General features: G+C 40.6%; 1 protein-coding gene and 1 pseudogene across 1 annotated transcript; one reads left to right on the top strand and one right to left on the bottom strand.

The window, feature by feature from the left end:
- Positions 1 to 33,995: 33,995 nt before the first annotated feature.
- Positions 33,996 to 35,517, top strand: LOC100760487 (annotated as a pseudogene).
- Positions 35,518 to 103,759: 68,242 nt separating this feature from the next.
- Cobl (cordon-bleu WH2 repeat protein) lies at positions 103,760 to 254,543 on the bottom strand. The gene is made up of 15 exons (XM_035453021.1): positions 254,476 to 254,543; positions 245,425 to 245,628; positions 239,579 to 239,789; positions 237,345 to 237,573; positions 231,703 to 231,800; positions 228,397 to 228,471; positions 206,009 to 206,182; positions 171,849 to 171,993; positions 168,216 to 168,386; positions 131,499 to 131,808; positions 120,985 to 121,082; positions 117,896 to 119,781; positions 115,698 to 115,817; positions 114,384 to 114,638; positions 103,760 to 105,115 (listed from the first exon to the last, which is right to left on the bottom strand). The coding sequence occupies exons 1-15, from the start codon at positions 254,541 to 254,543 to the stop codon at positions 105,098 to 105,100; spliced, it is 4,062 nt and encodes a 1,353-aa protein (XP_035308912.1). The 3' UTR covers positions 103,760 to 105,097.
- Positions 254,544 to 288,358: the final 33,815 nt, after the last annotated feature.

Below are 288,358 nucleotides of genomic sequence, written 5' to 3'. Positions count from 1 at the left end.
AATGATCTCATTATTTTATTTATGTTTTTGCATGTAGCAGTCTTTTTATAATTTAAATTTGAATGTTTTTGAAATTCTCTTACACAAGTACTGTACTTGCACCATCTTCACTTCTCTCTCTCACCATCCATCTCCTCCATGTCCTCTCCACTCCCTCTAAAATTCATATTCTTATCTTTATCAATGCTACAAATATATATATATATATATACATATATATATATATATATATGTGTGTGTGTGTGTGTGTGTGTGTGTGGTGCTGTGTGTGTGTGTTTCTGTTTAGTGTACACACACATATATGCATCTGTTGTAAGTGCATAACCTACCTAGTCCATTTTGTGTTGTCATACTTACATATGTTTAGGGCTACTTGGGACTGGGTACCTTTCAGGGAGTTCATCCCAGAAGAAAACTGATCCTCCCTCTCACTGATTGCCTGGAGCTCTTCATATAAGGGTGGGGCTTCTGAAATTCCCCTCATCCATGTTTGCATGTCAACTGTTGTTGCCAAATGCAGGCCAGTCTTAGGCAACCAACTTGTTGAAACTTCATGGATGTAATTTCTCTCTCATATCTAGAAGCCATGAGTATATTTTTATCAGGGAAATAAAGCAGTGAATAACTGATACATAGTCCATAAGGTTAGGGTAACTTTTAATAAATAAATACCAACCAACAGCAAGCCAGAGCATGCCAAAGCAGCAAGGCAGGAGAGCACTTCCATTTGCCTTGTCTGTCCCTTAAAAACTTCTCCCATGTCAGCCTGACATCACTTGACCACACCCCATGGGCGTGGTCAGGCACACCTGTAGCCAGTCCCTAGGAGGCATGGTTATTGTGTCTCCCTACAATTCCACTTTTAGTCTAAAAGAGGATTAAAACTTAACAGTATAAAGTATCCAAAATTAACAATCATAAAGGTGAAATATAAGAAGATACAATAATCTTCTTACGTCACATCCTAACTATGACTATTTTAACTAAACCCTAAAGTCATCTGAAAGAGGGGTCCAAGCCTAAACACCTCCTTCCAAACCCAACCATAAACAATAGGAGCTATCCCTAACTAGGTGCACATTATCCTTAGTGACAACAACAGGGGAAAAGGGGTGTAGCATCCACCAAGTTACTTCCTGCTGAAATGGGACAGCGATAGCCTCATGGGGTCCTGTAGGAAGAAAATGTTAGTATAGTGAAAGTCTTAAGTGGATTGTATCCATTCCATGTTAGATGGGATTCACTTGATTGAAGATCTCACTTGAAATCATTAACTTGATTGAAGTCAGTACCCGAAGCTCTGGCCGGTGTGTCACTTGAAATGGAGCAAGTTGGATCCAGTACAGTTGAGGAGATGTGGCCCATTTTCTTTCCGGTGTGTTCAGGGATTGAACCTGCTGTCAGGCAGGTCTTCATTGGCTGTGTGGGACTCAAATATAAATGTTAGTGGAGAAATGTTTGTTTGTGTGTGTATGCATACTGGAAAAGGCAACCATGGGAGAATAACAGTTATGAGAGGGTTATGAGAATAACAGTTATGAGAAAGAGCCAAGAAAAGACAAAGACAGTCCCCCCAATTTTTTCCTATTCTGCATTGCATCAATTGGCTTCTTGATATAATACAGAAACTCTAAAGTTTAGTTAAACAACGTGCTTGGATTTTAGAGGAGGAAATAGAAACTTTTCATGAGGATATTATTGCTAGGCTGAAAGATCATTGGGATGCCTCAGAGATGGAATCACTCCAATCTGAGGCACCTACTCCACCCAAGCATCATGATACCTCTTCTAAGGTTGTTAGCATACACCATTAGTGTTCCCAGCAACCATGGTAGAAAAGCTACCTTCTAAGAAACACCCTCAGGGAAAGATGGCTTATTTATGGCATCCTATACAGCTGAAGGATCTTAAGAATATTGAAGAATCTCATTCTTGTTTCATATGGTCTCCATAGCCCATATGTGAAACAGCTATTACATTTGTGGACAACCTTTAACAGGGTGACGCCCACAGACTGGGAACAGGATTAGCAACAATTATCCCACTTCTGACACCAGTTAAAGTGGTGAATAACTGATACATAGTCTGTAAGGTTAGGATAACTTTTAATAGATAAATGCCAACCAACAGCAAGCCAGAGCATGCCAAAGCAGCAAGGCAAGAAAGTGTTCCCATGTGCCTTGTCTGTCCTTTAAAAACTTCTCCCATGTCACCCTGACATCACTTGACCACACCTTGATGGGCGTGGTCAAGCACAGATGTAGCCAGTCCCTAGGAGGTATGGTTACGGTGTCTCCTTAAAGGGAAATTTACCTGTAGTTTTCTTTGTTGTTGTCTTTAACTGGTTTGGGCATGGGAGCAATACTGGCTTTATAGAAGGAAATTGGGGATGCTCTGTATGTTTCTTCCTTTTTTCTTAGGATAATGTAAGAAGTACTAGTTGTAGATACCCTTTGAAAGCCTACTAGAATTCTGGTGAGAGTCACCTGGGCTCTCTGTGTTATTGTTGCTGTGGGAAGGCTTTTCATATCTCTTTTTGTCTTCTTATTCTTTATGGGTCTGTCTAAATTTTTTCTTTTCTTGGTTTAACTTTGGTGGTTTGGATCTTGTCTGTTTCTTTAAAATGTTCTAATTTGATGGAGGATAGGCCTTTATTTACTACTTTCTGAATATAACACCAATAGCATAGACACTGAGATTGGTAATGAATAAATTGGACTTGCTGAGACTGAAAAGCTTCTGTAAGGCAAAGGACACTGTCAGTAAAACAAAATGAAGCCTACAGAATGGGAAAAGATCTTCATCAACTCCACATCTCACAGAAAACTGATATCCAAAGTATATAAAGAACTCAATAAGCTAGACATCCAAATACCAAATAATCCCATTAAAAATGGGGTACAGATTTAAACAGAGAATTCTCAACAGAAGAATCTGAAATGGCCAAGAAACACTTAATGAAGTGTTCGCCATCCTAAGCTATCATGGAAATGCAAATCAAAATGATTCTGAGATACCACCTTACACCTGTCAGAATGGCCAAGATCAAAACCACTAATGACAGCCTATGTTGGAGAGGATGTGGGGTGAAGGTAACACTCCTCCATTGCTGGTGGGAGTGCAAACTTGTACAGACAATTTAGAAATCACTCTGATGGATTCTCAGAAAATTGGGACTCAGTCTACCTCAAGACCCCCACAATACCACTCTTGGGCATATTCCCAAATGATGCACAATTAAACCACAAGGACAATTGTTCATAGCAGCATTATTTGTAACAGTCAGAACTTGGAAACAATGTAGATGCCCCTCAACCAAAGAATGGATAAAGAAAATGTGGTATAATTACACAATTATTCAGCGGGGAAAAACAATGACATCAGGAAATTTTTAGGCAAATGGATGGAACTAGAAAAAAAATCCTAAGTGAAGTAACCCAGACCTAGAAAGACAAACATGGTGTGTACTCACTCATAAGTGGGTATTAGATGTAAAGCAAAGGATAACCAGGTTACAATACTCAGCCCCAGAGAGGCTAGGTAGCAAAGAGAACCCTAAGAGGGACATATGGATCTCCCTGGGAAGAGGAAATAGATGAGATATCCTCGGTAAACTAGGGGTGGGGGAGTAGATGGGATAGGGAATGGTAACATGAGGGATCCGGATGGTTGAGTTGGGGGCAGGATGGTAGTGGAGTGTAATGAAAGAGATATCTTGATGTATGGGGCCATTATGGGATTAGGGAGAAACCTGGTGCCAGGGAAACTCCCAGTAACACACAAGGCTGACCCCAGCTAAGCCTTCTAACAATAGTGTTGAGGGTGCTTGAACTGGCCTTCCCCTATAATGAGATTGGTGACTACCCTAATTGTCATAATAGAACCTTCATCCAGTACCTGCTGGAAATAGATGCAAAGATCCATAGCCAAGTACTGGGCTGAGCTCTGGGAGTCCAATTAAAGAGAGGGTAAATTATGAGTAAGGGGAATGGCCAAGATCATAATGGGGAAACCCACAGAGACAGCTGAACTGAGCTTGTGGGAGCTTACAAACTCTGGATGGACAGCTAGGGAGCCTGTATGGGACTCACTTAGGTCCTCTGCATGTGGGTGACAGTTCTGTGAGTTGGGAGTCTGTAGGACCCCTAGCAGTGGGACCAGGACCTATCCCTAATGGATGATCTGGTTCTTTGGAACCTATTCCCTATGGTTGGATGCCTTGTTCAGCCTTAATGCAGGAGGAGGAGCTTGGTTCTGTCAACTTCATATGTCATGCTTTGTTGAGTCACATGGGAGGCTTTACTTCATCTAAATGGAGATAGAAGAGTGGATGGGGCACATAGAAGGGAGGTAGGAATGGGAACAAGAGGAGAGGAGGGAGGAAAAATTGGTTGGTATGTAAAATAAAAAAATGATGAATAAGAAAGTATTCCCTTTTTTCATTCATTTATTTAACTCATAAATAAAGGCATGCACAAGATGTTACAGAATACAGTATGTTCACAATGGCATGGCTAAATTAAACCAATTAACATGTTATATCACACATATTCATCATTTTTGTTTTGAGAACACTTAAAGTATACTATCTCACAACTTTTAAAATATAGCATATTGTTATCAACCATATTTATCATGCTCTCAGTAGATCTCAAGACTTCAGAGAGTCCATGCCTCTTGTCCAACTGCAGTTTTATATCCTTAAACCAATCATTTCCCCATTGTTAAAAGACCCACATTGAAGCCTAATAGCCACAATTCTGCTCTCTGTTCCCATAAGTTCATCATTTCTAGGTTACACATAAAATTGAAATTGTGTGACATTTGTCTTCTAGTGTGTCACTTATTTCTTTTTTTTTTGGCAAGCATATAACTTTACTACTTACTAAAGATGAAATCAAATTTGCATGCACAGGTGAGCAGTAAAGTATTCCCTTTTAATATTCTGATTTTTTGATATTCTTCATAATGTTGCCTCTTTCATTTCTGATTTTGTTAATTTGGCTCATTTTTGGCTAATTGGGTCAATCCTGTCTTTATTTTGATCTTTTTTCTTTAAGTTTTGATATTGTAATATAATTACATCATTCTTCCCTTTCCTTTCTCCAAACCCTCCCATACACTCCTCCTTGCTCTTTTTCAAATTCATGTTTATTAAAAGAACCAGTTCTTAGATTCATTGATTTTTTATGGTTTCTTTTGTTTCTGTTTCATTTGTTTCTTCTTGATTTTTATTATTTCTTTCTGTCCACTAGATTTGGGTTTTGTCTGTTCTTGTTTTCCCAAATTCTTGAGCTATGTGATTAAGCCATTTATTTGTGCTTTCTAATTTTTTAATGTAGGTGCTTAGAGCAATATATTTTCCTCTTAGGGTGGCTTTTAGTGTGTTCCAGAGGTGTTGTTGTGCAGTGTTTCAATTTTCATTTAATGGGAAGAATTTTAATTTTTCTTGATTTCCCCTTTAACTCATTCATCATTTAGTATTGTGTTGTTCAATCTCTATAACATTGGTAATTATTGAAGATTTGTTTGTTGTAAATTTAAAGCTTTGTTGCATTGTGGTCAGATAGGTCACACAAATTTATTTCAATTTCCAGAATTGGTTAATATTTGTTTTGTGTCCCAGATGTAGTCTGTTTTGGGGAAGCGTCCATGGGTAGCTAAGTAGAATGTATGTTCTTTGATGTTTTGGTGGCATATTTAATAAATCTGTTAGGTTCATTTGATGAATGATGATTTCATTTTGATGTTTCTCTGTTTAGTTTTTGTTCAAATGACCCATCTATTGAAGAAAATGAGATATTAAAATCACCCATTATTGCTGAGTTGAAGTTTATCGGTATCTTTAAGTCCCTTGGTATGCTTTTTATTGAAATTGTGGATGCCAGAGTATGGTGCATGTATATTTAGGGTTAGATGTCTTCTTGGTTACTCTTCCCTTGACTGGATGAGGTATCTTTGTCTCTTCTGATTTTGTTTTTTCAGTTTGAAGTCTGTTTTGTAAGATAGTAGGAGAGCTACACTGCGTACTTCCTGGTCCCATTTACTAGGAATATCTTTTCCCATCCTCCATCCTTTTAGTTTAAGGTAGCTTCTGTCTTTGAAGGTATGATGAGCTTTTTTATTTGTTTATTTATTTTTGTTTCTTAATCCATTCAACTAACCTGTGTCTTTTGATTAAAGGAGTTGGGGCCATTAATACTTAAAGTTATCATTGAAAGGTGTATACTTATTGTTGCCTTGTTTTGTTGCTATTTTGCATTTCATTGAATTATAGCTTCATTTGTATTCTTTCCATAATCTCTTTGCTATGCTTATTCCTTTCTTCAGTATGAAGTATTGCTTCTAGTATTCTCAGTATGGCTGGTTTGGTGAACATAAATTATTTTCGTCTGTTTATAGCATGTGAAATTTTTCTTTTTCTTTCGACTACTGGAGATCAATTTTCTGGGTGCAGTAGTCTAGACCACTATTAAAGGCATGCAGAACTATATCCCACTAATCATTTATATTCTATGTGGTCACAGTGGAATAAAAGAGTTCTTAAAAGACGGACTAGAAATGACAGAGAAACATTTTTAAAAATGTTCAACATCCTTTATGATTAGGGAAATGTGAATTTAAACTAGTTTGAGATTTTAGCTGACCCCAATCAGAATGATTAAGATAAAAAAAAACCCTAAAGATGTCAAATGCTGGCATGGATATAGAGAAAGGGAAACACATATTCACTGCTTGTGGGAGTACAAGCTGGTACAGTCAGTCTCTATGGAAGTCAGTGTGGAGGTTCCATAAAAAAATTGAAATAGGTCTACCTCATGACCCAGCTGTACCTCATTAACCAAAGGGATCTATATCCTACTACAGAGACTTGCTCATCCATGTTCATTGTTGTCTATTCAGAACAGCCAGAAAATGAAACAGCCTAGAAGTCATCTTCTGATGAATGAATAATGAAAATAGGGTATATTTAGACAATGGAATATTTCTCAGCTAGTTCTCCAAATGCTCAGGAAACATTGAGGAAGAGAGGACTGATAACTGCAAAGAAAGTGTCTACTAGACACAGTAGGGTAGCTACACATGTAAACTCACAGTGGTTGTGACAGTATGCACAAGACCTGTACAAGACCAACCCAAACTGAATTTTAGAATAGAAAGAAGAGTTGGGCCTGAAGTTCCACCCCTAACCAAGGAGATATTGATAATTTTTAGCTATTGGGAAAGGAGAGTTAGGTGTTTTTGTTTTTGTTTTTTAGAATGTAGTCCCGGATATTTCAACCACACTCTTGTGGAAGACCATGTATTCATTGGTGTATAGGCAGTATAAATTTATCTTGATGGGGGAAAAGACACAAAATTGGTTGGGAAGAGTAGGGGACAGATATGTAAAGAGTTTATGGAAGGAATGTAGATATGATTGGAACTGATTATATGAAATTATCAAAGAACTAATAAAATAAATAAAAAATAATTTTTAAAAGATTGCAAATCAATAGTAAGAGAAAGCTTAGAGCATATACAATCTCATGTTGATTAAACAAACATTATTAATGATGTGTCTGAAAAAATCAATCAATAAATTAATTCACTTCTAAAATTGAATGAAAATGGAAACGCAACATACAAAACTTATGGGATAAAACTTAAGATGAGAGTAGTCCTAAGAGGGATGTCCATAGTTCTAAATGCCTACATTAAAGTTAAAACAGAGATCTCAAATAAATAACTTCATGATATAATCCAAAGCTCTGGAGAAAGAAGAAGAAACCAAATCCCAAGTCAGTTCATAGAAGAAATCATTAAGATCATGGTAGAAATTAATGAAAGTGAAACAAACATATAAGACAGTACAAAGAATAAAACAGTGTTGGTTGTCTGAAGAAATAAAAAGAATGACAAACAACTAGCCAAAGGACCTAAAAGAGAGATAAGACCCAAATTAGTGAAATTAGGGATGAAAAGAGAACTATAACAACAGATACTGATGAAATTTTTAAAATCATCAGTTCTTGAAAGTATATTCCACTAAATAGGAAAATCTAAAAGAAATAAATAAATTTTAGATACCTATGACTTACCAAAATTAAACACAATGATATAAACAATTTAAATAAGCATAAAATAAGCAGTAAAATTGAAGCTAATTAAACGTCCCTCAACTAACAAAGTCAAGGCTGAATTTTACCAGACTTAAAGAAAGAATTAATGCCAGTGCTTCTTAAACCACTCTGTAAAATAAAGAAGTAAATGGGAGAAATGACGTAATTATATTATAATCTCAAAGAAAAAGAACCAAAAAATAATGCTGCCAGCCTCTTTTTATGGAACTAATATTACTCTTATACCAAAAGTATGTAACACAACACAAAGGAAAATTATAGCTTCCATGATGAACTTAGGCCCAAAATGTCTTAGTGAAATACTAGCAAACTGAATTGAAGAATACAAAAAATATCACTCATCATGATCAACTTGAATTTATTCTGGAGATTCAGGGATTGTTCAATATATATATATATATATATATATATATATATATATATATATAAATCAATAAAGGTTACAAATTATATGAATGAACTTATGAACAGAAATCACATAATCATCTCAATAAGCACAGAACTATTTATGACAAGATCCATTGTTAGGGGATCCACAGGGATGACCCCAACTAAGAATCCAAGCAGTGGTGGGGAAAATGCCATTGATGCCCTTCCTTTATAATGAGATTGGTGTCTCCCTTGGTTACCATTCCTAGAGACTTCATCCAGTAGCTGTTCGAAGCAGAAACAGGCACCCACAGCTAAGCACTGAACCATACTCCTGGAATCCAGTTGTGGAGACGGAGGACAGATGAGCAAAGGAGCCAAAACAGTGCTGCAGAAACCCGCAGAAACAGTTGACCTGACCTAGTGAGAGCATGGAGACACTAGTCATAAAACTGCAGAAACAGCATTGGACCGAACCAAGCCCTCTGAATGTGGGTGCCAGCTAGGTAGCCAAGTCAGTCTATGGGACCTCTAACAGTGGAGCCAGTCTTTAACCCTAGAGCACAAATGGACTTTGGGAGCCCATTCCCTATGGAGGGATACTATTGTAGCTCAGATACAGCAAGGAAGGCCTAGGCCCTCCCCCAAACAATACGACAGACTTTGAAGGTCCCTGGTAGAGGACCTCACTATCCCTGGGGAGGAGTTGGGGGATGGATTGGGGGAGTTGGTGGGGAACATGGGAGGATGGGAGGGCGAGGGAATGTGGGGGATGGATATGTAAATATGAGTAGTAATTAAAGAATTAAAAAAAAAGAAAAAGAATAATACTGAAAACTCATGAAAAGTAATGGTTTCAAAGATTCCAGATCTCTCTAGAAGCAGAGGCAAGATGATCTAAAATAAAACAGTGAAAGATTTTTAAAAAGTTCTTAAGAAATTCAGAATGTATTGCAACATAATAAAGGCTATATATGACAGTTCTACCACCAACATCATATTAATTGGGGAAAACTCAGAACATTTCCACTAAAATCAGAAACAAGGCAAGGGTACTCACTATCTCCACCTTTATTTAATATAATGCTGGAAGTCTTAGCTCAAGCAACATGACAAGAGAAAAGAGGTAAAGTGGATACAAATAGGAAAGAAAGAAATAAAGCTATCTCTGTTTGCTGATGATGTAAATCTATATATAAAAGACCTCAAAGAATATAGTGAAACATTTAGAACACTAAAGAAAGATATTGAGTATGACATTGGAAACTAGAAAAACCTCCCATGCTCATGGGTTGGATAAGCCAATATGGTAAAAATGGCTTTTTAGTCTTTTAAAAGATTTATTTGTTTTTATTTTATACATATGGATGTTTTATTTGCATGCATGTCTGTGCTCCACAGATCTGCTGGGACTGGAATTGCAGATAGTTGAGAGACACTATGTGGGTTCTGGAAACTAAACCCACATAGTGGGTGCAAGAGGATGTGGTTCTGGCTACATATTGACCAGAAGGCAGCAAAATGTGGACTCTGTCACAGTGAAGTTAGAGTCAAGAGTCCTCAAGGCCTGCTTCCACAGTGACACAATTCCTCCAACAAGGTTGCACCTCCTAATAGTGCCACTCCCTTTGGGGCTCATTTTCTTCCAAACCACCAACCATGCAAGCCTAATCAGAACATCAGGGTCTTTCTACACAGTAAAAACAAATAAATCTTAACTTTTATATGGAAACATAAGAGACCCCAGAGTAACCCTTAGGAAGAGGGGAACACTGGAGGTATCACCATACCTGATTTCAAGTTATACTACAGAGACATAGGAATAAAAGCATCATAGTACTAGCACAAAATAGATCATGTCAGTGGAACAGAATAAAGAACCCAGTAACAAAACCATACTACAGTCACCTGGCTTTTGGTGCAGATGTAAAAAAAATACACACTGGAGAAAATAATCTTTAACGAGTACTTCTGGGACAACTGGATATTTATATTTAGAAGAATGAAACTGATCCCATATCTCTTACTCTACACAACTCCAAATCAAGCAAGTGCTTCAACTTAAGACCTGAAACTTGGCTGCTACAGAAAAAATTAAGTTTGCTTCAAGATATAGTCACAGATAAGAACTTTCTGAATAAGACTCGGACTGCTTATGAGGTAAGGCTAATAATATATGTAATCTCATGAAATGAAAAATCATCAGTTTATTGAAGGAAACTGTCAAAAGTGTGAAGAGACAGCTGTATATCTGACAGGTGATTAGAATCTAGTATATCCAAAGAATCCAAGAAACTAAACATCCAAACCTCCAAACACCCTAACTTAAAAAACAAGCCATGAATATGAACAGACAGTTCTTAAAATAAGACATACAAATGGGTAATATAGTGATTTGAATGAGAAATGTTCCCCATAGGTTCTAGTATTTGAACACTTGGTTTCCAGTTGATGGTGCTATTTGGCAAAGTATAGGTGGTGTGGCCTTGTAGCAGAAAAAACTGTCACTGGGTGGGATGTGGGCTTTGGGGTCATATAGCCTCACCCTACTTTCTATTCACTCTTTCTGCTTAGTGCTTGTGGTTAAAGATGGGTTCCATTATAAATAGATGTAATTTGAACACAAGTACATTGCATGTTGGTAACAGTTCCCCCAGAAGACATGATAATCTCTGTCAGATGTAGAATAAATCTTTGTGAATCACTGTGAATTACTGTTCTGAAGGTAGCAGTGGCTCCCAAAACAAAGTAAGTTATTGCCATCCATTGTTCTTGGTTGCCCAATAGAATGGCATGGAAAGATCTTGAAGAAACTACACACTTCGACTAGAGGACATAGAGTGTTCTATCTCAAATCAACTGGGAAAGCTTCCTCCCTGATGGTTAGCTTTCATTGTTGAACAAATAAACTCATAGTGGCTGTGATTGCATGCATAGCACCTGAATAAGGTTAAGCTAGAAAAAAAATCCCAGGATGGAAAGAGGTAGAGGCTAATAAACCTCTGTTTCTGTCAAAGGAACTATGGGCAATTGATAGCTGCTGGAGGGACAGTCAGTTTCTTTAAGGATGCAAGTTCTTGGGCTACTCATGTTCCAGTAAATCATCCTGCATTCATGCACACATAAAAGGAATTAAATAGCAGGGCGTTGGTGGCACACACCTTTAATCCCAGCACTCAGGAGGCAGAGACAGGCAGACAGGTGGATCTCTGTGAGTTTGAGGCCAGCCTGGTCTCCAGAGTGAGTGCCAGGATAGGCTCCAAAGCTACACAGAGAAACCCTGTTTCGAAAAACCAAAAAAAAAAAAGGGGGGGGGGCATTAAATAGGCTAAGTGGTTTTTTTTTTTAAAGAGTGAATATGAATTTAGGAGGGAGATATGCTAGAGGAATAAGGGAGGAATTAGAAGGGGATGGGATGGACTTGATCAACATGCATTATATATGCATACATGAAAATCTCAAAAATAAAAATAAAAATAAAAGACCTAAAATGGTAGGTTAATTAGGAAGAGGAAAGGGAGCATCATCAGGAAGTAGAGCATAGAGAGGTTAATGGTGGATAAATATGACTGAAATACTTAAAATACATTAAAACAAGAAAAAGAATGTATTAACCCAACACTGAAAATGATAGATCGTTAATGTTTTTCAGAAGACAGGGACATACTCTTATTTGATTATTCACAGTCTGTCCACACCTCAGCCCTGCCTCACTCAGCACCCACCCATCCCTTACAATTGGTCTCTGCTCCATGCAACATCAGGAGCTGAAATATTGAAGGCCCTGAGTCTTTCTTTCTGTGTTCCTAGCAAAAACAAATATAACCCATTACATATGATTATTTAAAAATGTCAGCAAGGCTTCTATAATACCTCAAAAGAATCTCCTTCCAAAAAATGGAAAATTACATGCAGTTTTAATTTGTAGGGAATTTTTGCAGACTTTTCAAAAATTGTCATTTGACTAAGGATTATAAACAAAAAGGTGCCTCCAGTTTTTTTTATGTATCAAGGATTTTTTAAATTAACAACTCAGATGGATTATATTATAAAAGCCTGTTATGTGGGAGTATACTAAGTAGCCAAAAAATATTCCAAATCATTTAGTAATGGTGAATTTATTGAGCAATATATGGGGAAATTAGAAGATATAATATGATCTGGGGGGAATGGGATACTTTGTATTGTTTTGAGACAGGATCTTACTATGTATCTCTTAAATACATGTATCCACTATGTATCAGGCTGGTCTTGAAATCCTGATCTTCCTGCCCCATTCTCCCAAGTATTGGGGTTGGAGGTGTGTGCCTCCATGTGATGTGATAAAAATCTGTTTTTAGAACAGTTTGGAGTTTGCAACAAAAGTGAGTGTAAAGCACACAGAATTCCTATGTATTCCCTGCCTGCCACATGCGTATCCTTTCCTACTATGAACATACTTCATCAGGGCAGTTTACTTGTGATAAAATATAAACAGTCTTGAGATTTCATTTTCAAACAGGATTCTACAGCCCACATCAGATATAACCCTTGGTATTATATATTTGGTTAATTTGGATAATTTTTTAATGACGTGCACATCATGATTTTTTAGACTAGTTAACACCTCCAGTGAGCCATTGAATTCTGCTTAATCTTTTTACTACCTCCATGATTATGCCAGAGCATCATTTGGCTAGAATCATATAGATTGTTGTCTTTTAAGATTGGCCCCTTTCACTCCATAATAAACATAACTTTTCTCCTACTCTTTTATAGCTTGGTAGCTCAGTTCTTTTTAGTAGTAAGTGATGTTCTCTTTTCAGCTTTGCCAGTTTGTTTACCTATTATTAAAAGAGATCTTTGTGGCTTTTAAGTGTTAACAGTTACAAATAAAGCTGCTAATGATCATGTGGAGGTTTGTGGGTGGACATAAAATTTTAATTCATCTGTTTAATTACCAAAGAGCACACACACCGAATCAGATGGCTAGAGTATGTGCTGTTCCACAAGAAATAAACAGACTGTCTCCAAAGTGACCACTTGTGCTTTCTAACCAACAGCAAGTATTCTATGCTGTCTGTCTCTGGGTGTGACATTCTGGCAGAGGTGTGGTAGTGTGGGCTTTGGTTTAATGAAAATCCCCCAAAACAATGATGTTCAGCATCTCTTCATGTGCTTACTAATTTTAAAAAGTGGGAGAGTTGCTCTCCCTAATTTCTTTTGTATGTATGCACATATATATGTGTGTGTTCAGGTGTGCCTACATATCCTTGCATAAGCATGTGGAGGCCAAATGTTCCAATGATCTGCAAATTTGATCTTCTATAAGTATCACACTATCTTTTAAAAATACCTTTTATTTATTCTTTGGTAATTTTTCACGTATGAACAATTATTGACGATTACAAAGTGGAGTCAAAAATTAGTTGATAAATGGTAGTTTATTGGGGGAAAGTACTCATGCAAGGGAGCCAGTGGCCAGGTTTACACCAGAGTAGGAGGGACCCACAAAATACTTCATAGTCAGCTCAGCCAGGCGAAAAAGCCACATGTGCCTCCCTCCTTCTTAAACCCTTGTTACATAACTCTGACCATGCCCAAACGGGTGTGGTCAGCGGCACCTTTGATCAGGTTTTCTCCCTACAAACAATACATCTTGATGATCTCCATCTCCATCTCCTCTGTCCCACTCCCCCAAAGCAACCCTAAAATATCACCTTTCCTATCTTATGGGCTCTTCTTTTATTCAATAACCTTCTGAGTCTAATTAGTGCTTCTTGTTGGAACATTTACTGATTTTGTTGGTTTGTTCTTGTGAAAGTCTTGCACAGTTAATCATAACTGCAATGAGTTTATGGGTTTGCGGTTATGCCATGTCCAGAAGGAAGCATTTCACAAAACTCCCTACTCTCTGCCTCTTAAATTTATTTTGCCCCTTATTAGTCTATGTTCCTTGAGTCTTGGAGAGGAGGAATGTCAGTGTAGATGTCCCATTTAGGGCTGAGCATCAGTAGACACTTATTCTCAGACCTTGTACCAGTTATGAGTCTCTGCATTATTGCTGACTTCCTCAGAGAGGAGCTTCTTCAGCCGAGGTTGAGGGTATGACTGATCTTTGGGACACAAACATAGATTTTATAAGGTAGGTTGACAATATGTCCATTTAGCATGACAACAGTCCTAGGCTCCACTTTAAGGTTTATGGCCTCCTGAGCCATGGGCTTTGACCAAAGTTATGCATGCTACCAGGGTTAAATATACTCTTATGGAGCAAGCCTCAAAACCAAACAAAAAGTGGTTGGTTACCCATATAACCTTTGTGCCACTTTTGCACCAGTGGGCACATCTTGTTTGGCAGGTTGGTATTGTAGTATGCATTCTTTGCTGCTTGGCAAAACCTCTGATGTTTTTCCACCCCAGTAGCCTTCCTAGCACCTTTCAACACCATGAAAGCTGGCCAGGAGAGAGGAGGTTTCCAAGTTTGTTTGAGATTCATTTCTCTATGTCCTACAAGCAAAACATGTAATTTTTTTCAGCATGGTATCACCATGTTACTGTAGTGTACAACCATGAGTAATGGCAATAGCCTGTGTAGAACAACTTTTGTTATCAGTTGCCAGTACACTCAAGCTCAGATCATAAACTCTTCTATTCCCTTAATTTTTTTTGTTTTGTTTCACTTTGAATTTTATTATTCATTTATCTGTTTAATGTGTGAGAGTGCATGGATACACATGCCACAAAATGTTTGTGGAGCTCAGAGGACAGCCTGCAGGAGTTGGTGCTCTTCCTTTAACATGGAGGTTCAAGGGCTCAATCTCAGGTTATTGGACTTCGCAGCAAGTGCCTTTACCAGCTGAGCCATCTCACCAGCCCTATTTACTTATTTTAAGTATAACTGATTCCCAAGATATATTTTCGGTATATTTTTCCATGTCTTTTTCTTCTAGAAGAAAAAGTACAGCAACATGGCTCTGTGGATTCCATTCTTGGTTTTACTTCTTATTTGCTGCATGAATTTGTAGCAATGTTGAGTGTTTTTGACCCTCAGGTACCTTTTATGTAACATGGCTATCACAATAAGAGTTGACTGACTGCTGCTGCTAGGTCAAGTGCTAAAGCTAGGGATTACAAATGCTAAATAACCTTAGAAAATGGTGAAGTTCTAGAAAAATATCACATGTTCACATAGCAAAATACTGTTACTTAAGCTTTATAATTTAGAAATTGATATTCACAGAGTTCTATCACATAGGTAAATGGGTCTGAGCCTAATTAGAAGGCAATGTTCCACTCTTTGCCCTTCTCTGCCGCTCTGATCAGAAAGGCAGTTTTCTCCATTGGCATTCTTGGCTCAGCTCTGAGAGAACTGTTTATGCTGCACGTCACTCGGGACAATCTCAAAGACACAGTACCACGGGAACTGAACTGAATCACTGGAAAATGTGATGGTAGGAAAATAGGCGAGCATATTTTTTCCAGTTTTATTTGCCCCACTTTTGCCCCTTATAGTAAATGAGTCAGAAATTAGTGAATGTGAAGTTCATGTTAGGATCATGTGATTTGTTTTGAAATAACATTATCTCAAATAACATCACACATCTCATATGCATAACATTTAAAAGATTGCTTCTGTCTCTTCTGAGGTGAAGGCCAAGGGAAGTGTTGCCACATCAGTAGGTGTGTCATTTCCAGATAAGAGCCACCCCCATCTCCAAGCTTCTTTCAGTGAGACTGAAAAACAACCAAGTTAATGTTTCTATATTTTTCTCTTATTTTCTTGGCACTTTATATTTCAAGCTGGTTAAGACAGTTTCTTCAGTTTGTTGCATTTCATTTCTCTGGAGACAGGCCCACGTAGCAAAATACATGGCCCAGCTCATCTTCAGGCTTAATCTATGTAGTAATTCTTACCTTTACCATTTCACCCTGGCAGTTCTAGAGACATGGCCTCTGTTTACCATGTTTTCCTTATGTGTACAATACTCCATCTGTAAAGCAAGAATGAGTGGAAATCTGACAGGGAAAGAATTTGCAACCACTGTACTGAAGCCTCAGAGAAAATAATGGGAGAGTCCTCATAAATATTCATGTATGCTCACTGAGAAGGCAGGATGCTGAATAGGATGACAAATGAGACTTCCCATCTTAAATTGATAATAAGCAGTTCTACAAAATGACTTCCAACCATTCCTTACTCGGTAGAAATGCTGAGCACTGTCCCAGGAATTCTAATGAGCTGTGCGTAATATTTTTTGCCTAAAAGCAGGTGATATGCTGCACAAGAGACATCCTACCTCTGTTGTGGTTCTCCATCAAAAATATTCAGAGCTTTTCTGATGCCGAGAATCAGAATTTTTGATTCCAGGTTTTTGGTTTTTATCTGGATCTTGGAAATTTCATATAGGAATACCCTGAAGTATTTTCTATTGTTCTCAGCACTGATAACTTTATGAGTTTTCTGTTCCTAATGTCACAAAGCAGAGACTCAGTAACTTATGTAGACAAGATGCTTAAGTTGTCCCATGACTCTGGAGGTCCAAAGCCTCAGGGCTGCTTTTGGTGATGGTGTTCTTGCTGGTGGGCTCCTAAGGCTGAGAGAGAAGCAACACCAATTATATAGGTTATTTCTCTTCTTTATAAAGCCAAGAGAATTCAGTCACAGAGATTGTAATAAACAAATATAATTTTCATTGCTTCCCAAATGTCCAACTCTAAGCACATGACCAGATCAAGTTTCTACTTTCTTAATGCCTCACAATGAGGATTAAATGTCAACATGAGTTTTCAGAGGGAATACACCGTATTCAAGTCATAGCATGCACCAAGTAGTACTTCTCAGATTCCACCTCTTGCAGGGCAAAGCATAGAGTTCAGGTACAGCCCAAGTGGGTTCGAGTGCTGTCAGATTCTGGGCATCATTATTTGAGTCACACGTATTTCCTGGAAATGATCTGTATTGGCTCTTGTTCTTGTTTATAAGGACTGGATGAGTGCTGGCTGTCCAGTGCTTAGTGCACCCAGCACAGAGATGGTGTGATCCTTCTCCGTCCTTCTCAATGAACAGCAACAGTCTCAGTTCTGTTGATGATAGTTTCCTGACAAAAGCATGTTCTTTGAGTGTTTTGTGCCTACATCTTTAGTTTCACTATGTATAAGAGCTATGATCCCTTGCGGCCATTTTCACTGGTCTCTTCTATCTTCATTTCCAAAACCACTCACATCACTCCTAACGTGTAGTCTGTTTCCATTTCTATCCCCCAAAGTATTGAATAACCCTGTGCTTGGGGTAAGTTATATAGACACATGTCCCCATATACTGGCATTTCTCAGACAGAAAATTGTTTACTTTTCCCCTGTTCCAAATGAGGTAGGTCCTTTCTGAAGTCATTCTCCACCTACTTTTCTAAATCTCTCACTAAACCTGGAATCACTTATTCAGCAAGGCTGACTAGTCAGTGAGCATGAGGGATCTGTCTGTCTGCCTCCTAGACACACTGCCACACTTGGATTTTTCACATGGGCAATGAGGAGCCAAACTGAGATCTTAGAGCCTGTATGACAAGCACTCTCCCAACTGAGCCATGTCCCTAGCCCTAGAAGGTCTTTGTGTGAAGTCACTTAACATTTTAGATTGAACAGGTGGTCTTCTTGATCCAATTCTTGCAAACTAGAAACAGTTACACAAGGGACTCTCCTTGTCCTTCTTGATTTAGTTCTGTGATCTTCCATAATCTGGAGTTTTAGTTTCTATGATTTCAAATACCCACAGTCAACCATAGTTTGAAAATAACTAAATGGCATTTAAAAAAAAAGACTCAAACAATTCCTATGTTTTAAGTTTCATATGGTTCTAAGTATCCTGGTGAAAGTGCACAGCATCCTGCTGCTTCTAGTCCAAGATACGATCATCATTTGTTTGGGGGGTATCAACACTGCAAATGCTACTGGTTCATTTACCACTTAGTAGCTCGCATGACTGTATAACAGACTAGTGTGATATCACACTCGTTGCTTTTGTTCAAACAGCCCTTATTTTACTTCATAATGACCCCCAAATGAAAGAATAAAAATATTGGTAATTTAGATATGCTCAAGAGAAGTCCCTAACACTCTTCCTTTCATTGAAGAGGCAAAAAGGAAAAAAAAAAAGACAGCATGTAACGCGTTGGCTACTAGAGAAGGTGTCATGCATCTGAGAGAGGTCTTAGAACAGGTGCCCATACCTGGGGTGATGGTGTGGCTAATGTAATTTAGTGCTGTTATTTAAAAGAAGCCTTTAGGATGTATCTGAGTAGGATGCCTGGAGGTGTTACATGATATTTGTATCTACTCACCTAGGAATGATGGCACGGTAAACAACCAGAACAGTGGGGCCACCAGCCACCAGAGGAAGTCTTTCTACTGGCCAGACTCCCAAATGTGATCCATATGCTATACAAGGCAGTGACCCTATCCAGAATTTGTCTTTTAGATTGACTGTAACATCACATTTACAGGGTGGCATTGTCCTATCTTATTTCTACATGTATGTCCCAGGGTCTCTTTTAAATCTCCCAGATGCCATGAGGCAGAAGTGATGTCAAAAATGACTGCAGGTACTGAATTCTGAGCACCTGCCTTGCCTTGATGTAGCCTTTGGGCACTTTAGACAATGATGCTGATACTTTTTACAATCACATCATTAACGATTATTCTGCTTTGTAATTGAGAAAACTGAGACTGCAGGTGGTCAGTAAATGACCTCAGGCACCACAGTGGTCAGCAACTCTCAGCTCTGCCTCAGCAGCTCTTGACCTCCCATGTATTTACACTGTTTGAGCAGATGTTTTATAGAGCTCTGCCTTGATACCTGCAGCCTTGATCTCAATATGGGGGTGAAGCAGAGATAGGAAATTGGTACTGATTTGCACTGAGAAGGGCTGGCTTACTGTGCCCTTCCCTGCTCACGGTGGCTGCTGGTGGCATTGTTGCATACTGCTTATCCCATTGGATCTAGGTGCATCTAACATTGAGCCCCAGGAGAGGGTGGGCCCCCTTTCTGCTGCCTTTCATCAGAGCTGATCTTAGCTCAAGGAAAGCCAGGTAGCAGAAACTGAGGTGCCTGCTGGAAAGCAAGCCACCCCCTGCTTTTCCAAGACACCTTTATGCCCATTGCAAGTGCTCTTATCTTTTCAGATATTTTCCTTTCTGTATTTTACAAGATAATTGACCTTTCTCTAACCCATCTGTGGTTCACCCTTCATTATACATTCAAGCTTTGTCTTTTCAGAACTTAGCTTACCATTTCATAAAACAACAGAAGCCTCATTCGTCATTAAATATTAATATCATTGTGATAAAACCGAATCATCAAAGTTTTTAATCATCCCACTTTCAATCATTAAATCTCATTTGAGTTATTGATAATGTCAATAAAATGACATATGTAATGTACATTGATGGAATTGTAGCATCACAAAAAATTACATTCTGCTATGATTCCATCTTGAGAATTCTGCATATTTACCCATGGATCAGAATATAGATTTTTATACAAAATGGTATTATGAGAATGTGCATAAATCTACATTTGCAGACCATCACTGGTTATAAGACTATGTGTGTGTGTGTGTGTGTGTGTGTGTGTGTGTGTGTCTGTCTGTCTGTCTAGTGGAAACAAGTGTTCACATATTTCTCTGCACTTAGGGTAACTGTTAATTTTCCATTGCTATGACAGAGTATCTGAAATAAATGTATTATAAGGAAGGAAGGTTTGTTTCAGAAATTTTGGTCCACAGCTGCTTTGCTCTGCCACATTTGAATTTTTGATGAGGTACAACATGAGGGCAGAACAAAATTGCTCACCTCGTGGTGACTAGGGAGTAAAAGACAGGAAAGGATTTCCTTTGCAGAACCCACTCGAAGGGCATCCCCCAGTGACCTAGCTTCTTCCACTAAGCCATATATACCCTAAAGGTTCCAGCACCTGCATGGTTCCATAGAATAGAAGTGAGCCTTCAATAAGTGGGATAGTCCAAGACCTATGTGCAGCAATAGTTTTCTATTATGACTAGTACCTGAATTGGAAACTCCCAGGGCCTTCTCACTAGGAAGTATATGAGAAAGAACAAAAGTAAAGAAGAGAGGAAAGACAAAAATTGTGTGGTTAAAGTAAAAACACAGACCACACAACTCAATGCTGGGGGAAACATTGAGTTGATGTTTCAACAGCAATTGTGCTCACAGCTTATGCTTAGCTGTAGTGTTCCCGTGTCATATAGATGGATCTTAATTCAGGTCTTATTCATGCTATACAAGGATCTGTGTGTTTCCCCAGTGCAAAACAAAATGGCTAGAGTTTTACAGAGGCTCAGACAGTAAATCACAGCCCAAAGTTGTGACCAACAAATTATATTAAACTCCAGATGCCATATGAGCAATGCTAATTGGATGCAGAGGTTTTTTTTTGTTTTTGTTTTTTTAAAGAAGAAATAAGAATAGGAGGAGAAAGGAAAGGAGGAAGATTCGGAACTAGAAGGGGTCTTTATTGGGCGATTCCAGAGAGAGTTGAGGGAGAAAAATAGAGAATGAATATAATCATAACACATTGTGTACATGTATGAAATTCCCAAAGAATAAATATAAAGTATTTTTTAAGATGACAAAAAAGCCCAAACAAACCCAAACCTCCAGCTGCCTGCCACCCAGCTGCCTGCCACCCAGCTGCCTGCCACCCAGCTGCCTGCTACCCAGCTGCCTGGCTGTGAGGTGAGATACAGAGCTGGAGTTTATACACTGCGGAGTGTGAGGATTTGAAGGGATAAAAATGTTTAAATACCTTAACTGATGAGATGCAAATACCAAGTGCCCTGGCTGGGCTGTTTGCAGATATTTTCTATGGATAATTCAGGACTTCAAATGCCTTCAAAGCCGAAGTACTTCTCTGGGGATTAAAAAAAGGAGTAAAGCAAAGTAAATCCAGTATGGCAATCCCATGACAAATTGATGCCAGTTTTTAAACTTGATAAAGATCCACCTGCCAAAGGATAAGAAAAATGAATTTGTTATTTACTCTGTAAATAAATGTTAATTTTAAACTTTATCATTGCTGGAAATGTTCATTGGGTGCCAAACATATTCTGGGCACTGAGTAACACACGGAAGTTAAAGTGTTGGATTAGATAAAGATGGCGTCTGTTTCTTGTCATGCATACTGGGCGGGTAGACATAAATCAAAACTAAGAACTTGGGGCACCTGAGTTCCACTTTTGATAATTTTTTTGGAACTAACTTAGTTCCTTGACCAAGTTGGGCTTAGAAATAGAAGTTCTGATCTCTCATAGAGAGTCATTGTTTGCCTAAACACAAATAAAATGATTGGTTATATAAGCTAGTATGGCTGTTTGTTGGTGGAACAAGATGGACCAGGATTTTTCCCCTCCTGTGGGTTAAGTACAGTGCTGTGTGGAGGTGCAGAAGGGAATGCCAGAGAGCCCATGATCATAGAGCTCAGCTTAGCATAAGGATTAGAGGATGAAGGTTCTACAGTGGCTTGTTTTTGTACATGAACCTGCATGTTTGGTAGCTGTTTTACACGGGTCTCTGTCTGACTGAAGTTTTTTAAAGTTATAAGTAGCCATGTTTGCCTAGTGTGGAGACTGGAATTAGCTTTGGGCTAATCTCTTCTGGGCCCAACTTTTAATTACAGACATAAAAGAAGGCCCATACATTCTTGAAAGAGAACAGACCACAATGAAGTCCCATGAAGAACAGCCTCATGATGGCCAACTGTGAAAGTTAAAGAATAATTGTGGGCATTAAAAGACTTTTAGTGATTGCTTTTAATTATACAAATGTATGGGATGTGTGCTGACAACGATAAACATCTCACTGTGCAGTAATAAATCAGAGTAGCCAATGTTGCCATCCTCTTAGACATTCTGAAAAGTTTTTGATTATCACATAATTCCTCATTTATGAAGCCAAATGTTATATTTTAATGCACTTACACTGTTAGGTACTGATCAAATCATGGTAATTAGCATTTCCATGGTCTTACCACTCCTATCCTCTCATTATTCATAAAATATATGGTAGGCTATTATGAATTATAGCTCCCCCATTTTGTGGAGTACTAGAACCTAGTACTTCAATCTGCACTTACTTTTTACCTTTGTGAGCCTTTTAAATCATTCCCTTGGGATTATTTTTGTAAAAACACTACTTTACTAAGGGAAATGCTGGTTTAACTGAGTGTACAGTGAGTAAGGAAGAGAGAGTTGGCTGTCTGTTAATGACTAGAGTCAGCCATTCACATCTGGAACTTGGAATCCTCAGATCCAACCAACCTCAGATTGAAAGAATACAGAAAAACAAGTATACTTTTTCCTTGTCATTATTTCCTAAAACGATAAGATTATTCTTGCAGAATTTATGTTTCACTAGATGAATGATCAAGACAGTACTGAAAATGTGAGAGATTATGTGCACTATTTGTTATGCACAAATATTACATCACTTCACATGTGGTATATGTGTAACCAAAGATTTTGTATCCGAAAAGATCCTGGTTGCCATTTCATATAAAAACTAAGAGATGATTGAGCATAAGTTGGGGCTCAGGGCTTTCATGGCTGTATGCTTCCTCATTCTCAGTCACAGCAAACAGAATCTTGGGGTTCCCTGTGGTTTGGTACTTAGAATACAGTGGGAGTGTATTTACATGGTGGTGAGAAGCTAGGATCCCATATCCCACTGTGTACTTACTGCTAAATCCTAGAATACATAGGAATAATTCAGAACTGCTGACCCACAATAAACTTCCTACCTAGAGCTCAATATTTATTACACTCGTGTCTTTAGCCTGGTGTTACATGGTCACAAGAGCTTGGTCTCAGATCCCACTTCCTCTCTGTACCCGTGTCTGCAGAAGCTCGTGACTGTTATGTGAATGGTGCAGTGTTTGCATGGCACCTGTGCACATCTTCTATAATCTGAGTCACCCCTAAGAAAATACATTTTAAATTCTTCATCCATTCTTTCCATAGTGGACTACATTTCTAAGTAATGTCATATGTTTCCAGCTTTGGGTATTTTTATTAACTATTATTTATAATACCCTACTACCTGAGATGATACAACACCTAAAACAGTGTTAGTATCATGCAAGCAGTTGGGCTGCACTGTTTAGGAAATATGACAAGAAAAAGTTGTGTTCAATCTAGACACTTTTTTAAACTAAAAACTAACTTGAATTTAAAATATAATTATACTGTTTCTCCTTTCCCTTTCCTCACTTTGTCCTTCTCATTCACCCCTTGCTCTTTCTTAAATTCATGACCTCTATTTCTTTAATTTATGATATATATGTGTGGTATGTATTCATGCAAATATATTTCCTAAATGCATAAATACAACCTTCTCAGCCTGTATAATGTTACTTGTATGTATATGATTTCAAGGTTGACCACTTGGTATTGTATAATCAACTTGGGGGTTCTTCCTTAGGAAAGACTATTCCCCCGCCCCCTCTGATCTCAGCATTCCTTAGTTGCCTATAATCCTTTAGGGTAGAGACCTCATGAGATTTCCCCTTCCATTCAGCAAGTCTATTGGTGTCATCATTGTTCAGACCTTCTTTAGTCTGCCATTTGATCAGGCGTCATAGGTCAGCTCTCTGACATTTCTAAGAGACAGAATCTCACAGCAAACCTTCTGCTTTGCTGTTTCTTATACTCTTTCTGCCCCCTCTTCATTTATGTTCCCTGAGTCCTAGATTCAGGAATTGTGTTGTAGGTGCCTCAGTTGGGGCTGGACAACACATGGCCACTGTTCTTAGCATTTGATCAATTGTCGCTTTCTATAATGATCTCTGTATGTTACAAGTAGATGTTTCTTTGATGAGGGTGAGACCTATACTTATCTGTGGGTATAAGGCTAAATATTTAGAGTGTAGTTAGGAATTATGCTTCTTTAGTAAAGTGGTGGTAGTAGGTTCTGCTTCAAGATCTATGACTTCACTAGCCTTGGGTTGTTGGCTAGTTTTCCAGTACCAGGCCTGATTTCCTTCTGTTGAGTGGGTCTTCAGTCCAGTTAGAGACCTGTTGGTTAGCACCAAGGTATGCTTGCCAGTAATGCAGACTTAGGGTTATTGAGCCATGCTGATCATTGTTGTGATTCATAGGCATCATTTCTGGGTGGAACTATTGGTTTCTTCCCTCCTTTGAAAGCTTGCATCTCACCTTCTGGTACCATGAAAGCAAGCCCTCAGAGGGGAGGAATTCAGGTTAGTTCCAGCTCAGGGACCTGTGGAATCTGTATCTGAAGTGCATGGTGTCTTCAGCTATAGGAGCTTAACTTTCACCTTTGGAGTCATCCAAGGGCAATAGCAAAAAGACTGTGTGCTTTGGGAGTCCCTTGAACAGCCCTGACTAACATCTCAAAAGAGGGCTTTCTCAGGTCTGGTATTGGGGTTTTTGTTAGGTGATCTTTAGCTCTTGAGAGAAGCCTTGTCAGCTCAAATGGGAAAAGTTCATCAAAACTGTGTATGAGTATACATGGAATTATGCATATTTTATTTCTAAAAGAAATAGTTAATAGTATGATTCCTTATGACTTTTTCACACATCATTATTGTTGTTTTACCTCCTCCTTCCGTCTGTATTTACCTCCCGCTTCCCTAAGGAGCCCCCCCTTTCCCTATTTTTCTGGTCAGATCTTTTATACCCTGATATTCTCCTTTTTATTGCTCCCCAATGCACCCATACCCCATAAATGGTTCCTTTTTACTTTCTTGGTTTCTTTAGTTACTCCAGGACATGTGCTCACATCTGAAGATTTGGAACTAGAAACTTCTGATAAGAGACCATGTGATGTTTGTCTTTGTGAGTCTGGGTTACCTCACTCAATACAATCTTTTCTAATTCCATCCATTTACCTGCAAAGTTCATGGTTTCATTTTTCTTTATAGATGAATAGTATTCCAGAATGTATATGTATTACACTTTCATTATCCATTTGTGAGTTGAAGGACAGTTAGGTTGTTTTCATTTCCTAGCTATTATGAATAAAGAATCAGTGAAGATGGCTGAGCAAGTGTCTGTGGAGAATGATGCCAGGTTCTTTGGGCATATGCCCAAGAGTTGTATAGCTGAGTCATATTGTAGATTTATTTTTAGCTTTTTGAAAATTCTTCACATTGATTTCCATAGTGGCTCCAGTTTTGTAGTTCTATCAACTGTAAATGAGGGTTCCCTTTTCCTCCCACATCCCTCCAGTATTTGTTGTCAGTTGTTTTGGTGATCTTTGCCCTTCTCACTGGGTTAAGATGAAATCTCAAAGTTGTTTTGATTTGCATTTCTCTAATTGCTACAAATGGTGATCTTTTTTGAGATATTTATTGGCCATTTTTCTTCTTTTGAGAATTCTCTGTGTAGTTCCCAGGCCCATTTTTCAAATAGTCCAAATAACTTGTTTTTATTTATGTGTATTTGTGTATATTGTATATGGTGTGTACCTCATATGTGGGTGTCCAGAGGCCAGAAATGGGCATTGGATCAACAGGAGCTGGAGTAGCTACATGATATGGGTCCTGGAAATTGAACCTGAGTCCTCTGGAACAACAGCAACTTGTTCTAACTGCTGGGCTGCTTTACACCCCCAAGTCTGTCTTTTCAATAGGGAAATTGAAACAATTAATATTCAATGTTATTATTTAAAGGTATATATTAATTTATGTTATTTTGCTGATTGTGTAGTGTGTGTTGTATTTTTGTTTCTTGGTTGTTCAACTAATGGTCTAGCATGGTTCATTCTTTCCTGTAGCCTCATGGATGTGTGTTTTGTTTTCTCCAGCATTATGGAATTCTTTAAATATCTTTCTATATATACACACACATATGTGTAACAATAATTAAAGAAATAAAGGCCATGAATTTGAGAAAGAGAGCAGGGGAAGTGTTGGGAAGAGAAAGGGAAGGGGTAGACAAAATAACTATGTTATTATATTTTCTTTTTCCTCCATTTTTATTTAAATTAGAAACAAGATTGTTTTACATGTCAAGCCAAGTTTCCACTCCCTCCTCTCCTCCCCTGCTCCCCACTAACATCCTACCTATCCCATACCATTTCTGCTCCCCAGGGAGAGTGAGGTCTTCCATGAGGGGGGGGTCTTCAGAGTCTGTCATATCCTTTGGGATAGGCCTAGGCCCTCCCTGGTGTGTCCAGGCCTATGGAGTATCTCTCTATGTGAAATAGGCTCCCAAAATCCATTCCTATGTTAGGGCTAAGTACTGATCTACTACAAGAGTCCCTATAGATTTCTGAGGCCTCCTTACTGACACCCACATTCATGGGGTCTGGATGAGTTCCATGCTAATTTCCCAGTGATCAGTCTGGGGACCAAGAGCTCCCCCTTCTTCAGGTCAGCTGTTTCTGTGGGTTTCAGCAGCTTGGTCTTGCCCAATTTGCTCATCACTCCTCCTTCTCTGCAACTGGATTCCAGTTCAGTTCAGTGTTTAGCTGTGGGTACCTGCTTCTACTTACACCAGCTGCTGAATGAAGGCTCTAGGATGGCATATAAGTTAGTCATCAATCTCATTATTAGGGGAGGGCATTTAAGGTAGCCTCTCTACTGTTACTTAGATGGTTAGTTGGTGTCATCCTTGTAGATCTCTGGACATTTCCCTAGTGCCTGATTTCTCTTTAAACCTAACTGGCTCCCTCTCTGATGGTATCTCTTATTTTGATCTGTATATTTTCAAACAATTAAAAACTTTATTATAAAGAACTTGCAAATAAAAACATCATATAGCAAAAATATTTCTGTGGTTTTGTATTATTGGTCATGAATGTATTTATCATGAGAAGCTTTCCTTTTTCCATTAATTATCACAAAAAAGTTGTAAGGCATAGTAATCTGGGTTTTCAGATAATGTCTTTAAGATTTAGAGTATAGAATTCCATACTCTTCAGAATTTTAGGTTTTATGTTGAAAAAGGCTGATATAATTCAGATGGATTTGTCTTTATATGTGACTTGGTGTTTCCTTCTTAAAGCTTGTAGTATTTTCCTTGTTCTCCATGTTTCATATGTCAACTGTAATATGGTAAATGAAGGTTCTGTTCTTGTTTTATTTCCCTGATGTCCTAAATGCTTTCTGAATCTAGGCGGCCATCTCTTTTTTAGATTTGGAGAATGTTTTTATACCTTTAGCTTAAAGTTGTTCATGTGTTGCCCTTATTTGTAAGTTTGGTCTTTTAACGTTATCTCATATACCTTGTATGTTAACAGTCACAGCTTCTTGCTATTTATCTGAATGTTCTAATTATTCTGTCTTGCTTCAATCTCTTTCTGAGGCTTTCTACAGTGCACTTTACTTGGATTGATTAAATTTTATTTCTAAAATTTCTATTTTATATTTCTTCAATATTTTTATCTCTGTTGAATTTCTCTCTGATGTCTTGTGTTGAACAATCTCATAAGTATTCTTTTGAACACTTTGTCTAGGATTTTGTCTAATTCATTCACATTGGAATTAATTACTGTGGAATTTATTTTTTTGGAGGGCTCATAAAATGTTAATTTTTCTTGTTTCTTTTTTATACTTCCCGTGTTTTAATTTTTTTCTTTCTCTCCATTTTTATTTAAATTAGAAAAAAAGATTATTTTACATGTCAATCCCTGTTCCCTCTGCCTCCTCTCCTCCCCTCTTCCCTCCAACTAACACCCTACCTATCCCATACCCTTTCTTCCTTCCAGGGAGGGTGAGGCCTTTCATAGGGGTTCTTCAGAGTCTGTCATGTCCTTTGGGATAGGGCCTAGGCCCACCCACTTGTGTCTAGGCTCAGGGAGTATCCCTCTATGTGGAATGGGCTCCCAAAGTCTATTCCAGTGCTAGGGATAACTACTAATCTACTATAAAAGGCCCCATAGATTTCAGGGGTCTCCTCACTGACACCTATGTTCATGAGGTCTGCATCAGTCCCATGCTGATTTCCCAGCTATCAATCTGGGAACCAAGAGTTCCTCCTTGTTCAAGTCAGCTGTTTCTGTGGGTTGCACCAGCCTGGTCTGGACCCCTTTGCTCATCACTCCTCCTTCTCTGCAGTTGTGTTCCAGTTCAGTTCAGGGTTTAGCTGTGGGGGTCTGCTTCCACTTCCACCAGCTGCTGGGTGAAAGCTATAGGGTGGCATAAAAGTCAGTTATCAATCTTATTATCAGGGGAGGGCATTTAAGGTAGACTCTCTTCTGTAACTTAGATTGTACTTGGTGTCATCTTTGTAGATCTACAGACATTTCCCGAGTGCCAGATTTCTCTTTAAACCTATATTTCTCTTTAAACCTCCCTGTATTATGGTATCTCATATCTTGCTCTCCTCTATTCTTCCCCCAACTGAACCTTCCTGCTACCTCATGCCCTCCTCTCCCCACCTCTTCCCCCTTCTCATTCTCCTAGCTCTCTCCCCCTCCCCCCATGCACCCAATTTGTTCAAGAGATCTTGTCCCTTTTCCCTTCTCTAGGGGACCATGTATGTCTCTCTTAGAGTCCTCCTTGTTTATTAGATTCTCTGGCAGTGTGGATTGTAGGCTGGTATTAATTTACTCTATATCTAAAATCCACATATGAGTGAGTATATACCATGTTTGTCTTTTTGTGACTGGGTTACCTCGCTCAGAATAGTTACTTCTAGTTCATCCATTTGCCTGTGAATTTCAAGATTCCATTGTATTTTTCTGCTGAGTAGTACTCCATTGTGTAAATATACCACATTTTCTCTATCCATTCTTCAGTTTCGGGGAATCTAGGATGCTTCTGGGTTCTGGCTATTACAAATAGTGCTGCTATGAACATTATTGAACAGATGTCCTTGTTGTATGAATGTGTTGCTTTTGGGCATATGCCTAAGAGAGGAATTGCTGGATCTTGTGGTAGACTGATTTCCTGAGGAGTTGACATACTGATTTCCAAAGTGGCTATACAAGTTGACATCCCCACCAGCAGTGGAGGAGTGTTCCTCTCCAGCATAAACTGTCACTGGTGTTTTTGATTTAAGCTATTCTGACACAAGAGTAAGATGGTGTCTCAGAGTTGTTTTAATTTGCATTTCCATTATAGCTAAGGATGTTGAACACTTTCCTATGTGTCTTCCAGCCATTTTAGATTCCTCTATTGAGAATTCTCTATTTAGTTATGTACCCCACTTTTTAATTGGATTGTTTGGTGTTTTGGTGACTAGCTTCTTTGGTTCTTTGTATATTTTTGGACATCAGCCTTCTGTCAGATGTGGGGTTGGTGAATATCTTTTCCCAGTCTGTGGGCTGCCATTTTGTCTTGCTGACCGTGTCCTTTGCCTTACAGAAGCTTCTCAGTTTCAGGTGGTTCCATTTATCAATTGTTGATCTCAATGTCTGTGCCACTGGTGTAATGTTCAGGAAGCAGTCTCCTGTACCCATCAATTCAAGGGAATTTCCCACTTTGTCTTCTCATATGTTCAGTGTGGCTGAACTGATCCATTTGGACTTAAGTTTTGTGCATGGCAATAGACATGGATCTAACTGCAGTCTTCTACATGCCAGCATCCAGTTATGGCAGCACCATTTGGTGAAGATGCTTTCTTTATTCCATCATATAAATTTAGCTTCCTAGTCAAAAATCAGGTGTTTGTGGGTAATATTAGGGCTTTCAACTCTATTCCATTGGTCTACCTGTCTATTTTTGTGCCAGTACCAAGCTGTTTTCAGGACTATAGCTCTGTAATAGAGCTTAAAGTCAGGGATGGTGATGCCTCCAGAAGTTCCTTTATTGTACAGGATTGTTTTGGCTATCTTGGGTCTTTTGTTTTTCCATATAAGGTTGACAATTATTCTTTCAATGTCTGTTAAGAATTGTGCCGGTGTTTTAATGGGGATTGCATTGAATTTGTAGATTGCTTTTGGCAAGATTGCCATTTTTACTATGTTGATCCTACCATCCAAGAACATGGGAGATCCTTCCATTTTCTGGTATCTTTTTTAATTTCTTTCTTTAGAAACTCAAAATTGTTATGGTATAGGTCTTTCATTTTTTTGGTTAGTGTTACCCCAAGGTATCTTGTGTTGTTTGTGGCAATAGTAAAGGGTGATGTATCTCTGATTTCTTTCTCCACGAATGTATCATCTGTGTATAGTAGGGCTATAGATTTTTTTTGTGTTAATATTGTATCCTGCCACTTTGTTGAAGGTGTTTATCAGCTGTGGGAGTTCCCTGGTAGAGTTTTTTGGGTCACTTATGTAGACTATCATATCATCTGCAAATAGTGAAAGTTTACTTCTTCCTTTCTGATTTGTATCCCCTTGATCTCCTTTTGTTGTCTTATTGCTCTATCTAGAACTTCAAGGACAGTATTGAACAGGTATGGAGAGAGTGGAGAGCCTGTCTTGTCCGTGATTTTAGAGGAATTGTGTTGAGTTTCTCTCCATTTAATTTGATGTTGGCTGTCAGTTTGCTGTATATTGCTTTTATTATGTTAAGGTATGTTCCTGTTATCCCTGATCTCTCCAAGACCTTTATCATGAAGGGGTGTTGGATTTTGTCTAAGGCTTTTTCATGTGAGATGAAATGATGATCATGTTTTTTTTTTTTCCTCAGTCTGTTTATATGGTGGATTACATTGATGGATTTACATATGTTGAACCATCCTTGAATCCCTGGGATGAAGCCTACTTGATCACAGTGGATGATTTCTCTAATGTGTTCTTGGATTGGATTTGCCAGTATTTTATTGAGTATTCTTGCATCAATGTTCATGAGGGATATTGGTCTGTAGTCCTCTTTCTAAGTTGTGTCTTGGAGGTATCAAGGTTTTTGAAGCCTCGTTAAAAGAGTTTGGCAATGACCCTTCTGCTTCTATTGTGTGGAATACTTGAGGAGAATTGGTATTAGCTGTTCCTTGAATTTCTGGTAGAATTCTGCACTGAAGCCATCTGGCCCTGGGCTTTTTTTGTTAGGGAGACTTCGTGACTGCTTGTATTTCATTAGGGGTTATAGGTCTATTTAAGTTGCTTATCTGTTCTTGATTTTGAATTTTGATGAATGCAGATTTTTAAAGTATGACCTGATCATTCTCTGGATTTCCTCTGTGTCTGTTGTTATGTCCCCCTTTTCATTCCTGATTTTATTAGTTTGCATGTTCACTCTCTGCTGTTTGGTTTGGATAAAGGTTTGTCTAGATTGTTGATTTTCTCAAAGAACCAACTCTTTGTTATATTGATTCTTTGTATTGTTCTCCTAATATCTACATTATTGATTTGGCCCTCAATTTGATTATTACCTGGTGTCTACTCCTCCTGAGTATATTGGCTTCTTTATGTTCTAGAGCTTTCAGTTGTGCTGTTAATTCTCTAGTGTGAATATTCTTCTATTTCTTCATGTGGGCACTTAGTGCTATGAACTTTCCTCTTAGCACTGCTTTCAAAGTGTCCCATAAGTTTGGGTATATTGTGTCCACATTCTCATTGAATTCTAGGAAATCTTTAATTTCTTTTTTTTTTCGTCCTCTAACCAGGAATTTTGCAATTGAGCGTTATTTAATTTCCATGAGTTTGTAGGTTTTCTGCAATTTAAAACTTTAAATCATGGTGGTCTGATAAGGTACAGGTAGTTATTTTAGCTTTTTTGTACCTGTTGAGGTTTGCTATGTTGCCAAGTATGTGATCGATTTTAGAGAAGCTTCCATGTGGCGCTGAGAAGAAGGTATATTCTTTTGTGTTTGCATGGAATGTTCTATAGATATCTCTTAAACCCTGTTGGGTGATAACTTCTGTTAGATCCTTTGCTTCTTTGTTAACTTTCTGTCCGATGTTCCTATCCATTGGTTAGACTGGGGTGTTGAAGTCTCCCACTATAAGTGTGTGCGGTTTTATGTGTGATTTGAGTTTTAGTAATGTTTCTTTTACAAACGTGGACGCCTTTGTATTTGGGGCATAAATGTTCAGAATTGAGACTTCATTCTGATGGATTTCTCCTGTGATGAGTAGGAAGTGACCTCCTTCATCTCTTTTGATTTTAGTTTAAAGTCCAGTTTGTTGGATATTAGGATTGCTACCCCTGCTTGTTTCTTGGGTCCATTTGATTGGAAAATCTTTCCCAACCCTTTACTCTGAGGTACCGTCTGTCTTTGAAGTTGAAGTGTGTTTCTTGTATGCATCAGTAGGATGGATTCTGTCTTCTTATCCACTCTGCTAACCTGTGTGTTTTTATAGGCGAGTTAAGACCATTAATATTGAGAGATATTAATGACCATTGATTGTTCATTCTTGTTTGTTTTGGATTTGGTGGTGGTGGTGAATTTATGTGTGGGTTTCCACCCTTTTTCTCTTTTGGCTGTTGGTAAAGTGAGATTATCTATTGCCTATATTTTTCTGGTTGTAGTTAACTTCCTTGGGTTGCAGTTTTCCTTCCAACACTTTCTATAGGGCCAGATTTGTGGATATGTATTGTTTGAATCTGGTTTTGTCATGGAATATCTTGTTTTCTCCATCTATATTGATTGAAAGCTTTGCTGAGTATAGTAGTCTGGGCTGGCATCTGGTCTCTTAGTGTTGGTAGAATATCTATCCAGGACCTTCTGGCTTTCAGAGTTTCCATGGAAAAGTCAGGTGTAATTCTGATAGGTTTGCCTTTATATATTACTTGACCTTTTCCTTTGCTGCTCTTAATATTTTATCTTTATTCCGTATATTTGGGGTTTTGATTATTATGTGGTGAGGAGACCTTTTTTGGGTCCAGTCTATTTGGTGTTCTGAAGGCTTCTTGTACTTTCATTGGCATGTCTTTCTTTAGGTTGAGAAAGCTTTCTTCTGTGATTTTGCTGAATATGTTTTCTGCACCTTTGAGTTGGGTTTCTTCACCTTCTTCTATACCTATAATTCTTAGGTTTGGTCTTTTCACAGTATCCCATATTTCCTGGGTATTTTGTGTTAGGGATTTGTTGGACTTAAGATTTTCTTTGGTGGATGAGTCTATTTCTCCTAATGTATCTTCAACTCCTGAGATTCTGTCTTCCATCTCTTGTATTCTGTTAATTATGCTTACACCTGTAGTTCCTGATCATTTACCCAGCTTTTCTATTTCCAGCATTCCCTCAGGTTGTGCTTTCTTTATTGTGTCTATTTCAGTTTTTAGGTCTTTAGCTGTTTCCTTGAAAGGTTTGTTGATATCTTGTATTTTTTTTGTTTGTTTTATCTTCTATTTCTTTAAGGGATTTTCTCATATCCTCTTTGAGGCCCTCTATCATTTTCATGAAGTTGTTTATAAGGTCATTTTCTTCTATTTCATCTGCATTGTGATGTTCTGGTCTTGCTGGTGTATGGTTCCTAGTCTCTGGTGGTGTCATATTGGGTTTTCTGTTGTTGAATGTGCTTTTATATTGTCTTCTTCTCATCCTTTCTTCTGGTGGGTGTAGAAGGAGTCTCTTCCTCTCCTGGTGGGCATGGGACCAAGGTTCCCTTCTGGTAGATGCAAACAGTTCCAATACTCTGATGTCTGTCCTCTTCTTGTGGATGGAGGCAAGACTGGTACTGGGACCTTGGCAGTCTCGGGGTGTGTTGAATCCTGCCGAGTTCGGATCTGGTGAACAGTCCTCTGGCCTCCGATGTCCCCGAGCAGGGCATCGGAACCCCAGACTAGAAATGGCCCATGACCTACCTGGACTGGTGGATGGAGGTGGCACTGGTACAGAGGACTTGGCTTCTCTGGGTGTATTGGATCCCGCAGAGTTCCAAATTTTCTTGTTTCTATATTTTGGCATAGTTACTTGCACACTTGGTATTCTTCTGATTGTTTTAAAATAAGTTATAATTTTCTAGTTGGCTCTATCAGCAGCATGTGATGGCAAAATGTCTCACAGGAAGTTGAGGCTCTGAGGCATGTGTCCTTGAGCTTCTTGCCTCGGAAGCACGGCAGCTGGCATTGAGGGAAGGTGAAGAGCTTCCTCAAGTATGATCCTTCCCAGCCTGTTCACCCCACAGCCTTTCTAGGCTACAAGGCTGGCATGACCCACATCCTCCAGGAAGTTAACAGGCCAGGATCCAAGGTGAACAACAAAGAATTTGTGGAGTCTGTATCCATTGTGGAAACACCACCCTTGGTAGTTGTGGGCATTGTGGGATACACTGAAACCAGCGAGGTCTCCACAAACAAAACAGTATCTGCTGAGCACATCAGTGATGAGTGTAAGAGGCATTTCCACAAGAAGTGGCACAAATCTAAGAAGGCCTTCTACAAATACTGTAAGAAATGGCAGGATGACAAGGGCAAGAAATATCTGGAGAAGGACTTTAACAGCATGAAGAAGTACTGCCAAGTTATCCACATAATTACTCACACTCAGATGTGTCTGCTTCCTCTGCGCCAGAAGGCACCTTTGATGGAGATCCAGGTGAAGAGGGGCACTGTGGCTGAAAAGCTAGACTGGGTCTGGGAGAGGCTGGGGCAACAGGTTCCTGTGAATCAGGTTTGGACAGGATGAGATGATTGATATCATCAGGGTGACAAAAGGCAAAGGCTACAAAGTCATTGGTTGGCATACAAAGAAACTGTCCCACAAGACCCATTGAGAGCTGTGCATGGTTGCCTGTATTAGAGCCTGGTACCCTGCCCATGTGGCCTTCTCTGTAGCTTGAGCTGGCCAGAAATCCCCAAATGGAGATTAACAAAAAGATTTACAAGATTGGTCAAGGCTACCTCATCAAGGATGGTAAGCTGATTAAGTACAATGTGCCCACTGACTATGATCTATCTGATAAGAGCATCAACTCACTGGGTGGCTTTGTCCATTATGGTGAGGTAACCAATGACTTTTTCATGCTCAAATGCTGTGTGGTAGTAACCCAGAAGCCAGTCCTCACTCTCCACAAGTTGTTGCTAGTACAGACCAAATGATGGGCTCTGGAGAAGGTTGAACTGAAATTCATTGATACCACCTCCAAGTTTGGCCATGGTCATTTCCAGACCATGAAGGAGAAGAAAGTATTCATGGGACAACTCAAGAAAGACCACATTGCCAAGGAAGAAGGTGTTTAAGGCTAGAAACACCTTGCATACATGGTGGGGGTCTCAATAAAAAAATTTCCAGTGGAAAAAAATCTTCCAGTTGAGGTACTTGCAATGTCCAAGTGGCAATGGGTTGTAGTAGATCAATACCATAGTCTAGTACTTAAATTCATACTCCACATGCTTAAAGTTCAGAGTCTGATCCCCTATACAGTTTTGAGAATATGATATTAATTACAGAAGAAATGACAGCCACTGAATAGGCCTACTATGCAATATTATAGCTGGTTAAAAATAGTCATCCCTGGTTTACCAGCTATCATTCTGGGGTCCATGAGCAGCCCCTTGTTCATGTCAGCTCTTTCTGTGGGTTTCTCCAGCTTGGTCTGGACCCCTTTGTCATCACTCCTCCCTGTCTGCATCTGGATTCCAGTTCAGTTCAGTGTTTAGCTGTGGGTGTCTACTTCTACTCCATCAGCTGCTGGATGGAGGCTCTAGGATGGCATATAAGATAGTCATCAATCTCATTATCAGGGGAGGGCATTTAAGGTAGCTTCTCCACTGTTGCTTAGATTGTTAGTTGGTGTCATCCTTGTAGATCTCTGGACATTTCCCTAGTGCCAGATTTCTCTTTAAACCTATAATGGTTCCCTCTATTATGGCATCTCTTATTGTGCTCTCCTCTATTCTTCTCCCAACTCAACCTTCCTGCTCCCTCATGCCCTCCTCTCTCCTCCTCTTCTACCCTTCTTATTCTCTTAGCTCCCTCTCCCCTCCTCCCATGCTTCCAATTTTATCAGGAGATCTTGTCCCTTTCTCCTCCTCTGGGGGACCATGTATGTCTCTATTAGGGTCCTCCTTGTTTCCTAGCTTCTCTGGCAGTGTGGATTGTAGGCTGGTAATCCTTTGTTCTGTGTCTAAAATACATATATGGGTGAATACATACCCTGTTTGTCTTTTTGTGACTGGGTTACCTTGCTCAGAATGGTTTATTCTAGTTCCATCCATTTGCCTGTGAATTTCAAGATTCCATTGTTTTGTTTTGTTTTTTTTTCTGCTGAGTAGTACTCCATTGTGTAAATGTACTACATTTTCTTTATCTATTCTTTAGTTGAGGTGCATCTAGGTTGCTTCCAGGTTCTGGCTATTAAAAATAGTGTTGCTATAAACATAGTTGAACAGATGTCCTTGTTGTATGAATGTGCTTCTTTTGGGTATATGCCTAAAAGAGGAATTGCTGGATCTTGTGGTAGACTGATTCCCATTTTCCTGAGGAATATCCATACTGATTTCCAAAGTGGCTGTACAAGTTGGCACTCCCACCAGCAGTGGAGGAGTGTTCCCTTTCTCCACATCCTCTCCAGCATAAACTGTCATTGGTGTTTTTGATTTTGGCCATTCTGACAGGAGTAAGATGGTATCTCTGAGTTTTTTGATTTGCATTTCCTTGATGGCTAAGGATGTTGAACACTTTCTTAAGTGTCTTTCAGCCATTTTCGACTCCTCTATTGAGAATTCTCTATTTAGTTCTGTACCCCACTTCCTAATTGGCAAAGTTTCCATAATACATTAGTTATTTTTAATTCTTTACTTTCTCAGTACCCACTCTTAGCCTTGTTAATCCTAGGACTTTCTTTGAGTTAGTAAACTATGTGCCTATTTATCTTGAGGCAGACATTAGACCAGTGGTTTTCAATATGACATCTTAGTGTCTCTTTTCTTTGTGTTCCAGGACTACCAATTTACCATTAAAAACACATGAGTGATGCATTGTAGGGAAAAATACAAATGAGTTTTGTGGACTTCCTCTATCCACTTGTCCTTAGTTAACCTCCAAGCAAATTAGCTGCTAGAAATCCCCAGACTCTATCCCCAGATAGGTTCATTAGAGACTGGGTTCTCCTGTGTCCTCTAATGACTAGTGAATAAAGTCTCCTTTATAAAACATGTTCCTTCCATGACTGGCATGCCACTCAGTGGGAAAAACTAGCTGGCTTAGTAGCAGCAATATCCTCCATGTTGTGAAACATTCTAAATGCACTTTCTAATTGTCTCTTTGGCTTCTTTTTAAACAGTGAATTATCAAGAGGAGTACTGCTTAACCACTGGTATTTTGGGGATTTCCCTGGTTAGTGTTCTATCTTCAGAATTTTCAACCTTATTTCTAAAGTGGTAAGAGAAAGGGTTGCCAGGGTATCTTAGAATTTCTAATTGTACCTATACTCTGTCATTTTTTGCTTTACATAGTTTAGGTGCTATTAGATTATATTGTCTTAAGTGTTCTTTTTAATTCTTTGTTAAGATTATTTTTATTTTAATTATGTATCTGTATGTGTATCTGTGTGGATATGTGCATGGAAATGCTGTTGGATGTGGAGACCTAGGATCCCCCTTAGCTGGAGTTATAGGCTGTTATTAGTCACCTGAACCTGAGTCCTCTGCAAGAGCATATGTACTAGCCACCAGAGCATCCCTTCACCCCTTCTATTTAACTATTAAGCATAGATGTATTTGGAGCCTACACAGTATGGAGTTGGGACTGTCACACCACCTTTCTTTGGCTTGTGTTTCTTCAAGGTACCACTTTATCATTTTACTTTGAACTTTTGGTATCTTTATAAGCAGAATGTCCCCAAATACCATAAGTGATAAAAATTCAATTTGATAATGTATTATTTAAACTGGTAACACTTGTTATGCATATATTTACTATAGTTAATAACACATTAGTATTACCAACTAGTAATTTAGCCACAACTTAGTACTTAGTATTTCTTTTCTGTCTTACCCCTACTTTCTACCTTGTGTTATTTGCTTTTCTCCTAGTTACCTTGAATATCACAATGAATTCTGTTACTCTTCTTTTGTAATTTTCATGTCTCTTAGATACAGGTGATTTTTAAAATATAAATATATTTAAAGTATATACATATATATATGTATATATATTGGATTCGAGTTTAAGAACTCATTTCTTGTTCAAATACATACATGCCTGGACATACAACAACCCTGAAGCCAACTTAGGTTATATAAGACCCCATGTTCAGGACAAACTAAGGAAAACAAAATAAGAAGGCATGAGAAAATTATTTAAGCCTGTTTTCCTTTTGTCTATATTTGATGTTGATATGTCAGTTAAATGTTCCTTATATTACTGAATAGTTCCATATTCATTTCTACTTGCTAGATTGTGATTTGGTGTTTTCTTCCTGTATTCCCATGGTGCCATGGAGATCAGTTTCTGTCTGTGTTTCTGTATTTCCTGGAGGGCACATTGGCATATTTTAGATCATTGGTAGAAAATTTTTTCCAGTGGGTTTTTTTTCAACTTCTGTATCTCCTGGTTTCCATAGTTTTTCTTCTGGTTGTTTAGATCATTCTTTCTGCTACTTTAACAATGGTTTTGTCTTTGCAACATTTTCTCTTTAACTCTGTGTGTGTGTGTGTGTGTGTGTGTGTGTGTGTGTGTGTGTGTGTGTGTGTGTGTGTGTGTGTGTTTTGGTGTTTATGCTGGTTGGAATTTTGTAAATTTCTTAATTTTGCAGCTTGATATTCTCTGTCAGTTTTGGAAAGCTATTGCTGGTTGCTCTTTAAGTTTTCTGACTTTATCTCTCTTTTGTTTTCTTAGAGGATTTCAGGTCTACATACATTAAATGTACTTCTTATGTGCCTTATAAGAAACAATGAGTTTTCAACTCATTTTTCAACCTGAAGCTATCTACTGACCTGTCTTGAGTTTCAAGGATGTTTCCATCTTGTGTTTATGTGATATATAACTCTACTGAAATTTAAAGAATTTCCATTTTATTGATCTTCACAGTTTTTCTATTAAGAACTTCAGTTTCATCTATACTTGTAATTACAGTTTTTGTTATTTTGAACTCCATGGGCTCATCTGTTGAGTGCAATTTTGATAAAATACTAGACTGTTTCCAAAAGGTTGTTGAGAAGCCAGATGTGATGGTACACACCTGAAATCTCCAGATTTGAGAGGCTGAGGCAGGAGGATTATAATTTTATATCCAGTCTGGATTATATAATAAGACTTGCTTAATCATAACAATATAAATAGGAACAACAATAATAAAGACAGAGAGTTGCTGAGGCTCTGAAAGAAGTCACTTCCAGTAAGGAAATTTGTACAGTTTTCTACTTCACAGATAATGTCCAAGATCACTTTGAAATTGTCTGCCTTTCTCTATATTGACCTGACAGTATGTTAACTGTCTGTGGGTTTTATGAAAAGACTAGGAACACAAAAGCAGTGTTTTCTTCTCCTTGGTGAGTCTTGGAATCTGATTTTTCTCCCTACCACCTCAGAACCTCCAAATTTCATGCATAGGACTAGTAGCCATGGTCTGGTATCATCTACATCTCAAAGTTCAGAGCCTAGAAGCTGGCAAATGCCTTTGATGTAAATTACATTTAGAATGTAAGGTTCAGCTTTAAAAATAAACGGATGTAGCAATAAAATGACTCACAACAGCATTCTGCTATGCTCATGATGGCATTGTTCAGCCATCATGAGAGAAGCTTCCTCCTGCAGCAGATGGGAACAAATACAGGACCCACAGATGGATGATGTGCACGGCTCTCTCCTCTGGGCTCTGGGAGCTCTGCAAAAGAGGAGACAAAGATCATAAGACCCAATGGGGACAAAGGACACCAAGGAAACAAGGTCTTCTTGGCAAAGCAGGACTGCTACACATATGAACGCACAGAGACTGTGGCAGCCTGCTCAGATCCTACATAATTCTAACTCAGATGGGGTCCCAGCACTGAAAGGAGAAGTGGACAAAAGCCCCATCCCTAACATAGAAGCTATCTCAGTTGATACCCTCTCACAAAAGAAAGATTAGTTTTCTCCAAAGGGGTCTCACTGGGTATACAAACCATATTTAATGGACAGACTCACACGTAGCAGTAGATGGCCAACACAAAACAAACTCAATGGTACTTTGGAGGGTTTTTTTGTTTGTTTCATAATGCTTTGACTGGGTATTCTTTTGCTTTTTCCTTCTTTTTTAACCTTAAAGGTCTTTGCTTATATATTATGGTTTCAGTTTTGTACTCTTATAGACTCTCTCTCTCTCTCTCTCTCTCTCTCTCTCTCTCTCTCTCTCTCTCTGTGTGTGTGTGTGTGTGTGTGAAAGAGACAGAGACAGTGAGAGAGAGACCGACAGAGAATGTGTGTGTCTGTATGTGTTTCTTGTGCTTTTTCTTTGGCTCTTTTTTTTCTTTTTGTTTTGCCCTATTTTGGTTTGTTTTTATTTTATCATCATCATTACTTGCTTGTTTGTTTTCTGATGAGAGAAAGGGCGTGGTTTTCTGGTGAGAAAAAGGATGTGGATTTGGGCTACTGGTGAAGTAGGGAGAAGCTGAGAGAAGTTGAGAGAGAAGAAACTATGATCAAAATATAGTATATGAAAAAAATCTATTTTCAATTAAAAACTTCCCCTAGTCTATCAACTTGCCCCCTAAAGTTCAATGGGCACTGAGTAAGCTCTAGGACATATTTGTTTGTTTGTCTGTCCTTATGTTTGCTTGAGACAGGCACTTCTTCTATAGCCTAGGCAGGTCTTTAACTCACAGTCCTCCTGCCCTAGCTTCCCAAGTGGATGCTGGACTCTCAGAGGTATACCATCATGCCTGGTTTAGGACACCATTGTTTTTTAATGCATTTTTGAAAATTAATTTATCCATTTACAATTTCATAAATGCATGTAATAATTCTGGTCACCTTCATCCCTCCACCTATATTTAGCCTTCTCCCATTTCCACCAAATCCTTATTCCAATTTCATGTCTTTTTGTTTTTGTTTTGTGACCCATAGGGATTAAACAGGGCCACCCTGCAGACACAAGTTGAAGCTGGAACATGAATAACTCCCCAGTGGCCACATCACTGAAGACAATGATTTCCTCTCTCCTGCAGGATTCCACTGCCATTAACTCCAGTGGGTAGAGAGGGACCCCATGTATCCATCCCCTTCTATGCAGGTAACCCAGCTGTTGTGAATTTGGGAGTGCCATGGCCATGTAGGATGCTGGTTTTTTTTTTTTTTTGTTGTTGTTGTTGTTGTTTTTTTTTTTTTTTGTTTTTTTTGTTGTTGTTATTAAGACCCTTCCATGAACTGAGAGGGAACTGCTGTGTCAAATGAGGCTCACAACAATATTTTTTCTTGTTACAAAGATACTGCTTTTTCAAATCTCTTTTGTTTTTCTTCAGAACCATCACTGTTCTTTGACAGCAGTGTACTTGGCTAGGTAATGGGCTGTACTCCAATGTACAGATACAGGTGTGCTTCAGGTGAATTTCCCACAGCGAGGGTCTGCTGCTCCGGCTGGTAAGAAGTCAATGTCATTTTGTTTATTTTTTTTTAATGAACACATTTTTTAGCTTAGAGTATTTCCCAGTTTTTTCTGTTTAACAATGTAATGATTCTAATAGCTTTGGGGAGAAAAATTATAAAATCTCCAACTATGGTTGTGGATAGTCCCTTCAGTGGTGTCACAGATTTAAAAACCCTTATTAGGTGCATATGTATCTAAGATTTCTATTTCTTTGTGATGAACTGATCCCTTATCATCATGCCCTTGCTTGCCTCTTCCTAATACCTAGTTTTAAAATCCACAGTATAGATATAGTCACTCCTAGGTTTCTTATCACTAAGACCTGTGTGGCATAGTCTTCATCTTCTTTTTCACTTTTAACATACCTGGATTTCCATCCTCAAAATATGTTTCATATAGTTAATATTAACCTACATCTTTTCTCCCTGGCTTCATGAAAATACGTAATTGACAAAACTGTAATACAGTGTTTGATATATGAGTATATAGTGAGCTGACACAGTACATCATCAGGATTTTTGTTGTTGTTTCTACATCCCCACCAAAGCTTCCCCTCTCTCCCCTCTTCCCAGTTCTCCCAGCTCTCCAATCCACTCTTCCTCTTTTCTTTTTCGTCAGATATAGGCAGGCCTCCCATGGATTATCAGCCAGCCCTGATTTATCAAGCTGCAGTGAAACTAGGCTCCTCCTCTTCTAATAAGGCTGGCTGAGACAACCCAGTAGAGGAATGGATCCCAAAAGCAGGCAACACAGAGACATCCACTGCTCTCACTGTTAGGAGTCCCACAAGAAGACCACATTACAAAACTATAACATATATGTAGAGTGTCTAGGTCAGTCCCTTGCAGGCTCCCTGGTTGTTGGTCAGTCTCTCTGAGCTCCTATGATCCCAAGTTAACAGCATCAGGATTTTTTAATCTCACAGACAACTTCTGACTTTGTGAAAGCAGAAATTCTTGGGTCATACCCTGGACCTGTTGAACTGGAATATTATAGTGATTTTAGTTTATGCTACAGTTTGAGAAAAACTGCTTCAAAGACAACTATAGATGTACTTGTGACATCATAGTCTACTTTTAAACATGCCATTTTTTATTTCATTTATGATGTGAGACTTGCCACACTAAAACATGTTATTTCTTCCTTCTCTTTATGCTGCACATTTACTTCAGGGTGTTATAAAGTCCAGAAGATAGTGCCATGCTTTGGATTAAATGGTCTATTAACTATTAAATGGTGTGTGTGTGTGTGTGTGTGTGTGTGTGTGTGTGTGTGTGTGTGTATGCACATGTCTGTATGTGTGTCAGTGTGTGTTTGTGTGCTTGTATGTATGTGTACATATGTGTCAGTGTGTGTGTTTGTGTGTATGTGTGTGTTTTTGTGTATGTATGTGTATATCTGTGTGTCTGTGTGTTGTTTGTGTCTGTGTATATGTGTGTGTTGGGGATCAAATCCAGGGATTTATACACAGGTATGCATTCTATTGCTCCACACTGAAGAATTTTTTTTCCTAAGGTAAGGTCTAGCAAGTAGCCCACAATACTCCTGCCTCAGGTCCCTAAGTGCTGGGATTAAAAAGAAAAAAAATCAACCTGAAAAGATCAAACGCCTAGAATCAATATTTAAACTAGACTAGTCTTTCCACCCTCTACCATTTTCATTCTGTCTGAAGAATTTCCCTTCAAAGCAAAATGAAGTTCCAAGGGAGCAGATACCAGTTTTGCTTACCATCTTTATTTTACCCTCAAGCTTTAAACATATTTCCATTAAATATTGTGTTCAAGGTTGATAGCTCTTTCTCTTTAAATATTTAAGATGATAATAATTCATCATCTGACCTAATTTGCTACTGTCTTACCCCATTGCTGTGGTAAAATACACCGACAAATGCAGCTTTAAGAGAGAAATGATTCATTAGGCTCATGGTTGTAGGGGACAGCCCATCACGGGGTATCCAAGGCAGGAACCGAAAGCAGCAGGTCACATTTGCCACCAAAAACAGAGAGAGAATGAAGGGTCATTTACCACCCAACTCAACTTCTCCATGTTTTTACAGTCTGGGACCCAGATCCAGGGAATAGCACTGCTGCTGGGTCCCCCTACATTGGTTAAGATCATCAAAACAGTCCCCACAGTCCATCTTATCCACAGCCTCCCAGGTGCTTCCTATTCGAGTCCACATTGTGTCAAGTTAGCAATTTAAACCCTCACGGCTGCCTACAAGATCTGTAATCATTCTTCTAGTTCATCTTTGTATATGTGCTTCTGTGTCTCTGATCAGTTCTGAGTTTCAGTTTTGTTTTGCTGGATTAATTTACTGTAGTGACTGGTGTCCATGATCTGTAGGGCCCGAGACCCCATGGCTAGAGAACTCTTAGGCAAGGGCTGATCTTATTCACAAGGAACTTCTTCTTTAGGGAGCCTCTGCTCTATTAGTGCCTTCGATAGACTTGATCAGACCCACTCATCCAGCCAGGGTAGTTCCTTTAGTAAGAATTAACTGAAGTTCTGAGAGCTTTGTATCAGTGGTTTCAACAGGTGCTAGTATTCATCTAGCTTTTTCGTTCCTTTACTAAGACCCATGTCAGCTATCATTAAACTGGGAGTATTTGGACCATAATATTTTTCAAAATTGTTTTGTATTTGCTCCTTTCTCCCACCCCACCCCATCTTTTTAAAACTCCATGAAATAGACCATTTAATGCTGTTCCACTGGTCACTGAAGCGGTTTCTTCCCTTTCCTTCCTTTTCTCTGTTTTTTTTTTTTTTAACTCTTCACTTTAGCTTAGGTCATTTCTTATGTGTTAAAGTTCATACATTTCTGGTTCTTAAGTGTATGGTCTTAATCTCATTTAGTGATTTTCTATGTATTTTATATATTTTTCTCTCTAAGTATTAAATTTGCTTCTTTATCTTATATATTTTGGGAATATTTTCAAGTATTTTGAGCTTTTGAGCATATCTGTAAAAATTTATAATAGCTGTTTAAGATTCTTGTCAGTTAATTCCTGTGTATGTATGTATATGTACCTGGATTTCTGTATGCATGTGTGTGTGACTGTATGTATGTGTGCTGTGTGTATTTGTATGTATATATGTATGTGAACATGTATGCATATGTATGTGGCTATGTATATTGTGTACAATGTATATATGTGTATGTGTGTGTGCTGTATGTGTGTGAATGTACATCTATGTGTGTGTAAATGTATGCATGTGTATATACATATGTGTGAATGTGTGTATGCATATGCATGTATATGTTTATATATATCTGTGTACCCATGTGCATGTGTGTATGTGTATATGTGTGCATGTGTATACATATATATGTCTGTGCATATGTGTGCATGTGTATGCATATATGAGTATATATGTGTGTATGTGTGTGATATATATAAGTGTGGGTATGTGTATATGAGTGTATCTGTGTATGTATATATATGTATATATATGTGTGTATATATATGTTGTGTGTGTAGGTGTGTGCATACATGAGTGCATATGTGCATGTGTGTGTACATGTACATATATGTGTGGTTTCTAGTCTACTGACTAGGTCTTGTGCATGTTTTCTTTACTTCTTCATCTGTCTACTAATTTCATTTTGGTTCTAGACAAAGGAATTTCAGCATGAGATAGAAGTGTGAAACTTTAAGGGTCACTCCTCAATGTCTATGAATACAGCCAGGCCATCCTTCTGTTGGTAGAACTGGAGTGATATATGGCTCTGAGAGCTGTTTGACTTGTTGCTTCCTAGTCCTTGTATGTGGTTGTTCTGTTCTGGGATCCTGGTATATCACCTGGGTGCATCTGGATAGTATCTGAATGCAGGGGTGCACACTTGCACAGGGCTTCACTGCTTTTCTGTCTCGATTCCCTCTTTCTGACACTCTGTCCTGCAAATTCTAGCAGAGTTGCCTGAGCTTAGTTCTTTCTTCTGCCCATCAAGACACCTGGGTTATTTTAATAGTAATATTAAAAATTCCCTTCACATAGGAAAGCAGAATTATCACGGGTTTACATTCTTTCTGCCCCTCCTTCCAGATCTTGTTATTCTACACTGCTTAGGTCTGATTCCCTCAAAAAATGGTTCATCTGCTTTTTCACTACTGCGTTTATAGAGGGAGGGTGATCAGATGCTCTTATTTATGATGACATGGCAATCATACTATGCTTTTGTTGGTGCTAATGTGTTAACTTGTGTCAGACTCTCTAAAGAAAAAGTCTAACCATTACTGTATTTTTAGTCAATTTCTGAGCAAGATCTGTATAACACTTGTATGCTTCTAGATTTAAATTCTCTCAGAGTCACTGGCTCAGTCTTTCCAAGAAACTGTCCGGACTGTCACTTGGATTGCAGGTTCAAGGCATATATTTCTACCTTTTATTAATATTAGTTACTGTCACATCACTGTGACCAAAATACCTGATGGGAAAAACTTACATGGTACAAGATTTCTTTTGGATGCATTTTAGAGAATCTTGTTTCACTGTGACACAAAAGGTGTGCCCACTGCAGTGAGGGCACATAGCAGCCTCATGTGGTGGCTGACTAAGAAGTCCAGAAGGTACTGGAAGGAGGGGTCAGACTGTAACCTTCAGAAGCCCTCACCTAGCCATGTTGCACTACCTAAAGTTTCTTGCTTCTGCAGATGGGACTGGCTGGCAGTTAAGTGTTCAAAGCATGAGCCCATGTGCTTAGACCAGAACACACCATAGGCTGCTGGTGCCCATGGGGTTGCCTGGCTCTGAGAGGCCCATGGCTGACCAAGCTCCTCCCCCACCCACATCCATTTTAGAAGGCAGGAGTGAGGGCAGAGCAGGAGGAGGGACTCAAGAGAATAACAAACGTAATGTTAATTGAAGAGGAGAAGGGCTCGAGTAAAACCACAAGAATCCCTGCCTGTGGTAAGGGGAGCCCAGGCAGTCCAGGCCTCCTCGTTTGCAAACCACTTTGAACAATATGGTGTTTTCTGGAGCTCTGTCACTTTAGTTTTCATCTGAAAGTTTTCTCTCAGACACTTCTTATGGCTGTCTTTTGTGTTCTTGAGATAAAGACAGAATCATAAGATCTTTAATGTGCCTTAGAGAAAATGATCATTCTCACCTTCTTCCTGGGTCTCCTTTCCCATGTGTCCCTAGGCCTTTTGTTGGGGGCCTTCTGAGGTGCAGGGCTTTCCTATGTAAGGACTTGCATGTACTTCTGTGTCAGACCACCTGTCCTTCACTTCCATCTGCCCAGCAAGGGTCAGCTGCAGGTTAAATGTCATCTTGACAGCCCAGGTGGCTGAGACATACATATACCTCTTAGGAATTATAAAGCTCCATGAGGGATGGAATTCCTGTGCTTCAGTCACAAATGTTACTGGGACCTATCAGTGTTTGTTACACATACAGCTTGGATGCTTGGAGAATAGCTAACCTCTGAACTGATTGCTAAACTAGACAAATTCCAGTACAGTTCAAAAGCTAAGTACACAGACTATTTGCTCATCAACAGAACTATTTCACAGCTGTACAACGTGGCTGAACTATTCTAGCCTTTTATGCCTCAGTTTTCCCTTTGAAAAGAAGCATCAGCAGAAAAATACCTGTCCAGAGACAGGTATCTGCCTCCCATGTTCTCTAATAAGCTGGGTTTGGCCATCATGGAAAGCTGTACACAATGAACAGTGGGAGCCAGCAGGAGCCTGTGGCATCTCATGTCATGTGGTTCTTGTCTTGTATTTCATGTGTTTTGGTGAGGACACATGAACAATACATCCTGAACAGTGGGTTGGCTTGTGTGTCAAGCAATAGAAAGTTTGTCATTTCTTCTACCTCCTGTTCATCTCTCTACTTCTCACATGTGTGACTCTCAGCTGGGACTACAGATGGTATGAACATGGCCTTTGCCTCGGGTTCAACTGGCAAAATGGACAGGACCCAGAATCCACTCTTTCAGGTTAGGAGAATGAGTGTCTTCAGGGCTCCTGGGCCCTTATCACTTACTTACCTTCGGTTCTGGAAAACAAAACCTCACAGTTATTTTTCAAATTTAAAATTGTTTGAAGTTAGAGCCTTTTCTTACAATGTTAAATAGCCAGAGTATAGTGAAAGATTACCCAGCTATGTGCACTTTTAAATTTTTGATGCTTGAGCCTCCTGGCCACACATAGTTACCTAAAACATTTCAGTTTTCTCATCTCATCTTCTTTTCCTAACCATTACAGAGCAATCTCATCATCAAGACTTGACAAGTCTGTATGTCTTTCAACTAGAGACTGCCCAAGCTCCTAGTTCCGATTTGATTGTGTCCTTCAAGGGCAGTTTTGATAATTGTCATTCTCTTGCATTGGTTCTCAGATTTATAGCACAGGTTGGCCCATGGTTTGGGAGTGATAGCTAATAGATACTCGCTTTGCAGATACATGAGAATATAAATTAGACTGTTAAGGTCCAATCTTAGGGTTCCATGGTGTAATGATTTTGAACATATTCTTATACTAGTATAAATAATGAAGGATGCTAAGATGCTTCCATATATTTGGTTGGATATAATTAAAATCCCAAAGGTTGTGGTTTTTAAAAGCTTCATTTGCCTGTTGTCTGCTGGGAGTTAGAGGTCCTAGAAAACAAAAGGGTTTCTATCTTACTCTTTTCTTTGCCTTCCATATTTCTGCTCTCCTTCTCTCCTTAGTTGCTCTTGCCTTTCTTCCCTCCAATTAAATGCAAAGTCCATAAACTTGAGTGCCAGGAAGGGTGATGTTTCCAAGGAGCTGAGTTAGGAAACAGCCAGATCAGAGAACTAAAACTTGGTAAGTGACACATGAGGCAGGGCACCGTAGTCTCCATCAGGGTGCTTAGTCCTATTAGTAGGATCAGGAGTCAGAAAGGCATTCTGGGAGAGTATTCATCTGAGTTTTTGGGATGTCAAGTCAGCCTTTTAGGAATTTTCTTCAAGGATAATGTCTCTGTCTCTCTGTCTTCCTGTCTCTGTCTCTGTTTCTCTCAAAAGTTTATTATGTGAATTCAACAATGTCATTCACTGTCCCTTTTCATAATAAATGTCACTTTGCTACTGCCTCTCTATAATCTTAAATATCCATTTACTCTTCCTCTAGATCTCCACCAACACTAGGAACAGCTCATGTTAAACATGTAAATGACTGCTAAGACTTGGTTATTCTTTGGTGTACTTTTACAGGTGAGAAGGACCCTTAAGCTATAAAAAAATATCTTTTCTTATGTGAAGACTGTATCAAAAACTAGGACATATCCCTACAGCTGAAGAGAAAGGGATTTCAGGGAACTGTGTCCATCATCATAAATGGTTTGGGCTCTGACATCTTTGCTTAGGTATCAGAATTCTATGCCTTTAAAAATTGATTTGAGGAAATCTCAAATCAAGAACATCAAAGCAATTGAGGAAAGGTTACGGTCCAAGGTTGAGGTCTCTTTGAACCATAGGGAGGGTCTACTATGAAAAGGGATGATTTCATCAGAAGTGGCTCATGTTGGCCATGCCTAGAAAAGGTAGGCTAACTGTAATATATGTAGTTTCAGACCATGTATATTCAAAATATTGTTTACCTTAACTTAATGCCATTTTATTTTTTCCAGCCAACTAATGCAAGTACAGGATTGACTTTACTGAGCACTAGTAAACTAACTGGCATCTTTGGCTTTTTTAACTTGTTAAGCAAATAATATGATTCACAAATAAAACCCAATAAAAACACTCACCTAGGAATGAGTCTCCAGAAGCTAAATTTCATTCTAAATGTTGGGTTTCATGATTCTTCAAGTTCTCTAATTTGGAGGTTTTTTTCTTCTTATTTAAAAAATGATCACCCACTCCATTTCAGAAGGTAAACCAACAATCCTTTGTTTATGAATTCTGAGAAGTGAACGGCAAGTCTGAGGAGGGAGGGAAACAGCCATACTCTTGATGACACCTCTGAGTATCAGGAAAGATGAAGTTTCCCACATGGACCCCACATGTAGTGTGGAATAAAACATAGTATCATTGTTTTGTATGATAACCTCTCTAAAGTTAACCCCCCCACACACACTTTGAGCTTCAGCAGTTACAAAGATCAAATCCTTCAGCCCATATCTTACAAACTTATTCCTCACAGCCACCACACCAGTGGTGTCCCTGCCTGACTGAGAGCATCAGGGGTACAATCCTCAGAGTGGGACGCTGAATCCCTTCCCTTGGAGTAGTCTCATTCATGTTATAAAAACTAAGTGTTTCACATTGTCATTGTTTATGTGCCATTTAAAATAGTCTATGCAGCCACCAGGCTGTTGTGTCCTGCAGACCATCTGTTTTCCCTCCGTAGAATCAAAATATGATTCTGAGAAGGGATATGTCATCTGGCTGCTAGCAACTGTGGAGTATCACTAAGCCATGTCTTGACTCTTTGTTGTTTTCCAAGACATGGTTTCTCTGTGTAGCCCTGGCTGTCCTGGAACTTCCTCTGTAGACCAGGCTAGCCTCAAACTCAGAGATCTGTCTTCCTCTGCCTCATGAGTGCTTGGATTAAAGGCATATGTCACCAACTTAACTCATGCCTTGACTATTGGTGGGGTCAAGGCCAATGGCACACCTTGTTTAGAAGCCTGGGAGTAAGATTGCTGGCCCAAGAACCTCCATGGGAAAGTCTGCTGTCAACCTCTGCTCCCTGATGGAGATCCTGGGTGAACAGAGGTGAAGACTCACAGCACCAAAAGATGCTCTCCGATTCAAATTGTTATCCATGCATTTGGGATTTCATCATGATCATCTGTAACAATTACATCAAAGTAGTTAGCGCTTCCAGCACTTCACACATTATCACTTCCACATCTTGGGAACCTTCACACTTCTCTGGTTATGTGCAATATGTACAATAACCATAGACTACCGTAGACTGCAGTCACCTGCACTGCAGAACTTTGGAACCAACTGTTATTGCCTGTGTAGTGTTTGGTCTGAATTTGTCTATCTGTTGATCTAGATTTAACATGCAATGGTGCTTAGGAAACTGATACAATAAGAACCTGGTGGAAGTTAAAGTTCCAGACTCCTCTGCACTCCTGGTGGTGTGTTATATGTATTTGCATGTGTTATATTTGCAAAGATAGCAATGGCTTTTGTAGGCTCTGACCCATCCCCCACACCTCCCCTGTAGTTTGTTTGTGATTGGGCGCACACAGGAGGCATGTGAGGACAGGTGTAATGAGCAGTGAATTCAGATCCCTGTGGCTCAGCAGTGTGCCAGCTATTGTGCAGGAGTAGAAGACATATCCAAGTCTTCTGGCTTCAGCTGGGTTCTCTGTGGAGGAATCCAGGAGTCCTGCCCACTTTCTTCCAGGATTCTTTGGCTTCTTTTCCTTTGTTTTAGGGACAGCATGCCTCTAGACTGGTGACAATTTCAGGGAGTCCAGCTCCCTCTCCTGACAAAGAGAAACCTTCCAGTCCCTTGCATACTTCAATGAAGCAAGGGAGGAAGAGCACCCAGTTGCTATTTTGTCTTTGGATTTAGGAGTGTGACTATGTGTTCATGAGCTCTGGACATACAAGGGGAGGCAAGATCCTTTTTGGGGAGGGTCAAGATTCCATCTTTCTATTTTCAAGTAAGGGACACTGGAGAGGCAAGCATATGCACAGCCATCTGGCTCCCTTGGGGCAACCTAAGGTTCTGAAAAGTACCCAAGGTCATTGCTCCAGGTGTGATCATATGCCTCTGTATCCCTGTTTCTGGATTCATGAGGACAAGGCCATTTCAGACCACAGAAGATGAGCTGGATGTGAAGCTTGCAGCACTCACTCATGCCTTCCCTCCCTATATACAGATGTGATACATGGTGCCCAGCCCTGTTATTCTTGTTTCAGGGAAGAAGACAGATGGCTGGTTAAATTTCCACAGTGAACAGCACACTGCTGCCCAGTGGTACCTAAGCCATGGGGATGATGTGAGCATCCTGAGCCTGTAATAGACGCACTGCCTTCTTTAGGTGAGTGCATTGTGATGCCAGGGTAGATAGTACATGGGCGCAGACACTTGGCTCCGTCAACTGGCAGGTGAAAGTGCCAATTGCTATTGGCTCTTATCCACTTATCTACTCACTGGATGTTACTAAATGGCTTATTCTTGGTCAGGCATCAGGAATATAGCAATAAACAAGGCAGAATCTTAGCTCTACAGTGGAAAATGGAAAATAAACAACAGACCAGAGAATCAGTTCAGGTAGTATCGAGAGCACAGTAACAATAGCACAGGATGATAGGTGGCCATCGTTGCACTGGGGAGAGGAACACCAGGATATTTCGGGAGGCCATGGGAAGGGGCCTTTGAGAAGAGGCCCCACTTGGCTCACTGGGAGAAGAATGATGAATTTCTGGACAGCCTTCCAGACCAAGGAGATAGGGACCACCAAGCTTCAGAAACTCTGAATTGTTGAGTTCAGCTTCCATTCCTCCCAGAGCCTGCAGGGCAGTTCTGCTCACTACTTCCTCCTGTCCACCTTCTGCTCAGCCCTCAGTTGATACAGTTCATATCAGTTCACTGTGGGGATTCTATAGCTATGATTTAATTAGCCAATGAGGGTGAAAAAAAAAGAATTTCAAACACTTGCCTCTCTGACTCCTCTGTAAGAGACTAGAGTGGGGTAGTTTCCGTTGATGGGAATTTGAATGCTAAGGAAGACATGCAAAGACCAAGCACCAAATAGGAAATTTTATGTGAAAGGGATAAGAGTAATGAGCCAAACCATCAAGGCTCCTCAAATATATTAATACACTTGAATTCACAGCTTTGGCCCCAGGTAGTCAGGTTGGGAGTGCTCTCTCTCCCTCTCCCCGCCCTCACAAACACATACTCTCTCTCCTGTCTCACTTTCTTTCTCATTTGCAATCTTGCTTGATATTGATAGCTAAATAGTTATTAAGAAATTGTTCTTAGGAAGGAGATACCATAAAAAAGCATAGTTTCTAAAAATCTTCGTTAACTTGATGATACTGGAGCTAATAAGGTAGAGAAAGGGGGAAACTAAATTTTGAAATAATAATCTTTGGTTATTTATCAGTGTTGAACAAAGAGTTTGGTCCTTGGGTTGTTAAAATATAACACGTAAGCATAGAACAATAGTCAAGTTTCACAAATTTGGTTGGAAAATGACTTAATGATATTTCTTCTATAAAGCAAATACCTAAATTAAACAACACATAATTGTTGAAAATGGAAATAAAAAAGATAATTTTAAATGAAATATAGCTATATGGCTAAAAATATACTGCCAAAGTATCACAGGACTATACAGATAACCAGGTTAAGAGCCTGGTTGCTTTCCCAGAAGATCTGGGTTGAATTTCAACATCCACAACTGTAGGTAACTCTAATCCCAGGGAACCCAATATCCTTTCCTGGCCTCTACAGCCCCTATGTGAACATGGTGCATAGACACATGCAGGAAAAGCTCCCATACACACAAAATAAAAATAAAGGCTAAAGAAAAAAGAGTACTCCATGGATCAAAGTATCTCCTGTGAATGAAAAATGATATCCCACCAAACCCACACCAATTTAACCACCTAACAGAGCACTGACATCTACATTACTCAAAACAGACAAAAAATGGTTCTATAAAATACGACACAGCATACTTGCACCATCTGTATTTTTATAATAATACAAAAGAAAGGAATATATCTATGGAACATTTATCAAGTGTAGCATGTCATAGGCTACAAAGAGAAACTCAATACAATTCCCAAGTGACAGTTACATTCTGTGGTCACCAGGCAGTGAAAGTAGAAGCTAAGAAATAAAATTAGCTGGGCAAAATCTATCAATTTGGAATATTCCAGAGCAGTGTTCTTAAAAATCTTATAATAAAAAAGGAATTAAAGTGGCATTATAGACCATTCAGTAACAAACAATAGTGAGGTACACCGTGTGACAATCTGACGGGCCACAGAGGGAAAGGAAAAATGTACAGCCATATGCATTTAAAAGCCTTAAAGAATGGAAAGAATTTAGTAATTTCTTAATAATTAAAGTATAAATATAAGCCACGAAACAAAGTCAGAAGTATGTGCTATATTAGTCAGATTCATGTTTCTCTAACAAAATACCTTAGAGCAGTTAACTTGTAAAGGAAAACTAGCATGGCTATTTTGAATAAAGGGTTACCTCCGGTGAGGGCAGCATTTCATGGCAAGGACACATGATGAACAAACTACTTCCCTCATGACCAGAAAAGCTGAGAAAGGAGATTTAGAGATCAGAGTCCCACAGACTCCTGCAGGGGCATCTCTTCCATGACACAGGGGCTTCTCTTGTCCCACCTTTTAAAGGCTCTGCCACTTTCCTGTTATATGTCCTTGAGTCCTTGGGGACATTTACTAATCAAACTACACCAAATATGTGGTGATAGAACAGAAATAAAATAGGTTTGGTAAGGAAAGCGCTCTGTAGGATAATTACTGTAGGATAATGCAGAAAAAACATGCAGAAAAAAATGTAGAAGGGAGAGGAGAAGGAAAACCAAAACCAGTAACTGTGACGAATAGAAAAGGAATTTTAGGTCAGAGGGCTGCAAACTTGTTCTGAAAAAACACCAGACAGTTAGTATGTCAGGCTTTGTGAGCCACAGGCAATCTCGGTGACAAGCATTCCCCATTCATCATGGCCCCATAGCTGCCAGAGACAAGAGTAAATGAAGACATAAGCTATAGTTGATGAAAGCTTTATTTACCGAGAACAAGGTCTACTCATTGCAGTGAGGGCCATGTTTACTGATTATTTAGGGGATAGTCAAGGTGACCCAGTGAGTACACACTTTTTGACGTGAAGCACTATGGCCCAATTGTATAGTAGCAGTCAATGAGATAAAGAAATGAAAACTGAGATATTTGAATTTAAATGAAGATACAGATTTTACAAACTATATAAATGAAACAACAGTAAAAGCCCTAGACAATCATGCAAAGAAAGCAGTGTAGTGCTGACCAGGGCTGAATTCAGGGTATTTGCTTTCTGAGTTACAGAGCAAATGGATACAGCTGAGGTGAGTGACTGATGGGGGGGGGTCTCAGGTGAGTGGTCGCCTTATTGCAGGGGTATGGGAACTTCTCTCCATGGGAGAACATCACTTTCTGAGAGAACTTGGTGCCTCCTGGTGGGCCTTTGTGGGAAATTGAGTCTGTAGAGCCTTATGGTCTCTACAGAAATGGCTGGTGATCGACCCACACAAAGAAAAAGTGAAGTGTTTGGAAAATCCCAGAAGACTATCCATTATTCCTGGAAATTAAAGTACTTTAGAATATCATTCTATGGAATAGACTTTATAGGGTCTGATATAAAATTTCCATCAATATTGGAGAAGATTGTTTTGGAAAAAGACATTTATAAGGAAAAAACAGTATGAGATTTTTTTTTTTAAGGATGACTTAAAACACCACTGCTATATCCCCTTGCACTGTATGGGACAGGAGTCCAGGCTGGCTTGTCTGGGTCTTCATTGGGCATCTGTCTGCTTGTGTTGCATTCAGATCTGGAGCTTGTGCTTCTCTTCTCAGCTCCTGGAATTGTGTGTAAAACCCAAGCCCAGCTTTCTGCACCTGGTGCCTGAGTCTTCCTGCTGGCTGTAAGCCAGGAGCTGCCGACAGTTCTCAGAGGCTATGTATGTGTCCATGCTTGCTTGCAGTGTGGCTGCTTGCTTCTTCAAGCCGTGAATCAGAGTTTAGACACAGTCCTTTCTCTAATTTCCCTTTGAATAACGAGGAGTGTGCTCTCTAGGAGTACACGTGCACTTCCCTTTGTTCCTGTGCCAGGATGTTTTATTGCAGAGGATGTGGTCTGTAACACCATTCCTCTAAGGTGAATGCATCGTGAGTGAGTCCTTTCTTCACTTTCACCATCTCTTTCTCATTTTACACAAATATAGGTTTCCTGCTGTTATTTGTCAATTCTTATTCTATGTCCATTATATTTCCTTTCTTTCCTTTCCCTCTAGTTCTTATGCATAAACAGTTTATAATTTCTCTATTCCTCAGTCATTTTGACTTTCCCATTCTTTAATTCTTTCCTTCAGGACTCCAATTGCATGTATGTCCTAATATTTAATATTGTTCTAAAAATCCTTGAAGTTGCAGTCAGTTTTTCTCAATGATTTAAAGTGATCTCTAAAAAAGCCACATGAATCCTTTTGCTATAATCATTACTTGGCATAAATTTTATCCCATGATGTTTTTATTTCAAATGTATTTTTTTAATTGTAAAAGTACCATGTTAGCAAATAATTTTTGTGACTCTACTGTGATCCATTTGTTCATAAATTAGAACCATATTTTCATTAGGCTACTGAGAACACATGTCATATCTACCCTGATGTCCTCATCCGCTTAATCAACATCTGGATCATCATTAACTGAATTCTGTTGGTTGTATTTTATAATTCCTTGTATATTGAATAATTTTGTACTATAGCCAGATATTGTGAATTTTATAATATGAAGACCTTGAGTTTTAGTATATCTCTCAAAAGACTTTTAGTTTTGTTTAGAGTGCAAATAACTTGACTAGACCTGTATTGCCAAGTACCTTTTGAGAGGGGACTTAGATCTCAGATCCGTGTTTAGGACTTCATGGGGCTCAGAACACAGACAGCACTGATGTTCAGGATTTGGATCTCTTTGTCTGGCTCTGTCCCTCTTGGAATATCCTCTCATTTTGCAAAGACTGAGATAATCCTAAATTATACTTTAACCCATCCAAAAGCCTGCATGAAGGTTTTCTGCTAGGGTTTCAGCCATCCTGTAACATGGAGGTAGTTGCCACCTGCATGCCAGGATCCTATAATTGAGAACACACCCAGGGCAGATCCATTGTTCTCCTTGTCAAATCCCTTCCAAAGCCTGCCTCTGTTTAGTCTCCATACTTCAAATAGCTGTTTAGTATATTCAGCCAGACATGAAATATTATCCGTGAGAAGGTCAGTCTGACAGCCACCTAGCTACCCCAAAAGAAAATTTGTCCTTGCTTCCTGAAAATTTAAAGTTTTAAACATTTGTTGTTAGTAGGTACAAGTACATAACTATCTTCTTATATATTAAGATTTTTATGTATTTTATTATAAATTCATTATATTGAACTGTTTAATGTAATTCATATTGTAAATAAAATGTGATTTAAACTATATTTATTATAAAGTTGATTTTATTTCTTCACATTATAGCTACTTCAACATACAATTTTTTTTGAGACAGGGTTTCTCTGTGGCTTTGGAGGCTGTCTTGGAACTAGCTCTTGCAGACCAGGCTGGTCTCGAACTCACAGAGATCCCCCTGCCTCTGCCCTGCCTCAGCACCCGAGTGCTGGTATTAAAGACATGTGCCACCAATGCCCAGCTCAACATACACTTTTAAAGAAATCATATTAGTAGATTACATTGTTAGAATTTATAATTTCCACATGTTTGGGTTCAAACTCACTCACATCATCAAGCCTGGCAGCAAGTGTCTTACCCACTTAATCATCTTATCAGCTCCTAAAATGACTTTATAGAGAGGATTATGGCTGACTGTGATAGAGTTGAGCAGATCACCCAGGAGACTGCTCATGGGGAAGGATACAAACACAAATAACCAAGAGACTATGACCTGACTTCTGGACAGACCTTGAGCCATCAGGGAGAGGTGTGGTGGTTGGTAGACCAGTGAAGAGCAGTGACATATAGGAAGAGCTTTAGACAGGAAGAGGCTAAAGGAGATCAAAAGGAAGAGATAGAGTGAGCAAAAGAGAAATCTCTCCAATTCAAAATGTGTTCTGAAATTCAACCCAGGATCGTCTGAAAGACTCTGATGATAGAAAATTTTGTTAACTAGATCTACATGGCCAAATACAACAACAGATTAGTCTGACAGAGATACTGACATGGGGTTTCAGAATTGTTTAGTTATGGATGTAATCTATAACTATTAATAAGACCAAGTAGAAAAGATAAAAATAATAGCATGGGCAAAAATCAGATACCTTGCAAGTGAACCATGTGGTCACTGAAACTTTTGTGTTGACAAGAGATATGCAAGTCCAAACATTTGCTGAACTCTTTCCACAGCTCCTCTCCCTTTGACCAAGGTCCCCTGGCAGACAGGCAGAAAAAACAATGAAGAGTATTCTCTCCAAAGACTCTTCTGATTCATGTTTTCTAGAAAAATCTCCAGATAAGAAGGGGTCTTTGAAACCGTAGCTATCACTAATTTCTTCTTTGGTGTGAGTAGTTAGCTGTATACCACAGCAAACCATTGTCCCAGTCAGAGAATTGGTTCTAATGGTCAATAGTCCTTTTCTGAGTTGTGCCGGAGCGTGACCTTGATGGACTGTGTTTCATGTGGGAAACATGCTTTGTGTTTGGCTTACATGGGCTTGCTCCCAACTTTCCTGCTATGCACCTCTGTGGGCATGATGCCTGCACTAAGTGTTTCCTCATGTCCTGGATGTGGGTAAATGACCTGCACTTGTCTCGCAGAGATACTGAGGATGGATGGGGGAGTGTGGAAAGCCTTTGTTTGCCAAGTTTCCTTCAGTCCAGGCAGCTCCCTCTTACTATGGCATTGAGCTGGGATGCCTTGGACATCACCACCTGCTTAAGCCTTTTTAATAGAACAGTTGAAGCCAATGTTGTTCATTTGCTTTTGCTTGGCTGCTTAATCCATTCTTGCCAAGGACTCCCCAAGGTAGGCATAGCCAATGAGCCTGAGAAGATGCCAGCTGGAAAAAGTCATGCCTTCTCTTTATCCCCGCCCCACCCCCAGTTTGCTATCATTTGTTTTGATAATTCCACGTAGTTGTTACAGGCTTCTACTATGTTAAAAGGGTTCTATTAAGCAAAAGCAGTCACGCGCAGTTGGATGGCTGACTTGAAAGCTAGGGTTGCTGTAGACACTGGCAAGGTTGACCCAGACACGGGTACCTGCTCAGTCGGTGGCAGCCAAAGCAGGCCTGGCACCTGCTCCTGGTTGTGAAACTATGCAGCTCGGTAGGAAACATTTGAGGCACTCTTGTGATAGGAGCCGTCACGTTTTAATTACCAGTAAGCTGCCTGGGCAACACATCCTTTCTTGGCAGTCTGTGAAAAAAATACTTTTACAAACTGGAATGCAGACTGCTGGTTTAATATTTCTTTGAAAAGAAACTCAATGGTGCCCAGAGGGAAACACCCTTTTAAGCTTCCTACGATGTGCCACGTTGCATAGCCAGGCATTTCTTCATGCTGCTCTGTGGCTCACGATGCTGAGAAGTTCAAACCATAGTGTAAAATGATTGAGACATCTCAAAACTTTTCAGGAAGAAAGTGTTTGAGCTGACATCTTGGGGCAAGAAGGAAAACTCTAAGAATCCCTTGGACTCCCCTTTCCCAGCTCTTGTGCTGGGAATATGGACAGGGCTTCTTCCCTCGCTTCCACTCTTCCTCACTAAGGACTTTATTGGCAAGGATGTCTCTCCACTCTACCTAGCACTGTTGGAATGCCCAGAGTTGGTGAGAGCTTTTCCAAAGCAGACAGACACTTGGGTGGTTCTTTGAGAACATTCCATCCATGGTGCTCCAATGAATTATTCAGTGCATGGGAAGAATGAGGCAGGCACTAGTGAAAATATACAAGTATCCAGGAGTGCCCTTAGGCAAATTAGTAAGTGGCATCATCACAGCAATGATCAATGGAGGCCCACTGAGCATCAGCCCAGGGAAGTTCCACTGTGTGGGAGGAAAGTGTTCTGCTGTGCCAGGTGTCTCTCACCTGCTGTGTATGCCCTGCAGTAGTGTGGCTAGAAACAGGACAGCATCTGCTAGAGTTGATATTTGGAATGACTTGGAGGCCAATATAAAAACAAGGTGGGTACCCAACCTCCCATAAGGATTAGATTATGTATGTGTGCATACAGCGAGTGTGTAGGTATGCTCCCCTGTGCATGTACAAGGAGAAACTGGATATTGACCTCTGGTATCTCTATTGATCACTCACCACTTATTACTATTAATTATTATTATTTAGATAAGGTCTCTCCCTGAACGTGGAATTCATCCTTTCAGCTAGGCTGGGTGGCATGCTAAGAAGTTTGATGAAAATGACACTCTTGGGGTGGGGGACAGAAAGCTTGTGGGGCTAGTCTCTATGTCATCTTTTAATGGGTGACCCAGCCACACTTCAAACCCAAGTGGGCATAGCTCATTGGAATCTCTCTCCTCCCACAAGACTGGCTCTGGTCACGAGTGTAAGGCCAGTCACTTTTTGCCTTCTCCTGTTCCTGCAGTAGAGACAGCACACCCTACATGATTAGGTAGATTCTTCCCTGATATTTTTCAGTAAATTTTGTACTGGGGTTAACAAAGGCTATTAATTGTTCTCTTTGAACAACACATTCATGCTTTTATTCTCACACCAGCTAGAAAACATTGATCCCTCACTTTCCTTGGTAGACAGGACCAAGTGAGGAAGAACAGCTCCACCTCAGCCTCTGTGGACCTTCTGTGAGGAATGAAGGTCTGTTGGGGTGTCACCTAGGAACAAATGGGCACCTTCGTGAGGTGGGATCCCCAGTAGAGCAGGCAGAACACAGGCCTTGGCATCAGATGCCCCCAGCTCTTCACTCACTGACTAGCTGATGCCTCTCAGGCTCCCTCTCCTCATTTATAAAACATGAGTTGCAACAATAGCACCATCTTCAACTCATTAGTGGAAGAACTGACAGTGTTGGAGCTTGCTACAGTTCTTGAGCCTTACTGATGTAGCTCTATTAACAGCACTGGTGACAATAGAAATGTTAACATTCTCATGGCCAGAGACATTCAGTCATAACAAATGCCCAGATCTGAGCATTTCAGAAGCGAATTCTGAGAATCAGAATGGCCAAGAGCCTCTTCAAGGGGCCTTCTGATGAGGACAGGAATATGATGGCTGGTCTCACCAAGACAGAAAGGCAGCAAGGAAAACAGATACTTCCGTTGTGGTCCACACCCAGCCACAAGGAAGTCGGAATCACCTGCAGTTATACCCCTGTCATGAGTGCCTGTGTGCCCCAGTGAGAAAGGTAGGGAGAAGGGTCAAAAGGTTTGTGACCCTTCCATGCTAACCTAATGGAGTCTAGAAGGAGAAATCCCAAAGTATTGAGACCCTAGGACAGCAGAGCCAACATAGCAAAGGGGGAGGTGGGGCTGCCCATAGGAAAGGGAGTGTGTGGAAAGAACTAATCAATGACATATAAATGGCATTAACTAACCTGGTTGTAACTCACATATGAGACAAAGAAAGACTGTGTGATGTATGACTTCTAAAGGCTAAGAGAAATAGCAAGCCTAACCACCACATAACAAGGAAATTCAATGAAATATTGGCTAAGATGCACTGCTCCTCATTGTGTGAGGAAGCAAATGAAAGCTGGGAAGATTTCAACTTGTTGAGCCAAGTAATTCTTTCTACAAAGAGAATACTTGAAACACACACAACTTTTAGAGATCCATCCTCCCAGAACCATCTGTGCACCATGATGAGTGTTTCTAATCCCCAGTGAAGATGCACAGATATTCTAACCGGAAAGACAGGTAAGTTCTGACAATAACCACTTAGAGGAGTGAGGAAGATTTTGTACTAAGTAACAGTGTTAGCGTTAGGTGTTCAGTATAGGTAAGGTTATTCACCTCTGTGTGGGTGTGTGCACACACATGTATATGTACATATGTATAAGTACAGATTCATGTGTAGGCAAATGAACAGAGTCAGAGGGCAATCTCTGGTACATTCTCAGGATCCTTCCACTAACTCTTTGAGATAGGGCCTCTCATTGCCCTGGAACTTTGTGAAGTAGGTTAAACCAGTTGGCTAGTGAGCTTCCAGGACATCAATCATCTGTCTTCACCTCTCGTTTTACCATCATTGGTTTTTCCACCACATCTAGCTTTTATGTGGATTTTGAAGTATTAAGCCAGGTCCTCATGCTTTCAAGGCAAGATCTTTGCTGGCCAAGGTGTCTCAATAGTTTGGGGTGCTCATCTCATAATCTCAGCATGGATATTGAAGCACATGGTGTTTGAGGGTGATTTTTCATTCAGCTCTCTCAGTGTTTATGTGCAAATATGTGAGCATGTCTAAACAGATATAAATAGACAAATCGACAAGTTTCTGCTTGGAATTTACTAGAAGGCTTACTGAGTAGTTTTAGTCCCCCAAATTATCCATTGTACTGTGGCCACCTTTTCACGGGGTCTTTCTGTTGGGATGTGGATACTAGGTATGAATTTGCATAAGTTGGTAACTTTGGTGAAGATTCTTGGTTGTAAGCCATAGCGACAAGTCCCACAGCAAGATAGGACCTGGTATGAAGCTTGAGTGTGAAGAGCAGACTCAGCAGGTGGGTAGGGAGCAGAGGCTGTCCTGGTCCCCTGCAGCAAAAACAACCAATGGCAGAGGGAGGAAGCGTAAGCATACATTGCTGATGAGTACAAACACACGGGAGGAGGGTAATCTGGCAGAAGCAGTGGCATGAAGCTCCTCCTGTACAAAGCATCCTCCTTGAGCAGGGTGGGGCTGGGAGTGTGTCTGTCTAGGTCCGGTGTCTGTATCCTGGTTCCAGAAGTGGAGAAGGGCACTTCTGTCTTGGTGCTCATAGTACAGGGACTCGGTGTGTTTAGTACCAGAGAAATTAGGAAACTTCTGCAGCAAGGAAGTTCACAGGGCATCGATTCTCAGAGCACAGACTAGTCAGGAAACAGTCTCTACAGTCACTGAGTCTAGAACACAGGGAAACCTATATTCCCCAGTTGCATTCTTGACACACCAGGGCATGCATTGGTGTGCCTGGCATGTCTGTCCTTTTTCATGTTTTAAATCTTGAGTGCTTAGGTTTCAGCTCCCCTCCTCCCCGAGTGAGGGGAAACAGGATGGGCCTGCCCTTACCTGCACAGTTCTCAGAGTTGGGCAATACCAGCTCTAAAGCTTGTGAACTTTTTGCTCCAGGAAAATGTGATAATGATTTTGCTCAGCTTTGTTTTGAATTTATTTTATTATTGTTATTATCATTGTGCATGTCTATGTGTGTACACATTCAGAGGTCAGAAGACAGTGGCAGTCAGAACTTTGCTACCACAAGTTCTGAAGGTCAAGCTCAGGTCATGGGCTTCTGTGGCAAACACTTTTCCTATCAGGCCGTCTTGCTGGACCTTGTTTTGTTTTGTTTTTTTTTTTTCTTTAAAAGAAGTAGATGAACATTGTCCATTTGTCAAAGGAGTCACAGGGTCGAAATGTGCCAGGTCCTGCTATTTCAATTTTAGGGAAGGTTTTGTTGTTTTGTTTTCACCTCAAAAAGTAAGGCACTTGGGCCCGGAGTTGGTGGAATACTTGCCTACCATTCACCAAACCCTGACTTTAATTCTCAACATCTCATCTAGGTGTGATAGTACATGCCAGCAATCCCAGTATTTGAGAAGCAGAGACAGGTGAGTCAGAAGTTCAAGGGCATCCTATCCTCAGCTACATAGCAAGTTGGAGCCCAGAAAGGCAGTTGGATATTTCCAATCTTCACACTTCATTTGGTGACTTCTAAGTTTGCTTCCTAGGAACATTTCCTTTGGTTTTCTGCAGTTTCATGATTTCCAGAGATGAATACTGTCTTTAATAGTATTAAAACATATGTAAAGATAAAGCATAAATATAAAGTATAAAACATATTATTTCCTTCTGGAGGTTTACAGGGATTCTGGAATGGGGAAATGGATATCTATACTAAATAGGACTGTTTTGCTTCCACAAAACTCCACATTCACCTGGAACTTGAGATTATGATTTGATATGTCAATTAATCCCTCTTGTTGTGGTTGATTAAAGGAAAATAATTTCATAGTGAGTGAGCTTGCAATATTTTGTGGAAACTAGAATTTGCTAGCCACGATTTGGATATGTACCTGAGGTTCTTTCCAAGCTAAGTGGTGGAAGTAAGTAAGGGAGTCTCCTTGTTGCCCAGTAGAAAGAGTGGAGGAAAAAGAGGCAGCTCAAGGAGGAATCTGCTAACCCAAAAAGAAATGCCAAGCTGCCCCAGAACCCACAGACATTAGGAGTTGGCAAGATGGAATTCTTCCGCCGAGCCTTCTGAGGGCTAGATTCCTGCAGGAACATTGACTTCAGATCTCCAGCATCCAAAATGTGATCATATGTTTATGCTGTTTGAAGTAAAGAAAGATTATGGTAATTTACTATGGAAGCCAATACACTGTATCAGAAAACACACCATCCTTTAGCTCTTCAAAAAATGAGTCCGGTTTCCCTTCATCTGCCGGGTTAAGATATAGTCAGGCTAAGCTGCCCCTCATATCAGTTTCTTCCTCTCACTTGTATATCATGTGTATAAGTTTTTAGTCCTCAGTTTACAGAGTCTGCCTATGGTGTATGTTACACAATAAATAAATAAATTACACAATAAATAAACCTATTTATTGTAGCTTTAATTAACTTTTTGCTTTGTTTATTCTAAGTTCTTTTTAAAACCTGTTTTGTTTTTAATTCCAGGTCTGTTCTGGCATCATAGTGCCCCACTTTCCATGCACAGATGCCCAAGTCCATCCTCTAAAGCTTTAAGCACAATACTGGTAAGGTTTAACATGTGGTGGTTTCTTCTGCAAGTCGGCAGAAGTAGTTGGGATCTGGGTGTTTTACCCAGACCCTATGTTGAAGGTTTGGCCTCCATCCTGACACTATTGAAATGTAGAGGCCAGTGGGAGGTTTAAAGCTGTTGGGTAATGCACCATTGAAGGGAACTATGGACACTGGCCCCTCTTCTTTATCCCTTTTCCTCCCCAGCCATCATGAAGTGAGCAGCATCCTCCTTCACACCCTCCCCATCATGATGTACCTCTGTCTCATCACTGGTCCAAAGCAACAGGGCTCATCCGTCATGGACTGAAACCAGGAGCCCAAACAAGCCTTTCTTTCTGAGGCATCTCGAGTGTGTTGTCATGAAAAGCCGACTGACATGTTTTAAGTTTTCTCTGGATTGTTCTTTCCTGTTGTCTCATGCAGTTCAATCTCCACATACGGCTGGTTATCTTTCCATGTTTACTAGTGCATTTTCAAAATTATTTGCAGAATTAATAGGAAGTATAGCATGAAAGCATCTCTTCCAGAAAATATCTCCATGCAAGGGGTCTTGGGGACATCACTAATCATAGACTGTCATTAAGCAGATCAAAAGCTTTGAACAACTAGACACACCAAATGATTGAAAACTGTATTATACTTTCCATAAGGCCCTGTGATGGCATATTACCACTCTTAGGGGGTGACCCTTAGAGGTTTTCACTCAATCCAGGCACCTCACACTCAACTCTTCACCTACTGTGAATATAGGACTGATTTATGTTCCTGTGTTCCACTGTAGAATAATTCAAACTTGTCTGACCTATGTAGAAGATGAGTGTTCATTCTCCCCTGAATATCAGTACCCTTTCTTAATCTGCTTTAAGTTGCTGTAACAGTATTGCTCAGAATGGGTAATTTATTAAGAATACAGGTTTATTTTAGCTTATCATTACGGAGGTTTGGAAGTCTAAGAGAATGGAGCCAGCAATTGACAAATAGGATCTCATTAAACTGAAAAGCTTCTCTACAGCAAAAGAAACTGTCAATCAAGTGAGGGACCAAAATGGAAGAAAATATTTGCCAGTTACACATCTGACAGAGGATTAGTATCTACAATGTACAAAGAACAGAAAAAAAAAAAAAAACAACTGAACACCAAGAAAACAAACAACCCAATTAAACATGGGTTATGGATCTGAGCAAAAGTTCTCAAAAGAAGAAATATAGGCCTTAGGGTAAGCTGGCAGACTGGAAGCCACTTTGAAATGAGTGCTGGTTACACTGTGAAAAAGTAATAGGACTGGAATAGTTTGTCACCCCACTGGCTGCTTCTCCCATCTCTGAATTGATTTCATCAATGCCTACAACAAACCTCTTCTACCAGTGGACTCATGAACTTCTCTGTCATCAGACTGGATTCAACTCTGTGACTGAAGCTAATACAGCTTGTGCATGGCTAGCTTTTAACCTATGCATAAAGGTTAAATCCTATCTGGGGATTTGCAAAAACGGTGTCAGTGGGGATTTCATTGAAAGGTTTCCAGCGACTCCTACCAGGGCTCTGTGGAGCTCTGGGACTTGAGCACAGCTTTAAGCTCTGGGCACTGATTGCCACCAGACACTGCTTTCTATCAGAGTACAGCAACCCCCGAGGGACAAAACTTGCCTTACCCATTCATAGCTGATAGAGCAAAGTCAGGAAAACTCCACAAACAGGAAGAGCTGGGAGGCTACTAGAGAAGAAGAGAACCACCGAAAATCAACAGGGCAAAGAAGAAAAATTAGTGGATCTGCCAAGGATATGAAAAGACATTCAGGCCACCAATCTCATTTTCTGGTATCTCCACCCTGTTTTCCTTCCACTCTACAACTAATCTTTATCTTCTAGTGACTCCATTATCTCACATATCCACCCACCTTTCCGCCCTCTGGACAGCTTTCCTTATCCATAGAGTACAGGTCATTGTCGAAGGCCAACACTGTCCCCTACTGTCCCAGGCCTTTTACTCTCTCTCTTTCCTCTCTCTCTCTCTCTCTCTCTCTCTCTCTCTCTCTCTCTCTCTCTCTCCTCTCTCTCTCTCTCTCCCTCCCTCCCTCCCTCCCTCCCTCCTCCTCCCTCCCTCCCTCCCTTCCTTCCTTCCTTCCTTCCTTCCTTCCTTCCTTCCTTCCTGTTTCCCTTTTCTTTTGCTAAACTCACTGCTTTTACTGTTACATCTTGAAAACCCCAGAGGCTGCCCTGGTTTATGATATCTGAGTACTTAGCTGTACCCATTCCTTTAGTCTATTGCAAACCAAATCCCACACAGCTGCTCTGCTTTTTCCTTTGCCTCAGCTATTCCCACTCTCATGTATCCCCCTCTCCTCCACTTCCTCTTTAGCAACTGAATACTCATCATTATCATTAATCTCACCATGACGGCTCACCTCTTCCTTTCTACTCACACTAACTTATCAGAACACACAGTATTATCAGGGTCCTTAACTCGCTAAACAAATTGGTACTTGACAAGTGTTTGTTTGTATTTACCTTCTACTCTTTTATCTCAGGAAGTTGACTACCTTATAGTGACTGTTGCTGTAGATAGTACTCAGCCTGTCTGAACAGACTGGGGACTGACTCTGGTGCCTGGAACACCAGCAGCTAGAAGCATCACAGTTCTACTCCAGCCTAGTCTTTGTTGAAGACTACAAACACATTCATTTACCAAAGATAGTTAACTTGAATTAAAACAACATCTTAATCAACAAGCTAACCCGGTAAGTACAGATACCAGCTCAAAAATATGAGTAACATTTTCAAGACAAACTCTTTCCTGTAAAAGTTACCAATTTCATAATAATGACTCCAGATAAAAATGACTTAGACAACATTCCGGATGTAGAATTTAATATAACCATCATAAGTATTGTAAAACAACTCAAAGAAGACTCAGATATTTTCTGAGAGAACAGAGACACACAGATAAATGAAGTGAGGAAGCCAACTCACAATATGAAAAGATAATTTAATTTAAGAGGGAGAAATGCTGAAGAAAGCCTAAACTGAAATGATGGAAATGAAAAGTACAATAGGAAGAAAAATTCCAAATCTGGAGAAAGACAAGCCCATCCATAAACAAGCAGCAGACAAATCACCAAACAGACAGGACTATAAAAGCCACTCTCCATGCCATAGTCAAAAACAGTAAATGTACAGAACAATGAAAGTAGATTGAAGGCCACAAAAGAGAAGAGCCAAGTTACATACAAAGGCAGGCCCATAGGAAAAAGTACTGACATTTTTTTTTAAAATCTAAACCATGAAAACAAGAAGGGCTTGGACTGATGTCTTATAAACTCCAAACATCATAGCATTATGTCAGCCAGTCTAATATACCTAGAAAAACTGTCTGTCATAATTGAAGGTGAAAGAAAACCTTTCTGTGATAAAAGCATGCTAAAGAAATTCATGGCTGCCTATCTACAGAGGATGTTGAAAGGAATACTTCAGTCTGAAGAGAAAGGCAAACACACTTAAGAGAGTATAGGAGGAAAAAATAAATGATGCCAACCACTTATTAAACAAAAGAGGACTGAGAAGGTCCAAAGCACAGCAATATCAAAGGGAGCAAGATCCACCTTCCAATAATCACAGAATAGCTCAGTGGTCTCAACTCTCTCATAAAAAGACACAGTGAGTTAAAAAATAAAATCCCTTTTTTTGCTGCCTCTGGAGGAACATGGCCTATCACCACACATAAACACTATCTTAAGGTAAAAGGGTAGAAAAAAAAGTATACCAAACAAATGGAACCATGAAACAAGCAGGTGTAGCTACTCTAGTATCTGACCAAATAGATGTCAAACCAAATCTGGTTTCAGAAGAAATGAGGAGAGTTACTTTTTACTAATCAAGGAAAAGATCCAGAAAGAAGGAATTACAATTCTAAATATGCATGCAGCAAATACAGGCTCATCTAATTTTGTAAAGCAATTACTATAGATTGCAGTCACAGATTGACCCCAACACAGGAATATTGGGTGATTTCAATATCCTACTCTTACTGTTAAGCAGATTAACTCTACAAAAAAATTAAATAAGATGAAACAAGGAAACAACCAGAGTCAAAGTGACCTAGCATACATCTACAGAATATTCCAGCCAAACACTTAAGAATATACACTTTCCTCAGAAGCCCATAGAACCTTCTCTAAAATAGATCACATATTAGAACATAATATGAGTCTCAATAAATACAGGAAAACCCTCAAAGAAGGAGGAGGAGGGGGAAGGAGGAGGCAAGGGAGGGAATGAGAGGAGAGACAGATATAATTAAGGGCCCTATGAGGGGCAGTATGCAAAGCTAATATAAGAGAATATATATCCAAATAGTGGGGGAAACAGCCCAAACAGGCCATTTCTTGTCCCAGTCCTGGGATTGGGTTAATATCTAATTGAGTTGTTGGCTGAATGGGTCCCATGGGAATCCCCAAACAACCCAGGCTGTTGCCAAGACTATAGATTGCTTTCCACAAAACTAAAGTAAGGCCCCATTGCCTATATAGAGCATACAACCTTAAGTTATAGCATCTTTGGTACAGGAAGGTATTCTGTACTCTACCAAAAGAGAACTGTAAAACTGACCCAGTCACAAACCCTCTGATTGACAGTGGTATCCTACCTACAAGATATGCTAGTGCAATGGTGACACAAAGTTTCTGGAGGTAACCAACCAATATCTGATATGATTTAAGGCCCACTTCATAAGATGGAACCCATACCTAGCAATGTTTGGGTGACCAAGAGCCTGAGAGTAGGTAGCCCAGGAACCTAGGGTAAAATCAAGTACTACTCTGTTTTTAAAACAAAAACCAAACAACAACAAACCCTGTAGCAATAAAATAACTCCTAATCACATTCTTCTATGCTAATAGATCAGTGCCTTACTCAGCCATGATGAGGGAAGTTTTCTACTACAGAAGATGAGAATAAATGTAGTGATCCACAGCCCAGTAATAGCAGAGAATGAGAGACCTTGGAACACTGGACCCTAAACAAGGGATATCTCCATCAGATCCTCCTTTGGGATCAGGGAACCCTGTGGAAGAGGAGGCAGAAAGAATATAAGAACCAGAGGGGATGGAGGACACCAAGAAAACAAGTCCCTCTGAATCAACAGGAGCAAAGCTCATATGAACATTCAGGGGCTGAAGCAGCACACATAGGGCCTGCACAGGTCTATATAAGATCCTTTTCATATATATTATGGCTTCCAGTTTAATGGAATTTCTGAGTGTACCAACAAATGGGTCTCCATGTATTATGCTTTCTCAGGGGCTCTTTTCTTTCTGTTTCTTGTCTCATCCAACTTTGATATATTAGTATTTGTTTTACCTTGTATTTTATTTTATTATTATCCTTTAGAAGCTTGTTTGGTTTCTAATGAGAAACAGAAAGGGAGAATGTGATGGGAGGGGAGGTAAGGAGGAGTAGAGGGAGCAGAACCCATAATCAGGACATATTCTGTGAGACTAAAAAAGCATTTTCAACAAAGGGGAGAAAAGAAATAACTTTGCATGTTCTGTATTGTCACAATGAAATAAACAAGAAATAAACAGCAAGAAAAACAACAGAAATAAACAAATTCATGGAGACTAAACAACACAGTCCTGCATGAAGTGAGGATCATTAAAGAAATAAAGGAATTATTTAAAATCCTAGTATTAATTGAAAATGCAATATCCCCAAATCTATGGAATATAATGAAGGCATACCTAAGAAAAATGTTTATAGCTTTAAGTGTCTACATTTTAAAAATCAGAAGTATCTCAAATAAGCAACCCAATGATGAATCTTAAGGGACTAGAAAACCAAGAATGACCACTCGCCAAAGAAGCAGACAGAAATAAAAATGACCAAGTAGAAATGACTAAAATAGAAATGAAAAACAATCAGTGAAACAAAAGTCAATGAAACAAAGAGTTGCTCTTTCAGAAGATAAATAAGATTGGCAATTCATTAACCAAACTCACCAGAAGAGAGAGAATATCTAATAAAACTTGAGATGAAAAGGAGGCATTACAATAAACATGGAGGAAACTCAGAGAATAATGAGGACATACTTTAAAATTTTATATTCCATGGATGTTAAAAAAATCTAAAAATAGATGAGGTTTTAGATGAATGCACCTACCAGAGCTAATCGAAGATGAAGTGATAGCAGCATTAATTTAAAAATCTCCCATCAACAAAAAAAATCCCGAGACAAAAAAAAATTCAATAAAGAATCCTACCAGATCTTCAAAGAACTAAACCAATACAAATCAGATTATTGCATAAAGCAGAAAAGGAACACTTCCCAATTCTTTTTATAAATCCAGTATAACCTTAATACTAAACCACACCAATGAACTGACACAGGGAGTCGTACAAATGCCATGGAAGTAACCAATCACTTAAGGATTAGAGTTAAGGCCCATTTCACAGGAGGAATACACGTCTGACCAAGAACCCTCATTGGGAGCTCATGGTCTTTAGGGATAAGCCTGATACTATTATTTGCTAACTGAGCATAGTATTAATCTGCCCTCTAAATTCATACCTCTGTTCCCATAGATTTGTGCAGCTCCCAGACGTCATCAGAGAAATTGTTTTTTGTGCAGTGAACAACAGTTAATGCAGAAACACACTCCTGGTTAAAAGACAGAGAATGTCTGTGGAGTGTTCAGCCACAAATGGCACACTTGTGTCACACTCTTACCTCTCAGGTAACATTATGGACAAGGGTGCAGAATGATTGTAAGAGCCAGAGGTAGAGGAGGACCTGAGTGAAACAGCGTCATCTAGATAGGACAGGCCTGCTATACTCATGAGTCCACAGTATCTCTGGTTGACTGTACAAGATCTGTGCAACATCAGGCCAGGCAACATTCCACCGTGGAATGGCAAGAGGCTTACAAGCCTCCACTGCTATTGAGAAACTGTTGACAATGACTTCTGATGGGGGGAGCAGTTTTATTTTAAGGATATGGGTACTGCTATGTCAACCAGGCTATGTCAACCATGACTTTATGGCTAGCAAAAATTGTACTTCATATGTTATTTAAAAAAAAAGAAGACATGAAATTGAGAGGGGTTGAAAGTGTGAGGTGTGAATCTGAGAGGAATTAGAGGAATAAGTACTGGTAAATGTGATAAGAAATATACATATAAATGCACATATAAAATTTTCAAAGAATTAATAATATTATATAATAGAAAAAATATATGTTGTGGGATATGTGTACACTGTGTGTAGATGTGTTGCTGTGACTGTATAATAAAAAGCTTAACAGTCAATATCTGAGCAGGAGTGTAAAGGTGGGACTTCCAGACAGAGAACTCTGGGAAGAAGAAAGGCAGAGACACCAGGGACACACTGACAAAATCAGACATACAGTACAGAGCAGAGGTAACTGAGCCACTTGGTAGAACAGGTTGATTTGAGTTATAAGAGCTAGTTGGGGACAAGCCTAAGCTAATTTTCATAATTAATAATAAGTCTTAGTGTTGTTGTTTGTGAGCTGGTGGCTGGCAAAAAAGAATGCTACAAATACAAATACAAATGTCCAGCAAACTTAAACAGTGTTCAACATCCTTAGGTATCAGGAACATTCAGAGTAAAACTACTTTAAGGTTCCATCTCACCCCAGTTAGAATGTCAAACACAAATTACAAATTCTGGCATGGATGTAGGGAAAGGGGAGCCTTTTTACACTTGATGGAAGTGTAAACTAGTGCAGGCCATCTGAAAAGTAGTTTGGAAGTTTCTCAAAAAACAAATAAACAAGCAAACCTAGAATTAGACTTCCCATGTGACCCAGATATGACACTTTTGTGCATATTGTACCCTAAGAACTTTATGTCTTACTACAGAGATACTTGCATACCCTTATTCACCATTGCTTTATTCACAATATCCAGCAAATAAAACTGTGGTGTTTTGAATAAAAATGCTCCCCATAGTCCCATAGGGAGTGGCACTATTAGATGATGTGGCTTTGTTGGAGTAGGTGTGACCTTGTAGGAGAAAGTCTGTCACTGGGGGTGGGCTTTGAGATGTCAGATGGTTAAGCCATGCCCAGTGTGGCATTCTTTTCCTGCTGCATGTGGATTCAGATGTAGAACCCTCAGCTCTTTCTCTGGCACCATGTCTGCCTGCATGCTAGTAACAGAGGCTACAGAGTGTGAGCTGGCCATCTTTTGTAGACAGTGATGGGACTTGTGAGGTCCCATAGAGATCTCCAAACAACTCAGGCTGATGCGAGGACAGAAGGTTGCCTTTTGAAAACTGACAGCAGGGCCCCAGTGTTGAGGACAACTTCTACTCCACTCATTGAATGAGAGGTCAAGCCAGTGCAGGCTTGGAGCTTTCACCCTTACTTTCTAGTCTCTCTGGTCTGAGAAGGTACTCCGCAGGCTACAGAAAGAGAAACCTGGACACCAACCCAACCACAAAGCCCTCTACCTACAATCTATCCTGTCTGCAAAATATGCTGGGGCAACAGTGGGGAAAAATAGGTGGTAGCAGACAACCAATGTTTGGTTTAACTTGAGGTCCACCCCATGAGAAGAAGCCCATGCTGTGCACTACCTGAATGGCCAGGAGCCAGAGACTGCATAGGCTAGAGACCTAGAGTAGAACAATTGGCAAAAAAATCAGTGAAATGATTCATAATTTTTCTATACTTAATAATATAATTTTGCTATACTTAAAATAATTCCTATATTGTACTATACTCATAGATCAGTGTCTTGTCTATCATCAGAGAGGATTCCCTCAGCAACAGATGGGAGCTGGTGCAATGACTCACAACAAGACATTACACACACACACACACACACACACACACACACACACACAGAGAGAGAGAGAGAGAGAGAGAGAGAGAGAGAGAGAGAGAGAGAGACTAAATTGGAGGTCTCTATTTGATATCTCTCCTTAGAAGATGGGAACCATGTGGAAGGGAAGAAGGAGGAAAGACTGTAGGAGTCAGAGGAAATGGAGGGCACCAGGAGAACATGGCCCACTGAATCAACTAAGCAGGGCTCAGATCTCACAGAGACTGAAGTGGCAAACATGGGGCCTACATGGGTCTGCACCAAGTGCTCTGCATACGTATAAGTTATTGCTGTTAGCCTGGTGTTTTTGTGAGAATCCTACTAGTGAGAGTGGGTGTATCTCTGACTCTTGCCTGTTCTTAAGACTCTTTTCCTCCTATTGGGTTGCCTTGTCTAGCCTCAATATGAGGGCTTTTGCCTTGTCTTATTGTATCTTCCTTTGTCCTGTCTGGCTGTTGCCTCTTGGAGACTGGCTCTTTTCTGAAGAGGAAACAGAGAGGGAGTGAATCTGGGGAGAGGGGAGGTGTGTATGGGGGCACTAGGAGGAGTGGAAGGAGGAGAAACTGTGGTTGGAATGTACTGTATGAGAGAAGAATATATTTTCCAATAAAAATACAGAAAATGTGATACAACTAAAGATCCCTGTTCTCCCTGACACCTCACATGGTGGTGCCCTTATGAATGTTTATGTACTCATCTCTTATCATAAAGATAGCATAATGTTTTATATAATAAATATTTTTCTTATGAGAGGGATATGAAGTTGCAGACACTCTAAGATAAGCAAGAATCTCCTAATTGAGGAATGTTGTCACTGTGGGGAGAGAGACTTTTTTTTAAATCTACTTTATTGAATCTTTGGGAGTTTCACATCATGTACCCCAATTCTGTTCACCTCCTAGTCCCCCCATATCCCCTATTATCCCTGTTAGATCCCCCCATGAAAGAAAATAAAACAAAGTAAGCAAGCAAGCAAACAAAAGCAAGAACAACAACAGAAAACCCAAACAAACCCAATAGACCAAAACAGAACTACAACCACACCAGAAACAGAAAAATCTCTGCTTCTCCTTTTCTCCTGACTCCCCATCATCTCTTCACCCATCCTGATGACACTGGAGACTTTGATGTGTCATATAGTATACCTTTTTGTCCCGTCAGCTTGACTGGCAACTGTTCATTGCAATGAGTTATTGGTCTGGTTCAAGGCCTCAGGTTTTGGTACAGTATCCTCATTGGATCCTCACCTGGGTTCTTCTGAGATATACTGTGTCTTAGAGATCCTATGGGTATTGTTTCACAAGACCAGTCCCTTAATGAGCTCCAGCCTGTCCTAGGTGGGGTAGATGCTAGGGTGGGTCAACCGAAGGCCCAGTTGTGGGCCTGGGTGTTATCCAGGCAGGTCAGATGGAGCCACTGGAGCCATCAGCCTGGGGTGTGATGGAGTTAGCTCCCCTACATACATGCCCTCAGGGTAGGTTCATCCTTACCTGTGGTGAAGGTCCTTGAGATAGACTCTTTTGAACTTAGTTTTGGGGCATGTTCAAAGCAGGACAAAGGACCAAGAGGAGGCTAGATTGAAGGCAAATCACAGGTGGTGTTGAAGACAAGTGGGCAGGGATTGTCCCCTTGGTGTGATTTTAATAACCTAAGCAGGCTCCTTAGTACTTTTCGGACACACAATACAGATTGGAGTTCCTCCTTGGAGATGAAATCAAGTTGAAACATCTTTGTTTTACAACATCTCATGGAAGTGTAGACATGTGGGTGGAGTAACAGTGAGCTTCCTTCAGCTGTCATCTTAATGCGATGTAATTTGTTCCATTTCTTTTCTTGAAGGTTCAGTTGTGGTGAGCTTGGGTGATAGGCTCCAGAGATCATCCGGGATTAGAATCTGTCCACAGTGGCCCAAAGTAAGAATGGGTCTGCCACTCATATAAGCAGTAGGCTTTTGCCTTTTTTATTTTTAATCTTTGTTATGACAACTATAGGGCTATGTGTGACACACATGTCAGCCACTCCAATTCAGCACTCAGAGGAGGAGTTTAGAGAGAAGGAATGGGGGAAGTCTTAAATTTATATAAGCATACAAAAATAAGGGCTCACAAAGAATGATAGAATGTGTTTTACTGGATAATTACCAGTGCATTTGTAATAAATGCATATATAATACCGTCCTCAGCCCATTTTCTTTATTTGCTTACTCTCGGTGTTCGTTCATTTATCCTCCCTCCCTTCTTCCATCTTTTCCTTCCTTCCTTCTTCTAAACTAAGATCTAACAGAAAATTATCCAGTTGGAATGTCAATATAGCTCAGTGGTAGATCATTTGCCTAGCATGTACAAGGCCCTGGGTTTTCAATCACCTAGTTCCAGGGAGAAAAAAATGAAAGAAAAAGGAAAGTAAACTGTTGAAGTTTACTTTCGGTGTGAGTCCTTGAGAACTTCCCAAGACAAGAATTCTCTCATCTGATCGTAGTACATAGCACAGCATCAGTGTCAGATACCTAAATCCATGCAATATTTGTCTTCCATTGTAGGGCATTTTTGTGTTTAACTCAATAATGTTTGAGAATTTTTCCTTGGCAGTCTTGGGACAAGCACTGCCTTCGTGGGCCTGTCTCTCTAACCCTACTTAGTCAAATTCGTTTCCACTCTTCCCTCTTCTTTCATCCAGCTGACATATGTGAACCTCTTCTCTGGCCAATTTTTTAAAAATGGCATTTATTTATTTATTTATCTATTTATTTATTAAACTTTGTGTGTGTGTGTGTGTGTGTGTGTGTGTGTGTGTGTGTGTGTGTATTCACAAAGCACTCATAGAAGTCAGAGGACAATCTGTGAAGTAGGTTTCTCTTTTAACCACGTGGGTCCTCAGGCTCAAATTCAGATTATCATGCTTAGTGGCAAGTGTCTTTACTCACTGAGCCATCTCACTAGCCCTCTTTTGCCCCTTTCAATAGGATAGTTTTCATTTCAGTTTTGTTTCCTGTGATCTGAGTCAAATTGTGTGTCTCTCCATACTCACCTTAGGTTCTCAGTATTAAGAGTCCTCCAATAATGAAGTAATTGATTAACCTATAGATTTATCAGTAGGGGAATTCCTTTGCATTTCCATTTCCCTGGTGGTTTATAATGCATGACTGTACCTGATTATATGCACAAATCAATGAGCACATTTGGCCAGCTGGAGCTCCTTCTGGCTGGCTTCCATTTCTGGTAAAGGGGGATGTTCTTATATCTATGTGTTTCTCTTATTGGTTGATGAGTAAAATACTGATTGGGCAGTAGCCAGGCAGAAAGTATAAGCAGGGCTACCAGACTAGGAAAATTCTGGGGAGAAGGAGAAGCGACCAGGGAGATACTATGTATCCGACAACTGAGTAATATGCTGGAGTATTCTCTAGTAAGCCAAAACCACATGGAGATAAACAGATTAATAGAAACAGGTTAATAATTAAGAGAGAACTAGCCAATAAGAAGCCTGAGTGAGCTATTGGCCAAACAGCTTATAATTAATATAAGTCTCTGTGTATTTATTTGGGGCTAACTGGCAGCCAGACTAGGCAGGAAAGCAACTCCATCTACAATCTGAGACACACTTGACCTTTTGTTCAGGAAACTTTCTTACTGTCTATTGTAACCAACTGTTCTGGACTCAGCTAACCTTTCTCTATCCTGCAATTGACTGTTTCTCCAAAGTAATCTTGATCTCACCTTAGAGACCAAGTTTGGGCTGCTAATTCTTCTCAACTTTTTGGTAGACAGTTGAAGAGTCAACAATTATAATACACAGCCTTGGGGACCTTTCTTGCCTCTCGCATCTCATATCTGCATGCTGTTCTTCCACAGTGAAGCTGTGGTTGTTGTCAACTTGCTGTTCTCACCTGGTGCTCATCCTGTACCTTCGGATCCAGTTTCAGTGTTGCTTTGCTCTGCTACCACATTAGCCCACAAGAGTTCAGCATGGCTTTGCAAACCCTCATTCTGTGTCATCTACTCAACCATAGAGGGAGATATTTAATTTGAAGAGTGACAGTAAGTCACTGGAATTCATGTAATAAATGATTGTTGCTCCAGAACAATTTTGGTATGATGCCAAATTCCAAGAAAATGAGGAACCCAAACTGGGCAGTAGCAGAGACAGATATGTGATGTAATCTTATGTGGGTCATGGATGAAGCATGATAGCACAGTTAGGACAAAGTGTTTCTTATGGCCTTTGCTATGCAGTAATGATCCAATGCATAAATGATACGCAATTGATTCTTGTCTAGGATGATCCAGAAGTCATTGGTCTTGCTATATCCATGATATTCACCATAGGGATAAGATGATATGAGGACAAGGTTTTTTCAGGTTAATTTTATTTTTAATGATCTCTCTCTCTCTCTCTCTCTCTCTCTCTCTCTCTCTTCTCTCTCTCTCTCTCTGTGTGTGTGTGTGTGTGTGTGTGTGTGTGTGTGTGTGTGTGCCTGTGTGTATATATGTGTGTATGTGCATGTAAGTCTACTTAGAGCCTGCAAAGGACCATACCAGATACAGAATGCTGAGTGACACAGGGTGAGCACTGAGGGCTATGAGGCAGTGTATTGGGGCATCTACCTCACTCTAGGCTGTGAAAGACAGGGATGATGGCGATTTCATTGGAAATGCTGTTTAGGCAAGAGATCAAGTTTGAGGGAAGACTTTCAGTCACTAAAAGAGAAGAGTGTTCTGGGAAGGGAACAGTGTATGCTCAGGTTCCAAGGTAGGAAGAGGCTGCAAGACCAAGATCTTGGGTGTGGGCCGAGGCCAACACACTCTGAGAGGCATGAGATGAGGAGGAGATGAGGGCTTGCCTGCCAGGAAGAAGCACTCCCATTTCATCCTCATCCACCATTATAGAAGCAGAAAGCTCTGAGGGAATTTCAAGCAGTGACTGCAGATGGAGGTGGGCTGGGCTGTGGCAAGAAAAGGAAGCAGAAAGACTGGATGGGAACCAGCCAGTGTTGGTGGCTTTGGATGGGGTTGGGCCTCAGAAACAACAGAAGGTGGAGAAGCAGCTGAGCTTTGGTTCTTCTTCTGCTAGCCTCTACTAGCCTCTTCTACTAGCCTTAGTGATGCTTGGTAGTCCAGTCTTTATGAACTTTTATTTAATATGCCTGTTTCTGGTGCTAGAATGAGCTGTGCATTGTGACATGTTTATGTATATTCAGTTGGCCCTTGGTATCCTCTGAGAACTGGCTCAGCACCTCTCTCATACCAAAACACAGGGAGACTCAAACATCCTGTATCAAATGGCATAGTATATGAGCATGACACGTGCACATGCTTCCCTAACTTCAAATCATCTTTGGATTACTTAGGTTACCTAAAACACCGTGTAAATTGTTGTTATAGTGCATTGTTTAGGGACCAGTGCCAAGGAGGGAACGTCTATATGTTCATCACAGATGAAAATTTTAAAATATCAAATCTGCAGTCAGCTGGAGACAGGGAATCTGTTGATACTGAGTCAATTATTTTTAGTTTAACACTTGCAGCAACCCTGTGAGGGATATACTATTGCTGCTCTTACTTTTTGAGAAGTGGAAGCTAAGAGTTAAAAAAGGTGAAGTATCCTTGGCAAGAGGATACTTCTTGTCATTGGCAGGATTGTCCCTAGAGCCCTGTTCTTGATGGAGTTACCACCCTTTGTTTCTCAGCATACTAGGAGCAGCTGCCATTGTAGACTCCCTGTGTGCTCCCAAAAATTCATACTGAAGTTCTAACCTTCAGTACCTCAAGATGAGACTGGGTTTTGAGCCGGTGTCTTTACAAAAGCAATTAAAATAAAATGCAGTCATTAATGTGGAAGCAATATAGTGTGGCAATGTTCTTTAAGACAACAGGGCAGGGCAGAAATTTTGATGTATATAGGCCCAGAAAAAAAGACAGCATTCTAGAAGCCAAAGAGAAAGTCTCAAAGGTTAACACGCACATCTTGAACTGGGACTTGCTGCCTCCAGCATGATGAGAAAATAAATTCTGATGTTGCAGTTGGCCTCTTTGGGGATATTTGTTCTCATACCCCCAGGACACCGACATGTAACCCTTTTGATCTTCAGAATTTCCACCCCACAGGGCCACAGATATCCCAACAGCTCCTCAAGCTCTCTGAAAGAATAGTGGTATTCCTCTCCCCAAAAGGAAGTGCTAAAGGATTTGTTTGAAACTCTATTTTCACAACAAACATTGTGTTGTAGTTAGAATATGTGTTTATTTGGGGTGGATTGAAGAGACTTGTAGAGAGATTTGAGAGCCAAGAAGCTTGCGGCTGTTGTTATAAGCTCTTCTGCAGATCCTGGCAGGTGCTTGCAGTCTGGCTGGGGAGAGGAGCAATAGGAATCCTGCAGGGTAGTCATCACCACAGCCATGGCCATGCAAGTTCCCCACTGTCAGCTCAGTGCAGGGATCCAGTGGCTAGGATCCCAATTTTAAGTTTTATGAGCAAGCATTAAGGGTTAATGTGGCAAGGCCAAGTTGAGCAGGAAGACTTGAGATGCCAAGTAATACTTCTTTCTACTTTCTCCTCCCTGGTTGGTCTCTCTTGTGACACATAGATTTTACCTTTCCAGATAGAGGGGCCAAATCCTCAGAGAGATATATTTTCAAACTGTCATCATGTGCCTCTTGCCTTTTTATGCCTAAAAAGTAAAAACTATAATTATTTATATTTATCCTATATAAAAATATGACCACACTTCTAAGAGCCCCTCAACCTCTCATTCCATTCCAGCATCAGGACTGGATCTCGCCTCCATCAGGCTGAAGTGTAGGTGAGATTCCCTGAATACAGTTCCTTACTCCATATCCTGCTAAACTGAAACCCATCAAATCTGAATAGACACATGATCTGTACCCCCCACTTAACAAACATGCAATTGTGGAAAAGGAGCACAGTAACTGCTTTTAGTTAGGTGGTTGGTATCCCCTAAAATATACATGTCAGTCCTAAATGCTAGTACCCAGGATTGTGATTTTGCTTGTAAAGAGGTTTTTTTGCAAATGTCAAAGATCTCTAGATAGGACCATACTGAATTTAAGAATGTTTCTAATTCAGTAAAATAGGTTCTTAGAAGGCAGAGTCTTGTACCATGTAGTACCTGATACCACCAGAAGCCAGAGCAGGCAAGAGAAGTTTCTCCTTCATTACCCTCAGGGAGTGCATTCTGGCCAATACCAATACCAATACCTCTCTGTCCTCTACATTATGAGAGAATCCTTCTGGCTGTTTCAAGTCACTTCATTCAATGGTATTTGTTATAGAAGATTAGAAAACATATAGGCCACTATTGGGGTTCTCACAAAAATGGGGTGAGGTGTGATGGCTGGTCTTGTCAACTTGATTAGAATGAGAGTTGTCATCTCAGACAGCAGAGCCTGCCGATGGGGTGTATCTTGGGACTTCTCAGGAGGAATGACAAGTGGGACCCCAACTTGGAAAAAGAACTATCCTTACTTTAGCAGTACTGTCCAATAGGCCAGGCTCCCAACTGGAAACATGTTGCAGGAAGAGGAAGCCAGTGAAATGTGCAAACTTATTCTTCCTGAACAAGTGTGTCTGCCATTGTTACAGCATGTGGTTACCAAACATAAGATTCTTCAGTCTTCAACCTGGATCTTTTCACACTGTGACATGACACTGTTTTTTTTTAATTTAAATTAGAAACAAGCTTCTATTACATGTCAATCTCAGTTCCCTCTCCCTCCCCTCCTCCTCTGCCCCCCACTGACACCCCTATCCCAACTCCTATCTGTTCCCCAGGGAGAGGAAGACCCTAAGAGATACATACATGGTCTCCCAGAGAAGGGGAAAGGGGCAAGAACTCCTAAGCTAATGGGGATCATGGGAGGAGGGGAGAGGGAGTTAGAAGAAAGAGAAGGGGAGAAGAGGAGGACATGAGGGAACAGGAAGATCTAGTCAGGGGAAGAATAGTGGAGAGCAAGAAAAGAGATACCATCATAGAGGGAGCCATTATAGGTTTAAAGAGAATTCTTGCACTAGGGAAATGTCCAGAGATCTACAAGGTTGACCCCAACTAACAATCTAAGCAATTGTGGAGAGGCTACCTTAAAAACCCTTCTCCGATAATGAGATTGATGACTACCTTATATGCCATCCTAGAGCCTTCATCCAGTAGTTGGTGGAAGCAGATGCAGACATCCACAGCTAAACACTAAGCTGAACTCTGGAATCCAGTTGCAGAGAGGAGTGATGAGCAAAGAGGTCAAGACCAACCTGGAGAAACCAACAAAAACAGCTTACCTGGAAATGACACTGTTATCTACAAATGTTCTGGATCACATTGAGAGCTATCCTGGGACACTTGTGGCCTGTGGCTTCAGATCTGATAGACTGGAAATATTTACTCTCTAGTACTTTCTAGAAAAAGTTTCCCATGTCCTTTCTAATAGTCAAGCCTCAACTGACAGAGAGGCTTATATAAATAACCACAGTATCAGGGCTGAAGCTTTATCTAGTGAGGGCTGTGGTTCTCTGACTCACCAGCTGGGGGGTACTTGAAGGTTTCTGTGGTGGGAGACTGGGGCAGGGCACTAACAACTGGAACAGTAGGATGCTGGTAGTTTCTTTGTAAAAGTTTTTTTTTTGTTGTTGTTGCTGTTCATATCATTTGCAATATTGGGGGTGAGCTGTAGGGCCTTGTGCATGCCAGATAAGTGCTTTGACACTAAGCAACATCCCCAGCCCAACTGGTGACTTACTTCTTCAATGAAAGCAGGGTGTTTGCCGAAAGAACAGCACGGGACATGGAAAACAAAATAGGAACACTCAACACCACACATACACACACACACACACACACACACACACACACACACACACACACACACACACACTTAACACACAGAAACACACGTATACACAGACACAGACATACACATAAAGACAAATGGACACACACAAGACACATAACAACAACAAATAACCCACATACAAACAGAACCAAGAAGGACTTCACGGTTACACACCCTTAAGGATGTAGTAGTCTTCCTTTTAGGGTAGGTATGTTCACATATCTGTGGGATTTTACTTGAAATCTTACAGTGCTCCACCACCATGTTCTTTCTAATACAACATTGAGCTTCATCCAGTGTAGTAATTGGTTTTTATTTTCAACTTGAGACAACTTAGACACACTTAAGAAGAGGGAACCTCAAATGGAGAATTGCCTCCATGAGATTGCTGTGTGGGCATGCCTGTGGGGTATTTTCTTGATTGCTAACTGATATATGAGGGACTGCATGGTGGACCATCCCCAGGCAGATGGTCCTGGGCTATGTAGGACAGGGCATTGAGCATATTAAGCAAGCTATAAGCCGCATTTCTTCACCATCTTTGCTGCAAGATTTTGCCTTGAGTTCCTGCCCTAATTTTTCTGGTGAGGGATTTTTCACCTGGAATGCACAATGAGATTAACTCTTTTGTCTCAAAGTTACTTTTGGTCAGTGTTTATCATAGCAAGCTAGAACACCCAGTGTGGGGATCATGGTCAACAATGCTGAAAATTTCCATTCCATACAAGTTTTCTGTAGTCTGGAGAGCTGAGGCATCACACTCGCTACAAATGATCTCATTGTCAGACCTAATGTGAAAGCAAAGTCAATAAAGACTGGGGATGGAGGGGAGGTGGGGGAGTAGGGTCAGCATCTAGGGTCCAGTCCTGCACTGTCCCTGGGAAATCCAGAAGCACAACCTTAGGGTTTCTATTACACTGACCTTGAAACATTCATGAAGGAGTGGCTGGCATCATGGCATCTTCAGGGCTGAATGCTGCCCACAGCCATTGTTGTTTTGCTGTAAACCTGTGACTACTACAGAGGCTACCATCAGATTTAGCTGTTAACTGATTCAAGCAACTTCATTAAGGAAAACATTTTAGTTAAGTGGATTGGATTGCCATCTAATACACACATTTTCTAATTTTCTTATCTGCCTAATATATTTTCATGTAAACATTCAACATCATTTTAACTGGCTGGGGCTTTGCTTTGTATAGATAACTCATAACTTATTTTATGAATTCCCTATTTTTCAACATTTCCTAGTTCATTTATCTTTGTGGTTTTGTTTCATTTGCACAGAATTCTGGGAATATGAGTTACTGAGCAGGAGTTATGCCAATTTTAATGTGGAAATGCATTTTTAAATTGATCAGCTGAAGCACGGTAATAATGTAAAATTCTCAATAGTAAGTGTATGAGATAATACTAATCTCTGAATATGCTCTATAATACACATTATTTTACTTTCACTTTAATTTGTATTTTCCACAAACTCTTCCACAATACTCATTCTTTGAACCTACTGTCATAGCCACATAAGAGTTCCTTGAGGAGCTGCTTTCTGTCAATTGTCCTGTAGTATTTGGTAACCTTTGGGTGTCACTGGGTTCCTGATCCAGTCTTGAGACTCAAGATTCCTGAGAGTGGCCAGATTTGGACAGTATTAACCTTGTGGCCCTATTCCATATGTGGCCTAGGTCTGCCCAAATATGCTTTCTCCTCTATCTCCCGCTCTAAGTCCCTTGGCTCTTCCTGACACACAATTTCCTTGCTGCTGCTGCACCCAGCATGAGATCATTGTCACATATCTCTTGTGTCAACTGGAGTCCAAATCCTGACTGGGACCTGTCTTCATCTTCTAACTGGCACCAGTTACTTAAGGTTCCAATGAGTGGTCCCCACTATTGTCAGATTTTCTGTGAAATAAAACCCTAAACAGTCAAATTTTTAAAGACTACATTCTCTCCTTCCCAAGCATCTGATAATGGGCTGGGCCTCTCTTTTAGAGACTCTCATGATTTTATGTTCTACTGTCCTCCAAAGACTCTACAATTTGGGTGTACAAAAGGTATACATGTGTTCTATTCTTCCTACTTGCCAGTGTGGCACTTCTCATTCCTCTACCTTAATTTCTTCATCTTCAAGTGACATAATTCTGACCACTGATTTTTGTTGTTATGTTTCTTCTTTTGGTCCTAGGATTCTAGGACCAACAGCATGCTAGCTGGTCCTCACTAGATTCTATCTCTCCTGTTTCTGTTAATTCTTGTGAGTATCAAATGTTCAAATTTGTGATTATCTCCTGTACTACTCACAAAAGAAAACTGTATCTCCCTGAGTTCCTGCTGCCTTCTTCATGTCCCATTATCACAACAAATTTCTCTCTCAACAGTCTAGGGGCCCATTATCACATATTATGAGATGGTCTGAAGTTCTGCATGTATTCTCTTTACTCCACTTCTTCCTCAAAGCTGTTTCCTAGACCAGTACCCTGCCAGAGACCACAGCTTATGGAAAAACCAAACAACAGAAGGCAGACAGTGGCACACCCTTCTTGCAGTGCCCAAGATGTTAGGCAATAAGAATATGATCTGAAGTCAAGTTTAAAATACTCAGTCTGTGGGCAAGGAGGGAGTTCTGTCCCATCACACAGCTCCTGAACATCCGTGAGAGTAACGGGGGCTCTCACAGCCTGCATTCTGTAACCAGCCCCTGACACCCAGACATCAAAAGCAGGAGATTGCCAATGAGTCTGTTGCAGCAAGGAAGGGGAATGCTGGTAACAAAATCTTACCTAGCAACTGTGAAAGTTAATTTTACATGGCACTTTATTGTAGCGATAGGGTACCCAGATATCTGGTTAAATATTATTTCCGGAATGTGTCTGTAAGGAATTTTCCAGATGACACTGAAGTTTAGATGAAAGACTGAGTAAAGAAGACCACCCTCCTTGATGTAGGTGGGTCTCATCCAATCCATTAATGGTCTAAACAGAATAAAAGACTAAGAAAGAATTATTTCTCTACTCATCTTTAACCAACGTATCAGCTTTCTGAGATCCTGCCTTCAGACTCAAATTGGATTTTACACCATTGGCTTTTCTGGATCTAAAATTCTCAGCTTCCATGATGGCATGACCAATTTCTTACAAGATTTCATCTCTCTGTCTCTCTGTCTCTCCTGTCTCTGTGTCTCTGTCTCTGTCTCTGTCTCTGTCTCTGTCTCTCTCTCTCTCATGTAACATACAAACATATCCTATTGACTCTTCTTTGGCAAACCCCAACTGATACTTATCTCCTTAATAATAGGAAATCTTATAAAAGATAAAAAAGAGAAATGAAAATAGAGGAAGGACTACTTGAGACGAGAAAGACAACCATCTGGAAGGGTAAAAGAGTTAAGAGAGGGCAATAAGGAAATGAATATGATCAAACTATATTATATCCATGTATTAAAATGTATGAAAATGTCATAATGTAACCAATTATTGGTACAATTATTATATGCTAAAAACCAAAATAATATGGAAATGAATACAAATTTGTCAAGTAAATTTAGGTAATATTATATACAAATGCAGTTCTTACAGTATAGACTTCAAAAAGAGAAGTCATATTACATTTTTTAAAAAAATGAAAAATCCTTGGGATCACAAGAACCGAATTTACCCTCCCTAAACTCAGTGTCCTCCTCTGTATAATAACACTTTCATACCATGTAGGCATGCTAAAAGGTTAAGTCATAATTAATACTTGTGCTGGTCCCTGGTAGGAGCCCAGGAAAGCACAGCTTTTCAGAGGAGGCTCTAGAAGCACATTAGAATGCACAGTGCATTTCGAAGGCTGAGACTTCATTGGATCTGGGGCTTAGAAAACCTCCACCTCCTGTCAGTGGATGACTTGGGCCACACTAACCAAGAGCGGCTAGCTAAATCCCTAGCATGTGTCACCTTAGACATGGATGTCAGAGTCACCTGTGTACTTACAAGTAGAATAAATATGCACACTCTTGAGTCCCACCCCTACTGGCTAAATCCGAATGCTTTGGAATGGAGCCAGGGAATTTGCATTTTTAACAAGCTCCCCCTGGGTGACTCCTAATGCAATTAAAGTCTGAGAGCCGCTGCCTTGTGCCCTGCTGAGTCCCCTCACTCCACACAGACATAATTAAGCTTCTTAATTACACTTTTTGCCAAGAATTAACAGCATCTTAATTATCTGAGAACACTGATTGACAATAAAAGGCACGGGGTAGTTCGGTGTTATTCGAACTGAAGGCAAGATTTGAACATGGAGGGCAGTAGCATCTTTTGGTATAAATGGAGTCCCATTGGCTGGACACTGAGCATTCTGGGTGGCTGACTCCAGTCCAGGTAGGTCTTTGAGAATTACCTGTGGTTACCAGGGACAAGTTTACAGACCCTTGAGGTACTTCATGAGCAGTTTTATTAACCTCTGTTTTTCCCAATTGAAAAGTCATACCTCATCCCTAAAATAGTTCCCATTCTGATGTGTGTAGATCTGCGTGAGAACATTGTTAGTATTTAACACTGTGGCCTGTGGGTAGGTCTGACTATTAACTGTCTATGCAGTCTTCTGCAATCGAGACAGCTTTTCCCAGTCACTTATTTAAAGCACACAGGAGTGGATCACTGTGTCCTCTGCATCTGCCAGGTGGGGAAAATGGAGATGCCCGGTTGGTTATTTCACAAGGTGGAGATTGAAGGCTGCTTGAACTTTACTGTGGGGTTCACAGGGATCTTCTGCTCCTTAATTTCCACAGTTGTCCTATCTGTTCATATTTTCTCTGCACTTTGAGGCCTGGCTGGTTAAGAGGTAAGACAAAGGGAAACTGGGCTCCTGGGTCTACAAGCATCCTGTGAAATACCTCCCTATCCATGTTGCTTCACCATCCACAGCCCATCGAAACTGTCTACTGTATCATTTGGTTATGATTGATGCTTCTGGCCTTGAGAGAATTGCAGACACCCCAGGGATCCTAAGAACCATGAGCTATGGGGTCTTATTCTTCTTGAGTTGCATTTAAGTTCATCATTTATATTGAATCAATAAATCACTACAGAAGCCTATTAAAGAATGGGGCAGGGACGGAGTCAAGGGACTAAGTAGATGAGAGGCAGGGAAAGGGGAAAGGTATAGAGCCTTGTGGGAATAATTGCTGGTTGAAGCCAGGGTGAAAGAGAACAACTCCAAGTTTCACAGTCCTTCTAAGAGTTGTCTTTGGGTCCACCCTAAGTCTCCCTCCCAAGAAAGCCTGCCTGGGGTCACTGTAATTAAGGATTCTCACTCCTGGATTATGGGAATATACCTTTTTCCTCCAAATTCTCAATTACTGCTGTATTTTGGATAATGATTAAAACTCATGATAAAATTTACTTCTCACCTGTGAGTTTAGACCACAAGTGAACTTTAAGAGATGATATGTGGATTAGTGCTGGACAAATATCAGACTAATTCACTCATGGACCAATGGGTTAGTGAGTTGAAAATTCCTCTCAGCTGAATCTAGTGGGGCCTCTGCAGAGTTCTGGGGCTCTCTCTGTATACATTTTCCTGTGAACACTGGGGTCCCCCTCCTCTTTCTACTCACAGCCTCATCAGCACTCCACACTCTTCCTTCCTCCCTCTCCCCACACTTCATCCTGGACATTCCCCCAGAGCAGGAAGCTGGGCAGCTGCAACCCTTACCTACTTGTTTTGTTTTTTTTTTATCAGGATCTCTAACAGCTCGTGGCTTAGTGTCTAGAAAGCCATTGCTGCATGTATTGGTTTTCTGTTGTTTCCTGTAGGAGGAAAATATCTATTTATTATAATAACATCTTTATTAGAAGTAAAAGACTGCATTTACATTTAAAAGAAGTAGAAATATGTGACTTAAGGTCATTATACTAAGTGCAATAAATAGGGCATAAAAAGACAAATGACTGCACAACTCCTTGCAGTATGCTGATCTCATTAAATTGACAGCATATACATATAGAATCTGTCTCCCTCGTGTGTGTGTGTGTGTGTGTGTGTGTGTGTGTGTGTGTGTGTGTGTGTGTAACATCAAAGTAGAAGGGAGACTATTTGGGAAGAAGGAGGGGTCCATCAGGAACAGGGAGAAAGGGCAAGGGTTTGAGGTGAATATGATTGAAATGCATGATATACATGTTTGAAACTTCTTAATACAATCCATTGTTTTGTACATCTATAGACCAGTTATATAGAAACATGCCAAGAGCAGAATGGTGGTTGCTAGAGTTTGGGAAGCATAGGAAGAAGGGGGTAAGGGGAAGTTGATAATGGCACCAAGAAATAGTTAGGAGGACTAGGAAGATCAGGGGTGCTGCACAGAAAGTCAATTACAAGCCATGCTAATAAAATGGACTGAGTGTTTCAGAATGCTAGAATAAAGGATTTTTAATATCTGTGCCATAAAGAAGTGGCAAATGTCAGGTATGGTGGTACATGCCTTTAATCCTAGCATTTTAGAGGCATAAGAGGAGGATATCTATGAGTTTAACCTTACCCACATAGTGAGTTTGAGGCTACCCAGGGCTACATAGTGAGACCCTGTCCCAAAAAGGATTAACAAAAAGATAAATAGTTGAAGAGATAGATAGGTACTTTTAACCTGAACTAAGCATTATATGCTGTATAAGTGCACTGAAACACCACTTGTTACCCCATAAATATGTAAATGTGTTTTTATCACTTAAAAAATGTAAAAGCAGTCAGATATGGTTGCAAATGCCTTTAATCTCAAAACACAGGAGGCAGAGGCAGGCAGACTTCTGCAAGTTCAAGGTCTACATACCTAGTTCCAGGAAATCCAGGGAAACTCAGTGAGGCTCTGTCTCAAAAAAATTTTTAGTACATATTGAAATATGACATGAATACTATGAATGACCAAATATCAATAAATTAATAACTAATAAACCTAAAATGATTCAAGTCTCTTAATAACAGAGAAAATTAGATGGATAAATAAAGCAAAGCACAACTATTTATAAGACATAGTTGCAATGAACATAATCCAAGTAAAAGTCATGGCCAACGTGCTGAGTAAACAAAAGCAACAGGCCAGCAGGGCTTATTCTCCTGGTGGCTAGAGCTGATACATCAGGGCCTAATCACATCAATGAATAGTCATACTTCGTACATACTAGCCCCAGTCCTACTCACTCTGGCACCTCTTGGCCCGGATTTTCTTTGGGAGTCAGTGTATTATTTGGCTGTCACGTGATAGTGTGGAACTGCTGGAGAATTAATATTCCTGGAAGTAGTCCTCAACTATGATAATTGGCACGGAGCATGCAAGTGCCCAGCTTCCTTGATCTGGGACAGGAAAACCCCTCAGTATACATGTTATGCTAACAGCTGTTCTCCCAGTGAGTAGAGCTCCATGTGTCCCACAGTCTTAATATGACTATTGGCTTTCCACCGGCTATGATTTAGCTTCTCTCCCTTACCATTGTGTTAATCACTTACCACCTCAGCCACTTGCATCTGAATCCTTGTTTCAAGATCTTATTCAGAGAAACTCAGATGGTGCATTAAATAACAGAGCAGTGACTTTTGTGAAGTAGAAACTAGAGGGAATACAAGGGAAAATAGATCAAACACAGAAATTGTTCTCAGTTTGAGTTAGATCATGCAGACAAAACATTTATTAAAGAAATAAAATATGGGAGCCACCAATTTGTAGATTACATTTTTCAATAGAACATAAGTTTCCTGAACTAGACAGAGAACATAACTTCTTCCAAGACCAAGTGGAATTTTCACTAAAGGTACTTATATTTTTCACACATACAAAACCAAACTCCATTGATAATAGTTATGGCCATAATACAACATAGTGAAAATTAGTAACATTTTAAAGGTCCTTGAACAATTTAAATGTAAACTCAAAGCAGTAAGAAATTGATTGTAATGCATCCCCCCTTTTTCCCCAGTGACCATTTCATAAAGCTTTGTTAGTTATTAGATAACTCTTTGTACAAAGGAAATGATAAGACTAAATCTCAGAACTTCTAGAAAATAGCAGTAATGGAAACACAACGTATCAGAATGTGAACTTCACGGTAGCAAATACTTATTTCAGTAAAATAAAAACACACAAATGATTTGCCAATTCAAATTGCTAGAAAAAATATCAACAAGGGAAAGTGAAGAAAACAAAACAAAAAAGGCAAAGAAAAGGTCAGTAACTAAAAGCAGATTTAAGATGGGGAGAACTCATAGTCAAAGAAAATATATGAAGGACAGAATACACAAGCACAAGAAATAAGAGTTGGCAAGAAAGTAAGCAACAGAAGAGAAGAAATAGGGCTTAAAGTAACATGACGACCTGAATGCAATCCCTGGAAACCTTGTTTTAAAAGGTGGGCACGGTGTTACCTGCTTGTAATCCTGTCAGAGTTAGGGGCATTTCTGCGCTCGCTGGCCTGCCAACCTAGGCCACTCTGCAAATGCCAGGGCAAAGACAGATGCTGCTTTGAAAGTCAAGGTGGATAGCTCCTGAGGAATGGCACCTGTCTACAAATGTACTCACACTGACACACTTTCACATCTAAACACATAAAGCGTTTAAAGGGAAGTGATAATAGAGAAGAAATAAAACTATGCACTTAGCAGAATGTTCTGTAGATACCTTTATCAACTAGATAAAAATGGTACATTTTTAGAAAGATATATTTCTTCAGGGTTGGCCCCAGTAGAGTTGGAAAGTTTAATCTGGACCAATTACCACAGAAAAGAGAGAAATTTATACAAAATGGGTCTACGTAAATACCACGGTTAGAAGCTTGCTAATCTGCCTGCCTTCCTTCCTCTCATTTTTCCTTATTTTTTCATTATTAGTTTGTTTTGACTTTGGGGGATTGAACCCAGGGCCTTTGTGTAGGTAGGGCAAATGTATACTACTGAGCTATATCCCCTATCTGACCAGGTGTTTTCTTAGAAAAACTCTGCCAAATCACTAAATATAAGAAATCTTTGATGCTACTTAAAAGATTCTACCACTTAAAAAGGTAAAATATGGAGTATGCATACCATGCATTCTAAAACCTATAAAGGTAATATGAAAAATAACTATAAATCAACTTCATTCATGACGATTAAGACAAAATATATGTTACAATAGTGAGCAGAACCTAGCATTTCCTTTAAATACGAGTTCATTGTGACTCAACAGCACTTATTCTAGGAAGAATAAGGTGATGCAGCATCAGGGAAGAGGTGGACATTGTGACTCATGACTGTAGCCCTTGTGCTTAGGAGGCTGAGGGGGGAGGGTATTAAGTTTGAGACTAGCCTGGCTATGTAGTAAAACCATGTATCAAAAACTCCCCCAGTTCACACAAAACCAAACCAAAAGTCCAAGGCTTAGAAAATACAGGTGTCCATATGGGTGTGTATGTTCATGTGTATCATGTCCCTTTTACAAACTTTGTTTTATAATTTCTTGCTCACTCAATCGAAAACTCTCATTTTTTTTGTTGAAGTCAAACAATTTGATTTCAAAATTGTTCTACAAGAATAAGTGATCTTGCTTTTTGAGAAAATTCTGAAGATGAAGGACTATTTTGGAGACCTTGTCTTCCATATATCAAAAGATAAGAATCTAACTGTAACCAAAACATGTCTAATGAAATGTTTACAAACTCTTCACACAATTAATGCTTATTTACTTATCAATATAAATAGCTCTCAAGCTGATTAAAATGTCTGTTAAAATGGGCCAAATACTTGAGTAGTACTTCAAAGATGGTAAGTGCTATATGAGCTCTTAAAATAGCCACCATTATTAATTATGAAAATGTGAATTAAAACAAAAATGAGATACTACTATCTACCTGTTAAAATCTCTAATACTTTACAAGTTTAATTGTGATGGTTAATATGTCAATGTGGTCAAATATTATTCTAGAGCAGTGGTTCTCAACCTTCTTAATTCTGTGACCCTTTAATACAGTTCCTCATGTTTGGTGACCCCCCAGTCATAAAATTACTGTGCTGCTATTTCACAACTGTAATTTTGCTAAGTTATGAGTCATAATGTAAACATCTGATATGCAGAATAGCTGATGGGTCATGACCCACAGGTTGAGAACCACTGTCCCAGCTGCTTCCTTGAGAATAGTTTTGGTTGAGATAAGCATATAAATTGGTGGACACTGAGTAAGGCATAGTCTCTTCTGCAGTGTGGGTGGCCTCATCTAGTGAGTGGAAGGCCTGAATGGCACAAAGACTCAACTGCCTCAGTGGCAGAGGTGATTCTACGGGGGCAATCCAGAAGTGCATACAACTGCATATGGACATCTGGAGACAAATGGACAAGAATGAAGTTATTTGTCTCTATAGAACAAAATGAAGCACTTCAATGGTAGGCCAGTGATGGGGATTGGAGAGAAGGGTGGGGTTCCAGAATTCTCCTCGGGTTTCTTACTCAAGCGATGACGTGGGTGCCTGCACTTCATCATTTTTAGTTGCTTCTGGAATATAGCGAGTGTGGGAAAGGTGCTCTTACAATACAGCAAACTGTAATGAAAGTCAATGCAATGGAATCTGTGATTGTGTTGTTTTCGTGTGGACAATGGGAAATCATGTGGCTTTGTGTATAATAGTTCATTTACTTCATCTATTGCCACTAGTGCAGACTTTCTTGATCATGAATGGCATTTCCTGGTGAGCTAACATCTTTCTGGGCTATGCTGCATGAGCCCAGCTGGGTTAGTATGGCAGCTTGTTCACTTTCATGGGAGAGTGCCTGCTAGTTCCTATCTCCCCTTACTGCTTGATCAGCTGGGAAGCCACTTCCTTGGTCTGCTTTTATGCTTGCCCCAGTGACATTCACCCAGTGTTTCAGGGAGAATTATAATTCAAAATGAATCCTGTTACTTCCTCTGTAAACGTTCAGTGACTTCTATTGGGCATCAAGATGACATCAAAGTCTACGGCTTGAAAGTGCTGAATCTTCAATTGTCCTCTTCAAATGTAGCTTTGGGAATCTTCACCCTGGCTCTAGTTTGCTCTGGCATTTCAGAGCAGACTCTCTAAAGTGACCTGCTGGGACCTGGAAAGCTAATTCTTTGATTCACTGAGCTGTCAGGTGTCTTGATGCTGTTAGCTAGGGTTTGGTGTGTATCCCTGGTGTCTGTCTCACTTGCACTTACTGACACACCTTTGCTCTTGTCAGCATTCAGTGGTTACTGAGCTTAAGTGAGATGAGGGCACAGCTCTACTTCTGCCCACTAACAGTTGACTTTGCTCCAGACATACTCGCTCCCTTCATTCTCAACATCATCAAACAGTTCCAGAGATGATTTGTCACACGTCTATGAAATGACTATTTGGAAATTTCTGATCCTTGGCTGGCATATGCTAACCTGGTGACTGAAAATTCCATTTTTTTGCTCCTGAATCACTTCCCTTTGTAATCAATATGTATGTAGTTCATCAATTTGTCTAATTTCTTAAAGATTTTTCTCCTGGAATTTGGGTCATGCCAGGCCCCAAGAATAGACCACTTGTAGAAACATCACTTTTAACCTTCCTATTCAGGTGAGCTGAATAAAACAGGATAAGGCTAGAGCGGTTTTGGGTTTTGGTCATGTGCATTAGTTAGGAAGGGAAGTGAATGAATGATTACTCTAACTTTTGGCTAAAGAATAGTCTAAGAAGAAAATAGGATGTGGAAATTTGTAACTGGTATGTGAAAACAATTAATCCCAGTTTTATGTTGAACAAATTCACATTGAGTTCAGATATTACTTATGTTTATTAAAAACCACCCTTTGTACCTTAGAACCCCACTCTTACAGTGAAGCACTGTTTGCTTTGTCTTACCCTAATTGGGCACTGGTCAGAGTATTACATGTGCCCTTCTAGATCTTATTTCTGTCCTCTGCTGTCTACTTGAAGAATGACTGTCATGGAACCCAGAGACTGACCATCGTGGGACCTAAAGGCTCACCATCATGGGACCTACAGACTAACTTTTGTTATTGAGGGACCTGGAGGCTGACCATCATGGACTCTATAGGCTGACCATGTTGGAACCTGGAGGCTCACCATTGTGGGACCTGGAGACTGACCTTCATGGGACCTAAAGGGTGACCATTGTGGAACCTGAAGCCTGACCATTATGGGACCTAAGTTTGACCATCATGCACTCTATAAGCTGACTATCATGAACATGGGACTCTAACCATCATGGACATGGGAAACTGACCATCATGGATCTTGGAGGATGATGACCATGTACAGCACTGACAAGTTCCTTTCTTGTGAATTCTAGTTGGATCTGAAGGGAAAGCTCTAGGGGTCCTAGAAACTAAGGGAAGCACTTCCTGTCCAGCCAGGTTGAGGTGATCAGCAGCTGACTCTCTGTCACACAAACTTGTCTCCTCTTCAAAGAGTTGCTGAGCACAGAACCCTTGCCAGGCTGTAATGACTGTCCCTTCCCTTCCCTTTCATTCCAGGCCCCACAACCAGCCTGGTTTGTTACACTCAATCCTCTGAAAACACTTCAGAAATTAGTCTCCTTAGGTCAAGCACCTGAATGAAGATGCTTCTGGATCTTGGTGAACACAACATCAAAAATCACTCTGTGTGAAAAATTCAATTCCAGAACACCAAAACTCTAGAGAGGCCTTGTTGAGCACTGTAAACTCCCTACTTTATAAGAAAGAGACAGAAGCTCAGTAAGAAGGAATGCTGGTCATTCTGCAAGAAAACCCGTGTCCAACATCCAGGGCTTATGAACATCACAGTTGCCAGATGAACACTCTCACCGTGGTCCCAAACAGCATGAGTCAGAAAGCTGAGGACTCCTGCATTTTGTCTTCACTCTCCCATCAGAGGAGGCTGTGAGATGCTGTATGTATTCACTCATCACCTCTGGTCTCCAATGATACAGATGAGGAAACCCAGTGCCTAAACTGCTGTCATCAACCACATGGCCTCTAGGGCATGTATGACAAGCAGGATTCTCACCTGAATCTGACAACAGAGCTATATTTAAACCATGTTGCCTTTGGCTAAGCTCAACCCCATCATGTGGGCTAATCTAAAATCAAAATAGCGTTCTGGAGGCTAGACCAAATGGCAAAGAGTGTCTTGACTGTGACAGCTGTGCAAGGGCAGAAAGGGTATGAGGTCACCAGACTATGGGTTACTTCATTAAAAGTAAGCCAGAAGCTGTCCTTCTCATGAAGGAGGCCCTGGAGAAATGGGCTGATAGTTGGAGTTGCTCTCAGCAGTCCCTGAATGATGTTCACAGGCAGCCCTAAGGTCCAGAGTCATGCTGAAGTCCAGCACCCCGGAACTACTGACCCATAAAGCCAGGAGCATTTGGGTGTGACTGTACCAAGATCTGGCCTCCAACACAGGGAAGTTTAAAGAATTACATGCATGCAGGTACTCTGACAGCCTCCTATAGCCAGGATGCAGCAAGCATGCCTACCTAAGCAATTCTGCCAGGGGAGGCCCTGCATAAGCATTTATCACCTTCAGGGAAATGCAAATCAAAACCATAATGACATATCATCCAAACCTGGGTGAAGGGGCTGTTATTGAAGACACAGGAGATAACACATGCTGGGTGAGAAAACCAATGGTAAAGTTCTGTTAGGGAAATGTACAGTCAGAGCTATTACAGAAACCACGAAAACACAAGTGGATTCATTACATGACCTAGATATTCTATTACTGAGAATATAGTCAACAGAAAGAAAACCAGTACTTCTATGTTTATTGCATCACTGTTCACAATGGCCACTATATGGGATCAACAGGTGTCCATCCTTAGACGAATGGCTAAAGAAAATCACACACACACACACACACACACACACACACACACACACACACACACACACACACACACACACACACACGTGAGCGCAGGGAATACTCTGGTATTCAGTCATAAATGAAGTCCTATCATTTGCAGCAACAGCAACATGGATGGAACTAGAGGATATGTTAAGACGGACACAGAAAGACAAATGCTACATGATCTCTTTCATGTGTGGAAAGAAAAAAAATTGGTTTTCTAGAAGTAGAGAGAATAGTGGCCACTAGAGGCTCAGGAGGATAGGAGGATAAAGACAAAGAGATGAAGATAGTCAGTACCAAAATAGAACTCACCATGAGGGCTAAATTCCAGTGTTGCAAAACACAGCAGGGTGACAACATTCTACAATTCATGATACATTTTATAAAGAACTAGGAGACAGGATTTGAAGATCCCTAACATAATTAGCAAGGCTAATTAACCTATTTTGAACATTTTACACTGTATTTATGAATGATTGCTCAGTTGTATTCCATAAATAGATTAAAAAATAAAATAAAATGAACCTGGGAATGGTGGCACATTACTTTAGCACCAATCTTCAGGAAGCAGAGGCAGGTGGATCTCTGTGAGTTTGAAGCCAGCATGGTCTGCACAATAAGGTCCAGGTTAGTGGGGCTACGTAGTGACTCTGTGTCTAAGAAAACAAAAATCCCTGGTCAGTGGCAAGTGTTTGGAATCCTGGCTGCTTGAGACAAAGGCCGAAGATCACATGAGTGTCAGAGTTCAAGCAAGTGTAGCCAACAGCCAGATCCCGTCTGAAAAAAATAGTGGTAATTGTAAGTGACAAAAAGTTTTAAAGAATTATACACAGCAATAGTTCTTGCTTATTGTTCATATAATACAATCACTACTTGCTTAATAAAGAAAAGCTGGAAGTAGTGGAGAACAGAAAATGAACCTTTCAGGCATGTTGCCATACTGTCCACCACAGGGGACAGTCTGGGACAGCTTTGTCTGGAAGAGAGGTGCTGTCTTCCCTGTGTCTGGCAGAGAGCCCTTCAAGGAAGCACTGCCACATCCCACTGGGATTCACATCCACAGCCAGACTTGCTGCCTGTTGGTCCCTGAGGATCCTGGAAGCAACAGGGGACCAGACACTGACTCACAGCCAGCACACTTGGCCCTCCCTCAGTACGGTTGCTGGTTGTGCCCTCTGAGGCAAACTGTGCTGTTTCTCTCATCTGTAAGAGAGCAGGCAGACTGGCCAGCACAGCTTTGTACTCCATGTAAAACTCAGTCTTGTGGCTGAGTTTCTGCTTGGGAATAAAACTGAGTGAGCACGCACATGTGAAGAGAGCTGGGTGCTTAGACTCTCTCCCATCTCAGGCCTTGCAGTCACATGATGTTGGTAGCAGCTTCTTGGCCTCAGGTTCCTGAGAGTCACAAGTACCAGGCAAGTAGAGACAGACGCCTCTTATGTGGAGCCCTTAGGCCTGATGGGACCTAGAAAACCTCTTCCCAAGCTGTGCCTCCCACCTCTTCCCAAGCTGTGCCTCCCACCTCTTCTTGGGTACCCTTTAGGTCTTAATTTCAGATGGGATGTCGGCAGTAGGGTCTATGTTGCACCTGTCTTTTCTCATTCTCAGGCAAGATCTACAAGCAGTTAGGTCCTTATTGCTCAGATGCATCTAAACATTCAAGGACTAGATTGCCCCAGGGCCCAGGAGTCCTGACTTGATGCTGCTTGGGTACTAGGTCTTAGTGAGGAACCAGGCCCCATTAGATGCCTGGTTCAGGAATCCTGGCAACAGAGATCCTGCCTACCTTCTCCAGACCAGTCATGAGTCAAGCTCATAAACACATTGATCAGGTGCAGCTTTATGTGAGTCTAGCCAATGAGAAGCATTCATTTGACCTGGGACTGGAGCTCTTCTTGGGGTACAGTGGATGAGGGGAGAGTCAGATTAAGGGCTGAGGCCAATGTCAGGGTGAACCAAAAGTGTGACTATCACCAAGTCACTAGATGTTTCTTTGCTCAGTTGGTAGGAGGAGGGATCTGATGAGACTGGGGTTTGGCTTTATGAGATAGATTTAGGAAATACTTTGTGAAGTCCACATGGCTGAATCAACGCAATGCTTAAGAGGCCCCAAGTCACTCTGCCTGCTGAGTAGATTACTCCTTTTTATGTGAAGAGGGGAAAAGAGCAAGGCAAATGAAGGCAGAGGAGAGTGGTGAATCTTTCCAGCTGACCTCTTAACTCCTGTGTGATCAAAGATGTCATAGGGCCTTGGTAGTCCTCCAACTCCATTTCACAGGAAGGGGCCTAAATAGCCCACTGTTGTCATCACTCAGAAAATGGCATTGCTTTGTCCAGTATCCACGACGTCATCCAGGAAGATCTGGGATGGTAAATGTTATGGTGCCATAGCAGGGGGACTTCAGCTCTGTGAAATGCAATCACTTACTCCAGGGCATATTCCAGTCTGCTTTCTAAGCTGAACCTTACTCACGTGTGACTCACTCACTGACTCTCAGCAGCTTCGTCATTCACACAGCCGTCTTCCGAGTGGCTTGGGGCCATCTTGTTCTAAGCCCCACCTCAGCCAACTCCTCATCCCCAGTGCCAGTGGCTCTCTGCCCAACCTGGGGCTTGGCCAGCTGTACCCTTGAGTTGGAAACTTGCCAGCAAGTCCATTCTTTGTCCTATCGCTGGCCACTGCCATCCCTGCAGTCTGGAGTCTTTCCAAAGACTCTGAGCTGCCTTGCAGGAACACTGCAGCCTCCCTCTCTTGGGCATCTGCCCACTAGCCATTGGCCAAGCAGGTCTTCAGGAGTTTTGTACTCTGAATTTGCTGCCAGTCTTGTTGGGGCAGACCATTCAACGAATGCCCATGGCATCAGTCCTGTGTTTTCAGGCTTGACACTCCCACATGAATGAGGCCCACACAGTTCCGGGTCACAAATGCCAATAGACTCCATTGAGAAATGGCCATAGTAACAAGAAGCACGACATTCCACAGGGGACTAAGTGGTTATAAGAGGTTTTCCTTGGGAGGTGGCTGGGTTTTGGAGACGCAATAGGCATTTTAATAAAGCATGGTAGAATGAACCCACATGGTATTTTCAGAGAAATCAAAGCTGCTTAAGTTTTAGAGGGTGCAGAAACTGAAGAGCAGCAGGAAACCTGAGTGGAGGGGTACTAGCCAGAGCTCAACCTTGAGCAAGTTCTTTACCTTGCCTATATGGCAGGGCCAGACTGGCTCTGGTCACAGAGTCAGGGTATGAGAGTGGTGCCAGGGCACACACTGCTACTCTCAGAGACTAGGTGAGGCTGGGCTCAGAAGTGAGGTAGAGAGCAATGTGTGGTCCCACCTGGATTGAAGCCCACTTCTTCCTCTGTCATGGGTTTCCAGCCTCTGCATCTAGAGGAAGGGTCTGAGATGCAAGTCCAGAAACCACAGTGCATTGCTTTCTTCAGAGGATCATGCCAGGCAGTGTGAGGCAAGCGGCTGCCACCTGCACTCACTCGGCGCACACCCTAGTTGGGAACATGGCCAAACCACTCATGAACAGGTGCCAGCATCGTTAATCGCTTCTTGATCTTTCCGCTTTGAACACATTTGTATTTCTAGTGGAACACAGGAGTGGGTGGCAGCAGCCTCAGCCCTAGGAATGTCTCTGCAGTGCAACAGAACCCTGGTGCACAACTTCTAGTCTGAGTCCCCCCGCAGCAGCCCTGGCTTCCCCAGCCCTGTGGTTCTGTCCTGCTCCATTCACCTGCCAAGAAGCCTCTCCCTGGATGTTCAGTTGAGGGGCTTCCACCCTGGCCACCCAGCAGGAAGAAACTCCAATCTTTGCCCCACATCTTTTCTCCCCCAGGATACTTGTTACACTCTTGATTGGCATTTCCATGTGGCTTCTTGCCAACAGGCTCACTGGAAGGCAGACACACTAATTTGTAATTGTCTCCAGCACCCATTGGGGATTCCAACTGACAGAACCTCTTCTAGTATTAGATGCAAAGAAAGAAAGAAGGGAAAGGAAAGGCAGGTACCAAGGAAGGAAAGAAGGGAAGAAGGGATGATGGATGGAAGAAAGGAATGAGAGATAGGGGAAGATGGAAAGGAGAAAGGGAAGAGGAGAGGGAAGGAAAATGGGAGGGGATGGGAGAGGGAGGAAGGAGGACACAGGTTTGCCAAATGCTTCTGTACCCCTGAGTTTAGGGGTAGTGTCTGAGAACAAAGCCTTCAGATGAGACAGAGCTGGACAGAGGCACAGCACAGCACAGCACAGCACAGCACAGCACAGCACAGCACAGCACAGCACAGCACAGCACAGCGATTTGCACTACCTGTTTTCTCCACCTGCTCTTCTTTCCTCCCTGCCCCAGGAACATCTCTCACACTAGTCTTCCACCTCCCTGGGTCTCTGGAATTACCCTTTCTCGGCCTTCTGGCCCTCTTCTTCTTCCTGGTAGATGAACAAATCCCCCTTTCACTAACAGTGCAGTTCTCTGTTGTAACAAAAAGAATTATCAGGAAAAATGTTATCACTCTGATGGAGCAGGAGAGGCAATGGCAGTTATCAGTTGGTACCCAAATCCTGTGCATCCAGGGACAAAGTATTTGTGTCCAGTATGGGGAATCCCTGAAACAGTCTAAACTTACACTTCTGATGGCTTCTGTTCCTGGAAAATGTCCCAGCCCTTTCAGGAGCCAGGACACTTTGAGCAGAGGAGAGATGTTCCCTGGACCAATGTCTTGGCCACTCAATCCCCCACTGAAGAAGAAGGTGACACCATGGTAGAATCCAGAATTGTACTCATGCCAACCAATCTGTTAGTGTGTGTTACTGTGCATTGAGAGTACCTGCTCCTCTACTAGTAATGGATAGATGTGGCTGTGCTGACAGAAAACACTCACTCTCTTCCCCTTTCTGTCTCACGTACATGGGATGAAAAAGGACAATGGAGCCACTGATCCTACTAACTTGTGAAATGAGTCTACTATTTGTTGGGCTCTTTTCTTCCTTTTTGCATCTGATGGAGGGATAATGTCACACCGTTGTCTAAATATTTTAGGCTCCAAACCAATAGGTATGTGTCCCAGAAGTTAACATACAGCAGCACAGTTGCTACCCATTGGAGGTGGCCTGATCAGCAGAGCTTCCATTGAGCCAGTGGCCAGAATGCTGGCTGCATATAGGTCTGGAAGTATAAGGAAGGCACAGAGAGTACAGCTGGACCTTCAGGAAGCTGATGGAATGGGGAGGCAGTAAGGGGAGCCATGGAGAAGCAGCAGTGGGACAAATACCCACAGCTGTGGAAGGAGAAAATCACAGAAGAATTTAGTAATTAGCAAACATTTCCTTGTCTTTCTGCCTTGGAAACCACTGAAGTGAGCCACTCAGGAGGTACAGGCAGAAGGGCCAAACACACACACACACACACACACACACACACACACACACACACACACACACAGACACACAAAGTGGGGTCATGGTCAAGTGAGGCAAGCTGGTAGGACACACAAGCCAGCAGTCTTCCAGATGGGGAGCTGAGCTGAAGGGTTTTCCAGAGGCCTAGAAAGGGACACCATTTGTGTAGTAGTGATGCTCATAGCAGGATTTCTGGGATCCGTCACTGAAGAGGCAGCTTTGAAAGCTGAGTGGGTCAGGCAAATTGTAAAGGGCCTGCCTTCTAAATTCAGAGAGTCACAAACAACTTCCTTCTTGAGAACTGATCAGCAGGTTTTAGAAGCGAGATCCATCAGGGAAGAGCTGCCAGGGGCTTTTCAGGCTACAATCCCTGCAGGGGAGCCTGTAAAGACTTCTAACAGGCTCCATTCTGGCCATAATGTGCCACACACAGGCAGGGAGCAAAGCAGACAAATCACAGGCAAATGTGAGCCTGAGCTCTGGTCATCTCCAGTAATCTTTGCTTTTCTCAGAGACCGAGGCATTTACTGAACATTTACTGCACTGCGTGGGCCAGACTCTGGTAATAGATGCCACGGATTGTATGAACTATGGGATATTTGGGGAATGCATTTCATAATTAGCTGGGCAATGACTGGAGCTGAGCCATTTACTTCCTGTTTGTGATTTCTCACCTTTTCTCTCTGCCTCTGTGTTATGCAATGTGGCTAAAAGGGAGTGGATAGATGTCTTTACAGGCTTCCTGCCAGGATGATGACCTGAGTTAAGGCTGTTGAGGTTTCCCTGAATGAACTAAGCCTTTCCTGCTACTTGCCTTGAGGCTCATCTTTGCAGCCAGGAAGGTGAGAGATGAGAAGCTCGGTGTGTGAAACATAGCTAACAGAGGCTGCAATGAGATAAGGTGGAGCAAGGAGGTGTGAACATGCTGGACAGGGTTGGGGAGTTCTCTAGGACAAGGCTGGAGACTCCAGTTGAAGCAGATGGGTAGTGGAGGACTCTGGGCACCAGGCAGGGGAAATATTCAAAGAAAATAAAGATACAGATGCTCTCAGGGTACTTTCAGCAAACAGTTGGTTGCATATGGACAAAGGAAACAGTGGAAGGGCTGTTTAGACTGGGGGTGGGGAGGAGAGATAGGGCCTATCATTCTGGTAAGCTAAGGAGAGAATTTGGACTTAACTCTGGGCAACAGGAGCCATAGAAGGTTGCTGCAAGAATGTCAGCCACATGATGAACCTGTGTGGTCTTCTTAGCTTCCAGTTGCTCATCTGGAGGTTGGTGCTTTGATATGTGGGAAGATGAAACAAGAGCAACTGTGACAACACTTAGCAGAGACCACAGCATGAACCAGAAGCCAATGACTAATTTGTATCTCACACCCCAAAATCTGAAGGTCTATGTGTTTAAGGTACAGACCACAGCACATATGACATATTGATCCACATGAGCAAAATTAACTAGAGGAGGGGGCCCTTGGGCTCCCCAGGGACCATCTCTGGACCTCTCAGGTTTTTTTGGGCAGCACAGCTGAACTGAAAGGGGCTCCAGGCAGTTCACAAAGACCTGTAAGGGTTGGGAGTTATAGGCCTGAGAGATGTACGTTTTCACTTGTCCTTGCATCTTCTGTAACAGCCTCCCTCTCACTGCTCTCCCCTAGGGTACGCCCTTAGGCCCCCTGTACTTGCTCTTCTCTCTGCTTAGTTTATATCTTTTCCTTCAGTAATTTACCCAAACCAAGGCCTTTCTCCATCCCCTGATGTTTGAACATGATACCCTCCTTTCCTGGTGATTTTTCTCTATAGTACTTATGCATGCTATACCCAGGGTTTGTTTAAGGTCTGTCTCTTCTATAATCTAACTTACATGGTGCTGATGATTTTTGCCTATTGTATTTGCTGAGACTCAGAGGAATAAAGAAAGATTCGGCTATAGTTTTGACTTTTAAAGGCCCCCAGCATCCTATGCATTAAAAGGCTGGTCTCTGACCTGTGGCACTATTGGGAAGGGAACTTCAGGAGCTGAGGCATAGACAAAGTTAGGTAAATGTTGCTGCATGTCTGAAGGAGACATCAAGATCCCAGTCTCTTCCTCTCTATTTTGTGTCATGCCACTGTCAGGTGAGCAGTGGCCTCCAGCACACACTTCTGTCATGATGTGCTGTGTTGCCACAGGAGTAGCAACAGGGCCAAAATCTCTAAAACCATGAGCCAAAATAAACCCTTTTAAACTGTTTACCTCAGGTGTTTGGTCACAGTGATGGAACACTGATTAACACAGCAGCCAAAATATCTGTTGGCAGAATAAATTAATCCCTCCATGTTGCAGGCAGGACATACACTGTAGCATGAAATCCACACGACAGTTACAGGATTGGATTTGCATTTATTTGTGGCACTAAGAGAAAGAGCAGACAGCTGTGACTAAGAGCAATTGGCTGGCAGCTCTCGCCTCACTGAGAAAGTTTAGCAATGGTAATCACATAGTACCAAGTTCCCGTTCTACCCGATGCCTAGATTTGAAACAGCAAAATGATTTCATGTATTTTTTTTTTCACTAAGGCAGAGATTTTTGTATCGTGAACTTATTTTGACTTCTATTGCTGTCTTGGTTTTCTCCATATAAGAAAAGGTTTTAGAGACACATTGAAAAAAAAAAAAAACCCACAAAACTTCCTGCTGAGTTTAAATTCTTTAAAGATGGTGTCTACCCACCATGTGCTATAAGACTGTCATATAATACCAGAGCAGCTGCTGGACCATGTTGAAGCGTGTCAGGATACAATGTAAGTCACAGAATGTGCAGCACAATTTGAACGTCTCTCTGTGACATGGAAGCACCCAACACCTGGCTCCCTGGCCCTCTGCAGAATTCCAGAAGGCCATTGGTGAAGGCTCAGGCTCCATGCAGGGCTCCTTCAGAATGGCCTGCTGCACTTCATAGCCTGCTGGGGCACTGGGGACAGCTGTACAAGTGGGACACAAGCCATAAAAAAGGGACAGCACTTCCAGTGTTCTGGTCTTTGCTTCCTATCACCTTGTAAGGAGCCAGGAATGCCCTGTTTACATGGTCAAGTAGGGCTCCTATTCTGGGCAACACTAGCTGAAATTTAAAAGTATAGTTGGTCAGATAATGGTCCAAGATCATCTGTGAGGTGTGAGGCTTCACTATGTGAGGAACATGAATCTGATGCTTCACTATTGTGCAAAGATCATCTCCTAGCTGCCTTCCCCCACCACTCTTCTTACTCCAGAAACAGAGTATCATATAGCATGTGATTGATTCTGACCATTTCTGTTGATTTATGCTTTTGTCCACCTAGAATTCAAAAGATCTTAAACAAATGATTTTAACCAAATGTATATGGTCAAAGACTCAAAGATCCAAAAATCAATGTAAGGCATGATCCCTTGTGCCCAGAGCTATAATCAAGTGTGAGTGTTGGGTTCCAGCCTGTGTGTTCCCATTACTCTGCCAACAAGAGCAGTTTATTGGCAACTGTGAGCATTCAGAGGCAGATCACACGTCCTTGGCACACAAGCCATACAGCAAAGCACCATCTCCCCTTTGACTATTATGCAGGACCACCGAAAATCCACTGTGGGCATGTTGGCCTGGAGACAGGGAAGTACCACTTCTCGATGGTTTCATTTGCTGTCCTGTGGATTCCTTAGTGATGATCCTGGGAGCTGTACAGGTGGTTTCTGCAGTGGTAGGACCTCACACAAGCAAAGGAACCTGCAGAAATATGGGTAGAGTTACTGTCTCTATGGGCAACAAAGTGTACAGATGCAAGATGCACAAGCTCATCCGTGTAAAGAGTGTTGGAGAACTGGAAATCGAGACCAATGGCCATGCTGCTTCTTGTCCAAAAGAGCCTTTCCAAAATACAAATACATTTGAAACCTTGCAAGAACTTGTGATTACAAAAGCATTGTGGAGTCCATAGATAATTATTTGTAGGTCTCGCCCCCAAAACTACACTCATTGCCCTCTTGCATTCCTTCACCTACAGTCCTGCTGTAAGGGACATCTGGAATCAGGAACCCTAATAGCTTACTACTACAACATATATAAGTGCATGACCAGAATTTGTGGTGTGGATGAAGGAGCATACAAGTTCATCCTCTATTTGGTGTGTGTGTGTGTGTGTGTGTGTGTGTGTGTGTGTGTGTGAAGGCTTTTGGTAAAAGCCTTATTATTCAGTTTCTTTATCAGATGTGGAGATGTTTAGCTTATATATTTCTTCTGGAATTTTGCATTTGTGTTTTCATAGTTTGAAGTTGGTGTGTTTAAAGTAACATATCCATGGCATGAAGTTGTATGTGATATTCCTTTTGGATAATAGTCTCTGATGATGTCTCCCTCATGAAATTGACAAAGAACCTTTTTCTCTTGTTATATCCTGTACCAGTCTTACCAATTTATTGGTTTTGCTACAGAACTTCCTATGGGTTTAACTTTTAAAATCGGTTTTGGTCTTCTTTTTCTAGTGTCCTAGGGAAGAACATAGCTCAGTTGTAGAATGACAAAGCTCCATGAGATGCTGTGGAAAGTATTACTTTAGCAGCACTCCACACTCTTGTGGTATAAGTCACAATCATCCAAACTATTTTCTAATTCCCCTTTTTTCCCCTTTGGCCCATGGGCTATTTAGAACTATGTTATTTCAATACTTGGGGATTTTCCTGAGGCCATTTTGTTATTAACTTATAATTTAATTTTGCTATAGTAATGAACATAATGAACATTTTTGGTTGGATGCCAGACAGTGCTAATTTTGCCTTGAGCGTTAAATAGTTTCACATTTGTATGTATATTCTTAAGCTTTGTTCTGAGATGTGGGTCATTTGAAGGTAGTTTGAAAGATTTTGTTTCAAAGATTTTGGGGTAGTGGAGGGCCATGCAAATTGTTGCCCACTACTGTGACAGAGTGTCTACCCAGTGCCTACAAGATGTGACATTTGAGTAGAAACTTCAGAAGACTTGAAGGCATTATTCTCAACCTATGAGAGCACCCGATTCTCCTCTTCCAGTCTTTCTTGGTGGTTTTCTTTACAGCCTCATTGTACCTGTTTAATACTCCAGAGGGTCCTATAGGTCTCTGGATTGCTGTGTCACAATCTCCTCTTTAGTACTGACCATGCATGCCACCTGCCTTAGTGTTCTGGGACTTAAGCTCTGCTTCTCAAACTAAGAGTTCGTGGGTATGGTGGACAGTTTTCTGTCAACTTGACACAGCTATAGTCTTTTGAGAGGAAGGAACCTCAATTGAGAAATGCATCCATAAGATTAAAGTGTAGGCAAGCTTGCAGAGTATTTTCTTAATTGGTAAATGATGGGGTATGATCCAGTCCATTGTGGGTGGTGCTATACCTGTCTGGTAGCCATGGGTTCTATAAGAAAGCAGGCTAAGCAAGCCACAAGGAGTAACCCAGTAAGCACCATTCCTCCATGACCACTGTATCATCTCCTGCCTGCAGGCTCCAGTCCTGACCTCATTCAGTGATGAATAGTGATGAAAAAGTGTAAGACAAATAAACCCTTTCCTTCTCAAGTTGCTTCTAGTTACTATGTTTCATCACAGTAACAGTAACCCTAACAAGGACAATGGGCCTGTGTCATCACCCTTTTTACAATACAGCTCAGATGTTGCTAGGGAAAGAGATGTTGGATACAGGCCTCACTATCTGTTATGGTGTCTCTCAGGAACCATGATCCTTGTGGCTCAATGGTTAACTACTTTGAAGTCACATTTTTCTAAGTGTTTGGTGGCTTTAGGTAGGATGGTAATTCCAATCCTTGAAATTACCTTTTGAGTTGTAGAAGCTCCCAGAGATCCATTGATTTCTTCCTTGATGTGCCCTATCCATTCTTCCTGGATAGTTTGATCCTACTGGCCCACCTCCACTATTCTGGGTTAGTAATCTTCTAACTGTATCAGACCCTTCCCTCTCCACTCAGTTTATACAAACTGTGCCAAGGCAGAAGCAGGCAGTATGAATAGTTAAAAATCACATACACACATATAAACATCCTGGCACACTTGAAAGTCTCTATAGATACTGTTCCAGCTTTATTCTTGTGATTCTTGTAAACACCAATCTCAAAATGGGTAGGATGGAGCCCCACTAAAATGAATTTTGAGCTCCTTAAATGTGTGCATGCCACTCTATGAATATTTTTACCCCAAAAAACAACTCTAAAAAGTAATCTACAGTGACATGCAGGTGAAGTCACCCAGGAGTCAAGTATGCTAATGTTTGCAATATATTTCTACTGTACACAAATAAAATCCTGAGCCAGGTGTGATGGTCACATGCCTGTAATCCCAGCATTCTGACCACGGAGACAGGAGGACCATTGAGTGCAATGCTCAACTGGGTTAAACAGTGAGCTCTGTTTCAACAAAAGAAGAAAAGGTGTGTGCAGGTAGGCAGAAGGGTAGATAGTAAAGATGGACACAGGTATGAGATAAAACAAATACAGCAAGCTGCCATCAAGAGCTCTTGGTGCTAGATAAAGGTATGCTTGCTGCGAAATTATTTCAACTTTCTAACATGTCTCTATAAAAAAATGATAAAAAACAATCCTTCATGCAACAAGAAATGGATCTTGCTGAACTGTATTTTATAGAAGTCAGAGTAAGAAATGGCTGTGAACCCCAGGCAGGCTTTCAAGTAAATCATCTAGCCAGCTTCGAGATAATTCATTAAAAAAAAAAAAACCGACAATGTAAAACTAGAATGTGTGTCAGAGTCAGGAGTATACACTGTGTACTGTGGACTTGAACCTTGGCTGGGTGAAGCTTTGAGAGCTGCTCACACCCTTTTCACCTCTGTGTCTTCCACTGGTAAAGTGAGAGTGAGGTCTTTATTTCAGAGTTGCCAGGTGGCCAAGGTCATTTCACAGGTTGCCCAGCACACTCGATGGGCTAGCACACCTACTCACTGTGCAGTTCCAGGGTGCTCCTGTGTGACATGCTTTCACACATGCTGTGGCTCTTGGCTTTGGAGGATTCAGCCCATAAATAGTTCATCCCAAGGTCTGGGTCTATGGAAGCACAGCACAGAGGTGGCATAGGATAGGCCACGTGTGGCAGGGTACATGCAATCCTTTCACAGGAGGGAAGGAGAAAGCAGAGGGAGCTGGCCTACAATGGTCAGAACTCGCATTAGGCTTCTCTTTTAGCATATGGGCTTCTGGAGAACATTTCAGATGCAGACTATATTACTTCCCGAGGCCAGGTTTAGTTATCTGTAATGAGGGTTTGGCATGGAGCCCCAGGCTGAGTGAGCACTCCCAGCTCGCTAATGCTAAGGTCCTCAGACCATTCCTTCTGGGGTACTGTGATACCTTACCTAGGTAAATCTCTCAGGACACATGATGATAAGTGGGAATGGGGCAAGGTGGTGATGGAAAGAGAAGGGAGACAGGGGAGGTGGAGCAGCTTCTCATCTGTTGTTCTCACAGGCAATGTAGAAGATCTGGAAGTCCAGTCCACTACCAGCAAGACCAATATGATGATGTAACATGGGTTGGAACAGTTCCCAGTATGTGAGGAAAACATTTTGGAGGCAAAAGTAATATTTTTGGGGATATACATGCATGCATACATGCATACATACACACATACATACATACATACATACATACATACATACATACATACATACATACGTGTGTATGAAAAAAAGACAGCATGGGAAATATCAATCTAGAATTTCACTGAAGCAAGTTTAGGGAGGCAGGTAACTGCAATGAAGCTTGCACATACACTGACAGCAAATTATGTCAGCTCAGGCTTTAGCTACGCTGCTGAATTACTGCCATCTAGATTGGCACTAGGGATGGTTCTACTGTTGAGAGTCTGACTCTGTGGCCAGCAGACCAGAAGCAGCCTGGGAGATGAGTGCACCAAAAGAGTCTTGTATTATTTTGTCTAGACAAAAAGAAAAGTTCTCCAGGGGTCACCAGAGAATACAAAAAGCTACAGAAATATTTAACTTTTATTTTTCTTCCTTACCTGCCAAGGAGAACATTCCCTGCACAGAAAAGATGAAGGCAACAGTGCTTTTGGGGAATGCTGCTGGAGAATGATTTTTATTTTTGGCAAAAAGAGAGCAGAAAATTCTCTAGTGAAGTACTTTTCTTCCAGGTTGGGTGGACAGACTCTAGGCACTGAGGAACCCAAGGGAGCCAGCAGCTGGTTGACAGCTGAGGGTGCAAACAGGCCAGGAAGGAAGACTGGGGATGCCCAAAGGTCATTTTATTTCCCCAAAGGAAGGTGTATACTTCCAATTTGGATTAGTTATCTAGCATGGATTTCTGATGATTCTCATAGGTAGTGATCTCTCAGTATATGGACAGCAGGATGCCACAGGAAGGCTGGGATGTTGCATGAATGAGGGAGGCATACTCTCTTAATTCTCCTTCCAGCTTGTGACCCAATGCCCACTCTATGCCAGCAGCTATGGATGGAGTGATGATACAATGATGAGTGAGTCTGATTGTGCAAGTCCATGTTGTGCAAACAGAGGACTACATCCAACAGGACTTAACTAGTTCTCAGGGAACTCAGAGCTATGACCTGCATTATGAAGTGACAATGTGGGAAAACTGAACCAGCCTGTGACTGAAGGAGCCTTCTGGGGAGTTTTAAGTGAATGTGAAAACAAGAAGGATGAATGTTACAGCAGTTCTGTAACATGCTTTACCCAGCTCCATTTTCAGAGACAAGAGGTAACCTGGGAGAGCTGTCATGGGAATATCTTGACTGTCTGTCTTAAAGCCATTCCAGTTTAACTACACATAGCTAGGCTTGCACAATGAACAACCTGGGCTCAGTGTTTGAAGCAACTGTACTTAGTTAGGAGTCAGGTCTGTGCTGACACACATTTCTGTCCCCTAGTCCCTGGAACATGGCGTTCTCTTCAGCTGAGAAGGAACAGGTTTGTTTTTCTCCTCCCTAGCTAGGGACCTCCTGATAACCTCACATGTCTAATCAGTTCTTGGGGCTTCCTGTAGAGGTCAAGAGACATGACATACATGTGTCTACATCTGTGATTCCTGTAGTGGGAAAGAGGGCACCTGTGTTGTATGAGCTCAGTGTGGCTCATGGGCATTTGCCAAGGTGGCCAGGAACTGATAAGATGTCTGGGCATTTAAAGGTGCTGACCTAGGAATGTTTTGCCAGGAAAAGTCACAGGATATCAGCACCCCACCTGCCTATTTATCAAATGGAAGCCACAGCCTTTCCTTCCAGGGGACTGGAGCAGGAGCTTGTTGTGCCCTCTGTGTGTGGGGGGGTGGGGATTCTAACCAAGTCCTTCAGTTGTTCTGGAAGGTTATTTCTGTGTCTCTGTGACAGTGCTTTTTGTAGGCAGCACAATGAAGCTTCACTCAGCTGCGTACTCTGAATGGATCTCCCTGTGCCAGCATCCTGGAAGGTGCTACTGAAGGCTTAGGGAATGAAGCACTGCCATGTACATGTTTACATATACACACAGATAAGATGAAACAAGGTGTGTATTCCAAGGCCTCTGACACAATTCGTTTGACACCAATCTGCCAAGGTAGCTGGATGCACCAGGTTGCTTTACCTTGGCTGTGAATGAAGGAATAAAAGGAGGAGGGAGATGGCTATTCACTGAAACCTATCTTTGAGAAGAGGGGACATGCAAGTGGTTACAGCAGAACTTCATGTGTCCTCATATGGAACCAGAAGCAAACCAGGCAGCTGGGAGTTGTACTGGCAGCCATCAATAGCCAGAGACCAGGGCCACTCACACCACGAATGCAACTGTGATCACTTTGAAAAACAATGATGTCATCTTTAAGATATTCCTTCTCCATCAAGCTGACTATTCTGTATCATGGGCATCATCTTCCCAATGAGACCGGGGTCAAGGTAGCGTGAACAACCATCCCACTTTGCATGCCATGCTCAGTTTTCTGTCCTTAAAGTTCTAAATCTAAGGGAAATATCCCACCCCAGGGTCTGAGTTGAGGAAGGGCCTTCTCATGTGGCAAGAAGCATCATGCGATGTGCACTTCAGCCTTTCACAAAACCCTGGAGAACCAGATTCAAGGGCTCATCTGATCAGGAAGCCACACTGAACACCCAGGTGTGAAGAGCCACAGAGATGCTTAACTGAAGAGAGCTCAGCCCAGGCTGCAGAAACCACTGACTTACTGGATTTTCCTCAAGGTCAGTTGGACCAAAGAGGGGAAGGAAGCTAAAGAAACAGTAAGAGGGGAAGCCTGTGTGTTTTGACAGTCCAAAGCCATCACAGTTCATGGTTCACACAGCAGGAGAACACCATCTGACCAGCTGTTTGGAATCTTTACCTGAACTGTGAACATTTCCCCTGATGCCCCAGGTCTAGTGCTCCACATAAAACGTTGCAGGAGGAAGGCAAATTAGTGGCCACAAAGGTGGGGGAATGCCCCTAGGGATCCAGCACCTGCCCAGGAGAGGGCAAAGTAGCCCATCAGCACCTGCACCCCACCCTCTGCTGGAGGCAGGGGCTCCACCTATCACCCACATTCTGCAGTAGGTAGTGGAGGTCATCTGACAATAGTGACAGAGTGTCAAGAACCTGTTCAGTGTCATCTTGCCCCATATCACCCTGGACCCAACTTTAAGCCCCAAAGCACCTTGTAAACAAACATGCCATATAAACCCTTTAGGGGAACCCAAGAACTCAGTCAATCCAAGAAATAATCACAACTTGGTCTTGTGGATTCCATTTAAGCAGCTGACCGAAAGCTGAGATCATGTGGAAAATGACAGCTGTGTCTCCTACACTGGCTAGAACATTTTAGCTATACTGACCTTTCCTCCAAGCATGCCTGGGGTGCATACTGGCCAGCTTCCTTCTTACCTCCAAACCTTCAGCTGGCCATGTCTACTGCAGCCCTTCTCATTCTCTATCCTTCATTTCTACCTCTTGCTTCCCTAATCACATAGTCTCTTCTTCCAGACTGTTTTAATCTTTCTTCTTTTTATCTTTCTACAAGGCAGAGGAAATCAGTCTCAGAGAAAGTGAGCCTGAGCTTTAAATGTGTGGACTACCACTTGTTAGCTGTATAGCCTTGGCTTTTAGCTTCTCCTGACACAGTGTCCTTTTCATCACTGCAGGAGAAAGTCATGTCTATTTTGAAAAGTTCCAGCTATCAACCAGTGAGATGTGTGCTACTATTGAGAGCAAGTGTGTGTGCACACACATGTGTGAGTATGAAAAGTTATAAAATATAGTAGGCACTGGAAGACATTGACAATTATAATACTAATACCCATTTGTTATAAAGAAAAGTACTTATATAATTCACCAATTGTTAATTCCTAGAAATTTCCACTTAATGTTATCAAACCATGGTTGACTAGCTCACTGAAAGGGCAGGAAGGGAAACCTCAGATAGGTTATACTCAGTGTTTTCCAGAATACATTAGAGCAGTGAAGAACACATATAATTACCCCAAACCTAACTTAGAACAAAGTCCATTTGCAGACAGTTTATCTCAGCTGACATATGGGTTCTGCCTTCTGAAAAGTCTGATTCAGGACTCAGATGTCACCTGTAGACTTTTTGTTGAGAAATGTGTTTTTAGGAGTTCAGAAACACAGTCTAGTGATGGTCCTCACTAAATTACATAGGACTTCTCCAAAGAGCTTCAGAACTCAGCCTCTGGGAAATGGCTTCCTGGGGCCCAGAGGGGTCTCAGGGTTGTATGCACAGTCATCTGACTCCCATGATTCCTTCTCAGTCATTCATGACACAAGTTCAGAAATACACCAATTCCACAGACATGGGAAATCAAAAGGGCCCCGAATAAAGGCCCCATGAGCCTTCCTGAGGAGCCTGCGTGAAGCTTGTTACTCTTGAGGGACCTGAAGTGGGCTATGCCTCCATTGAAGACAGCTTACATCTTTGATAGGAAATGCCACACCTGCATAGTCATGGCTGCTTTCAAAACAGGTCAAGCCCAGGGAGGTGGGGGCTCACAAGGGAACTGAGTCTAATGGATTTTGAGGGAGTTTAGAAAACTGCTACTCAGGGGTAGCCATGACCTGTGATGAGGGAAGGACAGATTTTCTCAGCCACATGTCCTAGGGACCTTTCCTCTCCTCTGGCGCATCAGACTTCTAATTGGGGAACAAGGATCTCTGCCTGTCTTATTCATGGCAATAGCAGCCTATGTGAAAGTGGCCCATCCTTGGCTTCATGGGTAACTAGCTTTCCTTGGAGGTCATAGCCTGGGCAACAAGTACCTTTTGTGTTAAGTCCAGTCCATGTCTGACTAAGCCAAGAGAGTTGGATTCTCTAGCCTTGTACATTTCACATATGAAGTAAAGATTAACTTTCTACCGACCTCTTTAGGGACAGCATGGTTTTGGATGCAGAAATGATCTGTTAGAAAAGTCTAAAACCCCCTAGCCTCCTTGTTATTAACATAACTTTCCATATCCAGGAGGCATGTGTAACTACAGAAGTCAGTGAGTTCACAGTGTAGTCTTGAGCTGAAGCAGAGCTTGGAAGCCAGGGGGAATTCTTACTGCTTCAGGGGCCACAGTTCTCTACAGTGTCTATGTGCAAGCAGGCCTGCATCAGACTGTACAAAAAGAGACCCAAGGGAAGAAAACAGTTGATGCTCTACTGCAAGACACTGAATTCTCTAAGAGCTATGCATTATTCTGGCAGACAAAGTAGGACGTGGAGATAGGTGATGGCATTGCAGGCTAAGGGATGCTGTATTCCCAGTAGGAGCTCTAGGAAGCAAAGTGGATTCTCAGCCTGTCGCTGCGCAGATGTTGGCTTAGAAGAGGGACAGAAGTAGGTTTAACTTAAACATTGCCACATGGGAAGCAGGTGGCATGCAGAGCTGGCTTTCTCCTGCATCAGCTCTTTTCTGCCCACCCCTCAGTGGTGCCCTTTGGAAGGTGGGCTGCACAGATAGCTTCACCTCCATTTCTATTACCAATGCTCCCACACCAAAGCTCACCTTTCTCAGTCTTGCAGCTCCTGTGCCTGAGCGGATGGCATCCATCAAGGCTTGCCTGGCATCCACTGTGTTGCTGAGGGTGTCTGTGCTGAACCTAGAAACCGATATGGAGTCCTGGGAAGCTGGAGGGGGTGGTGGTGGCAGGACAGGTGGGAGTGGAAGGCCATGGTCTTCTTTCAGAGCTTTGTCCAAACCTGGGGTCAAGAGCGCAGCATCTCGGAAGCTCTGGAGCTCCTCAGAGGCAAGGGATGACACCTAATGGGACATTTAAGTGGTTACTAGAGGGGATGCTCATGTACCCCATCTTATGTGTGACACCAATGGTGATGACACTGGGGTGAGGCTTTGGGGGTGATGAGATCATAAATGTGGAACTACCATGAATAGAATCAATACCCTATAAAGGAGACCCCAGAGAGTTCTTAAACTTTCTGTCACATGAAGTCATTGTATGAAGGTACTAGGAACCAGAAAGACAACTCTACACATCACCAGTTCTGCGGCTGCCATGATCTTTGACTTCTAGATTCCAGAACTATGGGAAATAAACCTCTGTTGTTTCTGAGCCACCCTGTCTATGGTGCTTTGTTACAGCAGCCTGCCAGACTCAGGCAGTTATAATTGGTGTAATAGCACACAGCTACCCAACTCACAGTGAACCTCAAGCAGCTCCTTAATGATGAACCCCAGGAAGCAGACATCTGTCTCCTGATGACTTACACACATATACTTGTGCTCTTCCAAAGTGTGGTTCAAAGGCACAAGTATGGCAGGAGTACTCTCTTCACATGTGAGGATAGAAAAAGAAGCCAGACACACAAATTTGAATAACTAGGGGTGAGAGTTGATACCCACTAAAACTACAGGGGAAATGTACAAGTCACATCATTCGTTAAATCCCATGTATGACAGCTACAGGTGCATTGTCTTGCTTCTAAACTCAATATTTTGCCTATAGTTGTGCATGTTCAGGGCTAGCTTCACAGCACTCTCATTCTGTGAGGGCAGGCAGTGGCCTAGCTTTCTTACCCCAAGATCATGATGACTATGAGAGAATTTGAAAAGTGTTAGTGTACGGGGTAGGCCTGTAGAAAACGCAGGAAAATGCCAGTGATCTCTCACTTTCTATGAGCAGTAGCCATGACAGCTGCCTGGAATTGGGTGACAATGTGCCAAATAAATAGAGTTTGCAGTTATGATGGTGACTGTAACCTAGTCAGAAAAATGGAAACTTGGTGAAACTGGCCTAGGTTGCTAGGGAGAAGGGTAAGCAGTATTTTGAACCTGTTATGTATGGGAGGCCATTTTCCTTACCTTCCTCAGGCTAAGAGTCCCACTGTGGCCCCGGATGGCTGCCAGAAGGGCAGAACGCTCACTCTCTGTCTCCATGTAGGATGGTTTCTTTGGCCTTCCTTCTGAAGTATGTTCTGCAGTCTAGAATATTAACAAGGTCAACATATTTCACTCTGATAATAAGGAAAGGCTAACTCCATTTCAGTGGAGGCTTATAGCATCACTTCTACTCAATATGTCTGCTTAAAGGCACATTTCAGAAAGTCCCAGCAGAGCTTTCAACTTAGCCACAGCATCAAAGCATATGCACACGACCATTTTCTTTTCTAGTTTCAGCACAGTATTCAGAAACTTTACTGAGCCATTCAACATATGTAGAGCAGACTTTGAGTTAGACTATGTTGCCCAAATGTAGGCTGATGGAAATGTTTTGAGCATGTGCAAGGAGGTGGGGCTAAGCCAAGCAGAGTTCAGTGCATTAAGGCTTTTTCAATTTAGGATACCTTCAACTGAAAGTTAATGTGATGACATCACAATGTTCTACAGTACAAACAAAAAAGCAAAAAATTTGTGATCCTTCCCATATCAGCTCATTTAATACATCAAAATGCCACTACTAAGCCTGTGCTAGTAAGGGCTACCATGACATAATCGTGTAGTAAGTTGAGGGGCAGCTATCTGAGAATCAAAGGCTATAGTTTTGGGGTTGCATCAAATGTGTCTCGTACTATGAGACTATTCTCCCAACTTTCCATAGCTCACTTGTAAAATCTTATAAACACACTGAAATCTTGTAAATCTGGATGAGAATGTTGGTGGGTGACATCGGGCCATTTGCAATCAACCTACCTTGTTTCCTCAACTGAAAATGAGAGGAAATAACTCTTCATTATTAGTACTGGCTAGGTGATAACATTTTGATGTATTAAATGAGCTGATATGGAAAGGATCGCATATTTCTTGCTTTTTTGTTTGTACTGTAGAACAACAATGTGATGCCATCACATAAAGTTTCAGTCAACAATATACTACACTGATGACAGCAAACTCACAAGACCGAAAAGAGCTGAAATACTCCTGTCTCTCAGTGACACTGGAGCCATACTAATATCCTACTGCAATGACTTTCACAGGTGTTTGGGGTGATGCTAGTGTATACAAGCCTATGCACTGTACTAGTAGACATGCAGGGGTATGACCCACAGTTACATACAATTGTAACTCTGGATTAAAACAGTGGGTGACTATGTTTATTATGCATTCACTATACTATAGGTTCTATGGTTATCTTGGCATGGACAACTACTTTTAGGATATGGTTTTATTCCTTTATCTATCTCCAAAACGATAAGGCCTGCTACACCAGCAGCATCCTTTTCATCTCCAGTTGATGTCATTTGATGTAACAAGAAGTCCCTGCTGAGTGCTGGCCTGTTGTCATACAGGCTTGTGTAACACCTCATGATGTTCACACAACAATGAAACCAAACTGCCATGCAGTTCTCAGAATGTGTAGCTGTGTTTATCAATACATGGCCCTGCCTGAGTCTTACTATCTCAGAGTGTCAAGATGTTCTCCAGAAGCTCACGAAAGACACAGTTCTCAGCCTATCACCACTAGGGGCTGGTGGAGACTTTAGGAGTGGTACGAAGTGGGACATTCAAGGTCACTGGAAGGAAATCCTTGAAGGGGATGGTGGGACACTTGTCTTTCATCCCCTTGGTTATTAGGTGAGCATTTGATCTGTCATGTGTTCTCAACACACTGTGTCACTTTGCCACAAACTCAAAACAACAAGCTAACTGATCATGAACTCAAACCTCCAAAGCTTGAGCCAAGATAAACCTTGCCTTTCTCTAAGTTTTTCAGGTATTTTGTTACGAAAACACAAGGCTGACAGAGTGCTTCTGAACTGGAGTACAGATGGTCCCACCCCCTGGCCTCACTATTGCTCTGGTTCAGTGGATGGATATTTACTGATTGACATCTTTTTCCGTTGGACTGCTGGAGCCCAACAAGATAAATCCCGTTGGTCTCTCTAGTGCTTTGATTCAAATGCTTTAGAAGAAGGAAACAGGATGTAGTTAAAACAAAACCCGCAAACCTGCAGTGCTGTTTTTGCAGTCTTTCCTCCAGTCTCATTCTCATGATCTACCACAGGGATGAAAGCCCTGCTAGGAGATCCCTGCACCCAACCCCTGATGCCTGCCACATTCACCTTTCGGAGCTTGTCCCTCCCTCCTGATGAGTGGATAGCTTCCATTAGGGCACTGTGCAGAGAGGTGTCTTTTGGAACTGGCCTTTGAACAACAGGCTTGAATTTTTTCTTTGGCCCAAAAATGCTGGATGGTAGAGCATCCTCTGTGTTTTGAACATCTGCAGTTAATGGACTGGGCTTTTCTTCTGTCTGTAAGATGATGTAGCTGGTAGGGCTAGACTCTTTTAGACAGTGAGGAGGTTCACAATTTCCTGGGGCCCGGGCAGAACCATTCATGAATATCCTCCCAGAGTCACGGGCCTCTGCCAAGAGCAGAGGGGGTGGGTGCGTCCTGTCTGGTGCCTGTGTGGGGTTAGATGTTGAGCTTGTCTTTTGGTTACTTGTAGTTTGCTTTTCACTGAAACCACAGCTTGGTCCCACAGAAACACGATCCTGCTGGGAAGATCTAACTGGGAGGAAATTAGAGTTTCTGTGGACAGCAGCAGGACACTCTTGAGTTGATGACTTCCCGTATGGGCTTCTGACCTCTACCCTGGGATGGTCTCCTGCTGGCATCTGAACACCAGGGTTGCTGGAAAGGCAGACAGAGCCCTGGTTTGTCCCATGCTCATGCTGTCGTGCCTCCGAGTATAGGTTGGGAGCTGCATTGTCTTTTTGGGTGGGAGGTGGTCTAACCAGCTTTGATTCTTCATGACCCTTTTCAGCCGTCTTCTTATATGGTCTCACCACATCAGCATGGACTTTTGGAGGCCCCATCTTCTTGGCAATAGCAGAGGCCATGTACTGGCTGGATGTTCTTCTCTGAGGCTTGAGGAATGTGACTTCTGTGGAGTTAGCCTCTGGCACTTTCACATGACAAGAGACTGTTGAACGTGGTCGGCTTCTCTCTTCCTCCAGGTGTGCCTCATATTCTGGTGGGGCAGGCTGCTGCTGGGGAGTGGGCAGTGTGAAGGCTGCCTTCCCTCCATTTTCCTGCTGTGGTTTTGCTGGTGTGGCAGTGGTGGTGGTGGAGGGGGGCCTTTTGGCTGTACTCTCTGCTGGCCCATTCAGGTATTTTTCCATTGAGTTGCGCCTCCAGAACTCTTTCACTTTTCCAATAGGTTGTCCATCTGTTTCAACAACGGCTGATGAGTGGGATATGGTCCTGCTCCCATTTATGTGAGGGCTCACAAGATTCCCTAGTTCATCAATCTTAATGGCACCAGTGGAGAGGGATACATCCCTGTCATAACACCTCATCTCTGATTTGGGAGGAACAATTTTATATGTAGTGAGGCCATACTTGAGACCATAGCTTCCTCCTGAGGCCTGGCCATGATGAGACCATGGTGGTGGTGCTGAGATGGAGTTTTCGTCCTCCCCATCTTTTTGATTCATTGGCAGTGAATTTACTCTGTGACCTGCCTGTGTCTTCTCACTGTGAGTAGAACCATGTACCTTGCCTTTATCCTTTGCTTTTAGGTCATCTATAAAAAGCTTTGAAACGAACGAAGTAACTCTGGAGTCTCGTTCAACTCGATTCTCATCTTTAGATGTGTTGGCTAAGGTTGATGACTGATTTCTCTTTCTGATATCTTGGGAAGGCGGGAAGGGGTCAGGCTCTTTTCTGTTTGTCCTTACATATGACTGGCTATGGTCATTCTGAAATGGGGACAGGTGAGATCTTTGGCTGGCAATGTCCCCAGTGTTACAAGCAGCAGCACTGTTGCTTCTACTGGAGAACAGTCCTGAGTCAACAGGCTCATCAGAAACTTCCCCGATAAATGTAATTGGGATGTCATCCACACCATTATCAGGGATTATGGCTTCTTGCAGACTGTGGTTAGACACACCATTTATGGAGCTGGTTACAGAGCTGGTATCTGTTTCATAATTTTCTTCCATCCCTGCAGAGAAAGATAAACACAAATCACCAATTGGTACCTCTTGTAGTATTTCCAGTGAGTTAATGCAAGCATGGCCAATACTTTGATTTCCCCAGGGATTACTACTGTGATTTTTTCTTTTTAAGCATGCATGTTAAACGTTATCTTGATTTATAATCCACAACTGCCTGGAGCAGAGAGCCATTTGCAGATCCATGATGTTTTAGGCTGAGATGTCTAGTCACCACATTTTGCCAAGTCATCCAATTATAAAACAGATTCTTATATTTGATGTTCTGGAAAATGTTTCTTAAGTGCACTGTGATTTTGTCCTTCCTATTTCTGTGTCCACTAGAAGCACAGCAAGATATGCCGAATGATTTGCTTTAGCTTTAATTTCTTAAGGAGAGAATAAGTAAGTTTTGGTGTCTTCAGAATTACACTGATTCTTCAAAGCACTAAATGATGCAGTGGGTCATGTGGTCACAGTCTGTGGGAGACGACATGGCTGGCTCAGATTCCCAGCTGTGTCAACGGAATACCAATGAGAAGAGACAGAAAACCAGATTAGACAAAATCAGGGTCACTTTTTAATGTCTGTTTTTTATCCTTGTTTTGTTTTTCTAATTTATTTTTGATGTATGCCATGAAGAAAATAGTGTAGCTTTCTTTGTCTAAAGGAGTTCCTGCTAACTCACTGAAATCATTTGCATCTGCTTTGACCTTATAGTGTTATTTTCCAAGAAACATGTTAAAAGAACAGTGGTACCATGGGAGCTCCATGCTAAGGGTGTTTATTGTGGACAAAAGATTGTTTATTTTGTACTACCAAGTCAGCAAGAGTTGTAAGTTTTAATAAAGACAGCTGCTTTTCTTTGTGCCATATTATGTCTTCCTACCTCATTTTGGTATTCTGGATATTTCTATCTTTAATGTGTGTAGAATACTACTGAACACACAAAAGCGGTATGGCTTGTCACATATTTGAAAAACTACTGAGACGCTTTCTTAATACTGCTTGGAGCCCTGACAAAAAAGTCCATCAAGAACAGCCCATGATCACCTGAGAGAGGAGTTCAGTCCTTACATACAGTCAAAACACATCCAAAACAATTTGCAATCCCTAGACTTCTTTCTTGTGGAGTCACACCAAAGTACTCAGAAAAGTGACTTCCTAGAAGGTCATACAGGATGCTATCAAAGTAGGAGGCTTGTGGCTGTTACCTTCCAGGTCTTTATCAAGTTCTGCCAGGGTTTGATGGAAGTGTCCAGTAATGAATAGGTCTTCATCATCATTTGGAGGCATGGGGACTTTGTCGTTTCTAAGGAAGACCAAAGAGAAAAGAAGAGTGCTTAATTCCCCAGTTCTGATTAGTACTTAATATCCTTTCTAGAAACTTCAGTTCATATTCAAAGCTAAGTAGTCCCACATTCACCAGACTACTATTTTCCTTGGAACTGGACAGATTATTTGTGAGTGATGTGTATATACATGTGTATATTATATAAGGCATGTAAATTATGTATGTAATACAGGATATGTTTGGAATGTTATAGTCATATTAGCCTGCAAATGTTATCAATACCTGAACCCCATATAGTTGTAATATGGTGACACCATGTCTTCATTCTGTTATAGCAGACAAGTAAACATACTGGTAGGTCTCTCGTACATATCTGAATTGCACTGCACCTGGCATTTAAGAAGTGGGGCACCTGATGACCAGCTAGCTGCATGTTATGATGCTGGGGCTAGGTCTCCCCTCTAACTCTAAACTGTCAGCTTGTTCCTGAACATCTGCATTTTATCAGTGTCCCTGAGGCTGCAGTCATGTAGGCTTCAGGCTCTGGTGCAGGACACTTTTGAACTTCCTAGGTTATCAGAGAATCTCAGAGAGGACCATGTATGGGAAGTATTCAGAAGTCCTTCAATTTTTCAAGCCCCATGCCTTCTCCATGCTTCCCCTCTGCAGTGATCCACCTGCAAGATTTGGAAAGGTAGAAACAATTCATTCCTCTACAATAAGGGCTTTCATACTATCTGATATGTTTCTCTTTTAATCACATTATTGCATCTTAATTTCTGCACTGGGCAGAAGATGGGAGATATAGGAGCTTGGGAAACCTGATTGTGCTACCCATGGAGGTGGCCTACCCCTGAATTTTTTTATTATAACCATAAAGAGCATGACAAGAGAGACAGAAAACATTATGCCCACTGTAATAGTATACAAGCTCCCGTTCTTGGCTCTCCCTATGGTTTCCTTCTTGGAGGCCTTCAGAGGAAGCTCCAGAAAATGGCATGCCTCTGTGCTAGAGAGGTACCTTTTGCCTTCTGGACCCTGAATAGAGATTGTTTGTATAAATCACATTATTACAACTCTCACAAATGATTTATAAGGTAAGTGGTGTTGTTATTATCATTGTTCAGATAGGAAACTCTAAAGAGAGACCAACTGACATGTGCAAGGTGGGTCACATAGCATTCAAAGCCAGGTGCAGCTGCTTCAAAGCCTGAGTAAGGATAGGCTGCATTGACCAGGTGGCCCAGCCATGTCTAGGGTCAAGAGGGACAATGTGGCCCCCTGTGGCATAGGGCATCCTAAGATATGTCATCCTTCTGCTCAGTAGAGGGAGGTCATGATTTATTTGCATCAGAGGGACAATGGCATATGTGAGACAACTGCTGCCAAAACAATTTGAAAGCTGCCTCTGCAAGGGCCTTTGCTTCTCTTTTCCTATTGTGCAGAAAACACAGACACGTCTATGGCAATTGTCCGTCTTCAGTGAAAGCTGAAGGTTCCTTTCCGCTGATTGTTAAAATTGAGGACCAATTTCCATCATTGCTAATCAGGCCCAGATAATGATGCACGAAATGTGCCTTGTACAATCCTCACTTACGCAGCAAAATTTTTATTCTAATAAATGAGTCTTTCTTTCTTAGTGACTATGTCCATTTGGAAGCCAGGAAGTAGCTTCAGGATCGGTCTCAGCTAATGTCCTCTGACAGGCTAGACAAAAGGGGCTGGTTGGAGATGTGTGTGCATGCAGACCAATTAATAAGGACCATAAGAGGTGCCCAATTGTCCTTCCCACTGCTTTGCTTTTGGCCTTTAATTGTTTCAATTCAGTTTACTAAAGCTGTTTCTTTTTCAGGGAATGTGATGGAAAAGTAAATTCAAATATTTACCAGAATATATAGCAGAGGAAAATATGGAAATTTCTAGACAAAATGGTACTCAACATGTAAAATAGATTGCTTTTTATATATATCTATGCTTTATATCAAAGTATTTGTCTTCAAAGAATGTATGGTTCTATCACTCAGGAGACATTGAAGAGAAGATTATCAGTAAGAATTAAAACTAAATTTCACCAATTTATTCTAAATGTTAAACTAGAAAATGCTTTTAACTAATAAAACTGCAATGAATAGAAGACATACACACCTGCTGTTGATTTTAAATGGAAAACAATATGGAATCATGTGTCTTTATCTTTGTAAGGAAACAATAAGATGGGAAGAGAAAATATAAATACAACAGTATTCTTTGTATTCTGTGAGGAAATCTAAAATATTCAGCAGTAAGGAGAGCTGTCTATGTTGTAAAGGGCAATGAAATCAGTAACTCTGACATCAGAGAGCCTGTGGAGAAATACAGTCCAATCAGTAACCATGACAATCAGAGAGCCTATGGAGAAATGCAGACTAATGATGCTTCTAGCACAATACACGGAAAAAACCGAGACACAGAACTATATATAGGATAACTGTGATGACATAAACACCACATCCGCCTGTGGACAAGGGCAAGCTAGGAATGAGCCAGTGTGCTTTACTGAAGACAAGGATTTATAATGGCTGTTTTGCCATAAAGTACCTTGTGTAATAAAGTAATTTTTTAAAGTGCATGCTTACATATTTGGGTGCTTTTATGTGCATGAGTGTGGAAGTTTTGGATACAGGACCTCTCTCTAGAGTTCTCCATGTAAGCTACACTCTCTGGCCAGTGAGCTACAGGGATCCTGCTGTCTCTACCTCTGTTGTGCTAGAAATAAAAACACATGCCACCACACTGGGCTTTCTTTAAAATGTAGGTTCTGGAGATTGGACTCAGTTCTTCATGATCATATGACAAGTACTTTACTGACCTGTTTCCCAAGACTGATGAGCGCATTTTAATGTGGAAAATTAAAACTGTCTTCAGACTCTAGTTAACAATTCTGTTAATTCTTCTGTTGTAGAAGAGTTTCAATGTTTTTCATATGAATGATATGCAAGGCCTTCTTTCCTACAGGAGTTTACTGGTCCCAGGGTCTTACAGGTCATCCATTGGGAGAAGGCTACAGATAGTTCAGAGCATGCTCAGTCTATCACCATACACCACCACTCAGGAAAAGTCTTAACTACTCTAGCAATTAGTAGCTCAGCTCTAGGTGTGTGCTCTTTCTCTGCTAGATTCTTCCCTGCATCCAGACCAACTGTTCCATCCTACTAAAGCTACCCCTTCACCCATGTCTTCTTTTCCCTGACCAGTCCCTCTGCTCTTACTGCCTCATACAGACTTACAGCCTACCTGCTCTCTACCTACCAATGCTGGCACCCAGTTTCAGACCCCATCAGCACACTCCTATTCTTCCATGGTCTTGGCCTTGCTCTCTGGCACCTGGATGTGATTTCTGCCCTTAGGGTCATAGTTATTTGGGAACGAGTAGACATATACGAGTAGTAGACAGCCAGGGTGCCTTACAGAATGCAGGAAGGTCTAACCATTGCCCGCCCTTGGCTTATGTTTCTTACAAAGCTGCCAAGTCCCTACACTCTCTGAACAAGGTAGCAGTGGGTCCTCACACTGCTTCTGCAGCTTGCCCTACTTTTGATGTACCTCAAGGATTGCTATTTCCTGGATCTGAGTTTTTTGCATGAAGGATTATATAGTCAAGGTCAATGCCAATGTCAATTTACCAATTTTGTTTTCCTAGCTAAGATTTCTTAGGGGTAGGGATCTAGTGGTGTTTACTTGTCCTCCATACCCATTGACATTGTCATAAAGAGTTACATTGAAGCATGATGCTGCCATTCCTCTTTGAAACTTACCTGGACTTAATCCCAGGGCCTGAAGAGTAGCTTCCTGGATTTACAGGAGAGCACAGATCATGTAGCACTGAACAGTGCCTAGTGGGCAGAGAGCAATGCATCTGCTGACATAAAGCAAATGTGCACGGATGTTTCTTTCCCGGGCTTCTTCCCCCACCCCCAACAATGACCTAATCTTTAGATACAGTTCTTATTGGTAGTTTATTGTGGCTAAGGACCAAGAAAATAGAAAGCAAACAAACATTGAGTGGGCATTTTGCTATCAGCCTGCACATGTTGAATAAACACAGCCAGAGCTATTTTCTCACACAGAACTGGAGGTGATGACTGCAGAGAATGTGATACTGTTCATGCTACTGCTGCATAAAGTAGAGGGACAAGCAGAGAACACTGGGGACTTCCAAACCCATCTGTCTGGGAGGCTCATCTGCCTCACATGCCTTCCCTTTGGGAACTCAGAGTGGAGCTAGAGGGCATGCCTCTTATCCAGCTGTGGCAGCTTTGGCCCAGCTTCACCTCAGCACTTGTTTATATAGCTCCAGACAGATGAGAATAGGGAATTGTCCTGTCTATTCAGTGCGAGGACAAATAAGAGCTTGGTGAGTTTTTCTTTCCATTTGCTATTAGAGAGAAAAGGTGAATAGCATGCTTCTGACTCATCTCAAATCATAAGACATTCACAGCACATTGTTATGTTTGTTCTTGATTTGGCTGAGTTTCTCTAAGACATGTATACAATGAAAAATGTCTGAGAGGAAAATCATGATGTTTTCGGAGAGTAGCTTAATTTGCTTAGGGAGACCAAAGCAATGCTGCTACTACAAAATGATAAGGGCAGCCTGGGAGCAGGCAGCCTGGGAAACTGGATGAGTGCTGCATATGTCTGACTCCCGCATTGCAGCTGAAGCATTCCCCAGTGATAAGGCATTAGAGTCTGACACTGGTGTTTAATACATTGGGGGTCATATGTGTCATTTTACATCTTCTTGCAATCCTGTTTTAAAAGACAGAAGTGAATGCAATTTTAATTCATTTTAGTTTTCTTTATACATGTATTTAAAACATTCGTCACTGTGCACTAGATTTGGTGAATGTTTTGCACATACAAATTTTTCAGCTTGGACAGCCATGTGTGGCAAGTGCTTAGCAGCTAATATGACTGGTAGCTACAGTGGAGTGCAGCATGCCACATTTTTCTGTAGTACTGGTGATCAGATCAGGGCCTCATCTATACAAGGCAAGCACCCTACCAAACAACTGAGTGTTGTCCTAATGCTTTCCGCATTCCTGTGTGTTCTAATACTCATTTGAAGGACTGTACAATACATAACATGCTTCTAGCTGTTCCTGTAGCTTCTGAGTACTGATGGCTATAAATGTTCAGGTTTCTATATGGTGCTGCTTAGAAATGCTTCTGTGGTCACATAGTTTCTAGACTCCAGGTGTTACAGTCTGTACTACATGAATGACTCCTGAAACTTTTGTGGCCTCAGCTCCCGGAGTTCTAGTTTAGGGATCCAGGGGCTGGATGAGGTAGAATCCAGGGCCCAAGTCCCTCTCCAGTATCAGTCCACATGCAAGGCTACTTGTAGCCACATGCCCTGCACGCAGGGAAAGAATTTCTCTCAAACTGCAACCATGAGCCTCACTCTTACCATCCTACCATTTACTAATAAGCTAGGGCTAGGAAGGTCCTTAAAGGCTTGCCAGGTGGAGCAATGGATGGGGGTGGGAGAGGGGTCCCTGATGACCCACAGAAACTATACTTCTCTTCACACATATACACTACTTTAAAAAATCCTCTAAAATTCCATACATGTATGTAACACGTTTTGACCATTTTCAACCCATCCCTTTCTTTCATCCTTCTCACAGTTCGGCTGAATCCTTCTTCCCAAGAAATCTCTTCCACGCTCATGTTCATCGTTTTGTTTTTACTATTATGTGTGACCCACTGAGTTTAATTAGTTTAATTAGTGAATATGGATGGGAAACTGTTTATCAGAACATGAGCCATGTAACAGTAGCTACAGCACTGAGGAAAGTGACTTGCCTTTCCCCAGGAACCATTACTTATCAACAGCTCCTGATAATGTGGGAGGGTGAGGCCTCACGATCTCTCCTCTAAGCATGATGGACAAGCTGCATTTTGTGCAGGTCTTTTGTAGGTAAGTGCAGCTGCTGTGAGTTCATGGGTACAATAGCCATGTCATGTACAGCAGACAGTGTTTCACAGCACTCTTCATCCTCTGTCTCTAACATTGTTTCCACCATCCTTTGTGATGCTAGAGCTATAATGTATTTTCTACTTTGGGAGGCACTGCATGCGACTGCATTTGGCTCCAGTGTTAAGAAAAAGCCAAGTAACAGTCATCTCTCTTACTCATATCTTACAGCATTTTTTGCCCAACAGAAGCTCCCCCACAGAACTCAGGGTATATGATGCTGACACACAGACAGACAAACTGCCTGATGACAGCCAGATTGTTCTGAGGTCCAATATTTAGAAACATTGCTAGTCCCACTCTTAGTTCTCTGAGTGGGAGAGGCAACACCCTCTGCTTCTCTCTTCTCTGCCTATTATTTCTACTCAAACAAAGATGTTACAGTTTGAAGAGGAGGCCGGCAAGCAGAGCTGGAAATGATCATAAGGATTATCCAAAGAATTCTGTTTCTCTTATTCATCCACAAGTTGTAAATGATAGCAATAGCAACAATAACAGTATCAGTCACCACTTTTGAAGACTAACAATATGCCAGGCACTATTCTAAGAGGAAATGCTACATATCTCAATTTTAATGAGGAAGAAATAGAGGTGAATTTTCAGGCCAAAGGCACACTTTAGCCAATCTATTCTTTATGAATAAGGAATGTTGGCCCAGGTCATCTATAAAGGACAGGTGTAAGAGATTTGTAAGTCCATCTATTATGAATTATAACCATTTCCTAGGGCAAAGCTACTGTTGAAGCTCATAGTGCCACCCCTGAGTATACCCAGAACAAGGCACCACCAGCACATGCATATTTCACTTGTGTGTGTCTACCTTTTGGCCAGTATTCCTCTTGGGAATTTATTTTGTGTACCAAGTTTAGAGGGCAACACTGGAAAGTTCACATCCCAATTTTAAGGTGCAGTTTGAATTCAGGGCAGTGAAAAATTTGAAACTTGATCTAATCAAATGAGTTGATGGAAAAGCACGCTCCCCATTTCAAACTGTATCACACAGAATAAACTGGGAATATGGAAAACACTCCCACTTGCTTTATTGTTTTAAAAGATATGGTTTTACTCCCAAGGTCCTTAAACTTAAAAACTAGGCTCCAGGGATACTGGGCAGTACTCATCAACACAAGCAGCAATGAAGAAGCAGTCTTAGTGGCAATGAGTGAAATCTACCCTCACCTGTACCAAATCAAAGCAGTAACTCTACCTCATGACTATTCAGTAGAAAAAAAGATAGGAGTAGAGGGTGACCCTCATAATATACTTGGATGGGTACTTGGGAAGAAACAACATATTTGTCTAAGATTTATACATGCAAATCCAGGCAATCCCACCCCCAGAATAAGAGAAAGGAGATGGTGGAGAAAAGCAGGACCTTTTGAGCTTTTATGGGTCATGATTCATCTTTACATGATGTTCAAACAGTATTTAGTGTAATGGAGGTGTGGCAACAGAAGATCTCATGTTAGTAAAGTTGAAAGTCAGGAGTCATCCCTATAATTCCCTAGTGACTAATCCCATACTGGAGACTTTCTGCATGTTTAGGGTATCTATGGAATCCACTTATCCTAGAGTCCTGACCTTGCTTGTTCTGGCAAAGGGTAACTTCTGATGTCCCTAAGCTCCTAGGGTCTGGCATTCAGAGGTGACAGAGAAGGACATGATATAGCCTGGTCTCATACCATCATTAATGCCTCACAAAGGATGAACCCCTTTGGGAACACAAATAGTCATCTTAATATTAGTATTTACCAATGACTTAAATTAATCTACAAAAATTAAATCAAGAGCATATAAACAACTTAAATATACCTGTAGCCCCTAAGGAAATAGAAACAGTTATCAATAGTCTCCCAACCAAAGAAGTCCAGGCCCAGATGGTTTCAGTGCAGAATTCTACCAGATGTTTGAAGAAGAGCTAACTAATACCAATACTCCTCAAATTATTCCATCCAATAGAAACAGAAGGAACCTTGCCAAACTCTTTACATGGCTACAGTTCCCCTGATATTCAAACCACATAAAGACACAACTAAGAAAGAGAATTAGAGACCAATTTCCCTCATGAACATAAATGTAAAAATACTTATTCTTTTAAAGGAATTACTTAATTTTATGTGTATGAGTGTTTTGACTGCATGCATGCATGTGTACATACATGCATGTACATGCCTGGTGCCTGCAAAGGTCAGAAGAGGATATTGGATTCCTTAAAATATAGTTATAAATAGTTGCTAGCCACAATGTGAGTACTTAGAACTGAAACCATGTCCTCTGCAAGATTAACAAAAGCTCTAACCACTGAGAAAACCTTCTAGTCCCAGAGCCACCACTTGCATTAAGAGACTCATTTTCTCTCTAGCCACGTGACTCACGTATCTGTGCTAAGTGTGAACCCTGGCAGGAAGGTAACACCAAATAGCTTTCAAACAATGTTTAAGGGAGTACTCATCTAAAGACCACACAGAGGCCTTTTGCAGGGGGGGGGTGTCTAAACCTTGTCTGCAAGGTCTTCAAGATATTCTAATAACCTACCAAGGTTAAGAGGAGAATATTGCAGTTCCCCAAATATTTTTGTACACACACTTATTTGAAGTGCTATAGCACAGGAAATATCTGAATAGTTGTACCTATATCTGAAAGTTTATGGATAGGCATTCAGGGAAAAAGCACTTCTATAGGATTCATAGAATAGTGAAGGCACCCTTATATACTTACTCAAGGGAATGCCTGAGCACTAGCCACAACGGACTGCAAATTGTTTAGCCTGGCCATGAATGCTTAGGTTACTTAACAGCATTTTAAATTTGTGATATGTGAAATACAAATGTAGACATCTGGCATACTTTGGACACTGTCCACATAAGGTCTGTAACCTCCTTTCCAGGTGACAACTAGATGTCCAGGAAAGGGCTGCTATCTTCAGGTGAAGCCTGCAAATACTCTACCCCCACTGTCTGATCCCTTACTGGTTTGCTTTGGCCTCACCCCATGCTAGCTAGCTACAACACGTGAGTCAACCATTCTTACACTACAGACATTGCTTACCATCTACCTGGCAATGATCTGTATTGCATATTTGGAAATACACACATGATATACCAGGGGCTGAGAATGTATGATTTTTTAAGCAGAAATAATTTCTGCCAAAAATTTTAACCTCCTCCAACCTATAATTTTTCATTTCATGAAGGGAGAAAGCTGAGGTCATCTCTTGAGGGGATAACATAGTGTCTCAGTCAGGATTCGAGATCAGAGATACTTTACATCTTCACCCAGCTGACAAGGTGAACAAGGCCAGAGAGAGGATGGTGATAGGGACCAGTGCTACACAAAGTTGTCTGGAGTGATGTAGCTACTGAAACTTGCTGTCAAGCCAAGGGGAAGTGGATCCTGCTGAAAAAACAGACTCTTTTCACACCATGCATGAAAATGAACCAATGAACCCCAGGTTGAGGAGCTGCCTGGTGTGAGAAAGCAACATGATTTCAGCCAATTAAGACCCTGAGATAATAGGAATAATCCCTTAAATACTATTTAAGGCTATTTACATTTGGAAGGCAAGGACACATTCAACCATATGACATAAGGAAATTATTGTACAATTTAAAGTAACAAAATTAAATTCAAACTGCAGACTTAGAAACTCCTCATGGTCGAACAGCCAATGAAGAAGTTACTAGTTTAAAAGTGGTAAAGCATATGATTATTTTTAAAAAAGGATAAAGAACACAAAAACAATTTATAAAACGGATTATCAAATTGTTAGTAAACAGATTATATAGTCAACTTTACTATCCAAGACCTATAAATTGAAGACTCTTGAGATGCTATTTGATACCCATGGGATCAGCAAAGCTTAGATGTCTACTAACCATAAACACTAGTGCAGACATGGAATGACAGGGTACTACAGACACACAGAGCATCTACTTGCTGATATTCCCTGTAGTTAATGGGTTTTTCTGATGATCTAATTTCTCCTCTGGAAAACTCTCTATATTAAACAGAAACATACATGCAGTTTGTTTATTGTTTCCAGTCCTGAAAACCTGGAATAACCTGATATAAAAAAGATAAATACATTAATGGACAATATGTGTGATATCAAGGGTGACTTGTACCATTGTTGAGTAGAAAAGTATATCACAAGTAGAGTGCCTTTGGATCACACGTCAAGGCACACTAACCATTCTAATGCATGGCTTACAAGCATCTTCATGTCTACACACAGCATGAAGATAGGACTTGAGATAACAAATAGCAAATTAGGGTGGGGACACATCTGTGGAAGGCACCTGGCACTGGGGTATCAATGATCATTATTTGGGTCACCCTGACAAAGGATTCTTTCTTTCATTGAAAACTAGGAGGTGGGTATAGGTGGCTCCACCTCCAGCTAGTCCATGACTCACCTTAGAATTGAGTTCCCAGAGCCATTTTTCCCCCATGATGGGCTCTTTTGGGGAATCAGTTCTGGTGTTCCAGCTAGGTCCTGGTCACTGCAGTCCTCCTGGTCTGTGGACCACTTATCCTTAGACCTCATGCTGTCTTGTTGTGAGTCCAGAGAGATGACATCTGAGGGAGAGCTCATCACCCCTGAATCTTCGGTTGTATCCTCTGATGCAAAACAGCTGCCCACAGATGCTGTCTCCTCAGCCTCTGGTGGCACCTGTGAGACTCCACCCATGCTGCAGTGGCTGCCAGGCCCGAGGGACAGGCTTACTGGAGAGGACACACAAAGACAGGTCAACACAAGCCACTCATGCTTCCTAATGTGAATCTGTGATTCAAGGAGATTTAAGTAAGGAAGACCCTCTGCCAAACCAATAGTCTCCTCTGGAAACATTTTAACTCTGAAGAAGCCTTACACATAACTGAAAGCAAACTTTCCAATAAAAACTAGGCACTTGATTAATTAGTCTTTTGTTTATTTATCTTTGCCATGCTGGGGATTTAAACAGGGCAGGGCATTGCACATGCTCAGCAAATGCCCAACCAAGGAGCTACATCTTCAAACTTTAATTAGCCCCTTAAACATGCATCCTCTAGGCAATTACAGTGATTAAATGTTCAAACTAGTGATAATGAATGCAATTGTTTGTAGTCTGACTCTTGACTTAAAATAACTTCACATATATGCACACACACATATATATACATATATGTATATAACAATAATTAATGAAAAAACAGGATCATGGAACTTGAAAAACAGCAAGCAGGGATGTATAGCAGGGTTTGGAGGGAGGAGAGGGAAGGGAGAAATGAAGTTAATTATAATTATAAAAATAAAAGAAATAATAAAAATGACTTCCTTAAACAAGCAAACAAAAACATTAAGAATAAACAGAAGTCAACCATTCTGGTATGGGGACTTCTGAGCAGCAGCCTCAGAGAATGATGCTGGAAACGTTGTCTACATGTTCATGACATTGTTCTTCAACATTTGGACCTATATTCACCTTTTGACTTGGGACAATATAAGTTTTTGTGTACATAAGAGATGAACTTGGAATGGAAGGTAAAATTAAAAGATATCAAAACCCAAGTGCCAATGGTTGATGCATGAGCATTAAGAAGATATATACTGGGGCATGATGTGCAGAGCTGTATGTGACTTTCTGTTGACTTCAGAGTTTGTCTCTATTGAGACCTGGTAGGGAATACTACAGTCATCCTGCTAATTGGAGACATCTTAATACCAATAATGAGAGGTCACTGTTTCTCTCCCTGAGTGTCAGAAAGCTCCATGCATAGAGCTAGTGTTTGCATGGTAGCAGTTCACCACTCTAGACTAGTTGTACTCTAGGATTGCAGTTGATTCAGTAGACATAGGTTCTAGATCCAAAGATTTGAGTCTAGAACCAGGTACTGTGTTCTAAAGTCAATCCCCTTCCCATAAATAGCACCTGGATTTGTGGTGTTGATCTAGGCTGCAGGTATGTGCAGATGTACACTCTGATGATATTACTGTGCATTGATATGATTCACATTCCACATATCTAAACATTATATCTCAACAACAACTAACAGCATGTAGACAACAAACTGGAGGAAAATCCCTATGTGTTGCTTTATGTGAGATCTTGAACAATAAAAACCATTAAAAATGAACACTTCTGAGAACATAAATTTCACAAAAAGAGCTCAAAGCAAGTGGAGAACTATGGGGTGGGTGTGGGAGAGGCACAAATGCAGAAGGCAATGCACTAAATTTCAGAGCTGCTGAACAAGAGTTGTTCCAATTCCTTTTTAGGCTATCCTGGAGGTCAGCATCCTCCTGCCTCAGCCTCTTCAGTGGTGTGGTGGAATTACAGGTGTGCAGCACCATGCCCAGCTGCAAAACTTAACAGGACATATTGAAGAAGAAATGTCTGTGTGTAGTGGCTAAACTTGACAGGGATCCAGGATCACCTAGGAGACAATCTCTGGGCATGTCTAATCTCTAGATTGGGTTAAATGAAATAATTGAAGCAGGTAGATCAACCTTAAGTGTGGGTGACATCATTCAAGGGTGCTAGACTGGATAATAAAACAGCAAGCTGAGCACAAACATTCATTTCTGTTTCCTGAGTTCTGATGCAAGATCACATACCTGGTGTTATAGCTGCCAAGTCTTCCCCACCACAATGGGCTATACCCTAGAACTGTAAGCTAAAATCTTTCCTTCCTTCCTTCCTTCCTTCCTTCCTTCCTTCCTTCCTTCCTTCCTTCCTTCCTTCCCTTCTTTCCTTCCTTCCCCTTTTCAGAAATTTTACCACAGGCATGAGAAAAGTAACTAATACACACAGACTTATATAGTCTCTGATTCTTCTTGCCCATGAGTTGGGAATAAGCTTTAAGATTATGCTCTGCTCTCCCTACACAGCCTTTGCATTGGCACATATGTCACTTACTCCAGACATCAATCCCATTTATAACAATGATCCTCTGAGGCTACCAAATCAGACTTCAGGGAGAGAGTCTGCTAGCTGCCATTCATTTCTCCCCTACCTTGACTTTCTTGTTGCTCTGTTTGGTCCTAGGGTTCAAATTCAAGTCCTCAAGCTTGTGTAGAAAACATTTTACTGACTATTAACTGAATTATTTCTCTAGTTCCCAACCATTTTGTGATCTTTATTTTTTTATTTTTTGACATTTTAAAACATGTACAAGTGATCAAAATACATGTATAAAATTGTCAACTAAAGTAGATGACAAATGATGAAAATACATGTATAAAATTGTCAACCAAAATATATGTACAAAATTAGACAACTACTTTCAGTCCTCCACTTGTTCATTTATACATGTCTTTTACAAAGTCATCAGGGAGAAATAACAAAGCCCAAATATCAATCCCTGATCTATGATGATTCAGCTTAAAAATTTTCAAATATAGTACGGTACAAAAATGACAAACATTCATTTGGAATAAGGTTTTGAATCCTAATCACTGTTGCAGGTCCCTGCTGTGGTCCAAGGCTCTCTTGTGATGTTGCATAGCAACAGTGAGTAGCAGCTCCCAGAAAGCCACAGGCTAAGGAAGTGAACCACCGATATTCAATATCATATGGTGTTGACAAGCTAGAAGGCTTGTAGGTCAGATGTAGCAAACCCACTTCTTCTGATACTTCAAATTTCCTTATGTTCTTCAAGATGAATTTCTATCAGTCAAGGAGAATATTTAATTCCAATGGATTCATTTTTTATTGTTGTTTTGATCAACAAAGTGAAAAAATTTAATATCAGATTCTTTGTTTCACTAGCCCTCAAGAAAGGAGAGTCCTCAAGTGTTGACATCACTAAATTTATATGGTATAGATGAAAAAAAAAAGTCTATGTCCCACACTGAGGCTTGTGGGTTCCTTACATAATACAGAGCCAGCAATTGATGTTTGTCCTTCATCTCAACCTACATTATCTTAGTTCTCTATGTTATATGTCCTGGAACAAAGGGAAAATAAGGCAAATGCTTCTGATGCCAAAACATGATGCACTTCAATGTGTTTTTATCTATCTCCTGAATATCCTAAACAACCACACTCCTCTCCCTTTTAAAGCAACACTTGACAATTACCATCACGAATTCAAGTGATTACAACAAGTTGCAACAGTTCTACTGTATTGTAAACATTACTGTTTCCACATAAAAGTTTAATTAATTAAACACTGCAATCCAAAGACTCAAAATGCTACTCACTATATTTTTATGATGAGCATCTTCCATAGAAAAATGAACAAAAAGTTCCTCCTCTAATAGGCAGGGCATTAGGCCACATCTCTTCCTCCTTGAATTAATTTCTATTCTATAGCCCAACAAAACCTTACCATAACAGAATATAATTTTTGCTCAAGATATATTTTAAATAAATTTTCGGTAAAATATGTTCATAAATGAAAGGTAAACTTCTATATCTTTCCTGTAAGGCAACAGCATTACATTCTTCTTTTGTGTACTGAGTTATTGCCACAAAGATTAGTAGTGAAGAAAACCAGCATAAATCTCTTGTTTTTTTTTTCTGTGATGCTAGGTATCAGCTTCAGGGTCTTGTAGACAAGCAATCTACCACTGGGCTACATCCACAGCTATAAAGATACACTAAAATGTTGACATTATTAAACAAAACGGTGCAATGTTGCAAATGCATCTTATATAATGAATCAAATTGAAGCTTTTTCTCCCCCATTCATTGCTTAGAAATGTCTAGAGTCCTTATTGTTAAAATGAGGCAGAGTTTAGCATAAATTCAATTCGTAACTTTCATTTTCATCAGATACAAGCACCAAAGAAGCAGAGGTGAAAGAAAGGAATTTTCTTTTAGCTACATCATTCCACTCAATTTTAAAAAGCTCTTCTTCTGTTATATGCCAAAAATAATGGACCTGTCACAAAATTATACTTAATGACCTATAATTGGGCAGAATAGTTCAGTCCTTTATCAATTTGGTTGGATAGAAGAACAAGAAAATACATGATATTAAGAAGGATTTGTCATTACTAGTGTTATATATCTGCTCAACCATATGCCAGTATCTTCACTGGTTTAGTTAGGTCCTGAGGGAAAGCCTTGTCTACTGAAAGAAACTGCACCTGAGTGAGTTTCCCAGTGGTTATGGAGAATGTCTTTAGTTGTAAGGAAGAAGAACCTTGATAAAGCTTGGACCTGGGAAGGAGACATGGAATGATGCATGCGTTTTCATTATAGCAGTTCTAGAAAAGGTAGAGAACACCTGGAAAGGGCTCCTTTGGAAGTCCTGGAGGTCTCTGAGGAAAACACATAACTGGTTAAATCCACATATAAGCACAGTGTGGCAGCTGAAGATCTGAGGTGATGAAGTCCATACAGACTGTCCAGGAAATGTAGTGAGTGGAACATTCATTCTAAATAGGGGAGTCAGGAAGATGACTACTGAACCAGGTTTTGGAACAAACTTGTTGGAAGGTAGAGATGAACAGTCAGATGAGAGGTGGACAAAACCACAGGCAGCTTGGGAAATTCTGGGTACTGCTGAGTGGCCAAGGCTCCAGTGTCTCATGTCACATATATGACTACATGTACACATATGTGCAAATATTCTAGGGTGGATAGGGGGGATGAGTATAAAATTAATCTTCAAGAGACCCTCTGCCATCAGTGCTACACAGAGAGTGCTCCAACTAGTGTCTTCAAATGCTGTGATCTCTTCTCATCAATCCTCATAGTTCTCATGAAGTAAAGTTGACTTATTATTCTTCAAAACTATATCATCTTTATTCTGATAGAACCTGTTTAGTATCTCATCTTAATGCCATTGTCAATTTATCCAGAGACTTGGGCCTCTGAAGACAATCCCATTGTGAAGGTGGCAAGGATAGGCAACTCAACACAGACCATGGCCATGTTTAGAAGAAAAGATGATGAAGACTTGGAAACTACCAGTGGACCAAAACATAGAGCTGGTTATCTTTAGAGTTGAAAAATTTATTCTTTGCATAAACTTATGCTTATTCCTTTAGAGCATGAACTATGTCTAGTCCTAGAATCCTAATGTAGTAGAGTTTCAGCCTGAGCAAACACAAACTTACTTCATTATAAAACAGAGCTACTTTTCCACTGTTGTTATGTTTTTGTAGCCTACTTTTCATTTTCTGAGTGAGTCCATTGTTCCCAATCAACTCTAGCCACAGAAGATAGTAAAAGATGAAACAAAACATGGTTAATGTGAAAAACATGAACATAATGGCCAGTCCAATGATGGATATGTGTTTGAAGCTGGGATTACCAAAATCTTACAACCTCCCCATCAGAGCTATTGAAGAATCTGGTTCCATTTGTCTGTTTGAAATGGATTGGAAATGAGTTCTGGATAAGTGGTGGCCATGTTAAACTAGCACATGGTTTTTCCACTAGTTGGAAAGAAGCATAGCCCTAAGAAAAAATTCAGTCTGTGAAGCTATCATAATATGGTAAAGACTTATCTTCTAGAATTCCAAGTAATATAAGCTGTTTAAACACACACACACACACACACACACACACACACACACACACACACACACACACACACACTTTGATTAAGTCATTCAAGATACAGTTGTTTCTTAGAATGAAAAAGTTCTATCTAATGAATGTTTACATTTCTCTGACTGAAGACAATCATATTTTTCATGATGGTGTTTCTATTGCAGAAACCTTTATTTTCAAAGTACAGATTTGACAGCCACCTATCATATGCCTTACCTTTACTAGACTTATTTATTTGTATCACACATGAGTATAATCAAATTTAGGATATTCTTGAGTAAACCTGGTGAACACCTTGGCAGCCTTTCTTTGTCAGACAGTGGGTTCACTGACTCCTTGCCTTGACTTTGTGTATGGAGTGAGCACAAAGGAGAGGCAAGTCTTCATTCCTGGCTTCTCTCTTTTAGCACCTTGACCAATACATGAGAACCTTTATGCTAACATAATTTGTTTATACAGTCTCCATGTAGAAGGTTGGAAGATTTTTAAACTTTATTATAAATATTTGCAAAAAATTCACATACCAAAATTAACCAGATTATATCCAAATACTATGCAACTCAATGAGCTTCTATACAGTTAGAGTAGCTGTTCAGAATGGAGGCTGTGGAGCTTCACATTGGATTTTATACTTTTGCTATCAAATATATTTTCATGGAGTTATCTACCACCACAAAGGAAAAATCTGCAGTTATAACTAGAAAAAAATTAGCTTTATATCCTCTTTCACAACTCATGTTCATTGCCTGCATTTGGTCCTTATCCAACCCCTAAGATTAGCCTTTCTTGTTTTCCTTTCTGCCTGTTATACAGTAACTACTCTTAAAGATTTGGAGATATATTTGGATAGATTCTGCACATGAGTGAGAACATGTTTTTTTTTGTTTGTTTGTTTCTAAGATTATGTGATCACACTGAATATTTTTCATTCTAAGCCCCAACATTTTCCTGAAAATTCTGTGATTTCATTTTTTAGAGCTGAGTTTTCATTATCAATTCATTGCCATAGTGAATTGTAAGATACAGAGTTCTCAGTGTAGGTCTAGGAGCGAAATAGCATGGTTGTATAGTCGTTCTAATTTTACGTTTTAGAGACATCGCCGAAGTGGTTTCTACAATGGCTGTATTAATTCTCACCCTTCCCCACAAAACAGCGAATAAAGGTTTCTCTCCTCTCCACACATTCATTGTCAGATTTGTTGATGAGAGTCATTCTGACTGGAATGAGGTGGTATATCAAAGTAGATTTTTATCTCCATTTGTATAACCCTGATGGGTATGAATAGTGAACACTTCTAAAAATATTTATTGGACATTTGATTTTCTTTTCTCTATCTTTTTTCTTTACTTTGATAACTGTCTATTCAGTTCATTTGCCCACTGATTGACATTTTTATTTCCTTGATACTTAATTTCTGAAATTCTTTGTGAATTCTGGATATTGGCCCTTTGTCTGAACTGTAGCTGGTGAAGATTTTCTAACATGCCACAGAGTGTTTTCTTGCTTCCTTTGCCATAAATAACCCTTTTCTCTTTCATATAGTCTCATCTGTTGATGGTCTGAGCTAGTTCCTGCGGTGTTGGTGGTGTTCTATTTAAAAAGTTCTTACCTACCCCAGATGTATATGTTTTGAATGATGAATACACAATTTTCATGAAAGTTTTGATAAACATTTATCTATTTTTAACAATATCATAATTCTGTTTACACATAGGATAACACACTGAAAATTTTCTGCAGTAATTAATAAATCATTTAAAGTTTTACATCATTTGTTAAGTTCTAAGTAACTTTATTTTCTTTAGAAAGAACTCTTTTGATAAATTACTCTCTTATGCATTTAAGCTGGCTGGTGTGGTGGACCACTCCTTTAATCCTAGCACTTGTGAGGTAGAGGCAGGAAGATCTCTGTGAGTCCAAGGCTAGTCTGATCTACATAGTGAGTTACAGTCCAGTTGGGGTTAAATGGTGAGATTCCAGCACAGAACGAAAAAAAGGAAGGAAGGAAGGAAGGAAGGAAGGAAGGAAGGAAGGAAGGAAGGAAGGAAGGAAGACAAAATAAAATGGTCTTGTGATTCTCGGTTGTCTTTTGTGTGTTTCATTGAGGACGGCAGCATGAGCAGAAGTGGGTTTTCTTGGTATTCATGAATTTCAGAGTTTCCTTACTTTGGTACAAAAAGCCTACAGACAGCAGTTGTAGATGTGGCACATGGACCAGAGTTGGACTAATTAGAGTTCCAATGTGCTGAAAGACAGCTTGACTTAGTAAGGTGAATAATACATTGACACAAGTATCTGAGTTTCTAAATATAGAAGCCACAATGTTGGTGTTGATGGCCAGTGCTTGAACCCAGTCCCCATCAAAGTAAAGTTCCATTTTCTTTTTAAATGCTGTCCTTGTTGGTTTTTTTTGTTGTTGTTGTTTTGTTTTTGCCAACTAGACATAAACAGAATTGTCTGTAAAGAACCTCAATTGAGAAAATGTCTCCATCAGATTGCCTAAATGAAAGTCAGTCTTGCATTTTCTTGATTAATGATTGATGTTGGGGAGCAGCTCTCTGTGGGTGATGCCATCCCTAGACTGGTGATCCTGTGTTATATAAGAAGGCAGAGTGAGCAAGCCATGTGTTTTCAGCAAGTAACAGCATTCTTCCATGGTTTCTGCTTTAGATCATGTCTCCAGAGTCCTGCCTTGAGTTCCTGCCATGACACACTTCAGTGATAGAGCATGACCTGAGGATTGTAAGATGAAATAAACCCTTGCCTTCTCAAGTTGCTTTAGATCATAGTAATTTATCAAAGCAGTAGAAACCCTAACTAAGATACATAACTTCCTTAGCAAATAGCCAAACAGGACTCCTTGTTGATGGTAGTGTCATAGCTTTGAAAGTCATCTACAGTATTTGTGTATTGACTAATTACTATGAGGGAGAGGTCAGATCAACACTGTTATATTTGAAAGTCTCATCATAGAACTGGGTCTTTATATTCTGTATTGTTCAAGTGGCTGACATTTATCCATCTTCTGTTTAATTCCCATGACACCTCCAATGCAGATAGCTTGATCCCTATTTTTCAAATTGTAAAAGAAGTTCAGAGCTAATAAGATGGATCAGCAGGTAAAGACACATGCTGTCAAGGCTGACAACTTTAGTTTGATTCCCAAGACCTGCATAATAGGAGGAGAGAACTGACTCTCTCAAAGTTGTACCCTAACCTCTACATGTGTACTAAAGCACGCACCCCCTACTCACATACACACTGAGAAAATAACTGAATGGACATAACATTTTCATGTTAAACCAATAAATTGAGGGTACATGTCACATAAACACTTTGCTAGGCTCAGAAAAGGGGCAAGCACAGTTTAAAAAAAATCATAACAGTTCACTTAGGTAAGTTTTACATCAATCAAGGTTCTTTCACCAAGAAAATACAATAATAGTAACAATCTGAACTTTACTAGAATAATTGTATTTATATTTTTTAAGCTGAATGATCTTTTACATTCAATGAAATTTTAGTCACATATATCCAACATTTTCAAAGTATTTGAAAGTATTTTTAATAAAAATACTTCAACTCTTTAAGTACTTCTGTGGCCTCGCCTCTGAATGGAACAGGAAGACTGGGAGTGGAGGGCAGTTGCTGCTGCCAAGAACCAAAGGAAGCCTTCATTTCCACTGTCAAAATAGAAACCTTGTCTCTAGGTTGTCTAGTTTATGAAAGCACGTGACTTTTATTTAATCAACACCTCAGAAAATTGACCTTTGGGACTTGCCAAGTTGCTAAGGGGCTTAATTTGGAAGTGACTGACTCGGATCTGTCACAGAGCAGGCGAGTCATCTGCCACATGGACAAGGAAATCTATGAAAAATATCACCTGCTGCACTTTGAAGTTTTTCCACATTCTAGCTTTCATCATTAGGGCTTGAGGAACAATGTTTGGGGCCTACTTCTGCATAGCCTCCCACAACACACCACAGAGCTACCACCACTCAAAAACTCAATTTAATATAAAATTGGACAAATACAGAATATTTTTGCAAGTTATTTTTAACTGTTGTTGGAGAGTTTACCTATTAGGGCAGTGGTTCTCAACCTATAGGTCATGACGACTTCAGGGACTGAAAAGACCTTTTCACAAGATTGTCTAAGATCACTCTGCATATCAGATAGTTACTTTATGATTCATAACAGTAACAAAAATAATTTTATGGTTGGGGATCACCACAACATAAAGAACTATGTAAAAGGGTCTCATCATTAGGAAGGTTGAGAACCACACTATATTAAAGACTCAATGTGTTTTATAAACAAGTGCCTTCCTCTGTTTGCTCATAAATTTAGATCTCCCTTGCTATCTAAACACTTTCTCTTCTTTAGTGAATAAATGCGTACTCTTTGATCCATAGACCTTCTTGATGCCTTCATGCCTTGGTTTCTCAGGTAGATTAGGAAAGTCACTGAATATTTTTATATCCTCTCTCTCTCTCTCTCTCTCTCTCTCTCTCTCTCTCTCTCTCTCTCTCTCTCTCTCTCTCTCTCCTATATATCATCTATCTATCATCTACATATAATTTATCTATCCAATCTAACTATCTGTATGTGGTGTGTGTGTGTGTGTGTGCGCGCGCCATGACACATGGTACATGTGCAGGTCAGAGGGTAATTTGTGGGAGTCTTCGTCTCCTTCCATCACACGGATTCTAGAGATCTAACTCAGATTGTCACACCTAGGGGCAAGCAGCTTTACTTGATGAACCATCTCATCAGGCTCACCAATTGGATTTTATTGTAATTTTTATGGGTCCCTTTCCCCTCTCTTTAATGTCACATATACTTTGAAGTCTCCTGGTTTATTCTTAGCCATTTTAGGAAAAGATGGGTTTTATTTCCAATCATTAAAAATGAAAATTTTCCCATCCAAGATTCTTCTATTATAATGCTTATAATCCCTGTAGGGGAAGCTGTAGCCACGCCTTCTTAGGGGCTGGCTACAGGAGTACCTGGGCAGGCTTGTGAGGGCGTGGTCAGAGTGAGTAGGGGGTCTGTGTTTTCGGTTTCGGTTTCTCTTTGCTTCTTGCTGTACAGACTACCACCAGCTGGCTGGTTCGCTCTGTAAGTAAGGCTTTTCCCTATTAAATACCCTTATATTTCTACCTGACTCCGTATTGGTAATTTCCTACTATAAATCCCCTTTACATTTACTGCCATTTAGAAAGAAAGCAGGTATTTGCAATAGAAGAAGAAAAGGAGTTAGACCATCCTGTCACAAACACTATGTGCTTTTGAGAGTCCCCTCGACCACCCTCTGAGATGGCAGGCCCATGATCTGTAAAAGCAACGGATATCTGGGGTTTGGACATCCAACCTGGTAAGGAGGCCTCATTCTAACAACACACTATGAACCTTAAATTCATGATGAAACAATGAATAACTGTAATGTTCAATAAGTAGAATGCATACTTTTGTTAAAATTTGAGAATCTTGACATCAAACCTAATCTTCTGCATGGCTATGGACATACAATACTGAGAGTCACCTTACACAGCTCAGAAAAGATGACAAGTGACCCGTAATGCCACTGTGAAATGTGGGCCATCTCAGAGGCCCCCCCATCCATGGGCCTACCTGGCTTCCTATGATCTTGGGGTCCCTTCCAGCATCAGGCCAGTCACTTCCTCATCTTCATACCTCCACCCCCTTTCAGTTGTACTGAAAGTGAAGTTCAGTCATTACAGATGAAACTACTACTGTATATCTACAACAAAACCTTTCATTTGGTGTTTCTAAAACAATTAAAATATAAGGTGATGGCTGTTTTAACATAGACTACAGTTCTTCATTGTTCTTTTTATTTTCAGATTTATGGCTTCTTAAGTTTTACTATGTATACATCTAATGCATGGAGCTTTCAAGTTATTCAGTATAATAACATGTGTTCTAGCTTCCTGTATTGGATTCAGACCACATCATATGCCTTATACGAGACAGAGCTTTGTCGTGGACTTTTGCCACCTGATTGACCGATACATATGGGGCTGAGAAGTTCCAGATCAACCAAGATCATCACATTATTTGTCTCCCTCTTTTGACTGATTGGCCTAGAGGTGAATAACTTCCTGAGCTTTGTTCTCCATGGCATTCCCCTGAGTTAGTGGCTGACTGTTATTTCTCTAGTTGAGGAATCTCTTGAAGTCCCTTCACCTATTCTGGCCGAGTGGAGCTGGGTCTGAATCCCATCACAGATCCCTGGGTAGTGGAGACTGGCTCTTCTCTTTAGGAGCCCAAGGAATAGCACCATCCCACATTCTTTCTTATGTTTTCCTTTTCTTTTCATTTAACACAATGTAAACAAATGGAACTTACCTTCTACTTAAAACTTTCCCCTTTTAGCTATCAGATCACTACAGGCATCAGAGTAAGTGGGGCCCACCAACACCTTGATTCTGGACATCTGTCCTCCATGTCTCAAAGACAATAAATGTTCATTATTCTATTCCTCCCCTCAAAATCTGTTGTCATAATGTCATGAGGAGACATCTAAAAACTGGCAGGCAGCAGGGAGATTAAGGGAACCTGGGTGTCTATTGGAGCCGAGGTCTCTGAGGATTAGCCACCTCACATCACCACCCACACCTGCAGTCTCATCAGCTTAGCTGGACAGCTCATTACTTTTGCCTTCTTACTTGTGTACCTCACCTAAAGTTGGGGACACATAGACTAGCACAACATGTGAAGATGACTTATTCAGACTGCTGCCCGGGTCTGTACTAATGAATAAAAGCATATATATTTAATATGGAAAGACACCCTGACAGGTGTTGTTTCAAGATAAGTTCTCTTCTAAATAGTATCAGAAACCCCCAAAATGCAAATATACCATAAAATACATGGAGAAAAGCTAAGTAACTAATATTTGTTCTTATACAATGTGTTCTTCTATAACTCACACATACCCTGCAAAATTACCATCTAAAAACTGCTCAGTCCCAGTGAGTGGTTAGCCTACCGACCATGAATAGTCACACCATGATTTTCCCATGGAGCCCTCTTGCCACTCCAGCAGGCTTGGTGATGTGTATTTGCTTGTAACAGTGACAAGATCAGCATCTGAGCCCATCATTTGGGGAAACTTGTATAGAATTGTTTCTAGCCCTATCCAAAGTCAACAGACTCCACAGCCAGTAAATTAAACGTTTCGTACACAAACCACCTGTCTAACTCACAATTATAGTGGCCCAAAATAACTTGGCTTTATTGGTCAGAAAACACTCACCTCAGCAAAACTACCAATCCCCAAAATAACCTGCATGGATGCTGAGGTCCAGCCTCAAGTTTTCAAGGTCAGTCCTCAGGACTTGAGGCATCCCCTCACTTTCCTTTCCTGGAAGGAAAGGGTGGTACACTATCACCAAATCTTACCTGGTGTGTTCCCATTAGGATTCTAATTTTTGGTCTTAAAATAAGGGTATTTTTCCTCTCTAGATTAGAAAACCTAGAAAATACTAATAATTGGAATGAAATCACTCAATCCACTCATCCTTAGGATACTCATGGTGGTTTACATTTGGTTGCTTTTACTTCTAGTCTGTTTTTTTAAGTACACATACATGAAAGAATTTTATAATATATGAAAATTAAATATATCACCCTACTATTGATTTATCCACTCATTCTATATTCAATGGTGTCAAGACAATATTTTTCCTCTATTTTTTTGTGTCAGTGATGGACTCATATTTACAGAATTCACCCATTTTGTATGTTTACACCCTGGTAGAACTATGCAGTCTTTTCGAGACTCAGACAGCACTTACTGAGTGGTGGTGGCAGAAGATGCTGAGCAAAATTCTTCAGGAGATTACATGTATGGAGTTGGCATCCAACATATGGTGATGCCCTTGCCATAGCTGGGACTCAAGGGGTAGAACTGAAGAGGCAACACCTACCATCGCCCCTGAGTTACCCATTAACAAAATTTCTGCTTCCTCATCCCTTTGTTCTATAGGCTTAAGGTTCTTCATCCTAGAGTTCTATGAGTAGACACAACAATGATTCACTGAACTAAAATCTAAGACTGCTCATACAATCACACTATACTCTTCATATCTTTGAAGGCTAAGAAAGGGTTAGAATGATGGCTAGGGTGACTAATCCAGACTACCAAAATGAAACTGGACTGTACTTCATAAGAGAAGTAGGAAAGAATATCTCTCTAGAACACAGGCTGCCCCTTAGGGCACTCCTCAGAATTCCAATGTCCTATGATTGAGGTCAATGGAAAACTACCCTAACCCATTCCAGGCAGACTACTAATGGCTCAGACCCTCCAAGAAGGAAGGCTTGGGTTATTTCACTAAGTAATGGACCACAAACAGTCTAGGCTCTTAATAAAATGCCAAGAAGAGCTATAGAAAAAAAGGTGGATGATAGAAATACCAGTTCATGCCATTAACACTGTTACAGAAATGGTGACTATAGTTATACTTCTTATTTTGTTATGAAAATGCTTCTAGATGTATACAAACTATACAAAAAACACATCATTTTTCTGGTCTTCTTTGCTTAACATGTAATATCACTGACATTTTATGTCAGTACTTAAAAATTATTAATTTTATACCAGGAAAAGAGTGAGACCTGTCTCAAGGGTGTTGCTGCCCCTGGAGTAAGGGAATCCTAAGGTTTCGATAGTGTGCAGTAGTGTTGCACTGTGTTACTTGATATTAAGACCTTGTATTTATTTGTATTTGGAGATTAAGGTTTAAAGACACCTGTGTGGTCAAGCTGATGAAAGGAGGAGTGAGGTCCTGACAGTTGTTTACATATCATCTGATGAGTCTAATTGAGAGGCTGGTATGGGAGTAGCCTTTCAACTATTATAGATGACAAGAAAAAGAGAATTTACAGAGTGCAATATTCAATCTGCTCAGGGACAAAAGACAACAAACTGCTTTGTTTGCATGGGGACTTCCAGCCCTCATCACCTTCAGACAGCAGAACTCCTGGTTTGAGGCCCTTACACTCAGATTGACTCACATCTCTGGTGCTCCTGTGGCTGTTGCCTGCTGATGGCAGATGGTGGTCTCCAGTCACACATGAACCAGTCTCTATTTTAATTCAGTTTCTCTTGAAAGAATGAGCATGCAAAACATATGCAGGTATCTCCATGCATCTACAAGTCCCATGAATAAAGCATTATTACACTACTATAGCATTAGAGACTGAACATGTATAGACTGTTTCCTTGTCATTTCCTTTAAACAATACAACCATTCATATAGTACTTACATTATATTGATCAGTATAAGTAATCTAGAGATAATAGAGAGATATGAGAGGATTATGTAGGTTACATGCAAATACTATACCACTTCACACAAGGAACCTGGGCATCCAGAGTTCCCTGTGAAAACTGATGACTGCATATGTCAATAGGGCTAAACAGCAGACAGGATTAACACATCCATATCTCATAAAACTGTATTATTTTCCTCATGTTTTGAAGTTGTTTAGAAAATGAATTATGCAATTAGCAATCGGGTAATTCCTCCCAAATCAGCTTTCCCAGAGTACAAGGCTAACTGCATATCCAGCATGGATGTTTGGAGCAGCCTCCCTCTTACCCTCCCTTCCTGCTTCTTTCATCTCTCCCATGAGAGGTCCAGGAGTCACAGCAATGGAAATATGCTTGAAGGCTCAACTGCCTCTCTGTATCTTGGGGAATCCTGTACTCTGGTCAGACACTGGGGGACAGTGTAACAGTAGGGCTCAGTCTTAACTTTATGGCTTTGCGACCAGATTGGGCCTGCCTGTAGGGACTGGGTGAGAAGCTTCCAATTAGCATCAATTGTGTCTCTGAAGTGTCCACTCTAGGCATCTCAATTAAACACTGGCTGCAGTGCTCCCAGGGGATGCCAGGGCTATTTAATACCTGTGTTTTGTTGCTTCATAGAAGTGCTTGCTCATGGGCACTGAGAGAGCTGAGAATGCTCTGCAGTACAAAGAAAAGTGGGTACAGAGCAGCCCGACTCTTCAGCTCCTCTCTACCAAGGACATGCTATCCAGAACTTACAGTCATAGCTGGGAAGTATCAGAGGTTCTCTGAGAAGTGGCAGGAGCTCCCCAGGTGCAGGACATTAATTTTCAAGAGCAGTTAAATATACCTTAAGATATCTCTCAAAGGAGACATACAATAACAACATCTTAAGAAAAAAAGAGAAGAGCAATTTAGCTCCACATTTCTCAGCAAAGGGTATGAAGTAGAAAATTAGGTTTTATTTGGGCTTACTTCATAATATGATCAACATTTTGTTGTTGTTGTTGTTTACAATGAGGACTTCAGTTGCTTAATCTTTCTAGTATGCAGAAAGAGAACAAAATTGAAAGAGCTCTTGGGACATCAGTAAGAGACAGGCTGAGGGACAGGAGTGATAGCGTGTAGAAGATATCCAGAGTGCCAGTAGCCTCCTACAAGGCACAGGCACTACTGTACCATAACTCTTTCACAGAGACAGACTGATGTTGTCTTGCCTCTTTTTCTCATAAGAAGCAAAAACATCTAGATTTCAATGTATAATTTCTTGCATTTTGAATTGTAGCCATTTTCATACTAATTATTATTTGTTCTGTGTTGAATGTTGTTCTAAATGTTTCTGCATTTATTTGCTTGTGTAGTTCTCAAAAGCAGCTTTTCTTTTCACAGAAACTCTGGAAGAGAGCAATTAAATTTCCTGAGATTATCTAATAACAGAGTTAAGAGCTGGGCCCAAGTAGTATGACACTAGCCTGCTTGCCTATCTGGAGAGACTTCAGTAGACCTCATTGTGGTTGCTCAGCATTATTTCTACTGCTCCTATTTGGAGAAACAGCCTAGTTTTCTAGCACAAGGATCCTAGTGACCCAATCAAATCTTACTGTCCTTGCTATTGCTTGGTCATTGCATTCCGGCCTAAAACAATGGCTGCATGATCAATCACCCTGAATGACTCTAGAGCACACAGAAGACTTATTTTGGGTTGAGTGAGCTAGTTCCTACCTCTAGAGTCACAGTCACTAGAACTGTCTGAGACAAAAGGCATACTAAGTGACATGCCAGAAACTCACTCCTGGATCTGTTATGCCAAACAATGGAAAGCATGGCTCTGAAGAGATATTTGTACATCTATGTTCCCTTTGGCATTTTTCCTGATAAGAAGTGTAAGCAAATTAAATATCTTTATATGGATGAATGGAGAAACATAATATGGCATACACAAACAAAGAGAGTTGTTGAGTCTTTATAAAGAAGGCAATTCTGACTAATGCTACCATATGAATGATTCTTGCCGGTGTTAGGCTAAGGGCAATGAGTCAGTCACAGAAAGAAAAATGCTGTGTGATTCCATTTACATGAGCTACCTCAAGCATCACATTCTTAGAAACAGAAGGTGGGCCTGTGCTTGGCGGAGGTTGGGGAAAAGGGCAAAACAGAAGTTAATGCATATGGAGTGACACTTGGAAGACAGCAAAGTCCCATGTGAATATCTCAACACCAAAGAATCGTGCACTTGAAAATTTCTAATGTTGCATATTTTGTGTTATTTTTTAAAGTTATAATTAAGAGCTATATACTGACTCAGCAGTTTACTCAAACAATTTAAGATGCCTTACAGAGGTCAAACAAAAACATGTCTAAGTAAAACACGGAGGCTGCCAGGTCCTGGAACACAGTCTCGAGGGCCCTTTTGCCTGTGAAGTCTGCAACACAATCTGTGGCTAATGGTTAATATCTTGGTTCAGTTTCCTCAGAAGTCCTGTTATCTGGGAGAAACCAGTGACAATGTGGTAACCTTTAAGATGGATAGAATTCATTAAATTAGAGAAGCATGAGTAACTGATTTCAGGAGAACATTTGGAGCTCCATAAATATGAAACATCTTTACAATACTCTGCGAAAAACACAGGATAAATAGGAAGTAAATGTTGAGCTTACTATGAATGGTCTGTAAAACCCAAAGTTCAGCTGCAACTAAGGCACAGGATAGGTTTCAATTGTGTGGTGGTGTAGTGGTGGTGGTGGTGATGCGTGCATGCGTGTGTGTGTGTGTGTGTGTGTGTGTGTGTGTGTGTGTGTGTGTGTGTGTGTGTGTGTGTACAGCAGCACACGGGTGCATGTGTACTCACAAATGCTTTAAAGATCCAGGTGGTGGCTGAGAGGTACAGGTGGGGAAACGCGTGGCACAAGCAGGAGAAGCCTCTGATGACAGCATGGTATAGGATATCACAGTTCCTGATTGTTCCTGGAAGCATCTCCTGAGATGGACGGGTTATCTCTGATAGTCAGTGCAGAACTCAGTGTCATCAGAACTGCAGACACTCTATAAACTGTCAGTGAGGAAGACATTTAGTCGGAGTAAGGGTAGGAATGCCTACAGGAAAATGGCTACGTCAGGGACAGGGCATCATAGGCCATGACAAATGTGGGTAAAATCAGCACAGCTAGTCTCTGGAGAGTGGCAGGGTACAGACATGGAGAAGGGCCCAGGACCCAGAGTCAGGATCTAGTACTGTTCCATGATTACACCTGGGTACATTATATTCTCTGCAGCCTCGGTCTCCTTAGCAACCGCAGGATGATGATAGCAATTGTTATGGTTCAAAATTTGTTCTAAAAACACACAGCTGCAGCAGATTTGGAATGGAACATTATGTGGAAAAGGTCTTTTAAAATAGTGAATAAATAAGTCAGTCCATATCTAGACACACAGGGGTGGGCCTAGGCCCTATCCCAAAGGATATGACAGAGTCTGAAGACCCCCTATAGAAGGCCTCACCCTCCCTGGGGAGCAGAAAGGGTATGTGATAGGTAGGGTTTTAGTTGGGGGGGTGGCAGGGGAGGAGGGGAGGGAGAGGGAACTGGGATTGACATGTAAAACAATCATGCTTCTAATTCAAATAAAAATGGAGAAAAGAAAAAAATAAGTCAGGCCATAGGGCAGGCCTCATTTGGTGAGACAATATACATGGTGTTCTTAAAAAATAAAGGCATCAGAGCCCAAAACATAGAAGGAAGGGCTATGAAAGCAAAAGGAGAAAATGTTACCCATGAGCCAATGAGAAAGCATCCAAAAGAACCAACCCTACTGACATCCTGATCATGGATTTCCAGCCTTCAAAGCTGGGGGAGAATGCATGGTTGTTTGAGTTGTCAGTATGCTATTACATCATAGCAGCCCCCAGAAAGGCAGTAGACCCGTGTACAGTGTGGCTTTGGAGAAGAGTATAGCAGTCTAGTCTTGAGGGGTGTTCAGGTGTGGGGAACTACATGAGCCTAGTGCTTTGGTTCATCTCTGCATTTTCTGTTGGCTGGAGATTTATCACACAGTGCAACTGGTGGCAGTGGACATGGGAGTTTCAGACATGACCAAACACCACTGACTGTACCTCAAATGGCAAGGTCTGCCATCCTCTGCATTCTCCTTCTGTGGATCTGTGGGCTGTTTGGGGGGATAAGAAAGGGGACTCAGAGCAGATGCACAACACCTGGCCACACACTAGCAGACACAGTGTGAGAGGAAATAGAACATAAGCTAAGTAAGTGTGTGGGACCCAACTGGCAAGGAACAAGGCTTGGCTTAAGCATTGACTTTTTTTTTTTTTTTTTTTTTTTTTGGCCCAGGCAAGTTACTTATCTCTGTGCCAAGGTTTTCTTATTTGTAAACTGAGGATGTTAACAACAGCATTGCCTTGTTAGGGCTTTGGCAAAGATTAAAGTATTAACCCATAAAAATGAGGGCTACCTTTAGCTACTTTCACCTCAGGTTTTACTCTACGAGGGGTGAATCCATGGATTACAAAACCCTGTCTATCTCCAGAAGAGTTCTTTTCGCAGATCCACTATGTGCTGCTCTTTGTGTGTCAGGTGATTCCCAGAGAGGAAGCCAATGGATGCAGATGTAAAGATGAATGTTGAAGCAAGCATGTCAACATGGTGGCATGAGATGCCAGCTCTATTCTAAGCTGGGTTAACTCTCCATTGTAACCATTTGATTATGTTCTCCGCAATTTTTAAATCTTCCAGTGACAAATTAGGAATCATAGTGGTTTGATATAGACTGTAACCTATAGGTTTATGTATTTCAATCCATGGTCCCCAGCTTACAGTGCTCATTTAGAAGCATGTGGAACTTTAGGAGGTAGGGCCTCCCTGGAGGAAATTGGACATTAGGGGTGAGCCTTGATATTTTATACTGGCTCTACTTCCTGCTCACTCTTTGCTTCCTAACTACAGATGCAATGTGACTAGTGCCTCGTACTCCTGCTAATGTGCCCTGCTACCATGGACTGTATAGCCCCTCAAAATGTGCTCCAAAATAAACTCTACCTCCCTTAAGTGGCTTTAATTTGGGTATCTGGTCACAGCAGTAAGAAAAGGACTGAAGGTAGACAATAAAGTAGGCCAACAATGATTTCTGGGAAAGCCAAGTGAACACATTCACAGTTCTTACAAAGCCAAACACAGGTTCATGACTATCTTCTGTGAGTAAACTGGCATCCACAATCTAATAATATCAATACTATACTAATCTCATACACTGACACATATACATACAAGAAACTTGTGTTTGTATGCATGGGTGCATATGTGTTATGAATATATATATGGCCAAAGTGTATCCACAATATGAATGTATGTGGTATGGATAGCAATGTAGGTTGTGTATGCATATACATGTGTTTATAGCATGTACCAGTGTGTTTCTACATTATGCATGTGCATATGTACACATTATGCAGATATACAGTGAATAAACATATATACCCCCACAAAGCACACATACACATGTATATATGCACATATGCAAAATGTTCCCACATACATGTAGCCATTAGTCACCCCAGCAACAGCAGATGGAGAATCTACCAAGCTGAGTACAGGCCTTCCCTCAACTGTGTGATTTTAGGCAAATCAGTTGATTCTTTTGGCTTCACTTTCTTCTTTGTGTGATTAGACAGGGATCAGCTTTAAGACTGTAGTTACCAAGCCTGCTTGTTCTGTGTAACTGGCTGCAACATAATACTGGCATGAAAGCAAAGCCCTGATGTTTATTTTTTGTATCTTTGTTTCCATTCTGTAGAGCAGTCCATCAACGGGACAACCAGAGCTCCCCCTGGTGGTTATATATATAAAGCAGATAAAACCACTTGTTTTCCAAGATACCTTAATTTAAACCAGCTTCATAGGGATCTGCCGAGCTTTCAGGGAAGAATGAGGGCTGGTCAGCAGCTGGTCTACATTACAGTCTGGAAAGATGCTACCCTGGCACCAGCCTGTCATCTCTTGAGATGGTCAGAAGGAGACTGGTTGAAGCTGGCCCTATCAGTTGGTTGTCAAGTGGGGTTAGGATAGCAAAGAAGGAAGTCGAAATATGTATGAGAAATGGATTTATGCTTCCTTGGCAGGAGAAAATGACACTAAGAACATTCTCATTTTTCCTCTGGAAACAGACAGGGGGACAGAAGTCAACATCTTGTGTGCATATTTACATGGACTACAACATGCCACACTCAGTTTTCCTTCTCCTAAGATCAAGGCAACTTCATCAGTAAGGATGCTGATTTCAATGTGCAACGGTCTACATTTCAGCAATCTTCCAGTCAGGAGCTTTGCAATGTCATTAGAAAGTATATTTTGCTAGTTTTCCCATTAGATTTATAATACTGACATGGGTGTGGAATGCAGATATGTAAATAATGTTTTATTTGTGCACAAAATATGTATACTTTCAGAGGGAAAATGGCTATGAATAACATAAAGAAGTGCTTGAGGACCTGTGGTATAATTAAGTGGAGTTTGCCTATTTAAGAGAAGACTGAAGAAAAAACAGTGGAGAAAGAGGCTGTCGATGAGGTACTTCAGGTTATAGGCAGCATACAGCAAACAGAGAAACTGGCCATGAGAACAAAGGTTCTTTATTGCTACCAAGAACCACCTATTCTCCTGTACAAACATCAGCTCTATTAATAGCATATGCTTAATTTTACACCTCTGTCCACCTATGGTCAGACAGTCAGGAGTCTGACTGTAAGACACAATCACACAATCACTATCCCTTTAATTCTCTTATTGAAAAAGCAGCAGCCCAAGATTCCTAGGTACCAATTCGAATGTTGTGGCCAAGGGTACAAATAGGCTTCCAGCCTCTGCATATGGGTGCTTGCTGCCCAGGTTTCCCTGGAGGGACATAAGTCTGTGTGGAAGGCTTCTCAAACACTCCAAAGGGACTAGCATTCCAAGTTAAACTGAAACACAGGAAACTACTGAACACTGAGGCCATGCAATTACGCCATATATATGCTTTCTTGCCATCCCTAATCTCCTTTGTTTGAGGATTTTTTGTGAGGCAGGGGATTTTTATATTCCTCAAGGCCACTTCTTCCTGTATCCCAGCAGAGGATGCATTTGCTCTTTAATCCTGGTCAGTTCCAGGCCCAAGAAGTGTGTGTAGCACGCATCAGTTATTCCATCTGGACTCAGGTTTGGGTTATTTTTTCCTTACTTCTCTCCTTCACCCAATTTATAAATCTGGATACAGCCTATCTGATCTACATAATCTTCCTGTCTTTCTTGTGCTCTTTTCCCTTTTCTTTTCTTTTCTTTTGTTCTCTATGGCAGAATATTGGCACACACTGTCTTCTGACTGCCATGCAGCTTCATGGAGTATGATAAAATGCACTGTTTACTTGAGAAGGAAAAGAAAGGGTCAGAAGTCACTGGGGTAACTTAAAGATAGAATAAACAAAGAACAATGATATAAAGAAGGCTACTCAGCCAATGGTTACTAATTCCATCCAGCTACTGAAGAGAAACATGACCCCCAACACCCATCCCTAAGCCACATAATTATACTATTTAGGTCTTTGTTTTTAGTGAAATGTCTGAAGTTTGCTTGTTTAACCATTGTGACTAATGAGAGAAATACTACTTTTAGCTATTTCCTTGATCCATTGGGTCTGAATGATACAACAGTGTATTGTGCACACATATATACCCTCCAAGAGAAGACTGGAAGCAAATGCGCTGTAATAGATGAATTCCAGATCTCAACAATTTATAATTGATTTTGATGTTTGAGTGCACCTTGTATCATTGTATGGAAGGTCTTTACCTCTCTTTTCGTTTTTCGGAAAACAAATGCTACCCCTATCACAAAAAGTTTGTTTGGTTATGGGAGATGTTAGCCTGCACACAGAAATATTTTGAATCCAGTTATGAGAACTATAAAAGTTGTGAACAAACTGAATCATATTATAGATCCAAATTAACAAGAAAACTGTGAAAATTAGCAGCTGATAAGCATCACAAACACAGATGCAATGTGCAATTGATTATAATGGGTGCGAAAACAAAATAGCAGTGAGTGAACAGTTGGAAAACATCTCCAAATTATTTCAGCTGCAAAATTAGCAGCTTTTACTTAAAAATGAGAAGATTTCATCTCCACAGCAACAGTGAAAGCCCATGCAGTTTACCGACATAGTGTGTCCCACTGTCCACTGCATGGATGTTCTCTACGGCAGAAACAGAAGCACTTAAGCTAATTATAATTTTACAAACATTACAGTTAACTTTTCTTTTACCTTAGAATTTGCTATGGAACACATATTCTCCAGGGTGCTTTCTGTTCCATGAATGTGCAAGGGGACAGGCCAGTTACTAGTCTGCTTGATTTGTGGGTCTCCATTCAGGACATGGGAACTATCATCTTTTACAGATAGCATGTATAACATTATGAAGAATAGATATCAGCATGTTTTCCCTCCAGCTGGCTTATCAGGAGAAGGCACGACCTACAAAGTCATGGATGGGTTCTGGAGTAAGTCAGAGAGGAGCGCCTTTCTGTAATGCAGATGCTCTGGGGCAAATAAATGTTTCTAATTTGTAAAAGACACTATTATAATTCATGGCAGACACTAATCTGCCTGACTCTTTAACTAAACTGCTTTTAGGTGCTCTGTCATAAAGGTAAATGGGGGATTGCCAAGGACTACCCTTCCATGTGACTTTTATGATCAAGTAAGTAGATTTTGTGCAGTCAAGTTTTGCTTGCCATGTACTGAACTGTTCTCCCTTTGTGTGCTGTTTGTGTGTATACACTCTACTTCTACTCATCTTCAGTCTATTTTGTATCATATCTATTTTGCTTTAACCAAAGATTTCATAAACAGTAGTATTACCCTTCCCTTTTGTACTCACGTTTTGTCTTGAGAATTTTTGCTGCCATCTTTCTTAAGCATAATAGCTACTTCTCACACAAATGCTTGTTGCTGTAATTATATACAATCTTCTACAAGCTTTAATGTCTGGCTCATAAATCCTGATGCTTTCCCAACATTTTATAAACATTACCTTTTCTTGTTTAGACTTTCCCCACTTAATGATCTGAGGTCAAATGACTGCTACTTATCAGACAAAAGTCCTTTATTTCAATGCAAAAAGAAAGAAAAAGTAAAAGTTTTAAAAAAGACAAAGAAAGAAAAGGAGAAAGGACTTTGTAATATGCATGTGTGTGCATGCGTGAGTATGTGCTTGTGTGTGATTCCTATCCATTTTTCGCTTTCATCCCCAATACATGGCACCACATTGGATTTATGTAGCTCTGGCTTGTATTTGTTTTATCACACATACCAGTATCTGATTTGTCAGCTAATGTTTTCACTATAATCATCAACCCAATAATAAAAATTACTCTCAGCAACAACCTTTAAAGATTTTTTTGGAAAGAAACATGAAAAACCAGATTAAATGTGTCTTTGCACACTAATAAAAGCTAACAAGGAACATTTGCCTTTTCTGCTTAACCTTGAATCTTCAAATATGATGATCCTTACCTACTCTGTCTGGGATGAAGAGAGGTGACAGTGACAATATATGGTGACAGAGTATATCAGTTTCCTCAAGATTGCAGGGTGACCTCAGACTCAATGAAGACCCAAAATATCCCTTGTAGACATAGTTGTTATATTCTTTAACACCTGTGTAATCTACACAAATCTTAGGACTACTATTTGTCAAATAGAGTCACTGTTTCTTCCTTCCACAGCTAAGTAAAACCCATATGTTTGCTATCTACTCTTATTTTCTGGATAGCAGGACAATGCCTAGCATCAGAGAAGTGCTTGATGAGTGTCTAGTGGGAAAAAATGGATGAATAATGAACAGATGAAGGGACAAAACAGCTACCCTTCTTCTTTCTTTTGTAAACTAGCCAAATGTCAGAGGATAGATTAACAAGAAAACTGGAGACACACCAAGGAGTTGGGCTCATGAACACCCAAATGGGGTTGGGGTACATCCTAGGTCCTGAGTTCCAGAGGTTAGAGTTCACGTGTTTAGCACTTTGTTTTACAAGGTAGAAAGACTATTTCCATTCTGCCCAAATGGACAATAATGTATACATGTACACAATCTACTTTTGAGGAAAATGGGGATTAAATTCTAGAAAAGAACATTGAGCAAGAAAAGTATGAATCAATAATACATTCAAATAAAGTAATGTACTTCACAGTAAGAGATGCATGTATCAGTGGATATCAGTCAACTGAAAATTGATATTTCAAAGTCTTTACATCCTTCAAAGAAATATGAGCCTTAAGCAAATCTTTGTCATTTTGCATTTATATGTAAATTCTAAAGAAAGTAAAGGGGGTACAAATGAGTCTTTTTTTTTGTCCTGAAAGTAGAAGAATGCAGAATGACAGCAGCATCAGAGCCAGGACAGCAGAGACACCAGGAAAGGCCTGAGGCAGGAAGAGGCCTGTCCATCAGGAGCGCTTGACATGAGTAGGGAACGACGCACAGCAATAAACTGTAGAGGAAATAGATGGCAAAATGAATGTAAAGTCCTGGTAGAACAACTGCCTGCTGGCACCATGCACTTCAACCCCTGGAGATTTAACACTGCACACAGAGCAGTGTTGGCCAATTGACGTCAGCGTTGTGTGACAGCATTGCTTTTTTTAGTCTTTTTCCAGGTCTGTTGTTAAATGGGTCTATTGATCCAGCAGTAGAATTCTGTCTCCAGTGAAAACCGTGTTATAACTATCATTTCACTCACTGTAGGTCTTTCAGTTCACCAAATAAAACAAGCAATAACACTTATTAGTTGGAAGGAAAAAGTTATTTCCTACCTCATATATTTTATTTTAGTTTTTATTGTTTAAGAATCCCATATATTTATATAATGAGTTTTGACCAAATCCATCTACCACATTTCATCCTTTTCAACTCCTCTCCTATCCCCCACCACTTTTTGTCTCAACTTCATGTATCCTTTTCAAAAGTGAACCATTGGGTTCAGGTAGTGCTGCCAGTACATGCATGGTATAAGGCCATCTATTGAGGACATGGACAGCCTCTCAGGGGATGATTACTGAAGGAAACTGACTCTGACACTCCCAGCAGCTCCTCATCCCTTCATCTAGAAGCAGGCCTACCTTCTGGGAAAAATTGCCAAGCTACCTCTATAACTAGTGAAAAACAGATGGTTTTGTTTTATAATGTTCTCAAGTTCAAATATCCCTGCTTGGTGCTGGTGATACTGGGCAGAGCTTAGGCATAAATTCAGAGGTCTGAGTTCATTGAGTTTGAGATAGACATGAGGGGTCAGCACATGTTGAGATATAATGTTTGAAAGGTCATAAGTTCCTTTTATTCCTGTTGTTTCCTCTAGTGCAAGACTGATCTGTGATACAAAGGATGACTACAGAGAAGTAGTGTGAAGTTTTAAGGTCTTATGTTAGGGAATGAGATCAAGGACTTTGAATTTGCATGATTACACATGGCTCCCCAAGACACACAGGAATGCTAGTATCATTGTAATGTAATTGGCGCCCATAATCTCAGAGGGAGTGGCACTATTAGAAGGTGAGGCTTTGTTGGAGAAAGTGTGTCAATGTGGTGGTGGGCTTTGAGGTTTCCTATGCTCAAGATACTGCCCAGTGTCTCAGTCAACTTCCTGCTGCCTGCAAGATGTAGGACTCTCAGTTATTACTCCAGTACCACATCTGCTTGCATGCTGCCATGATCCCTACCATAATGATAATGGACTGAACCTCTGACACTATAAGCAAGCCACTCCAATGAAATGTTTTCCTTTATAAGAGTTGCTATAGTCATGGTGTCTCTTCACAGCAAGAGAAACCCTAACTATGACAAATCATGCAGCTTATTTACTTCTAAATAATAAAAGGAAGCAATAGTACTTAATACTTTTACCATTATTTAAAAAAAAACAATGTTTCCATTCCTTATTTCTTAGAAGGATTCAAATTTATATGAATATAGAAAGAAGTTCTCATAATACTTCATATTAAATAAAGTTGTGTTCCTAACTTGATTTCATGCTACAAGCTAAAGATTTGAGACACCTAACCATAAATGTAAGGGTACATTTCTTGAGTCAACATAGTGCTTGATTAACTTGTAAAAAATTAAAGATACACTTGTCTCTAGGTTTCCTAAATAATTTTCCTTCTTTTCTCCATTCTATTTATATTTATTATTCTTTTTAGTCATATGATGGTAAGTAATAACCAGCTGTATAAAGCAAAAGTACAATAATTGTAAGAAAAGGATGGGAAGCACAATGTTTATAAGAAATGATAAAATATGTAATAGTGCTTTTATTTATGTTTTATATAACCAATTAATTCTGATAGAACGCTTTCATTAATTTTTGTCAAATTCCTTAATTTATAGCAGCCAAAATATAATTTAATTTTTGATTCTTTGCACCTTGAATAATTGTGTGTCTCTTTCCTAATCACCATTTACAGCAAAAAGAAGCTTCTCTGATTAGGGCTAAGAGATGTACGAATCTATGGGTATAACAGTAAGTCATTAGGAATTGGTTTAATACCATGTTGCTTTAGCAAAGGGATAGTAGTATGTTCTTTCCTAGGACCTGGGATCTGTCTAAACATAGGCTTTCAATAATAGTGCCAGGTATGGGTTTCATCTTGTGGAGCAGGCCTTAAATCCAACCAGAAAATGGTTGGTTATTCACATAATATTTGTGTCACTATTGCATGTACAGCCAGGCCAGTTATTATCATGGTTTGCAGAGGTCACAGTTGGGTAATATTGATAATTACTTTTCTCCTTTGGTATCATGCATAGTGTACCTTCTGGCACTATGAAAACTAGCTGGTAGAGATGAGGCTTCAAGGTGAGTACTAGATTGATATTTTTATGTTCTATCACTCCCATTAGTGCTATCTGCAGCAACAGGTTCTTACCATCAAGGTCTGGAAGGTAACCAAGAGCAATGGCAAATAGCCTGTAATGTCTGGGGTCTTTGGGACCACATTGGCCAACAACTTCAAAAGTAGTAACCTGGCACTAGGCTTTTTATTTGTAAGTATATAATGTCTAGTAGTGGCATTACTTCTCTGTAACATTTAAAAGTCTTTATATTTTTGTATATATATATATATATATATATATATATATATTTTTTTTTTTAAGAAGTAGTAGGTTTCTTATGACTTTGCTGAAATATTTTTAGTGTTGTTCTCCTCTATATTCACTCCTTTACCCTGTTCTTCCATTCTTCACCCTATTTATTCCTTCCTGTCCATTATCTCCCTCTATCCTTTTATGCCATGGTGTTCTATTGTTCTATCAGAATGTTTAAATCCTCTCAGCCCTAAATGGGATGTCTACATCATACTGTTTCCTTCCAAAACTCAAGGCTCACTGTAGAAGATAAAAGACAGCAAGAGCCAGAGGCACAGGATATCTAAAAAGTAACTGTTTGTAAGACACAGCAGAATAGTTGCACATAGCAGCTGTGGCAGCATGCACACACCTGTGCAAACTCAAGCCAGATCAAATCCCAGCATGGAGAGGGTGGAGATGGGCACCAAGTCCCATTCCTACCTAAGGAGTTTTTGGTAATCAACAGCTTCTGGGAGAAGGAGAGTCGGCCTTCTTAGAGGTATGTCCATGGTTGGTTAACTACACCCCAATGAAGGGCCACAAATTTAAGATTATATGGGCAGCACAAACTCTACTTGGTGGATTTAACAAACAACAAAAAGAGGACACAAATTTTGGTGGGTAGGGAAAGGGGAAGATCTGGGAGGAGTTGGGGGAGGAATATGATCAAAACCTACTGTATGAAATTCTCAAAGAACTAATAAAAATGAAAAAATTACCCTTAACATTTTTCCTTTTTATTAATGATTCTGTTTAGCAATTGGCTTACAAAATTCCTGAAAATTTAACAATATGCTTTCATGTGCTGACACAGGCCCATGCCATTGCATTGTCACTAAATTCTTTAATTCTCTTTCAAGTCAGGGACACAATACCTTATAAAGTCCTGAAAATAATAAGCAACAAGAATTAAGTTCCTAAGTTTCTTTTTTTCCCCTTGGTGCTGTACACAAACTGTGGCCTTGCTTGCTTCTGTCTTAAAAAGCATCTAATACTAGTTCTATGTGGGGATAATAATGTTCAAGGTACAAAAATAACAGGCTGAAAATCTAGTCAGGGACAGAATCTGCTCCCACAGTCAATAATTTCCTGCTGTTTTATGGAAAAGGCTATTCGCTCATGATCTATTTCCTGTTTTGCTGGATGCTCTGCCTTTTCCCATGGCAGCAGGAGCAGCTGTGTAGCCAGCTCCCTTGCCATAATCAGGAAAGTAAGAAATCAATAGGAGAAAAGGGCAAGTGAATGTGCCTGAGCTGGCTCTGAATGCTACCCACCTGTGGACTTAAGAAGCTTTGCAATTAGCTGGTTTGTTTTAAAAAGCAAAGTGTTTAGTTTGGGGTGGGGCTGAATTTTAGAACAAGAGGGTAGATGACTCAGGAGCACTGACCCCAATTTAAAAGCATCTACCAAAATCTTGCTTCATCTCACCAGTTTTAGACTCTCTGTTCAGGCAGAGGCAGTTGTCACCAGCCAGCAGCCCTTTGTGAGAGCATCTGCTTCTAAAGTACAGTTAGATTACAGGCAGGCATCTGCAAACTACCACAGTGTGATCCAAATCTCTCTGCTCTTAGCTCCTCTGCTGAGTCACTTGCCTGGAGTGTGAATTATTTGTGTGAATTTTGCATTGATCAAACTCAAATTACCAACTTTTAATTCAAAATGGTAATTCTTTTCTCTGACCACAACCACACCTCTATGGGATTTAGACTTTCCTTAATGTGTCTTAAAACAGGGTTTCTATTCAAATTTAAAAGAGGATTCTATACATGATCTTAATCAAAAGACTCAGAAGTGATCACAATTTAAAATACAAACACTAGAAATAAGAAGATCATGATTGCTACTGCTGAGAGCAGGAGAAAATGACCTAATTTTTCTACAACATTACAATTCTTTGCCAATTCCCTTATAAACATACACCCAGAGAAAGACTTATTTCCTCAAGCACAAGAAAATGTAAAAGAAAATGATAGTCACTGGATAATTTACTGGAAAAAAATGAAAGCAATGCTTCAGTATGAACTCCATGTGCTCTATCTGCAAATCTATCCCCAGGGTCTTTTAACTGGAATTTGTAATTGATGAGCCATTAATAGCCCAATTATGATTGTACTATAAATCCCAAAAACAAACAATTCAGTGTAACTCATAGGATAATTCCACAAAAGTGATTCAGAAAGCAGATTCAAATGCTAGCAGAACGGAAGCTGGTTAAAAAGCTATGAGGCAAAATCCAAATGCACACACCATTATTGGTTTAGACATGCATACAAGCACTTGCATATGTAAGTAGTGTAAGGAAATATCTAAATATGAAAACTTATTAATATGAATAAGATTAAAGGATACAGAGTAGACTCTCCTGCTCTTACAATCATTAAGAACCATTCATACATAGTCATGTTGGAGATGAACTTGGTAACACAGGCTTTGGGAGGCTATAGAGCTCAATCACTTTTCTTCCTGTATGCATCCATGTGGAATCTGCAAGACGTTTTGACATGAAGGAGCTGACTACAAGGCTCATAGAAAAGGAAACTTAACTCTATGTATAGCTTCACATGTACCTTCTGTTGGCTTTTAAATGGTTGTGTCTTGATTATAGTTAACTTAGGAACATGAAGGAATGTTTTCTAAAGCAGGAAGTAATTTTAAATGACACTCAACATTCTTAGGATTTATGAGTTTGATACACACCTTCACCAACACATCTTTTCTATTTTCTTACCACTACAATTAGCCAGAAGACAGACACTTCAGTCTCTGGATACTAAAAAGGCATATAATGGCCTCCTCCAGCCATGAGGAACATGTTCTAAAACTCCTACTAGATGCCAGAAAATACTGAGAATGCTAAAGTACTTACAACTATTCATAGAAATAGGTATGTATGTGCATGCTGCACTGAATTTTTTACCATAGATCTTAACAATTTCAGCATATGATTTCCTTTTTTTTTCATTGAAAGGAAACATTCTGAATTGCCAGGACAACTCCAGTCTCACTTTAGGGCCATTATTAAGGAAAATAAGGATTATTTGTACATGGGTGCTGCAGTATCCTGACAGTCAATCTTAAAATAGCAATGCTATTAAATGATACTAATGACCAGGTAATAGTAACAGTGTGGATACAGGGACAAAGGGGGTGATTCAGGTCCTGGGTAGGAAAGATCTGGATGGTAGGAGATTTCATCACAAGGTTTAGGAGAATATACAATTTAAAATGTATGAATTATGTCTGGAATTTTTCAGTTCATTCAGATAATGGTAACTGAAACTATGGGACAGACTAGAGCAGATGAGGAAGAATGTCTACATTCTGATGCTAGGAGCTCTATCAGTATTTCCTCTGCTTTGTTAAAACAAAAAAAAATAAATAAATGAGAGATACAGGCAGATGCCACATCTGAGGTGGTTTGCCTTGCATGGCACTCATTGTTCCTTATCAAGAGGACCGTTCTTTGGTGATTTTTCAGTTTTCAGGTCCTTGGTTGTGCTGTCTTTGAGACTTCTCTTCCATGTGTCCTTTACCAATAGACAGCACCTTCTCTTTACATGCGCTCACAGAATACCTTACTCACACAGCAACCAAACTGAAGGCTTCTAACAAGGATGGCACATATCACTGGCTGGGTACACAATATTAACCATAGAACCCCAGTGCTGCTCATCAACTTCCATATCCTTCAAGGAGAGCTGGTCACATCCCCTTTGTCTAGATTCTGTCTGGTACATTTAAGGTGATGTCATGTGTGCCAAGCATTGCACACATGATCCAGTGTGATCAAAGAGACATGGAAAAATGCTTCAATGAGTTTGCATCCTCCTACAGAGGGATTAGAAGAGACTGTCTTCTCCTTCTGAAGAGTATGGTGTCTGGATGTGACCCATGAAAGAACCACAGACCTCTTCCTTGAGGCCTGAGAAGGAAATCACCCCAAAGGTGACAGAGAAGGGGCAGAAAGAACCTGGATCTCTGGTGACCGGTTTGGGCCCATCTCTGCTACACTGACCCCTGAAGATAGACTTCATTTTGTTGCCACTTGAGTTGGTTATCTATTGCTACTGAACAAACTGCTTCAACACTCAGAAGCTTAAAGCAATGGCATTTTGTACTTTACAGTTTTGTGGTGGACCTGGAAACCAGGTATACTTAGTTGGATAACTGTGGCATAAGATCTCCCACAAGAGATACAACATGGCTGGGTCCTTATATGAGGGCTCTGCCGGTAACATGTCTTCTTTTGCACTGACTCAATAGGGCTGCTGGCAGGGTTTATTCTTGAGCTCAGTGGACACTGGGCTTCAGCCCCTTATCCAAGGGTCTCCTGAAAGCAGTTTGCCTATGGCAGCCAGGTCTCTTCAGAAGGAAGGAGTAAAGGGATCAAAGCCATAGACATCCTCTGTGCTCATTTTGGAAATGACAAGGGTTTCCTTATACTTTGTCACATTCGCTTCATTAGGAATCACTGGGGACAGGAAAGGAAATTAATAAGGAGGACATCATTGGGAACTGTCCTGGTTGTATTCACCATATTTGAAGGACTAGGTCCAACTAAAGAAAAAAGAAGCAAGCAGAAATTGGTATACTGAACTCCACTGGTGCTTTCAATCTTTCTTCTGTAAAAGAATCACAGGTCTTTTACAGAATGTTGGCTCACTGAGGATAGCCTAAGGTACAATTAGGATGGTGTTGCTGAATTGTCTCTAGCTTCAAATGACTCTCAGTTTAATGAAGCTTAATGGAAGAGTGATTTCTACTATGCCAAGCACCAAGTTGTAAGATGAACAAAAATATAAGATAACAGCTTCCAGCAGCTACCTCAGGCATATACCAGGTACATGTAATATTGGACAAGAAAGGGTAAACACATAGAGACGCCTGGAGAACCTCAAGCTAGAAGGATGGTAGGCTTGTTCCTAGATAGCAGAGTGCACACAGATAATGCAGCCTGTCTGAGAAGCTGGGGTGTACAGAATTTATATTAACCTGGATCTAGGCTGGGACCATCTAAGTCAGGCTAGAGAACAGGCTATGACAAGTAGACTCTTAAAGCAAAGCACATGCATTAATGTATGACTTCTTTCTCTTTCTTTTGGAGCCCTAGACTTCAAATATGTTCAAAAGTCTCAAATCTGTCTGAGAGCAAACACACAGATACTGGCTTTCAATTTTTCCCTATTAATTACAGGTTAAAGTGGTTTCATGGCTATGGATCGAATATTTATAAAGGCTAGGGAGGAAGGGTTGAAACAGAAAGATAGAATGGGAGCTATCAAAACACAGGACAGAGTTCAGAGATACTATTTTGTTTCTTCCCATTGCCTACCCACATCTGCATACAGATTCATCATCTACTAGCTTTTAGAATGTTCTCAAACATAGGAAGGTTAGTTGAGTTTACTGTTTCCAAAAAAGACTAATACCAGAATGATATATACATCTGTTACACAAATCACAAAGGTTATTCTAAAGCCAAAGGTTCCTGGTGGACCATCTGGCCCTCAGAGATATTCAAGGTAAGTTTCTACTGAGGGCATGACAATTGCTTTATAAGCAGTGAAGTTTTAAAACCAAAAGCAGAAGGAGATACACAAGAAGTTGGAGCCAGCATGAAAATGTCTCTGTTGAGCATTCATGTATCCCCAAAATGTCAGAAGTCTGATTGCAAGAGCAGATGAGAAGCATATGATATGGACACAAGTTAACACCAGGTACGCCATATGCTCACCACTTTGACCTTTCTTGAGACAGGTAAGAGGAGTAACTACATTTCTGCTTTATGGAAAGAAAGAGGAGAATACAAAGGTTTCATTTTCCCTAACTATTCTTTAAATCCTGAATCAAAGAGGGCAAGTTGTAGTCTGCCTGGCTGGGCAGGTGATGCCAGTTTTCAATGTCATAAACATCAGACAGACTAGTTCTGCTAATTAGGCAGCTCTGCATTGTACGCCTGAGATTCTGGTGCACACACACACTTGGGAGAGAGGAGGAGTGGCCTCAGGCTACTGCATTGCAGGGGCTAAGGAAGATTGAACAAAGTGGCATTTGTTGACTGTCATCTAATGGTTTCTGAGGCCTCTATCTTGGCCTATTCTTCATTATATTATGTGCATTTTGGTGGGTAGCAGAGGGTGGAGGAAAGGTGATTTATGATGTGGAGGGCTAATGAAATGCCATACTTGGAGAAATAATCTTAAGGTCAGATGGTAGTGACCATAGGATGAGAACTGAGCAACAAGGCAAGAAGAAATCGAGTCTGCTGCTCGATTTCACATCCTGAAGGATTTCACATCCTTCAGACCTCTAAGGAAGTCTCAGGGTGGGCAGGGAAATGAAGGAGGAAGCTCTGCCCCCCCCCCGCAATCTAATGAAGGCTTCTGTAAGTTCCTTCCAAATCCTGTCTGTCTGAAGCCCCAGCTTGCTTGCTGGGGGTCAAAAAATCTGGGGGTCTGAAGAAAGGCAAGTGTGGGAGAGGATTCAGGTCTTTACCTGGCTCTTCCGCCTTTTGTAAGCCACTCCACTGCAGTGGGCATCCTTTCTTGACAATCTGAGCTTTACTGTGCTCACCTGCTATTGCTGTTCACTTGTCCCCACAAGGAGGAGATGTTGTGAGTAAGGACAATAGTCACAGACATAGCCTCTGAAATCATCATATGCCTTGGTGTGAGGGGGCTGAGAATACCCCTCTCTTCAGAGATGTCACAATGGCTTGAGACCACCATAATGAACATTTCACTGACCTATGTATAGTTGATTTAAAAAGATTTACTTTTGCATGTATTAGTAGTTTTCTTGCATGTATATATGTGTACCATTTGCATGTCTGATGCCCATGGAGGTCAGAAAAAAGCATCAGATCATTGTGAACCATTGTGTAGATGCTGGAAACTGAACGTGGGTCCTCTATAACAGCAATAATTGCTTTTGGCCATTGAGTCTACTCTCTAGCATCTTAGTTGATTCCTTTTTTTGGTTTCTTTTCAAGACAGGGTTTCTTTATTTAGCCTTGTCTGTCCTAGAACTAGTTCTATAGACCAGGCTGGCCTGGAACTCACAGAGATTCACCTGCCTCTGCCCCAAGTTCTTGGATTAAATGTGTGTACCACCATCACCTGGCACTAGTTGATTATTCATTATCAAATACCTTACAACAGTTCATTTGCATGAAGAAGGTTGCTTAATATAAAGAGGATAAAAATAATTGAAGGGCATAAGAATTATTTGTGGAAAGAAAGATCAATTGAGTCATCATTATTTTGCCAAAAGAAAGGAGATAAGTTAGTGGACAGGTAATTGTCATTTCCAATCACAGGAAAAGGTAAATGAAATGGTGGAAAAGCACAAACTTCGTACAGAGCACAGTATATAGATGTTGGCAGTTGGGCTAGTTCAGAGTGACACTGAACCATTAGAATACATGGACACTGTCACAAGCCTAGCATGAAGGTGATGCTTTGCAAACATGTATAGTTTGTAAAGCTCTTGTCCATCTCAAGGTATAAATGCTATACATATTTATTAACATTCACTAAAAGAATTCCAAGAGACTGTGAGGGAGGATGATGCCTGTGAGAAACAGGCACAATAGAACTCTAATTCTGGCTGTGGCTAGATAGAAGCTGCTTCCTCTTTGGGTTTCTTGGTTTCTTTTACTACAGAGAAGTATTCCAATGTCTAGCCATTGGCCATGAGGTTCACAGCTGACCTATAAGGGCTGTTCTCCCAGTTCCTGAACCCTGACTGCCCTGATATGCATTCATAGACATTCTGAGTGAGCCTCAGTAGAATGGCAAAGTTCATTCTGCTGGTGGCTGCTGCTCTCAGTACATATTCTAAGGAAACTACCAACCCCAAGAGCATCAATTCCTCCCTGACTGTATACTCACAAGCATATCTCTGGTTAAAGTCTAATGGCAGTAGGAACAACTGACTTACCATGTCATTCTTACAGGCCACTGTGTGGCATTCATAGGGCATTCTTTGTGAAGTTAGGTGCATTGCATTGAGCATTTGGAAAGAAAATTGGAAAGGAAAGGTACAGATGTCCAAAAGCAAGAAGGGAATGTCTGGAAACAGATTAATACCAATAGTGACCAGAAAGACAGATGGTCAACACATAACTGGAATGGAAACAAGAGGCACGTACGTTTGGGTCTCAGTTCTGAGGTCTCGGAACCAGCTCCTTCCCCAGGAAAGGTGACAGGCTCTGTCACATCTGTGTCAGGAGGAGGGTAGGGTGGGGGCGGGGGAAGCACTAACTGGGGTGGGCCCCGGGCTGTGCCTCTGGGAGGCTTTTGAGGCACCTGACGTCCAACACCTACATGGAATCAACAGGAAGGATTCAAAGGTTAAGCCAAAGGATGTCCTGCCTTCTAACCAAGGGCACAAAGCTATTGCTCACCAGACACAAAACCAGTCACCCTCAACATCATAGCCTACACCACTCTGCCCCAAACCAGCCATATACAACACCAAATCCAACAACAAAGCAGACACACACAACATGAAATTTTATACTAAAGTGGTTACGCCCTACACCAAATCTAACACTAAACGAATCATATCTAATACCAAGTCAAATTCCAAAGCAGCCACATTCAATTTCAAAACCAGCCTCAGTCTACACAAGACCAGCCATACCCAATACCAAATTCCAGTTCACTCCACATCAAGCCAGCCATACCCCATATCAAAGTCACTCACCCAGAAATACACCATAGCTAACATCCTCATGCTTAAACATTTCACAAACATTGTGTCCTACTGTCAGCTATAATTTGGAAAGAATTGCTTGGTTGGTAGCCATTTGTCTCTTTTAGGCACAATTCCATAAATTCCCCAAAAGAAATCGGGAAAGCTACTGAGGGAGCATAGCCAAGTTGAAATGAGACTATTCCTCACGTTGGCCTTTCCCAGGCTCACAGATCACATTCACTTACTATTGAGAGACAGTTCAGTGATGCGGTTATGTTATCTCTTTTGAGCCCACCTTATTATCAACTTCTTTCACTTTTTTAGGACCAAAGTCTTCAAATTGTCTTTTGAAGTTGCAGGTTGCAAGGAAGGGTTAGAGATGCTCACTCCACCTGCATTTTGTATCAAGATTCAGAGAAGCCCCATTCCATTTGTGACATGTTGGGATACATTTATAATCTTATGTGAAAACAGATTTCTTATACAAATGGTTTTGTGAAAGCCAATGTTTAAGTTCATAAGTGGCATAAACGTCCATGTCTTAATTCGTGTTTATTATTGTGTTTTAAAAAATACTTTCTTCAAGTTGTACAGTTTAGAATCTTCTAACAATATAGTGTATGGTTTGTGCTCTTTACCATATAACTAAACTATTGAGGGAGATCCTTTTCTCTAAGAGATATACTCATTTATTCCTTTCTTGGATATGACTTCCTCATGTGAAAATCATTTCTTCCTCCAAGTGCAAATCAGTCTGTGTGGTGCTGTTGGTGGCCCCTGGCTGCTTAAGCAGCCTTATGCAAGAAGGAGCACAACATAAGGTTACACCGTGGGAGCAAGGCACAGTGGAAGGATGCTTCCCATTCCAAGATTTATTTGTGATTGCCAATAAATTAGGCCCTTGACTCAAATATTATTTTGCTTTATGTTCCAAAAAATAAATCTTCCTTTTTAAAATCTAGATATCTGAGAACAAAATCATGAACTTTGTGTACAAGTGTGTATGCATGTACACATACATTGTGTGTGTGTGTGTGTGTGTGTGTGTGTGTGTGTGTGTGTGTGTGTGTGTGTGTGTGTGTGTGTGTAGGAGCTTCTGTCTCTCCTCTAACCTGATACCTAGATTTTGCTGGTGAGTTTTGGGGGGTGCTGTAGATAACCCCTTACTTTATGGATTCTTCTGAATGGGAGGGAAATTCAGCTTCTCATTGCTGATAAGACCTTGTCTACCAGCTCCTACCCTCAAAGGGAACCATTATTTTTAGAAAGGAAGGGATTCTGGCTTTTTTGTATCCACAAACAAGTTACAGACCAGGTAGGGGGAAGTGTGGCAAACTTCCATTATTCACATCTTCCCTTTGCAATACAGTGAAGGGATGTTAGCATAGTTTTCAGTTCTAGACATCTACCTCACATCTATGCTGGCATCTATAGGCCCTGCTGATCTAGTGTCCAGCATGGGCCCCATGTTATTCTTTCTATCTATCTATCTATATATGTATGTATGTGTCTATATATATGTATTATGTATGTATCTATCATGTATGTCTCTCTCTCACACACACATGTGTATAAGTCAGGGCATGAGTGGCATGTGGTTATCAGAAGACAACCTGTGGGAGTTTTCTCCTTTTACATGTGAGTTCCAAGAATCAAACACAGGATGTTAGGCTTGGTTGTAGGAGCCTTTACCTCCAACCTGTCTCTCCAGACCTTGATTTTCATCCTGATATTATATTCCTCTGGGAAATGAGATGAACTGATATAAAATGAGATGAACTGATATAAAATACAGGTTATTACTTCTTAGGATAATTGATTCTCAGGCAGTGAAATGTCAGGCATTAAAATTAAAGTACTGACTAAAGCGAAGAATGCTGATAAGCAGCCAAGTCACCCCTATTAAAATTTCAGAACTTATTTTGGGAATATTGTCCCTTTGGGGGTCACAGACCCATTGTCAATGGAGAAACAACAGGCTGCCTGAGTCAATGAATGGGCATGGTTGCCTCATGGCTTCAGCCAGGACTCAGATGCACTTTTAACCATGGGAGTCACAGTAATGGGAACAAGTCAATCCAACACGGCAATGTTTTAATCCCTACTTTGCAAGTGTTAGTCTTATTCCTACTACAGTGGGATAGCAGATACTGAAAGATTTTAAAATAAAGTGAGCCTCTAAGGTTCATGGGCCTGGGAAGTCCAGCCCTTAGCATCTCCCCCTGTGATCTCCAGCACATGAGGGTGGGGTATAATGGCCTCACAGGTAATTCCTTGCTTACAGGTGTCAGGACTCCAGCCTGGTTCTTTTGTGTTCTCTTATTTTCAACATGGGGGCTTTGCTAAATGCATAAAGAGTATATAAATGGGGATTGTTTTCAAATAGGAACCCACAGACTGATATCCAAATGCTCAGAACCAGATGTGTTTTGGATTTCAGATTTTTCTAATTTTAGAACATTTGCATATACATGATGAGGTATCTTGGGGATGGAACTCAAATCTAAATATGAAATTCATTTATAATTCATATATACCTCATATATAGAATCTGAAGGTAATTTCATGTAATTTTTAATTTTGTTCATGAAACCAAGCTCCATGGTACAGGATTTCCGTCTGTGGCACCATGTTGATGCTCAAACAGTTTCAGATTTTGAGGAATTTCAAATTTCAGACATTCAAATTAAAAATACACAACCTGTATACACCACAAGGGGTCTAAGGTGTCTTTCAAATGACAAACACTTTTCAAACAGCCTCTACAGACATCCTCCAGAGACACCTGCCATAGCCACTCATACCTGGAGCTCCATTCATCACTTTCTCCTAGGGTTCTGGGTTCTCAAACCAAGAGCCACCCTTTCCACCACCTTCCCCACCTGATGCCTTCCTCAGTGTAAATCAGATATTAAGGGAATTCAGAGCTAATCATCTCCAGACTTTCTTTCTTTAGCATCCATGTTTTCTGGGTTAATGTATTTAACAAGCAGTCAGTCCACTATCAGTGTTAACAACAGTGCTGAAGACTTGTGTTAAAGCAGGCATCCCAGAGACATGCACACAGCAGGGCAGACTCACTCACCCACTGCGCTCTTCCTGTTCTCTTCCTTGTCCTCCTTGCGGCTGGGGACCACAGGACTTGGCGGTGGTGGCTGAGGTGGCTGTGGTGGAGGAGCTGGTGCCCGCCGCTTCTTCTTCTGTAGGTCAGCCTGTGAGCTGAGTGAGGTCTAGGAAGCACAATAAAGGATGACAAAGATTAGTTGGTCTGTATGAGGCACTACACATGTGGAACCCATGCCTTTCAGGGGCAGGCTGTGTGTGGCATGGCCATGAAAGGACAGCTGTGTCACACTGCCTGTTCAGGTCTGTTTCTCTCAAGCAGGTAGAAGAGGCCTAGAATACCTGGTGTGGACTGGAGGCAGCAGAGAGATGCTTCCAAATTTCCTAGCTCCCCATTTTGTGCAAGCAGTGCCTATTTTATAGGCATTTCCAATGCAAAACTTCCCCAGAGTATTCGTGAGAAAATGACCCCTTGTCTTTCCTAAGTACCAGAGATAACTTATTAATTCTAGGATAGGAGAAGCCAGTGTGCCTCAAGATTCAGGTCCCTTTCTGCTTCTTCATGTAGACAACCCAGGACCAGCGCAGGGGCCACATTACACCCACTCTGCATCTAGACTCACAGTGAAGCATCTCTGTATAGGGCCCTTAGACAAAGATATGGGGTATCAGTCTTCTATCCAGAACAGAAATCCAGCTCTGGCTCAGACATGATGACAACAAAATTCTAATGCTCTTTATCACCAGCTTGGGCAAGCTTTCACAGCTGAAAGCAGAATATGTTTCTGTCTGTAACCCACTGACTACAGTTCTTTGCTTCCAAAGGAGTCAGTTCTCTTTGCTTCTTCATTGCAGTCAAAGTTATCATTAGTTCACTCTCAGTTGATTGGAATTCATTGAAATGGAAGCGCTTAGGTGCAGAGGAGGGCTTCACTCTTTTCTGTATTCAGTTGTTCATAGCCAAGTCCTGTCCAAACATTACTAGGCCTTTCCAGGGCTGGAGCTTGAGCACACTGCCACCCTCTAGTACCTCGGGCCTGCCCTGGGTGCTCTTTGATTCAGTAATTCAAGCATGTTTCATGAGTACTAGAGTATAGTATCTATACAGGACCATGCTACAAAAAAATATACTTCGCTTCTTGTCTAAAGGTATGTCTATCTGTAAAACATTTATAAACTTTATCAGTAATACACTTTATTGCAAAAAGTATAAAATGTATATGGAAACAAAAGGTAGAAAACTAATTTTGTTCAGATAAAGTACTAACAGTTGGCATATATTTTTCTCATCTCTAGTTTTCTCTTTTTAAAGTGATTAATGATGCATTGCATGTGTGTAATATATCACAATAATCTCATATATTTCCAATGTTCTTTGGTATATTTTGTACAAAAAGTGGGCCAAACATAAAGTCAAACAGCCCTTTAAGTATTAGTTGTCAGGGAGTCTTGATTACCACCTCTACTCCGGCAGCACCCACAGAAAACACCTTCTTTAGAATTCACTATTTCAGCACTAAGTAAGGTTCCTATGCTGTCTTGATTTGCACATGCTAGAGTTCTGTCTTTCTGCTCCAGAAGATGGGAATTTATCTCTTACACACATAGGGAAGGACAGATTTTTCTTCTATATTATGACCCTGAAATTGCAGCCTGAGACTTCAATCATCATCCGCTATCTAATGGCTCAGTACTCTGACCTTTCCAACAGGTTCAGTTTCTGTTACCTGAAGTCAACTGTGGTCAGCAATTCTTACACAGAAAACAAGCAGTTCTTAAGTTTTACCCTGGGCCCATTTTTGAAGATGAAGCTTCACCCCATCCTACTGCCTCCTGCCTGGAATACCTGGCTTGCTACCTAACTCTCTTTTCCTAGCTGAACTTCCAGGAAATTAATGTTTTTTTCTACTCTGTTGATCCCCTGTTTATGGACCAAGCTGTACATGAAGAAGATTTTGAGATTTTCAAACTAAAAATGTCTTTATCTTATTACACTATACACAGATACAGAGGAAAAATAGCCAATAACAAAATACTGGAAACATGCAGGCCTGCCAACTCCCAGACTGCCCCTGTGCCCATGGGATGCAAACCCTACTGAGGCTTAGTCTTCCACATCCTTTTGGCTTCCCTGCTGCTAACCTGGAGGGTCCTCTCCCCTCTGTGCCCAGATATTCCATGCTCTTTTCAACCTCTCCTGAGGCATTATATTCCTGAAACCTGCAGAATTTTCTAGTGGTACATTTCACCTTTTTCTTTTATTTTCCCCTCTGAATTTTAGTCAGTTGAGTATGGAGGATTGTGAAAGCAATTGCCTATTTTTTTCTCTAGAGCCCTTGTCTCTTTCTTGAAAATTTCCTTTACTTGATTGCTCAGCTCTTTTGAGTGTTAAAGTATGCTATAGCATATTTAAATTTCCAACATTTCTACTTATTTTAAAATCACCACTGTGGTCTTCTTTCTTGGGTGCAGTTTCTTTCATTTTCTTCTTGACAGCAGTACATATATAGTATTTTTATTTTCATTATTTTTAACTACCCTCTCTACCTATTCCTCCCTCTCTCCCACCTCTGTCTGTCTCTGATAATTTCATTTTAACCCATCTTCAAATATCTGTGCTCCATGGCTGACTGCTTACAATATATTGTTTTGGAGGATAGAGTCACTTCACACATTTACAAAATTCCCTTGAGTGTCTGTCTGGGTCAAAATCTGGTTAGCTGACAGGAAAGAGCTTTACATAGCCACCTGTGCAGGATTCTCTCCTATGCCAGTCCTCCATACACAGAAGGATTCTCAGCTGTCCTTCCTAAAGGTGGCCTCTGGGGGTACAAAGTGCAACAGCCCCCCTTGCAGCACGTGGAGCTCTGACTGAGCCATGACTAATGTCTGGAGTCACCCTTCTGAAGTTGGGAGCATGGCTGCCTGGGAGAAAGGGTCACTTGGTGTTTCTCCTCAGATATGCAACAGTCATCAGCTCACTCTTTACTCTTGGGTGCAGTGGAGTCTGCTCCAGATTCTGTAGCCTAGTTGGGGTTCTGGGCCTGCTTGATGCCTGCCCAATCCCTAGGAGTAAATATTTAGCTACTCACACTTTGCTAGGCATTTATCACAGTGGCTCCTAAGAACTGTCATTGTTTCACTCCCTATTATTTAAAATTATTTGAAAATTAATTTTTATTCATTTTAATGGGTTTCAAAAGGAGAAACATTAATTTGCTTTATAAGCCATATTTTCCTTTATTTTCAAATTTATTGAACCATAGTTGATAAGTAAATATTGTATATATTTGAGGTGCTGAAACTGATGGTTTGATATATATAATCAAACAATCATAAGCTACTTAATAAATCTATACTCTCACATGCTTGTTATTTTTATGTTCATATTCTCTCTTTCCCCTCCCTCCATCCACTTTATCTTGTATAAGATTTCAAGCATTTTTCTTTAGTGATTGTTATTTAGCTGGACAGATGAGTCATATGGAACTAAGGCCCCTTGCCTTTAGTGGAATATTAAGAATGTTTGTCTTGATTATTACAAACTACATTTCTTAGAACACTTTTTTCTTTTCCCAATATTTATCTCTTCCTTTCTTCTTCTGAATTTTCATTAAGTCCATTTATTTTGACTTCTCAAGCAATCATGTGGCATTCACAGTGAAGAAAACAGAGTACAAAATTACTTATTCCAATTTTAAAATTCTCTGCAACAGTAAGGTGCAAAGATATGAAGCCCTGGGCCTTGTTTTATACAAGCAATGACTCAGCATCCTTCTGCAGCATGCAAAGATTTAATGAGAATTCCTGTAATCAGCTACGATGTCACAGCACCCAAGCAGGAGCACTCACATGAACATGAATAAGAAAGCCAATTCAACTACCTCATCCCCAAGCCAGCATGGCTCAGATCTCCCTTCGGAGGAAAATGGAGGGATCATAAGGCCACTCTCCAGATTTTAAGAAGGGTTGCCTATCCAAGGACTGGCTCTGTCCTCAGTGACAGGAGCCTTCTTAGGGAGCTGCTGTTATTTGGATTGGACAGACGGCAGGAATTGAAAGAAAAATTTAAAGGTTGGTTGTTCCAGAGTTCAGAGACTTGGCATTACCACCAGTGGAGGCTGGTACAGCATGGCACAATCAGGAGGAAGCACCATCTTACAGGTTATTCCTTGGGGGAATGAGAAGAGTGAGAAGTGCATGTAATGCTTTGGCTTTCTGTATAGGCTTGCTTGAGTGAAAGGTGCTGGCCACAGCTGACTGGGAATATGGAAAGAAGTGACATTTCTGGTACTTGTTATTTTTATGTTCTTATTCTCTCTTTCTTCCTCCATCAATCCTCTTATCTTGGATGTAAAATTTCCAGCATTTTCTTAAGTGATTGCTACTCAGCTGGACAGATGAGCCATATGGAACTAAAACCTCTTGCCTTTAGTTGAATATTAAGAATGTTTGTCTTGGTTATTAAAAACTATATTTCTTAGAACGCTCAAGTTTCTTGAGAAGTTATGGAGACCATGGGAGCTTAGAGACTAGCCGCAGTGTCAGAGACCTGCACTACCACAGACAAACACCAGAGGGAGAAAGAAATTATAAGCTAATTGAAGACATTCACAAACATTCTATCTGGGAGTACAATCACAAAAAGCCAAAGAAGATATAAACATTGGCAAAGCTTGAGCTGTTCCAATATCTGCAGGTGGACTTGCTACCCTAATGAACCAATAAAATGCTATGCTGTAAAGCATGAGGAATGAGCATCCCCCTCCCCTTTTTTAAATTTAAATCAGAAAAAAAGGTTGTCAATCCAGTTCCCTCTCCCTCCCCTTCTCCCCTGCCTCCCACCAACCCCCTATCTCGTTCTGCTTCCCAGGGAGGGTGAGGCCTTCCATGGGGGAATCTTCAAAGTCTGTCATATCATTTGGAGCAGGGTCTAGACCCTACCCCATGTGTCTAGGCTGAGAGAGTATCTCTCTATGTGGAAGAGCCTCCCAAAGTCCATTTGTGTACCAGGATAAATACTGATCAGAGGCCCCATGGATTAACCAGACTTCCAAATTGATATCTACATTCAGGGGTTCTGGAACAGTCCTATGCTGGTTTCCCAGCTGTCAGTCTGGGTTCCATGAGCTCCCCTTTGTTCAGGTCAGATGTTTCTGTGGGTTTCTCCAGCCTGGTCTTGACCCCTTTGTTCATCACTCCTCCCTTTCTGCAACTGGATTCCAGGAGTTCACCCCAGTGTTTAGCTGTGGGTATCTGCTTCTGCTTCCATCAGCTACTGGATGAAGTCTCTAGGATGGCATATAAGGTAGTCATCAATCTCATTATTGGAGAAGGGAATAAGCATTTTTGTTGTTGTTTTTTTTTTTGTCTTTAAATGTACAGTTTACAACAACAATAAAACTACATTAAAAAGCCAGAAAAATGTGTTCTGAGAAAAGCAACAAATGTCTAGAAAGCAATCCCAAGGAAATGGAGATTGACAAAAATTCCAAGTAATTATATACTGAGTTTGATGAATTATAAGAGAGAAGAAAGATACATGAGTAAGCAACATAAAGAAAACTATATGTGAACCAGGAGAATACAACAATGCTGAAAAGTGACTTTGCGGGTTTACCTAGAAAACCTAATCAAACAAAGAGAGATTCTGCAAACTTAATGACATGCCACTAGAAATTACTGAGTCAGAAGACTTCCTAAGAAAGAAGGGAGAGATGAGGACTCTCTCTGAGACAACATCACAGGGAACAATATAGAAGTCCCAGAAGGAGAAGGAGGGAAAGAGGTAGAGCTTGTTTGGAGAAACGAAAATCACTCTACATAAAAATTCAGGTAGATCAAAGGATTCCAACTGAAATGAACCCAAAGAGGATCAGTTGAAAGACACATGCTAAGGAAATCATCGAAAGCCACAGGCAAAGAGAATCAGTTCAAAGCAGCAAGAAGAGACTGCTAAATGCGCCACATGAACATATCATGAGATTATAACCTGTTTCTCAGAAGAAATTGTGTAGACCAGAAGTGATGGGATGGTATATCTGAATTTGTGAGGGTAAACAGAATGACACCCATGAACACTCTGGCCAAACTATCTGACAAAAATAGAGATCTAATCAACAATAAACTGTCATAGAGCTTTCTTTGAATATTTTCTTCATATAGTTTTATAATTCAGGTCTTACTACTAGGTTTTTAAGTCCATCTGAGCTAATTTTTGTGCAAAGGGTAACATAAAAGTTCAATTTCATACTTCTATATATGAACATCCAGTTTTCCCAACACAATTTATTGAAGAAGTTATTATTCACTGAATGCCATTGGTGGCTTTGCAGGAAGTCAGGTAACTGTAAAAGCAGTGAGTGTTATTTCTGATATTTCTGACCTACTTCATTACCCCTTCCTCTATTTTTATGTGATCCAGTGCTCCTTTGATTATAGTAGCTTTATAACATATTATACTGCATTTTGAAATCATGGTGTATAATGCCTTTGGCTCTGTTTGTTTCATTGTTTTTTGCTCAAGAGGGTTGGTTTATTCAGGGTCTTTTTGCAGTTCCATGTGAATCCAAGGATTGCCTCTTCTGTCTTTATGAAAAACAACTTTGGAATTTTGATTGGATTGAATCTGTAGGTTTCGTTGGATGTTATGTTTGTATTAATAACACTAATACTTTTAGTATATAAACAATGAATCTCTTCATTTATTTGAGTATTGTTCAGTTCGTTATCACTAATGCTTTGTATTTTCGCTGTCCTTGGTTAAAATTATAAAATTCTAAAGGCAAAAAGAAACAAATATGGTGGGATCAAACTAAAGGGCCTCTATATAGCAAGTCAAAAAGGAAGAATAACAGATATTGGTTGGGAGAAATGCTTCAACACAGGGACAACATACAAGTTATATAAGGAACTCAAACAACAGTACGTAAATAACTCAATTAAACAATGGCCAAGGAGTCTGAACACAGTCAATAGAAGCCAGATATGGTGACTCACATCTTTAATCAGTAGGCAAAAGCAACATTGCTACAAGTCTGATGCCAAAGAAGGATACATAGTGAGTTCTAGGCCAGCCTGAGTTGCAGTGCAGAACCCTACCTTAAACAAACAAAACCAGTTTTTTTGTTTCATATAGCAACAGATATATGAAAACTGGTCAACAACTCAAATCACCATGGAAATGACAATTAAAACCACAATACCTCACAACACCTGATACAATGGTTATTATTTATAAAGATGATAACAGAAGTTGGGTAGGACATAGAAAAAGGAAGCACTGCTAGCTACTAGAAGGAACTTGAGTTAGTAGTCATCCCCAAGAAAGAGCATGAAGGCTCATGAAATAGGAACTGCATGACACACATATTCCCATTCAGGGTACATTTGCTGAGGAATGGATATAAGTGAGCTGAAGGGATATCTGCACTCTCATGTTACTAACAAGAGCCAATGCACAGAGACAATCTGTTGTCTGGCAGTGTACAAACATAGACAGAAATGGTAGAATATACATATGGAATACAGAGTAGGAGGAAATGGGGAAATTTTAATCAAAAGATGAGATGTCTCAGCTAAACTGAAGGAATGAGGTTGCTTGTTGCCTGATGGTAACCATGGATACTAACACTATACTCTCAAATTCTTAGAAAATGGATGATTAATATTTCCACCCAAAAAGACAAATTGAGGAGATAACAGACATATTGATTAGCTTAACTATTTCTACAATGTATTAAGAATCACACTACATCCATATGTACACACCATTGCTATATTTTAAAATAATCAAATATTCAAACTGAGGAAGGAGTAAAGACCTTACCAGAAAAACAAAAGTTGAGGGCATTCATCAATGCCAGACCTCCACTAAAAGATTGTTATAAGTGGGTTCTTACTTGAATTGAAAGAATACTAGATAGATAGTGAGTTTTGAGAGTCTACTGGGACATTTGAGTGATGTTGTTGTGTTAAGTATCGGTGGTATCTAGTCAGCTGGGGTTAAGAATCAGCTGTAATTAAAAAGAGATTATCACCACTGAAGTAAAAATTTTGTTTTATGGGACAACTGAATCTGGCCAGCTGAGGCTGAGAAATCAGATGCAATTAAATGGAGACCAGTATCACTGAGGTGAAATGTTCTGGGAGTATTTCCTCAAGGTCAGCACACAGAAGATGTGGTATGGAGAAAGCTAAGGCTGTAATTCCTGCTGCTAGTTGAATTACCCAGATGGGACTGGTTTTGAAGGCATGAAGGGGCCATGGAGAGCAGCTGAGGCTTGGCACTGTGAGAGGCCAGGAGAGACTGTGGGTAAAAAATACAGCTTCCATTTCAGTAGGTTCCCTAAGGGCCATGGAAATAAGTTGAGGTTTCACATCCTGTAGCAGAGTCAAGTCCCTGAAAAGAGCCCAGGAGAGACTATTGGTGAAGGTACAATCCAGTTGCAGAGACCCCAGAATTTTGCAGATGGTAGTACCATGGGACAACTGCCAAAGGACATGAGCTGCAATGGAGGGAAGCCAGCTGGAGCTATGTTTCTGTCTTGAGTTCCAGCCCTGATTTCCTTGATGATGTACTGTGATATGGAAGCAGAAATGAAATAAACCCTTTCCTCTCAAGACTCCTTTAGTCATGGTGTTTTAAGCCAACAATAGAAACCCTATGATAAGACACTAAGCCACTAGAAAGGGGTTTTTTGAGGGGAGGTACATGATAAGGAAAGGAGAGTAAGAGATTGTAGTTACCGTGAAAGCAGACAATGGGAATACCGGGGGTGGAAGTCTGAAGCAGAAAGGGATGAGGGGCTATGGCAAAAATGGGGAGGAGAAGGTTAACACAAAGGAAGGCACATGGAAAACCATATGAAAACCTACAATTTTACAGCTCAATTAAAAAGTATAATTGGAAGGATTGTGGAATATATGTGATCAAAAGAAGGAGGGCAAAACTGGGAATAAAGTAGTCAAGGGGGATGGGAGATGAGTTTGGGGAAGAGGAGAAAACTGTGTGTAGGTTAACCAAAACTAAAGATACATGACAATGCTTTATGTAAGGTCACTAGTAAGCTAATTTCAAAATATAACTTAAAAGGGGGTGCTTCCAAATGTGATTACCCTAAGATTTAGGATAATGAAAAATCATACTGCAAGGCCTGTGGTACCTCCCTAGTAGTTACTGGTAAGGTAGGCCCCAGTTCTCCAAAACAACAAAGGCTATTGCCATTGCTCTTACTGTAAGTATTCTATTGATAAGGCACTATTGCTGAAGACACCACACACTGTGGCTGAAGTAAATGAAAAAGGAAACCAATCTCAAACTGATCTCAAAACATACATGTCCTGGAAGGTGCCACACAGGCGGCTGGGGAGTGGGAGACATCGATGCTCTAACTCAATACTGACCTATCAGACAAGATGTGCCCACTGATGCAATAGTGTCATGACTTATTGGTTAATTAACCATTATGATTGGATTTGAGGCCTGTCTCAGAAAAGACAATGTCTGGTACAAATAATTCTGGTAAGAAAATGCCCACAGCTGAGGTAGTCATGGGCCCTGCTATTGTTATTTTGGTAAATAGCCATGTTGTCAAATTGTCTTGTAAATATTTATGTTTTAGTAGACCTGGGCTGTTCTGAACTTCAACCATGTTCAGAGGACTTTTATATTTTTCCCCAGGGGGCAGTAGTCAATGCTTAGTGGTATAGGGAGTCAAAGTACTGAGGAGAGATGACTGAGTTCTCTGCTCTGCATGCGACATATTTCTCAACCTACTCCTTCCCCGCATCATCATCCCCAAGGCACAGGGAACATCAAGGAAGAAAGGACAAAAAGAGTATAAGAATAAAGAGCTGGAGGATGGGGAGAAGTGCTATGAAATGCAAGCTTCTGGACTCAACAAGTACATCATACTCAGGAGTTCACACCAGCCATGGCTACATTCACAAGACTTGCACGTGGTCACAGGATCAGCCCAACTAAAATTTGGGAACTGGCAGGGGAAGTGCTCTCCAGGCCCCATGCCTTACTCAGATGTTACTGGCAGTTGGCAGCTGCTCGAAGGAAGAAAAAAAATTCTTCTTTTTTAATATATGACTACTGTAGGTTTCCCATGCCCCAGTGGATGGCCCTACGCCCATGCACATATGGACAGCACTAATTGGACTTAGCAGGTTATCAACAAAACAAAACATGAGGTTGGGTGCAGGCCATGTTGGGTGAGGGGAGCTTAAAGACGGAAATGGGAGAATAAGTGATAATGTTTCATTGTATACATGTACAAAATTCTCAAGAATTAGAAATATTAATATGAAAACAATTATGAAAAATGAATGGTAGATTCTCAAATAATTAAAATAGAATTACTATATAATCCATGATCTTATTTTTGTGCATACATTAAAAACTACAAATAAAACTGAAGTAGCATTTCAAATAATATGTATAAATGTATATATTCACATTGATTGTTTCACTGTTCCAAACAGCTGAGTCATGTGCAACCTAAATTTCTGATGAATATTTAATATGTTATGAAAAGTACATTCAGACTTAAAAAACTATACATTATGTTACATTATAGGTATACCTTTGGAAGATTCTATTAAGTGAAGCATGTCAGTCATTAAAAGATAAGGCATGATTACATTTACATATATAACAGCTAACCTCGTAAATCATGGAAAGTAGAATAGTGGTTGGGGGGGGTATAGGGAATAGAGGAAGGGAGAGATGAAGTAGTTATAAAGTATACCTATCCAACACAAAACAGTTTGAGAGATCTGTACAGGGCACACATATCTCAATTTTGTACAAAGTTACAAAGACTTATTATTTTCTATTTTTATGTGTATGCCTGCTTGTCTCTATCTGCATATCATGTTCATGAAGGTGCATGAGGGAGTCAGAAGAGGGCATGGCATCTCCTGAAACTGGAGAGTTAGGCAGCTTACTGCCTGATGTAGGTGCTAGAAATTGATTGTGGGTCCTCTATAAAAGCAGTATGCACTCTTGCCTGCCAAGCCTCACTAACGCACACTTAAGGGTGATTAAGATTCTATTTTTGTAGTTTTGTTTTATCACATTAGTAATATAAAGAATCCTTGTTAGATGGTTAACTCACACTGGTGGTAAATTACCACCAGCATGTTTTCAAATAAACTAACAGCAAACAACTATGCTACAATATTCTAAATTCTAAGACCTACATGGCACTGGTGGTGTGGTGAGCCAGGCACCCTGGAGTTGCAGCTTGCCTTGTACCCAACTAGTGGGATATTTGTAGGTAAGACTATTTGGCCTTTGGCAGCAATTCTGTTTTCCAATGAAGTTGTTGCTGCTAACATTGAAAGCCATAAAGCCTTTTGGCTACAGACTTCTTCCCCTAGGCTTAACATAATCCATTCATTAATTGTGGTTATTCAACACTGTAGGTTTGCTTACCTACATTATTTTCTAGCCCATTCATCCTAATATTTATTTCTTTTCTTATGTTTTGTTTTGAGATTGGGGTTCCCCTCTGTAGCTTGGGTTACCTGGAACTCAGTATATGTGAATTCACTGTTATCCTCCTGCATCAACCTCCTGAGTACTAGAATGACAGAAATGAGCAACTATGTCCTGCTTCTTAACCGTTTCTTCAAATACAGTGAGACTTTGGAACAAGCTATTACTTTATTCACTTCTTCAATTAATCAGTAAGAAGCTGCTGAGTCATTGCTCTGTGACTGAATTTACAATGGATCCAATGATACACACAATCTCCAACCTCAATATGTTTAAGGCTAATAGAGGACAGGTAATTCTAAAAAGTGTAGTCTCCTGGGCTGCAAATGCTGCCCTGAACTATGATTTTGGGGCCTGGGTTTTTTTTTTTCCCTGTGTTCCATACTGATTAGCATAGGTCTCTAGGCTCCCAGGGATGTTTGTATAGTGATATATTCTAGAATTTTGCTGCACACCCACAGTGGCTTGGAATTAATTAGGAGAGGGAACAGGAAAACAATTCAGACTTACCCAATTTGGAAAAGCAATTTCACCTGCTGAAAGACAGTTCCTGCTCCCTCCTCATTATGGATCAGGAGGAGCATTAAAGGCCCGGAGACCCTGCCAAAGCTGCCTCACGCCACCACTGAAATGCTTCCGCAGAGCCAATCCTTCCCACTCAGCCAGCACTTGTGGAACAGCAGGTGCCTTCCAGCCACAGGACCACTTGTAGTAAGCTAATTAAGACACTGTGCTTGAAAAAGGGTTTGGCAAGGTCTGAGGCTCTCCAATGAAGATAAGTCCTAATGGGCAAGAGCTTTTCCTGAAGCTTTTGGAGGCTTAACAATGCTCAAACAAAGGCTTTCAGTAGAAAGGCTTATAGACTTCAAGAAAACATGAACAATGGCAGCCACAATCATTTATTAGACATTTATTGGAGTTGTCAAGTGTATCTCCAAGGACCACCCAAGACCCTTTCTGAAGAGACAGTTACCCTAACTTAAAATATTTATCATTATTGTGTATATGGGGGGTATATGTATAGAGGCATAAAGTGCCATTCAACACACGTGGAGATCAAAGAACAACTACAGTGAAGTTGTTTCTCCCTTTCCGCCTTCACATGGGTTCTGGGGGACAAATCCAGGTTGTCAGGCTTGAGCCACTGTTTTTACCTGCTGAGTCATCTCACCAGCCCATCTCTTATTTACTGAGAACAGAAATGGGGGGGTGGTTTATGGGAGATAATTTCCCCTTGCTTATACAGCTAACAAGTGGGCGGTGCTGGCATTCAGGCTTTAAAGGGAACAAAACAGAATCTCTTTGGCTATTTCTTTATATTGTCTACCTGGCTAGGGGTGAGTGGCTCAGGGTTAAAGAGCTACAGCTTGACCAAAAATATGTCTTTCAGTGTTACTGTAAGTGACTATAACCCACTAGAGGCTCTTTTTTAAAACTAATTTTTAAATTTATGTGCATTGGAGGGCTGGAGAGATGGCTCAGGCGTTAAAGGCTAGGCTCACAACCAAAATTTATATGTATTGGTGTTTTGCTTGCATGTATGTCTGAATGAAGATGTTGAATCTGCTGGAACTTGAGTTACCAACAGTTGTAAGCTTCCACATGGGTGCTGGGAATTAAACCTGCTCTTAACTGCTAAGCCATCACTAGCCACCCTCACTAGAGTTCTTAATGTCCCATATGGTAAACATCTGCTGACTGGATACCATATAAACCAGTTTGTACTTGAAAATGTTGCCTTAGAGACATTTAAAAAGTTTAATATTCTCATTAAGGTACTCTTTTCTTTTTATTTATTCTTATCTCATACAATACATCTCAACAACAATTTCCCCTCCCTCCATTCCTCCCAGTCCCCTTCTCCATCTTCCCTCTCCCCCAGATCCACTGCTTCTCTTTTTCTCTTCAGAAAAGAGCAGGCCTCCGAGGGATATCAACCAAACATAGCATAACAAGATGCAATAAGACTAGTCACAAACCCTCATATCAAGGCTGAATGAGGCAACCCAGCAGGAAGAAGAGAGTCCCAAGAGCATTGAAAGAGTCAGAGACACCCCCATTCCCACTGTTAGGAGTCCCACAGGAACACCAAGCTAACAACCATAACATATATGCAGAGGACTTAGTGCAGACCCATGCAGGCTCCAGTTCACTTGTTCTGTGGAGCTTGTCCTATTCTCTTTGCTCTCTGGAACCAGGAATTGTATTACCATGTTACAAAGTGAATGCTTTGCATCTTCCCAACAAGCTTACATCATATGTTGACAACTTCTGCCCCATTTGATGGTATTAGTCTGGTAGGGGCCATTAGGTCATGCTGGTAGAGCCCTCACAGACTTCATCAGTGCCCTTACAAAGCTTCAGATCCCAGAATGCTCTCTGGATTGTCTACCATTCAAGGACACAGAAAGAAGACAGATGTCAGACAACCAGGAGGGGGTCCCTCATCAGATACCAAGTCTGAAGCCTCTGGAGTTCAGGCTTTCTAGCTAGTATGTTTCAGAATTATGAGAAATAAGTGTCTGTGATCTAAACACATTTAGTATGGCAACCTAGAGAGCATTGGGATGTTTAGTGTTAAATAGCACTGCTCCCCTGGGCCTCTTTGGTTAGTTTCTTAATCTCATTGTGCCAATTATATGTAGCACCAGATTCAAGTTCCAAAAGCATCTCAGGGGGAGGAGAAGTTAATTAAAAGATTATAACCATGGATTCTCACTATGAGACACACAGCTTCATGCTTCTCACCTTGACCCCTTCAATTTTGCTAGGGTATGACAATCTATAAGGAACTTCATATAAAGGTGAGTAAATGATCATGTGTTGTCTCCCTCCTGTGATCCTTTATAGCTTTCATCTTTACACAGGTATTGTGGTTTGAATGATAATGGCCTCTATAAGCTCATAATTTTGAATGCTTAGTCATCAGGGAGTGGCAGGCACTATTTGAAAGGATTAGGAGCAGCAGCCTTTTTGGAGGAAGTGTGCCATTAGAGGAGGGCTTTGAGGTTTTCAAAAGCCCAAGCCAGGTGCAGCAGCTGTTCCCTCCTGCTATCTGCAGATCCAGATGCTACTTCTCCAAGACCTTGCCTGTTGCATACCACTATCTTCCCTTCATGATGATATTGATCTAAACCTCTGAAACCATAAACAAGCCCCAATTAAATGCTTTCTCTTATAAGACTTGCCTTGGTCATGGTGTCTCTTCACATCAATAAAACATGGACTAAGACAGGAATTATATGTGCATTCTTAAGGAGAATGGAAACATTTCTTTGGGTCTCATGTTTAACAAAGCTTTGAAAAACAATGCATCTAAGGGTCACATATGTTGTGAAGTAGAATAAGGACCACCATACATCCATTTATGTGTTTTCTCATCTTTTCATCCATTGGCCCATCTGTCCATTCACCCATGCACAAGTGTGCTTGGTGCCAAGAAAAACCCAAAGGAGAAGAGGAAAACTGAGTGGATTTCCTTCTAAAATAGTTTGAATCCACAGACTCAAAGGGTGTAATGGGGGTTCCTAGGGGCAGATGAGAGAGGAAAATGAGACAAAGTTTGATAAATCTAGTTTCATTTATGCAAGATGAAAAGGCCTGGAGATACTACTACATTTTACTACATTTCACTAATACTACACCATGTACCTGAGAACTTAATATGAGGAGAAACATCCTTTGAAATAAAATTGACTTTAAATGTGATCCCTTTTGCCAAATAGAAATTTAGAATGGTTGTATGAGTTTTAATCTTCAACAAGTGTTGATACCATTCCTGTTTTTATCAGAATAAATGAAAAGCTTATACAGATAATGAACATAGGGATTAGCAATTTTAATAATTACCATTTGTTTGAGTGTGATAGAAGAAAACTGTTTGTTCATATGCTAATAGGATGACTCATATATAATTTCCTTTAAATACTCTATATTCCCAAGACTATGTCCACGAATATTATAAGCCAGAGTAGAAAGGAAAGACTTATAAGAGATGAGAGCCTGGTATGATGGTAATCAGACTGTCAGGCTTAGAGGTCTGTGTCTACTGGCCATACAACATCAAATAAGCCAATTAGTTAGGACAGAAACAGTACCTGGCTCTTCCAGTGCCTATGAGGACCAAATGGAAATACAGGAAACAGAGAAAAGGGACCTCTGGGGGAGCTGATGCAGACTTCCCTTACTCTCAATCAAGATCATCTAGCCTGGTGGGAACCTGGACACCCAGAGGCACCTCAGCATCAGATCTGCAGTGCCTTAAGTCAGGCTTCCTAAGGGAACACAGAGTTCTCAGAGAACAATTTTTGCCTCTCTATTTTGGTTACCTGAGCTTAAACACATTGATAATACTATGGTATAGAAAACAAGGCATATGTAGTTGTTGTTTTCCATGATGGCCTCCATTTGCTGCAAAGAGAAGCTTCTTTGATGAGGAGTAATAGCTGCACTAATCTGTGGGTATGAAATTTAAAATTTCAATAAGGATTATACTGGTATAGCCATGTAGCAAAATAGCAACAGTGGATTCTCTTTTAAAACCCATGACCTCACTTGCCCTAGGAAGTAGGTTAGGGCTCTACTACTAGATAAGATTTCTTTCCTGTTGAGTAGGCCATTATGTCCAATTAGCCTGTGGTCACCATCAATATGTGAGTGCCACTTGTTCCATCTTTATGGATGTTCTCACATTTCAGCCACTCTGTAGTTCATAGGTATCACAACTGTATAGGATTATTAGTTGCTTCCCTCCCTTGGCAGCTTACAGAATATCTTCTGGTACAATGGAAGCTAGACTACAGGAAGGAGTTTATCAAATCACCTATGTCCTGTGTCCTAAGTGTGTGGTATCTTTAGCAGTAGGAGCTTACCTTCAACCTCTGAGAGGCAAGCAAGGGCAACTGCAATTGTTTATATTGTTTTAGGTTTTAGGAGCCACCGGAGTTACCCTGACCAACCATTAGAAAGGAGGTTTCTACACTTAAGGGCAAGCCCCATGCCCAGCAGTAAAAAGCCAACACAAAATGAACTCAATGGTATTTTTGTATCACATTGCTTTGTTTGAGCATTTTTTACCTTATTTGTCTTTGCTTGAATGTTACAGTTTCTGATTTTGTGTTTTTATGTGGTTGTTGTTGTTGTTGTTGGTGGTGGTGGTGGTGGTGGTGTGTGTGTGTGTGTGTGTGTGTGTGAGAGAGAGAGAAGAGACGAGAGAAGAGAGAGAGAGAGAGAGAGAGAGAGAGAGAGAGAGAGAGAATTTAAATTATTTTTATTTGAGTGTTTTCTAAAGAAAAAGAAAAGGAATGGAGTTGAATGGTAGAGAGTTGAGGGAGGAGTTGAGGGACATGAACTGAAATAAAAGTATACAGTATGGAAAAATATTTTCAGTTTTAAATAAAAGGAGATTCCTTGTGCATGGTCCTAAGGTTTTCGGTAGTCCATGATTTGGTAGTCCACTGCCAGCTCAGGTGGCTTGACTTCCTTTAAGATACACACATTCATTCTCTCTCTCTCTCTCTCTCTCTCTCTCTCTCTCTCTCTCCCTCTCTCTCTCTCCTCCCTTCCTTCCTCCCTCCCTCTCTGTCCCCCTCTCTCTCTCCCTCTGATACATACACCCCTAAGTGTTATTTGTCCCTCCTCCCTCCTTCTCTTCTTGTATTGTCCTTTCCCAAGTCATAGTCTCACTCCCCCTCCCCAGTTTTCCATTTCCTGCTTCATAAGCTGGAATGGCTCCATCTCCACTACAGAGCATGCATCTACAGTTGAGGGAACATCACAGAAGAGAGGCAAAAAGACTGTAAGAGCCAGAATACAAGGACATCTTCGGCGAAACAGCCTCTCCTAGAAATGGCTGCATAAACAAGGCGTATCTATCGACATGTTAACTTGGAAGGGAGGACTCCCTAGAAAAGAACCATAAGCAACTAATGACTGCTGAGGGAGAAGAATTAGTCTCTCTCAGGGATGAGTTCTTAATTTGTTATAAATACAAAGTGGTCACACAGACTCAGAAGGTTGTATTTCTATGTTTGCGCATATTCATACATACATATAGCAATAATAAGGAAAGAGAGGCTATCCATTTGAGAGTGAAGAAGGGAAGACATGGAAAGAGTTGAAGGGAGGGGACTTTGAAGAGGCTGTAAGAAGGAAAGGTAAGGGGAAATTATATAATTACATTTTAATTAAAAGTGTATTTTAAAAAGGAAAAAAATCTAAAAGAAAGATATCACCAGGTGGAATAAGCCTACCTGGGCTGTGACCTACTTCTGGGTGCTTTGGTTTCCTCATTTTAAATAGTATCATGACAGCACTCACCCCACAGAGCTAATGTAAGTATTAATCAGTGCACAGAAAGGTCCCTGACTGCAGAGGCTATTAGAAAATGCCATATATGTGCATGTTAAATAAATGGGTAGTCAGATAAATGACATGAAACACAATGTCTTTGAACCAGTTGTGTAGGTCATGTTTTATAGGTAAAAAAAGAGAGGCTGAAAGATAGATCAAAGTCACATTTTCCATTTTGAGTGAGAAGGAATAATAGACCCCGCTACTTTTTATTGAACACCTAACATGTACTAAGGTAAGACCTGTGCTCAGAGTTTCCTATGTGTCATTACTGTAGTTAATCATCACATGGACCCTACAAAGTGATATGGCTGTGATTTTTACTGTGCCAAAGATGGAAAGAAGCTCAGAAGGGTCAAGAAAGTTGTTGGAGGTAATGAGCAAGGGTGTAGCAGGGCAGCCTGCTCTTTGGACACTGCAGTACCTTTGTTTGATAAAACAAGAAAGTGGTAGACCAGTATTCATTCAGCTCATCTACAGATCTCCCATCCTGTGTATTAGAAGGAAGGGGTCTATAGCCAACCCACTGCCCTGAAATATTTCCTGGCCTATGCAGGATGCTCACAAAGTACTGGCTGAATCAATGTTTTTAACAAAAGCCTGGAGGTGACTAAAACAATGCTACTTATCAGATAGATGCATTCATTTGATGACTTCATTCTTACTCTATGTGCAACTTGAACTTGACACTGAGAATAAGACAAGATCAAGCAGGGCAGAGCATGTGATTAGGGTTCTGGGGAGTCAGGGATGATGGGCAGAAACTTCAAAGGGACAGCAGATATTTTGTGTTATCTGTGTTTTCTCCATGCCCAGTAGAGGATTTTGCATACAGTCAGTACTTAAGGAATATTTGCTGACTGATTTGATGAACATATTATGCGCTGCTGGAAGGAATCAAGAACTGAGGTTGGGGAAAGACAATGAAGAACTGACACAGGAAAGGAATAGTCTCCCAGGAGAAGGGTTATCCAAGCAAACATGGCTCTAGCTGAGGGAAGTTGAACACCTGTTTCTGCCATGGCAGTTTGAGGTGGAGAGCAGAGGGCCAGGTATGTGAGAGAGTGGTCTAAAACATAGTGAGATGTGGAGGCATCTTTCCCACTTATACACTGAAGTAGCACACAAAATGCCACACAAGTATAGAGAGAAATGTTTTAGGAGATCTCAGATGTGAAATTGAGTGAGTGAGGACTGGTGCCAGTGGGACTGGGCTATTGTCTCCCACAAAGGCTACTCAGACAGAGACAATGAGCATAGACACCACATCTGGGTAGTTCTGAGCATATATAGAGATTATGTAAGAACCCAGACAAAGGGGCTGGAGAGATGACTCAGAGGTTAAGAGCACTGGCTGCTCTTCCCGAGACCTGGGTTCAATTCCCAGCACCCACATGACAACTCATAACTGCCTATAACTCCAGTTTCAGGGGGATCTGACAACTTCATACAGACACTCATGCAGGCAAAACACGAATGCACATGAAATGATAAGTAAATTATTAAAAAAAGAACCCAGACTAGTAGTGGGTGACTACAGGGAAGGAATGGAAGACTGAAAGGGAAAAATGAAAATAGAAGTGAGAGTCTTAATGTGTTGGGTCAAAGGATGTGAGGAAAGAGGAAGTCTTTGAAGATTTTGGTTTGTGGTTATTTGTAATATTTATGGAGGTTATTGAAAGGTTCAGGCATTATGCTGGCCTGCCCCTGTTAACCTGGTAGAATCCACTCAGGCAGTACTCTGGTCAGCCCAGGATTCCATGGGAACTAAGTCTGCATGCAGGTGTAAAGGACCCCTTTAAAAGACAGACCCCTGCCCACTTAAGCTCTCTCTGCTCTTCTCTTCTTCCACCTATGCTTTCTCTGCCCCTCTTCTCTCTGCCTCTCTATGATGACTGATCATGGCGGTCAGCCATTAACCCTGTTCCTCTTCTCAGTCTCCCTACTTTGCCGGGCCTATAATAAACTATCTAATAACATGTCTAATAGTCTCATGCCTCATCCTGCATCTCTTCTTTATTTCTAATTTAAGCAAAAGAATAACAGTTATAGTGTTCCCCTCATCACTAGCTTGCTCTGCAGAGCCATCCTTGTGAGGCCTAGATGGCTGAGAATGCTAGGATCCCTCTCCCAGTTAAAATTGGCTTGTAGGAACAAAACTTAAGGACTCTTGGGTGAGAATGGTTTTCTTTCCTGGGAAGTGAGCAATTGGCAGCATCATATCATAATTTTGGAGCATTTCACCTGACAGGGTTGGGTAAGTAACAGCAAAAATAGGGTATTCACCCTAGTTGTTACTGATGTATAGCAGGGGTTTCTGTAATGCAGTCATCCTTGTACAGTCTGAACTTAAGAATTTAAACTTCCTGTCAGAGAATAAGCCCACATTTTATTCTTTACACTGTTGTTATATTGCAATTTACTTCAAATTAAAATACTCCTTCCAGGAGGGAAAGGAAGACTCATGAGACTAAGCAGGTAAACAAAAGGTCCATGTCTGGAAGAGCAGAAATTTGAAATATTCTGGAAGGGCCTATACCTAGCAGCTACTGGGGGATGAAACTCAGCAGCAACTACAGAGGGAAGAGATTCTCAGGCTGTCAAGGAGTCTGCAAGCAATGCTGAGAGCTCTAAGGCTGCAGCTTTCATACATAAGCTGTCACTTGTTTGGGGTGGGTATTCTGGTGATGTACCTACCTACCTGCTTTTGAGTCATCCCTATTCCTTGTAATAACATCTCACCTGTACTCCTCACACTAACCCAATAAAAACTCATTTGTTGACCATATGGACACAGTGCAATCATTACTTTGGTCTGCACTGGGTTTCTTTTCTGAGGGGACTAGGAGTGTGTGTGTGTGTGTGTGTGTGTGTGTGTGTGTATGTGAGTGTGTGTGATCACCTAAGAACAATCTGCCACACAGTAACTGCAGACAACAGGATAATGATCTATGTACACAAACATGTCTGAAAGAAATAGAATTCCAGAAGTTCCCATCTAGGAAGATTGATAAGAGATAATTTCTAGTTTAACTGATAAAATCATTAACCCTGTCTCAAAACAAACAAACAAATGAAAATAACAACAAATTACTCTGACCTAAAGACATAAAGATAGAAGATGAGAGTAATGATCATTCTAACTAACTTTCTTTAGTTTCTTTTGTTGTTGCTATGATAAAATAGTCTGAAAAAAGCAAATTAAGGTACAAAGTGTTTATTACTCTCATGGTATCAGGGTGCAGTCCATCATGGCAGAGAAGTCACAGTGACAAGTATCTGAAGGAACAAATCATATTAGATCTGGTCAAATAGCCAGATGTTAGGAAGGACTGCTAAGAAATAGTGTCTTCAGGACATGGAGAAGTTTATGGACTTGTGATCTCATTGCAGCTATGGCTAAACCTCTAAATGCGGTGGTTTCAATGGGAATGCCCACCATAATCTCATATATTTGAATACTTAGTCCCAGATTGGCAGAACTGTTTGGGAAGGATTGGGAGATGTGGTCCTGTTGGAGATGTGTCACTAGGGATGGACACTGGATTTTCAAAAGATGCTCCATTCCCAGTCTCTCTCTTTTCTCTGCTTTCTACTTGTGGAGCAAGATGTAAGCTCTCAGCTGTTTCTGCCCCCAGGCCTTTGATCCTCAATCACAGACTCTAAACCACCCAGGGCACATGTCCCAAATTAAATGTTTTCCTGTATATGTTGTCTTTTTCTTTCTTTCTTTATTAACTTTGGTCGTCTTGGTCATGGTGTTTTATCACAATAACAGAAAGAAAAGCAACCTACCATTTTCCTCTTTGAGTGAATAATACAGAATGAGATTTCCTTATGCCCACAAAATGTATGGAATCCTGATTCTCCCAAGTCTGACCTTTGATCTCTACTTGGTCTCTAATGATATTTGGTACATGGGAAAGAGATAATTTTAAGATTCTCTGGAAAAGACTCCCTATCTTAAATGTCAACATATTTCCATGGACACTTCTCAGTTTTCTGGGGTCTGCATGGGAAAGCATCTGTAATCCAGGAATGAACACAGAATCTTTTCAACCAGCAGAAGTTCACCAACACTGGCAAAGAATTGATCATGTGATTCTCTCTGGCCCACAGCCAACTTCATAAACATAAGCATTTGGCAGGCTTCCAGCTTTCCTTACAATTTTATCTGTCAGCCTTAAACCCAGGAGTAAATTCTGGGAGAACTGTTTTACTGCTTACATTCTAACCAACATAGTGAGTTCTTGAACTGTGAAGTGTGGCGTTTCCAGAGGCAGCCATGACTACTGTGGGTACATCTGGGCTCTGTCCACTCTCAGCCTTAGACATTCTCTTTCTTAAAGTTTATTTCCTGTGCTAGCCACAAAACTTTGTCAGCATTCTTTGACTTGTGTTTCCTTGACTTCTCTATTTACATCATCTTATTTAAAACAGGCTCCTCATGATGGCATTTTAAGCCATTATGACAATCATTTAAAGAAAAAATGAAACCTTTGATCTGCTAACAGTGTAATTATGAGTATGGGTGGAGTCAAGCATCCTCCTCCACTTTCTCCTCCATTTTTTTTGCCAAAGTTGCTTTTGTTTTTAACATTTTTGTTCTCTTTTGCTTATTTGATTTAGCAACTGTACTAAAGACAATACTATATACATCTTCAGTTTCTATATTCCATTCATGTCAAGCATACTGTAGTAGGTCTGTGACAATTTCCACAATTCTAGTATTGTTTAGAAATTCTCCAGATAATTCCCATGGTAAGATCTTTGCATAAAGTGTTCATCTATGTAGAGATTTACATATGGTGAAAATACATTCTATTTTTTAAAGCACTCTTACATGTCTTACTAATAAACATATGAGCCCTTCAAAAGCTCTTCATCATGTAATCAGGCTGTTTTACTTGATAAAAACAGAAGTCAGAAATGTTGATTACTATGTCCTTTGGAATGATTTGCCCAAAGTTGTAAAAATGCATAAGTGAGAACAGAACTATTAAATTTAATTTCTCTGAACTATAATTTCAACATGTCACTGTGTGTAAGTACATGCATGTATGTCTGTGATGTGTATGTATGATGTGTGTATGAGTTTATGTGCAAAATGTCACAACGCATGTGTAGCAGTCAGAGGACAACCCGAAGTATTAATCCTCCTTCTGCCTTGTTTAACACAAGGTCTCTTTGTGGTTTTTCTAATATACAAACCAGGAGAGCTTATCCTCTAGTATCTGGGAATTCTATATCCACTTCCCATATCCCCGAAAGAGTGCTAGGATTACAGATGCTCATGCTATGTGCCCAGCTTTCATAAAAGCTGGAAATTTAAACTCAGATGCTGATGTTTGCATAGCATGCACTTTTATGAACTGAGCCATCTTTCTAGCCCATGATGCCACTTCTTAATTCATTGTAGCTACCTCAGCAAAGATACACTCCATGCTTTCAAGGTTCCTGTTGTGCTAGATTTTTTTTGTGTGTACGTATGTATGTATGTATGTATGTATGTATGTATGTATGTATGTATGTATATGGGAATGAATACATGAAATATGAGAGTGCAAAAACAGAAAGGAAACAATAGCTTTTTAAAACTCAGATTTGTCAAAGAAGGGATCAAAGTTGTACTGACAAATGGAACAATATACAGAAAGAGATAGGTAAACAAAAATATATGTAAGTTCTTTCACATTAATTAAGTAAAAGCATTTTACTTAGGATTACACCTTCTAAAGGAAGTGTTGAAATCATTATTTTTATTATAAAAATGACATAGGATTTACCATCCAAACCAATTTTACATGAATAGTAGAGTGGTGTTGTACAATTAGTCCTCAAAACTCTTTTTTCCTTGCAAGGCTCACCCATTCTTCTCCCTCCCCACATATGACAGCCACCACTTTACTATTTGTATGTATACACTTGACCACACTGGTCATTTTTAATAAATGGCATCACATAGTATTTGTCTTTTAGTGGCTAGCTTATTTCAATCAGCATAATGTCTTCAAGGTTCATCCAAGTTGATCCAGGTATCAGAAATATCTTTATTTTTAAAGCTAATAATTCATGATACAGGTACACTCCATTTTCCTTACTCATTCTTCTACTAATGAGCCAGCCATTAGGATCACTCCCACTTACTAATTACAATGAATAGAGTGAGTGTTGAAGTATCCCTTTAGGACCACTCTTTTAATTATTTTGGGTACATACCAGAAGGAGAATTACAGGACTCAATTTTTGATGTTTTGAGTGACTGACACACTCTTCACCATAGAGTCTGTGCCATTTCACATTTTCACCAAAAGAACACACAAGTTCCAATCTATCTACATTCTTGGCATTTTGTTTTATCCTTTTCTGTTTTTTAATAGTAGTCATCACAGTAAGTGTGAGTTTATACTGTGGGTTTTGATTTACATTTCCCTAATGATTATTGACACTGAACATCTGTTCATCTGCTTGTTGTCTCTTTGTATATTTTCTTTGGAAAATATCTATTCAATTCAATTGTAAATTTGTTATTGTTATTCTGTTTGTTGTTGCTAAATTCTAAATTATCTATATATTCTAGATGCTAATCCCTTATCAGATATATTCTTTTCAAATATCTTCTTGAGTTCTCTGGGCTGCTTCTTCAATTTGTTAGCTGTGTCCTTTGGTATAAAAAGTAAACATGTCGCAGACACTAAAACCTCATGAGATTGGTTGAAGAATAAAACAAAAGTCTCAAAACATGTAGGTTATTTAACTACTCCAAACCCAAAGCAAAGCAGAGACACCTGAGTCCAGAATGGAAGTTTAATATAAAATAATCCTGGTAACTCAGTACTTGGATAAGCTTCCAAAGCAGATCATCCCTCCAAGAAAAGAAGTAGGGTACTTCTTGCTTCAAGCTTTAAGTACAGATTCATACTCTTAAATTCACTTTTCCTAATGTTGATTATCAAGGGAGCTGGGAAGAATCATGAAAATACTAGATATAAAGAAGCAAGGGGAATGGTGAGATGGCTCTGTGGTATAGTGGGTAATACACAACTGCCTGTAGCTATAGCTCCAGGGGATCTGATGAACTCTTTTGGACACTATAGAAATTTACACTGATATACATAACCCTCTCACACACATATACATAATTAAAATAGAAAAATAAACACTAATGAGCAAAGATATGAAGTTAATAGAAATAATGAAACCACAATTTCACCCATTTCTCTGCTGAGATGGCTGACAGGCAAAACCAATGCTAAAAATGAGAAAGCATGAGGTAAAGAACCACACTAAACTGTGTGCCCAGAACACAAAGCTCAGCTTCCCCTTTCCACTGCCCATGAAACTGTTTCCCACTGGGAAATGGACATTGCACTTCTCACTTTGATTTTAGCTGAAAGCCTCTCTAAAATGCCACATTTTAAGGATAGCTAAAAATAGGCAAGAATCTAATTTCTTTCAAAGCTACATTTGTTGCTTTAACAGCAAGTGTCAGAGAGGAAAGAATCCATAAACAAAAGGTAGATGTCCAGTAGCTAAAATAGCTGCTATTTCCTTCCACAATGCACTCTCAGTATGGCTGCCCTGTTGTTTCTACTGGAGAACTTCCTCTGTGGCCCATTTTCCCAGGCTCTGTAGTAGAAGGGAGATGCCCAGGTTCTTAGGGATGTTTATGTTGGAAAAGAGCCTGTCTTCCGCCATGCCGCTGGACACAATGCTGTCTGCCCTCACTTTCTCCATCTCCAGAGAAGAAGGAAGCCTCCCAAACACTAGAGACATCTCCATACTTCCACTGACACAACACTTTTTAAAAATTTGTTCCATGCTGCCATAAATGTTGTGTTATGATTCCACATTTTAGATAAAAATGGAGCCTCCTCTGGGTCATACATAAAAACAGAATGATCACAAATTGAAATAACTAGTTTTGTGCTAGTTTGGTTCATTTACTAAAAAGATAGATATACTTAACACCTGGAACATTTAAAGATTAATAACACTGTAATGTAGACCCAAAGATAGTTTGGCTAGGTCCAAAGAATTCTACTTATTCTTCATTCTGTCAAGGTTTGTGAAGTTTAAAATACCATATGAATACATAAACAGACTTGGAAATTGTATGGAGTCAATAAATAAAATCAGCAGTTCAGAAAATACAGATAACCACATTTCAGATACAGTGATAGATGCATTTATAATGCTTTTGGCTACACCTACAGTAATGGCTTTAAAATGTTATGCTTTTAAATATGAGCTGTTTTTGCACATGTCTACACATTCAACTCATTTCACTGAGTTTCATTTTTAAATGATGCCTTTTTATCTTTCATTAGTTCTCATTATATAAATTTAAATTCTCTAATGAAAAGTTTTAAAAATAATATGAGCTTAATATGGGCTTCAAAATTCTTAAATTTATATAACTTTGAAACCAGTAAGTCAAAGACAGTTGAAAACATTTATTTAAAATAGCTTTTTCGCCGGGTGTTGGTGACACACGCATTTAATCCCAGCACTCGGGAGGCAGAGGCAGGTGGATCTCTATGGGTTCGAGGCCAGCCTGGTCTCCAGAGCGAGTGCCAGGATAGGCTCCAAAGGTACACAGAGAAACCCTGTCTCGAAAAACAAAACAAAACAAAACAAAACAAAACAAAACAAAACAAAAAAATAGCTTTTCAAGAGTCCAGCATCCCTAATCACTATCATGCCAGTTGAAATTAATTTTTGATAAAGAATGTATGTGGAGGTGAACTGATTTTTATTCTATTTCAGCCATGTCTTCTGCTAGTAACTTTACCTCTGGGACAAATTGAGTGAGCCCCTGAGAAAGTTCACTGCACTGACAGTAGGAAGATGCTGTTTCTTAAGAACTCATGAGTGAGGTGAAATATGGATTATGAAAACAATCTTCCTTCAGCAGTTATGGAACTTCCTTGCCCTTATTGGTAAAATGAAGTCAACAACTATGCATTATTTATAAGACAGAACAACTACTAACCATGAGATGGTTGGCATAGAGGTCTTTGGACCACCACAAAAGATGACTTGTTATTAAACCACTATAATTATGTTTATGAGATCTGGGGCCAGTTAGATGAAGGGGACTTTACTACCCAATAGCCACAAGAAAGTACTGCCATTGAACATTCATATATCTGTGATTTGTCTAGCACAGCAACCACCTTGGGCTTTTGGGTTTTACTTTTCTTTGTACTTCTTACGTGATATACTGGAGATATTAGTGAATAAAGATACAGAATGCTTTGTCTCCTAAGCTTGCATGTTGGGGGCTAAATGAAAGATGAAATCAAGGAAGGGAACAGAGAAAGACAAGAGAAGGCAGTTGTCTTGGTTTCTTTTACTGTTGCTATGATAAAAGTTCACCCAACAGCAGCATCAGCACAAGAGAAAAGGTTTATTTCAGCTCCCAGTTCAAGGATATAATGTGTGAGCTTGGAACAGCTGATCATATCATATCCACAACCAGGAGCAGAGAGTGAAGAACACAGGGGTCTGCTCTCCTGGCCTTCATTTATATAGTCCAGAATGACAACTAGGACATGGTGCCACACAAAGTGGGAATATCTTCAGACCTCAATTACTGCAATTTAGATAATCCTCTACAGGCCAAACCAGAAGTCCATCTCTCTGGCTATTCTATAGTCTAGGAAGTATATAGCACTAACAATCTCACAGAAGCCATGCTAGTCCTGTTGTCCAAGCTTACAGAGACTCACAGAACCAGGGATTCTAGAGCCTACCTCAGCTCAAGGTGACCTATCTATAGAGCAGACAAGATACTGTGCTATCAGAGGCAGCCTTGGAAGCAATGCTCACAGGGCTTTTCTGCTCTCCCTGCCTGCTTTTCTTAGTTCTAACTCAAAAAGTCTACCTTTTCCTCCTCTTTCTAGTCCTTTGACTATTAGACAAAATATATTGCAGTGCAACTCTCCCTTTTACTCTATCTATACTTCAATATGTCTTAATTTCTACAACCTATGTATATTTTCTGGGTTTATCTTATCTTTCCTCCACAGTGGCCCTCTTTTTTATGACCCCCATGATCAAGAGTTCATTAAAATATTATTATTAAAACCAAATTATGCTTCATAAAGAAAAGAGAATCAGCCTTTAGTACTGAAGATGTACAGTTCTTGCTTAGTATGCATAAAGCCCTGGATTTGAGTGTGGTGGGAAACATGCCAGTAATCATAAAACTCAGGAGGTGGAGACAGGAGGGTTAAGAGTTCAAGGCTACACTGGACTGGTTCAACATACTGGAAGCCAGTCTGGGCTGTGAGACCTTTTCTCAAACAAGCAAACAAACAACAAAAAGAAACAGGCTTTAAGTTTACTGGTAAAACAGACACTTCAGTTCTCAATGAAGTATTCCTTCTGAAGTGCTAGGCTAGAGCCATGAGCCATGAGCCATGACAGGTTTCTAATAGCCCCTGCTAGGGACCAGGCCTTAGTTTTGGTTTACTGGAGTTGGCTGGAGCTGAGCAAGCAGTTTTCAGGAAAAACACAACTCAGGGGCAACCAATCAGCAGGCACCCCACAGCCTCCTGCTAGCTAAAGATAGCTTTTCCTACCCTGCCACTGGAAAGTTCCTAACCATTAGAGACACCTACCAATCCTATAAACTTTTGTGTTTAAACCCACCAATCATCCCCCAGAAAATTCTCCCCCCTGAAATTCCCCTAATTTTGCTTAAAAGGAGCCTTCAAGCTTCTCTTGCCATTGCCATTTGCCACCCAGCATGTTGGCAATTTTTAAAATAAATGTTCTTTCTGGTTGCATATGTGACTGGTGGTGTTTTATTAGACATTTCAAGGACCCTAGCAGAGAGTTGACATTATCTTGGGCTACATTAGTACCTCCAGTATCCATGCAACACCCACCCCTATCTGACCTAACATCTTTTTGACAATCATCTAAAACTTCTGGAATATATTCACTTGCTTCCTCATCAGCATCTTAAAGTTATAGCAGACACATTCTACTTCACTGTGGCCCCTTACCTAATGTCATCCCCTTCAATGTATTTGCAGAATGCATTGATTTATGACTTTCTTTTGTTTTATGACTCTTAAAAGTTCATGTAACCAATTTCACAATGAAACATATCATTTGGGGCAACCTGAAACAAGGTTCCCAAACCATAGTCACTCACATATGGCTCAAAACAAACTGATTGTTTTCTCCCTTTTCAGAAAGGGCTGTGTTTTACATCAACAAAGCTGATAAAGGAAAGCATCATGAAAAGATGTCAGAGTTGTTTAGCACATGAGTCTGTCTCAGGGTGACATTTTTATCATATACCTGACATTTTGTAGCTGTAAATAATTTGATTTTTAAATGTACTTGGTCTAACTCTGGCTAGACCCTAGAACCCTCTTATGATACCCTTCAATCCTCCAACCTCACCCCCCAAACACACAGCTGTTTGTGCACCTCCTTTGTACACTTAGGAACATAGGCACACAGGTGATCTTGCCCCAGGTCCCTCATTCTGACTATTCCAACATGCTCCTGTCAGCACTGATTATTGTTTTCATTTTATAGAGGAGGACACTAGAGACCAGAGAGAGAACTAAGGATAGATTTTAGCCAACCATGTTTCTATGTTCATAATCTATTACTGTTTTGCACAATACAAGTGTAAACCTAGTGGGAAGGCTATGACTAAATAGAAAAGAAAAAAATTCTCTCTGGGGCAAGCTGCTGAAGACAGTATACAGTTGTGGCCCAAAGACAGGTACAGCTGAGATCCCATCCGACTTAGAGCTGAGGTTTGGGGAGAAGCCATCACAGCGTCAGGCAAGGGAGAGATGCAACATGGACTCCCCAACCGGGAGATAAGAGAAGGAATATGGACATTTCCTTTCTGTTTGATGACTATTCCCCAGGTCCCAGTGTGAACTACTTTTGAATTCTGAAATAAAACTTTAGGTCTCAACTTTTATGGCAGTTTTATAGGTGTTCATTTTGTATCCTCAAGGATACAAAAATTTGGCACTGTTCATATCCCTTATTCAGAATGGCAATGCATTTGCATATGACCTACATACATCTTCCCAAACACTGCAAATTATATTTAGATTACCTAATGAAACATAAATGTTATGGAAATCATACTTTTAGAGAACAATGATAAAAAGACTGTACACATTCAACACAGACACAATATTTTCCCAGTTATGTTGGTTCAAGGTTTGTTAAATCTACAGATATTGAATCCATGGATATGTGGAGCCAATTGTAGATAATTATTGTTTTGTAGTATTATATTTGTTCATGTTGAGGTATTTTTTTTTTTTTTGCTGCAGACTGATGGGGAAGTACTTCTGTGTATATTTATCTTATTGATTGTTAAATAAAATACTGTTTGGCCAATGAGACAGCAAGTAGACAGGACTAGGAGTCAAAGAGAATTCTGGGAAATGTAGTAGAAAAGTGTGATCCAGGCAGGAAGTGACATAGCAAGGAGACTCATATTTAAGTGAAGGAGAAACAGGAAGTGCCCCCTTTTTTCCCCTCCTGCTCCAGCGGCAAGATGTGATCCCAGCAAGGAGGGACGCCAATAAGGTGTCCGATAAGATAAGTCTTATAAAATATATAGGTTTATGATAGTTAAGACTGAGTTAGCAGATGAGAAATCCTAGTTATTGTCCAAGCAGCTTTTTACCTAATACAAGTTTCTGTGTATTCATTTGGGCCTAACTTGGGCAGGCGGCTGGTGTAAAGCTTACACATGGCGGTGGGGCTCAGCGGCTTTTGGCAGAAAGATTTATCGTAACAGCAGACTTTCTCCACACATTACAATGATTAGTCAGAATTCTGAGTGGAGGCAGTTTTCTCTGCAGTGGTAGTTTTCAAAGTGCCACTGTAGAAAAACAGATGTGCTGAGGTGAGAATGCTCAGGTTCCTCCCAGACTTAGTGAATGGGAATTCTGGGGACAGGGCTTAGAACATATATTTACAATCCTATTCTGTGTCTGTTCACTTTAGAGAAATACTGACTCAGGACCTAGTGTATGAATATAATATATCATGGCTACCCGAAAGTTCCCCATAATATAGCCAAGAAGCTGTGGCTGAAACAATGTGCTATGAAGAGAGGCACTATCCTCCTCCTGAAGAGCTCACACCTTTGTGCCCACTGATCTTTCAAATGCTCTACAAAGACATTTGTATAAAGGTGGCATTGCTTTTCCAGCTCCAACATCTCCAGGGAAATCTCTTGAGAATTACCTTCAAACATAAATACTGATGACCAAATCATGAATATTTAACTAGGTAAAAGATACATAATAATTATATGTGTTTTAAAATTTCAGATAAAATGGAACATGGCAAAACTATTCTATCTTTAAGGCACTGACAGATGAGATTTTAATTTTGCCACCTCATTGATAAGAAAAAAGATGTGTAAAGATGAAAACCCAAGTATTCTCCTAAACTGACCAAGTCCTGAAACTAAACATTTTCTCATTATTCAGGATTTTGGTTTTAGTAGCAGCTACATATAAATAAGGTTTTCAGACAAACAACTTATCTTTAGATGGAAGGAAATTCATTAACAGGAATTGATGTTCTCCCCAACAACCAGTACAACATGCTTTTTTTGGATTCTTTTCTCAGAAATTGGTTAATAACAAAATATATTTCTTTTTAAAAAGAAGCATGTTCACAGGAAAGGCTTAAATGCAGTCTGCATTTCACTCACACAATTAAAAAGGAAGATGGTTTCCAGCAACCAATTTCTCGACTCATTCTGTGCCAAATAAAACAGATTTCAGCAGAAGCTTTTATTGCTGCAGAGGGAACTCTGTTCATTCTGCAGGGGAGAATGTACTGTTTATTTTCCATTTAAAGTTCCCAATTCTCCAGTTACTATATGTTTTTCTCTTCCAGCAGACTATCTAGTATGAGTAACTAAATTAAATTCAGAAAAACAAAACATAACAGCTTTGTATAGAGGAAAATGTTGAAATGTTGATGTACCATCTATGCTCTATCACATTAAAGCTTCATATTGAAGAAAAGCGTTTACACAGCCCTCGTCCTGGAATACACATTTTTTATCATTAAAGAAGTACCTATCAGAACCCAAAGAAAAAGACATCTCAGGAGTAACTGGAAGTGGCTAATATTACCAATATATCTGGGTGTTTTGAAAACGTACAGAATCTAAACTGATTAAGAGATGAACTATAGTTACAGGAAAACAGCTACACAGAGCGGCTACATCATCCCATCAAGTGTGGAACAAACTGATGTACCTCCGTGACTAAATTTCCTTTTATCAGAACACAGCTGCAGCATCACAGAAATCTCAAAAAAATGAGTGAGACAAAAAAACAGAACACCTTCTTCTAAAATGTGTTGTACTATAGGATTCTGAGATAAATTTCTAGTGACATGAGTAAAGGGGTCAGATGTGGTCTCTGATAGTCAAGGTTAAGAAGGCCTCTAGAAAAATAAAGATACCTACAGGACAGATCTACACAGAGACAAAATCATATAGATGCTGTGATGGCTAATCTGCATTGTCAACTTGATCTGATTTAGAAACCCGCCTCTGGCTATGTTTATGATGTCACTTCCAGAAAGGCTTAACTGAGAGAAAAGCCATGCTGAGTGTGGATGATGAACTGAGGTATGGACTGAATAAAAAGGAAAAAGAGATCTAAGTATTGGCTCACCTCTCCCTGCTTCTTGATGAAATGTAAATGGATGCCCGTTCTCCTGCTGCTATGATTTACCTGCCATGATAGACTGCATCCTCAAACTGTAAACCCAAACAAACCCTTCCCACCTTAGGTTGGTATTTGGAGGCATTTTGCTATAGCAATGAAAAAATCAACTAAAATATATGTCAAGGAAGATGTCAGGATTCTGTCACAGTAACCTCAAGCTGTAATGAAGACCCAAGGCAAAGCCTCAAATTTTGGTGGAATGGATATTGCTTCTAGTATATTAAAATATATTTTCAGAAGAAGCCATGTTATGACTCATGTAAAAATGATTCAAACCTAAAGACTGTCAGTGTTCTTGAGAGTCATGACACAGGTAAAAAGTAAGAGATACCAAGGCATCAGGCAAGAAAGAGGAAGTGAAGTCCATCCAAGAGCAAAAGGATGCTCAGTGTGCCTCATGTGATGCCAGTGTTCAGGGTATGCTTTATTCCCCTGGAAGCTGTCTCTCTCTCTCTCACACACACACACATACACTATACACTCTGTGCTTCCATATATATTTTTTGAATAATGTTTCACCTTTCCACTTAACAAAAGCTTCTCTTTGGCAAATACCAACTCCTTCCATGCTTACATTACTATTCTTTGTTTTGGGGTCACAATTAAGTTAAGTAAGAATTATGTGACTATAGCAGTGTAATACCATGACAGTCAGTCATAACTGAGGTACCTACCAAGTAACTAAGAGATAGAGAGTGCATACAATATAGATATACTGGTCAAAGGGATGACTCATTTCCTATCAGGATAGAGTATGACTGTGAAACTTCATCATGCTACTCAGAGGCACATGGAGTTAATATATAAATTATTTCTAGAACTTTCTATTTAATATTTTTGGCATGCAGTTAGCTGTGATTAACAGAAATGTCAGAAAATGAAATTAAAGTTTATACTGTCACATGGTTCCCTACTCCTGGGAAGAGGGGTCTTGACATTTCAGGTAATTCTTCCAGACATCAGCAAGTAGCTGAAGGAAGGAGGACCAGTAGAAACCATGGGTTAGTAACTCACTACTGAGGATGTGATCTTCAGGGCAACATCTAATGACACAATGCCTTAGAAGGTTTTTCATTGCTATGAAGACAAACAGAAAGTGGGCTTTTTAAATACCATGCTTATGAAATGAAACTTATATTAAAAGTTACTCAATATGGCTGAATTTAAGTTTTTCTGTGAGTCTGGATAATTTGAAGCATCTAGGCTACATACTTTGTCTCTTTTGCAAGCTGTGGCTTTCTAGAAGTACCTTTATTTGTGCAATTTCTCATATGCAATCTCTCTGACAACCCCAAAACTTTGGTGCTAAAATAAAACACATGTTAATCTACAAGTACTGGGTCCTTAAGAACCAAAGACTCCAAAATAGTTTCCTACCTTGTAACTGAAACAGAGTGACGTCTCACCTTTACTTCTAAATAAAGCTCAGATGTTCACCCTGAATGCAGCTTGCTAACACCACAAGAGTAAAGAATGAGTAAAGAATGCATTTCCAAGGATCTGCAGTGGAGTTAACTGGGTCAGTGAAAAGATGCTTTGGTGGGGAGAGGTGCATTCCCCTACCTTTTCTGATGCTTTGTCTTGACCCAGGAGTCCTGGACTTGGAGGAGGAGGGGCTCTGCGCTTCTTCATCTCTGACTTCATAGACACTCCAGAAATGTTGCCCAGTGAGAGTGAGGGTCCCAGTGTTAGGGACCGAGAATGCATGGTCGGTGAGTTGGGTGTTGTTAAGCAGCCCTGTGGGGGAAGAGACAGACAACACTTCATCAATAAGGTGACTTTTCTGTGTATGGATATTCCAAACTTGAAACTGCCCACTCAAGCTTCTAATGACATTTATTTATACTAGCAGACATGAAGGACTGGAGCAAAACACCTATTACCATTCTCCTAGGAAACTTTACAGTATTCCAAACCCATGGAGTAGGGTCTACTTTATTTTACTTTTTTTTTTTTTGAGGATTTCATACCTGAATACATTATTTATATCATTGTCCCTTCTCCCTCCTCCCTCTAATTCTTTCTGTGTTCCCACACACTCATCATGACCTTTTTCTTTAATTACTATTGTTACACACATATATACATATATACACACATAAATTTATAAATATAGGCAGTTGAGTTCATTTAGTGTTGCTCATATGTATATGTTTAGGGCTGACTGCTTGGCATTGGATCACCTATCAGAGGTCATCCCAGGAGCAGGTGGATTCTTCCACTACCAAAAGTCAATAATTGCCTATAGCTTTTCATCTAGTCGTAGGACCTTGTAAAATTTCCCCTAGTCACATTGGCATATAAGTTGGCATTGTCAATTTCAGGTTTTGTTTAGACAACTATACTGTTAAGATTTCATGGGGACAGCTCAATCATGAAGCAATCAGCAGTCTAAACCTTTAAGAACACTTAACAGCTAGAACCACTTGGCGTTTCCATCTAAACTGTAGGTGTAAATCATCTATCTTAAAACTTTAATGTGTCATAGGAGTGAGCTCTTAGCAATGGCAAAGAAGTGGCTCCTGAAGCAGTGCATTGCACTGGGGAAGAAGAACAGTAGTTTACCACTGACAAACATTTCACCCATTTCCAGTTTCTTCTAACCTTCAAGAGTTCTATGAAAATGTGATGGTGTATCATAAGCAATATGCTTTGAGGATTCTCAGACCAACAGCATACAACTTGGCAACAGTTGCTGGTGAACAAACATAAACTTGCGACTCAACACAATAACTTTGTTGATCTCTAGACACAATTTCCATCTATAAGAAATGACCTGAATAACACACTCATTTTCTTTCAGTCAACTGTTACCCAAGTTTCTTAATAGAAAAAGAAGATATGTCCACACAGCAAAGACACTTAGAGAACTAGAACTCTAATATCACATTAACAACAAAAGACAGCCATACTATTATAACGATAAATCTTCTGCTAGCCGCCTATGTTCTGCCCACTGTGTTAGGGCCTCAAATACTAAACAGAGACTTATATTAGGTACAATCCTGCTGGCCAATTCCTAGGATATCTTACTTGCCAGCTCAGTCTTAATTATCAACCATAATCATAAGACTTATGGAGTACACAGGACTTGTGTCCTCTCTTCCTGGCAGGCACATGGCAACTCCACAGAGAGAAGGAGGAAGAGGAAGAGCAAGAGAGTGGCTTCCTGTTTGTCCCTGCTTATATGTGAGTCTGCCTGCTATGTCACTTCCTGCCTAGATCTCTTCACTACATTTCCCAGAATCCTTCTTGACTCCTAGTTCTGCCTAACTTGCTTCCCTATTGGCCAACAGTACTTTATTTATCAATCAATAAGACAAGCATATACAGAAGCACTTCCCCCATCATACTATAAGCTGTGCTGTCACTTCAATGATCTTTATCTACAGCACAGGCCAGCCTGGATGTGTTCTACATGAAGTCAGTGCAAAAAAAGACAAAGTCTCAGATTTGGGAGATACTAAGTTTGATTTCTGGCTTGCCCCCCCCCCCACTCCCCAGCCATATAACCTTAGGCAAGTTTTAATTTGTCTTTGCAACAATTTACCTCTATCAAAACTGAAGTGAATAGCTCCTACATAACAGAACTATCACTGTGAACTACATGAGTTACTACATGTAGAAGAACATAAAAGAATTCTTGGCACACAGTAAGCACTAAATTGTTTAAGTGATTATGATTATGCAATGCCTTGTCTACCTTTCTCTCTTATTTATATAAGGACTCTGTGAATACAGTGATTGTCTATTGTTTTAGTCACTGCTATGTCCTCAGCACTCACAATCCCTAGAGCCTAAAAGGCTCATGAGCTTACACATCTGTTGGAATGAAGGGATGGTGCTTGAGCCTCTGGGGAACTCTGCTTTCACATTTAAACTTGTGGGTAAGGTTTCATGCGACCAACTCAGTGTGTGTGTGTGTGTGTGTGTGTGTGTGTGTGTGTATCTGAACATTGTGGCAAATGCCTACAATTCCAGATACTTGAAGGGTGAGGCCAGTAGATCATGAGTTTAAGACCAGCCTGAGCTATATGGCAAGGCCTTATCACATAATTGTTTTAAAGAAAAGAAATATATAAAAGACAACTCTAAGAGTAAGCAACAACCTAGTATTACTTTGGTTAGTCATAAATTTTACTATTCAATTTCCTGAGAAAGAAATTTAGTCTCAAATTTCTTTGATCTTAATTACAAAAGCTGTGGTAATTTTAATGAGAATGATTACCATAGGCTCACATGTTTGAATGCTTAGTTCCCAGTTGTAGTTCTTTGGGAAGGATTAGGAGGTGTGGCCTTATTGGTATAGACATGTCCTTGTTGTAGGGGGTGTGTTACTAGTTGCGCTTTGAGTTTTCAAAAGACCATGCCATTTCAGGTAGTTCTTTTTCTGTCTTGTAGATGTTGTCTCAATATGTAAGCTCTGTGCTACTGCTCCAGCACCATGTCTGCCTGCTTGCTTTCATATTCTCTGCCACCAGGTCATGAACTAACCCTCTGAAACTGTGAACAAATCCCCAATAAACTCTGTCCTCTATAAATCACCTCCAAGTTGTTCTTGGAAAAATCTCAAGAACACAGGACCGAAGGGTTTAAGTGAATAAATGAAGTATAAGAAGCTAACCAGAAAAGGAACTTTGCTCACTCAATCATTGGAATCCACAGAGATGTTTCACTGGTGGCATGTTGACTCAAATTATCTCCAAATTTTAAAGGAACATAAACCTCGGTTTTCCTTGCCAGTAGTCAACATGTATCCAGAAATGTAGACACAGGATCAGCCAAGTAATTTACTTATATATAAAGTCAAGTGCTCTCTCTCTCTCTCTCTCTCTCTCTCTAACACACACACACACACACACACACACACACACACACACACACACACACACACACACCTTCATACACATTTGACACACAGTATCAGCACAAGCCACACACTCCTGTTAGGGATGTTGGTGTCTCTCAATGGAGAACAACACTAAACTCCTGTACTATTTGGCATCCCCGAAACAGTTAACACCATTCTCGGGACAATGAATTTCACAAATCAGCATCCAATTGCTTCCCTTCTCTATATCCTGTCTAGTCACAGGCCTTTACTTCCTCTGTCCTTAGTGTCCAAGTATGCTTGCCTGACTGGTCACCCAACATGCTTGTGAAATTACCTGTGTTCTTTAAATGTCTTTGTATGAAGTCCTATGGATCCTATTCCCTTTAAAAATTTTACAAGGAACTTATTGATTTCAAGCTTTAATTTTATAATTTTCTGCCATCAAAAGCACTCTGACATATTAGTCAGCAACTAGGGCAAGGACTGCTACCACATTTAAAATGGGGAAAATTTTATTTGCCTCAACATTTTTATAAACATTAAACGAGGTAACTAAGGTAAAGCACCTGGCATATTTCTGTCACATTAGAGGTATCAAATAAAGGGACTAGAAAGATAGTTCTCTTGTGGAGGGCCCAAGTTTAGAACCCAGCACTTAAGTAAGATTGCTCACAACCATCTGTAACTCTAGCTCCAAGAGATTCAACATCCTCTTCAGCACATTAACAACTCCTGAGGGAGTGTGTAAAGAGGAGTAATTCTCCAGGAGGAAGTAGAATTACCCCATGGCTTTTTAGTCTGGAGGTGAAAAGCTGAATCAAACCTATGGCTCTATTGTTACAAAGGGTCTCATTAATTCTCTGTAAAGATGAAAACCAATAAGGGCCACATAACGTCAAAAAGAGACCCTTACTTCCACAATTTAAAGGTCTAGTTCTAGTTTACTGGGTAATGGGCCTAGTTCTAGTTTACTGGGTAATGGGTCTAGTTATGGTTTACTGGGTCTAGTTCTGGTTTACTGAGTGATGGGTCTAGTTCTGGTTTACTGGCCTTTTGGGAGTATTGGTATTTCTTCCCACATAAAATTATAGGATCTTAGAACTGGGATGTCACCTTTTCAGACAAGACCTTATGTGGAAACTCTTTTCAGATGCTCAGTCTTGAAAAGACAGAGAGCTCTTGATCAGAGGTGAGAGTCACCATCTCCCATCCTCAAATAGCACTAGTCATTCTGAGATGACCAATACATACCATTAGAGCAAAATAGAATGAGATTAGTGAAAAACTCTGAGCCAACTAAAATTCTCAGCTCATTCATGCATAAACTGCCACAAGATCTGGATTCGACTCATCTGCTGAACATACCCCAAGTTTTCCAATCTTAATTCACTGATGGAAATTTATGCCAATTTCTCTTGGCCCTGAATCACAGAAAACCAAGATGTATATAAATTTTGTATCTTAGCTCCAATCTATGGCCCACTGGTACATTAAATGCTGAAGTCTGGGACACACATAGACAGCTCCTCCCAGACACTAGAGATAAAACAAGCCTGACCCACTGTGCCCATTCTGCCTTCTAAAGAGGTTCCATAGGACACTGGCATGTGTATGAAAGTAGAGAAGGCTGGTAAACAGATGTTCTGATGTTTATGAAGAGATCTAATGTTCTTCTCTTCTGCCTCTTATAATTTTCCTGCCCCCTCTTTCACAATGTTCCCTGAGTCTTAAATGTAGGACTTGTTCGTAGATTCTGCCCCTGCCCCCAGGACTAGGCTCTACAACTCTGCATTTTGATTCATTGCAGTTTTTCTGTAATTGTCTCTGTCTGTTGCAAATATAAGCTTCTTTGATGAGAGGTGAGGAATTCACTTAATCTGTGGACACAAGAGCAAATATTTAGAATGCAGTTAGAGACTGTGTGGGTCTAGTAAAGTGGAAATTGTAGATTCTCCTCCAAGATTCCTGACCTTCCCAGCCCTGTGTAGTTAGCTAGGTTTCCAGTAACATACAGAATATCCCTCTTGTTGGATCTTAAGTTGGATCTCTCTTAATTAGAGAGCTGTTGAATACCAACAAGGTATGTGTGACATGAAACACCTGTGTCACCTAGGAATTTCCTAGAAGCTACAACCATAAAGTCTCACCAACATGATCTAAAAATGAGGTGAACATGGACAACAACTATAGAAATATTAACATGGATGGGTGACAGCTCAAAAGACCTCAAGTCTACACAAAACTACCTGCAACTAAGGAATGTCAGGAGTGGGAGAAATAGTTTTCTTCAAGGAAGAACACACCAATTGGTTATCTAAGACAAAATGTCAGCTGTGAAAACATACATACAAGTAATATTACGTAGACTGCAGACTGAACCAGAACAGACAGGTAATACTTATGCATGTATATATATATATATATATATATATATATGCACATATATGTATATGTATGCACATATTTGTGTATATATATATGTGTATGTGTGTAAATATATGTGTGTGAATATATATATATGTGTGTGTGTGTGTGTGTGTGTGTGTGTGTGTATGTGTGTAACAATAATTAAGAAAGAAAGAAACCATATGAAAGAGAGTTAGGCAGGGCACATTGGAGGGTTTGGAGGGCAGAAAGTAGGGGAATGATAAAATTACATTATAATCTCAAAAAGTAAAAGACATAATTTAAACAAGGTATATTTAAACCTTGCTAATAAGTCAGTGTGTAGTTGTCATATAATCAAAAAGAAACTAAGCCATTTAATGTCAATTATAGCTTACCTACAATAATGTCCAGCAAGTTCTATTATTTTTCTAAGTATACATTATCAGGCTTTAATATAAAATGAAAAACACTCATACTTGGAAAAATTGAAGGGGTAAAGTTCAAGCTTTCTTGATTAAGACATAAGCATGGTCATTTTTTCAAAAGTAGAAAACTTGCTGCAACCAAGATCAAGAACTCACAGCAAGACATGCTGGGGATGCAGCATGGCCATCCTCCCACCTGTGTACCAAGACTAGCACCTGCAGGGCCCTGAGTCCATTCTTGAACTCAGATACATTAGCAGATACTTCTTCAGAGATCTGATGTGGCTTCTGACCATGCCTAGCTCAATATTATATGATCTTAAGGGAAAATACACTCTGACTAAAAAAACATTAATTTTTAATTTACGTACTCTGTAACTTTGCCATAAAGTTTTAGACAGTGTTTAAGGAAATTGCTAGTATCCAAAATTGTAAGGCTGCTCTTTTGATATCAATGTTACAGGAAGGGCTTACTAGGCACAGGGAAGAGTGGACATGGCAAGTGCTCTAAGGTAGTTGCTCATTTCTGGTTCAGGAAAGAATTTCAAAAGAAGGAGCCATTTCAAACAACAGACAGTCTCTTTGCCACAGTAGAAAGGTGTTTTTATCCACAGGTTGTGTAACAGCTGCTCTGACTTCCACCTTTCAAATGACCCAGGTATTCTGTGACTGATACATGTAGTCTGTGGCAAGGTTCTCCTTCCATTGCTTTCCCTGGCCTCATGAAAAGCTCCTGCCAGCTGCTCCAGCATTTATCCTTGCAGAGATCACTGATTCTGTATAGAAACCATCTCTCTCCAACATCTTTTTAGTACATTTGCCAAACGAAAAGCAAGAGAAAAGGGAATAAACCATGAATTCATATTTTCAAGGCTCCCCAGGTATTTCTTAGTGCTGTCAAATTGCTGTTTTAAGCTCTCAGTAGTCTCTGGAATCCTGGAGTGCTGTTTTCTGTTGCTAAGGAGAAGCTGGCGAAGGCCAAAAATATCCTGAAATTGAAAGCAGCTTTGTACACAGGCTAATGGATAGCACAAACCAGCTTGGAGACAGCATCTTCTCCCCTCCTTGGAATACAGATGCAGGGCAGACTTGGTGGCCTTGGAGGGACAAAGGATGAGAACAGGCTGAGGGGCATTTCTGTTTTTCTGACCTGAAATGGAAATGTTCTGGCTGACCCACCAGGATTCTGCAGCTCAGACCTTTGGCTATGGCTGGCTACATGATTTTTCAGAATAGACAGGCAGAAACTAACCAACAAAACACAAGATACAGCCCTCATTCACTGGAAATTGTTTTTATATATGTTGAAACCCTTACGGAATTACTGTAGTTTTGTGCTCATAATATTAAATTTACACACCTGTGGATTTTAGTATATCCTCTTCTGAGAGTCCTGGAATGTAAGGGTCTTACCAAATGCAGACCATTTTTTTAGTTAGTCACCTAAGGCTAAGTAGTCAAAAATTGGTCTTTCTTTTGAGGTTATATTACTGTGTTTCTTGATATATTACTGTTAAATTTACTTTCTTGCTAACTATTATTGTTAACAGGATGCTTGGCATAAATTTTACATAAACTAAAATGACATCAAAATCAGAAGGACTTATCTATACTCTCAGACTAAAACATATGTAAACATTATCTCACCCTACTTATCTGAATAATAATAACTCATTACTGAGATGCTGCCTGGAACTACATGTTGTATTTTCAAAAAAGATGTTGAATATGACTTGGTTATTGCTGTTTTCACAGCATGCTCAACTAATTAAAACCATACAGGAAATTTGTTTTCTTGTCACAAAGTAAATTAGCAAAGTAGCTGCTAAACTCAAACTATTTCTTCCAATCTTTCATTTTCTTGTCATCAGGAAAGTAGGGTGAGGGACAGCAGAGGCAGACAAGGAAAGGCCTCAGCAACTTACATTCACAAAAGGGTAATGGTGGTTCTGCCAGCTGTGCACTCGGTTCCCCCTCCCTTTATTTTATCCCAATATCTGTGCTAAGCCAAATGCTCTTTTGTGTTCTTAAACTCTGTCCAATAAAACGTACTTCCATGCTTGTCTACTGTAGAGTGACACCCAACCATGATCATCAACCAAAGTCACTAAACAGAGCCATCTTGGAACTGTGTTGTGCTAAAAGACTGCCACTTCCATGTCTAATAACCACAACTTTTCAGGCACTTTTAAGAGTGTCTGATGCAAATCTCTGGATTTTGGGTACTTACTTGTTATAGCAATATATCCTTCTCTATTAAGGTGGCCACTATGAGAGGTTGTTTGAATGCCATGGATGTGAGTTTAGAAGAGAAGGCCTGAAGGACTGTGGCACAGTGTCAGGCTTCTTCCCTAAGCAGAAATTTGTTGAGTCTGTTCACTGGATCTTAGAAAAAAAACCAGCAACTGTGTGCCACATGGGATAGACCTCATGGGTAACTAGTAGGTGAGGCCATGAAGCAGATAGGCTTCTCCATAAAGAGCCATAAAGAGAAAGTAACACAGTTGTTATTAGTGTTCAGTGGAAACGGTGACATTTTAAAGGAGACAGTAGACCTGGGGAGATGGTACTGAAAAACAAGAAAATCAATACCCTGGTGATTCAACAAACACATTAAAATGAAGCTTTCCCTCCTCTGCTTCTGCCATATAAATTTTCTGCAGGACATTTCCTCTTGAGAGTCAGCATTCTCAACAATGCAGTGAAGCTGGGGTCATCAGTGACATCTGGGGCTGGCTCATGGATACTTGTGTCTGGTCATCCTGACCTCAACCCACATGGTTGAAGATGGCAATTCCTGGACACTCACAGTTTTCCATGAACACCCAGTAATAATCAAGCATCCTGTTCTCTCCTTTTAAGGAGGGAGCCTCATTGCAGATCTCGGCATTAAAATCTGTTCTGCAACTGTGACAGAAGTTTTAGCATTAATAAATATTTTTGTGTGTGTGTGCATCATAGCTTTGCTGAGACACTGCAAATTCCTTTAGGATATAAATACTAACAAATTAGAGTAGAAGTCAATTTTCATTGGCTGTACTTTGAACACAACAGTTTTACATGCAACTAATGGCTCTACTCTACTTTCCAGCTGTACTGTTTAATGCAATCTGGATTAATAATTGTAATATTAATATGGTACTTGTCCTTTAGAGTTAAAATCATTTTTGTGCTACCAAATAACTCCAATGTTCCAAAAAAGCAGGCTGCAATTGATTTTTGAAGTCAGAAGATAACCTCAAAAATAGCAGAGGTAGATTTTGACATAGTCAATCCTGTGTAGATGACTGGAAACAGGAAATCAGAATCACTGTTTGGCAGTGTCATTAGCTATACAGTACATAGAAGATAAAATTTTAGTAGTAGTGACAATGGCTGTATACATAGTTTAAGGGAGTTCATGGCTTTTTATCCACATAGTCCAAATTCGCCTCCTTACCCCAAATTAAAAAATAAATACTCCAAGGAAGATATCTACAGAATAGTACATTCTAAATAGAGTCAATATTTGATTTAATGGGATATAAGCAGACCACCATCTTCCTAGTAATATAAAAACCATCTATTTAACTTGTTTAGATTTTACTTGAAGCATCTATCCTGGGTCCAAAAATAAAGAATTCTATGGAGAACAGCCTACATCAGTCAGGAAATTTTCAGCATTCATACTTTCTAATCCCCAAATGACCAAGAAGATTTGCATCACATTAAAAAAAAGAGGGAGAAAGAATGGAAGAAACCATCTCTGGTAACATATCCTTTCCTGAAAGTGCATCCCAGTTTCACCCCCCAAAAGGAGACACCCAGCTCCAGGGAGGCCAGGGCAGGAAGCATCACACAGAAGTGTCCAGGTTTATGGGAGGCAAGCCTTCAAAGGAGGTATGCTTTCTAATTACAGGTACATAGCTTCATCCACAGTGGAAAGGACTCAGCCAAGCTACTAGGGAGTCATTCTGACTGTGACATGAAAAGAGATCTTTCTCACCACACAGTGGAGGTCATGTATGGAGCAATGGAAGGTCATATATTCAGCCTATGTATGCATGTATGTTTCTAATAGTAGCCATTAAAAACAACCCTTTAGGTACATATGTGCATCGCAGGTGCATGCTCACACATTGGCACACACATGTACACCATGGCCAAAGTTAAACACTTGAGGGTGAGCTTCCTAATTACAATATAGTATGGCTGAAGAACTGGACATTGTACTTCATTGCCTTTCTTCTCTGTTTCCTTTAAACTCTTCTACACTTGAGCTGGAAGCCCAAATGTCCCCTTAAGTTGGAGCTCCCCTTAGAATTCTCAGGAAATTCCAGAGAAGAGTTGATCTTATGTGTCCAGGCCTTCCTCCTCTCTCATTGGGAGCAACCCACATGAATGAGAAGGTGGACCCCTAGCATGTAGGATGGACTTCCATCTGAGTATCACAACCTCAGGCCCACAGCATCAGCACAGGTTCAATCACTGTGCCAGTGAGAGTCATGCCTGTTTTTGCTTAGTTACTGAAGGGGAGGCTGGCTGCTCTTCCTCTTCTCCTTACTGTTTCTTTAACACTTCCTTCAGTTGTTTTCCAGTCTTCCCCCCTCCTTTCCTGCCTCCCTCCCTCCCTCTCTTCCTCCCTTCCTCCCTCCCTCCTTCCCTCACCTTTCTCCCTATCTCTATTAATTGGACTTATTCCATGAATCAAGGCCCAACATTAGAAATAAACAATCACTTCAGAAGAGTTATTACTTTACATCACAGTGATTGCAGTTAATGTTCTATATGCTGGGAAAGCGCCGATGGAAAATGTAAAAGCTCTACTCATGAAAAATATCTATGGTGTAGCAGAGATGTTGCCTTGATTCAGCTTTATTACAAGGTGTATTTGTATTGAAACATCATTTTATACAGGAAAAGTTATATAATTTCCATTTGTTGGTTAAATAAAGGAGTCCTCATTTGTTAAGATATTCAAAAAATACTGTGTACTGTTTATAGACACCTGCTAAAGAATAAGTGTTTCAAAAGGGTCCTTACCCTGAGTAGGGGAGTGATGCTTCAGAGGAGTCATTACATCAGAGAGGGGGAACAGGAGATGTTAGCAGGACAACACCATTTGCATTTCCTGTGTTTCTCACAGATTAATAATATAAATACAGTACAATATAATATAAATGTAGCTAAACATTAAGCCTTGTGAGCTTTGCATGATGGGTGGGTGGCTCTGTCTTCAGCTGTTCAGTATGAATTGGGGATAAGATGAAGAAGGACCCTCAGGTGCAGTTTGTTTGCAGAATAGGGTCCTGAGTGCAGGGGTAGATGCTGAGGACCTCCAAGTCTCCCCAGTCATGAGTCCACAGCCATGGTAGGAGACAAGGGCAACATGGGACTCACTTAAGATGGAAAAATCAATGTAACTGCAAAGGCTGGCCAATAGGGAAGGAAATGGAAGGTAAATGGAGCAGCAAGGAATTCTGGGGCTTTTCAAGATGCTGGAGGGGTGGAGACACATGTCACAAGATACCTGGTCCAAGGTCCTAAACACTAGAGATGAACTCATTCCAGGAATTAAAAAAAAAAAAAAAGCAGGGGCTATATGCTCCCAGGGAACCCATAATAACACTGTCTGACCTGTCTTCCCTGCTAAGCCCAGGGAGAAAGTAGACAAGAGAGCTGGCACAAGAGCCAATATCAGGCAGCTTCAGGAAGAAATAACTCATTGTAGAAAAAACACATGAGATCATAAGAATGTGTAAAGTACAGCTGGCCATGTGCCCACCACTCAACATTCTCTGGGTACAAACTGAAAATAAATCCAGAGGGTTAGAACAAGGTGGCAAGAGGTTTGAGACATCACAGATGCTAAGCAATGAATAGAACAAAGACTACAATTATTTGGAAGGACATATCCAGGGGAAATCCTTAGTATAGGAAGCCTGTGTCCACACAGAACTAGATCCAGGCACAAGCAAATGTGCACAGGAAGCTTGAAGGAGCAACACAGGAAGAGATGAGATTGAATAAATGAGGAAATCCCAGGAAGACGCACCCTTCTCAGGCAGCCAGACCTCCAAGGCTTTAAGCCAATGGGGCTGCAGACAACAACTCTCCAGCTGTTGAAGGGCTGTAGTAGGATCACCAACCTTCAAATTAGAAGGTGGCTGGTGGCTGCACAGACTGTGCTGCTGAGTTTGAAGCATCAGCCTTGGCAAGATGTTGGCAACAGTGCTGTGCCACAACAAGATGTTCTGTGCTCTCCCTGCAGGTAGCAGATGACTTGATTGTGGGTTACGGGTAGAACAGTAGACAAAGGAGGCTAAGAGCATCCTAGGTTTCTGTTTAGGCATAAAGAATACAGAACTACTATTTCCTGGGTGGAAATGATCATGGGTCCAGTTCTCTGCAAGTCCCACCTCCCAAGTACATGAAGTAACTTAAACCAATCAACATACAGGAAATTAGAGTCTAGCTTTGTTAAATAGGGATAAGACTAGGAGAGAACTAAGGGTATGAGAAACAACAGATCATGCCTTAAGGGAGCAGAGGGGAAATTAGTGTTTTAAGAGGGACATTTCCTACCCCCAGTATCCCTACAATATTATGTTTTCAGTAGAAGTTAAAAATTTGTATTTCCTAGTCACTACAATGTCCAAGTATGGGGTGGAGAGATGGGAGAGAAAGATAAAAGCTGAATAGTTTAAGCATGATGAAGAGAAGAGGATATGAAGACTCTAAGGTGGAGAGGAACAGCCTAAGTTGCAGTCACCTGAGACCATGGTGAAGTTCTGACCAATGTTGTCACTGAGGGCCATGACTGAGTCCATGGTCATGAAGCATCAGGGGGCTGTGTCAGTATCAATGACACATGTCACCACCAAAGGCCACATGGATGTCCCTGATTCTAGACTACTGCCTGTGACCATGTTGATATCCAAGGGCTGTATAGAGTTGGACCCATCCATCACTGGCTACAGCACTAGGGAGAGCTGGCCCTGGCCTTGCCCCTTCCAAATAATCTGCTGAAGCACTCTGGAGGGTGGACCCTGCACTTTGCCTGAGCAGCAAAGTAGAGCTGTCCCTGGAGGTGTGGGTGAGCTAGCCCTGAGAGCTTGAGAACAGGAGAAATGGCCTTGCACCTTTGCTGCCTGGGACATTGGGTGAGTTGTCAGGGGCAGTGCTGGAGAGCTCACTCTGGTGGTGAGGATGAGGGAGAGTTGGCCAGCTAACCAACCCTGACACCACCCCGACCCAGAACCAGGGCTATGAGTTGGCCCACCTCAACATCCACCTCATCTATGAACTGTTGGACCATGAGAAGGGGTAGTTATGTAGATCCAAATCTGCAGGATCTCCACGATACAGGGCAACTAAGGATACCTAAGAGGAGTCTTAGAGAGGACCCAATATTGACATTGTAGCAGAAGCCAGGAGCCTCAAATCAGACCAATGACTCATTGCAATAAACACTTGCAAGTAGAGATGTGTGGGCTAAAGGGTACACTGTATGACTCATTGTGTGACAATACAGCTTCTACGATGTTTTTCTTTTTAATTTAATTTAATTTTGTTTTGTGGGGGAGGCTGCAAAGGCAGAGAGTGAATACAAAGAGACAGGAAGATGAATAGGATCGGAGATCATGATGTGAAATCCACAATGAATCAATAAAGAAGTTTTTTAAAAAGAAAAATCTATATATCCTTTTTTTCCCACTGAGAGCTAATGACTGTCAACCAACTTTTCAGGCTCTGTTATATATTACAGGCTAAGCATTTGCAATTTCTGGGTGTGGAGTATCCCCGAAAGCTTATGGCTTAGTTCTCAGAACCTATTAAGAGGTGCTGGAACCTTCAAAATGGATGTCTAGTGCAAAGAGTTTAGATCACTGAAGGAACAGCCTTGATAGGAAATTTGAATCTCATCCTTGTGTTTATTGGGTTCCTGGTCACCATGGGATGAGTAGCCTTCTCTATCACACATTTCCCCTATAATATGCTATCTTACCTAAGCCCCAAAGCAACAGGTTAATCAACTATGAATTGAAACCTCAAAAATGTGAGCTAAGATAAACCTTTTTTTAAATGGGGGTGACACAGAGAGTGGGGGGGACAGAGAGAAATGGTGTGGGTGTGCATGTGCTCATGTGTATTTATGGAGATGGCACCCAGGATTATGCACACAACAGAATGGGCTGGTGCCCTATCATTAAGCTACATCCCATCCCAGACTGCCTTAGATATTTTTCTTTCTAATTTAATGTGCAGGTGTACATGTGTGGATTTGCATGCAGAGAAGACACATGGATGCCAGGTGTCTGACTCTATTGTACTCTACCTTCTTTTTTGAGACTGGGACTCTCACTGAGCTTGGAGCTCACAGAGTCCCTGGGATCCTTCTGTCTCTCCCTCTCAGTGCTGGGATTACAGGCACACATTGCCACACCTTTTTCTTTTTCTTTCTTCTGTTTTAAAGTTGGTGCTGGCAAGTCTGAACTCAGTTTTCATGCTTGTGTGGCAGACACCTTACCCATTAAGCCATCTCCCTAGCCTCATCTTGAGATATTTTGCTTCAGTAACAGATGCTGATGAACACTTCGTCTCTAATTGGACAATTCGAAATCTAACAAGCTCTGACATTCCGAACATGATGCTTCTGTTTTCCATTGTGAAGCATTTCAGATTTTGAACTTTTGAATTAAGAACTATCATCTGGAAAACCAAACACGACTACTGCAGATGCTTTTTGTGTCAAGTATGTTGGATAAGGGGCACTAATCTGAACTCTCACTCCAAATACTTTGGGGGGAAAAGTCGCTGAAGCTTTACATATAAATGTCTCTCTGGTAGCTCCCACCCTGGCCCTAGGAATGTGACTACTTTATTTTTAATAAAATTTTTCCATTTATTTATTTCATGGGGGTGGGGCATATATGTGGAGGTCAGAGGATGACTTGCAACAGTCACTTCTCTTCTATCATGTGGGTCCCAGGAATTGAACTCAGATCATGGTATTTGGCAGCAAGTGCCTTTACATGCTGAGTCATCTCATCAGCTTAAGGTGAACATTTTAATCGCTATTTTTCACAAGTACACAGAGAAAAATATTTGCTAACTCCTCTCAACTGTGTATTGAGGTCTACATACCTCCAATGTACAGGAGTCATGGGTAAAGAAACACAAAACTGAGTGGCTACACAATGAATCGGTACTTGGTTGTGGCAGGAGCATGCCCTTCTGGGAATCAATATAATAACACTGATTCACTAATTCTTCTGCTAGCTTCATTAAAACAACAACAACAAAACGTTCAAATGAACACAGTTTTGGAGACAATGATGGCCTGCAAGAGTAAAACAGTAACAAGTGACAAATACACAAGCTTTATCAAGAAATGACCAAGAGCCTGCACCACACTTCCACACAATCAGCATCATTCAGTTTTCCTAACAATGCCAGGTGTTGGTGATTTTAAAGCCACTCAACACAGAGCAAGACAGGGCTCTGTGAGGTTAGAGAATGATAAGTGCTTCAGTCAGAATACAAATTCGAATAGACACAACCCAGGGTCATTCTCCTTTCTATACTGCAGATGGAACCCAGGGCCTGGTGTGCTAGGCAATGGCTTTCCACTGAGCTGGACACCCAGCTTCCTTTAACGGAAGTGCACCCAGCCTTTTCACCATGAAGACAGCAGTGCAAAATTGTAAGCATATGAGTTTAAATGGGGTGGCTGGGAGGAGCCAATCTGCCACTCTATATGTTTGTCACATTGGCTCTACCACTGAGAAAGGTGCAAAGTGACAAGAAATCTTAGAGACTAGAAACATATGATGTGATTTCCAGTCTACTCATGCATATACTAGTAGCACTAACTGTATTTAGTGGATTAAAAAAAAAATAAGAAAAACGAAAAAGGGTTGTTAAGTTGGGGAACAACATGGAGTTGTGATTTTGGAGGAATTAGAGTAGGGGAGTGGGGTGGATATGATTAAAATATACTCTATACATGCATAAAATTCCCAAAGAATAAATAAAAAATAAATTTTTAAATTGCCATCTGCTATTCATTTTACAATATTAAATATATAATGTAAAGATACAGACTATACAAAATTGATTTCTAACAAAAGTTAGTTCTACCCTAAAAGCATGTAGCTCAACCCTCAGGGTATATTTTCTTATTAGCAATTTGTGAATGTTCCAGAAACAGCCTTCTTGAGCTTTTCCAGGCTTGAGCAAGCCTGATTTCTTGTACTTGTGAGAACACTGACACCCTGTGGTGGAGCCTGCTCCACACACATGCTTCTGCAGCCTCTCGGAGTTCATTGTCTTCACCTAGACCAATCCCAGCTGGGAACCAAGATAGGCTGGAATGTATGGGAAATATGACAGAATTTCCTTAAGATGGTATTTCCAATGACCTTTCCTGGGTTATACTTTTGTTCATGGGCTTCCTTGCTATTTTCTGGAGTTCTAAATGGCTGTGCTTGTGGTGAAAGACTACAAAGAGCTTATGAAGTCTTTGAGTATGGAATCCACTGCAAAACACAGCAAGAGGTTCCTTCCTCCCAGGGGAGCCAATGCCACAGTACCAGTTTTCTCCATGACCTGAACAGGGCGAGTCAATAAACTGCCTCTAATTTTAATTGTTTCTAATTAATGTTTTGATCCCTGACTCTTTAACTTATTTATCATAAAGCCTTTGGCTTCATAGTAACAAGACAACAGTATCAATGAGGCTCTTCTTAATAAATTTTAGATTGGTGCATTTATAGAAACTTTTCAACCAAATGATAGGGTCTATTGAAGGTAGATTATTTCCCATGGTTAATTCTAACAAGGTCAGTATGACTTGCTCAGTGTACCTTAGCTAATGACAAATCTTCTAGAGCACATTCCCTACATAGACATAGAAAGAGGACTTTCCTGGAAAATGTGGAATTCCAAGAAAATCATTTGAACCTATTAGAAAAGTACTGAGTATATTTAATTTGATTCAAATAACAAAGGAAACTAAATCTTGTAATAAGGTAAACTTCCATTTATAGAAACTGAACTTTCCTGAGAAGTAGGTTATATGGACCATCTATATTGATACTGGTTTTTGTTGTCATTTGTTTGTTTCATAGATATGATAACCTTCTCTCTAAAGAAAAAAACAATCAACCTTATCTACAACCCCTCTGATAAGGCTCCACTCAATGGAGTTCAGCATTTCAAAAGGCTTTCCAGTGAGTGGTGGTGAGGGAGCTATGCAATGCTAATCCTTACACTGAGCTCTCCTGAAGGATACTGCTTTACAGTTGAGGAGGTAAAGATGGACAGGTTCCCCTGCTGAGCTGGAATCTAAAGCTCAGCTCCTGGCCTTGAGGCAGGTACTTATCCTGAGTCTCACAGAGACTGACAATGTCCCCAATGAAGCCCCATGCCTCCACCTCCAAGCACTCTACTGCTAGGGTTGGAAAGGCTATATAAAGGCACAGAGCAGCCCAAAGACGGAGGAGTACTCAAGAGTAACAAAGCCAGCACTGCACAACCCTGTAAAGCAATACAGTCCTATACCGGGCCTAGAAATAGAAGAAATGGGGAGATGGAGTGCTTGCAGTTTATCACTGCATTTACATACTGGGATTCTCTCACTCTAAATAGTGCAGCTAGGTGGAGGAATAGCTACCTTCAATCCTCCAAAACAGAGAACATACAAAGATTTCGAGGGCTCCTGTGACCCCAACTGCTGATGCAATCTGATCCTGCCTTTTGGTCAGATTAAGGGTGTAATTTCAGGCGAGAAGACAATAGCAAACTGACAAGAAATGGTAGCACAGCGTTCTTAAGGAATGCTGTGTCTCCTATACACTTGGCAAGGGAGAGATCATATTAAACACACACAAAGGGATTCAACAAGTTCAACAGATTTGGTGGATCATCCACCTTGGAAATAGGATTTCTCTGTGTCTGCAAAAGAAAGATTAATCAAACCATACAACTAAGCTAACCACGGGGGCCAGGCTGGGCTGGGGTAGCAGCTAACATCCCCTGCAGTGACAGCCACCATTTCATTACATGTCATCCTGTTCTAGGACTTGAATGATTTTCAAAATCAGTGGTTGACCTACCATATTAAAGCATCAGTTACAGACTTTGTTTTACATTAAAAATAATTACCACTATTTTTTCTAATGGAAAAAATACATATCCCAGAGAACATTCGTCATCAGTAAGTAACCATCATTTTCTTCCCTTCACAATTTTGCAGTAGTCAATCATACTGAATCACAGTTGATTAGCCTCTCAGTCTCCCACTGAGGGGCCTGTGGGTGTTGCATAGCTCTTGCTATTACAAATAATGTCATAAGAAATGGTCTCCTGCATCACCACAGTCTCTGGCAAAGGAGCTTTTGTGATCGATACAGATTTCTAAAAGTAGGATTTCTGATGCAAAGAATAATAAATCTACTTATAGTTTGGCTAGATAGTGTCAATTGCCCCACTTTAAATGCTATAGTGTCTTACATTCTGCTCAGCAACACAGATTAGCCAGCAAAAGTGATGGGCAAACCAGAAATTTTGCCGTCGAGTATGTAATGAGAGTTCACTGTAAGTTTAATTAGTATTTCTTATGACTAAGTTTCAACTATTTTCAATAATTTACATAATGTACACCACTTTTCTTCCTATACTGTCTATGCATTCCCATCTATGTATCAACTTAAATCTTCCTTCTTTATTTCTAAAACCCTCTCTCATGTGATAGTTGGAGCTTTATAGTTTTTATATTATTCTCACACTCATATTTGCTGTCCCTCTCCCTCCTCTTTCTCCTGGATTGCTTTTTTAGCCTTTATTCTTTATCCTGTCATTGAAGATTTTTCCCCACAGTCAAATTTATCAAAGTTCTCATTAGCACTTCTTGAATTTGAGCCAAATTTAGCAAATTATTCACACATGTTTTCTGCTGGTCACATGTCTAGTTTCAATATACACATGTAGATTTCTGACCTTGAGTTTCTTGTGGTGTATGCTATAAAACATGAACAATTTTTACTTTTCTTCATGGTCATTCCCAGCCTCCCTTATTAATGTTCAATGGTCTCTGCTGTTGAGTGGTGAGTGTACTGTATCCCATATTGCCTGTGCAATTGGCTCCAAGTTTTCCTATTGTGTCACTATACTTACTACCTGCTATAGTTTACTTCAAAGCTTCAAACTTTACTTGACAAATCACAAGGCTTTCTATCTCTCAGGCATTTTATGTTTTCCTGGCTATTTTTGTTTGTTATTTTTTCCAACTAAACTTTGTAATTAACTTAACTGGTTCTAAACAAACCCTAACTGAAACAATTGTACTGAGTCAACCTGTCTAAGAGTGTGGCCCCTATTACCATATAAACAGTTCCATTGTTACATATATTTGTAGGATCTTAAATTTTTTTCAGAAATGCTTTAGGTATTTCCTATGAAGTTTTTTCCATCATCTATGAGTCACCCATCCGTCATTTATCCACTAATCCACCTTTCTTTCTATTTAGGCAGCCAGCCAGCCATGGGCATCATGAGTGTGTTCTTATATTCCTAAGCACACCAAAATGGCTCACCCAAATTACCAATGCTTACCAGGAAATTAAGCTACCATTCATTAATGGGGAAAGAGTTACTACTTGGTTATATTATAACCTCAAATGTGTGAGATGCCAAGCCCTTGGATATAATAGGTTCCCCACTCAAACATAAGCAGTTTGTTTATTTAGAGTGTGAAGTATTAGAAGACATTTTTTCAACATCTCCTAGATAAAACAGGCTGCTGAAAGACAAGACCAGAAAGACTAGTGAGTTTATAGCCACCAAAAGTCATCCTTTGTTGGTTTAAGTCTGCTTAATAGCAAAACAAACACAACGCCTGGCTGATGTGATTAATTCAGATAGGAACTTACTTAAGATTACAATAGTAGAGGGTTCCTTAAAATCATTACATACTTCTATTCAGGCTGGGGTGATTTGTATGGGAACAAGGCATGAACAAGTATGTGTCCCTGTTCACTCAGGCTCAAGGGAGCTTCTGGGATTGCACTAAATCCTCAATACTGCAAACATTCTTACTTGCCAAAAAGAAGTGGCTACAATAAAGGCGGAAGTCTGGTTTCCACAGTGCATTAATAGAAGGCCATTGAAAGGAGGAAACACTTATGTTCAGAGCATTAAACTTGTGTTTTCAAGTGCACACAGAGAAGCAGTACAGCTCAGCACAGCTGTGGTTAGAGGCAAATGTGACATAATTACCTCGGGCACATATTTATTTATTTCCTTGAATTTAAAAATGTAATCAGACTTTTGTAACTAAGGTAAATTTGACTTTTTATTAGGCTAACAATAAGGGCTTGCTGTACCAATTTACTTAGATAATAGGCATTTTACACTGTCTGAAAGAGATAACTTTCACTAACCCCCCTTGACAAAATATAAGTATTCTCAAATAAAATTTCACATTTTCAACAACAACAAAATAAAGGACTTGAACTTCATTAAGAATTTGTTTGCAAAAAAAGAATTTGTTTGCAAAAAAATTAGTAGAAAGTAAGACTATTACAAAGACTTCGAGTCTCACAGCGTAAGGTTTAGAAACTACCTATTGACAAAAAGAATGGTGAGTGTGATGAGCATTGGACAAATAACCTACATAGATTTTATTCCCTTTACCCCCTCACCCCAAAAGTTAGCAGTTCCAGTATGACTACAAATCTGACAACTCCTGAGTTTTGGCCATGAACAAATTTGGAAGACAATTTGTTTATTTTTGATCATAAGTCACTGTGCTTTGGAGTGTGTTGCATGGAAAGACATCAAAGAGGTAAAAGGTGCTGATGTGACAGAATTGCTCCACCCTTACAGACTCTTCATAGAAAATGTTCCTCATTTTATATCAGTAAATGTAGAAAGATGTGCTGAATTAATACTGAGTCTTTTTGTATCTGTGGAATAGGTGAAAGACAATTCATAAATCATTTTATTAAGAAATGTCTTTTCAAGAAAAATTACTTCTCATGTTGAATAATTTGATATTAACAAATGTAATGTTATATTATCTTGGAATATTTATAAAAAATTAACCTATAAAAGTGTTTTCTAATTTATAGCTAGCCATATAACCACAGAAATAAAACAAATCTTAGGTGGATATTTCTATACCAGACTTTATTTCAAGTTTCTATTAAATGTTTTAAAGTATAAAACACACAGTGGATAGAAGAAAATTTGACATGGTAATTGATGTGAGACTAAGAGTGACCACATAAAATTATTACAGTTATGGGAAGTTTGTCCCAGCAATTTGTGTGTGTATGTATGTGTGCCTGTGTGCATGTATGTATGTGTGTGCATATACATGTGTGTGGAGGATAATGAATGCTGAGCACAAGCTAGAAGAGTACACTGGCTGTCCTACTCTATCATTCATCACCTTACTCCTTTGAGACAGTGTCTCTCACTAACCTCGGAAACTACCATTTCAGCTAGACAAGCTGCCTAGTGAGCAGCTCCCAGAATCTATTCAGGTCTAGCCTCCAACCTGGGGTTACAGGCACACAAAGCAGCCATACCTGGTTTTCTATGTGGGTGCCAGGCATTGAGACATCTGCCTATGCCCTGTCTAGATAAATTTTAGAGGTAAATGTCATACATTTACTAAAAAATCTTCAAACTATAAGTACTTATATGATGACATGAATTACACGGTTTCAGTAATTAAAAATTACAAGGAAACTTTCTAGAAGGCTTTTTTTGTTTGTTTTGTTTTTGTTTTGTTTTTGGAGACAGGGTTTCTCTGTGTAGCTTTGGAGCCTATACTGGCACTCACTCTGGATACCAGGCTGGCCTCGAACTCACAGAGATCCACCTGCCTCTGCCTCCTGAGTGCTGGTATTAAAGGCGTGCGCCACCAACGCCTGGCCTAGATGCCGGTTTTGAAATGTGAGTAAAATGGAGTTTGAAGAAATCCCTTGGACAAAATGTAGTTACACACTTTAATAAATGTTAGCTCTGGGTGGCCAGTGGCTACAGACTATCAGCCTAATCCTGGTAGTGTGTGGGAAAAACTTCAGAAGGTGTAAATTCACCTAATCTAATGCAGGGTTCTCTTGCCTATGCTTAGTGGAATAAAGAGCAGAATCTGAAATATTGGACATTGTCCAAATAACTAGGGGCAACCACATGCAGGGACTACAAAAGCAAGGCAGAGGAATGAACTGAAGCCAGTCATCAGATTTGTTACCTGCAGTGAGATTTGTTCCACCTGGCTGGCAAAAGCACCTACGGTATTAAATACTCACATTCAAGTCCCCTCCAGACGATAACTTCAAGGGGTCCTCATCACTATCTGCACCCAACTGTCCGAGATGCTCAGCCTAGAACACAGACATGCACCCCACCATCAACTCAAGAGAAAATAAGCTCCAACAAGTGCAGGCACCCTTAACAGCTATTAAGGCAAAAAACACCAGCATGGCATGGCATGGCATGACCAAGCTTCCCAACAATAGAGAGTACAGGCTCCACAGCTCTTCCTCCACCTTATGAAATCGAAAACTGTTTTAAAACAGCTCCCAAACAAAGCACTCCTTCATTCCAAAACCACACTGTTGAATCCACAAGTCATAAGAAGAAACTTGCTTTCGTCGTTTTCTCCTTCCCCAACACATTTCTTTAATTTAGAAAATATTTAATTTAAAAATAGTAGGGGTTGTGAACTGACAAGTTAGCTCAGCAAATCAACTGATTAACTAGGTCTTGACTTCAAAGTTTTAATCTCTACATAATTAATGCACTGAGTGTACACAAAAACCATTTAGCAAACAGCTGACTCCCTTTCTATCCATAAAGGGCATACAACAATACATCATCAGCCACTCGATCAGGTAGGGAGTACTAATTGGAAAATTCAATTCCCTGGCCTCCTAATGAGGATCTGGGGACATGACCCAAGAATTTACACTTTCAATTAAATCTTAAGATGACACTGGGTATGTTTTGAAAACACTGGTTTAAGAGAATAAATGATGTCCAATGTGATAAAAATAGGCATGCATTAAAAATTAAAATATACAACATTTGCCCTCACTTACTTGAGCCAAAATTATGTCCCTCTAAGGTATATGCTTTATTGACATTCTATGGAAATAACCTGCACTCACCTATATACACCTATGCATATTCTTTCTTAATGGCAAATTACTAGAATATAACTTCAGTCTGAATGCTTCCCATAAGTCCCCGTTCTCAGATTTTATTCTGTACTGAGGCATGTATATTTCTATCTGTTGTCATCACATCATAGGGTTTGAAGAATCATTTTAAAGTTACTCATTCCAAGTGCTTTTTAAAGATAAGGAAATTGAAAATTTTGATAAACATTGTGTAATGTGAATGAGTTATTAACATAAAGGACTGAGATAGGTATCAATTCTAGCATTTATTAATACTATAGCTGACTAAATTACACAGGCATGAGTTGTTTGACCATACTGACCTGTATAATGCAATGATAATTCTTCTCTCCCAGGTCTTTAGGGACATTAGGTAAGGATTATTTAGCATGCAAAAATCTCTGACTATAACAAGGAGAGAGGCAAAGAGCTAGGAAGTGTATGCATAACATGCTCACGCATACACGAACACACACACACACACACACACACACACACACACACACACACACACACACACACAAAGAGGGTAACCCAATAAGATAAAGCTGAGTAAGTGGATATGTCTAGAGCAAACTATTATTTAAATAAGGCAGTAATAAGTGAAAGGCCGGGTATATAAAAGGTGAGAAATGACCCTAGATATCTAAGACAGAAAAGATACAATACTACATAAGGAAAGGCTTTTATAATGAACAGAGCAGACTGTACCATCACTGATTCTTTCACTAACCGTCAAGGAGTCCTGGTGTCTGTCCCTTTCTAATTATGGAAAATTGTACAGTCTTCTCTACCCCTTGAGCTTTGGTAGCTGCCTTATTGGCTGAACCAAATGTACCTCTTCTTCTATCTTTTGCTTTGTCTTCTGGGGTTTGCCTCACAGAATGAGGGAGTTGCAGAATCAGTTAGATGTAAGTTGAGGGATGGGGTTTTATTATGAACTGGTGACCAAGGGGACTGCAGAAAACACAGTCCTAGCAAGTTCATCTAAACAATACTAGGAATAAAAACACAATTAAGAGCCCTAAATGATTTTGAATCTTTAATTTCACTTATTCTAGACATCAAAGGAAAAGAGGCCAGAAAAGGAAGGTGAAGAAAAGGAGGAGGGGAGGGAACTAACCAAGGCTAAAAAGATCTCACAAATGAGACATATCCTGAGCACAAATTCTCAAAGAACACAGAAAACCATGGAAAAGAGCTCAAGATATAGAATTATATACTTCATCATTCACAAATCAGAGTGAGAAAACCAGCACAAAGTTTCAGGAGGAAGGAGGGATAGACTGTGAAATCTCTCATGCCTAGTGGAAGGTGCTAGTTGCCTTCACAGCTAGAAAGATCCCGGCATCATTCAGGGACACTGGGCAAAGCATGTTATATCTCTAAGCTTTAGCACTGTCACCAGCAAGCCCAGGAAGAATCATAATATCAGAGCTGCAGGTTTCAGAAGGAAAGAGCAGGAGATGTCTACGTAGCACAGAGGTACAGGTCTAAGAAACAGAGCTGAAAGGGCTTTCTCACCTCCTACAGAGCCCACAGATGGTGAGCCAGTCCCATCTGATAGAGTGATATTAACGGCAATTACTTATATTAGTCATTTCTTTTTTAAAAAATGGGAACCCAAACCCAGGTCTTCATGCTTGCACAGCAAATATGCTTACCCATTAAGCGATCACTTTGCTCTCAACTTTGTATTTTTGAGCCATAATTATTAGCAAGGAACAGATATTATGTGTTAATAAAATACACTTATTAAAAGAATAGAATAGTATTAGTGTGTTCATTGCCAGATAGTTAGCAGGTATTTTTGATTTTGAGGCTTTTGTAACTAAGTAGTGAAAACAAACAAACAAATGTCCTTCATTTTAACTCTCTGTAGTATGACTTTAAATTATTGTACAGTATTACACCTATAATATTAACATAACGACATTCAACAAAGAGTAACAAGACCAAAAGCAATTAATTTAGTGTTCTGTGATTTTGGGTCATGTTAAAAAGGTAGAAAAACATTTTAAAACTATAGAAAATGGAACAATTCCAGACAGATACAAGTGGTCCTGAGTGCAGCCTTTCCTGGCTTCCTACTTTTAACTAGAAAGCTGGAATTATTTGCAGGGACACAGGCACTTAAATTTAATAATTCAGGATTCATTCAATCATATACCCAAGAGCTGTGTGCTGGGTCTTGCAGCATGCTATGTGAGTGTAGGCACCCAGCAGGGTGTAGTTCACTTTGTCCTGGGGAGTTGAGAAGTTTGCCACTCTACCAATAAGTGAACACCTTCCTCTTAAGTAACTGCCTGGAGCATCAAGTGAAGATTCAGTATTACAAAATGAATTATTTAGAAAAATCCCAAGACAGGATCAGGAGAAATATTGAGAGGAACACTCTTATATCCACAGAGTTACATAAGTATAGTGTGTTACCTTATTGTTGCTCCTCTTATTAACTTTGAAAAATCCCAGGAATCTTTTCTTCTCTTTATCTGTCTCATCATTGCCAAGCGATGATTTCCTGAACATTTCTGGAGGGGGAAAAAAAGTTGTATTGTTCAGCATTTGAAGCATGAGATTAAGTACTTCACTTGTTAAAACCTTCTCGGAATCCTTTAAGCTGTTAGTTCTAAGAAAATCATCACAATTTTACTCAAAGCCCTCTGGCCCACAGGAAATCCCAGGAAGTTCTTACACAGGTTTTTAGTGACTAAGGAAGCATTTACTCTGAGAGTGGCTTTGTCCTTGTGGAAGATGAAAAGAAGCAAATCAATGGAAGTTCAATGGTGATGCTTTTCAAGAGAAGGCTAATACAAACCGTGTCAATTTACATTTGCTATTAGCTGCATTAAAAAAAAATAGGTGAAGTTAACTTTAGCTATAATTTTATCTAGTTAAAAATAATTAAAATATTATAATTTTACTATGGTTAATATGAGTGTGACTGATCTTTTACACCTGCTTTGGTACTGAGTCTGCAAATGCAGTGTTCACCCAAGGCTGACAGTATTTTTCCATTTGAACTGATTACTGAAGTTCTAAGAGCAAAGGATGGCTTGTTGCTGCTCAACCAAATAGTGTTACTGAAAGGGCTGTGACATCTGTAAAAAACAGTCTGCCTTATGAGCTCTAAGTAAGGTTTAAAAATGCTAAACAAATCACGAACCCCCTGTTCTTTCCTAGAATACGGAAGAACAGTGGATGAAATTTGGGTACTCTTTAAACCAGATCTCCAGGGGTACTGGTCATCATTTTTTCTCCTCAGTCTTTCTTCTAGATTTAATTAAAATTTTCATTTATTTTATTTTACATGTATGACTATTTCCCTACAATGTATGCCTAGTGCCCACAAAAGCCCAAAGAGGACATCAAGTCCCCTGCAACCAGAGTTACAGATATTTGGGAACAAACATGTAAGTTCTGGGCACCAAACCCAGGTCCTCTGAAAGAGCAAAAAGTGCTTGTAATCACTGAGCTGTCTTCTCTCCAGTTGTAGAATATTTCCTTTTTAAAATTAAATTCTCCTATTTGCCTATTCTAGACTTTTACTATTCATTCTCCCTGCCCTTCTCTTTCAATACATAAAGATATGACAGATTTGGGGAGAAAAAAATTAATAAAACCCAAAACAAAACAGATGTTTGTAAAGGGTAGAAAGATCAACGTTCCCAGCTCTAAATGTAGGCCAGCCAGACCTTGAGACCATTGGTGGAAACACTTTCTTGTGGAATTTGACAAACTGCCATGAGTATAGCAACCCAAATACAGTAAACATCCATTAATGTTTGTGCCTAATGATGTGTAGTTTCATTATCTAAGTTAAAGAAGAACATAAAAGTCAATGCATTTTTAAAATTTGTAAGGAAATAGTACTGTCTATTTAACAAAGCCAAACCCAGGCCCAGTGGTTCTTAAACCATCCTGCAGGATGCATGGCCTTTTTTTTGTTTGGGCAGGCCAGGGAGCTTAATGACATGCAAGGGGCTTAGCTAAAGAGATTAGCCAGGCTCTGCATCAGACTGCAACCAAGCCAGAGGACTTGCTCACATGATGTAGTTGTGTAGACACACATGCACACACATAATTATAAGTTAGTCACATCAAAACCCTCACTCAGTGTAAAACTAGGAAGAATAAAATATCTTATAGCACAAAATATTCCAACTACAGCATGCATTAACATGTATATTTCTAGTTTATACTGGTTTTATAATTGAATGGTATATGACAAGGATATATTAAAATTGATAACACTGTAGAACCCCATAGAAAAACAAGAAAGAAAATATGTTGCTATCATACAGGCCAAACTATAGTACCCATGACAATGATAGACTGAAACAGAAAACTAAAAGCAAGCTAAATCTTTTGTTTCTTTCTCTGAATAGAAAGTGACTGGTCACAGGACAGAGGGAACCCCATGAAGAAGGATATGTATGACCCTGGCACCAGAACCATAGTGTCTGGAGAGGTGGCTTCTCATGCCACTGTCTAACAACTGTATGGTGCAGCAGGGCCTCAAACTGATGGCATATTTCTAAAGGCTTTACCTATGGATCAATAAGAAGTTCCTGATACTAGACACTATAAAAGGTGAAAGCAGAACAACAGAGATTCTACATTGGCATCAGGCAAAGTCTCCTCTACCAGGGCAATGAGCTGTGGACACACAGATTTCCCTGGAGACCATGTGCTTTAAGAACTGGAATCACGGCTCCAATTGGAGGATCATACATGTGAGCATCACACTTATTTTCAAGGCTCACATTTCATCCAAGAAAGCAATTTCTATTTGGACACATTAAAGTGATGGAGACAATGATAAAAGGTGAGTTGAGTGGAAAGAAGAGGAGAAAGTGAAATATCCCTGAATCTAGTCCAGAGCACCAGTTTGCCTAGATGGGAAAAGTGGAAATGTGGCAGTTCCATGACTAGAAAAAGGCCACTGAACAAGCCCTTGGAAGAGAGAACAGATGCAAGTTCCCACATGGTGCATGTGGACATTCTCATCATAGCCTGTCTCTAAGGTGCAGACACAAGGCAGTAAAGGAAGACACAGTAAGTTTACCTCTCCCCAGCCCTAGTCTGCACAAATCCCCAAGTAGAATGTCCCAGAACAGTTAACACCTTCATGTGTCATGAGCACCCTGTTCAGAACAATGGGTTTCCTTAAAGGGAATGCTTGTATGTGAAATTGTTGTTGATGAGGCAGGTCAGCTATGGGCTGGCAAACAGGACACTCAACCCCAGCACTCAGATACTCCATTACATCATTGGGCTCCATGTAAATGCTGCATTTTCTTTTGTTAAATGTTTTTAAATAAATTGGCATTTATTATACTATAATAAATACTTTAGCAAAAATAATAAACTTCCTGATGAATACAGAAACTCATCAGAATATTGACTCTTTAATATACATGTTCATATGGGTATGAGCACACTCTAAAAGGCTCATTAAAACCATAATTCATATGTATTTATGTTTATATGTATACGCTTATGCAAATACATACAAATACGTGCATATAAACATACAAATCTCCCTTTTGATATGTATGTGTGTATACATGTATATACACAGAGACTTTCTAAATAAGTACCAAATTTTAATTAACCCTTTGCATGCCTATATTGCTATGATACATAGGGTTCAATTTCAATCCCATAGTGGTGCATACTCCACAGCATACAGGATAGACCTGAGCAGGAAACACAAAAGTAAGAACAACAGACAAGTTGAGGCAAAGGGACATGGTGTCATTTCAGTGCATATCAAGTTCCCCCAAAGTTCTGAGTCACAGACTTTCCTATCTTCAATAGTCACAGCCATTCCTATGGATTAAAGCCACACAGCAAATTCTCAAATGGGTACATTCTTGTGTAGAACAACCCAGGAACAAAAAACTTACACCATAACCTCATGTCAACCCAGAAAGCAGCCCTCTCCCTTCCCCGAGGTGCCTCAAGCCAAACTCAGTTCCCCTGGGGCCTGGAATACATATCACCTCCGTGCAGCCTCCCATCTGGAGTCATGCAGAGTGCAGCCTGTGGGCTCACTGTACCTTGACAGCTCAGGGAAGGCTCAGACTGCGTTTTGGTCAGAAGAACTGGAAAAGGCAGGCAATGAGAGAATGAGAATAGCTTGGAGGTCTGCAACAGCCCAGACCGAAGCTCTTACTAAACCCTCAGCCTCAAGTGTGGGTTACAGCACCCCCAAAAGTGACAAGGGCATATACAAAGCTGGCCTGTTATCTCTCTAAGCCTTCACTCCTAGCCCCAGCACAGGCTGCTAGGCCTGTTGTGAGCACAGGGGGCAGCAGAGCCTCGGGATTCTTCAAGCATGTATCAGGCACTTAACTTCTTGCTGCTGTATCCCCTTTCTCTAGCAGCTGCAGGACAGGGAAAAAGAAAGTTACCACCTGCTCCCCAAACTCTGGCAAAGGCACCCCACCCACACCTTAAGCAGCCCTGCTTTTCAGCTTAAAAAGAGAGAAACATCCTCAAGTACACCCTCTGAAAAATGTTTTCTTCTTAGATGTTTGGTGGTTAGCAGGATGAGATGAAAGCATGTGGCAGGATGGGAACCATGAACATCAAAACAGGCATGGTCCTGGTGAAAGGTCTCCCCACCACAGGGTCTGGAAATAGATTGTCATGGCAGACAGTGGGATACTCTGGGTCTTTGGAGCTCAAGTCAAGAGTGGAAATGCTAATTGGCTGCATTTCATGTTCTAAAGCTTCCTATGCCGTAGATCTCGAGAGCTGTGCTCAGTGTCCTGGTCCTGCTGAAGGCTTCAGCTTCCATATCTCAGGTACCTATGAGCAGTGGGGCTTCTGCTTTACAGAGAGGCAGGCTTGTATGACTCCTCCAGGAAACAGTGTGGTATATCTGCTCTTAAAGATATGTCCAAGTGTGAGTGTGTAACAGAAGTCTAGATGTGTAAGCCTTTCACTCTTAGATTCCTAAAGAAGGGACACTTCATTTTCCTACTCTTTATTTCTTCCTTCTTTCCTTCCTTTCTTCCTTCCTTCCTTCCTTCCTTCCTTCCTACCTTCCTTCCTTCCTTCCTTCCTTCCTTCTTTCCTTCTTGCTTTTTGGAGAGATTTTTCTTTTCCTTTTGTATTACAAAAGAAGACACCCCCCCCCAAATCCCACAATCCAAGTTTAAAGTAACCAACAAAACATACCCTCAGCAATTGAGTTTGTGCTGCTGACACTGGGAGCACTACTGTCTGTGATTTTAAAAGAAACTGGTTGGGAGGTCATGAGATCCTAGTTCAATCTCAAGTAGCACAAACATCAGCAGAAATAAAGGTGACTGGATACAATGTTTTAAGCCTCAGAGCACCTTTTCCAGAAGACTACTACTCCATGTACCTTAAGCTACCTAGAACTAAAACCCATTCTTCCATGTCAAATGGGAGGATGAACCCAGAATCCCCAGAGAAGGGGTGGGTTGAGATGAGTCAAAGTATGGATGGGCCAATAGAAGACACTATGACCACCATTTTCACAATATATTTGTTAATAAAGAAAAACACATTTTATTGGTATTAATTATCTTCAAAGCTGTATTTGAAAGGCTATAGAAGAACATATAAAAGACCAACTGCATATTTTTTTATAAGTCTGGTCTTCTGGAGAATAAATAACATGGGCAACAGTAGTGTTATTTGGACCAATTTTGTGATGGTCCCTTGCAGGTAATTGTAGCTGCTCTTACTTCATGATGGCAACAGCTATGCCTTGTTTAAGGGCAGAGTTCCACAGCACACTTGAAAGTTTATCTTAAAACCAAAATGTCAAGGACTATAAATTATGCCTTTGCCTGACAGTTACTTAACCATTATGTCAACTGGAAAAAATCTGATTACATAATGTATTTCTCTGTACCAACATTACACAGGGGCTGCCACTCATCTGTGGCACTGATCTATGCCACATTCCTACATGATGCAGCATGGGCAATAAACTAGTGTAAAACTTGTCTGCAGGACTGATCATAGGAGAGAATACAGATTTTGTCTGCAGACCTCATGTCCGAGTCACTATGCAACATGGCAAGCCTCACCTCTTCTATTGTCCCACGCATAAAGTTCCTTTATCCCTAATTCGTTCAGGGACTTGGACAGCTCCAGCTCCTCCCCGGCAACATTGTCTCTGAGCAGAACCACATGATCTGGGCTGACCTCACACTTTGCACAGATGACTGGCAGAATATTCTGCAGTGGCACCTCAGGGCTCACACGCACGACAGCTTTCTGTGTTCTCAGGTAATTCACTACCAGACGCACGGATTTCTGCAAGAATACACCAAACACAAGAATTCAATGAATGCATCTTCCTGTAATTGCTTTAGTTACTGTTTTAATTCTGCCATTGAGTGTGGCAGGATTTTTCCAGCCCCTGGTGATCCTTCCACAAAGTTGGTGGGTCCAGGAGAAAAAATAACATAATGAATACTGAAAAATAAATTTACATAAAATATTAGATGCTTCTTGGGATTGCTCTTATTAGTTAGCAATTACTAAACAACAGGGAGAAACTGACACTAGTGAAGCGTCTAAATTTAAATTCTGTATGTGTATAGCTGTTTGGAGATTCTGGCTACAGTTTTACACAAATTATTTATTTAGTTTCCCTAAAGGAAAACTCTCTGTAAAAGGTATGAATAATTTTAAAAATAAATCTCATAAAACAAAAATACTTGCTTAAGAAGTCAAAATATCCACATAAATGTGAATATATAATTATATAAAGATATTATATGTATTGTAATTATACATAGGGCATGTACAGATGTGTACACATAGATACACACATATGTATGTCTGATGTATGTATGTATGTATGTAAATACATATGTACTATATATAGTTATATTAAGTTAGAAATACATTTAAGCTTTTTCAAATACCAGACATAATACTCAGAAAGTATTTCTCTAAATTGGCTGATTACAGGTATCTACAGTGACACTAAGAAGTCCATCAAAAACTTGTATGAATCCAAGCTTCATGCAGACTACTTCAGTTCATGTTCACTGCTCTCCACAAAGTGCAAAGACCTTGCAAAGGTCAAGGTAGCATGTGTGAAGAGTGGCAGATGAATGTCATGGTCCCCTAGAACTCTGAGTGGCAGGCTTGGTGGACTTAATGAACTGAACTTTAGGAGGAATATGCGGCACTGCTCCAACCTGAGATTCTCTAAGAGGAACCGTGCACATAACCTGGGCTTAACTCTCCACAGAGCGTAGGCAGTTAAGAAAAGCCACAGGATGTGAAGAGGTTCCTGCCCTATCAAATACTGATTTGTATGAAGTATAATTAGATTCTCCCATGGACTTAGTATGAAAAGGCACCAATTAAATATTACCAATCACTAAAAATTAGAAATTGACAGGAGACAAATCACTGGCCCAACTGCCAATTTTGAAATTGAGAAAACTGAGTATATCTTCCATGAATCCGATTCATGTAGTACCGCCTTAACTAGAGCCTTAAGACCACACGTAAAACCTTATTACAATGCTCTGCAAAAAATTGGGATTACTTTTACTTGATAATTTATGGTTGTAATAAAATGACAAGATATTCCATGAATGCAGAAGTCTAAATATTCCTGAAAATATTAAAAACTTTTAAATAATACATTTTGATCATATTCTTTCCTCTCCCCCAACTCCTACCAGGTCCTATCCACTTCTCTACCCACCCAACTTCATATGGCCTGTCCCCTCTCTCCTCTCTCAGAGCCAAAAGAGAACAAATAGCAAAAGTCAAAAATCAAAACAAAAACTTCCATAGGGCCTCTCTTTTCTCTCTCTCTCAGACAGTAAACACATTTATGGAGTTTTGACTCTTAGGGCCAAAAGAAATCCAGAAATGCATGTGTAAAAAAAGCAGTCACACGTTAATTAAGTAAAATTCAATAAAATTGAGAAATAATTTCTTGATCACACTAGCTACATTTCAAGTGCTCAGGTGCAAGATGGGACCTGTGACTACCACGGTGGAAAATGCAGGTATTTCTGATGGACATCTTGCCCTACAACAGTTCCATTTGTATAATATAGGAAGAATCAGTATTACAACAATAAGCATTACTAGATTTGCAAAGTTGTTCTTTCTTGAAGCAAATCCAGTTAGCACCTACCTTCACCTGGCATAGAAGAAGTAGCCTCCATACAGCACTGTGTGTTAGGTACTTAAACAAAGAGGAAGCCTGGCCTCTCTAGCACTCCTGCAATTCACACACCAATCTGTATCCCTGTATATCCTCGGACAACACACAGGCACCACTGACCTCAGGCACATTGAGTAGGCCAGACTTAATTTTCTCTTCGGGGACTTTTTCTTTCAGAAGTACAGTGTGTACATTTAAGGACCCAATCAAAGTATTTGGCTTGAAACTCAAGGGCTGTTGGGTCTCAGAAGACCAGATCTCTAGGACATGATGAGAAGGATTCAGGTGGTTCTGAAGGCAGAGGTCAACCAGTAGGTCCATCATTGCATGGCTGAAAAGGAGAAGACAAATCATGGTTATCAAGACTGTCTGTCAGGCAGAACAAGTGGACATACGGATGCATGAAAATGCCTAGACAAAGAAGATGGTGGAGGAGGAAAAATAGGAGGAACAAAGAGGAAGAAGAAAGAAGAAGGGAAAAGGAGGAGGAGGAAGAAGAAGACAACAACCACAATTTAAGTTCTTATTCACAATTATATGATGGTATGTTAACAGTTTCAATGCTAACCAACATTACTAAGAGAAAAACATTTTAACAGCCCCTCAACATCATAATAGATGAAAAGAGGTCCATTTCTTGTTAAATCCACAGATCTACTAAGTTGATTATCTAAACTCTATAAACAAAAACTATACAACCTGTGGTTCCATGGCACTATTTTTTCAGTTATTTGTAAATATAAAGTATTCGAAGATTAAATTTTCTGTTGAAAAACTTGATAGGTTCTTTGGTGAACAAGCCAACAAACTACAAACTGAAAGAATCTACCAAGACTGAATCAAAGAGAAATGAGAATATTGAACATACCAATAACAAATACAGACATTGAATCACTTCACCAAATTAAATCTCACCAAAAAGGAAAATCTAAAACAAAAGGGTGCAACAGAAAATTATGCCAAACATTCAAATAACATGCAAATTGTTTTTTTAAAAATTTGTCAACAATAGTAATAAAAGAAAAAAACATCTCCCAACTACAGTTTCAGCAAACCACAGACTGCCAGCCAAAATGAACAGGGATGAAAAAGCATCTTCAATAAAATACTAGCAAATATAATTCAATAGCACAGTGAAAAGATTATGTCCTATGAATGAATGGGATTAATTTCCAGAATTCAAACCTGGTTCAGTATATAAGGGCAAGTCAATAAATAATGTGATTTATCATACCATCGAAATTAACCATAAAAACACATATATACATTTCAATTTATACTAAAAATATCTTAGAAAATTCAATATCCATTCATGATTTAAAAATCTCTCACCATAATAGATATATAAGAACTTACTGCAAAACAATAAAAATCACACACACACACACACACACACACACACACACACACACACACACACACACAACAAAGAGAGAGAGAGAGAGAGAGAGAGAGAGAGAGAGAGAGAGAGAGAATTAAAAATGAAGGAGAATGCATAAAAGTAAATGCTTAATTCAGAAAATATTACAGATGACTAGAACACTTACTGGTGTTTTGTGTACTGGGTCATTTATTTGAAAATCTTTAAAATAAATAAAACCTGGTCTCTGAAGTCAGAAGAAAACACAAGCAATTGGTGGTTGCCCTGGTCCTTCCTTTCTTGGCTCTGAGCAAATGCAGTATCAAAAGAATCCCTAAATATTGCCCTATTCCTCATTCACTTATTGTACCTAATGAATATCCAGAGCATTCTGACTGATATAAAGAAATATTCAAGACTGTCTCCAGGGCAATGATTACCACATCTTCTGTCTAAGATGATGTTAAGAGCATGTGCCAATCAGTATAGCAGTAACTACCATGAAGCTGGGACGCTGTGTTCCCTTGGACATTGGGTGGGAGGGACCAGGGCACCTTCAACCTTCACATATACACTAAGGCAGGAGCAGGATAAGCCCTGCCATGAATTCTGATTCTTTTAGTTTGGATACACACTTACTATTCTCCCAACACAGAACTTAAAGTAAAAGAACACACACTGCCATGCACCATGTACCACAGCAAAGCCTTCTGCAAATAGTTTGATGGATAGTTGTTCTGATTCAGCCAAGCATGGGTGGGACTGAAAAACCTACAGTACTTACAAGTTTCCTGTTGGTGTCAATGCTATAAGTATAGGAACTCACCTTTAGAATGTCTTGATACTAAGTATCATGACATGTACATTTGGAATCTATGTAGACTGAATGGATTACTGGGTGATAGGTATGTAAACTGCTTTTAGGTGTATCCGGGCAGTCTTAAAACAAACTGAATTTACATGGATGGCCAAATCTCAAACTGTTCCAATGTGTCCTAGTTTCTTGTATCGACCGGCTCCAGCATGTGGCCCTAAGCTCTGGGTGAGGCATACCACAAGACCAATGCAAATCCTGAGAGAAAGTCCAGTTTGACAGGTTTGTGTGGCATCAAAGAAGCAAGGCAAGATGTAATCAAGGTCCCTGACAAACAGTCTGTACTGAGGAGCTTTACTGGGTAACATGTGGACAAGAAACTGAAACAGCCAAGAACAAGACAGGAGACCAGAAAAGGCCATGGACATGGAGGTCTGATGGTCAGAGGCAGGATTTCAGATGTGAGGCTGAAATCTCCAGCAAGAATCCAGGCCCGTGAAAATCTGGGTCATGGTTAAGAGATGCCAGAGAGAAAACAACGTAGTAAAATTCCAGAGACTTGATCTCTCAAGGCCATGCAGCTGTTGCCTGTCTAGAAAAGGTCTAATAATTTGGGATTAAAGAGAGTTGCAGGTTGCTAGCTGGGGAGACTGTGTCTGATTAAGGCAACTCTTGAAAACTATCTGAAACCAATGTTGGCTGGAATCTTTGATCTGAAGAAAGAAGATAACCTTAAGCTGGGAATCCAGGAAAACCTGGTATTCGCCCTGTCCAGTGGTGATCCCATAAGATGTGGGTTATGGGAGGGAGCATGTGTGGACAGGTTCTGCCCCAAAGGTATCTCTTTTCTTACCACAGTAACTCTTGTTCTTTCTTAATTCTGCCATCACTGTTTTCACCTGTGTGTTAAGAGGTTACCGTTTTTCAGAGTCTAGAGCAGTGGTCCTCAACCTTCCTAATGTTTTGACTTTAAATACAGTTCCTCATGTTGTGGTGGCTACTTTATGACTGTATTTTTGCTGCTGTTATGAATCATAATGTAAATATCTGATATGCAATGCAGTATATCATTATGCAACCCCTGTGAAAGGGTCATTCAACTCCAAAGAGGCTGAGACCCACAGGTTAAGAACCACTGGTCTATAACATTCTGTGTCCAGTTTATAGGAAAGGCAAGTATCTTCTATACAATCTTCATTCAGAAGATATACTGTGGCAGACATGGACACAACCTTATTACCCTTAGAGTAATGAATTCTGGTTGTCTTAAAAATCCATCTAAATTTTACATGAAGCTCAATGTGTTTGTTTTTCCTTGTGTTTGAAGAAAATTAGTACCAAAGCCAGATTTCTTACAATCTGTGTAGGCTGCAGAGAAACCACTACATGGCAGGCACATCTACTTTCCCTGCTCAGTCTAGACTCTGTAACATGGACCTGCCTGTTTCATATGTGGCCTGCTCAGCAAATGTTCCGCTTTCCCCTGCTGGCTGAGATACCCTCTTTCCAGTGACTTGCCTAAGTTTGTAATTTATTATTTATTTTGCTTGATGGATAAAAGAATATTTTAATATTTAGTAACCTATCAGGAGTTCACAAAATGATACTTCCCCTCAGGGGGTACCGAAATAGGACTACCATCCAAACAAGCACAGTATCTTCTGCAAACTATCAAGCTGTGTGTGTTTGTGAAAACACTCCTTTCCTTTCCCAGGACAACAAGCTCTTTGCAATTTAAATGTCAGACCCTCAATCTTGTTATTTCCTCACAGAAAAGACAGTCTCCTTTATTTAAAAGGAAGGGAGGGAGGGAAGGAGGCAGGAGGAGGGGAAAATTTGGTATGGAAACTCCTTTAAATAATGATGTTCTTTAACAGACTCTTTCACAGGCTTAATATCTAGGAGGTGGAAGTCCTTATACTGTCTTACAAGGCTCATGACCTGGAATTCTCTGCACAGGTATAAACTCGTCTATTCTGTGGTGTGTAGGCTACAATGGCTCCTAGGGGCAGAATCACAGGACTGAACACTGGGAGAGATTTCCTCTATTCTGGAAAAAGAAACATTTGCCTTTCCCTGCCAGATGTCCCTTAGCTGTGTGAACCAATGTGGATGTGACTAATTTTATACACTAAAATGACACAGCCCAACACTGTCAACACTTAAGAGCCTTTTATGAAGCTCCCCTGGGGCTGAGGGTACTGTGTCTTCAAAGATACTCTCTTCACTTGTGCTCCCAATTAAAGCAATGGGGCTGCTGGCTTCCTTCCCATTCGCCATGCAGAGAGCTGGCAGCCCCACTCCTGAAGGCCTGCCAGGCCTTCTCCCTTAGTCAGGAACGGTTCCAAGCCCTATCCTTATGTCTTAATATTTAAGAACAGATAGGGACTTTAACTTGTGTTTCTAAATTCCAGAGCAGCTCAGGAAATCAAAAACTATGATTTGCAGAATGGGGCCATAAGCATTCAATCACTAGCATGTTTTCTCTAGGAGATTCTTGTTCCCCTGTCAGGACATACAAGGGTTGGGGCTGGCTATGTTTTATAAACTGCTGTTTAGGGCAAGATGAGCATGATCTTTGCTAAAGCCACTGCTTAAGCAGAAGAGAAATAAAAGGAACAAAAAGCAAATAAGAGTCAGGGTGTGACATCTAGTGAAGTATGCCTTCACCTGGAGCATCCAGAAGGTGCCCAGGGACAGAGGCCGCCAGGCCAATGCTGACTCTGACTCTAAGCATCCCTGCTTAGAAAAGAGAATGCTATCTGAGTAATTCATAAGGTTCTAGCTAGTCTCTGTGGCAATTTTACAAACTGCATAGTGGGTGAGAACTTCTGCTCTAAAGGGAAAAAGAAATGGAAGTACAGGGAGAACAACACATTCACTTGAAAGCATTTTTCAGAAGTATTTCTACTTTCTAGAAGGAACCCCACCTTTTCTTGTGTTTGTGAAAGAAGATTCATGTATCACTATCCAGATGCCACAAACTAAGAGAAGAAAAAGCAGTAACTATCAACTGGGACAAAATATAAAAATGGCAAATATACATTTACAGGTAGAAAGGCATACATTCTAAAATAATTTTTAAACTATGATATGACAGTATAGCATGCTCTTTACTTCATAGGAAATGTGTGCTGAACACAACTGCTCTATAAAACAACCAAACACACAGAGAAACTCCTACTATTCAGGGTCTCTGAGCTGGGCCTCAGGAAATGCCACAAGGTATCAGTCTCAAGCCTCAGAACCTCCTTTGAGGCCAATGTGAAGATCTTCCTCCACTGTGTCAATGGTTACACGGAGGAAACCCACTGAAAATATCTTCTTACACTATGTTGGTGGTAAGACCTTCAAAGACAATGTGATATTACCTATTACAACGAAAGGCATGCTATTTTAGAACACAGGAATTCCATTTATGGGTTTATATTGAGGCCAGAAGCAATACTTATCAATATTATGTTTAATTATCACATAAAATAAATTTTTTAAATGTATGTATATCTACAGTTTTCTCTGAGCCCAAATTTTACCAGGATGGGCTTTTAGCCCTGAGTTCCCGAAAGACTACAGACAGTCGGGCAGGGCCAGTTAGGCCACACTCTTCCCCATGGGACTGTTCTGGATCTCCCTAGCTGTGGTCTTGTACCAATCCATAGCACGTATTCTAACCTAAGTCAAATTCAATATGGAACTAAGTTTAACATGCCCACACTCATTCTCATTCTTCCTTCTCTTCCTACATGCATGAGAAGGAACACAGGAACCACCACCCAGGTACCAGGATATTACCTTCCACTGACGACACTATGTTTCTCCAGTCCACTGGGCAGAACCACAGTAATGTCCACGGTACTGTTTTGGAGTGCCTCCTTCATGTGGACCAGGCTTTGCTGCGAACCCAGTGTGGCATCATGAGGCAGTTTCTGTTCACTGTGGACACTCTGGGCAGCAGGCTTTCCAGGAGGTGGTGGAGCACGGGCCTTCATCTTCCTTCTTGAAAATTATAACACAGAAATACCAGATGAGGGTTTTATGCTTGCCTCCAAATGATTCATCCTTACAAGCATTCATGGCTTGCTTCAGAAATACATTGAAAGATATGGAGACCTTTTAAATATGTATGTCAGCAGTCTCCAGTCCTAATAGATAATATCTCCCACAAACAAGTAAAAACCAAGCCAGTTCAAAGAAACAGCATGAGAAGCATTTTTGAAAGTTTCTGAAAAAGAAACATCCTAAAAATGTGGTTCCCTTCTGTAAGCAGCATGTCCTATTTTCTACCCAGTCAAGGTGTAGGTGTGTGCCGCTGAGTTAGCTGATCCTTTCTGGATTATAAATGCCAGCTTAGTGCCACCTACTTATTAGTGATAACACTAATAAGTAGGTGGTCATCCCTAATTTCTGCAAAGCTCTCATGTCCATCCTTTCCAGCTCAGGAACTAGGACCAGTTCTGAGGGCCTGGATCTATAAATCTGTAATACTGGATGCCCTGAGACCAAATAAAGCCATATAACATTATCCAGAAAGCCCCAGTCCAGTACCACTAATACAGCCATTGGCATGGATGTGGCTGTGGGCAGCAAAAGGATGTAAGTGGTAGCTCCCAAATACACAACCCCTTTGTCTTTATTTTCACCTTATTTTGAACTGTGGTTTGAATGCTCACTTAACCTAGAAGGCAATTTCCCAATCCCTGTCAAGAAGACACCACCTGATAGACATTCCAGATAGTGAGGAAATCACCTAGCATAAGCAATGCATTTTACATATTGAATAATGCATATGTGTATACATAATATGTGCATATCCATATACGTGTATATAGAAATATGGTGCTTATAAGCATATATATATTTATGTAAATATAAGCATTAATTTATATACAGGGGCCTTAATTTACAAAGACCCTGTGTATTTTATAATAAGTGTAGCTATTATTTACTCAGCATTTCACATTCATTGGGATCTTTTATAATAACCTTTACAGTTTACTACCTAATCATTCATTAGTCACTTTCCAGATCTCAAAATATTTTGCAGCCCATATTGATTTGGAGCTCACTTGAAGGCCCACAATCACTCAGCATCAGGCAGAGGTAGGAACCATACCTAGCTGACACCTCCATGATCCTACTGCCTGCTTCCTCCCCATCCTGCACAGATCCATACAGAGGGGTGGGAGCCCTGCACACACCCTGAGCTCTATTGCCCAACTGATTTTTTGTAGGCATTTTGGTGTGATGTTTCAAAGATTTTAGACAGGTTTCTAGAAATTTATTCTCAAGAAACTCATGAGACTATACTATATAATATGATGACATAATTTCTAATGATAGATAAATAATCTAACCACATATCAACCAATAAATTTATTAATAGGACATATCAATAAAAATCAATAAATTAATTTACAACAGTATATTGGTGTCAACAGTTAAAATGTAAAATTTAATAACAAAAACAGATGTTTTTGAAAATAATTTTGAAAAAATAAGAAATTCCAAAACATTCGTTTAGAAAAACATTTTTAGAGAGGACTACATTATAGCAACAGACTCTACAACAGTCTAGAAAGACACAGTAAACAATTACCAGTGATGGTGTCTGAGCAAAGCCAGCTATGACATGTGCTTTGCTACTGTAATGTGTGTTACTTGTAAAACATGAGCCATCATTTATAAATGTGAACAAGCAGGAAATGGGATCCAGAAGAGGCTGTAAGCTTCCAGATGTCCCCACCATAGTTAACACAGACTGAGGAATGGCACTTGGCTATTATCCTCTGCTATGGTAAGAAAGTAGTCATAAATTAACTTCAAAAAATAAAAACATAAGATTTGTATTATAATATTTGTATGTTATGCTATATTTTAACTATTATTGCTTATTTCATTTCATTTATATACACAAAAGTGAAAAATATCCAGGAATAGTGGTACACTCATACAACCCTAACACTCAAGAGGCTGAGATAGGAAGGTAGCAAGTTTCAGGCCAGCCTGAGCTACAGAGTGACTTTCATGGGAAATCTGGCTATATGAGACAAAAAATTTAAAATAAAAAATAAAGTAAAATAAAATCATTAGTATCAGAAGGTCCATTATTTATTAACTCATATTTCTTTCTTTTCTTTTTCTTTTTTTTTTCTTCTTGGTTTTTGAGACAGGGTTTCTCTGGATAGCTTTGTAGACCAGGCTGTCCTCAAATTCACAGAGATCTGCCTGCCTCTGCCTCCTGAGTGCTGGAATTAAAAGTGTGCGCCGCCACCACCTGGATCTTTAACTCATAATTCTATCTGTGCCATTCTTCAGGGTAAGATTTTTCCTATGTTGCAGATAACAAAGGGAATATTTTCCCAAAGTTACAAAGATATAGAGCTACCTTCAAACCCAAATAATTTACACAGTGTCCAAAATTTAATGTTATTGAGTCTCAGCAGTTAAACTCATTTTGGAGATTAAAAAGATGAAGACAAGGAAACATTCATCAATTAGCCTTAACTACAAGCCAGAAGCCTACTCTATGAATTACCTCCCATAGGTGCTTTCACAAATACAATTGTGTTTATTTTACAATGTTTAGAAAAGAAATACCTTTTCCAATTTTGCAGAGTACACTCAAGCAGGAGCAGCTCAGTATTCAGTGCTATTACAGGAGCATAGCATTATTGTGAGGCAATGGGTTTCAAACATTCCTTCACTCATTGCAAAAGCAATCTATCACCATCTCCTAGCTACCTTGTGATATCACTTTATCCACCTTACCATGTTCATGAATCCAGGGGTCCAGAACCTCACAACCTCACAGTCACTTAACCAGCTACTTTCTGAGTCAGTTATACTGCCCTAAGGTTTCTTCTACAGCATTTAGGGAACACGATCTGAGGGCATATCCACAACTACCTGGTAGAGTCCACTGACTATGATGTGCGTGTGTGTGTGTGTGTGTGTGTGTGTGTGTGTGTGTGTGTGTGTGCATATCATGTATGTGCATGTGGCAAGTCAGCCAACATTTAAGATAAATGGGATATATCACAACCACAATATAATTTCTAGTTATTACTGTTAAAGAAGAAGGTGACAATGCACTGAACATAGTTACAGCAAAGTCAGCTGTGTCCTTTCCAGGGCCTGAAGGAGTTTCCATCTCAATGATGTCATATATCTTTGCCCCACCAGATAACCACACCTTTGGTGTCTGTCTTTCCCACTGTCCTGACAACTGGTCAGCAGTTTGAAGAAGCCCCACCTCTACGAGCCTCACGGCACTCCACTGTTTCCCTACTCTTTGTCCTGTTCAGGTCGCTTGAAGACCTCAGTTCCCGAGTGTTCATCTCTGGGTGTGACAGGCCTGGGGAAAGACCTATGACCAAGATGAACAGTCTCCACATCTCTGTACTCAGTCTGAAACTCCACAGGGAGCTAAGAATGCCCTGTGCCTGTCACTGACCAGCTACATCCTAGCATTTGAAATGTATGGATTGTAACCAAATGTTAAAAGAGCATTATTACAGCTACAACTTTTACGTCATTTGACAAAAGCAATTAGGATATTCTAGAGATGGAACACCTGTGCACTGCCACTGGGGCCAAGAAGCAGCATAGACACCACAGGAGACAGAAAGGTGACTCCTCAAAAATTAGACAGAATAATCATATGACTAGTAAGTCCTTCTAGAAATAGATGCCAAATAACAAAAAACAAACAAACAAACAAACAAAAACCCCAAAGGCTTGACTAGGCATTTGTTCACCTATGTTCATAACAGGTGGCTGTTTTGATGAGCAGGCTGCCAGGCTGACACAAGGACACTGAGCCTGAAGAGAGAGTAGATTTTAAAGTGTTTCTTATGAGGTGGTAGCATGATGGGTTCCCTAGGTGGGGATCCTGATGGAGGGAGTAGGCTGTGCACGGAACATGATGAAGCCTCAACCCTGGCTCACTCCTGACTCATCTTCCATCAAAGAAAAATACACTGGAGCAAATATTTTGTAGTCAGGCTTATCAAAGATGTGTGAATTAGGGAGCAGAGGTTTCTAGTGTGAATAGAATACACAGCTACACAGCTTCAGGACAAATGGATCCTCTTTCCTTTCTCCATGCTTGCAGGCATGGCTTCTCTGAATATCCTCTATAGAACATAGTTGAGCTTGGTGGCCCACACCTTTAATCCCACTATTCAGAAGACAGAGGCAGGAGGATCTCTGGGTTCAAGGTCAGCCTGGCCTACAGATGGAATTCAAGTCATCCAAACAAACAAACAAACAAAAAGAACACAGTCATAATGAGAAACAGAAAATGCCAACTTCCTGCACTTTTGAACAGCACAGAGAGAGCCACTGCTGTTCAGACATCCTGAGTCTCCTTAACTCAGTTTCGAACAACCATGAGCACTACCAAGTAGATGATCCTCAAAGATCTGTGCAAATTGTGAATCTATGGGAGCCAAGATCAAGGATGTGGGAGTACATGAGAGAGGGCCAAGCTTCTGCCAAAGTGCCACCAAGTCCTGAGGGCTAAGCCCTTGCCTGGCTCCTGTTGGGCACACCCAGGGCAGGTGCTGTTCAGTTGCCACCAGGTAGGTCCTTCCAGGGCTCTTCAGAGGATGAATCACTAGCATACAACCCAAACTCCTTCCCAGCTCTCCAAGTTTAAACGGTGGGTGTGTCCTGGGAGGAATGTTTCTAAACTGGAAAGCATATTATATAAGAAAACATTTCTGGCATTTCCAAGTCATTATTGTGGCTCCAAATGATGTGAGACCATGGAACATCCAAGCTCCTGAGTACTTACAAATTTTCTCATCAGTCCATGGCTCTCAGCTAGTTTTGTTTAGATTTTGTTGTTGTTTGGTATTTTTTTCCTGATAGCTTTTCACTGCCTGAAGACTGTTCCCTGAAAGCTAGAGGACCTATGAAGACATGGGCTAAATGGTCCAGAGACTGCAAATTTCAGGTACTGTGCAAACAGATGAATTAAACCCAAATTCCATAGGGGATTGAAGGCCTTCACTCAGACTACAGAGGCCCAGGATGAGGAAGCCCAGGGTTTGTAGACAGAACAGGGAAAAGTCACACCTCTCTCACCTTTGTGTAGCCCCAAGGCCAGCATCTAAAGGATATCTACTTTGTGTTTTTCCTGTCTCTCCATCAGAGCCATCGGCTTCAGACATAGAGGCATACATTATTTTAGCCACATAGGATCAGAGGACACAGGAGCTAAAGGCTTCCTGACACTAATTCTCTTGAAAAAACACCAAGTATGTGATGGTATGCAGTTTACCAAGCCAGATATCCTGCCTAGATGATGCTAAATAGCACCTGCTCATGAGACATTTTAGTGGAGCCAGGTAGAGCTGGCACGTCCTGCCTGCTGATCACACCATGAAGCAAACTGGCATCTGTTTATGCTGTAAGCACATGGTTGTTTCCTTTCTCTCCTGGAGGTCTGTGGATTCCTGTCTTTGTTTCCCCCTGGAAGGGGGAACCAAAGTGAGCTGCCTCTGTTTGGGTGTCAGTTAGTAGCCACAGCTCCACAGAGCAATTCTAAGAAAACAAGGACTTCAAAATTCTGGTTTAAAACTGACAAGCAAAATACTAACCCCAGGGAAGACAGCTTAGAAACTACTGGGCCAAAGAGTGGCTATTGGAGTGAATCCCCTGTGATCAGCTGTCTTGTGCTCAACTTTATACAAAGGACTTCAGAAACCCCACTCTCACCCAGAGCACAGTCAGGTGGAAAGAAGCTAAGGGGCATCCTCATGTCCCTCACCAACTCCTGAATCTATAATCCACCAACAGTCTGTCTTTTAGCTATTGTTTCCCTGAATAATTATGAACTAGTCATCAAGCCAAACACTGTATGCATCCAATCCTCACAGCAATTTCAAGTGACAAGTTTCCTCTCTCTGGTCTGATGAGGCCATTGAGGATCCAACAGATTCATCAACGTTCTGACAAGCCCACAGCTAAAACAGAATTTCAGCCACAATGTTTCTGAACCTTTCAGCACAAGCTGGGACTGGATAAAGGCCACCCTTTGACAAGATTTCCAGCATATAGTCAGATACATCATCTTTAATCAGGGCTGTGACCAAGCTTTATAAACAGAACTGGTGTCCCTTGAGAACCGCACCCACTGTTGAGGCTCCATGTGGCTCAGACATAATGTCAGGAACTTGTTAAATTACCTCAGGAAATGGAGGAAGAACTGAACTTACAAAGAGACACGGAAATCCAGGTCCAGGCTGATGATAGGTAGTTGAGCTGATGCAGGCCCCAGTTAGTCCTTAGGACTCCTCAATGCCTCTAGGGTCAAAGCCTCCAAAAACAAGATTTACCAAATCTTCTTCCTGGAAACATGGTTTTTGCCAAACAGGTTGATTTTCAGGGATACCCCCCTAAAAAATATCCTCTAAGACCTTTCTCAGGGGTCAGCAATCCAGCGCATTGCTCCTATTAAAAGACTGTGTTCTAATGAAGGAAAAAGAGAAACCAGGAAAGTTCTGACAAAGCTTTCATGACTGTCCTTGTCTTTCAAAACAGAACTTAACTCTAAGAAGACATCCAAGACCCAGATAAGCAAGGCCTAGAGTGTATATGGATAAAACAGACAGGCTAAGAGAACACATTCAAACTATAACTTGCGAGAGAGCTGTTTAGAGGTTCTGTCTACCACGTCGCTCAATGAATGCAGGGATATAAGTTTACCCACAAAAATACCTCATCAGAAGTCAGTCCCGGGATACCCTCTTGTAGATGCAAAACAAGTACTGGGCATGGCTCCCTGCCCCAGAGTGATTAAGTCTGTCAGGTCAGACCCAGCAAAGTTACTGATGTACTGTGCATCCTCCAGCAGGTGGCTCTATTTGGACAAACCATTGTAATGTGTAGGCCTCAGTTTCCCTAAGAGCTGAACAGAAAAGGTGGAGGTTTACCAGGTGGTGTTTGCATGAGGATTATATGAGATGACTCCTATGGGGACACAGGCAATGACCAATGACCACTACTTAACCACAAGTATCTTTACTCTTTGGAATTAGAAGAAAAACCTTTTATCTGTGTAAGAGTAGAACATTAGCCTATTCTTCTAGGTGCACAATGAAAAGCTCACTTACATAGCAAACACATTGAAAACTAAGAAATGCTATTCACAATAAAATTTTAGTTTTGACCTAAGGTGGAGGAAGCTTTCAGTAACTCACCATAAAAAGATTGACTTTCCTGATAGGATTCTCTGCAACACAGTAACAAAAGCTATTAGCCCCTACCAGTCTCTCAAATTGGGGACCAGCGTATATGGGAATGTGGATATCTCACCAGACATCAGGTACATATTCAAAGAGGAACATTTGAGAGCTGGGTCTCATAGATATTACAGAACTCCTAGAAAGTTAAGAAAGCCTGTAGTGTGCATGACTTAGCTATCAGCAAATACTCCTCCCTGGGGCTGAGCATGGCAGGCCCTGCTCTGAGGATCGGATAAAAGCTAGAGTTTCTGTATTGTTGGGTATTACAGAAAAGGAGTATCTACTTTTAAAAACAAGCCAATACTAGTTTACAGAGGTTTAAAATGAAATGAAGTAAACTGACAGAAAACTTACCAATTCCCAAACTATTAGCCAATATAAGCATACATCTCAGGCTGTCCCCTGCCTGGGCCAGGGAACTTGCTCACCATACTTAGAAGTGAGCATGTGCTTTCTATGGTAGTCAGTTCAGTCCCAGGAACCAAAGGAAAGATTCCCCTGGGCTCAGTCAGGTCTGCTGGAGGAGCACAGTGACATTTCTATGAGTGTCACCTAATTTAGTACTTCACAGGTGGGGAGGCTGCTGCTGCCTGTGTTCTCAGCAAAAACTCACAAGGCCTTTTGCAGAATGACATCAAGATGACATCAAGGGAATTGTTCCCCCCACCACCCTGTTTAAACCCACAGAAGCACAAAGGAGAACACAGGAGTTGTGCAGGAGGAAGAGCGGAGTTCCTATGTAATGAGGATGTCTGGCAGCACCCTTCCAAAGTGACTGCAAACCTCTGGGAGTTGGCAGTGTGGGAGCAAAGGCGTCCCATGGGGAAGATGCCTAAGTATTCTTGGAGAGATGAGTCAGCTCTCCTAATACTACCAGCCAGCTTTATGTGCTTAGGCTTTGTTGATTTGCATATAGCAATTCTTCCATCTTCTCAGCTATGATGTAGAACCCTCTCCTGAAGGAGCTCTGGGTTTTCTTCTTTCCAAAGCTATACAACCAGAAGCTTGTTATTTCTTTGTAGTCTCTCTTTAAGGGGTGGAGTATTTTTCAAGCCTGAAAGATACATTTTGTTCTACTCACAGTCCTGTCCCAGAATCACAAAGGTTGCTGCTGATCCAAAGGACACATGCAAGCAGATATGCCTGTGAGCCTGGTGGACCCTCAGCTCTCCTGCAGTCAAGGGCTGGAGAACCCCAATGAACACACAGCGGGTTTCAGGATCAGGGAATCTGGGCAACCTCTACATCTCTCCTCCACCTTTGGTTGTTACCCTCTTCTCTATGACTACTGTTGTGTAACCAGAATCAATGGCATATCTGGCTGACAACCTCCACAGTTCTGATCAGACTCTTATACCCTCTGGGGACAAAGGCCACTTCCAAAATAGATCTAGGAAAGTACAGAGTAGGCCTCTGGCATCCTCGTGGAGAAACCATCTCGTTTTCCTCATAATAAACACCCAGCACACTGAAACACCCCTTGGCTCCACATACACATGCACCATGAGGATTCAACACTATAACACCCGACTCACTAAAGATAACCAGACAAGAACTTTCTAGCCACCCTGCCTCTTGCCTCTTCCAGTACTTGATTGTCTGCTCAGGGTTGAACCCCGCACCCTCCTCCTCCTTTTTCCCTTCCATATCTCCCAACATCGTTCCACTCCTCTCCCCAAGTCCAAATTGATTTCAACTCTGCCAAGGCATTTCCCTGTCCCTAGAGCCACAGACGCTCTGACTGGGTTCCTCTCACCTTCAGACTCTAAGGGTGGATCCCTACGAAATTTCCACCACCTGCCTTACCAACTCCTGAGTTCCATATCTCAAGCTAAAGATGGCTCTTCTCTAGAAAACCTCCACCCAGCTACCCTCTGTCATGCAAATGTCTCAGTCTTCACTCCCTGCTTGAGTCAGATCCAGACTACTTGGTCTGACCTAAGACTGCAGTGTTACACCCATCATTCCCTTCATCATCCATGGCAAAGACTTCAGTGGTTCTAGTCACAGGGTGGGCTCCAGTCTCCATGGTCTGTTAATCTCTGCTAATCCCTCCTAGCCTCCACTGAGTTAGTAGAGAACAGTGATACATGACAGGCTGTAAAAGTGTCCCACAGTGGGAAGTAAAAAGGAAAGAAGACCCTGAGGAAGCGACAGGGGTAAGGCTAACCCTGACTGGGCTCAAATCTCAGCACCATTATCAACATGCATGGCCTGACAATATAACCTACAAGTGCCTTTCCTTCCCTTCTGAATGATGGGGATAATGGCCACCCCTTCAACCTGGGACCAAGTAAAAAGTGCAGGAGTCTAATTTTCAAAGTCCATGGCCAAAGTCCCATTCAAAGTTCAAAGTCCATGGCCTAAGTCTAGTTCTTGGTGCCCAAGCCTTTAGAAACAACCCTGCAGCACAATGCAAAAATGAAGTCTGTGCTACACACTTGCTGAAACCTAAGAGCAGACCCAGAATCCCATAATCAAGACACTAGGAATGCACTTGCATGGGGGATCCCCGGAAAGCAGCAACAAGCATCTTGTCCCCTGTTGGCACACTACAGAAAAGATAGGACACCAGACTGCCCTCCTCACCTGGCGCTTCTCCAGTCACTCCACAAACAAATGGGGTTCCTGGTGACCTATGTAGGCAAGGTGAGGTCAGCAGACAGGACACACCTTCAGGCTTGGAGCATCACAAGAACTCAGTGACAAAGGACCCTGGGATTCAGGAGTGCAGACAACACACAAACACCACAAAGTCTTTTCAAAAACTACTAAACAATACCCCACCCCCTTCTCCTCTGTTCTAAGAAGCCTGGAAAGCCTGATGCTTCTCACAGGCCCATGTCTAGCACTCGGTCAATTGATCAGATAATCCCAATGATGCGAGTACTTTCTCATTGAACAATCATCACAGTGTTTTCAAGGTTTGTTTTTGTTTTTACTGTTGTTAGTGATCTTTGCTCAGACTTCTTGTTGCAGGTGCTATCTGGGAAGTGGGTGAGTAGAGCTGGATTCCAAGGTCTGGAGAGTTCTGAATCCTAGGGGTGGGTTTCAGGAATACAGAAGGGGTGGACATAGAGTGAGAGAGGCTGTGTTGCCTGTTCCCACAGAGCCTGATGGGCCACTCAGCTCAGGTTTCACCAGCCCAGACATCTGCTGTGAGGCCCAGTCCCTATTTTAAGAAACAGTCACAGTGAGGTTATCAAGTATCATATTTTCAACAGAGAATTAAAAGGCACCTAGCACTTGGCTCTTGGTTCAGAAAATGTCCATATGGAATCAGAGTGACTCTGGGTTGATGTGCTTTCACAGTGTCTGTCCCTTCTCTCTGATGTTTGTACTGGAGGTATCTTGGATTATAGCATGTATTCCCTCACCCCCACCCCAACCCAGGGCATGCTGTGTCTATTTTAGGTGGCAGCTCTGTTTAAAACAATAGCAGAAATAAGATTGTAAGGTGATTTGATTAAATTGTAGGTACATTTATACACAGGTCTAGCTGCTTTTGGAACAAACACACAAAAGTTTGTTAGCATGTGACACTGTATGTAAGAGTGCAGGCTTAGAAACAAAGAAGTCCTGTAAGACACGGATGTGGACCACGTGAACATTTGTTTCTTTGACCCACTCTGTTATATGAGCTCCTAGCCCCAGGTGCAGGGAGCTGGCTTCATTTTCCTGAGAACTTCTCTGAACTCTGTTCAGTTCCCATCAGTTACTAGTTGTGTGGAAAGCCATGTAGTCAGATTTCCTTGCTTTTCAGTTTACAAAAGTAAATAGAAAGAGAGCTGGCTTATCAGTGAGGAGCCTTAATGTGTTTCAGAGTATATGGCTTCCTATTTAACTCCTGGCTCTGACATTTTTATCTTAAGATTCCCACTAAACTTGGTTCTTTTCTTCATGCTTTGTTAGAAGGAATTTAATACAGCTCTGGTATTTTTTCTCCACTGAATGGGGGTGGGGGTGGGAATCTACACCATGTGGCCTGTTGAAAGCCAATGACTATCTTTAATATTTCCCTGAAGTCTGAGTATGGCATTCTGTTTTGCCTGAGACAGGAGGCATACTGACTTCTACCCTTGCTAGCTCTCTGAGTAGATCCATGTGAAAATTGTGGATTTTATTGTAGAATTTTAGATCTAAAGTGAGTGCCAATTCAGCTAGCATATCTCCTCTGGGACTAATGTGATGATAAGAAGTAATTAGAAATTGGTTATGCCTCGCAAATTTGATGAATTTCATTTTAGTTGGGTTTGTAAACATTCACTCTGGTACATTCAATAACTGAATTGCTGTTTATGTTTATTTTGGCCAATCCCTCTTGTGACTTGTTCTCTGTTTTTATAGTTATATGTTGTACAGTTCACTTCTGGTGGTTTCCTACTTACCTCCTATTTAACATTACAATGCCGTGGGAGTTCTAGAGGATGTGGCTGGCAGTAGCCAAGTAGCCAGTTCTAGTAATGGCTCCTACCCAGCCCCAATCCAGTCTCATCTTTACTCTTCTGATAGAACACTTCAGTATTCTGTGCCAAAATCCCAACCAGTACGCTTCTTATCTAGGAAAGCAGAAACGGTTATGTTTTCAAGTGTGTCCCCTCCCTTATATAAGCAGAGGCTTAGCCTTACTTTATTTGGTCCTCCAAGACTCAAGAAAACTAGCATTTTAGTGAAACTCTGAGGTCTTTTGTGGCAATCCATGAGAGACCTGTCATCTGACTTAACAGAAAAATTGAGGTTTGCTGTTTTCATGAGAAGGGTGGGAAGCACTAAAAATAGGGAACCCAGTTCCTGTCCGAAAGTGATTTAAAATAGATCAGGGATACAGACCTGGAGCAATTATGGTATAGAACAGTAGGTATCAGACAAGACACATGAGATCTCCTGAGAAACAGGAGCAATTATGGCATAAAACAGTAGGTACTGTACAAGACACATGTGCTCTCCAGAGATAAAGGAGCAATTATGGTATACAACATTGGGTACTGGATAGGACACATGAGCTCTCCCAAGAAACAGAAAGATGAGGCAACCCTAATGCTCTCACGCCTCCCCCCCCCAGAAATTAACAGAATGAACAGAAGGATCTGTCATACAACCTTTAGTGTAGCTTAGGAATGATTCTGGCACAATTTTCCTATATGTTAAAGATAAACAGAAAACTATAAGGTCAGGGATGGAACCCTACAACTGACAAAAAGACTGCTTTTCAGGGAGAAAACCACTAAACCTCCATACCAGAAACTGAAAGCTAATAAGCTTCGCAGGAAGAATGACCCTTAGATCCACTGGCTTGATCCCCAGGAAAAAGAAAAGATGGTTACATACATTGTTACTCCCCAAGATGGCCCCTTTTCCTCATGCCTCCTGAGAGTTCAGGAGCTGTCTACTACCCTACTCTCATACCTCTTACTGAGTGCAACAAAAAAACATTAGCTAGTCTTAAAACACCACCTCATATTTTTTAACCCTCACTTCCTCTTCATTTCCACCCACTCCAGTGAGAATGAGAAGCCATTTCTGCAACCTCCCAATTAGGATACCAGTTCTGTGCTTCTCAAGATTTTCCTCAGAGCTCTGTAACATGTGCTCTGATCAACTCAAGTGGCATAAGCTTTGTCTTCTCACCAAACTCTGCACCAATCAGAATAGTTAAGAGAAGCAAGCTGAAAATATAAGCTCGAGGCATAACTGCCAAGTGAATTAATTATAGCCATAGAAATAGCATGCAAAGAGCATGAAATTCATAAACATGGGAAATCGACTTACTGAATATGGGTGCACTACATCCATGAATGAAAACTTGTTTTTTTAATTACTGAAGCTGGACTTGATGGTGCCTGACTGGATTCAATCCCATCACTCTGTAGATAGAGGCAGGACTCAAGTCCACCTGGACTATATAACCACACCCTTTCTCAAAATAAAAATAACATCTGTACTAAAAATAGCAATTTCCTTATAACAATTATCTAAACAATAAATCAACAACATATACAGAATTTACATTATAGTAAGCATTACAAGTCACATAGAGATTATTTAAGCTTTATAGGAGTACTGCATAGGTCCTGTGCAAAGACTATATCATTGTACCTTAGAGGCTTGAACATCTGTAAATTGGCATTTTGTGGGGTTGGGTCTCAGAACCAATCCCTTGTGAATATGGAAGGGTGACTATTTAGGACTTTGTTATTTATGGAAGATTCACTGGGAAGCCTGTGACACATGAGTTATCTGGTCTCAGATTTTTTGGAAGCCAACAATCTATTAGAGATAAGAAGCACACTTAAGTTTTAAACTGAAATAAAGCATGGGATTAAATGATAGTAAGTAAGGAAGTCAGCTTGCAACCCATATGGCAGGATTCAAATATGGACATTCAAAAGCAATTATTAAATGATATTAAATTATGCAAAAGAAAGTTAGATGAAAAAACAAAGCTTGCCTAAAGAGTAACTTAGAGTGTTGTGAGACAATTGCTTGGGCACAAAAGACATATTCCCTAGAGAGTTAATTCTCAATATAACAAAGATTGTTGCAAATATGAAATAAGGTATATATCAGTTATATCACACAGCAGCATGTCCTCTAATTTTAAGCAGGGGGGATTTCATAGCATTTAAAGAAAAATTCTATCATTCCTGAGGGAAACAAGAAAACTCAAATACCCTATCCTTCACAAAGAACAATCCGAGTATCTAAATTCCCTACTGGAAACAAAGGAGCTATATTCAGAAAGAAGCATTTCATTGCATAATCTGGATGATAGTGATAGATAATCTACACTCTGTCTAGGCAGGAACTACAGCAGCAACGATAACTCTTCTCTGCCAGTTTAAGGTCTCATGATTACTGTGGCTACAGGGCACCAAATAACTCCACTCCTCCAGGTCTCCCAGTAGCCTTCACTGTTCATCTGTAATCATGAGTCATTGCTCAAAGCTACATGAGTGAACCGAGTCTCTGGCATACATCAGACATTATCTCAGCCCCACCCTTGCATACTTTGGCCCAGCTCCCAGTTCCAGCAATGATGAGGACAGACTATATCTGTACATAACACAGCCCAGCACAAGGTGTGACATTGGATCCAAAAAAAATGCACTGGATGCTGATTAATACATCACTAAGATGTTTATGAAATAAAAGTTATAGTGGTTATAATTCTAGATTGTCCTTGACTTGGTCAGATATCCCAATTATGAACACTGCCATACCTGCTGACTTCTTCTAAGGTAGGACATGAAAAAACAGACTTCTTTTGTAGACAACTTGAATGCATTTTAATTATTCTTTTTAAACTACATGATAAACATCAGAGAATATTAAAAGAAAAATTCTAGGGTTTTCACAAAATGATATAGATGGGACCCCATACCTACTTTGTGTCAGCACCATTAGGGTACAGCACATCACAAAAGCTCATCATAGCTCACTCAGACTGGCATCTCTACAAACCAGAAGCATACCTTTAGGGTGTGATGTCTTATAAGATCAGTGAACTTTGAATACCATCATAACTTGCACAGTCCACACCCTCCATTACTAAATTAGGAACACCCCATTCTTTCTTGTCTGACTTACAAAATCATAGGATTTGAAACTTCAACACAACCAGCCAACAATTCCCTTAGATTACTTCCCAACTGGAATTGACTCTAGAAATACAGTGAGCTTGAGATCTAGTTCCCTTGGAGTCATTTGCCTTCTTGAATTGTCCTGGCACCTGCAGGCTGTGGGGGGATCATGTTCATTTCTCCCTCTCAAAGACTCCCACTGCCTTTTTGTACAAGACTTCCTGAGGCTCTTGATCTCTGGATATAATGGGTAAATAAGACTATTCTTCCTTTAGGGGTAGTTGATGTAAAGGAAATGAAGATTCATTTTTCTCAGTTTTAAACTTGAGACAGTCCTAGGCAGCTAGATGGAAGATGGTGTTGGTGTGTGTGTGTGTCTGTATGTGTGCTTGTGCTGTCTACGTGTGTCTGTGTGTGAGTGTGTGTGTGCGTGTGTGCGTATGTATTGAAAGGTAAACAGATATATGTATATGTATGTGCCTCTGTGTGTGAATGTATTTTTCTTGAAAGAAAGGTATTTTTTGTAGCTAAAGTTTTTGAGATCTTACAAATGAAAGTTCAATAAAAAATAACTTTTACCAAATTGATTAGGTAGAAGTTCAGTGGCCGGATATTTCTAATATAGAGTAAAATACTGGATTAATTATGACTCCTAAACATGCCCTTTGCTAAAGTAGGCTGCCTATTTATGTAATTTTTGCCTTTATACTCATCTAGTACATGTAAATGGGGCAACTTTCCAACCAATCTGTATGTCTCTTGCGTTTCTTGGGCTGCTTGGAGTCACACCAACCAGATGTTGGCCTCTTTGTCGCCCACAGAATTAAGAATATGGTGAGAGGAAGGCCCTATTTCTAGGGGTCAACCAAAGAAAGCAGGAGTACTGTAACCTGGAATGGAATCTTTGATGGAGAAAAGAATACATGAAAACCACAAACTAGTACAAAAATCTGCTGCTTAACCTGCACAGGCTTTCCTGAAAATATATCCTCATCATGTGCTCCACAGAACAAAACCCTAGAAAGACAGCACAAAGTGAGTCCATTTTTATATAATAAACCACACTAGCAATGAGGGAAGAACAAGGAATCTGGGAAATTCTTCAAGAGCAGATCATCTGAATTATAGAACGATAACAATGTTTCTCCCTTTAACTACTTTTTGTTTGTTTGTTTTTTGTTTTTCGAGACAGGGTTTCTCTGTAGCTTTGGAGCCTGTCCTGGAACTAGCTCTGTACCAGGCTGGCCCAGAGTCCTGGGATTAAAGGCATGGGCCATCACTGCCCAGCTTTAACAACATTTTTCTTAATGAATTACATTTTGCAATGTCACTTCTCCAAGCAAGACACACTCACATTTCTGCCACAGCTTTTATTTTTGCTTGACACTTTCCTTTCTCCTTAGTTTTACATCTCACTGAAGACTCTGATTTATTTACGCACTTTGACCATCCTGCAGTTTTCACTGATCAGAGTAGCAGGAGTCAGCAGACCTAGCCCTGAGTGGAGGCCCATGCTCTCTGCACAGGGTGGGTATGACCACGAAATAGCTCTATCAAATGAAGTGCATGATAGGCATTCTATTGACCAAAGTCCACGTGTGGCAGTACTGCAAACACGGCTTCTCCTGTCTCTAGTAAGCAAAACCAAAGTCCCCTCAACCCTTTACACCCACCAGTAATTCCTCCTACTAGCTTGTTACGATAATTGATAAAGCAGAACGGGTTATGTATTCACGTTTATCACTACCAGTTGTCCATGTGACCAATTATATAATTTAATTAAAATCAGGTAAAGTAATGAGATATAAATTTAACAACTCTGGAAAACTTTTCAGTCACCTGGGCAAAATACTTGAGGAATACAATTGTCCTAGCTAGATTCCCACTGATGGGATAAACATGACCCAAAGCAACTTGGGGGAAGAAAGGATTTATTTGGCTTACTCTTTGACATTACAGTTCATCACTAAGGAAACTCAGGATAGGAACTAAAGCAGAAATCTGGATACAGGACCTTGAAGCAGAGACAATGGAGGAATAATCCTTACTGGTTTGCTCCCTCTGGCTCGCTCAGTTTCCTTTCTTAATACAGCCCAGCCCCACCTGTCTGGGGATGGAACCACCCACGGTTGGCTGTACCCTCCTATTACATAAATTAGCAATTAAGAAAAAGCACCTATAGATCTGCTCACAGACTCGTGCCATAGAGGTAATTCCTCAACCGACCCTCCTTCTTCCCAGCTATGTCAAGTAGAAACTGACAGCAAGGTAATAAATTATGGGGTTTATCTATTTCACCCTGTGGCTGGAGGGCTCTATTGCTTTAGGCCTATGCTGGCACAGTTCTTAATGATACATGCTGGTGAGGAGGCTTGTTCTGTTATCTAGTGGTAGTTAGAAAGCAAAGAGAGACCCAGTGGTGAATATTCATAGCCCTTTGAAAGGTGCACCTTCAACAACGTTAACTCCCTTACACTGGATTTTACTACCCTAAAGTACCACCCTGAGGACCAGGTCTTTAACCATGGGTCTGGGGGACATTCCAGACCCAAACTATAGTAACAACAAACAACTGATATATATATACTATATATATAATATTAATATATTAGTATTATATATTCTTTGTGGACAAATCAGATAATGATCACTATCCTTATTTTTAAAATAGTCTTCCTAGAAGTCATCAAGCAAACTGTGAAAGAATGAGACTTACTAAAGTGAAAACGCATTCCCCCTGATTCGGTATAACTATCTTTTATTGTCCTTGTCCCTTATGAAAGGAAATTTCAACTTCTTTCATTAATAAATTGCATAAAATATGTTCTTGAACCTTAAGTATCAAACCCCATGACAATTATAGGGGTCTTGATGTAATATAGGAAAAGGCAGTTGTCCTCCATGCCAACAATGCTGGTGTATGCAACAGGAAGCAGAGACAAGCTGGTTTTAGCCTCACCTGTCCCAGGAGCTGGGTGCCCTGAGAAAGCTGAGGTTGAGAGCTATATAAGCTCCATTCACGCTTAGAGAAAGGGCCTTACTCCAGCTGTAGTTTCAATATGGTTTGTACCCTCCATAATGCATGTTAAAATCCTGCAATGCAAAAACTTGCAAGAAGTGAATGGGTCATCCAGATTAATACAGTGTTTTCAGGATGGGATTAGTCACCACAAGGACTAATGATTGGCAAATGCAGGTATGAGAAAGGTCACCCCTAGCACTGTGTCTCATTTCACACGCTCACATGTTTTAGTTTTCTACTATGTTATGATGCAGTATGAGAGCACAATCAGGTACAGATGCTGATTTTGGACTTCCATACTTCAGAGATGGGAGCCAAAATAAAACTCCATTTTGTTTTTCTTCTTGAGACAGGGTTTCTCTGTGTAATAACTCTAGCTGTCCTGAAAACCACTTTGTAGACCAGGCTTGCCTCCAACTCATAGAGATCCCTCTGACTCTGCTTCCTGAATGTTGGGATTAAAGGCATGCAACACTGCCTGATCCTTCTACTCTTTATAAATCAGCAATCCTCAGGAACTCTGTTATATCAATGAAAGATAGTCCTATACAGAAGAATTTGCCAATGAATGTATTCTACATTTTGTTAAGATAAAGGTTGCTATTCTTGTTTTGTTTTAAGACTTTTCTCATTTTGGGCTCTTAGATTATAGTCTGTGATCTGGGCCAGCAATATGGCTCCACGGTTAAGGTGCTTGCTGCAAAAACCTAGCAACCTGGGTTTAATTCTTGGAATCTATGTAAAGGTGGGAGGAGAGAACTGACTCCACAAAATAGTACTCTGCCCTCCACCACATCACATGTATCCATACTCAATTATGTGTGCATGTGTGCACATAACACACAGTAATAATAGTAATAAATTTAAATTATAGCATGTAATCCACTGTATGTCTGTATAATATAAATACTGAGTCCAATTTCATTCTTTTGCATATAGATACACAGCTGCCCTGGCAGCACTGGTTGCCCTGAGCACAGGTTGCCTGGCAACACTGGTTGGCTAGCAACACTGGTTGGAAGGCTTTTCTTGCGAGCACTGAAATCAGGTAAAACAAGTCCTGCATGCTGTTCACTGTTGTTTCTCAGGGTTACTTTGGCTGTCCTGGGTCTCTTGCATTTCCATAGGACTTTTGGGATCATGACTGAGTTTTATGAAAGGCTTCACTGTAGCTATGTTGAACAGTCTCAACTGTGTTATCAATTTTATATATTCAGACCACATTTTTTTTTTTCAAATTCATGATTCAACTTCAACTTTGGTACTATCTTGTTTTCTAAATATGTAAAACACCTTACATCTCAAAATCAAAATCATATAAAAAAGAATGTTTGAGGGAGTCTCACTTCTATTTTCATCAGACATCTACTATTTCTCTTATGGTATTCCCCAAAGAAAGAAAATATCCATTTTTCCTTCATTTCTTGCCCCAAAGACATACCACAAACAGCTTCTGAATGTTCTTTTCTCTGACAGTGACTATTAGAAATCACTCTGTGTTAACTACCAAAAATTTTTGTCTTTATTTTTACAGCTGCTACAAAGTACTTTTTGAAAATGAGAGGAGTAAGAGTATTGTCTTGGTATGAAAGAACAAAGAAGCATCTGCCCTTTGAGAATTAAATACGGTACTGTCACTGTAGAATAAGGCGTTATTTGTACTTAATTGGATCCTAAATTCAAAGCAAATAGGAAAATGAATTATCTATTTACAAGTAGACCAAAACATATCCTCAACACTGACCCATGAACATGAACTAAATCATTTAAAAACACCCACAGGGAACGCCATATCCATCTTTTTGTGCTCTCTTTGAATTCCTCTTTCGTTCACCTCCATTAGGCTAGTCAAGTGGCCTATTAAACTCTCCAGAATCCTCAAGATCAAATATTAAAGCTGTAACTAGAATTCCTTAGACAGGGATTTATCGTAAAGGCACGATCCTATATCCCATGGGATCTGCTTTGTTTTATGTTTCCTGTGTCTTGCTCGGACCTCAACACAGTACTAGATGCATGTTTGATTCAGTGGTATCTTATTCCTTGGGTGATATGCAGAGGTCCTACATACATTTAAAAAGTATTAACATGTCCTATCATGTACTTAAATATCTATGTATTCTTACTCACTTAACTAAAAGTACTGGGTCATGCTGTCAGCCAAGCCTATATTTCCAAAAATTACTAATAAGAAACTGAACCACAGGATTCCTGCAAAGTCTGAATTAATCTGAATATCTTATGTTATTTCTGAGACTGCTGTTTAGAACATGCAAGATTCCTTTGTCTAAAAATAAGCATTTTAAATGCACATTCTAATGGAAAGAGGGATCATCCCAGCTATTTCACATTGCTGTTACTGTGAGGATTAAGTGAGGAAATGTCTTTAAGAGTGTCTGGGGTACTTCTGGGTGCACAGTGACATTCATCCAGTCTGTGAGAGCTTTTCTTCGTTTTTCTCTGGGAAAGGAGCCAAGCAGCCATACTGCAGCCTTTGCCAAGTCTCCTCTGAACAAACTTATTGATGGCCAGACCTCAGATACTATAGGAAATGGCATCATCCAGGCCTTAATTATTTGCTGGTAAACCAGTTGCCTTGTCCTTATGGCATGGACATTCATATGAGGCTCACAATGAATCATGACCAGAGCTCTGTTGTCTCATATCATGAAAGACTACAGTTAAAGCAGAACTGTCCTGCTACCAATACAAGGGCGACTCAGTCTCAAAAAGTGGCCACACCCATCACAGTCACTCAGCTGACCCACATGAATTCCATACCCACTCTGGTTTATTCCCTAAGCTCCTGCAAAGTCAGATGCTCACATCCTATCAGTAAGCCTACAATACCCTGACACTGGCCTTAGACCCAGGGCCAGCATGTAGTTACCTCTCTATGACAAGGTTAGAGGCTATTTACCCACTACACTAACATTATTACTCTCGGTTGGGATTTCTGAAATGCACTCTGGAAAGCCACAAGCAGGATTTTGATGCCGTGTCAGTTTCAAGGACAAAGGCAGGGCTCCTAGGCAGTAACAGAACAACCTAGCCTTTAAATTGGCCGGCATCATCCTGCTCTGGGTACTTCATCTGACAAAAACAAATTCACATTCTCACTTGATATATACTTGAGAATTGAGTTAAATAAAAGGTTGAACCCAAAGGCACAAAGCTCCAGTCATGAAATTCTTACAGGAGTCACTCCAATTGCTCTTCCCCAGAATCCTTTGGAATCAAACTTGCAGTGACACAAGCAAGCCTTTGTGCACCAGAAAAGCCCACTGTTGGCACACATAACCACTGGGAGGCAGAACCCAATCTCAGAATGTGATGGAAAGTAAACAACTGCACCAACATTGTTTTGAGTTGGGATTCAGGAATCAGAATCCCTGGGGAAAACTATCATGGGAGCTGCCTGACAGTAGTGCCTACGCTAGAGGCCTTAGCTCTCCTCTAGCCGCACTACTGTTATATATTCTGTCTAGTATATAGATAGTTCTAGGTATAGTCTACTCAAAAGGAACCCACAAGGAGGCAAAGCTAGTATCAGTATTATCACTAACAGGAAATACAAGTCTAGATGAAGAAGCTTTGAGGCTTGATGAGGGTGGCCAACTGGTTTACAGATGACAGGTTCACCAGAGAAGATTTTACTATCTCATAATTGTTCAGCTTAAGACCATTTCCTGTCTGACAGCCTGCTTCCCTTGAGTTACTACTGTAGGTAAGAAGTGACGTGTTTCCTGGATTGGTATTTTACCATTACTTTAACCAGTATTATTTATCCATTATGTTGGTACCTAAAACAGACACAGGTGTGAAAGACCCTGAAATTGCTCAGAAGCCCATTATACCATAAATTCTGCACGGTAGTAGACAGGACTGTGAGCTTCCTAAGCAATCACAACAATGATGAATATCACAGCCAGAGACAAGATGGAAAAGCCAGTGCCTTGCAGAAGCATGATGCCAAAGGCCCCTGTGAGAGTGGGGATATGATGAGATATAGGGAATTTCAACCCCATCAGCATTATAAACACAGAAAATACCTAACTAGTCAAGAGCTAAAAATGAGAGTATGAGCATTTCCTGCCTAAAAAGGAGAATATGGTCCCTAGCAAAAATCTGGAGGTACTGGTTGAGCTGTGTTTTAAAGAACAGAACAATATTCATCATGGAAGGGTATCAACTAAGAAGAAAAGATGGGAAACATGGCTGGATATATGAACAATTGAGCTTGCAAGCATGGCTTCAACTTAGTATGCATAGCCAGCAGCCAGGCCACTAGGGAAGGAAATCTAGAAGCAGAAACCTAGGAGGCTAACCTAGCAGTTGTAGAAAATCCTTGGAGGGCAACAATAAGATTGTATTAGCATTTAGCCATGATTTCCCTGGAGAATTTCCCTGGTGGGCTCAGAGCACATCCTATGCTTTTCCTCATACTCTCTTGGAGATATGCCCTAAGCTTTAGAAACTATCCACACCTATTTCTACACCATTACCCTTTTTACTACCCCAACCTCTGTTATTTCTCCTGTGGTCCAAACACTGCCACCATTCTGCTGGCCTTCCTAGCCTTAATTAGACCTACCAAACTCAAATCATTTGACATGCCCCAACCCCCATCATGGTTCACTTCTATCTCCAATGAGCTCTGCACACAATGGCTCTTGGAAAATCTCTGCAGGCACTCCACACAAACAACAGCCCTGAAACTTCCTTTCCATCTGCTTTCATATTTCGCATCAGTATATTTAACGCCTGCCTTCCCCCACTAGAATAGATGGAGATGTCGGGCTTGTAAGAGACTCTGACATTCTATCTATGGCTGTCCAGGTGCTAAGTGTGTGTGTGAGTAATGGATTCACGATGACTATTGGATGAATGAACAACAATGAGATCATAGTTAAACACACTGTGAAGGGCCAAAGGACAAAAGGTGAGGTTGAGCATGCAGAAGTGTGCTGACTCAATAAAAGAGTGAATCCTAAGTCAATAAAGAAATCCAAAATGACTCTGGCACCTTTTCTTGCCTGGCAGGGAAAGGGCAGGGCCTCTCATCATGCCAGGGATAGAGACGGAATAAGAAGTCCAGACTCAATTTAGCTGAGATGGTTCTTGTGTGGCCCCATCTGGGGACATGTAGAGATCAAGCCTGGTTAGGGAACAGCTGAAAGGGGTAACTAGAAATAAGAGGGAGGAACAGGTGAAGTAAAGTGGCCATACTTATAGACTACAATGCATATGTTGTGTCTGTCTCAAGGTGTCTCTGATTGAGAGGTGTACCAGACTTTTTCTTTTAGGCCACCAACCATATCCTAAGTCATGACACTGAGACTTCTTATTAGTTATAAATGCTTAGGCTCATTTCTGGCTAGCTCTTTTAACTTGAATTAACCTATTTCTCTTTACCTTTTGCTTTGGGGCTTTTTACTTTTTCTTTCCTTCTGTATATCTTACTGTCACTGCTTCTTGTGTCTGATACTAGGTAGCTGTCTGGCTTCTGGGCCCAGGCATCTCCCTCATTCTCTCCCCTCTTCTCTCATTCCTCTCTTGAGCCTAGAGTTTTCCTATTTATTCTCTTTGCCTGTAAGCCCCACCTATCCCATTCCTGTCTAACTATTGGCTGCCCAGCTCTTTATTGGACCAATCAGGTGCCTTAGGCAGGCAAAGTGAAATAAATGCAACACATGTTCCATAATTAAACACACCTTTACAAAGTTAAAGTGATATTCTGAAGCATAAACAAATGGAACACATTTTTTCCCCAGTTAAAATAATATTCCACAACAGAGAGGCCTTGTCCCAGAAACAGCAGTTGAGTGCTACAGAACAGTGGCGTTTATGCTCCCAGAAGGTCACATCCCCAGGAAAGAATGTAAAACAGAAAAACTGTGGGCTTTTTTCAAGAGTTTTGAGAAAAGAATGATGAAGGTGTTACCCTATAGAGTAGGGCTAGAAACAGGAGGAAAAACCAGGCAGAAAGTCACACTTTGTGGTGTGGAGCACTGGTAAAACCTCCAAGAAGTTGGCGGAAAAGGCATCTGAGATGAAAGAGTCCCAGACCATATATACATATATACATATATGTATATATGGAGAGAGAGAGAGAGAGAGAGAGAGAGAGAGAGAGAGAGAGAGAGAAAGAGAGAAAGAGAGAAAGAGAGAGAGAGAGCAACTCAGCACTGCCTGGTGGGCTGAGCAAAGCAAGATGAAGGCAGCAAGAGCAGGGCATCAGGGTTCACTCACTCTGGCATCAGTGGCAATGTTCTTAGTAGCAGTAGGGTGACAACATATGGAGTGACTACTAATTCATTAGAAGTTTCCCAAACCCCAAGAGTGCCACAATGTCCTACTGGAGAAATCAATTGTCACTTTCACCCCACTGGGGCAAAGGAAGAAAAGCACGTTCCCACTCAGGCTCTGAGAAGCCTGAGAAGATCTGGACTGGAGCCTAGGACCCTTATTCTCAGATGTTCCTGGGCTGCTACATTGGAGTGGCACTGGGACAGAGAGAAGGAGCAGTACATTGTTGAAGAAGAGGGAGGAAGAGAAGGTTGTGCTTCAAGAACTCTTTATAGCAAAGAGAAGATGGGTGAGAAAGCTGGAGGCTTGAAGCAAGAAAGATTCCGAAACCCGAGGAGGAACTGGCAAGGGCCTGAACTGAGAACCAGGGCTGCACAAACCTTACAGAAGGGATAAGACCACAGAATAGGGAAATACTGTAGCAGACCTCAATGAAAGGGAGGGATGGCTGAGCAGGGGGCTGTCAGAATTCTCCTCTCCTCACATTATCTGGCTCATGACAACCATGCCAATCCCACACACTACCACATTCACTATGTCACTTCACTACCTGGGCAGAGTGGCTTTCCAAGGTCCCTCCAAATCCAGGCTTGGATCCTCATCTGCTGCAGATTGTGAGCATGCTTTAGGATCCACACCCTGTGTGGAGCCAGGGCTTCTACAGGAGTCAGGACTTCTTGGGAGACAGAGCAAGGGCGGCCACTCCAACTATGGTCTGAAATTAGTCAAGACTCTAAGACTACTCAGGAACAGATTCTATCAAAGGGGAAATGTTCACAGTTGGATTTAGAACTTCTTCCTGAACAAAAAAGGGTAGGCATGTGTGTGTGTGTGTGTGTGTGTGTGTGTGTGTGTGTGTGTGTGCGCGCGCGTGCGCGCGAGCGCGCGCTAGAAGCTGGTGACTTGATCATGCAGCAGGCAGAGGACTCTGCTTTAGGGTAAATTGCAAAAGGTACACATCGACTTTTAGATGACTCTTAACCACTTTTTAAGTAATTTCAAAGCCATGAGGATAAGGACTCCCAGGCATGGCTGTGAGGCTCAAGGTTTCATCCCTGCCAGCCTGGCTCAAGGACTCTGGTTGAAGCCTGGGAGAGAAAACCGGTCAGACAGGTCTTGTTAGACTGTCTCACTGATGGTGACACAAGTCTAATGTCATTGAACACCAAGTTGGCAACTTCCAAACATTTCATAATCATTTCTATGCAGAAGTATCCGGCATTGTAGTGTTATCCCCCATTTCAAAGGAGGGAAAGGAGATAACTAATACGGATGGAATGCTCACTCTCACTCCAAGATAGTGCTGAGATAGGCACTCAGACACACAATCTCTTTGGGTCTTCATGGCAACCCATAAGGGAGGGGTTACTTCCCATTTTTAATAGATGAAACCGAGACTGGGATTAAGTAACTGTCAAAACACAAGATAGCTAGCTAGGGATGGAGCCATAACTTCAGCTCAGGTCTGGCTCAGCTCAGTCAACAGGAGATGCTCACTGCCAAACACAATGGTGTATGACTAAAGTAATCCTAACATCTAAGGCAAGAAGATGCCTTCACTTTCCTTAAGCTTGTGGCATCAAAACACACTAGCTGGGCTGGGATAAATGTGCATGAAATCAAATATGCTGTGTTGAGAGATGCACAACAGTGTCATCACACTGCACTCACACGTGTGTGAAACTCTATATACAGCTGAAGCACATGTGTCATAAATTATCTGTAGCAATCAGAGTGCCCTAGGTGTCCTACCTTCTCCCCAATCCAGAAAGTCCAGGAAGCCTCCTTGCTTAGATCACCACTTTCATTTTTATGTGAGTCCCTCCTAAGGGGCCCACATGATAGTGGCCTTAAACCTTAAACATAAAAGCATTTCTAATAACCTGTTCAAGAAAATCCTACAAGGCAGAACCTCAGAGGTAGGGGCATCCTGACTCTTCCATCATGACCTTGCCTGTTTCAGCATCCCTTGGTTGCTCAAGGCTAGTAACATTTGTATCACTGCACCCTCTAGAGAGCCCAGAGTACAGAGTCAGTGAAAAACTTCAGAGGGGATGGTTCCCAAGCACTGACTCCTGCCCGTTTCTACCCTACAGACAGACCACTACCAGCATTAGGGCAGAATATTCATGAGCTAGTGGCTGGAGGTGAGACAGAGTGTTTCCAGCTTATATCAGTTCAAAGAGGAGGACAGAAGGGGAAACTGCAACCTCTGGATGGACTCTTGGTCTCTTAGCCACCTAGTGGAGACCCCTGCTGTTCAAGGCAGGAGGATGGGAATGAAGGCTGGCACTTACAGCAGTGTTCTTTTTACTGTATGGTTCCTCCCTACTATGGCTCTCAGGCTTCTACAATGAGCTCAAAATTTACATAGATTGATATAGTCTACAAGAACTAGCAGACTTTTTTTTTTTTTTAACCAGAGGACAAAATGTGCATCTACTAATATAGCCTAAGGAAAAAGTATCTCTGTATTTGTAATAAACACTAGGACCCCATGTGAGCTTCCCCTACACTCATGGAATTCAGTCTACCCATGATTCCATCTATATTTTGACTCGTGATTTCTTTCACAGTAGTTTATAATCTTGCAAGCCTTTTTGAGTTAATGTAATATTTAGTATTTGATATTTACCAGACACCAGAACAAACTGTAGCATTTCAAGTACCTAATGACACATGCTGTGAAAATATTTTGTTTTGTAATTAGTAACCTTGTATGAGCAAATTAATTACAAAATTAATTATGATTTTCTGTAACAGAAAGCAAATGTATAATAAATACAGATTGAAATTTAATTCTTTATTATAAGCAAAAAGTTCATTCAGGACTTGAGCTTTCTGTTTTTCTTGTTTTAAAGGTCAACTGGCTATTACTTTAAAGGACAAGGTGAGAAAAAGCTTTTCTGCAGGCTGCTTGCCAGCCCTTTTGCACATCTGACTCAAGTGCTCAGATATCTCTATCCTCCCAAGTTCAAATGGATGGACTTCTGGGCAAAGCACCAACATGTACCTGTTTTATGACTTGCTTCCGAGTGCTATGGAGTGTAGACTGTGGAGGACTGTGTTTTTATTCAGATAAAGCAACTCATTTGCCCTGGGATGTATATGGAAAGGGAAATTTGTAAACCGAGTCCCATTTTTATCTACCCTATTGACACCATTGCAACCTGCATTCATTAGTTTCTAAGTTTCAACTAACAAAATTACAACAGCAAAAACATTTCAACTGTGTCATGGTTAAATTTCCAAATGAATTTGGGTTAAACCTCAAAGGAGTCAAAGATGTCATTTCAATTTATCTATCTTCCTCCTTCTAGCACACTAACGCTTCATATAAACAGGGTGTGTTAGCAGGAAAACCAGTAAAAAAAAAAAAAAAATCCCAAGCTGGGCAAGGTGGAGCACACTTTTGATGCCACCTCTAAGGACACAAAAGCTGGAGGATCTCTGTGAATTCAAGGCAAAACTAGTTTACATAATAAGCTCTAAGACAGATGGGACTACAAAGTGAGACTCGGAAAAAATAATAACAATCATTGTCATCATCATTATCCCTTTATTTCCCTCTGAACTGAAGGGCTGTTGGCTTTTTCCACACAGTAGATGGAGACAAAACAACCCCAGGGATCCAATTAAAGGACAAAAGCCATTCCTTCTGGACACCCAGCAAGGCCTACATCATGACTGCATCTGAAAAGACTTTGTGCCATTACCTCCATTTCTGTATGTTTAATTACTTATAAATCATTGGCACATTATTAGTATCTGTGAGCACTACAAAAATTATACAAAATAGATCTTTGGAATAATAAGATAACAGCAAATATTTTCTTGCCAAAACCCTGTTGGATCAAAAAGCACAGGTAAGGATGCCACACTACCATGTGGGAGAACATAGCTCTGGCAAGTGAACAAGTGAGAAATCCATGCTTGGATCTTATGGTGGAGTAATAAGGAACTTACAGCCTTCTTCCCCTTCCTTGCCAAGGACAGCAAATGAGTGTTTCAGAGCCAGGAGTGCAAACAGCAGCAGCCCAACAGTAAATGCATCCCCCCTTCAAGCATGTTCCAGAAAGGTGCTGGGTCTCTAGGAAACCCACAGCTGGAGGCCTGCTCTAAGGTCGTATCATCAGTGGCTGCAGGAAAGGAGAGGGCTGTGTGTGGTACAAGAACCTGCTTGTCACAGTTCTGTAAGTAACAGGAACAAGATGCAGCCACTACCCAGGGCCCCCGGCTGGCCCAGTTGGCAGGAATGTGAGGCATGTATTCAAGTCTGGGTGTTGCTTTACTGGTAACACAGGGTGGGGAAGCACTCAGGAAGGAGCCCCATGCTAGCCTTACCCCACGCCTTTAGTTTATCTCTTCCATGGTGTATTCTGAGTAAGCACAGAAGACCTGTTCAGATTAAAGCAAAGGATAAAAATTGTGGACTTCTTGGTCTCATCATCATAACTTTTCTTTTGAGACAACCAGAGGTAAGAAAAGGAAATAATTTTTATGTGGGTTGTTTATCAACCTTTTCTCTGTCTTCTTATCTTTTCAATTAGAAAAATCAATGTTCAGTTATAGAACACTACCCATAGAACAGACAAGGTGCCTGTCCTGTCTTCAGGGGGAAACAAAACTAAATGAAAAAAAATCCTGAGACAGGTGAAGGTTGGCCTGAGAAAGGGTAGAAAATGCCTATGGGCAGCTTCTCCTCCCTCCTGGCTGAACTTCAAGTTAGCAGAATGAAAATATGCCAGTGCCTAAACCTTTCGGAAAAATAGGATTCCATCTGGAGTCTACTTACACAGCCAGTTTCCGACATGAACATGGACTTGTATGAATGCACCTATGTTGTCACACAGATGCTTCCACTGAGCGGAACCTGAAAATGGGAGCATATTTGGAGTACCTGACAAAGCAAAATAAAAGGCATCCTTTCAGAAGGGAGGAGAAGTTTGAAAAACTCTGAGGTGGTGAGAAGCAGCAGTCCCATTCAAAACAAGGTTCCTTCCAAACTCGGATTCCTGGATTTAGTTCCGAATTTTCTCAATATGCCCATTCAGTCCCATATTTAATATGTGCTTACTGGGTGCCAAGCACTGCTTTCAGGAGTCGTATGGTAAAGTGAGGGTAAGAAAGCAAAACCTCAATTCTGGCAGAGGGCAAAAACATCTGGCTTGCTTACACTTCTGACACCATGAAAGGAGACGATGCCATTTGCTGGACAAACTTGACCATGCAAACACAAATATCCCTAGGAGTCATAGCACACAAACCTAAATTTAATAACCCACTGTCAGATTTTAATCTTCGGAATGGAGTTTAATGGATGATTTCTATAGAAATTAGAAGTGCTAACAAAATAGAGAATAAATGTGGAAACTAAGGCTTCACCAAAGAAGATCTGAAAGATTAAAAAACCCACCTAGCTCAATGCTGTTTTGATAACAAATATGGAAACTAAGGCTTCACCAGAGGCAATGTGAAAGAGTCAAAAGCCCGCCTACCTCAACACTGTTTTGCTGTTTTGATAACCGTCTACTAGAGAATTACTAAGCACACTAAACACATTTGTTAGCTAACCTTTAAAAATCAAGATGATAAGATTTTAGAAATGTTAAGCAGGTGGGGAGGATAACCCCATCAGGAAAGTGCTACCTGCATAAGCACGGGAACCTAAATTTAACCTCCACAACATGTGAAAAAAGCCAGCCATGGTGGTATACCTTGTAATCCAAGAATTGGGGAGCAGTGACAAGGAAAGCTCTGGTGTTGGCTAGCCAGATAGCCTAGCCCAGTTGGTGAGCTCCAGGCTAATGAAAGACTCTTAAAAAAAAAAAAAAGATACCAGAAAATGAAAAGATCTCCCATGCTCTTGGATAGGTAGAATTAACATAGTAAAAATGGCAATCCTGCCAAAAGCAATCTACAGATTCAATGCAATCCCCATCAAAATCCCAACACAGTTTTTCACAGACATTGAAAGAACAACACTCAACTTTATATGGAAAAATAAAAAGCCCAGGATAGCCAAAACAACTCTTTACAATAGAGGATCTTCTGGAGGCATCACCATCCGCAACTTCAAGCTCTACTATAGAGCCATAGTTCTGAAAACAGCTTGGTATTGGCACAAAAATAGACAGATAGATCAATGGAATCGAATTGAAAACCCTGATATTGACCCACGCACCTATGAATACCTTATTTTTGACAAAGGTGCTAAATCTATACAATGGAAAAAAGATAGCATCTTCAACAAATGGTGCTGGAACAATTGGATTCGGATATGCAGAAAATTGCAGATAGATCCATACCTGTCATCATGCAAAAAACTTAAGTGCAAATGGACCAAAGATCTCACCATAAATCCAGCCACACTGAATCTTCTAGAAGACAAAGTGAGAATTATCCTTGAACAAATTGGCACAGGAGACCGCTTCCTGAACATTACACCAGTAGCACAGACACTGAGGTCTGCAATTAATAAATGGGACCTCCTGAAACTGAGAAGCTTCTGCAAGGCAAAGGAAACAGTCAGTAGGACAAAACGACCACCCACAGAATGGGAAAAGATCTTCACCGATCCCACATCTGACAGAGGGCTGATTTCCAAAATTCATAAGGAGCTCAAGAAGCTAGCCACCAAAACACCAAACAATGAAATTAAAAAGTGGGGTGCATAAATAAATAGAGAATTCTCATTGAATTGGCTGAAATTCTATTGAAATGGCTGAAAGACACTTAAGAAAGTGCTCAAAATCATTGGCCATCAGAGAAATGCAACTCAAAACAACTCACGCCTGTCAGAATGGCTAAAATAAAAAATACCAATGACAATCTATGCTGGAGAGGATGTGGAGAAAAAGGAACACTCCTCCATTGCTGGTGGGAGTGCAAACTTGTAAGACCACTCTGGAAATCAGTATGGTGGTTGCTCAGAAAAATGGGAATCAGTCTACCTCAAGATCCAGCCATTCCTTTCTTGGGTATATACCCAAATAATGCACATTCATACAACAAGGACATATGTTCAACCATGTTCATAGCAGCATTGTTTGTATTAGCCAGAACCTGGAAACAGCCTTGATGCCCCTCAACTGAAGAATGGATAGAGAAAATGTGGTACATTTATACAATGGAGTACTACTCAGCAGAAAAAAGCAATGGAATCTTGAAATTCGCAGGCAAATGGATGGAACTAGAAGGAACCATCCTGAGTGAGGTAACCCAGTCACAAAAAGACAAACATGGTATGTACTCACTGGTATATGAATTTTAGACATAGAGCAAATTATTACCAGCCTATAATGCTCTTCACCAAAGAAACCAGGAAACATGAAGGACTCTAAGGGATAAATGGTCCCCAGGAATGGAAGTTGCATGAAGTCCTGAACTAATTGGGAGCATGAGGGGCGGGGAAGGAGCTGCTACAGTAAGAGCAAGAGAAGAGAAGTAGAGGAGAGGAAATGGAGTAGCAGAAATATTGAGTTGGGAGAAGAATAGAGGAAATAGAGCAGGATGAGAGATACCATATCAGAGGGAGCCACTATAGGTCCGAGAAGAGATCTGGAACCAGGGAGATCTCCAGAGACCTACAAGGATGACACGATCTGACAATCCAGGCAATGGTGGAGAGGATAACCTAAAAGCCCTTCCCCTAAAATGAGATTGATGACTTCTCTTTATGCCATCCTAGAGCCCTCACCCAGTGGCTGATGGAAGCAGAGACAGACATCCACAGATATACACTGAGCTAAAATCAGGAATTTAGTTGAAGAGAGGGAGGAATGAAGAATGAAGGGGTCTGTACCAGGTTGGAGAAACCCACAGGAACAGTTGACCTGAACAAGGGAGAGCACATGGACCCCAGATGCTGTCGGGGAGGCCAGTACAAGACTGATCCAGACCCCTGAACATGGATGTCAATAAGGAGGCCTCTGCACTCCAGGGAGCCTCTGGTGGTGGATTAGTATTTTTCCCTGGTGCAAGAAGGGACTTTGAGAGCCCATCCCACGTGAAGGGTTACACTCTGGCCCTGGACACATGGGGAAGGGCCCAGGACCAGCACAGGAAGATTTGGTGGACTTTGCAGAGCCCCCGCTGAGGGCCCTACCCTGCCTGGAGAGTGGTGGGTGGATGGGGTGGGGGGTGATCGGGGTGGGGGAGGAGGGTTGGGAGTGAGGGGAGGGAGAGGGAGAAGGGACTTGAAACTAGCTTGTTCCCTAACTAGAACTAATAAATAAATTAAAAAAAAAAAAAGGTGGACAGCTCCTGAGGAATGGCACCCAAGGTGACCTCTGCCTTCCACACAGACATGCATATCTGTCCACATACACCCACATGGACACATACACACATAGAAGTATGTTTGCTACCAACACATAGTGCTGAACTCTTAGTAATTTGTTTTTGTTAAATGTATTTGTGGAGACAACATGTGGGAGGGTATTAGCTGGGGAATGAAGACAGGCTGGTCTTCCTCTGCAGCAACATCTGGCCTCCTGTGCATCCTTTCCAGTCAAAGAAGATCTGCTACTGCCAGGTCTCAACACAAGCACTGTCAGCCCTGAGCCCCTCTTCCAGCAGGGTTGGCACACTGGCTCATAAGCTCTGGTCCACCCCCTGTTGTAGTTGCAGACCTTCTTACAAAGTAGGTTTGTCAGAACATTGGTTTCAAATATGTAAAAAAGCATCCTTGCTAATGCAGTGCCTGCTTGAGAGCCACTTGGAAGCAGGTTCCTAAGGAAACACCAAACTAGCTCTACAGCATACGTCTCACCTCAACCTTCTCTCTCTAACACTTAAAGTTTGGTATTTAACAGACTAAAATAGACATTTCTTTAAAGAAGATGTAAGAGGACCTCTGAGATGGCGAGGCAAGTAAAAGTGCTTGCTTACAACCTGAATTCCATCCCTGAGACCCACGTAAAAGTGGAAGAGAACCAACTTACAAAGCTGTCCTCTTATCTTCACATGGACAACATAGAATACCTCCCCCCTCCCACACACACATCTTACACACATGTACACAAGAATAAGTAAAATTTTAAAGAAAGACGATATACAAATGGCAGGCATATAAAATTTCCCACCCACCAATGTGCAACCAAATGACTTTGACGTTTTTAAAATGGGTTGGTGAGAAAACAAGAGAACAATACTTCCTGTTACACATTTCAGGAAATTCAGGTTCCTCTGTCCATAGACAAACCAGCACTGGAACCCAGCCATAATGCATTTATGAACTGCTCAGTGGCCATGGATGTCACAGCAGAGCCAAGGAGTCCTGCAGAGACAGATGGCCCATGGAGCTGGAAACATTACCACCTGACTCTCTGCCAAAGCGCTTGCTGACTCCTGCACTGCTGCACAAGGCACTCAAGGCTTTCCAAGGCATGGACTGTCCCTCTTCCTGCCACTCTGGGAACTACTTCCTCAGCTCTTTCACAGAAAGAGCTCCTACCAGGCTCCACCAGGGGCTGGATTGTGAGATGGGGACATATTCACTAAAAGCCAACTCTGACATTCCCAAACTGCTTAGGTCAGCAATGTAATAGCTAGTCATACTATTCAAATAATTTTGCAGTAGATATAGTTGTAAAGGGAGAGTAGAAGTATTTTTTTTACAAAAGTTCCACTTTAATGTTTAAGGAAAGCCTGGGTGAGCTGCTAAAAATTATAAACAAGTAAACAGACATTTACTAAGGTCATAGAGAGGGAACTGAAAAAGACTGATAGCACGAGGACTGAATCTCAGATCTTACCACATGGCTTGCAGCTCTTAGGTGACATCAGAAGCCCACAGACATGTATTCTGAGCATGGCCCTCTGTAAAAAGATTGCCACATCCTTATACATACACAGTAAATTAACTCATTCAAGTGAGTTCTTGCTAACACAGGGAAGGCCTAAAGAGCGCTAAGCTCCCTGCTATTTCAGGTGTGCACAGCCACTCAAGTTGGGACTTCTTGCACTGGGGCAGACTTTTCCCCACTCTGCACCTGGAGTATGGGTTCAGCCTGACAAGGTCTCACAGATCAGAGGCAGCACAGTTAATCCCAGGCAATCTGATCCAATACAGTCTCCTTTTCCACAAGTCTCTATTACTCCCACTCTGAAGAAACCAAAATCACATTTTTGTACAGATAAGAGTTAGAAATATTTAGCCCATTGGACCCTCTGCCACAGGTAAAATAAAAAACTGAGTTTAATTTGAAGCTTCAAAAAGAATATCCAAATTACTAAGAATGAATTAATTTGGTAAAAGACTAGTTCAAGTTTCATTTAGTTCTAGTCTACATCCTAAAATATGGGTGACTATTTCCTCAAATGTTTAAAATATTCAAATAGGTGCAAGCTGCACAAGCCGGATCAAGGAGAGTCCAGGTATCCACACAAATGCTGTCCCTACCCTTCTCTCCATACCAGAACCTGTCCATGGAGTCCAGAAATGTGGGAACAAAAGCCCACAGCAGGCCAGTGAGCTCAGAAGGCTAATCACGATCTACCCCCAACAGGAAAGAGGACATGCCACAGGCTGGACCCCTTTCCTCAATGTGTGCACCCATCATGGAATGTCACACAAGCAACAGCAGAAACAATAACCGCAGAAACAATAATGTGCATGTGTTTGAAATAAGTCAAATGCTAACCAACTGAAAAGCCATTTTAAAATAGAAACCTATCTACTATTAATTATCAATGTACTGCAAAGGTGTCTGAGTTAATAGGAGAAATTCCCCTAATGTAAAATTCTCATAAAATTTATCATAAAGATAACTGGTACCTACAGTGACATTTCTGAGAAGATTCTTCCAGATGGTAGATCATGACAAGCTGGACTGGACTTACTCCCTGCCACAGTCCTCTGCTTTAAGACAGAAAACTTTCCTTCCATCCTTAGCTCCTCCTATCTGAGGGCCTGGGCAGCTCAATCGGCTGCATATTTATAGCGGCCTGGTCTAGCTGGCATTTAACTATCAAGATTCTAAATAAGAATGGCAACCTTTGCCAACGAGAAAAACTAATTTTGCTTCTTTGAAAATAGTGAACTCGCCTGAATTGTTTGATAATCAAAACCAATTCCTAAAATACTTTATCACTTCAGTGGCCTTGGAAATCCAACATCTCATAAAAACTATTTTAGATGTTTATTTTTATGTTCAGTGTCCTTGAAACATCCCAACTCCTGCATACAGCAGTGCTGTCTCTGGTGACACCAACTCCACCCATCTGATATTGGAACTTGTGCTAGTCAGTTATTTTGTTTTTATTTTGGCTTTAGTTTTTAGTGTACATACATGACACAAGCTACAGTCATCTGGCAAGAAAAAAACCATCAATTAAGGAATTGCCTACATCAGATTGACCTATAGGCAAGTCTGTGGAGCTTTTTTTTGATTAACGATTGATGTGGGAGGACCCAGCCCACTGCCAGTGGTGCCACTCCTGCTCAGGTGGTCCTAGACTATGTGAGAAAGCAAGTGGAGCAAGCTATGGAGAGCAAGCCAATAAGCAGCACTCCTCCATGGTTTCTCTTTCAGTTCCTGCTTCCATATTCATGTTTTCACTTCCCTCAATGATGGACTATAATCTGTAAACTAAAACTCTTTACTCCCCTAAGTTGTTCTTGGTCATGGTGTTTATCAGAGCAACAGAAAAGCAAGCAAAAAATAGGACATGCCTGTATTCCTTGTAAAAAGGCAGTCTTCCTTGGCCACTTGTTCACAGTTCTCTTCCTTCTCATTGTATTACAGGACACAGTGGCCTCCTTCACAGTCGTACCTTTTCTATGCCTTAAGCTGGCCTTCCCCTCCTCTCCCACAAGGGCCTCATTTTGCCTGAAATTCATTGTCATGTTGTGCCTTGCACTCAACTGCCCTCTCCAATACAAATGAACTTCCAATTCATACCCAGCCTTGTTCTAGCACCTTCCCAACCAAATAAATACTCAACTTCCTCACTGAATCTCAGACAAAGAATACCCCTTGAACAACTATCCTGGCTCACCTGCTTATCTAAGTCACCCCAGGCCTGAGGATAGCATCACCAGCAAGGACCTCTAAATTGCTCTTTTTTTCCAAGTTGCTTTCACACCCTCAAATTCCTTTTTATCTGTTTGCTTTATTGTCACAATGGACTCCAAACTGTTTCCCACTTCCTACTCCTTGCTCTCAAACAAAGGAATGGAGTTGAGACCATTAATTATCTGTGAAAGAAGGATAGAAATAAGCCACAGAGAGGGAGGTGTCTGCTGCCAAGCACAGTAGACAACTCTTACATGTGTTTGGTAACTTACGGTGGAAAGCTCAGCATCAATCTGTCTGTCACTCAGCATGCTTCCCTGCACAGGCTCAACACCATCTTTGTCTTGCAGAACCAAGTAAATAACATTCCTGTAGGGATTCCAAGTATAGGGACTCCCTGGCTCCAACAACAGATTCATTTTAGAAAACACTAGTTTAAATCTTTGTTATTTAGTCATGTTTTGAAATGCAAGGCAGTATTTTGACACACTGTTAATAAAAAGAATTCTTCTCTGACACCAATAATTTGACTTGATTAGAAGGGCTGCATGCTCAGTATGAGGCTCTGAGAGGAGAAACACCCACCGTGATAAAGGCTTAAAATATAAACAATCTGGCTTGAACTCTTGGCTGTCTGGGAGTCTACTTCATCAGGGACTGAACCATGAGAAGAGATGCAGACATGGCTAAAGAGAATGGCAGAGATGGTGGGGTTGACATGGCAGGTAAACAGTTGGAATAGTTACAGAGATGACTCCGCCATGCCAGACACTTAAGAGCAACAGCAGAGGCCAGCTCACAGAGAGGGTCACAAAGGCAGCTTCAGTAAGGGCCTGGCAGTTTCACTGGGGAGTTCCCTTCCCTGCCTTAACTGGAAACCCCTTGGGACATTAAACATATGTAAAACTGAGGCAACAAACACATCATCCTCTAGCTTTTTCTTCTTCTTTTTTCATAGTCAGCACACTTGTGGTAGATGTTGGGGAACTACTGTTTCCAGATCTTGCAAGGCAGGGCACACAGTGTGGCATGATCTGCAGAGTTCAGGCCCTGCTTTCTAACTGGGTCATATACTATTCCAAGGTTCTGGCCTCTGCAGTCCAAACAGCCATATGCCTTTGTAGAACACATCTGCTAGGAGAGTGAGGATGAGGATAAGACCCCACCACAGCAAGAGGTACCTTCAAGGAAGGAGAAAAGACTTTATGTAGGAAACACACAAAGTAAAAGACAACCATGTATATCTGACACACAGTGCAGACTGGCTCAAGAGCCACTATGAGATGGACACAAATATCCTCAGCCTTTAGTATCAATTAGAGTCACTGAGAATCTTCTCAAAATTATAGATGCCTAGTACACTAGGCAGCCCACAGACACTGACCTCATGGTCAGCGAGTGACACAAAATTATAGATGCCCAGGGTACCAAGCAGCCCTCAGACACTGACCTCATGGTCAGTGACAATGCTCAGGAGAAACTGCACTATCCCATCTGGCCATGCAAGGGCACAAATGCAATTACTCACAGACCCCCAGAAGGTTAGCAATTGCAACTTCCACCTTCCAGTGGGAACTCAAAACCTGTTCTCAAAGCCTGGCTAATACCACAGCCCTATTCTTCACCTGTTTCCCTCTTCCTCTAACCTTTCAGGTAGGAACTAAAGTGTCTTATTTAACGTATAGGAATTTATCCTCTATTTACTCACTCTTGGATAACAATCAGCCTGCATTGCTTTCTCTACAAATGAATCTTTGGTTTCTCCAAACAAAAGGTACAATTTGGAGAATCTACTATGAAGACAGGCTTCAAGGATACTCCACACCATTTTTGTTAGAGTAAACTAAGAATTACAGGGAATCTCTTTGCAACTGTACTCACAGACATGGTTAGATGGCCCACACACATCCGTCTGAGCCTCTGTAAGAAGGTCTCTAACCTCATTAAGTCTTTGTTTTGGAGAACATGAGGAATGGGACTCCTTCACCTGTTACAACTTCTAGAGAACTCTGGGTCCTGAAGCCTATGGTTAAGGGGAGGATGACCCAAACTTCTGAGAAAGGAGGCTAACCACGGTAGCTGCTGGCGGAGGGTGGCCCTTGTCACAGATGGAGACTGTGCCTTGACTTCAGGGAATGTCCATGCTGGACTTTCCTACCAGTCTTGTCAGCAGTGACTCTTCTTATTTTGTCATGGAACCTTCAGAAAACTTCAAAGAACACCACCAGAAAGACAGAGACCACACAGGGCAAGGAGGCCCCAGGAGTAAACACTGGTCAAAGGGCTGTGGTGGAACCTCTGAATGGACAAAGAGGCAAAGTGTCTTATGGGCTAGGAAAGGCATAGGTAAGTTGGAAGGAAGGGAAGAAATTTTTCAGGTCACTGTTAGCAAAGAGGAGGGGAAGGCAGGACAAAGTGTCAGCCAAGCCTTAAGTGCACCTAGGCCCAATGCCTGAGGGAGAATCTGGCTTTCACCACAGAGGGAAGGTAAGTCATACATTAGTGAGTAGTACTTGGCCAGTAAGAGTTATGAGATACAGCATAGGAAACCAAAGGGAAGGAAGGCCCTGAACCTCCAATAAGCACACATGGAGGGAGAGAGCAGAGGTAGATATTGTTCATGTCCTCCTGGTCCTGGCCTGTCAGCAGCCTATGAAGCAGGCAGGGAACAGAACCCCAAGCATAGAATCCCTCTCAATGCAGGATGAGTTGCTATTGTCAAGGCCCAGCAATATGGTCCGACTGCTTCTATGATGGCTACAGATGCGCTAGAGTTCAAGTCAATGTCATGCTGATTACAAAAGTGCCAGTTGTACTCTTAAAAAGCTGGGGTTAGTCAGCCAATAACAGACCTTACCCCTGCACTTTCCCACTGTTTGAATGATGTGATGATTTTTAGCTTGGCAGCAATGAGTCTTAATTGTGAGCCCAGATTTGTCTGTTATCTGTGGATAAGCCAGAAGATGTCTGCACACAGCCACTCCCCATCCAGAAGCTCCATGTGGCATAAGGCCCTGCCTTCTTTACATTTTCTACAGATAACATCAAGAGCAAGAGTTTTGAGAGAGGCTTTCTGTCCCAGGGATGCTGATGAAAGGGAGTCAGTAATTGATAATGACGTGACTATGGCCTCTACTTATCTGGGTATTTTTATACTCAAAACATTGGAAATATATGTAGGAGTTGCATGGCAATTTAAGGTACAAAGATCAACAAAATTGTCAGGTTTTTTAAAGTTTAGTTTGATATAACATTTCTATGTATCAAAAGTCCAAGGTCCCAATGCACATTTTCAAAAATCTGTGGAATTTTCAAGCATCAGTCCATTTCCCTAAAGGAACCTCCTCCCTTTCTACCTCTGATCTCCTTTCTTTGAGGAGCACTGGTTTAGAGGGTAAAGGGAAGGTGGGTCTGGATGAAGAGCTAAATACATACAAGGGACTGGGAGAACTATGAAATTATACCTAAAGGACTAGGAACCAGGCCTATCAGTGCCAGGGAATGAGTTATAAATATGGAGTGTGGGAAGGCTGTGAGGGGCAGTGTTAGACAAAGACATAGGGTGAGCTCTTGAATTAGTGTATCTTGCTCTAAGATAAAGAGTATGTATGCATGTATGAATGAACAGATACATGTGACAATGATGGGGAAATACTTCTATGTATGTTTATCTTATTGATTGTTTAATAAAGTTCTGTTTGGCCAATGACTAGGATTCTCATCTGTTAGCTCAGTCTTAATTATCATAATTCTATATATTTTATAAGACTTATCTTATTGGACACCTTATTGGCATCCCTCCTTGCCGGTGGATCACACTGCGCTGCTGGAGGAGGAAGAGGAAAAAGGGGAAAAAGGGGATTCTTCCTCTTTCTCCTTGCTTATGAGTCTCCTTGCTATGTCACTTCCAGCCTGGATCACCACGTCTCTACTACATTTCCCAGAATCCTGTTTGACTCCTAGTCCTGTCTAACTTGCTGTTTCATTAGCCAAACAGAACTTTATTAAACAATCAATAAGATAAACATACATAGAAGTACTTCCCCCATCATGACAATGAGGAATAGAAGACAGAACAACAGAGAACATTATATCCATGTGAACGGCAGGAATATATGTAGGGAGAATGCTTCAAAATTCTCTCTCTCTCTCTGTCTCTGTCTCTGTCTCTCTCTCTCTCTCTCTGTGGTCTCTCTGTCTCTCTATCTCTGTCTCTCTCTCTCTCTCTCTGAGTTTTTTGAGACAGGATTTCTCTGTATAGCCCTGGCTGTCCTGGAACTTCTTCTGTAAACCAGATCAGTCTGCCTCTGCCTCCTGAGTGCTAGGATTAAAGGTATGTGCCACCAATGCCTGGCTCTCTTCAAGATTCTTTAATCACCCAACTTCCCATAAATCTGATATTATTCAAAATATAAAGCAAAGGAAATTAGATTGTTGATCCATAAATCAAAATATGTTGATCCATAAATGGTGTAATGTTTGATAAAGACATTCATGTGCACAAGGACCACTCTAAATACTCCCTCCAGACCACTTCCTAGCACTCCTATTATTGGCACTTCACAAGAACTTCAAGGGCCTCAAGACTCTCTGTCTGACATCTGTCTTAACTACATCATATGCAGTTGTTTTTGATGTATAAGTCAAAACATTTAAGAGGAATTCAAGATGCTTTATTTGAAGCAAGTTAATTATTTTCCAAAGAAGAATTTTTGGTCACATCTTAAAATTTTTAACTGTATGATGAATATATTGTTTTTTTTCTCATTTTTCTCTAGATAAAATAATAATTGTATTACGTGTGTGTGTGTGTGTGTGTGTGTGTGTTTTATTGGCATGAGTTGGTCCTCCTTAATTAGAATGAGATTCTGTAATCATGGCTAATATCCCTTAGAGGACTACAGTATCTAACCACTGATAATCAACACAGTGGAGGGGAAGCAACGTTGGGACACAATCTTATCTCCTCCACAGTTCTGAAGACCAAATGCAGGTGGGAAGATCATAGCCTAAGAGGGCACAGGCTCACACCACTAACCAAGAAGTAATCTGCAATTGGTCCCCATTTGCAAGGGAAAAATTCACCTTTTCCAATACAGTTTCACTGAATATTTCAACCATACCTCAGGGCAGGCCCCATGCCCAGAAGCATATGGTCGACACAAAGCAAATTAAATATCTTTGTCTTAGAGTTTACATTGCTGTGAAGAGAAAAATAAAGAAAAATATTTAATTTGGATGACTTACAGTTTCAGAGTCCATTATCATTATGGTAGGACATGGTGGCATGTAGTCAGACACGGTGCTGGAGAAGGAGCTGAGAGTTCTACATCTTGATCCACAGGCCACAGGAAGTAAACTGTATCATTACTTTAGCATAGGAGACTTCAAAGGCCACCCCTACAGTGAAACACTTCCTCCAACAAAGCCACACCTACTCCAACAAAGCCACACCTCCTAATAGTGCCACTCTTTTGGGTGGCTGTTTTCTTTCAAACTACTATACTCTATTTCATATAGCTTTGTTAAGCCATTTTTTGTCTTATTGGTCTATTGCATATATATTTTGGTTTATGATTGTGTGTGTGTGTGTGTGTGTGTGTGTGTGTGTGTGTGTGTGTGTGTGTGTGGTTTGTTTTTTAAAGAGAGAGAAACTGAGTAGAATTTGGAAGGTAGGGAGGTAGGGAGGACCTGAGATGGGTTCAGTCAGGGAAGATCTGGAAGGGGTTGAGAGAAAAGTATGATCAGAATATATTGTATGAAAACATTTTTTTCCAATGAAAAGGGTGAGGCTGTTACAGGAAATTACACTATAGCCACTGAGGAGGCAGCACACAGAGCCTGACCAATGAGAATGATCAATGCTGACCAGATGGGGGAGACAGGGAACCCAACCCACTATGGGCTCTCAAACACATGCTCAAGTTTCCACAATATTCTAGACCATCTCTGGGCATGCAAGAAGTGAAGGAGCTGCATCTGTGATATAGGCAGTTCAGCTCAACATGTATGAAGGAGCTGTGTCTGTGATGTAGGCAGTTCAGTTCAACATGTATGTAAGAGCTGTGTCTATGATGTAAGCAGTTCAGTTTGACATGGATCTTTGTGCTGCACCACAATAAGAACACGTCTAACAATCCTAACTAGACTATAAACAGCAGCAGCCTAGAACACACAAATACAAGAACACAAAATTCTTATCAATCAACAAATAAATGTAGAAATCCCACATGTATAGATTCATACATGCCCACCAAAAGGGCCCTATCTGATCAGATGAGTTGAACCAAGAAACAGGCCAGGGGAGAGCAGAAGATTGGGCTCCTCCCAGGCCAGGGGACAGAGCAGCCTTTGTACAGTCACTCCCATTGCCCCTTCTCCAGTGCTAGAGACAGCAGTGTTATATTTAGACAAGTCCCTGACTCTCACCGTCCCAAACCAGTGCATTACAGCCCAGCCTCTTCATGCCTCATTTGTTCCAAAAGCAAAAAACCAGAAGTCAACCCCCTCAAAACAATAACAAACCCACAAACAAACTACAAA

Source organism: Cricetulus griseus (assembly GCF_003668045.3).
Source record: "Cricetulus griseus strain 17A/GY chromosome 1 unlocalized genomic scaffold, alternate assembly CriGri-PICRH-1.0 chr1_1, whole genome shotgun sequence".
In the NCBI taxonomy this organism is placed as follows: Eukaryota; Metazoa; Chordata; class Mammalia; order Rodentia; family Cricetidae; genus Cricetulus; species Cricetulus griseus.
The sequence above is the reverse complement of the archived record's forward strand: the minus strand, read 5'-3'. Positions and strand labels throughout refer to the sequence as shown.

What these genes read in the sequence shown, in the direction of transcription:
- Cobl (XM_035453021.1), bottom strand. Translation starts at nt 254,543, where the DNA reads ATGTTGGGAGATATGGAAGGGAAAAAGGAGGAGGAGGGTGCGGGGTTC. An exon ending in ACTTGATAAAGACCTGGAAG is followed by an intron (nt 119,782 to 120,984) that starts GTAACAGCCACA and finishes CTTTCTCTGCAG; the next exon opens with GGATGGAAGAAAATTATGAA. An exon ending in GGACTCTTAGCCTGAGGAAG is followed by an intron (nt 114,639 to 115,697) that starts GTAAGGAAAATG and finishes ATGTCCCATTAG; the next exon opens with GTGTCATCCCTTGCCTCTGA.